This window comes from Vigna umbellata, chromosome 4 (genome assembly GCF_029865625.1).
Source record: "Vigna umbellata cultivar VRB3 chromosome 4, Vumbellata_1.0, whole genome shotgun sequence".
Lineage (NCBI taxonomy): Eukaryota > Viridiplantae > Streptophyta > Magnoliopsida > Fabales > Fabaceae > Vigna > Vigna umbellata.
In genome coordinates, this window is record NC_142168.1 from 13,369,885 (window position 1) to 13,615,050 (window position 245,166).

At 31.8% G+C, this 245,166-nt stretch overlaps 31 protein-coding genes, 1 non-coding gene and 1 pseudogene across 49 annotated transcripts; 21 read left to right on the forward strand and 12 right to left on the reverse strand.

Annotated features, from left to right (window-relative positions):
• Positions 1 to 5,932: 5,932 nt before the first annotated feature.
• Positions 5,933 to 6,517, reverse strand: LOC124824402 (uncharacterized). The gene has a single exon (XM_047296833.2). The coding sequence runs from the start codon at positions 6,457 to 6,459 to the stop codon at positions 6,046 to 6,048; it is 414 nt and encodes a 137-aa protein (XP_047152789.1). The 5' UTR covers positions 6,460 to 6,517; the 3' UTR covers positions 5,933 to 6,045.
• A 2,260-nt stretch (positions 6,518 to 8,777) lies between these two features.
• On the forward strand, positions 8,778 to 10,405 carry LOC124824577 (uncharacterized). The gene has a single exon (XM_047297024.2). The coding sequence runs from the start codon at positions 9,260 to 9,262 to the stop codon at positions 9,665 to 9,667; it is 408 nt and encodes a 135-aa protein (XP_047152980.1). The 5' UTR covers positions 8,778 to 9,259; the 3' UTR covers positions 9,668 to 10,405.
• Positions 10,406 to 10,556: 151 nt separating this feature from the next.
• Positions 10,557 to 14,607, reverse strand: LOC124824564 (lipid phosphate phosphatase 2-like). 2 transcript variants are annotated; one of them, XM_047297003.2, is made up of 9 exons: positions 14,276 to 14,607; positions 13,055 to 13,147; positions 12,213 to 12,437; positions 12,042 to 12,129; positions 11,847 to 11,956; positions 11,679 to 11,769; positions 11,317 to 11,505; positions 11,154 to 11,213; positions 10,557 to 11,006 (listed from the first exon to the last, which is right to left on the reverse strand). In XM_047297003.2, exons 1-9 carry the CDS (start codon positions 14,336 to 14,338, stop codon positions 10,798 to 10,800), a joined length of 1,128 nt encoding a protein of 375 aa, XP_047152959.2. In that variant the 5' UTR covers positions 14,339 to 14,607; the 3' UTR covers positions 10,557 to 10,797. The 2 variants fall into 2 exon arrangements, with proteins under 2 accessions (XP_047152959.2, XP_047152968.2); XM_047297012.2 differs by lacking the exon at positions 13,055 to 13,147 and having other exon boundaries at positions 14,276 to 14,604.
• A 1,687-nt stretch (positions 14,608 to 16,294) lies between these two features.
• On the reverse strand, positions 16,295 to 18,792 carry PMI2 (PLASTID MOVEMENT IMPAIRED protein (DUF827)). 3 transcript variants are annotated; one of them, XM_047296985.2, is made up of 3 exons: positions 18,654 to 18,792; positions 18,420 to 18,501; positions 16,295 to 18,296 (listed from the first exon to the last, which is right to left on the reverse strand). In XM_047296985.2, the coding sequence occupies exons 2-3, from the start codon at positions 18,489 to 18,491 to the stop codon at positions 16,533 to 16,535; spliced, it is 1,836 nt and encodes a 611-aa protein (XP_047152941.1). In that variant the 5' UTR covers positions 18,492 to 18,501; positions 18,654 to 18,792; the 3' UTR covers positions 16,295 to 16,532. The 3 variants fall into 3 exon arrangements, with proteins under 3 accessions (XP_047152941.1, XP_047152935.1, XP_087970764.1); XM_047296979.2 differs by having other exon boundaries at positions 18,420 to 18,491; positions 18,654 to 18,740; XM_088114638.1 differs by lacking the exon at positions 18,654 to 18,792 and having other exon boundaries at positions 18,420 to 18,647.
• A 1,545-nt stretch (positions 18,793 to 20,337) lies between these two features.
• On the forward strand, positions 20,338 to 29,415 carry LOC124824526 (HEAT repeat-containing protein). Of its 2 annotated transcripts, none has more exons than XM_047296965.2 (20): positions 20,338 to 20,716; positions 21,282 to 21,431; positions 22,074 to 22,258; positions 23,125 to 23,232; positions 23,927 to 24,097; positions 24,185 to 24,751; positions 25,095 to 25,169; positions 25,246 to 25,374; positions 25,451 to 25,525; positions 25,614 to 25,823; positions 26,041 to 26,193; positions 26,297 to 26,511; positions 26,718 to 26,835; positions 26,949 to 27,081; positions 27,152 to 27,353; positions 27,436 to 27,541; positions 27,618 to 27,758; positions 27,852 to 27,975; positions 28,117 to 28,233; positions 28,720 to 29,415. In XM_047296965.2, exons 1-20 carry the CDS (start codon positions 20,518 to 20,520, stop codon positions 29,097 to 29,099), a joined length of 3,558 nt encoding a protein of 1,185 aa, XP_047152921.2. In that variant the 5' UTR covers positions 20,338 to 20,517; the 3' UTR covers positions 29,100 to 29,415. The 2 variants fall into 2 exon arrangements, with proteins under 2 accessions (XP_047152921.2, XP_047152925.2); XM_047296969.2 differs by having other exon boundaries at positions 20,339 to 20,716; positions 22,077 to 22,258.
• Positions 29,416 to 33,240: 3,825 nt separating this feature from the next.
• LOC124824520 (putative non-specific lipid-transfer protein AKCS9) lies at positions 33,241 to 33,995 on the forward strand. The gene has a single exon (XM_047296953.2). It carries the CDS (start codon positions 33,336 to 33,338, stop codon positions 33,618 to 33,620), a length of 285 nt encoding a protein of 94 aa, XP_047152909.1. The 5' UTR covers positions 33,241 to 33,335; the 3' UTR covers positions 33,621 to 33,995.
• A 434-nt stretch (positions 33,996 to 34,429) lies between these two features.
• On the forward strand, positions 34,430 to 34,503 carry TRNAV-CAC (transfer RNA valine (anticodon CAC)). The gene has a single exon. It is a non-coding gene; the product is annotated as a tRNA-Val (tRNA).
• Positions 34,504 to 36,720: 2,217 nt separating this feature from the next.
• On the forward strand, positions 36,721 to 39,084 carry LOC124824510 (putative glutamine amidotransferase GAT1_2.1). The gene is made up of 4 exons (XM_047296940.2): positions 36,721 to 37,082; positions 37,259 to 37,989; positions 38,090 to 38,296; positions 38,567 to 39,084. Exons 1-4 carry the CDS (start codon positions 36,995 to 36,997, stop codon positions 38,810 to 38,812), a joined length of 1,272 nt encoding a protein of 423 aa, XP_047152896.1. The 5' UTR covers positions 36,721 to 36,994; the 3' UTR covers positions 38,813 to 39,084.
• A 1,334-nt stretch (positions 39,085 to 40,418) lies between these two features.
• Positions 40,419 to 44,142, forward strand: LOC124824465 (cysteine-rich receptor-like protein kinase 19). Its single transcript, XM_088114237.1, has 7 exons — positions 40,419 to 41,421; positions 42,433 to 42,591; positions 42,699 to 42,820; positions 42,890 to 43,100; positions 43,191 to 43,428; positions 43,515 to 43,665; positions 43,774 to 44,142. The coding sequence occupies exons 1-7, from the start codon at positions 40,674 to 40,676 to the stop codon at positions 44,104 to 44,106; spliced, it is 1,962 nt and encodes a 653-aa protein (XP_087970363.1). The 5' UTR covers positions 40,419 to 40,673; the 3' UTR covers positions 44,107 to 44,142.
• A 1,988-nt stretch (positions 44,143 to 46,130) lies between these two features.
• Positions 46,131 to 47,055, forward strand: LOC148199288 (LEAF RUST 10 DISEASE-RESISTANCE LOCUS RECEPTOR-LIKE PROTEIN KINASE-like 2.8). The gene has a single exon (XM_088112618.1). The coding sequence runs from the start codon at positions 46,240 to 46,242 to the stop codon at positions 47,053 to 47,055; it is 816 nt and encodes a 271-aa protein (XP_087968744.1). The 5' UTR covers positions 46,131 to 46,239.
• A 2,683-nt stretch (positions 47,056 to 49,738) lies between these two features.
• Positions 49,739 to 57,275, forward strand: LOC124820498 (LEAF RUST 10 DISEASE-RESISTANCE LOCUS RECEPTOR-LIKE PROTEIN KINASE-like 1.4). Of its 3 annotated transcripts, none has more exons than XM_088112455.1 (4): positions 49,739 to 50,721; positions 55,428 to 55,457; positions 55,553 to 55,867; positions 56,017 to 57,275. In XM_088112455.1, the coding sequence occupies exons 1-4, from the start codon at positions 49,935 to 49,937 to the stop codon at positions 56,943 to 56,945; spliced, it is 2,061 nt and encodes a 686-aa protein (XP_087968581.1). In that variant the 5' UTR covers positions 49,739 to 49,934; the 3' UTR covers positions 56,946 to 57,275. The 3 variants fall into 3 exon arrangements, with proteins under 3 accessions (XP_087968581.1, XP_087968583.1, XP_087968582.1); XM_088112457.1 differs by lacking the exon at positions 49,739 to 50,721 and adding an exon at positions 51,630 to 52,387; XM_088112456.1 differs by lacking the exon at positions 49,739 to 50,721 and adding an exon at positions 52,436 to 54,586.
• A 1,150-nt stretch (positions 57,276 to 58,425) lies between these two features.
• LOC148199289 (LEAF RUST 10 DISEASE-RESISTANCE LOCUS RECEPTOR-LIKE PROTEIN KINASE-like 2.4) lies at positions 58,426 to 59,365 on the forward strand (annotated as a pseudogene).
• A 1,415-nt stretch (positions 59,366 to 60,780) lies between these two features.
• On the forward strand, positions 60,781 to 62,858 carry LOC148199290 (LEAF RUST 10 DISEASE-RESISTANCE LOCUS RECEPTOR-LIKE PROTEIN KINASE-like 1.4). The gene is made up of 5 exons (XM_088112619.1): positions 60,781 to 60,924; positions 61,014 to 61,158; positions 61,398 to 61,427; positions 61,511 to 61,813; positions 61,973 to 62,858. Exons 1-5 carry the CDS (start codon positions 60,781 to 60,783, stop codon positions 62,854 to 62,856), a joined length of 1,506 nt encoding a protein of 501 aa, XP_087968745.1. The 3' UTR covers positions 62,857 to 62,858.
• A 2,443-nt stretch (positions 62,859 to 65,301) lies between these two features.
• Positions 65,302 to 65,995, forward strand: LOC148199291 (uncharacterized). Its single transcript, XM_088114083.1, has one exon. It carries the CDS (start codon positions 65,453 to 65,455, stop codon positions 65,912 to 65,914), a length of 462 nt encoding a protein of 153 aa, XP_087970209.1. The 5' UTR covers positions 65,302 to 65,452; the 3' UTR covers positions 65,915 to 65,995.
• Positions 65,996 to 70,016: 4,021 nt separating this feature from the next.
• CRS1 (maize chloroplast splicing factor-like protein) lies at positions 70,017 to 75,932 on the reverse strand. 2 transcript variants are annotated; one of them, XM_088114198.1, is made up of 9 exons: positions 75,160 to 75,932; positions 74,067 to 74,562; positions 72,973 to 73,103; positions 72,152 to 72,502; positions 71,915 to 72,071; positions 70,948 to 71,240; positions 70,770 to 70,829; positions 70,442 to 70,618; positions 70,017 to 70,341 (listed from the first exon to the last, which is right to left on the reverse strand). In XM_088114198.1, exons 1-8 carry the CDS (start codon positions 75,808 to 75,810, stop codon positions 70,568 to 70,570), a joined length of 2,190 nt encoding a protein of 729 aa, XP_087970324.1. In that variant the 5' UTR covers positions 75,811 to 75,932; the 3' UTR covers positions 70,017 to 70,341; positions 70,442 to 70,567. The 2 variants fall into 2 exon arrangements, with proteins under 2 accessions (XP_087970324.1, XP_087970323.1); XM_088114197.1 differs by having other exon boundaries at positions 75,103 to 75,931.
• Positions 75,933 to 76,634: 702 nt separating this feature from the next.
• On the forward strand, positions 76,635 to 84,043 carry LOC124835649 (indigoidine synthase A family protein). Of its 4 annotated transcripts, none has more exons than XM_088111210.1 (13): positions 76,635 to 76,802; positions 76,945 to 77,062; positions 77,149 to 77,259; positions 77,669 to 77,751; positions 78,957 to 79,016; positions 79,110 to 79,170; positions 79,754 to 79,860; positions 79,963 to 80,040; positions 80,675 to 80,720; positions 80,792 to 80,912; positions 81,049 to 81,134; positions 81,346 to 81,427; positions 81,707 to 82,778. In XM_088111210.1, the coding sequence occupies exons 1-13, from the start codon at positions 76,731 to 76,733 to the stop codon at positions 81,762 to 81,764; spliced, it is 1,083 nt and encodes a 360-aa protein (XP_087967336.1). In that variant the 5' UTR covers positions 76,635 to 76,730; the 3' UTR covers positions 81,765 to 82,778. The 4 variants fall into 4 exon arrangements, with proteins under 4 accessions (XP_087967336.1, XP_087967334.1, XP_087967333.1 ...); XM_088111207.1 differs by lacking the exon at positions 81,707 to 82,778 and adding an exon at positions 83,626 to 84,043 and having other exon boundaries at positions 76,640 to 76,802; XM_088111209.1 differs by lacking the exon at positions 81,707 to 82,778 and adding an exon at positions 83,626 to 84,043 and having other exon boundaries at positions 76,692 to 76,802; positions 76,945 to 76,986.
• A 3,477-nt stretch (positions 84,044 to 87,520) lies between these two features.
• On the forward strand, positions 87,521 to 89,311 carry LOC124835758 (bidirectional sugar transporter SWEET9-like). Its single transcript, XM_047310747.2, has 6 exons — positions 87,521 to 87,647; positions 87,929 to 87,965; positions 88,072 to 88,282; positions 88,439 to 88,600; positions 88,691 to 88,810; positions 88,902 to 89,311. Exons 1-6 carry the CDS (start codon positions 87,599 to 87,601, stop codon positions 89,112 to 89,114), a joined length of 792 nt encoding a protein of 263 aa, XP_047166703.2. The 5' UTR covers positions 87,521 to 87,598; the 3' UTR covers positions 89,115 to 89,311.
• A 3,148-nt stretch (positions 89,312 to 92,459) lies between these two features.
• Positions 92,460 to 98,299, reverse strand: LOC124835757 (plastidic glucose transporter 4-like). Its single transcript, XM_088114351.1, has 13 exons — positions 97,890 to 98,299; positions 96,988 to 97,102; positions 96,556 to 96,623; positions 96,137 to 96,269; positions 95,955 to 96,054; positions 95,758 to 95,870; positions 95,307 to 95,400; positions 94,739 to 94,892; positions 93,926 to 94,072; positions 93,765 to 93,838; positions 93,567 to 93,655; positions 93,338 to 93,452; positions 92,460 to 92,761 (listed from the first exon to the last, which is right to left on the reverse strand). Exons 1-13 carry the CDS (start codon positions 98,035 to 98,037, stop codon positions 92,579 to 92,581), a joined length of 1,533 nt encoding a protein of 510 aa, XP_087970477.1. The 5' UTR covers positions 98,038 to 98,299; the 3' UTR covers positions 92,460 to 92,578.
• A 17,655-nt stretch (positions 98,300 to 115,954) lies between these two features.
• ZFP6 (zinc finger protein 6) lies at positions 115,955 to 116,872 on the forward strand. Its single transcript, XM_047313846.2, has one exon. The coding sequence runs from the start codon at positions 116,197 to 116,199 to the stop codon at positions 116,743 to 116,745; it is 549 nt and encodes a 182-aa protein (XP_047169802.1). The 5' UTR covers positions 115,955 to 116,196; the 3' UTR covers positions 116,746 to 116,872.
• A 3,815-nt stretch (positions 116,873 to 120,687) lies between these two features.
• Positions 120,688 to 125,455, reverse strand: LOC124838284 (plastidic glucose transporter 4-like). 2 transcript variants are annotated; one of them, XM_088112208.1, is made up of 9 exons: positions 125,048 to 125,454; positions 124,153 to 124,267; positions 123,721 to 123,788; positions 123,303 to 123,435; positions 123,121 to 123,220; positions 122,924 to 123,036; positions 122,463 to 122,556; positions 121,895 to 122,048; positions 120,688 to 120,890 (listed from the first exon to the last, which is right to left on the reverse strand). In XM_088112208.1, exons 1-9 carry the CDS (start codon positions 125,193 to 125,195, stop codon positions 120,826 to 120,828), a joined length of 990 nt encoding a protein of 329 aa, XP_087968334.1. In that variant the 5' UTR covers positions 125,196 to 125,454; the 3' UTR covers positions 120,688 to 120,825. The 2 variants fall into 2 exon arrangements, with proteins under 2 accessions (XP_087968334.1, XP_087968333.1); XM_088112207.1 differs by lacking the exon at positions 120,688 to 120,890 and adding an exon at positions 121,134 to 121,225 and having other exon boundaries at positions 125,048 to 125,455.
• A 514-nt stretch (positions 125,456 to 125,969) lies between these two features.
• LOC124828511 (Peptidyl-tRNA hydrolase family protein) lies at positions 125,970 to 133,921 on the forward strand. 4 transcript variants are annotated; one of them, XM_088112209.1, is made up of 13 exons: positions 125,970 to 126,128; positions 126,219 to 126,297; positions 126,392 to 126,477; positions 127,655 to 127,711; positions 130,954 to 130,978; positions 131,607 to 131,823; positions 131,906 to 131,990; positions 132,097 to 132,164; positions 132,335 to 132,385; positions 132,485 to 132,558; positions 133,173 to 133,231; positions 133,312 to 133,388; positions 133,691 to 133,921. In XM_088112209.1, exons 6-13 carry the CDS (start codon positions 131,611 to 131,613, stop codon positions 133,805 to 133,807), a joined length of 744 nt encoding a protein of 247 aa, XP_087968335.1. In that variant the 5' UTR covers positions 125,970 to 126,128; positions 126,219 to 126,297; positions 126,392 to 126,477; positions 127,655 to 127,711; positions 130,954 to 130,978; positions 131,607 to 131,610; the 3' UTR covers positions 133,808 to 133,921. The 4 variants fall into 4 exon arrangements, with proteins under 4 accessions (XP_087968335.1, XP_087968336.1, XP_087968338.1 ...); XM_088112212.1 differs by having other exon boundaries at positions 125,976 to 126,128; positions 126,248 to 126,297; XM_088112210.1 differs by lacking the exon at positions 130,954 to 130,978.
• Positions 133,922 to 135,141: 1,220 nt separating this feature from the next.
• On the forward strand, positions 135,142 to 136,194 carry LOC124828512 (uncharacterized). Its single transcript, XM_047301822.2, has one exon. It carries the CDS (start codon positions 135,194 to 135,196, stop codon positions 135,866 to 135,868), a length of 675 nt encoding a protein of 224 aa, XP_047157778.1. The 5' UTR covers positions 135,142 to 135,193; the 3' UTR covers positions 135,869 to 136,194.
• Positions 136,195 to 136,390: 196 nt separating this feature from the next.
• Positions 136,391 to 141,361, reverse strand: TRM22 (DnaA initiator-associating protein). Its single transcript, XM_088113397.1, has 6 exons — positions 141,170 to 141,361; positions 140,582 to 140,824; positions 140,377 to 140,432; positions 138,489 to 140,267; positions 137,471 to 137,582; positions 136,391 to 137,385 (listed from the first exon to the last, which is right to left on the reverse strand). The coding sequence occupies exons 2-6, from the start codon at positions 140,730 to 140,732 to the stop codon at positions 136,667 to 136,669; spliced, it is 2,817 nt and encodes a 938-aa protein (XP_087969523.1). The 5' UTR covers positions 140,733 to 140,824; positions 141,170 to 141,361; the 3' UTR covers positions 136,391 to 136,666.
• A 12,823-nt stretch (positions 141,362 to 154,184) lies between these two features.
• Positions 154,185 to 155,783, reverse strand: LOC124823259 (uncharacterized). The gene has a single exon (XM_047295435.2). It carries the CDS (start codon positions 155,275 to 155,277, stop codon positions 154,495 to 154,497), a length of 783 nt encoding a protein of 260 aa, XP_047151391.1. The 5' UTR covers positions 155,278 to 155,783; the 3' UTR covers positions 154,185 to 154,494.
• A 6,172-nt stretch (positions 155,784 to 161,955) lies between these two features.
• On the reverse strand, positions 161,956 to 166,642 carry LOC124823260 (uncharacterized). Its single transcript, XM_047295436.2, has 8 exons — positions 166,371 to 166,642; positions 166,162 to 166,290; positions 165,957 to 166,091; positions 165,628 to 165,720; positions 165,389 to 165,529; positions 164,867 to 164,964; positions 163,012 to 163,222; positions 161,956 to 162,374 (listed from the first exon to the last, which is right to left on the reverse strand). Exons 2-8 carry the CDS (start codon positions 166,271 to 166,273, stop codon positions 162,289 to 162,291), a joined length of 876 nt encoding a protein of 291 aa, XP_047151392.2. The 5' UTR covers positions 166,274 to 166,290; positions 166,371 to 166,642; the 3' UTR covers positions 161,956 to 162,288.
• A 408-nt stretch (positions 166,643 to 167,050) lies between these two features.
• LOC124823261 (RNA-binding (RRM/RBD/RNP motifs) family protein) lies at positions 167,051 to 170,935 on the forward strand. 4 transcript variants are annotated; one of them, XM_088111258.1, is made up of 10 exons: positions 167,051 to 167,208; positions 167,351 to 167,411; positions 167,469 to 167,633; positions 167,717 to 167,814; positions 168,229 to 168,334; positions 168,971 to 169,041; positions 169,120 to 169,210; positions 169,296 to 169,371; positions 169,960 to 170,038; positions 170,199 to 170,935. In XM_088111258.1, the coding sequence occupies exons 3-10, from the start codon at positions 167,489 to 167,491 to the stop codon at positions 170,601 to 170,603; spliced, it is 1,071 nt and encodes a 356-aa protein (XP_087967384.1). In that variant the 5' UTR covers positions 167,051 to 167,208; positions 167,351 to 167,411; positions 167,469 to 167,488; the 3' UTR covers positions 170,604 to 170,935. The 4 variants fall into 4 exon arrangements, with proteins under 4 accessions (XP_087967384.1, XP_087967385.1, XP_047151393.1 ...); XM_088111259.1 differs by having other exon boundaries at positions 167,532 to 167,633; XM_047295437.2 differs by having other exon boundaries at positions 167,351 to 167,633; positions 168,229 to 168,280.
• Positions 170,936 to 172,211: 1,276 nt separating this feature from the next.
• LOC148199293 (peptidase M50B-like protein) lies at positions 172,212 to 176,260 on the forward strand. The gene is made up of 10 exons (XM_088111530.1): positions 172,212 to 172,469; positions 173,441 to 173,536; positions 174,025 to 174,109; positions 174,422 to 174,543; positions 174,650 to 174,674; positions 174,777 to 174,860; positions 174,934 to 174,963; positions 175,061 to 175,166; positions 175,489 to 175,550; positions 176,008 to 176,260. The coding sequence occupies exons 1-10, from the start codon at positions 172,380 to 172,382 to the stop codon at positions 176,010 to 176,012; spliced, it is 705 nt and encodes a 234-aa protein (XP_087967656.1). The 5' UTR covers positions 172,212 to 172,379; the 3' UTR covers positions 176,013 to 176,260.
• Positions 176,261 to 205,571: 29,311 nt separating this feature from the next.
• On the forward strand, positions 205,572 to 210,076 carry LOC124848296 (mannose-6-phosphate isomerase 1-like). Its single transcript, XM_047325942.2, has 5 exons — positions 205,572 to 206,254; positions 206,358 to 206,525; positions 208,240 to 208,452; positions 208,826 to 209,092; positions 209,515 to 210,076. The coding sequence occupies exons 1-5, from the start codon at positions 205,964 to 205,966 to the stop codon at positions 209,830 to 209,832; spliced, it is 1,257 nt and encodes a 418-aa protein (XP_047181898.1). The 5' UTR covers positions 205,572 to 205,963; the 3' UTR covers positions 209,833 to 210,076.
• A 150-nt stretch (positions 210,077 to 210,226) lies between these two features.
• On the reverse strand, positions 210,227 to 214,132 carry LOC124848297 (alpha/beta-Hydrolases superfamily protein). The gene is made up of 8 exons (XM_047325943.2): positions 213,706 to 214,132; positions 213,481 to 213,525; positions 212,984 to 213,113; positions 212,290 to 212,353; positions 212,135 to 212,183; positions 211,962 to 212,059; positions 210,802 to 210,940; positions 210,227 to 210,632 (listed from the first exon to the last, which is right to left on the reverse strand). Exons 1-8 carry the CDS (start codon positions 214,027 to 214,029, stop codon positions 210,486 to 210,488), a joined length of 996 nt encoding a protein of 331 aa, XP_047181899.1. The 5' UTR covers positions 214,030 to 214,132; the 3' UTR covers positions 210,227 to 210,485.
• A 2,773-nt stretch (positions 214,133 to 216,905) lies between these two features.
• Positions 216,906 to 217,987, forward strand: LOC124848299 (uncharacterized). Its single transcript, XM_047325946.2, has 2 exons — positions 216,906 to 216,985; positions 217,573 to 217,987. The coding sequence occupies exon 2, from the start codon at positions 217,579 to 217,581 to the stop codon at positions 217,855 to 217,857; it is 279 nt and encodes a 92-aa protein (XP_047181902.1). The 5' UTR covers positions 216,906 to 216,985; positions 217,573 to 217,578; the 3' UTR covers positions 217,858 to 217,987.
• Positions 217,988 to 218,952: 965 nt separating this feature from the next.
• On the reverse strand, positions 218,953 to 222,153 carry ABA4 (abscisic acid (aba)-deficient 4). Its single transcript, XM_047325945.2, has 6 exons — positions 221,911 to 222,153; positions 221,061 to 221,295; positions 219,808 to 219,908; positions 219,434 to 219,562; positions 219,260 to 219,348; positions 218,953 to 219,183 (listed from the first exon to the last, which is right to left on the reverse strand). Exons 1-6 carry the CDS (start codon positions 221,953 to 221,955, stop codon positions 219,036 to 219,038), a joined length of 747 nt encoding a protein of 248 aa, XP_047181901.1. The 5' UTR covers positions 221,956 to 222,153; the 3' UTR covers positions 218,953 to 219,035.
• A 6,858-nt stretch (positions 222,154 to 229,011) lies between these two features.
• On the reverse strand, positions 229,012 to 230,448 carry LOC148199294 (magnesium transporter MRS2-3-like). The gene is made up of 2 exons (XM_088114078.1): positions 229,411 to 230,448; positions 229,012 to 229,336 (listed from the first exon to the last, which is right to left on the reverse strand). The coding sequence occupies exons 1-2, from the start codon at positions 230,017 to 230,019 to the stop codon at positions 229,136 to 229,138; spliced, it is 810 nt and encodes a 269-aa protein (XP_087970204.1). The 5' UTR covers positions 230,020 to 230,448; the 3' UTR covers positions 229,012 to 229,135.
• A 4,029-nt stretch (positions 230,449 to 234,477) lies between these two features.
• LOC124848307 (uncharacterized) lies at positions 234,478 to 236,755 on the forward strand. Its single transcript, XM_047325957.2, has 4 exons — positions 234,478 to 234,614; positions 235,169 to 235,361; positions 235,455 to 235,518; positions 236,059 to 236,755. The coding sequence occupies exons 2-4, from the start codon at positions 235,201 to 235,203 to the stop codon at positions 236,353 to 236,355; spliced, it is 522 nt and encodes a 173-aa protein (XP_047181913.1). The 5' UTR covers positions 234,478 to 234,614; positions 235,169 to 235,200; the 3' UTR covers positions 236,356 to 236,755.
• Positions 236,756 to 245,166: the final 8,411 nt, after the last annotated feature.

A 245,166-nucleotide genomic window follows, 5' to 3' on the forward strand; every position in this document is an offset into this window, starting at 1 on the left:
TTTGAGGAGTGACACATGCCTGATTGAATCCTGTTTCTTCTAGCCCTGTGCAACCATCACCGTTCGGCCACCATCGTCATCCAGTCACCATAACCGTTCAGTCTTTTCCCAACATCGTTCGGTCTTTTATATATTGCACGTCATCCCGTCACCATAATCGTTCGGTCTTTCCCAACATCGTTCGGTCTTTCATATATTGCACTCCATTACATCACCATAACCGTTCGGTATTTCCCAACACCGTTCGGTCTTTCATATATTCCACTTCATCCCGTCACCATAATCGTTCGGTCTTTCTCAACACTGTTTGATATTTCATATATTGCACTTCATCCCGTCACCATAACCATTCGGTCTTTCCCAACACCGTTCGGTCTTTCATATATTCCACTTCTATTGCATTGTTATGTTGATTGTAATAGAACCGACTTTTACTTTTATATATACAGATTCGGTTGAGAAGGTCTTCAATATAACTCTTACGTTTCAAAGGTGATTGGGATTTCTAGGTTTCTGTAGGTTTCTGATTAGGACGAAGGAAGATAGTGATTGCGATTTGGGTTCATGGAGGTCTTGCGATGTGGTTTTCTGGATTGCTAGTTCATTAGGCACAATGGTAGGTTTGCTCGCAGTTTGCAGACTTTACAATTCTCAGACTTGGGTTTCTACTTCGCAGGTTCCATGGTGGTTTGCGGTGAAGGTGGCTTCACTGTGGGGAAGTTGTTTCGAAGGAGAAACAATGATGGAAGGAGAGCAACAGTGGTGGGTGTGAAAGAGATGAGCAGACGTTTTGAGTGATTGGGGAAGAAGAAGGAAAGGTTTGGAAAAAACGTGGCAAATATTTTAGAAAAAAAAAACGTGGCATAGACCTGGTTCACCATTAGCCACCTCGTAAAAAAACTTAACGCCGTTCAATTTTAAGGACTAAACACAAGAGTTTCAAAACTAAGAGGACTAAAATGAATAAAACTTTCGAATAGGGACTAAACCCAAAATTACGTGATAGTTAAGGGACTAAAAACATATTTAATCCATGTTATTAAACTATAATGTTTAGAAAAATTTTGGTTTGAGTAATTTATAATATAAAATAAAATATATAAAAATATATGATATTTTTTATATAATTCTTTTATTTTTGTTATTAAAGTACCTTTTTGAAGTGTTTATATATATTTTTTTTCAAAATGATTTTTTAATTATTGATTTTTGTGTTGGAAATCTCATCTCAATTAGAAATAAGGTCAATTTAGAGTATATTAGTGGGTGCAAACCTTACTTTAAGGTTTTGTGAGAGTTAACTTAGACTTAAAGTCCACTTCTTAACAAGGTATCAGAACTATGGTTAGAGCATATTCTAGCAATATTTATTATTTGTTGGACATACAGTTTCACTCGCTATCGAATCGGTTTTATGAGATTAAATTAGGCTTAAAATCTCGTTCTTTACAATTTTGTTATGTTTGATGAAATATTCAATAATAATTTTTTTAGTTTCAATTATTATACTTTTTATATTATATTATGTGTTACTGTACTTTGAATCAAGTTTACACTTAAGTAAAAACAATGCATAACTAAGTAGATATAATATTTTGGTTATATTAATTGTATTGATTAAAACATAAAACCTGTAAAATGAAATAAAAATCTACTCTTATTATTTTTTTGAAATATAACACTGAATTAGTAAAATAAATGTTAAAAATAATCTGATAGTTAAAATGAACAGTACACTAAATTGTCTTATTTAAAAAAATGGCAATGTAATTTAGTAAGTATTTTTAAAAAAATATACATAGGAAATTAGAATTAGCATTTAAAAATGTTATTTTAGTGGTGTGTAAAACAACATTATAAACTATTAAAAATAAATTATTTAACAAATGAATAAGATTAAACAAGTTTTTTAGCTAGTAAAAAAATTTAAAAATAGCTGAAAAGTTTTGCCAAACAAAACCAATAACGATAAATATATTTATTTTTTGAATATTAAAATTGTAATTAGTATGAATGGAAGAAGCAAATGGCTTTCCTTAATTATAAATGTTGATATTTTAGTAGTGTGAATGGTTTTCCTTAATTGTATATAAATGGCACTTCGTATCTTTAGAAATTCGAGTTCTTCAACACTAATTATTAATTACAAAATTTAATATTTTGAAAATCAAATCAGTCGCTAATACATGATGTAATTATTCAATGTTCACAAGTTTAATTACGGTCAAATAACTGATAATTAAATAAATATTTTAATATTAAATAATACAATGTATTAAATAACACGTCAAGTATTCAAAGTTACATAAAAATTATCATAAAACAATCATGCTATATGTTTCATAAAATGTAAAATCATTAATTAAAAGTTAAATACTAATTATTTTATGTAGATTTATTTTGCATGACTACAGTATCATGTGGAACTACTATTTAATAAAACTATTTTTTCTTATATATGTTCAATTACATATTCAAAAAAACTCAAATTCAAATTCAGTGGAAAATTTCCATACTAATTTATCTCAGGAACATGTTGTCACATTTTTTAAATAATGAATGAGCATTAAATGTAGTTTTTAGAAAAAATAAAAATTTATTAATTTTGACTAAATTAAATCTTGTTAATGGGTTATTTATCTTTTACAGATGTTTCCCAATATGAGAATCCGGTCAATTTTTCAGCTGAACCAATGAATCCAAATCTTATAATTTTTCTCATTTGATAAAATTCCTAAAATAAATAAAAAATAGGATAAGATTAGATTCAAGTGCTTTAAGAATAAATAAATAAGAAAAATGTAAATATAACATTTTATCGATCAAATGTTACTTCTTTATATGATATTAGTGGATGAAGTTGAATATATAATTTTACCCACCATTCTTTTTAAACTTATCAAGTCAATTTATTAATTTTAAATTAAACATTGAATCTTGATTTGATAAATAAATATAAATTAGATTTAATGATGTTACTTGAGATTTAATTTATTAGTTAATTGAGAATCAGTTAATTGTTTAAATTTGAATGTGAGTCTTTAGAAAACTATAATTTTTGAATTGTTTGATTATTGAAATTGTGGATGGATCCATTATTTTTCTTTATTCACTTTTGATTTTTAGTTCTATTTTCCATTTTTTTTTTATGTTTTTCAATTTAAAACCTCCAATTTTAGTTTTAACATGAAAATGAATCTAAATTGTGTTATATATTACAAAATCTTAAAAAAATTGTATTTTTTTATTTCATCTATGATAATGAAATATCAAATTTCATTTTTAATAAACTACACTTATCACACAAAATTTGTTGATTATATGAGTTGATCTACAATAATTAATCAAAAATAATTTTAAGGCTTTTTCTTCTAGTATCGTGGGTTGTACCTATACATCTATACTATCAGTAAGAAACCAATCCCTTCAATAATGTAAAACTAACTCAAATTTTATACTAATAAAAAAGCTAACTCAAATTAAGATTATAATCAGATAGACATAAGCTAGACTTTATCACTTCTTATACAGTGAAGTTCAAACTACAAAAAAGAGAGAAAATCTGCTTCGACGCTTAAAGAGAAAACAAAAGAGAAGTAAAAAAAGAAAAGTCTTAAAAAAGAATAATTTTATATAACAAAAAAATATATTTAGAAAGAATGAAGGATAAAATATTTAACTTGCTATTTATTTATTTTTTTAAAATTTAATTCAGCATTTAATTTGAGATGTGTCTAAACCAATAAAAGCGTGATCTTACAATTTTTCTCATTTAAAGAAATGTCTTTTTTATTTTTTTTTATAATTTAATAACAATGTTGATGTTTATCTTATAAGATACACATACACATCGATTTTGATGTCCTTGTTGAACTTTTTCAGATGAGAGAATATATATATATATATATATATATATATATATATGGGTTTGCTAATGCGTGTACGCTTGTTTTTCAGTTGGTACATTTTAGCAATGTGTACTGGATTTTAGTAGACAAAAATACCTCTATATATCATGAATTTTAAGTATTAAGGTTAAGGGTATTTTAATAATTTTGATTCTCAAAACTTAAAAAAAAAAAAAAGAAACCCCCAAACCCTTACTCACCCCTCTCATTCCTCTCAGTCCTTTCTCTTTCATCTCTCTCACTCCAACCTTTTCTCTGTCATCCCTATTGTAGTCCCAATTGAAAAAATCAGAAACACTTGCTTTTAAACAATTTGCCTTTGTAAAGGGTTGAGTCATTGAGATATTCACCTTCAGGCAAAGGTTCATTCAAGATCTTTTCAATTTCATCATCTTCCCTAATTTCTCTAATTTCATCATCTGCATATGTTGAATCATCATCTCTAAAAAAACCCTCCAGGCCAATTACCAATTCTTTCGGATGTCATTATGCTTGTGAAAATTAGATAAAATTATATAAGACAAAAATTATAAAATGAAAATTCATTATAAAGTCATTTTTTTTAAAGAAATTGTTTAACAACGAGTGTTTCTGATTTTTTCCAGGCCAATTACCAATTCCTTTGATGTCTCGTTTCTAATTTTTTCCAGGCCAATTACCAATTCCTTTGATGTCATTATGCTTGTGAAAATTAGATAAAATTAGATAAGACAAAAATTATAAAATAAAAACTCATTATAAAATCATTTTTTGTAAGAAATTGTTTAGCAACAAGTATCTATGCTTGTGAAAATTGGATAAAATTAGATAAGACAAAAATTATAAGATCAAAACTCATTATAAAATCATTTTTTTGTAAGATTGTTTAACGGCAAGTGTTTCTGATTTTTTCAATTGGGATTACAGTAGGGTGTTTCTGATTTTTTCAATTGGGGCTACAGTAGAGATGACAGAGAAAAGATTGGAGTGAGAAAGATGAAAGAGAAAGGATTAAGAAAAATGAGAGAGGTGAGTAAGGGTTTGGGGGGTTTCTTTTTTTTTTTTAGTTTTGAGAATCAAAATTATTAATATTTTTGTCTACTAAAACCCGGTACACACCCGGTACACATTGCTAAAATGTACCAACTGAAAAACAGACGTACGCGCGTTAGCAAACCCCATATACATATATATATATATATATATATATATATATATATATATATATATATATATATATATATATATATATATATATATATATATATATATATATATATATATATATATATATATATATATATATATATATATATATATATATATATATATATATACACACACACCAGTAAGCAAACTTATATAAAAAAATTACTATTTATTCTTATATATCTAAAACCTTAATAAAGTAATAAATTTGTAAGTTTTTATTATTATATTTTAATCAATTTTTTATTTCTACTCAGACTCAAAAGATCAATTAATATATCTCCATTTATTTACGATTAAGTAAAAACTAAATAACACTTTTAGGATTAGAGATTCGTGCAATTTGTGTTCGACATTTAAATTTCAAATGAATTTGCTCAGAGGTAAAAAGTCAACAAAGATAATTGATCCAATGTTGCATGGGTGTCGTTGTATATATATATACGTGCGACTGCAAGAAATTCAAAACTTTAGTAATATTTATATCTCAATTTCTTTATCATAAAAAAGTAAATTATTTTTTCTAGCATAATCTATCAGGGTGACTATTTTTTTTAACGTTCTGGTCAAATGAAATAAACAATGAAATTGCATTTGACAGTTCTGAAATGTATATTTCAAACCCAAGCACGTGGGTAGCCAGCCAGCATCTGAACATGAAATCAACCATCTCATTTTTCAGTACAAAAAATTATACCATATAATAACGTAAAGATCTTGCTAATTTTATTATTAAAACCAAAATTTAACCATTTGTATAAGTAAAAGTTATTGAATCAAACTAGCTTCTATTAATAAATAAGTTTGATCATTCACATAAAACTAACGACGGAGAGTCAAAATAACAAGAATTAAATACAGATTTTTGGTGATTCTTCAACATTTTTTGTAATCACACAAGAAATTTAGGAAGAAAAAATCGAAAAAACTAAACAAAGAAAATAAACGATTATTTCATGGGATATAATTCATGAGACGCAACCAAGGCCTTGGAAATCTCGAAAATGAGCCTAGCCTCGAACGCATCATTCTTGTAAACCTTAGACGTTTGACGATCAATCTTGAGAGTCTTTTTGTTTCCAAACATGTTGTCGGTGTTCATAGATTTCAACATGAAGTTCATGTAAGCATTTTTGAGCTTTGCAAACATCTTCAAAGGTGACCTAACCATCCATGTCAGTTTTGGAACTGCCTTAATCCTCCATTGCCGGTGTGGGCTTCTTCTTAACCTAATCGTCTTCGTCTTCCTTTCACCGGCGAAGGTGGCGGCGCCACCGCTGTCGAGGCGTTGGTAGCGCCGTCTTCTAAAGTACCTCTTTATGCCACCGTATGTTGGCTTAGGCAATAGTGAATCTGTTTCCATATTATAGTGTTGCAAATGTTGAAGAAGAAGAAGAAGATGATGATGGTAACTTCTCTTACCAAAGTGATTTTTTGGATGTGTAGAAACTGCACCTTCTTCCAGTATTTAAAGGGATTAACTGGGTTTTGAAAGAAAAAGTCAAGAAACTACAATTTGACCAGAAAATGGTGGGTTTGATTATGGAAGTCAACATGAACATTGAACAACATAATTTCGTCCTAATATTATTTTTTTTTCTAACAAATGATTCCTCCTTCTACCATAATGAAATCAACTTAAGACATAATCAACACTAGCCACTACGAATATTCGATATTGAATTCTGTTAAAAAGTTGCTAATCACAGATATATGTAACTAATTATCCATTTTAAATAAATAAAACCTTATATTAACATTAAAATCATGTCAAAATTAATTTTTTAACTATAAATATTGGATTATATGACCTTAGAAGAAAAACAAGTTGACGTTACGGATTATTTGGTTAATATATATTTATTATTTCAAAACCAAATATATATAATATTAATGGTTGTAACAAATATACATAGAATGGAGTATAATGAAAGAAAAATAGAAATAATAGTATTTATAATGGATGAATTTATTTTTTATTCATGGTTCGTGTAGGACTATGTGTGCAGCACAAGGATCAATCATGTGGAAACGGAATCAAATTAGAAAAGTATGATATATTTATAATAAATAAATAAGTGCATCTAGAAGTTTAGATATGAATATCTGGTTACTTAATTAATACACATTTTTAATAAATAACTTTTTCTTTTTTGAAAACTTGAAAAGCCGCCATTTTTTCATTTGTTTATTCATACTGTACAAATGTTGCAGCAGATTTCAGAAGTAAGACTTTCTTTTACTTACGTCATGTATAAGCTCTACACAGTTATCATTTATTATACGTGAAGAGAAGCGAAAAAAAAATTATAGATATTTTTTTATAATTTTTTATATATTATTGTAACATCGAATATAAATAAGTCTAGTATAAATGAAAATTTGTTTACGTTTATAATATTTTTTATTACTTTAATTTTTATATTGTGAGATTTTTATTTTACTTTTGCAAATTTCTCACAGTAATTCATAGGAAGCACATTTTCTGTATATGTTTTTAGTAAATTTGATAAAGTTCCAAAGAGTATCAGTCGAAACATTATCATAAAGCAAATAAATAAAAATTATAGCAATGCATAGAAACACTCTGCTTAAAATAGTTGCATGAATAAGATAAGTTTTATTATAGTATTTATTTTTTAATTTAATATATTCTAGAGATAAAGGAATAGATAAAGTTCAACGTATTAAATTGAAAGATTTCGTTGAATTTCTTCTATGAAAGTTTCCCCAAAAACAATTATATATGGGTTTGTCTCTTCCTTAGCATCATTATGTTCATCAGTAAACTTGTCGAAAAAATCAAACAGAATTAAAACATCTTTTGACGTAGGTTATATCAATCACTACAAGAAGTTATAAAAGTTATATTAATTCTTAATGGAAAATGTGAAATTCTATCAAAAGAGAATTAAGTGAAAGGCTTTAAAATCTCTTACTAACTAAGAAATTACACAACATATAGATTACTATACTCTCGATTTATATTAATATTAAATGATTATTTAAAAACCTTTTTCCAAATGTTATTTGAATCACATATTTTTCTTAAAGAAAAAAAGTGTGCTTGCTTGTTCTTTAAATAGAAAACTGAAGTTTCATAATAAATCAAAGATTTAATTCAATCATTTATTTATATTTGTTATCATAGTAAGTATATTATATGGTCCGACTCTTATGGTTATTTGATACTTTTAATAAATATGAATTACTTTATTTTATCATTAGGCTAATTAGGACCAAACACATCTTAATCGTGATTAGCAGCGTTTTATCGTTAATCTCCGGTCGAGCAAGCTCATTGGCTAGCATTTGCTGAAGGTTTACGTAATGACTCTTTAAGTAAACATACGCTGTAGTTCCCGTATGCTATTAGTATTTAGTAGTATTGAGTTTTTTAAATATATTTTAATTTACCACTTTCATAAAAAAACGCATTACTTGTTAATTACAATTTGCTATCAAGTAATATTATAAAATATTATTATTATTGACTTAAAGGTTCTAAATTCAATCCAAAATTGAATTAAACATGTTGATTTTTCTATCTCCAATTACATATTCCTATATGAATTAAAAATTAAAAACTAAAAATAAATAAATCTCATTATTTTTCAAATACGGCAGCCAACTGACTATAATCAAGTGCACTTTACTTGAATTGGATCTCTAACAACATTTAAGCATCAAATATTTAAAAAATTAAACAGAAACTGAGAGTGACCACAATGAGAATGAAAATGACTCTGTCTTTTTTTTCCTTCTTTCCAAGTATTAAAAAGCAATTTTCCTACATCATATTCCGAGGAAGATACGAAGCCAAACACTGTGTTGGTCGTGATTGTTGTCTCATACACATCATAGTACCATTTCTGGTCAAAGATCATTGCTTATTTTTCATTATTTCTCAAAAGCAGCCATATATATAATATGAAAAAAAAAGTAAAAAAAAATCGTAGGTGCTGATATCATGGTGTTATCAACAGTAGACACGTGTGTTTGTTTTTTCCACCTACCATGAATTTTTTTTATATGAAATGTTACAATTTTAGAGTGTTAATTTCTCAGTTATATATTTGCTGAATTGCGAAGACAAGTTCCAAGCATTCAAACACAATCTAATACACTCTAATCTTCAAATTGGAGCTATTCAAAGCAAGAAAATGGAGATACTATTTCCCAAGGCAACGTACGGAGGCATAAAGAGGTACCTGAGACGGCAGCGCTACCGGCGTCTCCACGGTGGCGCGGCCACCGGAAGGAGGAAGATGGCGATAATCCAATTGAGAGGTCCACGTAGGCATTGGAGGTTGAGAACGAGTGGAAGGCTTAGATGGTTGATGACATCGCCATTGAAGATGTTGGCAAAGCTGAAGAACGTTTACATGAACTTGATGCTGAAGATGGCAGGGAACACACGTGCTATAAACAGTGATAAGATTTTCGGTGTTAAACGGATTCCAAACCCTCGCCAGGTGTCAAAGAAATATGCATGTGATGAATTTGAGGCAAGAATCCTTTTTGAGATTTCTAAGACCTTAGTGCCTTCCTATGAACTTCATCCCATGTAATTAATTTTGATAAAATCAAAGTTTACTTATTGTACAAGCTGTAAAAATAATAGTTTTAAATTTTCTTTTATTAAAAGTAAAATGAAAATGATTTAAGAATAAATAAAAAATAAAAACAGAGATTTATTTTAGTTATGTTGGGCCCGTGGTGTGGAAACAAAAAATCATACCCAAACCTACGAGTTAGAAAATCCTATCCAACCGCAGCCGCAGCGAACACTGAAGGAAAGCAAAGAAATGGAAACCAAAGCTGATGCTGAATCTTTCTGGACTTGGAATGCCGACAAGAACGCCAACCAAAAACAATTCTCTGTCACGAAGTTCCTAGGAAACAACAACAAAACTCCCAAAGCTCAAACATCAGTGTTGGGTCCTGGCTTCGGAGCTGGCATCGGATGCGGCGCCGGGATAGGTTTGGGTTTGGTTGGTGGGTTGGGGTTCGGAGGCTGGCCGCCCTTCAACCACCTCCACCTGGTTTTTGGCCTGGGAATGGGTTGTGGAGTTGGTGTTGGCTTCGGCTTCGGCCAAGGCATTGGATACGATTTTAGTTTCCAGACTCGTAAGTCTAGAAAGTCCAACAAAAGATTTTCAGATCCCCACAAAACAGTTGTTATTCAGATTTGATTATATTCTTTTTCTTCTTCCTATGTTTATTGTTCATTCTTGAAAATTGACACCTTTCATTGGTTGTCTGCGTAGGGTATTCATAATATCAGATGCTTTATTTGATTTGCCTTAGTTCATGAAATAACAATCACATAATCAAAGTCGACATTTTCTACTTGCATGCTATCAATCAACATTTGAATACACCGCTCATATATATACTGCTGATGTTTTTTTTTTCTGTGATGTAAATTATGATTGAATGAATTGGCATTCCAGGAGAGACACCAGAAGAAATTTCGTATTTTCTTACATATTCACAAATAAAGAAACAGATGATTTGTCCCGGACATGATTCTTACGAACAAATATTCTTCAAAGATTTTATAAACTTTTGACTAACCCAGTAAAACACTTTTTTCAGCAAAATGTGGTAGTTCTAGATCCTCCTGGTTAAAATTCTAGGATATGAACAGGCATCTAATTTACAAAGAGTAGGATCATTAGATTTAGATGTACACACTTTATCCTCTTCCAGATTCAATGTCATTCAGTGTTGCATTACGATCCCGTGATAAAGATAGCCCCATATACCCATGGCAACCTTCTTGACCCTCCTCACTCTCAGCCTGAACCTCTGTTAACTGTGCATGACCAGAATTTGGAACATTAGGAACTTGGGTCATTTGTCGTGATTCTTCCAACATCCTAAAGTATGCATAAGGACCCCAGCCTGCACAGGAAAACAATATATCTAGAACATCAAAAAGGTTGACAGCATGCTTCGTAAAGGAAACAGATATATGAACTTGGGCTAATTTTTAACAGGAAATTATTTATGGAAAGCGAGCTCTGTAATAGAATCTGCTTTGAAGCAAACCTTCGGAATGATAAGGAGGCGGAAAAAACTGCAAATAGCAAAATGTAGACACTGTAAGCCCTGAAAGAAGAAATATTATTGAGTGAGTAAAGTGCCAGAAACAGTTGTAAGTAGTTCTCGAGGCTTAATTTAGAACTAACTGAGATACTTAGGGTGGACCAACCTAAAAGGCCTCCCGCAAACACATCCTGCCAGTGGTGCCAGTAGTCATCGACTCGAGAAATGCCAACAAGTGATGCAAAAAGTAGTGGCAGAAAAATAATGCATAGTTTTGCAACATGACCTCTGCGATCAAATGCTTTTATCTTCCCAGATAAGTACAGTGATAAAAATCCCAGACCAGAAAATGACCCTGCAAATAAATTGAAACTATTCAAAGCAAAGAACTACAGAAATTTGAGAACACATGCTTTGGATGAGCTAAATTAATTCCACCATTCATTTCTATCAAAACATAGAAGTTTTGACCATGGCAAAAAACAGTCTTAGTTATGCAAAACAGCACATTAAATAAATGCTACATACATGAAGTATGGCCGCTTGGGAAACTCTTATATCCTTCCTTTACGACCTCTTTTTCACCATGACAGATGACATCTCCCCATTTATCATAAACCTAATAAAAAGCTATACTTCAGAGTAAACATAATTGATAAATTTTAATTGAAAGACTAAAATTAAGAGAAAACATACATCTTTTCCATCTGGAAAACATCGCCAGAAGAAGTCTGGTCGAGGTCGACCTACTGCATTTTTTATTGCCTCAGTAATTACTGCTGTTATTAAAAGAGAGAACAATAGACCTGTTCCAGCAAACAATCTCCTTAGCAAACAGAATATGCTTGTTAGTAATTGAATGAACGAAGGGTATTTAAAGACTAATAATACCCAGCACAGCATGATGAAGGTCGTAGACATCTCTCCTTCGGATATAGACAACAAGAAAGATCACTATAGGCAATAAAACTGCATATATCTAACCATGACAAGATAATCTTGTTAATGCTGTTATTTGAAGGAAAAAAAATTCACGTTATATATCTGAAGCAGTTAACTTACGGGAATGGACCAAACAGGAACCGTATTACTCTTCAGGGGATATCTGAGATCAGTCATCATATCCTTCCCAACAAAGCGATGGAACGGCTGGACAACCAATAGGCCGATAACAACCAACACGAGGAGCAGGAGAATGAGCCAATCATGTTTGTGTGTTCTCGCAACTGCATATCCATGAGAGCTCACAGTATGTGAACCAAGTTGAACTTCCCTCGTTCTGAAATCCTAAAGCTCATAAAAACCACAATTGAGATTAGGAGTGGTCGGAAAGGTGATGTTCAATTCTTCACACTTAATATAAGAAAGCAAACAATCAATTTTAGCAAGAGTCATCCCTAGTAAATTTACATTCTGTGTATCTTCATATACTGATAATTCAAGGGTCAAGCGTAATGAAAGTGACAGCCTAGTAGATATGTGCATCAAAATAGGGTGAAGTAGAGCATTTAAAGAAAAGACAGAAGTCAATCAGTTCATCAGCAAAGAGTCCTAGTCCCGCAAGAAAATACAGTATAAATATATGATGTAATTAGATGGGGGAATCCCTTCTCTAATAAAATCAATAAGCATTTTGCTTAACATATATCTCTGTAGCAAGGAGCTCAAAAAGCATCATGAACAGCCCGATTCAACTACAAGCTGGTCATTTGCAGCAATTTTAAACTGCAGACAGAATGATGTACTGAGAAGAGGTTGTTAAATGCCAGATATACAGATATATGAGAACCAGTATTCCTATTCTCAAATGATCATTAAATTGTTTGTCAATCCCTCCACCTCAACCGGTCTAGCCCAAAAACCCTCCTTTAGTTATTCAAGAAAAATCTTATTAAATTGTATACCTCTTCATTCTTTTTGTCTATCAATGGAAAATTAATGGATGAAAAGTGAGCACCAGAAACAGCAGAGATTCCGAGCCTCCTGCTTGATAAATCCTAGGTAACTCCAAGGAAAGCATTATCAGGGACAAATACCATGAAAATACCCTGATTTGCTTTGTTTCTCTTGAAACTTTTGGCCTCTCTTTTTATTGTGATTTCATAGACAGAAGGGATATACATTAAAATTAAACAAAGCTGCAAAATATCCAAATTAGGTACCTAGAGAATCCTACGAGTAACAAATAAACATGTTAAATGTAACTGAAATTTTAAATCTATTCAGCAGAAATGCCAACATCTATGGTTACATATATGCAAAAGCGTTTCATCATCACAAGAATGTAAATACCAATCAAACACAAAGAACCAGAAGTTTAGGATTCTAGAAAATCAACACAAAAAAAAAAATTGAATTTAATGTACAACAGTAATAGTAAGCTTCAAACACAAGCCGACCACTAAAAAACAGATCATACAGCTTGCTTAAACATAAACGAACCAGAAAGCACAATGAAACTATCCTAGAGAAAATAAAGGGATTAAGAGAGCATAAACAATTGGTTTACATGAAAGAAATAGATAAGTTCAAGAGTTAATAGCAGAAACCAAAACTTCATTTACGAAATCAGCCGCAATAAATGAAAAGAACCGACATGATTAAAAAAGACGTTTGCCAAAAATATGACGTTTTTTTTTTATCAAGTCTGCTATGAAATATCAGCCCATATGTTCAGCACTAAACATGGCAAAAAATTTCCAAAAAGAAGCAAACAAACATTAATACATGGCCATGGACATGGCTATAGCCACAAATAGTACATATAAATAGTAGATAAATAAATATATCTAAATCAATAGATGTTCTGCTTTGGAAGAAAACATTATGCGACGTCTTAACCAGGTAGTAAAGAACAAAAAAAATGTGTACATATAACTCGATTTCTGCTCGAGAAGGGAGGATAAAAGCTTCACAAAGATGAACATTACCTTGATCTTGGGGCATCAATTAAATGGTACAGAAGATCGATTATCACACAGATCCATCCATTCATTACTTAAACACCATTAACAAAGCTTCAAAAGCTTAATTTTAAAGTTTGAAACAACATTCAACATACAATAGAATCAGCGGGTGTATGGCAGGGAAGAAGAACAGAGTTGAAAATCTTTTAAAGCGCTGACCTGAAAGCGGGTCCTAATAGACTGAAAACCAAAGAAGGGTCTTAAATCCCACCAAGAAGCCATTTTGTGAAGCAACGAAAAACCATTCAAAGAAATAGACAGCAAGATTGGAAGCTTTCAAATAAGAGCTTAAAAAGAAGAAAAAAGTGAAGGGGTTGCAGAGAATAATAGCATATCTAATATGGAAAAGAAGTGGGGAATTTCAATTTCAATTAGTGTCCACACGGGAAAAGATGCAGTGTGCGAGAAACTGAGTTAGGTCATTCTCATTCACACTGATTATGCAAATTACTGGTATTCGCTAAACGTGATGTGATGAAAAAGACAAGAAAACGAAGGCAGTGAGAAGTTATTGTGGCTCCTAAATTATTGCATTTTTTTTGTTTAAATAAACTTGTACAAATCGCCAATAACGTTAATTAATCTTCCTTTTGGAGATTAAAACGTGTAATTGTCTGTTTATTCTTCTTTGTCACTGTGAAACATTGTAATTTGATGTTTCTATTCGTCTTAAAGATAATTATGACTCTTCACTCTTTGTTACTCACCATAATACATACTTTTTAAGGAGTTTTTTAAACTAAACAAGTTACCTTATTAATCAAAGTTACAAAAAGAAAGGACATTGAATTTTCATGTTTTGTTACAAAAAGAAAGGACAATGATTTTTCATGTTTTTAGAACTTATCAATCAAAAAGTTACACAATAATAATGAACTTTTATATATTGATTTTTAGAGTTAACTAAATTATAATTTGTAACGACATTTCGGTCATAGTTAAGTGGGTGGTTAACTCTTTCATATCTGTAATTAATTTTCGAAAATCTAACCGTTGTTATTGGAAAAGTATTCATCAAACAACACGTCAACAAAATAATTAGAATTGCAAATTAAATATTATTATGGGTAAAATATTTTAATAAAATCAATATTAATTGAAAGTTAATTCAAAATTTATAAATACAAATTTAAAATAAAAAAGTAAGTAATTATATTTATTACATTATTAAGATTTGATTTTGAACATATGGCCAATTAAGAAGTGATTTGAAATTTAACAAGAAGACAGTTGACCTCGATCAGATAATTATTTTTATAATTTTCTATTTTTAAAGTTGATGAAAATTTTGGTTTTCAGATATATTATTTTACTCGTTACAATCAATAAAATTATATAAAGAAGTTAAGTTTACTGCGATACTTAATTATGTGTTTGATATCGTGATTTTTTAGATGTAATATTCTTTATCCTAAAAAATAATATTAATATTTTACATACATTTAGAGATAACCAAACAGATTGTTAAATTTAGTAAAAGCTAACTTTTTTCAGTGAAACCTCTTGTACATTTCTTCACCCACCCTTTATTCTCAACAATAAATAGGAACTTTTTGAACGATAGATAGATGGAAAGCCTTTATTAAAATTTTGGGGATCAGAGAAAACACATTGCTTGTGGGCCACTTAAATTTTAAAGCATTGGAATAAACTAATTAAAAAAAGTTAATAACCAAAAATTCATATTAAATACTTCTAAGAAAAATAGAAAAAATAAAGAGTTGATTTTAATATCATCCCACTATTCAATATAACAAGTGAGTCTTTTAGGTATACATAAACTTAAAAGAGAAATTGTTAATAAATATAGAACAAGTTAAATTTATTCATTAAAAAAAACTATTTATTGTAATAATTTCAAAAAAGTGTTTTAAATTTAACTTTATAAAAATTAGTATATAAGATAAAATTCGATTTATTTATGTGTATTTATAGTTTAGTAGCATTGTTTAGTGTAGAATCTCCATTAGAAAAAACAAAACTTTACAATCATAACTTTCAACATTTTATAATCCACTTGTTCTTGTAAGAAATTCATTGCTAGAACTATTTTCTGATCAAATTTGTCTGTGAATTTGAAGTTTCAACTATCACAGGCATGTAATTTCATTGTACATCAATGATAATCTCTAGTATTCTTATGATTAAAGAGCCTAGCATTCCAAACACCATCAAACATGCACCAATCATCAGTTATTTTCTAGATTTTCAAAATAAAAAAGTGTTTTGGTAGTAAAATCCTTTATCCTTGATGTGGATATGGATAGAACAATGATGAGAAACACTTGAGCCATGTGGGAATGATACTGTGAAAAGAGAAGAAGGGACACGGTGAGAAAATGAGCACTGTGATGTGAATTACATATGGCAGTGACTAATAGACGCAGACACTCTTCTCTGCTTCTATTTTGATTCACTATGTATTCCTAGTATTTCTCTTGCGTCTGAAAAGCTTTGTCAAATTTGGTATTACCTTCTTTCTCTTCTTGATGCTAAAAGGACTGATAAGCCGAACTGCAGGAGAAGCATTCTTCTGAAATTTTGTTCCTCTTGCAGGAGTAATAGTGCCATTGAGTTTGATGCTTTTTCTAGACATGGCTCTTGGGAAGTTCTTGGATGAACTTTTCTCTCGTTTTCTTGGCCAATTCTCAAACTCCTCACTACTCACTCTTCTTGAAACCAACCTCTCTTTGGTGTAAACCTTCAGTTCTTGTTCCAGTTTTGTTTCTTTCAGTTCTCTCTGAGCTATTTTTGTTTCCATAAGTATTTCCTTCTCACTGGCCTTCAGAGCTTCAATCCATGCCTCAGCTGCTGCTACTTTTTTATCAGCAACTTCTTCTGCTGAAGCTGCATGATTTTTCAGATACTCGTACTCAAATCTTGAGATGGTAATCAAGGAACTATGCTGTGCTGTCAAAGCTCTTTCTCTCATGGTAGTTTCAGCAAGAGTTTTGAGCTTCTCTAGGGCTAGAGATTCAGAAGCTTTGGCTACTTCTAGCTCTTGCATGACACCTTGCAATCTTTCCTCAGTCATGTCTATTTCAAACTCAACTTTTTGAATCTCTTCCTTGGTGGCTGTGACCTCTTGGCTTATGTGCTCATTTTCCTTTCTTGCTTCTTCTGTTTCTGTCTTGAGTTTTTCGAGAGTATGAGACAGACTCGTGACTATGGATCTGGCCTTTACTTCTGCAGCAGACACAGCTTCTAATTTAGAATTCGCTCTCAATATCTTTGAATTGAGAACTTGAACCGTTGAATCCGCTTTCCCTTCATTCTTCCTTAATCTATCTGTTTCAGCAGTGACATGCTTAAGCTCGTTTCTGATGACATCCATAGAGGCCATAAACTGAAAACCTTCTTCTTTAACCAAAGCTAATTCTTTCCTCGCTGCTTCCAATTCTTCTGTTATAGTTAAAGCGTCTTCTGATTCCTCCCCTTCCCTGAAACTTTCTTCCAAGTGCTTCACACTCCCATCTCCTTCAACCCTTTTCTCCATTTCTTTTGCTGACTTCAACTCATTCAGCAAGAGATCAACATCTGATAATGTTATAGCCAATTTAATATCAAGCTCCTTTGACTCATCAATCTCTTCAGTGGCATCCTTCAACTTTTTCCTTGCGCTTTCCAATTTGATAGAGAATTCCTTTGCTTCCTTTTCTCTCAGGGCTTCAATATCTGCCAGTTCTTTCAAAGCCTCAATCCTTGCCAGTTCAGCAAGTACTTGTTCCTCATTGGCCTCCTCAATCTCCCTTCTGAGTTCTTCTGCAGTTGTTAAACCCGATAGCATCTTCGAGTTTGACGCTTCGATTTCCTTCTCTGCACGAGATTTTTCTTCCAATATAGAAGCCACATCAAGCTTAAGCTTGAACAATTCCTTCTTGAGATATTCCAACTCTCTCATGACCTCTTCATACTCATAACTCTCATTCCTCTTTGCAACAACCATAGCCCCATGTTGTTCCTTCTCTCTCTTCTCCAGCCTTTCTACATCTGTCCTTTGTGTTTTTGCATTGAAACTCGACTCCTCAATCATACAAGAAAGATGTTTCACTGTCTTTTTCGCATTCGAAAGCTCAGATTCCGCACGCGCTTTTGCAGACTCTGCCGTCCATTTACTCTCTTTGTACCTCCCAATATCCCATTTTGCTCTTTGGAGTTCCCTTGTTCTTGAAGAGGGCCTCTGAGAATCATGTGAATGAAAAATAAAAGAAAATAAATAAAGATTTAAAAGGAGAATGCCTCAATAATTCACAAATTTCAAATACTCGAGAGAGTTGCTTCTGTTCTCTGGAGCTGAACATACCTTATCATCATAGAAGTTAACAGTAGCTTTAACTGATCCAACACTTCTGCTACCAAGCTCTGCACCATCCATCTGCTATATGCTTAATTCAGATAATCATAACTGTTAATTTTTAGTTCATAATTTAAGAAACGCCAACATAAAACAAATTATTTCTGTTACCAAAACCAGGAGTCACTGTGTGACATGTAAACAGTGATACAGAAAAATATAACGAAGGAAGAAAGTGCATACCTGAGGCTGTGCTTGCTGGTTGGTTTGGTGAAAAACTAAAAAGTAAGGAAAATGTTGTGGCTGAGAATTCTGTGCTCAAATGGCCAAAACAAAGATCGTGAGTAACAAGAAGATGGAGGGAGTATCGATGACTGGCTGGTATTGGAATTGGACACATCGCTTCTTGTCGCTTTCTAGTTTCTTTATAGATTTTTTCTTGTTACATTTTCTGGTCCCAATTTTTTTGTTTTTCAAATATGCATTGGGACCACGAACTTTTCACTTTTTATCAATCACAATTACTTGGTTAAAAAGAGTTAAACATTTTAACTATTTTTCTTTTAAAGTTTAAAAACTATGGATCGTCTTGAGGACGCAAATCTTATCAATTAATAAATCTTCAATTTTATATAATGATTTAATTTTCATTTTAACCGACATAGAACTTAGATTCATATTTATAATTCTAACAAAATTTGTTATTATTTACTTAATAATTTTACATAATTTAAGAGTTAAGGTTATAGGTGATTTAAATACCCATTTTACTTCATTATTCGAAATATTTGTTAAAGACAGTATTATAATGAAATTTTATGTTCTAAAATAGATAATAATATGATAATTGATCTTAATTATATTCCGTAAAACTCAACATAGAGTAATCGAAATCAAATCTAGTTTAAATATTTTTATAAATTTAATTCAATCATATAAAATTAATTTATAAAATAAGATTTTCAATCATTTATATATTATTTTACATAAAATTTAATTGAAAGCCGTCTAAGACATTCAAGAGCATTGAAGGTGAACAAAACAACAATCTGAAACAAAACAGTTTTACTTTTTGTCATAGCTTTGGAAGGTCCTTGTAGCAATCAATCACACCCACACTTTCTAAAGTTGTTCCTTACTATATACTAAACAACAGTGTATAAGCCTTGCCACAATAAATCATTGGCCAAGTATTGGCCACATCTTCAAATGCAACACCATCGAACTTGGTCAAGAGTAATATTTTAAGGTGGCTGGTCCCATCCAACACAACACGTGTAGTATTATTGGAATAAATTGGGTATCATATAATTATTTATGGTATTTTAGTAACCTTAGTCTATATAAATTATCCACAATGGAAATGGTAAAGGACTTTATACGTAGTTCAGAGCATGACCACTTGTTAAGACCGACAGACTTGTCTTTCTTTTTAAACTACAGTATATTGACACCAACAAAATATTCTGTGAGAAATAAATGCCATCATTGTCATGGTTCTGAACTTTTAATCTGTACAATGATAGATTATTATTTTCGTATATACAGAACATATGTTTGGTTAAGAATTATTCCTAAGAAATTAATTCAATATTTTATCTAGAAAGGTTAAACAAACAGATAATGTATGTAGTATAGGTTTCTTTAACGTTAAAATTTGAAATATAAATCAATTTATTTTTTTTAAATGTTAAATTATAATCATGAGAACCACAGGTTTCTTCATACCCTCATTCGTTAGAACTCAAAAACTCTTGGCAGAGCTAACAATTTTTCCAGACAAATTGAGTGTGTATACTATTAATCATAAACAAGAAGAGAAAAAAGTTCAATCAAAATAAATATAATTGCAGTGATAAAAGAATTACAGTGCTGTTAATTTTTATTTTATTTTATTTTTTTATCAGTTCACGCTTACGGTGGTTGAGCAAAATAAAAAGAAAAATAAACACGTGAGATTTCGGCGCGGTGGCACAGTGTTGAAAGTTGAAAGTTGAAAGCACGAGACGATCTGAGTCACAGTGTGGTGTTCAATTGAATGGCCTCAGATCAGAGAGTGAGCGATTGAGAGAGGGTTTTGATCTGAGGAATTGGGAAGAAGGAGAAAATGGACGTGGAAAGATCGTCGCTGTGCAATTGCGTGGTGAACTTTCTGTTGGAGGAGAATTACGTTCTCACCGCATTCGAGCTTCTTCACGAGCTTCTCGACGACGGCCGAGACGACCAAGCCATTCGCCTCAAACAGTACTTCTCCGATCCCTCTCTCTTCCCTCCCGATCTAATCTCTCGCCTCAGCTCTCTCCGAGGTTGTTTTTCGCTCTTTTCAATTTGCTCTAAATGAATTCTGTAAGGCACACACCTTCACTGCTGCAATTTACGTTTTCTGATTGCCGGCTCGTTCTGGTGCTGGCAAACTATTGGAATATGTATGTGTGTGTATGCATGTATGGATGGACTGTTAACTTATACTAGTGAATGATATGTATTTTGTGCTTGTGGAATTTTTTGAGAGTTAGAATAGATCTTTAAAACCCAAAACAATGATATGCGTGGTTGATTAGAAGAGAGTTTTAATTTGGAATGGAGGAAACAGAGTAGAGGTCAAGAATGATTGCGGTCTTTTTTGTGGGAGATTAGAATCATAATTAAGTCATTCTCAAGTACATGTGACATTTAGGTTTGGATTAAATTGGTATATCGAATGTACCGGTTCATTTTATGCGAAATACACTTTTGATTTTGTTAATATGTACTTTGGTTTTGTCTGTTGTGCAATCTACTGGGAGTTGAGCTCCGTAAAGCATATATATTCTATCCATTACTTATGAGCTATGATATACTGTCTTCTTGATTTTCATTCTTGCAATGCAGTGGCTGATGCTCAAACTTTGTTGGAAGAGAAAGAAGCAGCTGTAGAAAAGTTAGCTATCAGTGATTATGAATTGCGTTTGGCTCAAGAAGACATCTTAAAACTCAGGAGTGAGTTGCAGAAGAAGGCAGAAAACCTTAATGAACTAAATGGTATTTTTTTTTTCTTTTCAAGATATTGATTATTTTTAAGTTTTGTTATTGAATTGGCCTTCAATGTCATACATTCTTACATTAAAATATGTATGATTGTGTTGGTTGCCTTTACTTATGACAGTTTTTTGACTTTTCACCATCTGCCACTAATAACACGATTTGGCATGGAGAGAGTATTCAATGAAGTTACTTAATAATTTGTGTTCATATTGTGTAAGAAATGGTAGTCTGCATTCAAAAGGTTGTAGATGACATGTGGAACAAAGAATAGTGGGCTGGTGAAAGTTTTGGAAGAACAAATGGAGTAATCGCAAGACTGAGTGACTTGCAGTTACCTACATGTAAATCTGTTGGAAATAATCCTGCTACATTACTGAGTATCAGTTCTAATTTAATCTTGGTTAATATCTTCCCAAAAACAATATTTTACAGAAGCAAACCCATTTATAGTTTGTTGACACCCACTACATTTAGTCTTATAATGCAATTTGGCTTTGTAGGAGATATCTTACATGCTCCATCCAGCTCTTCTTTATTTCTCCTCTTTTGTAAATTCTTCTTTTTTGTTAAAAAGTAGTACAGCTTGGAATACTTGAGATTTTCTCTTAATTTATTCTTCAATGCTTTTCTTTTTTGAAGCAGCTGCAAAATTGAGTGGAGATGTTTCAGAGAATGGTGGGCAGAAAATTGAACAAAAGAAGAAATCTTTCTTCACCGATTTGGGTCCATTAAAAGAAACAGAACGTCAAGATCTTAACTGTGCTATAAAGGAGTATTTGCTTTTAGCTGGATACCGTCTTACTGCAATGACATTTTATGAAGAGGTTGGTACTTCTGCATTAACTTTTTCCCCCATTTCTGTGATTTTGTGATTCCCTCAATATGTTTTTCCTGTTTTCTTTTCGTAGGATTTCAGTTTTGGACTTTTTTGTCCTTTACCTTTTTTGGTTTGTAATTGGGAAAAAAAGTGGTGACACTGGCAGCAACTGTAGTTGCTTTGTTATGGACCATGAGGCATGAGGAATTAGTCTCAGTCACATTATGAATTAAAATGATGGTTCTACACTAAACTTTTCCTATTAAACTTAACCAATGGGTATAAAAATCAGAGGGCAGCAGTCTTATCCATATGCTATATAAGGGAATAAAATGAAACCCAAAAGTAACTTGAAACGACTAGATGAGGTTGCAATTTCATTGAGATTTATGGGTCCTGTTTTGTGTTTCTTGTTCTTTTGGTTTTATTTTCTTTTACTTTATGATGGAATATTTTTGTCATTTTATCTCCTTTTCATTGAATGTCCTGTTTTATCTGTGTTTCCCCCAAGAAACTAAAACGGAAGCTAAAGGAGATTTGTGTTCTTTTTTTTATGTTCCTTCAAGATGTGTCCAACAATAATGTGTTATGATATATTCCTTCAAAGATTTAATGGCAAAGGAGAAGAGAGATTCGGAATAATAATATAGGATTGATATTGTGTGTGTGTGGTATATGTCAAAGATCTTGTTGAATTTAGAGAGGGAAGAAGGATAAAGAAAGAAGATGTTTTATAGAGTACTCAGAACGAGAGTTTCTAATTATATGTGGTGGACATGTTTATGAAAAGTCAGTATGCCACATTTTGATTGCCTGGGCATTTCTTAGGCCTAACTTTAGCACTAATTTGATCTGCTGTAACTGTTGCTGTAGGTTACAGACCAGGATTTGGACAATTGGCACAACACACCGGCATCTGTACCTGATGCCTTACGCCATTATTATTATCACTATCTTTCATCAACATCAGAGGCTGCTGAGGTAATTTTTTTTATTGTGATTGTATCAGAATGTTTGTCATTGCATGCTAACTGGTGCTGAGATTTTAATCAAGAAAAAATGATGCTGAGAAATTGTCTGACATATTTTATTGCTATGCTCTGCTTGATTTTTTAATCTTAAGTTTTGTGGGTTTTATATCATGTACCATGAATTTGTAGGTTTATGTGTGCCTTTTCCTTCTTCTTTAATTATGTTAGTTTCTGCTGATGGTTGGTGTTTAAATGATAGGGCTGGTATTATTAGTTTATGGTTAAAATTAGTATAAGTGGGGCATGTGTTTACAACTCGTGTACTTATTTTTATGATTTGTCAGAGTTTTGAAACTATAATCCAAACTTTCAAACTTGAGGTTTCAAACATCGCAGGGTTTTCTCTAATACATGAACTCTATATGTTATCTGTCGTCGACCAACTATCCCAAATGCTGTTAGGTTTTCGAAGGTACATGGTTGGTGTAACTTCTCATCTAACTAAATGATTGATTTTCAAGTTGAATTGATCAGTCTGCATGGATTTTAAATTTATTCTCTTTATATTTTGGAGGCATTGGTTATTTTGAATTGACTTTTATTTGTTCTTTTGAAGATTTAGGTAAATATTTTTACCGAATTAATCCTATAATGTTCATTGCAAGTCACTGTTTCTGCTGAACCAAACATGGATGCTAATGCAGGAAAAATTTTCCCTACTTAGAGAAAATGAAACGTTGCTGAATGCAAATAAGAGTCTAAATCAAGAAAAGGAGAACTTGTCGAAGAACAAAGATTTGGCAGATGCTCAAATAGTAACGTTAACTAAGTCCTTGGATGCAATGCAGAAGGATCTTAAAGACAAAGAGAACCAGGTAATGCCTTCTTATATTTAAAAGAAGCTTACAAACAATATCTATATTTTCAAATAAAGATATTGATCTAATAATTTAACTTTTCAGGTGCACGTTTTGAAGCAATCCTTGGAGCACCAAAGAAAGGAACTCAATGATTGCAGAGCTGAGATCACTTCCCTGAAAATGCATATGGAAGGGTCTCACTTGGGAAATAATCTAGTTGTCAGTGACACTGATAATGTTCAATCTGAATCTCTGGAGAAGTACAAGGAAGAAATTAAGAAATTGCAGAAGGAAAATGAATGGTTGAAGGAAAAAAACATAAAAGCTCCTGAATCTGAAAATTTTGTTGGTTCTGAAAGTGGAAATTTGCCGACTGATGATAAAGTAGTTGAGATTCATGAAGACCGAGGTGAAGTCTCTAACAGGGTTGATGTGGATTTGGGTGCTGAGCACAACGGAAATGCTCAATCACCAGTTGTTCAGACTCTTAATCAGTATGCCGATAAACATGAGGATACATTGCCTGAGCTATTTCATCCTGCAGATACAAACAGTGTTGTTGAAAATATAAAAAACGTCTCTGAACAAAATGTTGGGCTACAAGCAGTGGATAGCAGCTTACTTGTAAAATCAGACAGTGTGAATGATGAAGCAATATCCGAAAGGACCGTAAGTTCATTGTACTCTTGATTTGGGGAAATCCTTAAACATCATTATTGGTTTCATATTGCTTACCTTTTTGAATTAGTGAGCCTGAATAAATGATGTTAAGTTTTGGTCAGGACTTAGGATTTGTTCATGTTAAAAAGGGTGAACTAGGAATACTGTTGCTGGTCTCAATTGCCAGTTCTATAGCGACTCTGAAAATTATTAAGATAATTTATACAAAAAAAAGAGAGAGAGAGAGGAAGAGTCGAGATGACTAAATTTTTACCGACAAAGAGTTCTTAGACTAAGTTATTATGTAATTTCATTATTTATTTTTCTTATATATATATTTGAATTTTAACAGGGTTTAGGAACCATTCAGATACTTGCAGATGCTCTGCCTAAAATTGTTCCTTATGTCTTGATCAACCATAGAGAGGTTTGCTTCTTCTCCATACTTTTATTTAACTTGTTTACTGTACAATATTGGCTGCATCAGTTTTATTTGGTTGCAGGAGCTCCTTCCCCTAATAATGTGTGCAATTGAGCGTCACCCAGATAGCAGCACTCGAGATTCTTTGACCCACACATTGTTTAATTTAATAAAGCGTCCTGATGAACAACAACGACGAATAATAATGGATGTATGTTCTGATTTTTTCTTAACTTGTTCCAATGAATGATTGAGTGCAATTTTGAATTTCACCGTTGCTGTTTCAGGCATGTGTCAGCCTTGCAAAAAATGTTGGAGAGATGAGAACAGAAACAGAATTGCTTCCGCAGTGTTGGGAACAAGTATATTGTAGCCTCAATTTTCAACCTACTCTTTGCCATTCTGAATTTGGAGCAAGGTTTTCAATTTTGTAATTATTATGATTTTTAGATCAGTCACACGTATGAGGAGCGTAGACTGCTTGTTGCTCAATCATGTGGAGAGCTTGCAGATTTTGTACGGCCAGAGATTCGAGATTCTCTTATTTTATCCATTGTACAGCAACTAATAGAAGATTCTGCTAGTGTAGTTCGTGAGGCTGCTGCTCGTAATCTGGCCATGCTTCTTCCACTTTTTCCAAACATAGATAAATATTTCAAGGTCAGCCTCACTATATTTGCTTCGAGGCAATCATGGAGAAGGTTTCTGACTTGAGACTTGGCTACAATGTAAGCTCTAGAACAGGTTGTCAAGACATGGTCTAGGGAATGGAGCCTTTTACCATTACCATAATATGACAGTAATTTCTAAAAAGAAAAAGAATAATAATTATAATAAAGATTAAAAGTTGCTCCAAGTCTTTATTTTTTCTGTATAGGTGGAGGATATGATGTTTCAATTGGTGTGCGACCTATCAGGAGTGGTGGTGGAAACTGCTCTTACGGAATTGGTTCCTGCAGTTTTGAAGTGGGGAAACAAATTAGATCATGTTTTGAGAGTTTTGCTTTCTCATATTACAAACTCTGCCCTGGTATTTGTTTGACTTTGTAATGTCATTGCACCCTTGTTACTAAGCATTTCATTCTTGATTAGTACTATATTTCTAAAGTGGAAATCATTGTCCCAATCTGCAGCGTTGCCCACCTCTTTCTGGGGTTGAAGGATCTGTTGAGTCAAATCTTCGTGTCTTGGGTGAAAGAGAACGCTGGAATATAGATATTCTTTTGAGAATGCTGACAGAATTGCTAGCTTTGGTGCACAAGAAAGTAATTGAGACATGCCCCTTTTCATCCACTCCAGAAACGACCCAAGCTGTGTTGCCTACTGCTTTGCTTGAATTGTATGCTAGGTAAGCTTAGCTAGGATGGCTTATGCCAATGACCTATAATCTTTATTTCACATCCTACCATCTGAGTGATTCATGTTGAAATCTTTATGCTATTATGCATTCTTCAGGACATGCCTAGCACAATTCCATACACTGCTGAGAATAAACTTTGTATGACTGCACTGTCTAAACTGTTACTGATCCTGAATGATTCCCATTTTTGTTAGGGGGCAAGTTGAATGGGACGCCTTTGAATGGATGCATGTTGAGTGTTTTCCTAATTTGATACAACTAGCTTGCCTGTTACCTCAGAAAGAAGATAATTTAAGAAGTCGAATTTCAAAGGTTTCTTACCTCTCTTTTGAAGTTTTATAATTAATTATTTTGCAAGACTTCTTATCAAAGTTTGATTATAGTTATTTCTGAGCTTTTACTTACATTACTCATTTTGAATGCAGTTTCTGATAGTTGTTTCTGAAAGTTTTGGGGATTCCTATAATACATGCATAATGCTACCAGTATTTTTAATAGCAATTGGAGATGATGCCGATTTGGCATTTTTACCCACTTCCATCCATTCAAAAGTTAGAGGTATTTGATAATTCGATATATTTGTGATTGTTTTGACATAATTACTATGTATTTGACTTTTCACTTGCAGGTTTGAGACCAAGATCTGCTGTCGCCGCTAGGCTCTCTACAATGTGTGTCCTTCCCCTTCTATTGGCTGGGGTTTTGGGTGCTCCTGGAAAACATGAACAATTAGCTAAATATTTGAGGAAGCTGCTACTTGAAGATAATTCCGTGCATAATCCATCAGCCAAGCACACTCCTGAGATTATTAATGCTATCCGCTTCATTTGGTATGATTTTAGCACCATAAACATTCTTAAAATTTATTGTATTGTTTTCCAACATTCATAATGAGCATTCTGTGTAAGGCAGCATATATGAAGAAAACCATGGAATGATAGTTAATATACTATGGGAGATGGTTGTCAGCTCAAATGCGAGCATGAAAATAAATGCTGCTAAGCTGTTGAAAGTTATTGTAAGCTTATGCTTCCTCAACACCTGGTTGCATCTCATACAATTGCCAAAACTAACACTGCGGTATTCATTCGTAGGTGCCATACATTGATGCAAAGGTTGCTTCAACTCATGTTTTGCCTGCCCTAGTTACTCTTGGATCTGACCAAAATCTAAATGTTAAGTATGCTAGCATAGATGCATTTGGTGCTGTGGCTCAACACTTCAAAAATGAGATGGTAATCATTGCTAATATTTCTCCCTGTTTTCTGATTAAATTATGATGTCATGCTCCTCGTTTCAAATGGCTGATCAAATAAAATATCTTCCAGATTGTTGACAAGATACGCGTTCAAATGGATGCTTTTCTTGAAGATGGTTCCCATGAAGCTACTATTGCTGTTATTCGCGCATTGGTGGTTGCGGTACCACATACAACTGAAAGACTTAGAGATTATATCCTTAACCTTGTTTCTAAATAAATTATGGTCGGAAAAAGTGCTTGGTGTCAACCATAGTCTCATTTACCTAGTTTCTCGTATTTTGTTGGCCTCCAAGATCTCTGAATTTTTGCTGTTTCTCTTTAACTCGACATACATCTTTTGTCCAAGATTTCCCAACTTACAGCTACGCCAAACTCAGCAAGTGATTTGATGCGTCGGCGGGAGCGAGCCAATGCATTTTGTGAGGCAATCCGAGCTCTCGATGCTACAGGTTTCATTTAAAAATTCTACTAATCTTGTGTCCACAAGCACTATTTAGCTATTCTTATTGTTGACATAATGTTTTAGGTATAAAGATAATCTCTAACATAGTCTACTTGTTTCAAGATTACTAGATTTTTTTCATATATTCCATTTGTCTTGTTTTGTTTGACAATTTATAAAATAAAACATGTTCTATTTTGATTGTATATGAGAAATATAATTAATATGAAAGACAAGGGGTATATAAGAAATGGCATAATATTTTTGTATGAAATTTAAAATATTAATTTCATTTGTTAATTCTTTTGCCGAAAGCTCTAAATTTGACTTCTTTAAGCAAATTAGTCAAGTTTAAGCAACTTTGTTTTCTACAAGTCAAGCCCAAACTCCTGAGAAGCGGACTCATTTACACCCTTGAGCTAGCATACGACTTTTAATTTTCCATGGAAAAACTGTTTTACTGATTCTTTACATCTCATTGCTTCTCTTGTAGATCTTCCTGCAAACGGTGTTCGGGATTCCTTCCTGCCTGCTATACAGAATCTCTTGAAAGACCCAGATGCACTGGATCCAGCACACAAAGAGGCCCTTGAAATTATTATGAAGGAAAGATCAGGAGGAACTTTTGAGACTATTAGTAAGGTGATGGGGGCTCATATTGGCCTTCCATCATCAGTCACCAGCTTCTTTGGTGAGGGTGGGTTACTCGGAAAGAAAGAAACCGCAGAGCTATCATCAGAAGCCACCGTGTCTCCCAAAGCCGCTTCACCATTGCCGGTAGAAGACACTAGATTTAAGCGCATCATGATGGGTAATTTCAGCGAGATGCTTCGTGGCAAGGCAAAGGCTCCAGAGGAAGGTCACAATCAATAAGATGTATTTCTGCATGGTAATTTACAAATAACAACTAAGATTTGTCCCAATAGGTAAGATTGAACACTGTTGTTTCCTAAATATTATAGTCATTTCTATATAATAAAACAAAATATTTTTCAGTCTTTTCTTTAGATAGAAGGGGAAAATATAGATAAATATTTTACTGCAGGATTGTCGTATTTTTGCTGTGTAATGATCTACTATGAATTTATTAGGCCATGTGTCAGGGACCGGAGAGATTTGAATGAGCACGGTAGATTTGTGAATTATTCAATGAATTATCGTATGACTGATGTTTGATTTTGTACTGATATTTTAAGGAATGGGAGAGAACTCTTAATTTCTTATATGGATAGAGAAAGAACATTCTAAGAACTCAACTGGTTCTCTCGGCGTATTGTTTGATGGTTAATACACAAGGTTAGAAACAATTTCACTTTAGTTTCTTTTTGTTGAACGAAATTGTGCTTAGAGGAACTTGTGACTCATTGCGAAGCTGATCCTAATGATAAGTGCGTTTATGTTTGGACAACTCAATTTGGTAATGTAATTTGGTGCCGGTTTAGCCTCCAAAACAGCCAAGAAAGAAGACAAGAAGAAAATGTAATTAAAACGTTAATTAAACATAAACATTAAGATGATTTTTTTTAGATTGGACAATATTTGTAAGGATTTACAGTATATTCAAGTCAAATATTTTGTATTAGTTTTGAATTGTGTAAGGATAAAAAGAAAGACTGGTATTTTTTTATGTTATTTATTGATTCAAAAAGTTCAAACATAATTTCTTATTTTTATCTTTACAGATAAAACCTTTGTTTATGATATATTCAACATTTATTTTATAATTATTAAATATTATAATATAAAAAATTAAGGTAAAAATAAATAATTTATAAGCTCTAAGTAAAAAAGAATTTACTTTATAAAAATACAATATTGAAAGCAAATTATACGAAAGACTTAAAAAATATATATAATCACCTTATTTATATTAAATAAAAGATATATTACTTAATGAAATTATGTGTTTAAAATTATAATTATTTTAATTTGAAATATTCTATACTTTAATTATATTAGTTATTATTTTTCCTTTCTTTTTTAGCTTTAATCTTACCATAGTTAGCAAAAAAAATTAAAAAAAACTGTTTGAAAATAATAGAAGTAAAACCAGAATAATACTTTTATCATTTTTATACTTTTAATTATTAAAACATATTCAAATCTGGAAGTTATTTAAAATTGATTCAATTAAAGTTCATATAGTTTTTACAAGTATACCAAACAACATATCTTTTTGGTTATTAAATTAATTTCGTCCTCACTTTATAGTGATGCTTCCTTCATGCAATATCTTTCTCTTCTAGATCATTTTCACCCTTCACCGACAACATAACCGACAACACAACATATTGTTACTAGATATGCATTTTCCTATAATTTTATAATTTATTCATTGATTTATTTACAAGTCATATTTCATATATTTTTTTCTCTTATTATAATTAAGTGTAGTTATAATTTACTCGCTTATTTATCTATACCAACTCGAAAACGAATTATCAAACATATAACCAATTTCTCTATCTTTTTTAGAAAAATGCTGGGGCCCAGGCCCAGGCCCTGGCATGGTACACGTATTCATGCATACATTAATATCGTTTTCTAAAATTGAATAGCTTAGTCGGAAGCACAGTATCTATAACTAATCCTCACAGCAACGTCTAACGGCTAACAACTTCCCTGTCTTCTTCATAAATACACTTATATTTATTAAATTAATTTATATATACATATATATTTATTTTATCTTAAAATAGTAATTTGGTTTCATCTTTTCATTCATTTTAGTTTTTTATTAGTTTTTAATTCAATTTTGATGTTATTTTTCTAAAAAAACATTTAACACAACATTTTCTTATTAAATTGATGTAATATTATTGGAAGTGTTAGTATCAAAATTTTTTTTATTAGTGCAAAATTTAAATCATCTTTTACCATTGAACATATTTTATATTAATAAATGAATTCTTCAAAATAAAAAATAACTTAGATATTGACATATGATACTTTCAACAAGCATTAAAGTTAATTTAAAGAAAAAAATTACATTAAGTTTTATTTATAAAAATAAAAACTTAATTGAGTGTATTTTAAGAAATAAATACTCAATCGATTAAAAAAAATACATTCGTAAATGAATTAAAGATATAAATATTAAACTCACCTAAAAAGTGGTGACAACGAGAGACAGAGGAAGAAGACCCGAAGGTTTGACATTTTTTTGTTAATATTATTATGAAAAAGTCCCTTTAACAATTTTTTTAACAACTTTTTAAAACAACCTATGTGATAACGTGTGATTAATCAATTTTAAAATATACGGATCAATAAAATAGTGACACATCGTCTATTATTAAAAAATTATTAAGAAAAATTATTAAAATATCATGGTCCATTATTATCAAGCAAAATTTGACATTTTTCAATGTCATGTACATATCAATCACTAAATAAGTATATTTATTATTGAATCGATTTTAACATTAGGATCTGATCGGAGTATTTTAACCTAATTTGAAACTTAATTGAAACGAAAACCTAAGTGAAGATCGATTTAACTTTCTAACAAGAATTGAAATTAAATGACTAATTTAACCAATTAATTATCATTAATAATTAAACTTTAGAGATGCAATAAAATTCAAGAAGAATGTATATTTAACTAAGAAAGATTTTTCATTAAAAAAAAGTTCCGAGTGTATCATCTTCAAATAAGGAATAAAATAGATAATAGAACTACAAATCATTTAAATTTTCTGTTTAAATTTTTTCTTTTCCTCTCCAAATCGCCAGTAATTTAATAAACACAGTTTTATCTGACTACTGTCTTAAAAGGTGTTGCCTTAAAAAATAAAAGAGAAGTTTCTATTGTAATAATACGTAAAACGAAATACTCTTCTATAGTTTCTAAATATAGTATTATATGATAATATAAAAGAATGATAAAAATGGTGTAGAATAAATTCTTTTGTGACAGAGAAAGATAAGATAGGTTAAGTTATCCTTGAATTGTGATGATTTAACGGTTACGTTTTCAAACTATAAATTTCCTATCAACTATAACTTTTAATCTATCATAAACGCTCCCTCTAATTAGCATATCAAAGTTTGATTCCGTGTAAAAGTTAACTTACTTCAAGCATAAACCCTACAACATTTTCTTAAAAGCAAAAAATTGAAAACGAAAACTAAAAGATACCAAATTCTATTTTAAGAATACTTAAAAGTTATAAAGTTAATTTAATAAAATTAAAGCTTAATATCACTTTTGATCAATATATTTGTTAATTTTATTTAATATAAGACTATTTTTTTAATGTAATAATTTCTAATTTCGTAATTTATATTTAATTTGGTTTTTGACATACAATTAATGGATTACATCATAATTCATGTGACCACTTAAATGTTTGATTAAATTTAACAAATTTATATCACTTTGTTTTTAAGTGGTTATATGAGCCAAAAACTATCATATACACATTGCTCACGTCGACATTTTATCATTCATGTGCTAAATTAAATATAAATTATAAAATTAAAAATCAAATTCAATAGAAAAAATAATTTAAATTTAAATAAAATTGACGAAACCAAAAGTGATATTAAGCTAAAAGTTAAAAAAAAAACAAAAGAAATTGTAAATTTAACTCGTCGTTAACAAGATATTAACATTACCCGTAAAAAAAATCTATATACCAAACAATATATGAAATAAATAACATAAAAAAATTACTTACGAATCCCACATCGGAAATACATTAAGTATAGATCTGAGTGTTTGATTTTTCATAGTACTTATGAAACATGTAGGGTCCATTGCATTGAAATTAAGGTTAATGTTATAGTAGTATGATTACACAGAAACCACTACTGAATGCCACGAAATCTGCGGTGGCGTTAATGCAAAAATAATTCTGAGAAATATCATCCCAACGCCCCTTCCATTAATGGTGTGGGGTCATTCCCATTCACTTCCCACCGATATACAATCCATCATTATTAATTGAAACCAAACCACTAACCACAACCACCACTTTCTGTTCTTCACTTCTTATATATATGACTCTTCCACTGCCACATTTTTCAGTGTCGGTCACTCAGTTCACCATTAACGAATTACCCTTCTTTCTTTCTTCTTCTGTTGTGTTCAATTGTTTTAGCAAGATGACGATGAAAAAGTCCGTTGTGTCTGCAGTGGTGCTTGTGGCACTCCTTCTGATCGATGTGGGACCTCTGGCTCAGGCTGCTTGCTCCCCAGCCGAGTTATCACCGTGTCTTCCGGCAATCACTTCCGGCTCTTCACCCTCAGGTGCTTGCTGTACGAAGCTGAAGCAGCAAAAACCATGCTTATGTGGTTACCTCCAAAACCCTTCCCTTAAGCAGTATGTCAATTCTCCTAATGCCAAAAAGGTCCTTAGTGCTTGTGGGGTTCCCTACCCAAAGTGCTAAATACGCAGACAAATTTAATAACACGGTTTAATTTATACACATGCTTTCTGTGTATAAGTTAAGCTTGCATACGCTGTCACTCTACGTTTCTGTCGTATTATACGTTGCTGTCTTTGGACGTGTTGTAAGAGTTCTACAGCTGAATATGGTGTATACACTACTAGTATACATGTTGTATTCACCAGGAATCATCTATATCTGTCTTCTTCACTGCTATAAATAAAGAACTACTGATGTTCAGAGTGACATATAATTAATCATTTTCATTCCTAAAATATTTAAGAAATAGATTTTAAATCTATTTTAATTTACTTTTGTAACGTGAAATTTGCATTAATTTATATATTATATATAGTCTGAAATCAATTTATGTAATTACGGTGTGAAATTTTCGATAAAAATGATTAATAACGTGTTTAACTTTTAACTTTCTAATAACAGTTGTCAATCATATTATAGGAGTTATCAATATGATTTAATTACAAACTACAATTACACTCTAATAAAATCATTGAATTGGTTCCTTATTACTTGAAAATGTTTATATAATTAAGTTATTAAATTAAATTGTCTTGATAGGATATTTGATCTTTTCAGTGTTTTTTTTTAATTATGTCTCTGGATATAAAACCGTTTTATATAATTAGATTTTAGCAATTTGAAGTCTTCAAAAACTAATATTAGAGATATAACATTTTAGTTTAAATATGGAATTAAGATATCTGTTTAAAAAACTTCTAAAAAATTTACACAATGATGAAAACATATATTAATGAAATGTATGAGTTACGAGACACAAGCTTGGAATTGTCTGGGTGGTGTAGTTGGTTATCACGCTAGTCTCACACACTAGAGGTCCCCGGTTCGAACCCGGGCTCAGACATTTTTATACAATTTTTTCTTCTAAGAATTTAATTTACACACTAGAGATACAATGTTTTCTTCTAATGAAGCTTCGTTCCACTTTCGGATAGACCTTGAGTTTTTTTATTATTATTACAATGCCTAAATGTTTCTTATTTGTCTAAGAAAATATTTGCGATGTCGATTTCTTATGAGAAAAATATCTCCATAGTTTTTGTAAAACTTTATTTTGTTTTTTATAATTTCGTATTAATGAATTAATTTTATAAAAATATACGAATTTAGTTATTACCTCAACTTCATGATGATAAAAAATATCATTACAAATACGTATAAAAGAAATACTAAAATCAAATATTTTGAAAAAAATTATAAAAGTAATTCATCAATTTAAAAATAGATAAGTCAAAAACACGTTTTAGATTTTTATTATCTGTTGCCCTTAACTTTAAATAACCAACTAATATACATTTTATAATTTAATTGTTTATATTAGTATTGAAGATTAACATATACTTTATAATAATTCTTAGGTATGATTAGTTTTTATTTTAAATATCTATAATATTACTTTTTAAAGGACAAGGGCAAATTTTTTAATTTTCGCCTTCTTTTTTACAACGGTTCAATGAACAACAATCGAGGTTTCTATAACGATAGTTAGAATTAAAAATTGTTGTTGTTTTTCTAACAGTTTTTAGTGACGATAGTTCTTAGTACAACTGTCATCATATAACTCTTTATTTTTACTTTTTACACAGAATTTATAGTTCGCGTAGTTTTTTGCTTTGCAAGAGCTCAACGTAGTAAAAATTTTAAACAATAAAAACATCTTTAGTAAAAATTTCTAAAACTTGATGTTTATTGTTGTTTAAGTTGACATTATTGTACTTTTAAGACTACAAAATCAAATAGACTACACTAACTAACATCACTTAATATAATCAATTTTTTAATCAAGTTTTAATTAAAAATATTTAAATTTGTAAATGATTTAGAAATTAATTATATCTTCTAAATTTGAAGATCAGTAATGACTACAGAAATTAACTATTACATCAATCAATTAATTAATAATTCAAAATTTGTACTTAAATTTCAATTCAAAATATCATCTTATCCTATTTTGAGCATCTAAATTTATTATTTGATACTATGATTGCCAACAATTACAATCTTTAATTATGAAATTAATTACTAATTGGATGAAGTTATTGCGTAGGCAGTGACGAAGCAAATTGTATCGTATCCCAATTGCACTTCTAATTGCTAACGTACGCATAGGTTGTTTTTTTTTTCTTCGTTGCATCAGGGTCAACCTTGTTACGCTGTGAACTGAACATCACTCAAATGGCATATAATTATGATTAAAGCAAAGACTACAAAGAGCATTTTATTTAATGATACATACAAAAAAGAAAAAAATATAATGAAAAATAATATTAAATGAATATAAAAAATTGTATGTATTAAAATATTATTATTATTTTTTATTCCAATTAATGTACCAAAACTTGATAAGTTCTTCTTCATATTCTCAGCTTATTAATATTAATATTAATAATCAACTCATGCTATTTATATAGAACTTATAACCCCAATTCAATGTTTGACCCACCAAAGTGCCACGTTGCTCTTCAGTTACTAAAATAGTAGCGAAGTGTCTTGCATGTTATTGTGCTCCCTCATTCATTTTTCTCAAATTCGTAAAATTAAATTATTTTCTATCTAATTAGCTTCATATAAATTTACTTACGATTATTTTATTTATAATTTTTTTTCATAAGTAATCTATAAATAACATTTTATTACCTACGGATTTTTAACTTACCTACGTATTTTAATGGTAAAAAAATGAGTTTTTTTTTTCTTGTAGTGTTACTAGCATACTATTATTTGACAGTTACACAAAATAAGATAAGGGATATGAAATCATTAGGAAGAGTATGATATATTATTTTATTTTACTATATATCAATCCATAACCATTTATCAGGTAATAAAAATACAATTTAAAATATTAACTATAAAAGCTAACGTGCTGATCATATATTTTTAAAAAAGTAAGGATAATTCTGATCTTATCAAATCAAAAGCCTCCAAAATTTAAGTCAACGGTCAACAGATAGAATTTTTATTTAGAACCAACGTGCGTAAAAACTAATTGGTGGCTAGCAACCTATTTATAATACATGAGAAAGAACAAAACGAAATCGAAAGCTGTGAAAACGTCGATCATACGCGGAGGCACGAAAAAGTTTGCTTGTTTTTCTGCGCTCCAACGTTGTTTATCTCAGTATATATCTCTTGCAGGCCCTGTCAGCTGTATCTAACGAAATCCACGGTTTCATCAACGCTCATTAATTATCAATTCCAAAACCTAATCCTACTCCTCATCCTTATCCATATTTCTAATACCATCGTTTATAAATATTGTGCCCAAAAAGCCCTCACCTTTTCGTACAGAATATACGCATCGTAGCCGTTAACAAATCTCCATCGTCGCACCAATGTCCACCGATCTCTCCGTCATTCTCCCTCGTGTTCTCATTGTCTCTAGACGAAGCGTTCGCAAGAACAAGTTCGTTGATTTCGTCGGTAGGTTATGTTTCCATCTTTTTTCTTTCGTGTTTCAATCAAATCTGCTTCGGTGCAATTGGGAGTGGTCAAAAAATTGTTCTTGTATGAATAATGTATGCAATTTCTTAATTATTTTTCAATAATGTAAGGAAATTAACATGATAAAATTTGTTATTACGTGATTTTTTTTTCAGGTGAATATCACCTGGATCTTATAGTAGGGTATGGCGCCGTGCCCGTGATTGTTCCTCGTGTTTCTGGGGTGCACATGTTGTTGGATAGCTTTGAGCCAATCCATGGCGTGCTTCTGTGCGAAGGGGAGGACATTGATCCCTCTTGGTACGAAGAAGATACCTCGGGTCTTTCACAAGAGGAATTGGAAGAGATTAGAAGGCTCCATGTGAGTGACACGGCCATTGATAAAGAAAAAGACTCGATTGAGTTGAGCCTGGCGAAGCTATGCCTGGAGAGGAACATTCCCTATTTGGGAATCTGCAGGGGCTCACAGATTCTTAATGTAGCATGTGGGGGTACCCTTTACCAGGACATAGGGAAAGAGCTTTCAATCAAGTGTCCAGAGGATAAAAGGGTGATGCATATAAACTATGACGATTATGATGGGCATAGGCACGATGTGGAAGTGGTTGAGGACACCCCTTTGCATCATTGGTTTAAGGATTCTTTAGAAGATGGAAAAATGGATATTTGGGTTAATAGCTATCACCATCAAGGGGTGAAGAGATTGGCACAGCGTTTTGTTCCAATGGCCTTTGCACCTGATGGATTGATTGAAGGGTTTTATGACCCTGATGCTTATAATCCAGATGAGGGTAAGTTCATTATGGGATTGCAATTTCACCCTGAGCGTATGAGGAAGCCTGATTCGGAGGAGTTTGATTACCCAGGATGCCCCTTTGCTTATAAGGTTTGAAAATACATCACTTTTTTTCGAGATCTGTTGAATGTTATTGGTCCATATATTGGCTAGAGTTGATTTAACATTTGCAATTTCATTGAAAGTGCAGGAATTTGTAAAGGCGGTTGTTGCTTATCAGAAGAAGTTGAACAGCTTAACAACAGTCCAAAAGCCTGTTAAGCTTAATAAGGAAATGGAAAACAAAAGGAAGATTATAGTGCGTAGTTTCTCACTTGCCAAAAACCTCTACAACGCTGGCCGTGGAACCAATTCCCCCAGAGACTCTGAACTTGAAATTGGAGCAGAGTTTCTTGAGGTACTGAGTTGCACAATTAAACTATTTTTCTCAACTTTTCGGTTCATTTAGAATAAGGACAGAATTTAGATACAACTTTATCTAATTGCCATTCAAGCAAGTGAGGATATATGTATATAAAACCTCGTGAACAGTGATCAGTTATAAAGTACCTATGAAATGCATACATTTCCTTTTTCTCTGTTATTGGTGAATCATTTTTGTTTGTGCAAGGAATATGAAAGTTATCAGTTTTTTGTTTTTCTGTGTACTGATTGATGAATTTTGCAGTCGAACACAGCCTTGAGTGTGCAGCAAGAGAACAGACTAAAGCAAATGGGTGCAACGGTTAGAAATGCAAGATCATACAAAGAGAGAGTGAAACTGAATGAGGAAAGGGAAAAGATGGCAAGAGGAGTGATGAGGAAAATGTCAGTGGAACAGTTGTCAGAGCTCTTGTCTTTCTATCACACAATGGGGCAGATTTGTTCAGAAGTATTGGACATAAAGATACATGGCCTTGTCACTCCTCAATGACTTTCACTTCATCATTTTGTTCCTTTTCTCGTTAATTGATCATGCAACTCAACCAACTTTTGTTTCTTTCTATGTTGCCTGTCAATTGGTACCATGTGGTCCTTTGAATCCAATGATTGTTAGAGGAAATCAAGGCTTTTCATTTTATTCCTTTGTTTGAGTCTGATATTCAATTCCTTACAAATGTCAATCACTTCTGTAAACAACAGATATAGCCACTCTAGCTTTGGGGAAAATTCAAGAACAAATGCACGAAATAAAAGTTCATTTTTTGCATATAGAAAACTATTATCCCTATATCTTATTTTAATTTCAACTTATTTTACTATAATTTCTGATTAAAAACATATATCCTAAGAATATAGATCAGTGGAACTTAATGTTTCTTATTTTTTGAATTTACAATTTTTCAAATTAATTTTAATTTCAAAAGATGAAGCTGAATAATTTATAAAGATGAAAAAAATCATAAACTTATGTTTTTAAAATTTTGTATTGAAGACCGTGTTTTAAAGATTTGGATTAAAAATCATGTTAATTATTTATATATGGATTGAACTTATTGTTAGTGTGAGTGGTTTTTTCATTGAAGGTTTAATACCTATTTTTCATTTAACTGTGAATAGATTGGATATTCATATTCTGAAAACGTAACCAAATATTTAACATGGCATAAAACTTAACTCATGCACCTTTTTTCTGAAATACTTTTTATAAATATTTTATAAGTTTTTTTTATTGATTTCTTTAAATACACTTTTAAATTTATTTAAAGATATCACGTGTAACCTGACTCGGACAGAATGATCTACTACATATTAAATTTTGGATAGACCAAATCAATCTGATTTGATATCTTTAGAGAGATGATTTACTAAATTTAATACAAAATTAAAATAAATAAATCAACATTGCATGGAATTTTTCTATCAGATCTTCAATAATTCAAACTCTTCAAATACAAATAAATAATATTAAAAAAGTATTAAGCAGTTTGGTTAAAAAAAAGTTTAAATAATTCGCCATTCAAATGTGACAAATAGAAAACTTATATCATTTAATAATTTAATATTATCATTAGAAAAAAACTAATTAACCATTAAAAAAAGTTGACGCACAAACATCATTAAAATGTCAATATACTTATACATTTTTGTGTTTAAACAAGTAACATAAACTAACCCTATTGAAACTCATTTACTAACGTGATTAAGTGGACCGAATTGACTTTAGTTCAATATTATAAAGTTTTTTAGTTTTTTTCATTCGAATAAAACCTGTAATAATGAGTCTTTGGCAACTCACCAACCCTAATCCTTTTCCTGCTTTAAGTCACTTTGTGTAACAATACATCGGTCCACTCATTATAGTCAAATTTACACATTACAATGTTACTAGCAAACGATGCCGTGAAATGCTAATTTAATTCTTTTTTAGATTGCATTACATTATATTATTTTTAATAATTTATAAAAAAAATTACTTATATATTCCAAAGTTTATAAAATCCTTAATAATATTTGTCTCTAAAATTATTAAAAGAATAGTTAATGTTATATTATCTCCTCACATTTTATAAAATTTAAACCTTAAACTTATCACCTTATCAGGACATAATCTATCACATTCAAACAACTGTGTATCACGATTATGATTTCGTCAGGTTGACCCTTTCCAAAATTCAAACTTTCAGTTTGGCTCGGGCTTCCTAGAAACAGCATTGTGGAAAATTTAACATGCATTGAAAGTGATGAAACGAACTGGTCAGAGACTTCCCAGTGTAATATAATTCAATCCTTGTCTTCGTTTTGCTCTCCCTGCATACACCTTCTCCTCCCACATCTTTTCTCATCCTCCGAAAATGAAACCTAAGCTAACTCTTCACTCTTCTTTCATCTTCGTTCTGTTGCTCATCTCAACCATTGCTCCGACCTATCTCTGTGACGATGATGCTCAGTACACCAACTGTAGTAACGCTTTTACATGCGGAGATACCAAGCTGGATCTCAGGTACCCCTTCTCGGGAGAAAACAGAGGTAGTTATTGCGGCGAAGAGAAGCTCACGTGTGAAGAACGAGTCCCAAAGATAACCATCAACGATGCCAAGTACCGTATTCTTGATTGGCGTAATACAACACAGACAATAACAATGACCAGGGATGATTATTGGGATAGTATCTGTGTGAGTGAGTACAAGAACAGCACCTTTTATAACACTCACTTTCAATATGATCACCAATATAATGATCTTCGTAACGTCACGCTCTTTTATGATTGCCCTTCCGATTCAGCTTCCTCTTTACCACAGACGGATCTGCTTACTCATAGTTGTGATGCTGATAAAAATGTATACTACACTCCCGTACCTGTACCTCAGTACACGGGGAATTGCGCGGTTGTGGTGATTCCGATATTTGAAACCAACGCTTCACTTGTGCTTGAAAAGAAAATAAGCGAGGCGTTACGGAATGGTTTTGAGTTGAATTGGGAGGGAGATAACGGGAAGTGTGAGAAATGCAGTAATTCTGGTGGAGAGTGTGGAGTTGATGAAGGAGATGGAGGATTTCGATGTTTCTGCGTGGATGGACCCCGTTCTGCTACATGCAAAGGTATGGTTATAACTCTCTTGTGTCTCTTGTAGATATTTCCATTTGTAGTTTTGTTTTGTTGGTAAACCAGACCACATCGTAAGTTTGTTCCTGTTATTAGCCTTATTATTTGGTGAGTAGCCATTGTAGAGTATTATTCGTGTTTCCTTTAGGTTGTTAAAGATTGGGTTGAAAGGGAACAAGGACTATGCTGTAAATCATGATTCTTTGGTTTTTCAGTGTGACTTCCTCAACCATTACTACATCATCTTCTTCTTTTATATGTTACACAGTGGTATAGGTAGGAGTAAGTAGCACTTAAAAGTGATCACATATATGTTATTTGACATCTATTAAGAATGAGACTTCAAAAATATAATAACTAACTGATGTAATAGAAACATAAAATATATAGAAATATTAATAAAATATTTATAATAAAATGTTGCCCGTATACTATTTCTACCCATGTGTTCCTTCTTTGACTAGACTTTTTGCTTATCTTCCTTCTCAAACGATAGGTTTAATTAGTCCATGTATTTAGGAAACACCTTTAATATATTTTTAGATGTCATTTATGTTTAAAATATATATACATTGCCCCTCTTTCTACTCACGAAAGCGAAAAACAATTTTATTTTTTAAAGAAAAATCCATTTATTTCTTCACTCTTTTATATTGAGAGACAAAGAGACGAGAAACAGATATATTTATTTATATTTAAATCTGATTAGAAATTAGTTAATATTGCTTTTAGTCTATATTAAAAAATTTGTTTTTATTAATACTAAATACACAACTTGAAAATATACACGATAATTAAAGGTATATAAAAAAAGTAACAGAAATTTTGATCTATAAATATATTATTACAAGGGTAATGGATGAAAGTAAGATACTAATTAACATGCACAACAAGAACAACTCCACTACCATTTGGAGGGGAGCTAACCTTTCATCATATTCATATCAGTATATTATAAGTTGTCATGATTTATTGACTGTTACTACTACCTGTACATTTTCTTGCAGGAAAAAGAAAAGTATCATTGCGAATATGGATATTGATTATTGCACCTACAACTGTTTTTATAACATTCATCTTTTTGTGCTACTATCTGATCAAGAGAAAACCAAAAAAGAGCAATAAGAGTCTGAAAAAGAGCAATAAGACTCTCCTAAGAGAAAATTGTAAGTATTGTTAATTATTAAAGAGAAACATGTGATATATAATTTTTAAGTTTTCATGTTTAACAACTTAACCAGTTTTACAATTCAATAATGTTAATATGACCCAGTTGGTAAAGAAAGTCTCACTTTAGAGCCCCTACAATTCAAATTGGCTACACTTAAAGCAGCAACCAACAATTTTTCAGATGAAAATAGGATTGGCAAAGGAGGATTTGGAGAAGTTTATAAGGTGAAAAAGTGTGGTATAATTACTTTCTTTAGTTTTTACTTTATTTATGACAAGTAATTTAATTTTCAGGGAATTCTTTTTGATGGACAACGCGTAGCAGTAAAAAGGCTCTCAAAAAATTCTACCCAAGGTGCAAAGGAGTTTAAAAATGAAGTTTCAGTTATAGCTAAACTTCAACATAGAAACCTTGTGACATTGGTTGGTTTCTGTCTTGAAGAGCAAACTAAAATTCTTATATATGAATATGTGCCAAATAAGAGTCTTGACTATTTTTTATTTGGTATGATTTCTTAAACCTTACACACCTTTATATATTTTCTCAAATTATAAAATATGCTTTCTTATATTTTTCTTTTAATTTAATATGTAGATTCTCAACGATCAAAATTGTTAAGTTGGACAAAACGTTATGATATTATCAGAGGGATTGCTCGAGGGATTTTTTATTTACATGAACTTTCTCGACTCAAAGTTATACATCGTGATCTCAAACCAAGTAATGTTTTATTAGATGAAAATATGATTCCAAAAATTTCAGATTTTGGTCTAGCTAGAATCGTTGAAATAAATCAAGATCAAGTCAATACAAATAAAATTGTTGGGACATTGTAAGTTACAATACTTTTTTTCTCATTATTCTATTTGTTATTTTTTTCATAGTTTTTTCTGTTCTAATTAATCATTTTGTTTACAGTGGATATATACCTCCAGAATATGCAATGTTTGGACAATTTTCAGAAAAGTTAGATGTTTTTAGTTTTGGAGTCATGGTTCTAGAAATTATTACTGGAAAAAAGAATTTGAGTTCTCACGAACCACATGTTCATGAAGGTCTCTTAAGTTATGTAAGTATAATAATTCAATAATTTATTCACTTCTTGCATTGATTACATAGATTTCAATGTTCATTGTTGGTTATGACATTGAATTTTTAATTTAACAAATTTTTGTAGGTATGGAGACAATGGAGGGACCAAACATGGTTAGACATATTAGATCCAAATATCAAAGAAAATTATTCAGAATTTGAGGTTACTAAGTGTATTCAAATTGGTTTATTATGCGTTCAACAAAATCCTGATGTCAGACCTACAATGACAAATGTTCTATCATACATTAGTAGTTATTTCAATGAACTACCAAGTTCACAAGAACCAGCATTTTTCTTAAATGAAAGGACGAATCCAACAATATTTGCTCAGAAATCAAATATTAATGAACCTATCAACAACTGTATTTCATTCTCTACTAATAAAATGTCTGTTAGTGAATTTTTACCTCGATAGTAATTTATTTTTGGTATTTTTGTTTAGAAGTGATCAATATGTGTTCAAGTCTTTGTTATAATGTAATGAAATATTATTATCTTTATTGATAATCCATGTAATTTGTTTAAGTTGTGATGAATTATATAAACTTTTTATTATGTTTTAGTTAATATATCGATTTTGAGACATGCTTAAAGAATTAAGATTTTTGTCTTTCATAGGAATTCATAATATGAATTAAATTATATTTTGTAAACTAAGTCTTTTTAAAAAATATTTTCACTTGTTTTTTTTTAACAATTAATTGATAGTCGTGTTGGAAAAAAGTAATAGTGGAAAGTGAGAAAAAAAATTAAGAAAAGTGAGAGGAAAAGTAACATTGAATTGATGGAAAGATAAATATAAACTAAATAAAAAAATTAAAAGTTTTATGATAAAAACCATAGTCTATATTCTAACTACTAGAGTAAAGGCTATGATTTTACATTAGTTTATAATCTGACTATTGGGATTAATTTTAAAACTTTTTATTTGGTCCAACATATAGCTTCTTGCCATTGTGAACGATTTTGTTTTTATGTTTTCTTGTTTTTTCTTTTGATTTCTGTCTTGGTTTCTTTGTTGTTTCTTTCCTTCATTTGCAAGTTCCTATATCTTCATGTTTAAAGAGCTCTTTCATGTTCGTTTCGTCTCCATTCATATTCGTTTAAAGAGCCTTTTCTTTTTTGTCTTTATTGTCTTTCTTTACCATTTATTGCAAGACCAAATTGTTTGGATGTTTTCCATGACGATCACCATTATTGGGCTTAGTTCTCATGTAAGCATTACGTTTGCATTTCTCTCTTCTGAACCCTAAAAATGATATGATGACATTTGATTTATTTTTGTTGTATTTATCATGATAAAATCATGAAAAATCTCCATTTAATGTTAGAAAGAGAAAAAATAGTTAGAATAATGTGAATAGTATAGACTATAGGAAATAAGTATTTGAAATGTGAAAGAAGTGGAAGAAAAGTGTTTAAAAAATTATAAAAGATATAGTAAAGGATGAAATTTTAAGAATTTTGAGACTCTAACTTTCGAAGTCCTAACAAAAGTTATGATCATTTCAAATTTTTTTTTACATCAAATCTTTCCAACATGATGCACACACTCTACAAACAAATATACAATAATAGGGTTAACACAACAAAAAAATTACTCAAAAATCAATTTCTACTTATTTAAAGTGAATTTTTCAAAAATATTACTAGTTATGAATTGTTAACTACGTTAGCCTGTTTCTAATTCAACGAAACTATCTAGTTCAACAAGTTATTTTTGGTATTGTTAAATCCTTGTTTAATAAAATGATTTTTTTTTAAATTCCATAATTGATTATGATTAGATAAAAAATCACAGTCTATTCATAACTATAGACTATAACACCCAAGTGTAATCTATTATGGAATTTAAAAAAAAATAGTCTACAAACTACAACTTTTTCATAAAACCTTAGCATATTATGTATTATTGACAAAAGTTTTCAACCGTAACATATATTCTATTTTTTTATTACATCTCGATGTATTATTGTTAATTAATGTAGTTTAACATTAAAAATAATTATAATCATATTTATTTACTGTTCTAGGTACATTTACAAAAGTTTTCACAAAGAGAAAAGTTAATAATGCTAATAAACATTTAAAGAGAGAAAACATCAAACAAACATGATTAAACACGTAGAGATTACAAAGATAACAAGACTTATACTATTAACTCAAACATGACTATGTCAATTCCTTTTAAATGAAATTAGGAGAACTTTACACTGAATTATATTTCAATTATTTTTTAAATTCATTAAAGCTCTTCAACCGGATAAAATATAAATAAATAGACAGAGGATCAAAACTAACCCCACGTGCTTAAAATTAAGGGCACTTTTCCGTATTATAAAGGTTCCTCAGGTACAAAAATGAATTCAAGAAAGACAGTTCAAGTTATGTAAAATTTTATACTTAAAATTGGCGTTAAGTCAAGTTAAACCTTTCCACAAGCACAGTTACTTGTCTTTAGAAAGCAATTTCTATATATCTTAAAATACTAATTCATTCTTTTGAGTCACATTTTCTTCTTCCCTGACTTTTTCTTTCCACTCTGTCAATGGCTTCCCACAGTGTTCATCTCCCTCTTATCACTATACTTCATCACTCAATTATCTTCCTCCTACTTTTTAATTTACTTTCATGCTTAAGCTCCAATCATACTTACAGCAATTGCCCTAATCTGATAAGTTGTGGCCAAATAAGAAACATCGGTTTTCCATTCTGGGGAGGGAACCGCCCAAGAGAGTGTGGCCACCCTCTGATGGAACTCATCTGCGAAAACGAGATCAGCTACATAACCATTAAGGATGTCAAATACAAGGTTTCGGAAGCCAACCCAGATAGCCATACTTTGAAAATCACCAAACAAGATGACTTGATAGACTTATGCCAGCCAGAACAAGTCAGCACCAGCCTTGACACTCAGCTCTACGTTTACGAGTCACCCTATAACAATCTTACCCTTTCCTATGGTTGCACTTCTTCAGAGTTTTTGCCTACCAACTATATTCGCTGTAATCGAACTTCTGGGGAAACCGTTTATTCTCAGTTTGGGTCACTTTCTCCCTTGTCTTGCAAAACTAGTGTGGTTGTTCCGGTTCCTCTTTCATTGCAGCAGATTGATAGTTTCTTCCAAGTATACCTGGCAATCAAAGAAGGGTTTGTGGTGAGATGGATAATAGGTGTTGAAGAATGTGCCAAGTGCGAAAAATCAGGTGGAGAATGCGGTTTTGAAGGGTCTTCACAGCAAACATGTTACTGCAGAGATGGACCATGTCCTAATATCTCACCAGATAGCGAAGCATCTTCAGGTACGTCTAAGTTTATTCAAAATTTATTTTTCTGCTTCGTGTTTGACGATGAATTAAGCTAATTTTGAGATCAAATGTTCATCTAATGTGAACATGCACTTAATTTGTCTGAATTCATCCTTTGAAGTTTGAACTGACAGATTAAACACCTTTTTTAATTGGTTGATTCAGTTCCAGTATAATTCTTTATCATGTGGGCCAAAGTATATTATATTTGGTCTTGTTCCTTGTTCCTTGTTCCTTAGTCTTAGGTAGCTCTGAAGTCTTAAGCTAATGAGAGTTTCATCCATTGTTTCACACCATGTTGAGGCCTATAGGGGAATAAATATCCAAATTACTGTATTTGGAAAATGCAGACAAATTGAAAGGAAATAGGGAATGGAAAACATATTTCGTTGTCTGATTCTCAGTGCCGTCACGACATTGAGAAATTGCGATTGGTGAAGCCATTCAGCAATTCTAGAGTGGAACCTCAATTTTCTCGATCAAACATGAAAAAATTCTCTACCTGCTACTAATTCTTGCGTTGATTATGACTATTCTATTTCTTATAGTAATAGTATAACACATTTTCCTCAAAACCTGAAAGGGACATGAGTTATGAAGTTAGCTTGATAATTCCTATATTCTTTGAAGTATGCATAATTATGCTACTTGGAAGTCTCAAATTGCATGACAAAACAAAAAACTAATAAATCATAGTTATATATTCTTTGCCTTTCTTAAGAATAAATATTTAAACTTAAAATTCTCTTTCTATTTGAAACTTCATCTGTGGATTTAGTTTTTTTTCTTAGATTTCTTGTATTCCCTTTATTTCTATTTAAATGGCATAATTTTTTAAGATTTTATTTCTTTTTAATTATCATTTTTAAATTTCATTACCGTATTATTACTCATTTAATTTATGGATGTTAGGATGTTATTTTCATCCTTATTTATTAATTATGGGTTGTGCATAGAAGGACTTTGTTTCTAAAACAAGATGCTTATAAATAGTGAAAAAGTCAATTGTATATCAAATATACAAAAGTTTTAATATCATATTTTACTTAAAAATCTTAAAACATTGTTTATATATATAATATACTTTAAATATGTTTGTGCACCATTATTAAACTTTTAGAGTTTATCCATCTCTTTCTAATCTGAGCTAACTCTTGTAACATTGTTAACTCAAGTTAATTAAGGGTCATACTACTATACCTTATTGTTATGAATACTTAAATATTAGGTTTCTTATATTTGAATTCAAAGAATTAATAATATTATATGTGATTTATTATACTTAATCTAAAATCTTTGGACATAAAGTCATTGAGTTCTAATCAATGTGACTTTATTTACAGTTCAATATTTTACTCTCTCTCAAATAAAACATATATTTCTAAGTGTCACATTTTGAGATATTTTTAAATATATTTGTCCTTTTCGAAGTTGAAGATAAAACCTAACTATTATTTTATCATTTATATCTTTGCCATTCACTTCATATTTAATTTATTATTATTTCAGTAATTTACATGTATTCATTGTGATATTTTAATAAAAATAACAAAACATAAAATCTTATAAATATTTTAATATATTAAAAAAATAATGTATTTCTTGATGCAATTAAGGATAAAGACAATTATAAGTAAAGAAAGCTTTTTTACAATCTTCAAACCTAAACCATTTTTCGTGAGTTGGAAAACGTATTAATTTCTAATGTGAGAATTAGGATTTTTGGATACTCAAATCCTCTATATCTATTATTAGGTTTTTAAATTAGACGTCTAAATATAAGAATCAATTTTTATAAAAACATTAAATTCATAAAAAATATAATTTATTAAAAAATTAACATTTTGTAAACGAAATCATTCCAAACAAAAAGAATATTCAAGAAATAAAAAAAAAATAACTTCACGCACTTTCAATTTTTTTTTTTAATAAATAATGCATCTATACCCTCACTACACAAATTTTAAATGTTTCAAATGATGACTTTTATATACGCAAAAAAGTTGACCTGTTAAAAGATAAGTCTAAAAACAATAAAAAAAAAGGTTATAAGTGTATAATGAAAACCCGAAGAAAAAGACAAAAATATACATACACACAAGACTTCTATACAAAAAAATAAATAAAATCAGCCTGTAAAGACGACTTATTATTTTTAAGATCGTGTTTTCTAACACGATTCATCTATAAAGGTAATTTGTTTTAATTTTACTTATTTTAATAAAATTCAGTCAAAATTACAGTGTTATTGTAAATTTCCTCTATTGGTACCCATACAAAAATATTGTTTATACATGTATAGTTGTGAAATAAAGATAGGTTTGAGAATGAGACTTTACCTAAAAAATTAAATATGAAAGGTTGAAGATAAGCCCCTACTTGCAAATAGATAAATATAATTTTTTATTTAAAATTTCACACATGTATAGCTAAAAAGTAGTTTTAATTGAAATTACCATTCTATTTCTTACAGCTTTACTTTTATAAAATATAAGGCATAACTACTCTAAAGCGATGTACAATGTATAAAAAGAAAACGTTAAATTCAAGGTCGAAAAAACAACGAAATAGACGACGTAGAATATGGTTTCAATTTCTTTAGTACGGTCTACTCTTCTGGAAGCGGACTTCGGGAAATTCGGAATGAGACAAAAATATACGGAACATTAAATATACTAAGTATGTATGCAATGTAACAACATTATTCTACAACTCCATCTAACATAAGCTAAGGTCACGTAATCACACTCAGAATAAATAATAAACAAACGAACATGCTTACATAATAATTTTCAAGTTGCCGTTTGGCTCGGGTTTCTTAGAAACATCAAGCTTTGAAAGTAAAACGCCAAATGTTACAGAGTTCCCAATATAATAATCTACGCGCTAGTTTTACTGCTTCAATATATCCTTGTCTTCGTTTTGCTCTCCCCGCATGCACCTTCTCCTCCACATCTTTTCTCATCCTCCAAAAATGAAACCTAAGCTAACTCTTCACCCTTCTTTCATCTTCCTTCTGTTGCTCATCTCAACCATTGCTCCGACCTATCTCTGTGACGATGATGCTCAGTACACCAACTGTAGTAACGCTTTTACATGCGGAGATACCAAGCTGGATCTCAGGTACCCCTTCTCGGGAGAAAACAGAGGTAGTTATTGCGGCGAAGAGAAGCTCACGTGTGAAGAACGAGTCCCAAAGATAACCATCAACGATGCCAAGTACCGTATTCTTGATTGGCGTAATACAACACAGACAATAACAATGGCCAGGGATGATTATTGGGATAATGTTTGTGTGAGTGAGTACAAGAACAGCACCTTTGATAACACTCACTTTCAATATGATCACCAATATAATTATCTTCGTAACGTCACGCTCTTTTATGATTGCCCTTCCGATTCACCTCCCTCTTTACCACAGACGGATCTGCTTACTCATAGTTGTGGTGCTGATAAAAATGTATACTACACTCCCGTACCTGTACCTCAGTACACGGGGAATTGCGCGGTTGTGGTGATTCCGATATTTGAAACCAACGCTTCACTTGTGCTTGAAAAGAAAATAAGCGAGGCGTTACGGTATGGTTTTGAGTTGAATTGGGAGGGAGATAACGGGAAGTGTGAGAAATGCAGTAATTCTGGTGGAGAGTGTGGAGTTGATGAAGGAGATGGAGGATTTCAATGTTTCTGCGAGGATGGACCCCGTTCTGCTACATGCAAAGGTATGTCTGTATTTCAATTTCTAGTTTAGTTCGTAAAAAATAAACACACATGGCTTCTCTCTGATTGAAGAGGGTGTTATTATGTTTAACAACAAAACAACACTTTTCATAAAGAAGAAAATGGTCGAATATTTTATCCTAGCATTTCCTTGTGAACACCAACGAGAAGTTCATATGGGAGGTCCGGTTGTACCTCAAACACCATTCTCTAATTACAAAGATAAATGTGGGAAAAAAGTTATCTTTATATGGATCACTTCAACAAGGAATGAGATAGAATAGCACTTCATATGGAACAAAACTGGGGTCATAGCATTTGGCTATGTCTATTGGTGCCGATTAACTGATGTCGGTTCTTCCCCAAAACGCCATAGCATTGAAAGAACCGGGTCAGCAATTGCTTGCTTGCAGACGAAGGGCATGATAATGTTTGACTTTTAGGATATTTATGTACACAACAAATCAAACTCCTGATAAATTCTCCTGTTGACCATTTCATTTTTCACCCAACCATCAGATTTTATTATTATTATTTTATTTATTTTTATTCTTGGAGTAAACGTGTCAAGCCTCTTTTTAATTTTAATGTGTAAACGAGTAAGCTGGAGTTGTTAGGCATGAAGTTTAGTCATAAATGGCCAGAGCGGTTACACACAGAGCACCAACCCACAAACTTTGTTTAATGTTTAATCAGAGTTAGGTAATACCAATTTGACAATTTTTAACTGAAAATAATAATAGTTGGTGTCTGGTCAAAGCTAACAGGTCACCTAAATTTACATTTGCATCAGTAGTAGTACTGCTGTAATTCAAATGTAATTCAAAACTCACCAATTACAGTGTCAAATCCTCTGTCTCTCTTCTCTATCATACTATTTTTTCTTTCTGAAGATGAAATTTCTTCAAGGCACCTTTTTCTCATTTTTGGTCATAACCATCACCCTAAACCAAATTCCAACATCTTGTGCTGACGATGAGCATTATCTGAAATGCAGTTCTCCGTTTCAGTGTGCAAATCTAAAAAACCTGAGTTATCCTTTCTGGGGACTTGGTAGAACCCCATATTGTGGCCACCCTGCGTTTAACCTGCAATGCACAGGTGAAGTAGCAACGCTTACCTTGATGTCAGAGAGTTATAGAGTTCTTGAAGTAAATGATTCGGATCATAGATTCAAACTTGTAAGAACTGACTACTGGAATAACATCTGTCCCACAATTCTTAGGAACATCACTGTAGATGGCACTTTCTTTGATTATGGCTCAGATACTCAGAACCTGACTTTCTACTATGATTGTCCTTCGTTTCCTCAATCAGATAGCGTTTTCCCTTGGTTTAACTGTAGTGTAAACGGAACTCAGATGATTAACTATTTTGTGACGGAGAGCATGCTTGAGAATTTCGAGTCAGGTGAAATAATGGGAGCATGCAAATCTAGAGTAGTTGTTCCGATTTTGAAGTCAGAAGCTAAACTTCTAGAAACAAACTCAACGGTGGAAAATCTTAAGGCCGTTCTTGATAATGGTTTTGGCGCGGAGTGGGATGCAAACAATAGTTTGTGTGATAAATGCCAAAACTCTGGTGGGTACTGTGGTCATAACCCAAGCTCAGGTGAATTTGTTTGCTATTGCAGGGATGAATCTTCTCCATCCACATGTAAAAATTCAGGTGAGTAAATGTGACCTAGATTTATAAACTTAGCTCCATCGTTATATTAAATATTTTTACTCAGTCACAGTTGCATCTTAAGTTTCTGCTGTTGATGGGGTGGTGAGAACGACCTCCTCTGTTTTGAATAGGATCAGCCATAAGAATTTTAGGAAGATCTGAATAAGAATGCTTCTTCTATCTGTAAAACATCATTCTTTTGGTTTTCATCTTCTTTTATCTATCTTATCAACGACTTCCTTCCAACATTGCTGCATCACCCATCTTTGAAAATATTGCAGATAGAGTGGTAGATATTAGGTAGGAGTAAGTAGCAATCAACAGCTGGGGTTTACACATTCATCTCCCTTTAACATATTTGTTGCCTTCTTTGGCTGCAATTAAACTATCTTTTATTTCTTGTCTTCTCAATAATGAATTTCCGTCTACAAAACTCACTGATACTCTGCTAAAATTTCTTGAGTCCTCATTTAAAGTTCAAATCTAGGGATAATTGGCCTGATTTGGAGTTGTGCCCGGTACACAGATTTAGATTCAATACCCCCAGGACTAAACAAACCAATTTCCAGATTTTTGCAGTTCTTTATCGGTATCTACAAATAATAATCGCTTCCTGACTTTATACTTGTATCTTTGTTTGCTAATGCAAAATATCTGTTAAGTCCCTTTAGTGGGTTCAAACCACAATTTATCAAATGTGACAAGATATTGAAGCATTCAAAAACAAGATATTTTCAACACTGGCAGCAAAAATGTTTGGCTGTTATAAGAAAAGTCATGCATACGACGGTGATAAAAAGAAGGTTAAAGTCGCTTATGAAAACCTCATGTTCGTAGAAACATTCTTGCTCAGCAAGGTTATTATCTTTTCAATACACGTAATTATGGGTTAAGTCTTACATGTTCAAATCCTGCGCCTAAATTAAATATATGTTTTCTGACTTCATGTTTTTAGTTGCCATCGCATGTGTCTCTTTTCCTTAACTAACATATTCCGATGCAGCTCCTCCGTCTGAACCATCCGGCCAAAACGTCCAAAAACCACGTGTAACACTGATTGAGACCTTTCTGTCATACTTCTAGATTTTGAACAGCCACCATTTTGAACCATGCTGTAACAGTATCATTTGTGTTTGACTTAACTCAATATTATATACGCATCCTTTACGAACTTCCCTTAAAAAATAATTTCCTGTTCCACTATCCCATTATTTTAAAGTGTATGAAACATGAAAAAATAATTTATTCGGCTGCTATTGCTAAAGCCTCAAATCTCAAATTATAATTTTATTTTTCAAACGTTGTCAAAGTCCAAGTCAAACAAATTCATCTTCATGTTTTTTTTTCTTTACTATTCTTCTCACTTCGTTTAAAGTTCAAATCATAGGACCATAGTTCATAGGACTGCCACCAGGGACGAACAATAAACCATGTTGTCCCTGTCGTCGACCACCACCACCACCATTGTAGCCATCACCCTCATCTTCTCTCTCCACCACACCACGTCGTTGCAACCCTACGCACCGCTCTCCACCTGCCAACTCACCTTCTTCAACTGCGGCACCATCACCAACCTTTCCTACCCTTTTACCGGCGGTGACCGCCCCTCCTTCTGTGGGCCACCACAGTTCCATTTGAACTGCCAAGACGGTGTCGTCCCCGTGTTGAACATCTCATCAGTGAGCTACCGAGTCATCAGTACCAACTCGGTGGCTCAGACCTTCACCTTAGCGAGATTAGACCTTTGGAACGAGACATGCACGAATGTTTACGTGAACTCAACTTTTGATGACCCATTCTTCGGCTATGGTTCGGAGAACCAAAACCTGACCTTGTTTTATGAGTGCAAACCCACCTCAGCGTTCACCGAAACACCAAAAAATCTGTTTCACTGTGAGAGTAATGGGGCTTTGAATGAGTCTTATGCTTTGGTTGGTTCTTTACCTTCGGATCCTATTCTTGGAATTGTTGAATGCGTTCAACATATTTCAGTTCCAATTCTTAAAAAGCAGGCTGATAGGCTGGTGGAAAACCGGTCTTTGCTTCGGGAGATTCTGATGAAGGGGTTTAATGTGAACTATTGGAATCCTTATGAGAGTGTGTGCCTTGAGTGTGTTGGTTCTGGTGGCCATTGTGGCTTTGATTCTGATAACAACCAACATATTTGTATTTGTGGGGACCAATTGTGTTCAACTCCAGGTATTCCAGCTTTTCGTTTGGTTCGTTCTCTTTAAGTGCTATCTTTTCTTCCTCTCTTGATTCCCTTTCGTCACCTATTTTCACTGTGTTTGGTTCCATATCAAACACACATCTCAGATGTGATTTTTAAGAAGCTAAAAGTTATATAGTGTATTTGATTTGGTAGCAGAAAACTGTGGTGAATATACAAAGCACGATGAAATTACCATAAAAGCAAATACTTATTATATTAAAAAATCATGGTGAGTTCAAACTCACCTTGTAACAAAACATGCAAATAGTTTCCATGTCCCAAATGTGATTCCTTACTTTTTAATTGATTGTTGACAATGTTTGTTATTAGGGGTTTGAACTAGAATTCATTTCGAAAGTTGATCCTGTAAAATTGATTTTAAAACAAAGAACTTTGTATTTAGGTGTTGACATCGAAAGCAGTAAATAGTAAAATCTTTAAACCAACACAAAAACTTTACAACTAATTATGGACTTTGTAAAACATGTTCAAACTATAAATATTTACTTTAAAACATGTTCAAATCAGTAAAACATAGCTAGTATTTTAAAGTGATTTTAGATATATCTTAAACCAAGCACTCACTCAGTATGAATCAGGTGCCACTAAAGATTGTAAAACTCTCAATTTTCATTCTTTTTTGGTGAAAAATCTGGCTATGCTTCTTTTCCTGCAACTTAATTCGCATTTATATTTACAAGCTTCCACTTTTCATCGAATCGGTTAAGAGAGAAATTGAGGCTTTATTAGCTTCTCGTGTTGACTACCTTTCATTTTCATCCCTCTGATCCTTTGTTTTGACATCTTATTTGTTTTGGAATATTGCAGGTAGTCACAAGAATGTAGGTGTAGCAATAGGTAACTTTCATTTTGTTAATTTAATAGTACAAACTTAAGTGCTTCCATTTTGTTTATAGAATTGTACTGATGTCTACTATTGGTACTGTTATCAGGCGCTATTGTAGGAGGAGTTGCAGCCCTTGTTGTCATTCTTGGATGTGTGTACTTTATTATACAAAGAAGAAGAAAAATTTATCAAAAATCAAGAAGTATGGAGCTCTTCATAGCTCCAACTTCAAGCGGAGATACTTTTGCATCAACTACTATCACGTCTCAAAGTCTATCTTCTTACCAATCTTCCAATCCAGTAACCAGGAGTTACTACTTTGGTGTCCAGGTCTTTACCTATGAGGAATTGGAGGAAGCTACCAAAAACTTTGATGCTTCTAGAGAACTTGGTGAGGGAGGTTTCGGCACTGTTTACAAAGGTAACAAAATAACTTACATGTCCATGATGCACTGATACAATTCATCTGTCACATACTATATGTTTCTGATACAATGATATAATTATTCTAAAGATGTATACCTGGAATGATAACTGTTTTTCTTGAACAATCTTATATTTGTTAACCAGGTGAACTCAAAGATGGACGTACAGTTGCAGTGAAACGCCATTATGAAAGCAACTCTAGGCGTATTATGCAGTTCATGAATGAAGTTCAGATTCTAGCCCGCTTAAGGCACAAGAACCTTGTGACACTCTTTGGATGCACCTCTAAACATAGCAGAGAACTTCTCCTTGTCTATGAATTCATACCTAATGGAACAGTGGCTTATCATCTTCAAGGAAGAGGCTCAAAATCAACTTTACTCCCTTGGCCTATAAGATTGAACATTGCTGTTGAAACAGCTGAGGCTCTAGCCTACCTACATGCAAACGATGTCATACACCGCGATGTTAAAACCAACAACATTCTCTTGGATGATCAATTTTGCGTCAAGGTTGCTGATTTTGGTCTCTCGAGGGATTTCCCAATTGATGTCACTCATGTGTCAACAGCTCCACAGGGAACACCTGGTTATGTTGACCCTGAATATTACCAGTGCTACCAGCTCACTGATAAAAGTGATGTTTACAGCTTTGGAGTGGTTTTGGTTGAGCTTATATCATCACTGCAAGCTGTGGACATCTACAGGAATCGCAGTGATGTGAACCTGTCAAACATGGCTATCAAAAAAATTCAAAACCAGGAACTGCATGAATTGGTCGATCCTTATCTTGGGTTTGAGAAGGATCCTGCTATGAGGAGGATGATAACAGCAGTGGCAGAATTGGCCTTTAGGTGTTTGCAACAGGAAAGAGATTTGAGACCTAGCATGGATGAGGTGGTGGAGATCTTAAGAGGAATCAAGAGTGATGGGCTTGGGGCACGGGAAGAGAAAGAAATATTGGATATTAGGACTGATGAAGCTATACTTTTGAAGAAGGCTCATTCTCCTGTTTCACCAAATTCAGTTGTTGACAATTGGGTTAGCGGCTCCTCTGTATCTAATTCCTCATAGTTTCTAAGCTTTAATTTTTCTCTTGGTGAAGATCTAGTTAGACAGTGAAACTTGTATACTGAGTAAAATGTCAGTGAGCTAGTTTAGAAATCATAGCCTTCATATGTATTTTCTCTAAAAGCTTCTGGTTTGAACTTTTATTCGGGGCTTGTATATTATTATGATGATGAGAAGGTGAATTCACTGCTGATTCAAAAGATGTAATATGCATAGGGGTAAGAGAAATACATATATATTCATATATATATGTTATTTATTTGGAGGTGTAAATATTCTCGTGTGTTTGTAGCTAAGATGTATTATTTTTAATAGAATTGCGTTATGGCATTATTTATTACATTTTTTTTATTTTAATTTGTCCTTGTTGTATACTTTGTGACAGGAACATTTGTCTCTTCAAAATATACACGTTATTTTTAGCTTAGTTTGTGTGTGAAGTTGTATTTAAATACATATTCTGATAAATTAAAAATAGTCTTCTAGCAGTATATCAAGTCTTAGTTTCTGACAATATCCACGTGCATGTAATAATGATAAATGTTGAAGGTTAGAGTCCATTGAATTAACTTCAGACAGGGTGAGAGGAAGAAGCATTTTTTTAGTATTATCTGTTGGATTTGGATTACTCGTGTTATTCTGTCATGCTGTCTCATGTTACCTTGCATGGACAGAGACAGAATAATTAGTTTTATATGTATAGACTCTACTCCACACAAAAACAGAAAAAAAAAAAACGGATATTATAAACAAATAATAGTAATTATTGTAACTATTTGAGAAATATTTTTTATATTATACAGACTACAGGTAATGTGAATTCACCTGAGTTAATATAAATCTTATTTTATAAATTAATTTAATGATATTAAATTATATTTAACATATATGTTTTAACATGAAATTAGAGTCATGATTTTAGAGTCTGTTTTGGAAAATGACTCTTTACTTGGTAATAGTTAAGACCTATAGGTTTGATGTTCCATCAATTTACCATCATGGATACGTTGAGTGATTGCACATCTCTTTTTGAAAGTTTGTTTTCATCTATTTTGTTATGATTCAATTCGATCAAAATTCATCATTTAGGACTTGGTCTTAAAATCTATAGTCTTCGTTAGAACAGTTAAGTCGTTTGAGAATTTCCGATGCTTGGCACAAAAGAAAGACAAAGGTACATTTACGAAAGTTATCATTCATCACAAATAAAGTTAATAATGAAAATGAGCAATGCAAATATTTACAAAAGAGAAAAGACATCAAACAAACATGATCGAAAGATTACAAAGATAACAAGACCTATTTTATTAATATATTTTAAGAGTAAAATGATTATAAAAAATAATTTTTATATTTCAAAAATAAAAAATAATATTAAACAAATGTAAAAAATTTATGTATAAGAAAAAAGAATTACTAACTCAATCACCATTTTGATATCTCAGCAAGTATACTAATTCCTTTTGATATTCTCTCCTTCAAACATTTCCCTGACTTTTTCTTTCCACTCTGCCAATGGCTTCCGACAGTGTTCACCTCCATCTTATCACTATACTTCATCACTCAATCATCTTCCTCCTACTCTTTAAACTACCTTCATCTTTAAGCTCCAACGATACTCACAGCAATTGCGCTAACGTGATAAATTGCGGCAAAATAAACATCGGTTTTCCATTCTGGGGAGGGAACCGCCCAAGAGAGTGTGGCCATCCTCTGATGGAACTCATCTGCGAAAATGAGACCAGCTACATAACCATTAAGGATGTCAAGTACCAGGTTTTGGAAGCCAACCCAGATAGACATACTTTGAAAATCACCAGACAAGATTACTCGATAGACTTATGCCAGCCAAATCAAGTCAACACCAGCCTTAACACTCAGCTCTACGTTTATGACTCACCCTATAACAATCTTTCCCTTTCCTATGGTTGCACTCCTTCAAACTCTTTGCCTCTCACCAATATTCCTTGTAATGGAACTTCTGGGGAAAACGTTTATTCTCAGTTTGGGTCACTTTCTCCCGTGTCTTGCAAAATAACTGTGGTTGTTCCGGTTCCTCAATCACTGCAGGAGATTAATAGTTTCATCAAAGTATACGAGGCAATCAAAGAAGGGTTTGTGGTGAGATGGATAATAGGTGTTGAAGAATGTGACAAGTGTGAAAGATCAGGTGGAGAATGCGGTTTAAGGGTCTTCGCAGCAAACATGTTACTGCAGAGATGGAGCTTGTTCTAATTTCTCACAAGATAGCGAAGCATCTTCAGGTATGCCTAAGTTTATTCAAAATTAAATTTTTCTGCTTTGCGTTTGACGATTTGCCACCGCATATGTGTCTCTTTTCCTAACTAACATATTCCAATGCAGTTCCTCCATCTGAACCAACCGGCCAAAAACGTCCAAAAACCGTGTGCAACACTGATTGAGACCTTTCTGTCATACTTCTAGATTTTGAATTAATAGCCACCATTTTGAACCATGCTATAACAGTTTAATTTGTGTATTGATTTAACTCAATATTATATACGCATCCTTCACGACAAAATAATTTCCTGTTCCACTATCATTAAGTGTATGAAACATGAAAAAGAAAATTAACCATAGAAATAAATTTAGATTTAGGAGTTATCAAAATAATTATTAAGAATGATAATGTTTATTATATTAGTTGAGAAAGATTGAGAAAGTTACTCTCTCAGTCATTATAGTGTATTATCTCTAATAATTAAGAACATTATGGTTGGTAAATAAAATGCGTAATGTTAGTCTATAAATTGTTAGATTTATGAGAAACGAAAATACACAGAAACATAATCAGAAAGTTCTATTGAGTGTTATTTTCCTAACTATCCGAGAAAGTCTGAGTATCTCATTGAGAAAGAGATACTAAGAGAGATGGCTAGTCTAGTAAAGAGTGTGTCTTTGCCTCAATTGACAAAGAATGTCAACTTTGACAATTGGAGTGTGCAGACGAGATTTCTTCTAAGAGTGTGGGATGTTGTTGCAAATGACTATGAATGTAGAATGTAGAACACAGAGTGGCCTAAGTTGCCACATTAAGAAAATCAGTGTTAAGGATCAATCAGTCTTGTACATATTGTATCGAGCTGTTGACGAATCTGGATTTGAGAAGATAGTAAATGCTAAATCTTCAAGAAAAGCATAACGAATTCTTGAGGAAGTTTACAAAGGTGATATCCGTGTAAAGCAAGTTAGACTTTAAATTCTTATAGACAAGTTTGAGAGTATGAGAATAGAGAGTAGAGAATGAGTGGCCAAGTATATATCTCGAATAGAGGCGGTAACGAATCAACTCAGAAGAAATGGAGAAGAGTTGCCTGTTAGTCGTACTGAGAAGAAGATCCTGAGGTCACTGACTAAAGACTTCAAAAATATTGTGTGCGCAGTTGAGAAGTCCAAAACTTGACTATGCTATTGGTTAAAGAGCTTCTTGGGTCTTTGGAGGCAAATGAGCAGTGAAGGAGAACGTTGTTTGAACCACTTGACCAAGTACTTTGATTTAAAGGAAGGTGCTTAGAACACTCGAGGTTGAAGTGATCCTGGAGGAAGAGGTTGTGGACAAGGAAGTCGTGGTCAAAGTGATAACGGAAGTGATTATGAATATGACAAAGAGCAAACCGATAAATAAAATTGACGTGACCGTGAAAAAAAGGCGAGATTGAGGAAGTCGATCAAGTAAATTTGATGTTGAATGTTTTAAGTGTGACAAACATGATCATTACGCGAATGAGTGCATATAACAAAATATTATCGGGATGAGAAAAAGGAAGAGACAAATATCCTTAATGTAAAAGCCGATGAAGAAATTAGAATTCTCTTAATGACAAGAAGTCCGAACGCTAAACTGCCAAGCTCGGGTGCCAAGTTGTTGTGTAAGAACCCGGAAAGGGGAAACGAAAACTCGGACAGTCTGCAGAGGTATCATGACAACTCGGTGAAGGAACTTGGAGGAGTTAGTTTCACAGTGAGAGTAAAGGGGCTTTGAATGAGTCTTATGCTTTGGTTGGTTCTTTACCTTCGGATCCTATTCTTGGAATTGTTGAATGCGTTCAGCATATTTCAGTTCCAATTCTAAAAGAACATGCTGATAGGCTGGTGGAAAACCGGCCTTTGCTCGGGGAGATTCTGATGAAGAGGTTTAATGTGAACAATTGGAAAACCGGTCTTTACCTTTCGTCACCTATTTTCACTGTGTTCAGTATGAATCAGGTGCCACTAAAGTGTGTAAAACTCTCAATTTTCATTCTTTTTTGGTGAAAAATCTGGCTATGCTTCTTTTCCTGCAACTTAATTCGCATTTATTGTTACAAGCTTCCACTGTTCACCGAATCGGTTAAGAGAGAAATTGAGGCTTTATTAGCTTCCCGTGTTGACTACCTTTCCTTTTCATCCCTCTGATCCTTTGTTTTGACATCTTGTTTGTTTGAAATATTGCAGGTAAACGCAACAATGTACGTGTAGCAATAGGTAACTTTCATTTTGTACATACTTAAGTGCTTCCATTTTGTTTATAGAATTGTACTGATGTCTACTATTGGTACCGTTATCAGGCGCTACTGTAGGAGGAGTTGCAGCCCTTGTTGTCATTCTTGGATGTGTGTACTTTATTATACAAAGAAGAAGAAAAATTTATCAAAAATCAAGGAATATGGAGCTCTTCATAGCTCCAAACACTTTTGCATCAACTACTATCACGTCTCAAAGTCTATCTTCTTACCAATCTTCCAATCCAGTAACCAGGAGTTACTACTTTGGTGTCCAGGTCTTTACCTATGAGGAATTGGAGGAAGCTACCAAAAACTTTGATGCTTCTAGAGAACTTGGTAAGGGAGGTTTTGGCACTGTTTACAAAGGTAACAAAATAACTTACATGTCCATGATGCACAGATACAATTCATCTGTCACATACCTTATGTTTCTGATACAATGATATAATTACTCTCAAGATGTATAGGATATGATACCTGGAATGATAACTGTTTTCCTTGAACAATCTTATATTTGTTAAACAGGTGAACTCAAAGATGGACGTACAGTTGCAGTGAAACGCCATAATGAAAGCAACTCTAGGCTTATTATGCAGTTCATGAATGAGGTTCAGATTCTAGCCCGCTTAAGGCACAAGAACCTTGTGACACTCTTTGGATGCACCTCTAAACATAGCAGAGAACTTCTCCTTGTCTATGAATTCATACCTAATGGAACAGTGGCTTATCATCTTCAAGGAAGAGGCTCAAAATCAACTTTACTCCCTTGGCCTATAAGATTGAACATTGCTGTTGAAACAGCTGAGGCTCTAGCCTACCTACATGCAAACGATGTCATACACCGCGATGTTAAAACCAACAACATTCTCTTGGATGATCAATTTTGCGTCAAGGTTGCTGATTTTGGTCTCTTGAGGGATTTCCCAACTTGTGTCACTCATGTGTCAACAGGTCCACAGGGAACACCTGGTTATGTTGACCCTGAGTATTACCAGTGCTACCAACTCACTGATAAAAGTGATGTTTACAGCTTTGGAGTGGTTTTGGTTGAGCTTATATCATCATTGCGAGCTGTGGACTTCAACAGGAATGGCAGTGATGTGAACTTGTCATACATGGCTTTAAGAAAAATTCAAAACCAGGAACTGCATGAATTGGTCGATCCTTATCTTGGGTTTGAGAAGGATCATGCTATGAGGATAATGACAACAGAAGTGTCAACATTGGCCTTTAGGTGTTTGCAACAAGAGAGAGATTTGAGACCATGTATGGATGAGGTGGTGGAGATCTTAAGAGGAATCAAGAGTGATGAGCTTGGTGCACGGGAAGAGACAGAAATATTGGATATTAGGACTGATGAAGCTATACTTTTGAAGAAGGCTCATTCTTCTGTATCTAATTCCTCATAGTATCTAATTCCTAACACACCTTTTATTTTTAATAAAAAAATATTATAATTATAGATTAATACTATTATACATCAAAACTGTATACTTTCACTAATTGCAAAATATAAAATTAACCAAACAAATCATCGATTGAAAGTTCTGTGGATCATATTAAGTTAATATATAAATGTTCATAAAGACAAAAATCCGATTGATATTATATTGCATCAATTTGTTTCAACGGGCATAAAGTGTCTTTTTATAGATGACATGACAATAAAAAACAATTTAAAGTATACCAATAAATATTTAATTTTAATTAAGACATTTATGAATTTAGATTGATTGATTTTATATTTTATGGAAAATCATTAAATTGTGTATTTATAAAAATAAAAAACAAATTATATGATATAGGTATGGATACTCAAGCTTATAATGAAATAAAGATTCATATAAATATCCAAGTAATTAAACACTAATTAAAGATTGAGGTCGTTAAATAATAAATTGATTTAAACGCTAATTAAAAAGTATGGTCATTAAGTCATAAAGTGAATATTAAAACTGAACTAAAGTTTTTATATCAAAACTGTAACTTCTTCTCTTTAATACACTAAAAATAAAATACATTAATACTAAGGTGATTATTTATCTTATTTTTATTTCATCAATTTTCATATATTTAAATTATATAAGTTTTACTTATTTTTTAAACTAGTGTATGAATTTAATTTAATCTTATAAAATCAGTTTTTAAAGATAATTTATATATATATATATATATATATATATATATTTTGTAAATTCATCTTATTTTTTATTATATAAGATTTTCAATATTTATTACGTTGTTCAATTAATTAAACTTAAATTTTTTTTTTCTAAGTTAGTATTAAAATAATATAAAATTTATTCGAATAAGATTACTGTTGGTTGAATTTATCGTATCACCCGTTATTCTTCTTTTAAATTGTTTATTTTATTGCTTTTTTTTATTAACAAACATAATTCATTACATTGAAAGAAGAAAAGAGAAATATAATTCAAGCATAACCAATAAAATATTTCCTAAAAAAAATAACTGTTATACTTTTTCAATCTTGATTTTTCCTCTTGTGATTATTAATATTTTATTGAAATGATGAGTATTATTAACCATGATGATTAGGTTCACGCTAAATGCTTAATTAATAATCCTTATACTTATACACACCCAACGGTTAAAAAACACTGTTATTTAATTTTTGACTTTCTATTTAATATTAAAAACATATAATTTTTTCAATTTAAATTTATATGAGCAATGCGGGCCGTCTTACTCTGTCGTTGGGCTATGCAAACTATAGGTGTTATAAGACAATCCAAAATGGTCCATAAATATTAAACTTTAAACTTAAATAAATCACACTTTTTAAATTGATTTTGTAGTTTAAAGTTTCATTCTTAAAATATTTATAATGTATCTAAGGTTTTATATTGCTTTAGAAAATAATTTTGTTTTTGTTAGATCATCAATCTTCTCGAGATTTGTTGATGAAAGCATACACAGAAAATTGATTTCCCTCTCCAAGTTTACATTATAAAGGCATAATTGCAACCTAAGCAAACCAAATCATGCTGACCGAAAAGAAAGTAACGAAATCAGGCATAGCTTATTCTTCTGAAATTGGTGACTCATGTCAAACTTGCACTTCAATGAATATGACTTTTTCTTCTGTTTTGGATGCATTAATTGATCCATGCCCATATTTCTTCTGAGGTTAGCTGCTCATTGCAATTCAATCTTTCTGGTCTTCTTTGCTACACCATTTCTCATCAACACATCTCAATCTCATAAATGTAAATCACACATAATTCATCAACATATATACAAATGAGAGAGATATTAAATGACAAAGTTATTTCACACAACTTCTTCAATCTCTATTCTGCCTTTAATTGACTTTGATGTTCATTATGTAAAAATAATCTTTTTTTATTGAAAGAATCCCTTTTTATATGTTTTCAAGACTGTATTTAGTAATGGTAAAAGACATATAAAAATGTAATTGATAAAAAAATTATCATCTTAAACTTTATCAAAATTAATTTTGACTTTATTACCATTTCCATAAGAAAAAAATTATTTTAAATTTATTTAAGTAGATTCTGTTAATATAACTTTTTCTTTAACGCTCGTTATTTTGATATCTATAACTTTTATGGCTAGAAATAACTTTTTCAGGTTTAATTTTTGTAACATACTCATTAAAGATGACATTTATGAATTAAATACATTTAAAAAGCCTTAGAAAAATATAAACACACATTAAATTTGTTTTCATTAGAAAAATAGTTAAAATTGCATGTGTTAGAGTTTGAGAAGAAATTTAAAGCATTTTTGAATTCGACTTAGGAAAATGAAAAGGAGAATAAAAAATAAAAGTTGAATAGTAATGAAAAATAGCATTGGGAGTATTGTGAGGTAGTAGAATTTGGGGCGAAGAAAAAAAAAGGCAGCTTTTATATTCCCCGATAAAGCCTTCTTCCCTTCCCTTTCCTTTCTCAGTCTAATCAATCTCTTTCTCTCTCCTCTCTCAGATCTCACTCTCTCTTTCTCTCTCCTCATTTCTCAATGCACAAATTCAAGTTTCTCGCCACCCAATGCGCCGTCGCCGGCAGTCCCACCCGCAGTCCAACAACCAGCCCTGTAATCCACCTGCGCCGCCGCAAGACCCTCCGCATGTTCCTCGCCCGACGCCGATTCCATCCCCCGCCGCAAGATCCCCCGCCCCTCCCCGAGGCCCGCGTCCGCCACAAGCTCAAAGACCTCTTCGTCTCCTCACCTCCGCCACCCCATAACGAAGACAAAACAATCTTCCATCAGCAACAACAACAGCAAAGAAAAGAAGAAGAAGAAGAAGAAAACAAAGATCAGCCTGTCGAACTCATCCCTAACTCCGCTCTGAGCCTCCGCCTCCGCACCGGATCTCCCTTCCGGCGCTCCGCCGCAGCTCTCCGCCCGGTATCCTCCGTCTTCCGCTACCGGTTGCTGAGAAGAGCGTGGCGGCCGGTGCTTGTCACCATCCCTGAATAGTACCACTCATACTTTCTCTCCACTGTCATAACTGTACGGAGTAATTCAATTCCTCAATTTTATTTTTTATTTATTATATTATTTTCAATTCTTCCTCAGATAACATAATAACATTATAATTTTCATACAAAAAAGATATAATACTTAACCGAACGTCAGCTGCTAACATGCGCCGAGTGCGCTTCTGGTAAAGCCGTGAAGGGAGTAAGTAATCAATGTAACTAACACCACGCGGCAACGGTTATGATGCGACGTCGTATACGTATTTCAGTATCATACTTTTCCACTAATATTTTATACTCACCACACGCCAATTAATTTCGGAATTATTCACCAAAACATGTATTAACGGTTAACACTGCTATAAAATAACGTTTTTTGGACATTGGTTAAATGAATTGTATAATCCAATTTGGAGTTATTATTTATCGATTTGACATGATTTTTAAATAATATGGAAACTAGGGTTCTTATTTTTGGGCTTATTAGAATGGATCTAGAAAGAGAGTGGTGAGAGATAAGTGGTTGTGAGAAAAAGACCGTGATACTTTCCTACAACTGTGTCTCTATTCGCAGCTTCCCATGTGTTTCTGCTCAAAGTTGGATTCTTATCATCGACGGTCTTCTGTTTTTGTCCTGTCTCGCTGATCAAAAGAGCTTTTGTTTTGTTGTAACACTTAAGCAATGCTTGGTGTTAGAGAATGTAAAAAAGAATGATATTTTCCTGATGTAGCAAAGTTGTTGTGATGATGGTTCTATATTTTTAATGAAATACATATACATGTTTTGGTTGGTCTTTTTTAGTATGCTTAAAAAGGTAGCAATAATAATACATTAGACTAGTGTCCGAACTAAATTATGCAAGGATAATGCTCATTCCTTTGTACTTGTCTAGGGTTTATACTCTCTTCTGATAAGGTAGGTCCTATGTACGTGTGTTGATTCATTGCGTAACGTGTGTACTGTAACAGGTGTACTTTTTGAAACTTTAATTATAGTGTGGGCAAGCAATGATTCTGGCTAGAGATTTGAGATCTAACAAGTATTAAGGGCTTAATTATCTGTGTGTTGATGATTTGTCTGTGTTGCATAGGTAATAGAGAGGAAGTGAAAATGACAAAGAGTTTTGTATTTGTTGAAACCTTGAAGGAATCTTGGTGTTTGAGTGACCCATTTTTGAGCCATTTTGTTTGTACTATCTTGTTGAAGTGACCTAAAAAGGGTGAATTGCTGTGCTCCCTAATATCCCATTTAGTATCTAAACAGCCCCACCATGTCATTATTGAGGGCATCTTTTCCCTTAGTGTTGCTGACTGAAGTTGTTAGTGATCTTAGCAAATGAATATAACTCAAAAATAAAAATGATGAGTGAACTATATCTCCATTCGTAACCACCGGACAAGGCTACTTGAGAGACTATCAGTCACATAGGTCTAAAATCAAAAATTCCAGATAAGTACTACGATAATCATTCGGTTGATCATCATTATAGATTGAACAAACGTCTTTAACAGTAAATATCTCTAAACACCAACTCAAATTAAGACTACTGATAAATGTTACAACTAATGGATTATTATTAGACCATAATTAGGGTTTTATTAATATCATATCATCTGAAAAACTATAATAAATAAAGATCAAAAGGTCAAAAGGTATTGTATTTATTGTGAATGATCAAAGGTAAAAAGTATCTGAATTCATTGTGAATTGTATTTATTATGAATTTAAAATTTTGCTGTGATTCTGATTGGATTAATAACTAACTTAAGCATTAGAGTGTCTTTAACCCTATACCCGAAACAATGAATTAATAAAACATAACTAAAGGTTGATGCAAATGAGAAAGGTTTTTGTATTTACAGAGAGAAAGATGTGTATAAATTGGGTTGTTGCTTTAGCTTGAAGTGTAGGCGGTGGTGTGAAATTCTTTTGGACACGTTAGGAGAAATCTCTCTCCCACTAGCTGTTCACAACAAAACCAAATGACAACGAAAACAACACTTCTGCTGCTAAATACGTTTGACTCAAATGTTTCTTCCGTAACAATTTTCACTTTTGAGTTTTTTCTGTTTGAATAATAACACGTGGCAAAAAATAGCCGTATATTGTTTTCAGTCATTGATATAATTGTCAATTTGAATTTAATATCTTAAATCCTTATGGTGGAGGAATGGAAAGTGAAAGTGTATGAAATGCATCACGTTGTTTTAAGTTTTCAGTCGAGGAGAATGGTTGGGGATGAGTTTGACATGGCAAGAAGAATTTTTTTACGTTTTTAAGCAAAATTCATTTTTATATGATCACTGTAGGCAAAAATTTTATAAATTATCATTATAGATAAATTGTATAACCTTCACACGACTTCAAATGAAAAAATGTTACAAAGAATATATAATTTATGCACTGAAACATTCTAAAAAAATGAAGTTGTATGAAATACACTATTTTAAACTTGACAAATATTTTATGCATTTGGATATATGTTTTTAGACAAATATTTTATGTTATTTTGTTATTTTATTCAAAATGTCACATAAATTAAAAGTATAGTTAATTTATATTTCGTAAATGAATGTGTAAATCTTATTTTTTTGAGTTAGGTTTTTAAAATTAAGTTATGTTTAAAATTTACTCTGTATAGATAATTTTAATCGTTTTTATAATTAATTTTAAGATGAAAACGTATAGTAATAGTTTATAAGAAGAAGAAAAAGTTGATGTGTGGTGATGTGATGAATCACTTTATAGTTTGAGTCAAATATGAAGTTAGAGTTAGAAAATGTGATATAAGATGAAAGCAACTCTTAACGGAAAGCAAATTATCATATAATACTTTTGCTTTGTTGGGTTGCATTGGAAGACACACATACTTTTTAAATCAGACTAGCAAAATTTAAATGTAAGTGTACTATTGAGTACAAATAAGAAAATTAAGTAATATAAAAAAAATTATACATTTGTTATATTAAAATTTTGGATTGTATTATTATTAATATCCCACTTTAGTTGAATTAATCTTTTTTTTTATGGTTGTTAGAACTCATAATTACTTTTTACCTAATGCTTTGACCAAACTCATCAAAGTTGAAGAATATATATACGTGGGACTCTCTTATTCTTTGCTCCTTAGCACAACCTATGACCTATGCTTGTTGCCAAAGGTTTCCTTTTTGAATTTTTTTTTTCTTTTTTTGCACTTTCTCCATAAAAACTGATAAAAGAACTGCTTGCAAAGTTAACGAAGTTATAGATAGGAAATTAATGGATTATTATTATTAATTAGTATTTTAATTCTGTATTTTTGTTTAACTTTTATACTTTCCAACATTTGTCCTTCTTATCAAAAAGCTCGTTTCAAAAGATATTAGAGTACTTATTTTAGAATTTTTGTTTTGAAAAAATTCTTCAAGAAAGCATCTCATATATTTTGGAAAGCCAGTTCTAAAATTCATTCAAAAAATATTATTCTAAAATCTATTTTCTAGAAATCTTGTTTCGGAAATTATATTCTATTACAGTTAATCCAGAAGTCACTTTTATAAAGGGAAAAACAATATTTTAAAAATTATGAGGTGCGGTTAGAAGTTACAGAGGTATTAGAAGAAAAGGCCTAAAGCTTGGCCCACAAAAAGACCCCTCAGATTATAGTGTCATTCCAGTAAGCCCAAGTCAATAAAGGTTCAGTCACAGAAAGAGTGTTACTCTCAGCATCATCTCAGCATCATCTGCATCACCCACATTTTTTCATGTTTCTCCACATTTTAAAAATAACATTTTTTAACGGATTTTGAAATCGGTTAAAACTTTTGAAAAATCCTTCAACAAATTTTAAAATCTATTAAAACTTTCGAAAAATTCTTTAATGAATTTCAAAATCTGTTGAAGAAAAATATAAAGAATAGTTTTGAGATTTTAAAAAATGCAGAAATCCAGGAAAAAATGTAGGGTGGTAGGGTGGTCCAGGAAGAAACATTAAACAGTTTGAAGGGCCACACACAACTTCCTTTGACCCACTTCTTCCTTCATCCATATATTTAATTTCTTATTTATTTTCAAATATAAATGTAATTTTATATTCTAAGGATTGCAAACAAGAATATAATTTGAATATACTATCATTATGTAGATTTTCTTAATTGTATGCTATTTTACAACCTTGTACAAGTATTTCTGAGCTTCCACGTGAAAGCTAAGTCTCTTTAAATGATTCAGCTTCAACTTACAGAAAGTTGAGAGTGGTTGAACATGAGTGAAAATTGCTTCAATCTCTTTAAATTAACACTTGATTTCTGCAAGAGGTAAAAATAAATAAATTGAATTCCACAACCTACTCTGCTCAAACTTCCAAGATTTACATTTGGGCATGAGATTTCCTCCATGCTATTGCTGTTTCAATGATATCCTCCATGTGCTGCTTTAGTTCTCTGGAGAGGAAGTTCACATAACCAATTAATTAAACAAGCAACAGTTTGAACAACTGAACTCAAATGAAAAGTTTTCACAACACTTTAGTGGAAAGCTTACTTGCAAAACATGTTTTTATTCTTACAAATGCTTGTTGACTTTCTCATATGTCTCCTCCACCATCAATGAGCAGGCTACTAGAGAGAGGTTGTAACATGATAATCATATGTCTTGTACATGCATGTATTAATTTTCAGATTCTCTCATCACAATTTCCTTTCTCTGATGCAGGTCTGCCTACAATTACAAAAAACAATCTCAGTTACACAGCATAGCAAATAAAGTCTAAGTTTTCTGGTAAAATGTAAAAGACACTTAGAAATACTTGTTATTTGTTGATATTGATATACATGAATGTCAGTTTCAAGCATAGATTGTTGGTATTTACCAGTTTCATCTCTAACTCAGAGATTGTCTGCTCTTTCTGACGGGCAAAAAACTTAAACGACTGAAACAGGATTAAGAAAATCAGTCTTGAATGGCAAATAAAACCAATGGAAAGTACAAATAAAAGAATTGGATATGAACTGTGCCAACAATGGATGCAAGAGAAGGCAGTCACTTACTCCATTTCTTTGCATTTCAAGAGATCTACGCAATGCTTCTCTTTTAGTTAGAAGATTTTTTGCTAACTTTACTGACGGTCGACTATAGTTTTTTCCACGGTATATAATAATAGCATGGCCCTGTTTCAATTTATCAATTGAAACTAAAATTCCACCACTTTCTGTCTCCAGCAATTTTGCAGTGTTTATGACCTGACTGAATAGTTTCTGCATCGTAATGACCTTCACCACTTCTCTGTGTTTCCAATGTTGATGTAGGCCTTCCAATACACCATCAAATATTCCTCGTCTTCCTGCATTCATTTATCAATGTAAATTCCCAGATAAGGAAAATTTTAATGCAGCTTTTCCAACTACATCAGTGTTTACTAATATTTATGATCACAGCTTTTCAGAAATTATCAATTAATTATAAAATTGAAACTAAGATTATGCTTTCCTACTAGGTATCCATTTAGGTGTTATCAAGGTTTTTATTGTGATTTAACCTCATTGAGAAAATAATATTTTTTTTTCTTAAGAAAGTGAAAGTTAAGCCTAATTTAACCTCACAAAACCGCTTTGATAAGGTAAAGTTTATACTCAATTATATCATGGGGAGAGGATTATCTCACCCAAGACTAAATGTTTAGAATTTAGATCATTGAGTTTACAGGATTGAACATTTTCCTATAGCCTAAGATCAATAGTAGATAGGCAGCAATACGAAATGAAACAAAGCCTAATTCAACCGTAAAAGCTACCATATGGGGAGAGGGTTATAAGGAGTACTTTGAGTAACTGATGTGGAACATCTTAACAATTGGTTTACTCAGCAATAAAGAATTAAAAGATAGCTAAAAACAAAAGAGAAAAAAAAGCAAGTCATGTAAACACAAAAATGCTGAAAGAAAAAATGTAGGGAAAAGAATGAAGAGTCTGTAAATGTGTATATCTAATCAAAATTATAGAAGTGGAATTTCTATACCAAGCAGTAAGCAACTTTGCATCTTCAATCCAATCTTTCTAAAACATTCTCTCTCTTCATCTGTCATTATTTCCAAATCAGTATCCTGCTCACTAGGTGTCCATGCAGCATTTAACTTTGATAATTCCTTCCCTGATTTCTCTATTTTCTTGTTCAGCTGCAGAATCCACAAAATTAATTAAAGAGTATCAATATATGAAAAATGCAAAAGGAAAACTTCAATTAACTACATCTTACAACTAATGATTTGTATTGTTTCTCTTTCAATTCCTTCTCCAATCTACATATTTCTGCTTCCAGTTGAATGTTTAACTCTTTGTTTCGATTTTTTGTATCCTCAAACTTTGTTTGAATTTTCTTGAATTCTGTTAAAGTTCCACTTGTACTGGTGTCTTGTTGGACTTCATCAATAGGAGAAAAGGCTTCAAGTGCTTTCATTCGTGCAACTTCTTCATGAAATTGGTAACTCTTAAGCTCCAATTCTCTGTTTTCTACCAAAGCTGCAACTCTTTTTGGAAGGAAATCATTTCCCCTATAGAGTATTATGTAAAATTTGTTGCGCAACAACAAAACTCCTTCAGTGAGACGCTGCATTAAATACATAAAATATTTAGACATGTTTACGGGTGCATATACCAAAACCATTACAAGAACTAATACACAAGCTACAAAAGACAGACCAAGTGGCCAACTCGACCAGTATTGCATATTAGACATAGAGCATATATGCAAACTAATCTGGAAAAATATGGTTGGTGCAACAAGTGATTTTTTCTTCCAGTAGTCATTGTGAACTTCTCATTCTAAGTTTAATAATTATAGGCCATTGCATTGTAGTGACTTACACACCCATTTTTGTACCAGACTACATTTCAAGCTAGGACAACCAAAGCGACAAGTTCCCCAAAAAGTGAGTCAGGACAATCATTTAACAGTCTCCATCAAGAAAAAGTCTCACTCACATACATAATACTATTGATGAAACCTACACCTAAGGTTTAGGATGTCTTGCATTGCATCTCACATACATGGGACAGTCAAATTTCTGGCAAACCTACCTTTAGTTCATTGGCCATCATTTCATTGTCAGTGTTTGGAATTCCATACTTGATAGCAATTTTCACTATAAGACTCTTCTCCCACAACTTTAGGATAGCAGCAGCTAATCCCTTGAGTCCTTTGTTCCTTCCTTCATATAAAAGAGACAAAAATATTTAATTAACTTCATGCATATGACTTCTACAAAAATAGCTCTGCTTGGCAATTGCTTATTGAAGCTAACATTAATTTACATTTAATTGAAATGGATACTGCTTGACCATGTATATGTAGTGGATAAATATTGCATCAAGAACTCAACCCCATCCAAGTATGATATTGCTTTCTAAACTGATACCATTGAGGTCATAAGATTAATACATAAGAACTAGTACCAATTGTGGCAACTGACACTGAATTGTGTATGTAGTTATTTCGAAGAATACCAGCCAACAGACTACTTGCATCGAGTTTCTTTCTACAAGTATAAAATAAGTCATAAAAACAAACATGGCATGCTTGTAAAGACAAGTTTATGTCGTGTGCACAAAAATATAAGTTGTTGGCTATAACCTACCTATAAGCTAGTATGTAGAAAACTATGTTTATACAATTCATTATATCTGAGGAAAGAAGAATGACAGAGTTCAGAACCAGATGAAATAAACAGTGCTGTTCAACTATGGATAGGCAAAAAATTCACTGAGTTAGCCATTACAGCAAATTAGTGATACAAAGATTGCTAGCAACACACTTTTTCCTTGAATTTTAATAGTTGATGTGTATTGAAAATTATGGTATCACGCAAGAGACTGATTATATAATGTGAAACTCAAAATATTATGATTTTCAATAAATTTCAGTAAATAATGAAGAGTGTTAGAAAGTGTGTTGCCAGCATTTCTCACAATGATATACAGCGTTGAAGAGTGAAGATAGCGCGAGATAATGATGATGATGACAACAAGACCCAAATGGTCAAATAAGAAACCAAAGGAAATAAAAAGGATAATTATATGTTTTGCTAAGCTGAATTATCCTGGTAATTATTTTATATAAATTGAAGGAAAGTCTGGAAAATAAATTGAAGGGATAGCAAGAAGCAGGAGGGTACCGAGAACAAAATGAGTCGGTAAAGGATGAGCAAGCTTCCTGAAGTATGTTAGTTCATAATCACTTAGTTTAGCACCAGAATGAGGTGGACAGAGCCTTAATGGAGTCTGAAATCCAGGAACATCTTCAGGAAGTAAGTCAGCATCCACTGGAAATGGCTTGGGCCTCCACCAATCAATGAAGCGAGGTCCTAAGTCATCCAATAATCTATCAGTTTCCCTCTCATACAGTGACCCATTGGCCGCTTGAAAATTCATCTTTTGTACACTAGTTGATACAGAATCCTTATCCTCAGCATTGAAGTTCAGCATCTCACTCAAACTGCGGTTGGAATCAACCGAGCAAATATCACCATTGGTAACTGATTCTGCCCCACTCATTTCAGAATGATTTTTTCTTAGATTGGGATAACCTTTAGTTGTCAACTGATGATTGCATCCTCGGTAAACCACAACAAAATCCTTCTTGCTCAAAACAACTAAGCCTCCAGTCTTTGTCTATTCAAATGGGAAATGATAATTAATGAAGTCATAAAATAACATGGAAGGATAACATGAAACATGTATAAAACAAAGCAGAAATAATTATCTACATATCAGAACAGTTTGACTAATATTAGATCATTGCCAAAATTAATTCATACATAGCAGCATGTCTGCATTATATAGCTGTAACAAGACACTCGATATTATATTAGTCAGAGTCGAACCAGATTATATCAACTTTCAATATTGAACACCTATAAACATACTTGTAAATTTGAGTCCTTATGTAAATCCCATCAAACCAAAACAAATAGCTTAACCAGCAAAGACACACTGCACAAAGTATGAATTGCCTCAACAAATACAAATAGATTGTCAGCAGGCAAAAAATAACTATACACAGAGCACAACAAGGCCTTACACAATCTATCTTTCAGTCATGCACAGGTACAATACACTAAAAGTCTAACTTAATAATCCATGCCTTCAGTAATATAATGATGGCAAAGAGTTCAACAAAAGTCTACTAGTGGGATATGAGCAAACCAAAACCTCAACAATTTCTCGTGCTCTACTCATATTCTTGCATAAAGGGATATCAAATTTAACCATGGCAAGCTCACGTCTCCTCCAAGTCGATTTAATTTGATCCACAACATCTTGGGTAACACCAGCTTTCTTAACCTTGACCCACGTTCTCATGCTTGCAGCTTCATTCCTCAACCTTTGAAGTAGTACCTTATCAAGAGCCAACTCTGCAGAAGTGGCAGCCTTTTTCCTTTTAATTTTCTCGTAAACAAACTTAGCATCATTCTCCCATGGCATTCTCCCCTTAGTTCTTCTAACTTCCTCATTTTCCTTCAAACTTCCCAAAACTCCTCCTAAGCTTTCAACATTGGGTGAACCAATCAGAGCCTCAGCTGAATTGTGACTGCTGCGAAGCTTCTCAACCTTCTTCACAATTTTCTTCATGGCCCTCTTCCCCCTTGCCTCTTTGCCCATCAAATCTTTATCAGAAAGTTCTTGTCTTTCCCACTTGAACTTCTTGGATTTGGGTTTGGACATGTCAACGAGCTCGTTGGGTTGGAGAAGAAGAGGACCCTTCATCCATGGAGGAGTGGGGGCTTTGATGGGAACTTGAGAAGGGGGCTGGTGATTGTGACTGTTGTTGGAAGGTGGGAGCAGTGAAGAGGAAATGTGAATTTGAAAATAGGAATCTGAATTTGGAGAAAAACGAGGACGAAGAGAAAGAAACAGCATGATTGAAGCTACCCACAAACACCATACGATAGTTGATGAAGCTTAGCAACTGAACTCAACCTTCTTCATGAATGTTTCATTCTTGTCATTTTGATATTTTCTCACTTCCTTTTCTTTCTTTTTTTTATATACCTAAAAGACTACTTTCTCTCTTAAATAGTTTTCAAAAAACATATTGAAAATTTATTTTTGATATGTTAAGATTGGAACATGATTTTTTATATTATAAATTAGTAAAATACTGTTGATGATGTAACTTTAACATGATTTTTTAAGTATAAAATATTTAGGTCCGATAATTAAACATGATTTTAACATTTTAAATAGTTAATTAATATATTGATATATTTAAATTCAAATCAAAAGCAGATTTATATTTAAATTAAAAAAAAGTGAAGTATTCTCCTGAAACATCTTTACAACTCTCGTATGCTCATATTATTAATGACAGCGTTATTAACTTGTTTTAATTAATCTTATGAATGATACTGATAAAAATTAAAATTTAAAAACTCTAATTTTATTGATAGTATTGTATAGTAGTTTAAGAATTTAACATTTACATGTCATTTAAAATTATTCTATCAGTAGATTCACAAAGATTTCAAAAAAAATTAAAGATTTTTTGTTGTGATGAATTTCTCCTATAATAAAGAAATAAATGGGTTTTTTCTTAAATTAAAAGTAATATCTATATATATATATATATATATATATATATATATATATATATATATATATATATATATATATATATATTGGAAATTAGTGTGTGTGTATATATTGTGGAGACTATTACTAACTAATTTATTGACAAAAATTGATTAATCAAATATTTGAATTATGGAGACTATTATGAACTGATGCCATAAATTGCCCTGAATTGTTCTGAGAGCAAAGCTTCCCAGCAAGAAGGTGACATGGCATTCTCACCGGCCTCTCGACTAGCCAATCTTCGGCGGCACTTGGATTTGACCGAAGCAGTCAACAAGGTAGCGATAATGGATTTCTCTCATAATCGTCCATTCTATTTACTGCTATACAAAGTATTTGTTCCCTTTCTCAACCCTTGTAGTAATTTTTGTATCATTTTGGAATTATGCTTAAAGAAAGTGTGAATGGGTTTTGATATAGGTTGCGCAAGTCAATGGAATTGGAGGATCAATGAAAGTGAAGGTAGCCTCAGAGGTTTCTCAAGCATTATCATTGGGGCGAGCAGTTGTTGCTCTGGAATCTACCATCATTTCACATGGTTTTTAATATTTTACAGTAGTCGCTATATCCTACACACGCATATAAACCCACAACTTAGTGTTTGGACTATACTCTTGTTTGTAGGGATGCCATATCCTCAAAATTTGCAAACTGCAATAGAGGTGGAAAGTATTGTAAGAGAGAATGGTGCAGTTCCTGCCACCATTGCAATTTTAGACGGCACGCCCTGTATAGGTATTTATTCTCATCCTTCTCAAGACTGTAGATTGAATTAGGATTTCATATTTTACATTCACTTACAAGCACAAGTAATCTGTTATGAGAAGTATGATGGAGTGCTCGCGCTTAACCAACTTTGGATTTCCTTTTCAAGTTGTTTTGTGAATCGAGTTTGGTTTGAAATGGTTTTTGGAATGAAGAGAAGAGTCAAAATAACAGAATATTGATTCACAAAACAACCTGAATGTGGGTTAGGTCTAGTGCAAGCACTATATCATTCATATACCATGTCACTTGCTTTATGTCTGCCAACCATGTTGAAAACACCACCTGAAGAGTTTGTCATCCCATTTCTTGTTGTTGCAATGATTTTTATTGCATCTTTTTGACAAATATGTTTTGCTTGCTTGTTTTATCTGGATAGGTCTAAGTCTAGAAGAACTTGAAAGACTAGCTAGTCTGGGAACCAGTGCTCGGAAGACAGCTCGAAGGGACATTGCAAATGTTGTGAGTGTCTTGACATCGTGCACCATATTAATAATTTAAGTATATCTCTATGTGAATGTCATTAGAAACCTTACAAAAAGAAAAGTAGGAAACCCATTACATTGAAAATGTTGTATAGTCCAAAAATTTTAAGCAACTCTATGTATAACAAGAATTGCATGAAGACATCCAGGAGGAAATCTGATTCAGGAGGGCGTTCTCAGTGTTGGGAGTGTGTGGGCCAACTCTTTTGTAGTGATTCCGAAATGCTTCCATCCTCTGCAATTCACACAACAAAATTCTCTCGCCCTTCCCACGTCTGTGATTGCCCACCTTCTTTATACCACTTCCAATTCACTGCCGGGTTGGCTAATACATCTGTCTCAGATTGTGGCAGTAATGGCCTGCATCTGAAGCGTGAAATGAAGAAGCAGTTTGTGGACCTTCTCAGTGGGGAGGTGGAGTTCTTTTACAGAAGCATATACAGGCACATGAACATATATGTACATATATGCTACTGAAACATGTGAGCGTGCAAGATAACAATTGAGGTCATACCATACTCATCCAGGAGAGAAAGACAACTTGGTTGGGAGCAATGAGCTTGTGAAATGGGTTGGAAAGTAGAATAACTGTATTAAGTTTTGTTGCTTAAATTCTTTACAACTATAATCAGGGCAGGGATTTATAAAAGTATAAAAGCAAAATGCTTGAGTTGTGAACCAATATAGGTTAAAATTGACATCTTTACTGTGTAACGTGTCCCTTATATGCTTGATGGGTGGTATCAAACAATTTTTGTGGCAGATGATACCTATACGTATGCATGTATCATTAGTATGTTTCCACGACTTGGTCCCCTTGGTGTTTGATACTTGGCAAACATGTTTTAGGACTCGATCTAATTATATCTATACACTATAGTTAGCTTTCAGTAAGATTTTTCCGAGTAAACCATGGTAAACTTTCTACGTTCGTGTGAACTTCATGAACTCAGGTCAAGAAGCGAGTCAATAAGTTTGAAGTTAATGTTATTTTTGTCCTTCATTGACTTACTATTACAATATTTTATTAGGACTAACTATTTGATGAAGTTCGCTCCCTTTTGAAATATTTTCACCTTTAGAACTTATATGCTTTTATGAAGTTATGTATGATTTGACAATTTATGTACGTTTAGTCTTATTTAACATTGGTGCATCATCCTAGTTTATTTATGTTTTCAGGTAGCTCGAGGTGAAAATGGTGCAACTACTGTTTCTGCAACAATGTTTTTTGCTTCTATGGTATTTTTCTCACATACCACTTCGATTTCAGTCTCAGTCATTGTATCATGCCGTTTTGGTTTAACTGCCTGTACTTTTGAAATTTTTTTGCAGGTTAATATTCCCATCTTTGTGACTGGGGGGATTGGGGGTGTGCACCGTCATTGGGAACATAGTATGTTAACCTCCTATATCTCACTAATAAAAAAAAATTGATTTTTTCATGATGGATGCGGACAAACCTTGCCTGTAAGAGATACATTTTGGTTTAAAATTGAGACCAAAATAAATCAACCTGTTCGTGTTGTACAAGTTGTTATGTCCTTTAGGGTCTTTGAAAGTCCTGCCACTTGCAACTTAAACAATGAATAGGGAGAGCGATGACATTTGATCAAGTTTTCCGTTTGAAGTAAAATTCTTGTCATGTTTCATTATGACCAAAAACACTTGTCTTTGTAAGATATTTTCTGCTAATTAAAGTTCGAAGTTTCTCCTTGGCTAAATATACCGAAGGACTCTATATTTGATTGGTATTTTTTTAGGCTTAAAGTGGAAATGTTTGTGTAATTCAATCTGCAAAACTTCAGTTCTCTTTTGATGGAACTGTTTAGTCACATCCTGAAAAATAAAATTTCTTGTTGCAGTCTACAAACACAAGAGATGGTTTTTTTCTTTTTCAATTTTTATATTATTGTAGTTTCTGCAAAGACAGTCGGAGATATTTATTGAGCATTATTATTTTTTATATTTTTGGCCAGGTATGGACATATCTTCTGATCTCGTTGAGCTAGGCAGAACACCAGTAGCAGTTGTATGTGCTGGTGTAAAATCAATATTAGATATTCCCAGGACGCTTGAATATCTGGTACCCATTTACTTTTGTGTTAATATTACTGAAGCAGTAATCAGTTGTAGCTTTTATTATTATTATTATGATTATGATTATTATTATTTTTATCTTGAATAGGAAACACAAGGAGTTTGTGTTGCTGCATACAAGACCAATGAGTTTCCTGCATTTTTTACGGAAACAAGTGGCTGCAAGGTATATTAAATCAGATTCTCGTATGGCTTTCAATATTAAACATGTCCATGAATAGCATAATTAAGTGCTTAATGTAGTGTTTGACCACATTTTCTTCATGGAAAGATTTACAGGAATTGTGTGTTATGAGCACACACATTATTCTGTATTTGTAAGGAATAAAATGAAACAAAAGATATTTAAAACTTATTCTCTAAAATTAAACCTATACAATATTTCTCTATTTCCTTATTCACACAATCATGCATCCATTTGGGATCGTGCCTTTAACAACAATTTAAGTAGATTACGAATCTCATCCTCCTTGCTCCATCCCTCTCAACCTTTTTTTATCAAATCTCCAACTTCTTTTTGAAGGTGTTTGGCTCTGCCTGATACCCCTTAAAGGTGTTTGGTTATGCATATGATGTCTTTTATGTTATTTTAATAATTGGTTGTGAATATGTCCCAATATATTTCAAGTCATGATTTTTTAAATAAGCCTTCTGATTTGTGATTTAATTGGTGTTTCACAACCATGTTTTCACCATTATTATCATACCGTTTTATTTGTTAATTGGAATGTAAGTATAGTATAATGTACTAAGGAATGAATATACGGACAATATTATATTTGGTCATTGCAAAATTTCAGGTTTCATGTCGGGTAGACAGCCCGGAAGACTGTGCTTGCATAATAGGCAAGGAAAGCCTTCTTTTTTTTTTTTGTTGCCCGTTTGTATTTTCTCCATGATTTATATTCTTCTGGCAGATGCAAGCTTCAAACTCAAGCTAGGAACTGGAATTTTGATAGCAGTTCCTATTCCTCAAGAACACTCAGCTTCTGGACACATAATTGAATCTGCCATTCATAAAGCCATTAAAGAAGCCAGGTAAATGTCTTTGTTCTCTCTTCTACATTCATTATGGCTTAATAGGGAAGATATACATCAAATGGTTTCCTAATTTTTTATTTCATACATTTAATATTGATTTTTCTAAAATTTAATTTAATATATTTACTTGTAGGGAAAACAATATAACAGGGAGTGCTGAGACTCCTTTCTTGCTCGCTAAAGTAAATGACCTGACTGGAGGTGCCTCACTTGCTGCAAGTATCCATTTTTAAAGTTTTCCATCTATACATTAGTATAAAATCAATAACTAAAAGTGTACTTTAATGTGAAATTTAGTCTATAATATGATTTCAAACGTGTATAAGTTAAATAGAGTTAATAATGACCAGTCAAACTTTTTGAAGGACCAAAAATATAATTAATCTTCAATATTTGTCAAGTGTTAAAGTGGAGCTTAACAACAATTTAGACATTGCTCTTGTGAAGAATAATGCTCTTGTTGGAGCTAAAGTTGCAGTAGCCCTTGCCGAGAAAAGAAAAAATTGTGAAAGGTGAGCTTATACTTCCATGAGATCTGTTGGCCAATTCATGTATATATGCCTGGAACTGTTAATAACCTGTCAATGCAAATTTTACTCAATGTAATCATCAAAAATTTCTTCCATGTCAAATGTTAGCTTCTCTGTCTTCTCCATGCTATTAGATTTTCTTTAACTAGAAAATATTATATTGAAGAAATTTATTAAATTACATTCCACTTAAGATATGTAGTCATGAGATATGAAGCGCACACACTTTGCGGAACTGCCTTTACTGCTTGTTGGAAGCAGATCAGATGGGAGTGGAGTGGACATGATGATGCTGTGTCCAACAGGCCCAACAAGTTGAACACGACTCGCCATCTGAGAACAACTTAACATGCGTGGTCCACTCTCTAGACACGCGGAAACACACAACCCATCTCGTCTGCTCCTTCATGAGCTGGTGTTCTATTTTCCTTCTTTATGAGTGTTCGTCTATCAACACATTGGAAGTAGCCATTGTCAGCCTTTGAACCACCTGACCATCATAGTTGGTACACACTACATTCTGACTTAGAGCAAAGGTAGTTAGGATACTGAGTGGTTAGTTAGGTGGTGTTGGTATGAACAACCATTCAAGAGTTTATTACTATTTGGATTATAATTAAAGAGGCACTCAACCTTCTAACAGAATTAAAAAAAGTCTAAGTGTGAGCAACAAAATAAAACTCTGGGAATTTATGAGAAAGTGGAGAGTAATATCTGAGAATATCTAATGAAGCTTTTCATTTTCTTATCTGGTGAATTAAGCGACGAGACATTACATCTAGTGTTTGTTGTACAGTAGGTGAAAACTGTTACCACAGCTAACTGACTCCAGAAAAGCTATTCCAACTAACAACCTTGAACAACAACTAAGGCTTTCAGAAATAACTCACTTCTGTAATAGAATGTTATGGCCCAAGCTACTGACCCTGTAAGCCCAATTGAGCTGACAGACCAACTGGAAGCAGCAGGGCCAACACGACAAACTGCATGCAAACGTAATAGTGTTAAGCCCAACTGTTTCAATGGCTATGAACAATTTTAGTTTTGCAGAGAGTAATAAGAACAAAACTACCTGCAAGCGTGAGAAGGATTTCATTGCAATTTTGTTTTGCTTAGTCGTGAAATTTGTCACACATGATTGTGCTATATGTAATAGTAGGATTAGGATAGAATAAAAAATGCAGAAATAGAATGTTCAGTTTGTTTCAATTTTGTTGCAAGGAGGCGGCTCCCCTCTAAAGAAGCAGTTTTTCTCTTCTGTTATTACTCTTTTGCTTGCAGTACCTTGTACGTGTCTTAGTGTGAACATGGATGATTTTAGATTGAATTGACACAATAAGACTCTATTGGTTTGCTCTTGTAGCTTTAGACCCACTTTAATGGGAGAATTAATTAGGGATGTTAAAGTGAGTCAACTCATCATAAGTTGGTTTGTCACATGTTAAGAAAAAAATTAGTTACTTCAACTGAGCTCACTCTATGGTGAATAAGAAAATTTCAACCTAGTTGACCGACTAGAGGTTGGTGGGTTCACTAAATTTATAAACTATAACAGATATGTACACTATATAAGCAATTTTACATTGGAGATGATAATTTTCAACATTTGGTAACTATTACAGATCAATTCAAATGTCAAACACTGTAAATAGAAGTCTTAAAATAAATTGAACATCTTAAGTATTCAAAGGATTGAGAATTTATTTGGAGAACTTACATAATCTGTATTTCATTTTAAAATATTGAGTTAATCCATCATAAACCTAGCTGGACCCGTGTAACCTTTAAGTAAATAAGTCAGGTTTCTTTTGGTCCATAAAATGCCAAACTTTGATTTTTGTTTAACTCCAACTAGGTTGAATGGATTGCCAGATTGGCTCACGGTGATAACCCATTTTGACACCCTTAGAATTAATACACACACACAACAACTAAGATTTATAGATTGTACCTACATGCATTTACATTGACATGGATTTATTTCATGTATAATTTTTTATATGAAAGTAAGATATTCTTTTATATGGTTTAGGTTTATGTGGCTTGAGTGTACAAAATTAGTAATAAAGTTGTTGAGTTCTCTGAAAAGGAATGCTAAAACGAGAATTTATTTATGTTAATTGTTACTTAAGCGTTTAACTTTGATTGTTAATAAAAGTTGTATATTTGTTGTGTTGCAGTATGGATTAGGAAATTGAAGAAAGGAGGTAGGAAAAGGGTGTTTGGTAAGAGAATGGAACGTGTCTTTGTGAAGACCGAAGAAAGTGTGCAATGAATGATGAAGAATGGGTGAAGATTGAGCTAAAACCAAGCAAGACAGTTGGAAATGCCGTAAAGCTGCGAGCACCCCAACAACGCAAATGTTAAAACTACCAACGCAAATTTGAACTGCTTTTTTCGTGTTGGATAATTGGTACTCTAAATACGTGCCTTTATTGGGTGAATGGATTCTGACATTTTGTTTCATGTGCTTGAAACGGTAGAAGAAGGTGGTGCTGACATGTTTGGTAGCAGCACGAGTCATGTCCACCCTTATAATGCTTATGCTTTGTCACGTCAAGGTTTATCAATTATCATCTGCATGTGGTCGATGTTTCATGCTTTTCTTTTTGTCCCTCATCCATCTTCCTAAAACGATAATGTTTATCAGTTTTCTTCCACGTTTACCACCACAAATCCCAAACCAAATCAACAAAAGCATTAAAACCACTCTTCAAATTGTTTCTGCCTTAGGATTTTCCATTCCCTTCTTGCCACGTGCATCAGATTCTCATCTTTCAAATACAAAAATATTTGGGTCTTTTGTTAACCAAGATCTGGTGTTTATCCTTGCTTTCAAAATACCATCTTTCGTGTCTCAAAAAGCTTCACTTTATGCAATGGAAACAAAAGAGGACTAGTTTATATATAATACAAATCTCATATACATATTTCTCAATTTGCCAATTTGCTTCAGCATTGATTGATTCACATTTTGAAACTGTTTTTATTTCTCTAACCTTTTATTTCTAATAAAAATCGGGGAAGAGAGAAATGCACAGAAAAAAAAATCTTTTTCTCTCTTTGATAGAGTGTGGAAGATAAAAAAAAAAGAAATCACACTAAATCCATCATAATTTTTTTTATTGACATATTTTTTATAGGAGGATGATATTTGACATCATTAAGTAAAAATCAACTTGACAATTCAAAATAATAATATTTTTTAATCATACTTATTTTATTTTTTAATTAAAAATTTTAATATATATTATTCTACTATTAAAGTGAGTTATAACATGGATCTATTTTTTTTTTGAGGATGTGAAATTATTATTTTTCTTTCTTATATTAACATATAAAAACACATCTTTCGAAAGTTACACGTTCAGTACAACGGTAAATGTATTGTCTTGTCACATTTTTTTTTCTCGCACTTTTCTTTGCTTATCAAGGGGAACGAATTTATATGTGTATTTTCTTTTTATTCTCAAACCAAAAAGAAATCCAATTTATTTTACTTGTTTTACTGTTTAATTTGTTTATTATTTTCTCTCTTACTTGACAATATATATTCATTATAAAAAAGGAAAGAGCAAAATATCTTGACACGCCATGATGAATGGAAGTGAAACCTAAACTAAAGTGAGCAAATAATTGTTTGGTAGTACTAGAAATAGCCAAACACTTGTGAACGCCCTAAGAAGCAGGCCAATCTATTTATTAGCCAAAATTATTTTTGTACTTTCTGTTTAGACCTTAAAGTGAACCAACCTAATTCATTATGAATTGAGTTAACATGGATTAGTGTCGTTATTTTACTTTAAGTTGATGCATTATGTAGGTTGATTTACTTAATCACATCATGTTTTGATTTTTTAGTAATTAATCTGGATATTTTTCATAATTGAAATTTATGTTGTTTTACTTTGGAACTGGGTGGTGTGAAACTTTAACGTCTGGTCATGTCCCCTGGTTGGTATACCACCTTGGACTTTAATCTACAACATGCTTCATTAGTCAACTACGAACAAACATAACATTAATTATTATTATTACTATTGTTTTGGGCATAGAGTTGATCTCTACAAACACTTTTTCAAAGTTAGTTTGGGTTATTCTCTGACACTTTTAGTTACAATTTTTCTTTGTTTAAGTTTTAAATCGTTCAGATGTATTTGTCAAAGGTTCTCTAACACGTCAAAGGCACTCTAACACTTAAGTTAGTGGTTAATCCAGTCAGAATCACAATAAAATTTTAAATTCGCAACAAAATCACAATAAAATTTTAAATTCGCAATAAATACAATCACCTATCACCTTACTTTTGACCTGTATTTATAAGTGTTAAAATGGACTTATGATTAGCGAAATCATAATTACGGCCCATCTCCTTAATAAGCATAACTTACCAGTAAACTTGATTAGAAATTATCTTTAAAGTTTCCTGATGACACCATCCAATTTCATCGTTGTCGTGACTAACCCATCATTGGTTCATATAACCACAATACAATTACAATGTCTTTGATCTCGTAACCCTTATCACCGTCACAATTTAAGTCTATATACAAAACCTAATAATCAATAATACATTTATTAACGTGAAATTAACTTATTTATGTTAAACACAATTGGTAGACATTATGAAAGATAAACTCACCACAAGAAAATTATCGTAGCTTTATTTTTGGTAAAAAGTTATGATATCATAAAAAATATTAAACGTGTTTTTCGTCTTCAACCTATTATGAAAATTTTGTTTCGTTCTAAAATTAAATTATAAAGTAATTAGGCTTTACATTTAATAAAAATAATGTAAAATGTTTTCTTAAGTAGACACGTGGAAATTAATATCGTGAAACTTTATTTATCTTATGGAAAACACTCTAATTATAGTTCGATGAAAAGGATATTTTAAATGACTTTATAATTTAATTTAAAAGTAAAACATAATTTTTTTTATAATAATTTGGTGACAAAGATATTTAATCTTAAAAATATATAATTTTTAGCTATAACAAAAAAAAGTATATTTATTCATAGATATAAAAGTGAATTAATCCAACTCATAAGTATTGGTTTATTACAGATTGAGCTCAAAATGAATTAATTCAACCTGACTATTTTTTTATGAGTAAAAAATTTTGAAACCCAACTCAATTCATTCCAGATTAAAAAGTTGACATGCTTAATAATAATTATGAGTTAACCCACTTTTTTAATCTGATTCGAATATGTATAATTCATCGATTAAGTAAGTCAAATTCAATTTCATCCCATTTTAAAAGATCATAACTAGTAAAAGGAAAAAACAGGGGAATAAACTTTCATAATAACAGTCCAAAAAAGCAAGGGTCTAAACGTTCATTGTATCCCTAGGATTTGTTCCAGTTGGTGGATTCTCTTTACCTTTTGTGTATTTCAAATGTTATCGGAATAATGATTTGAAAAATAGTTCAGGTGGTTTTGTCTGTTTTTCGAGCTGAGTAGCAAATATTTTAAACAGAAAGAAGAACAAGGTATATGCATTATTGGGGCTAAATAGGCACAAAAGTAGAAGCACTATTGTGGCTATTCTGTCAGTGTGTGGACCACTGCATCAAAACCACAAATTAATTTGCCCCTCCCATTCAGAGGTAAAAGATATTACACATATTGTTCAGTTATTGCATGAAATTGTGCCGCAAAGTGGACATATACAACACGTAACTTCATCATGTCATAATCTTTAACTATTACCAATCATGTAACAGTTATGAATGTTCTGTGTATAAGCAATAAAGAGTAATGTTTTCACATTGCACACAGATTAGTTACTACCTAAGCCTTCATTTCTGGTTAATTAACCTCCAAAACTTTAAGAATGTGGCTCATAATTTATCACTGCTTCTCAAATTACAACTTTGACAAGAGAAAAAACTATGCACGTCTGAGATGCAGCCTGTTAGAACTTGCCAAACTGACATTTCGTTGCATTTTTTAATCATAAATTGTTAGTGCTCTCAAAAGGGAACTATGTGGAACTGTACACGTGTCGAACATTCTCACAGGTTAACCTGTATATATATGGAAGCTGGCAAACCTTGTTCAAGCACACATTGTCATACACATACAGCACAAAAGGCAAAGCTAATTTTCCCAACACTTTAGCTAACTCCTCGACATCTAAAAATGGTTGCATTTTCTGCTCAAGAGATGGCTTTCATCTTTGGCCTTCTAGGTATTATTTTGACTCACTACAACATATGACTACAACATTTTCAACCTCGGTATCAGCATCAAAGTGTTTATATTTAGTTACTCGGGCCTAGCAAAAAGATATATATATATATATATACCTAGTCATCTTTGTTTTGTAACTTTTATTATTTCATGTTATATACACAATCTCATTAAGCTTTTCGATTTTCATCACACCATCATGATGCAGAATGCATCATCTAATAACCTTTACCTGCTGATTTTGTTCACTGATGTTCTCTGTTTTCTTCCTGTCTATAGGTAACATTGTCTCGTTTCTGGTGTTCTTGGCACCCTTGTAAGTCCCGTTTGACACAAAAATACAATCATGATTTGCCATTACCCCACTTACACTTTTGAATACTGATTCTATTTTTGTTTTATAATTTTTGTGTCTCTCACAGGCCAACCTTCTATACAATTTTCAAGAACAAATCATCTGCGGGGTTTCAATCAATTCCATACGTTGTTGCACTTCTTAGTGCACTTTTGCTTCTGTACTATGGCTTCATAAAGAGCAATGCTATTCTGATTGTCACCATCAACAGTATTGGATGTTTCATAGAAGTTTCCTACCTTACAATGTACATTGTATATGCTCCCAAGAAGCAGAAGGTAAAACCAAGATGATGATCTTTCGTTATCTACAGTTTTTCATTTTGTTCAATCTAGATAACCATATTTAAAATACTTGCATACACTTCTTCATTTTCAAAGGTGTAACTTGGTAATAAGCTTGTTACATGATCAATGTTTTGATGGATATTGCAGATTTCCACTTTGGTAATGATACTCATTGCTGACATTGGAGGTTTTGGCTTAACCATGTTAGTCACCATCTTCGCTATGAAGGGAATTAACCGTGTTCGTGCAGTGGGATGGGTTTGTGCCATTTTCAACATTGCAGTGTTCGCTGCTCCCTTAAGCATAATGGTATGTTCTATATTCAGTTATTCACATGACATAGATGTTGCAAAGTTATGCATCTGAAAATATGTAAAATTTTTACTACATTGATTGCAGAGGAAGGTCATCAAAACCAAAAGTGTTGAGTACATGCCATTTTCACTGTCCTTGTTTCTTACCCTCTGCGCCACCATGTGGTTTTTCTACGGGCTCTTCGACAAGGATCAGTTCATTATGGTGAGGAATAACATTTCTATATCTATAACACGTCCTCGTAATTTTCTCTTGAAAGAAAAACTGATGAATGTGTTGTTTTGGGGTTTTTCAGCTGCCAAATGTGCTAGGATTTCTGTTTGGCATCACCCAAATGATCTTATACATGATTTACAAGAATTCTGAGAAGAAGAACACGAAAGCCAATCGTGCACAGCAGCAAGAAAGTGAGGGCACAGTGAACACAAAACAGCACACCTGTGATGACAATAAACTTGATTTCCCTTCGGTGGTGGAAATGAAAGAGAATCAGCTCGATCAAGTTTGAAGTTATGTTGATAAATATCTGAGTTCTAGCGTTGATGCAGGACTATATATAGGCTTAGGTTGAATTCTGAATAACTAATGTATCGTATCTAATTACACTGTTGTAATAACAGCTTTTGCCACATGGCATGCATTGACTATGTAATAGGCTAATCATTATAGTTCTGGTTGAAGTATATGTTCTCGTTCTTATTCAAATCCCAAAAGTTCTACTTCTACATGTTTAAAGCAACACTAATCACTCAATTAATCTGAACTATGTAACATTTATCTCAACCTCATATATAAAATCAGTTAAGCTCTTTCTATTAACCAAAATCAAAACGACTTTCAGGAAGGAGGTTCACTAGGAAGATACAATACAAAATGAGATCTGAGTCCAATCACATAAGATATTGACACTAATTTTTATCCAAAAACTTAAGATAACAATTATTTCACCTTTATACGACGTTTCACTTTCTCATTTTTATCTAATATAAAACTTGGACTCACAGTTATATTCTTAACATAGAGGTATAAATTTGATAAAATGTAAGAAAATAACTGTCTAAATTATAATAAAAATTTGAAGTATAGTATATATACATTGTCTTAATTAGTAAATTCCATATCTTTCTTTTTGAAAGTTAATATATTTGAGATCTATTATTCACTGGAAATCAACGAGGGCACAACAGTCCTAAAGTAGATTCTAGATGGAGTTGGTCCATGAAAGTGAGTTTTTGGTGACAAATTTCCAGTTCCCATCTTTGACCTGGTGTTGACTATTCCTAGATTCTTTTAGTAACATTATTCAGTCAGATTATACCAGGATTATAATTAAGTATCCATCAATTTCAAGCAAAATGCGCTTGGATGAAACTTTCATGCAAAAAGTAAGCACATGTTGGTGGGGTAGCCATCATAATTAACATAGCTAGGTTGATCCAAAATTAATGTGATTCAGAACTCATCTGTAATATCTTTCGACCCAAATGTTCTAGGATCAGAAACCAATCCACCCAAGTGAGTCCACGATTGTAGCTTAATTAAGAGTACATTATATGTACAAAAATGGTATATAATGTTCCTCTGCAGGTCATGGTGTAAAAGAGTAGTGCCAAATTATATGTATTTGGTATCAGAAACAATGTGAACGGCAAGCTTGCCATTATGAACCACATTTTGAGGTTGTTTCTTGTAAAAAAAAGTACACTTTTTAACATGGTATCAGAACTATGAGTTGGAATCTATTATAGCGAAATTTATTACTTATTAGGTTTATTGTTTCATCCCCTGTCTCGAATCACCTATTAATATATAATTCTACACTTGAGATGTATATGTCTTGATACGAGAAAATATGTTAGAATTCTCCCATTTAAATATAAAATTAAATTACAATGTATATAGGATAAATCTTATTTTATAAGTTAGTTTATAAGATTGAGTTAAACTTACCAATGAGATCTGAAAGTCCAACCATATAAGGGATTGACATTACTCTCTGCCTAAAACTTTAAGACAATGGATTAATGGGTTTTTCATGTATTCTACTTTCTCATTTTTATCCAATGCGAGACTTAGACTCACACTTGAATTCTCAAATCTTTAGTTCATCATAGTAGCCTTAGAAGCTCGTGATTGAATCATGATATAGTGTGATATATGGTTCTGAAGCCAAACAAAGAGATGCAGGATCTGAAAGCAGAACAAAACATTGATTGGATAAGTTCATAGGTGCATTTTCTATGATACGTTTTCTGGAATTAATCCATGAATGTTGCTCCAGCCCACCCCTCTGGTTGTCATTGACAGAATATTCATTCGTTCATTCATAATGATTGAACTTAGTCCACACAAAATTTGTATGGACATGGAGGAAGTGCAGTGTAAGCAGAGTGTCCAAAAGCACAACCAGTGAAACCTCATTATGCGTAAAAGTAACAGGAGAGCATGCACTAAAATCTGTTTTAATGTTATCTTGAAGGTTTTAACTAATATATCTACTTCATGCAATTAAATGTAAAAGTTATTGTAAGCATGATTTTTAAAGTATTTACTTTATAAAGTCTATTAACTCAGACTACCATGATTGTGACTCACTGTAGGGACTTTATTCATGTTGGATGAAGAGTGTGATGCACCTATATGTTCATCAGGTATTCGTGTGGAGGACGTATCTGACACAGATACGTTTAAAATACGTATGTGTAAAGTTGTCAGTAATTAAAATTTAAAAAAAGTGCTTAAAAAGATGTTCAGAAGTTAACACTATTGCTTATTGGGTGTACGACTAATAATAATCTTGTTTTATCAATCTACATTGTACTTTGCCTTAAAAGTTAATCCAATAGAAGACTTTATTATCCATGCTCAATAACACAACACGTCCCTCATTGTTTTATGGAAACCATATCATATTAGTCATTGATTCTTTTTGAGAAAGATTCATTCAGAAGAAATTATATGCATGTTATTTTAATTTAATTTATGTAAAAGATTAACATCATTTTTAATTTAAAACTTAACAAAATTCAATTTTTAAATAGTTTTTTCTATAATGTTTAACTTTTTCATATCCAATAAACTGCCTCATCTTCCTAAAATAGCATGGTATATAACATTCCACAAATATAGCAATCACATTTTTTTCTTATATGTATAATTTTTCGTTTTAGTTACATTTGATTAGAAATATCAAAATAGGTTAAATAACCTTTGAATAAAATTCAACCTATCACATATTCAAGGTTGATTAAAAAAAATCAATTTTTTAAAATGTAGATTCACTCAATTTATTAATTAAATAGGTTTGAGTTGGTTGAGAATAAATTAACCCATAATTCACTAGCAATATTTTATTTTTTCTTTACTATTTTTTCATTTTTTTTAATTATTTACTACTTTAACAATTTGATTATTTGATTTTTTTTAAGTTTAAAATATTTTTTAATAATATTTAAATAATTTTAACAGTATATTTAAAATATTTATAATAATATTAAAAAAATAAGTCAGATTAAAAACATAGAGCCAGGTTAAACTACATTGAGTGTATTACTGTGATAACAGTATATTTAACTATCATCATTTTTATTTTAATATTATTCCAAACATTAAACTATATTAAATATATATAATTTTTATGATTTATTTCATGAAATCGTTTCAAGTATATATAGACGCAGTATTCAGTGTGTAGGTGTGCAAGCTAACCTGGCTAAGAACATTTCATGAAAAGCCTCTCAAACTGTAATAATAATTCTTAATCATAAAAATTATACATACAAAGACTTGATTGAAAAAACTTTCATTATTCAAAGATCTAGAAAAATCATGAGGAGTGGAGAAATTTAAGAAGTAACAAAGTAAAACAAGTTGGATAAATAAGATAAAAGTAACAAGTGTCAAGTGTCCTAAGGAACAAAAAATGTAAGAGAAGAATTAGAATTAAGATCAAATGCATTTGTGAAGTGGTATTTAGGTTGAAGGGCTAAGTGCAAGTTCGATTTCTTCCAAGGATCGACCCTTTGTTTCAACAACGTTACGAGCTATGTACAAGACAGTAACAAGACACACTGTTGCAAAGCCCAAGTACACGGTGCTAATTCCAAACTTGTCTACTACACTCAAGAAATACAGCCCAATCACAAAGTTGGAGATCTGGTAATAATAAACAAAAATCAAGAGTTAGTGTTCAAAATATGAGTAAAACCAATGCATGTTATAAATCAATGAGACCTGAGCTCAACTACATAAAAGATTGACACTATTTTTTATCCAAAACCTTAAGACAATAAATTAATAGATCTTCAATCTTAAGTGACGTTCTACTTTCTCATTTCTACTCAATGTAGGATTTAGACTCACTTGGAATTCTAACAGACAGCTCCAAGAAACTTCATTACAGTAAATTTTGAACATGATAATTTGGTATAAATAGTATTGATATGCTTATGCTATGATTATCACAAGAATTCTCCTAGTTACCTCGCTTGGAAGTTCCACTTTTACTAAAAATAAAATCAATTAACAATACATAAATGAATACAAACCTTATCTTATATGTTAATTTTGAATAGTTGAATTAGGTTTAAAATTCATTTCTTAACCTATGGGTTATCACTTATTAATTTTTAGTTTTACGCACGAGTTGTATATAACTCTCTTGTTTAAGAAGTAGCAATTTAAAGTTTCAAAAGGTAATGATATATTGGATTCCACTGTGAAGTCGCTTACCCAATGTGTGCCTAATGACAAAGAAATTGCTTTTGCTCTGATTCTAGATGCAAATATTTCTGGTAGAAGAAGAGCAGGCACAGGACCAGCACCGAGAGAGAAGGATAAAACATAGCTGTTTTAACATTCATAGGTCAGAAAGTGACAAATCAAAAGAGAAATGGGAAACAAATAACACAGGCTGGTAGCCTTGTGGAATTACTTTCACTGACAAAATTAAATGACTTACAAGACAGTCCCAAGAACTGCAAGGGTTCCAGAATATGGTGCAAGGACCTTCCAAGTAAATGAAACAAAAAGAAGCAACATAGAAGCACCCTAGGAAGGAGAGAAAAACAGAAAGAAATATAATTTACAGGGGCAGAGTTTTGAAATATCCTAAAGTATCAAAATATCAGATACAGATTAAAGTATCAGTAATTATTACCATCCCACTAAAACTTATAATAAGGAGACTTTTCCTTCCTTGCTTGTCCATCAAGGACGAAGCAACCATTGTTCCTGCAATGAAGTCAAATATCAGCCAGAAACAATATTACCTCTGTCCAAATGTCATGATATCAAAATTTTGGAATGAAAGATACTGACCAAAAACATTTGATGCACCAACCAGTGCACTTGCTGCAACATCAGAAGAAATTCCAGCACTGCGGAAAACTGCAGTCGAATAATAGACCACAGCATTTATTCCAGATAACTGCTGTAGCAAGAAAAGTGTTGCCCCTACACTCACAACTGCAACATGGAATGTTTTATAAGTGCTACACCAACTCATTAAGCATTAATCAAATCCAGAGCAAACTAAAAGGTTGACATTAGATCAGCAAATCCGTAACATAAACTGCAATAACATAATTAACATATATCTCATCATAACATATCAAGGGAAAAGGAAAGAAAAAATGTGCTAACAAATTCAGAAGGTAAAACTGTTAGATATATCGAGAAGGAGGTTCACTCAGGAGATACAACACCAATGACATATGAGTTCAACCACATAAGAGATTGACATCACCTTCTATCCAAAACCTTAATAGATCTTCAATCTTATATGGTACTCTACTTTCTCATTTCTATCCAATGTGAGACTTAGACTCACTTGGAATCCTAACAAAAACAAAGTCTCAGACCAAGTTTGAAACAAGAAAATTAACTTCCCCAGTTCCATGCATATTCACGTTGGTCATGTTATGGTATTTATGTTTGATCTTACTGCACATAAACGCTCTCAAATTAACATAATTATGACCAAACTTTCAAAAGCTGCAGGTTAGCATAATAGAAATTAAATTAACAGATGAAATAGCAGTTCTTTACTATAGAAATTCTGCCTTAATACCCTAGAAACCTTAGCCCTTCTTAATCAAGCCTGGAATTAAACTAGAGTAAAGTTTGGAATACCTTTCCAATATCGACTACTAAACAGATCAAACCATCCAGCTTCTTGTTCAGAAGAACCTTCACTGGCTGCTGTCAGGTCCTGCATAACCAAAGCCACTCTTTCTTTTCCATACAGTGTTTTAACAGCCTTTTCAGCTTCCAATATTTTTCCTTGCTACAAGGTAACAGATGTAATTTTATCAAAAATATATACAAGAAAATTACAGCAATTTCACTAAACTATTAATGACAAACTTCGCAAAAAACTAGACATCATCTTTGGTATTGAGATTATACATGACCACCATAACTGTAAAAATTAACCCATTTAAAAGCTTTAAGGATCCCGATAGTGTCTTTAGACATTTGAAACATAACATAAGTTCTTTCCTTTGAACATTTTGATGGTTAGTTTGAAAAGTTTACACCATAGGAGACTATAATCCAAGGTATATTTAACAGGGTGTTATTGATGTGTCTAAAAGTAGTAATCTTATATAAGAAAAGAAACTTAGAGCAGCAATTCAAGCTGCTTGTCTTGTAAATGTGTTGTTCTGCTATAAGAGAATGTATAAAATTGCCAGATAACCTGAAAAAGCCAGCGAGGACTTTCTGGAGAAATAGCCATTCCAAGCGCTAACAGAAAAGATGGAACTACAGTAATTCCAAACATTGTCCGCCACCTGATGATTAAACGAGGGAGAAGAGGGTGTATGTTAATGAACACACATTTCACTAACAAACAAACAAATGATTCCAGATCTTCCGAGTAAAAACCATGATACTCGATAATGGCCATGCTTCAAAACTCTCTAGGAATACTACTAATGAAAGGAATTACTTTGCAAAATTATCTTCTAGGACAAAGCTCCACTTTCTTTCTCTTGGAATGCTAATAATATGTGGATTTCACATCTAAAATTCACACTGAATATAGTCATTTACGTCACTAATATACATGCTCTGTGGAAAATAAGCTCAAGAAATAACAGCTGACAACTGATAAGATGGTAGAATGAAACAACTCAAACAGTCAATACCATCTAGGATTTCCCTCCAGAGGCAAACCAACCAGCAGTGCTGCAAGAATCCCAATACATATAAAAAGTTGATTAACAGATCCAAGTGCACCTCGAATATCGGTTGGAGAAATCTGTCCATTTGCAGGAATCACCACGTGATCCATAGAAAATATGTACATATGATCACAGGTTAAAATTGTTTATAAGGGTATCACCTCAGATATGTAAAGTGGTACAATTGCAGATGCTACACCGATTCCTATACCGGCTAACAAGCGACCAATGATCATTGTTTGAACAGTCTGAGCAGAAGCACTGTAAATGTAGCATAATTTAACTCATCAATCTAAAAAATACATAAAAGATCAAACCTTATACCCAAGAGCAATTGACTGACCAAAGAAACCCTCCAATTGCCAGAGGGATTGCATCCAACTGAAAAGTCCTAGTCCGGCCAAATTTGTCAGCCAATGTTCCACCAGTAAATGAACCAACAGTAGCACCAGCAAGCAGTGCACTCACAATCCATCCTGCTCATGGATTAGTTCCAATCAAAATTATGAGAGAATAATTAATGTTCATATTCAAGTCAAATTAGAATTTAGAGATAAGCTGAAGTTTTCTCATGATAAATATAAAAGCCAAATTAACAAGTACAAAAAACCATGTTTGAATATATGCTGAAAATATGCCTAACAAATTAAAAAGCTAAAGAGCAAGAGTATATGCTTTAGAATCTGTAATTTCTTTTTCTGATAATATGAATCAAACAGTGTAAACAAATTTGCAACTACAATTAAGGAAAAAAAGGTGTACCTTGTAGAACAGTGTTTTGGATGATTCCAAGATCCTTGGCAAGGTACTCAAGAGAACCATTTACTACCCTATACCAAAAAGGGTACTGTCAATTAGTACTATAACAAGGAAAGTTCATCACAGAACTCCAGTACGTTTCTTACTGCTGATAACTTAAGACAAGAAAATGTGGCTAAAGTCATTCGCTAAGGAACTGTTAGGATAAACCTATCTATAAACCCTTTCCAAAGAAGAAAATAAGAAGGAAAAAGTTAGCCAAACTTCTCGATAAACTAAAGTTTTAGCATAAGTTAAAAATCATCCGTTAAAAAAATAATAATAAAGAATTCTTATCCGTGTTAAAATTCATCTTTAAGATTGCTATACACAGAATATGATATCCTGCATTATACGTTAATTGATCTCTATATCAAATGAAAATGAAATTCGTACCCAAGATGATACCCAAATAACATTGCTCCAAGGCAAGCAACACCAACATAGGGAAGAACAGTTCCAGAAGGTTTGCCCGAAATATTATTGGCGAGAAGATCCTCAACATCTTCATCTGCAACGTGGTTTTGCTTAGTAATAGTCGAGAAACTCAACCACATTCATATCATTCACATTATGGATGTGGAATTAAGATCTATCAACAATTGACAAAATAAAATGCAGTTTGTAAAGGATGATGCAATAAAAGAACAAAACTAGATACAATTCGTTAGATGTTCCTTGTGTTGTTCTCTAATTAGAATTGAAATCTCACATAACAAGGTTTGTATCAAAGGTCAAAGTAGATTATACCAATTGTAGAAAGGAATGACACACACATAAATCTCCACGTTGATATTGTCCGCTTTGAGTCGGATTTATTTTTGGTACCACTCTAAAAAGCCTCTTACTAATAGGATTATGGTTTTTCATCTCCCCTATAGCGGTTTTTCTATTCTCTGAGTACATGGTCACAGCATCTCTTCCTCTTTGCCTCCTTTTGATTCATCTAGTTATCTATCACCGGCTACTTGCCAGACTTCACCTTACCATGGACGTATTCGCCAGAGCCGAACTTCAATTCTAAAAAGACGCATGCTACCGATGGCAAACTCTAATTCTGAAAATAGAACAACAAACAAGAATACCACCTATGCATCTAAGTATTGTCCTACAATAAACTCTAACTGAGGAAATTCCATAACATTTGAATGAAATTTCGTGTTAGTGTATTAGCAAACAATTGTTAACAAGTCAACAAATCGACCACAATAAGAAACATGTTTTTGGTATGCATTAAAAAGAGATGCTGAGAATGAATAAGAACATGAAAAGGCATGAACAACAGAAGAGAAACAAACCAGAAGACTGAACCCTGAGTGATCTAGGCTTAGCAGAGGAGCCAAAAATGCCTCCAGAAGTGTTTCCTCTAGCAGAAAACTCGGTTGCCATGTTGAAGGAAGCAGGCCTCAAACCACACCACCAGCTGCTTCCACTACTCATGCTCATGCACACTCTTCTTGCTCTCTCTTCGGAATTCACAAAAACTCACAGACACCCTTTGCTTCTGAACCCACGAAGTGGTTCCGTTGCACATTATCTGATTAGAACTCCGAAACCATGGAAAGTAAAAGCAAGTACAATAGTACGAACCAAACCAGGAAGCGAATCTAGGACACTCCAAATCCAATTGCCTGTGTCAGGAAATTACCTAACAATTGACGAAATTAAGATATTCGACTCGTTGCTTCTTGAGATTAATATTTGTCAGAATTATTTCAGATTATATAATTAAAAAAATATAAAAAAAAGTTGCACGAAAATTAAACTCAAATAAAATGTTTGATACTTAGAAAAATAAAGTCAATGAAGAAAATAAACTCGGTCAAAAACCGTGGCATATACAAATATAAACAGCGCCACTTATAAGAAAAGTAAGCGAATTTTTGGTATAGTATATTTTTAGAATTATATATTACAAATATATTATTTTTATGTTTTCTTAGTTCTATCGCTTAAAAACTTATTCATAAAATATGTAGATATAGGTATAGGATCAAAATGACTCAAAAATTTAATTTTTCATTTTAATTAAAAATAATTATATATAATTTTTAAATAATTATTATAAAAATTAACAATATTATTGTGTATGTTAATATAGAATTGAACACGGTATATTACATTGCTTATATATTAATTCAAAATATTTTATTGACTTTTTTATCAAAAATATTTAATGATTTCTTTCATATATATTTAACAGTACATTCTTCTACATAAAATTATGAACGCTGCCATTTATGAAAACCACAAATTTCAATGCCTCTTCACTCTCGTTTAATGACTATTTAATTTCGTAACCTTTAATAAATGTTAACGTATAAAAGATTAATGGCTTTAAAGATGTGCTTGAGAATGTGTCGTTAAATTGACTTTCAGTATTATTTTTTCCCTTTGATTTTAGATGTAGTTTGAGATTTCTTTTTGAGAAATTAAAAACATGTAATAATATTTTTTACTTTAATAAAATATTTATATTTATTTTTTCTTACCTCTTTTATCTCTAATTAAAAACTAGGTGAAAGATAAAAACTATAAATAAAAAATATATATATATTTAATGTTATCTTAAAATTTAGAAAATAACAGCTAAATAGAAAATTTTAAAAATTACGGTTAAAAAATTTTAAAAAAAAAATTTAGAAAAATATCAATTATCTCATCTTATTGTTTCGAAGGATTACAGAGAAACTGAAGATGGCATGTGATTTATTTTTTGTCTCTTCCATCGTTTGGATAGCAGTTTAGAACACTGATAATGCAGAATACGCTAATTGGGCTCTTTTAGACCCAATTAGCGTATTTACATGCTTTAGGCCCATTCAGATTGAAGTCTAATTGGGCTCTTTTAGCCTCAAGGGCCTAGTTCATGTACAGTAAAAAAAACGTAGGAAAACTTACAAACACTAAATTACAATTATTTAGCACATTGATGATAAGTACTGGTGAAAGTCATCTAAAAATATATATTAGAAAGAAAAAAAATAATATACGTAATATAATTCAATAAAAATGTTTCTCTATGATATTATCATTTCACTCTTATTTATTTTGTAGTAAACCCTAATATTTTAGAATTTAAGTAAATGGAGCTACTTTTACATCATCCAAAATCAATTTTTAATTTTTAATTGTTATATTTCTTTCATTTACCCTCACACTTAAACCCTCGTATAATTCAAAATTATTTTTCATTTTAGATCATGTTTCTTATTTGTATTTTTCAGATACTTTTGTGTTTAATAGTTATAATAAGTTAATGATCTTATTATTTATTTCATCCAATTTTAATATTTTATAAGAGTCATGGATTGTATTTCAAATTTAAAAAAATATAGACATCTTTTTTATTTATTTAAACTTAATTAATTATATATTTTGCAACTCAACTATTATTTTACCCATTTATTAAATTTCCAGTAGGATGATGACGTGTAAAAAATATATAGAAAAACAACATTATTTTGTTACTATATACAAAACAATGTCGTTTGACTTTTTTAATTTTAAAAAAATTAAAACATGCCATTACTTAGAAATTTAACGAATTGAAGACAATAAAATGTTATGGTAACTTTTACATGAATGGGAATTTTTAACTGAATTTGAAAGAGAAAAGTATGGCACTTATTGGCAGTGGTTAAGAAAAACTGTTAGAAATATTAGCAGTGTTGAACAAAAAAGCTAACTTAAATATTTTAATTAAAAATCAGTAATTATAATTTATTTGGTTTCAATTTAATTAAATATTCAACATATAAATTTTCTAATTGAAATCTAACCCACTATAACAAGTTTGACATGTCTAGAACTCATGAGTTGGTGCCTACCAACCTTCCATTTTCTAATATAACTTCAAACATAAATATTCTACTTTTAAGGATAAACTTTTCATCACATTTCTATAACTTTTCTATTTAAATTGAATGTGTTTTTCCGTTTCTATTAAATTAAAATAGGATATTTGATCACGTTACTTGGTTTTTTTGCATATTCGAATATCCAAAACCATTCATTTATGATTGAGTAAAATAAACGCTACTATTTTATATTTATATATAATATAGATTTTAACTTGCACACTTATCTAAGTAAGTGCATAATTAATCAACTCAGATGAACCCTCTTTTCAACATTTTGCTTAACAATCTATATATCTTAATTTATTAGTCTTCACCTTCTAGAGCATGCTTTATAGGATTAACGTCACACATTATTCATTTTTAAAAACAAAAATTCAGACAAACACTTTTTAAATTATTATTATTATTATTATTATTATTATTATTATTATTATTATTATATATAAAAGCTATATGGCTATTAGAAAACCATTAATTCCTTGCAAATAAGTGCTTTGTTAAAGCTCAATTATTATTTTTTTTCTCGCAGACAAATTGTAACATATTTATATTTATAATATTAAGATGTGTATTTTACGATAATTATCTAAGGATAAGCATACTTTTTTCTCGCTAATCTTTTAATTTCTCGCTAATTCTTTACATAAAGTCAATACCGATAGCCCATCTGAAATGTTTAAGTCATATTTTCGATATTTTTATTTATTACTAACCGACGTAAAATATTATATATTATTTATAGTTTAAGTACTATAATATTGCATTCTAACAATTTATTGTAATATTGTCGCTATTATTTTTCTCATTATTTGATTATAAGTAGGCAAATTGTTAGATATTTTCCCTTCAAATTAATTAACAAATAAATTAAGATCCTGTTTTTCAAAGGTATATTGGTAGATAAAGAAAGACAGGATAGTGACCTATGTTAGGATAACTTGATTTAAACTTGAAAAATGAGAAATATATTCAGACTTAATTTCACGTTTCATTTTTGGTGTTAATTTTTTTTTTCTTTTAAACTAAGATATATCACGAGTGTGGAATTTTAAAAAAACATATAAAAAACACAATAGATTAAAATATGTAACACTAAAATCTTACAATTACAATATAAAAAATTGGTTTAATACCCTATTTTGTCTCCAATTTCGCTCGAAAATGTCAAATTAGTGCATCCTTTAAAAAGTGCCTCAATTACATTCTTACTTAAAAAAATTTATATCAATGAAATCCCTTCTGTTAAATCCGTACAAACGGCGTTAATTATTTTTCTCTCTCTTATACTTTTTCTACTTTTTCTACTTTTTCTACTTTTTCTACTTTTTATGCTTTTTCTGTGTAACGCAGCAGCTTTTTTTCTCTCTTTTACTATTCTTCTTCTCTCTTCTACTAGTACTAGTACATCAATAGAATACTAGTACAAGACCGATCGATCATTAACTGAAACCCCACAAAAGCAGAACTCAGTTAAGACCGAACACAATACAAAATTAGCACTACTAAGAACAAACGCTAATACAAAACAGAGTACAGTTAGGAGACCGACCACCCACCTAATATTGAACACAAATTCTCCAATTTCACCATCACCCTTCCTCACAATTCACTCGGCCATTGAACCAAAATTCTACAAATACTCAAACCTCATGAACATAGCATATAACAGTCCACACCAAGATCACCGAACATCAAATAATTCAATTTCACACACATGCAGAATCATCAACAACCTTTTCATACATTATCAACCAAACAATTAAATTAACTAGCTTCCCTTACCTCTTTGACCGAACTGAAGCTCAACAGCTGCAGACTCGATCACCACCAAAAATTCCTAAGAACAGCTATAATTCACCGATTGGTGAGAAAAGACCACCCAACGGACCAAAATGGAGTTAGAAAGGGAAAAAGAAGGTTGAAGAACACATGCAAGCAGCCGGACAACCTTGCATGTGACGTAATTTTCCAGATTTTAACAAAACTCAAGAAATGAAACTTACCCGTTCAAAACACAAGTTTGATCGGTGAGAACGGAAGTCCTTGACACTAGGATAGCTTACGCACAATCTGATTGTAGATCAGATGAAGTGAGATGAGAGATTTTTAGAGAAAATTTGTAAAAAGAAAAAGGAGAAAAAGAACCTCAGAAATTTTTGGAGAGAGGAAGTACATGCAAAGAGTGGGACAAAAATTTGAAAATTTTCTTATTATATTACTTTCAAAAATCAATCGGTCCACTCAAATATACACATTTTTATCTTCCCACTTTCTTAATTTTCTGAATCCATACAAATACAACTAAATTTAAAATAACATAACATTATAACCGTTAAAATCAATTAAAAAAAACGAAACATTTTTAACAATTTATTTAACCCTAAAAAGAAAATGGCTAATAAAAAGTATTTTTCTTGTGTATCGTTATTTTTAATAAAATTTTGTAATAAATCATTATGATAATGTGGAATAATAATTTAAGGATCGAACCAATAATTTTTTTATCTACAATAGCATTCTTCATAATTCGATTTCTACAGAGAGAGCATAAGCATCACAATTAGAACGCTAACAAACAAAAAACACTGTCCAACGTTAATATTGTCTCGATATTCTAAATTTTGTTAATAAAAGTAAATGATTAATATATAAGCATGGTGGGTTTACATGATTATAGCATGATACATTATATAAATAAGTGAGAAATGAAACCAACGATGGTGTCTCTTTGTGATAATATGATATATTATTGGTTACTACTGTAGATTGGTCTACAGCGATTGCATTATTAATTTATTATTTTCTACTTATCATGAAATTAAACTTCAAACTATTACTGTGTAAATTTTGTAGTATATAAATGTACAGTATTGAGAAAGTAACTGTCCGTTTCAATGAATTAATAAATTAATAGTTAGCTTTGTAGATTTGATTAAGAAGAAGTCGGCAATTTGGGCCTGATTAACATCACTGATCCTGTTAACTTTTCATGATTAATAAGTTTCAGAAGATTAGAAACTATGGAAAAGATAATAATATTAGACTTTTTGTAGTTTGATTTATTCTTACTTATGTATTGCTTAGTAATGTGAAATTGAGTTCTTTATTTTCTTAAATAAATATAAGATCTATAAATTTATTAAAATAAATATACTTTCTAACATGATATGAATGTAAACATAATGCTTGTTGGAAGAAGACTTTAAGTCTAATTCAATCTCATCAAATTGACTCATAGAGTGAGGTTTATACTCACTTATAAACTATGAATTGACTTTATCTCAAGTCGACGTGAGATTCTCAACATAAATTTTTGTATTGTTTATTTTTTTTTACATATAATAATAATATAGTATAATGAATGATTAAGGCCAGTTTTGTTCTCTTCCTATTCTTTTTACTTGAGTTTTCATGCATGAAATCATTAAAAACAATCATCTTTGCCATGTGCTTTTCTATAATATACTTTCACCACCTAACCGTCTTTTACATGAAAATTTAGTTAACCACTTTCATCATCTGCTATGCGCAATCACTGGTTTAACTGGCATGCTGCATTAATTAGTACGAGCTTAGGGGAGACAACGTTCGTGTAAATATATATAGGTTAGTTATCACCCTTATTTCTTTAATATTTATAAAAGTTTTTTCACTTTCGACTTTTTTTTATGAAGCATATTGTTTCAGTAGGGATGTAGGGACCAAGATACGAACCTAACAACCTTACTTTCTTCCTTCTCTGTGTTGCTTTCACTATGTCGTCTTTCTCTCTTCTCCAAAGCTCTGAGTACGGTGGGCTGGGTACCTGCAAAAGCACTCCGACGCTCAAGTCAATAATGGTCTTAGTTAGAGCAACTGAATCTTTCTTAATTTTCTCTTAGGGGAAAAACGTACATTTTTTCTGGTATGCTGTGTGTATTTAAAGGAGTAAAATAAACCGTTTACCTGAAATCTCGGGTGGTTACTGGAGTTGGCTATCTATAAGTTATAACTGCTAGATATTGAGTCAAGTACTTCCATGATTCACGGCGCTTGTTAGCCAATATGTGTAACTGTTTATTTGTAACCGCTAGATCACGATGTCGCATATTGTATGTCGATCATCATGCGTGTCGATCTGGGCGGACGACGTGTCGATTGTCGAGCCTCAACTGGACGACAACGCCACATGGTCGTATGTTATTATAGTCGGTTGTCTAGTGGTCGACCACACTAAGTGGTCGGATGTCATTACGGGCATGAGAATGTCCTGCATTGGTTTAATTGTCGTCGGGTTATTGGTCGACAGTTGGAGGATTAGGTATCCTATAGTACAAGCCCCCCAAGTCCGAGTAAATGGGTGATGACAGAGTTATGAAGGACTTTTAAGTAATGTGTGAAGTGTATGACAGCTGTACGGGGCGTTACGAATTTTGGGTTTTCCCGCTCCTGTAGGGAAGTGAGGGGACGCGTCGTAATAGCCGTTAGATTAGAAAGGATCAGACGGCGCCTGACGATTAAACGGTTTGGCTTCTTCAGCACGATTCAGAAGGAGGTTATTCACTTTTGCGGAGGAACAGAGTTTGACAGTGTGCATCCTGAGCGAGATTGTTTCTCTTCTATCCTCACTGCTTACCCTGTTACGAGACGTTACCAGGTAACCCTAAAATCTCCTTCATCTTAGTTTGTTTGGTGTTGACTATGGAAGGGAAGGGGCAGAACATTGGGGGCGAGACGCCGGGGCCGTCATCTACGGCGGAATGTCGTGAAATTACCACATTGCCTTTCGGGGAGGAGGCTTTTACATATGGAAATGTGTGTAGTGAAGGACCGGGGGGGCGTATAATATCTCCGATTAGTGGAGATGAGTACGCCTGGGCGGCGCGTGAGGTGAAAGAACTTAGAAGCCAATTTAGGAGTAGGGTTGTGTTAGCAGACTGGATTGAAAATAGCTGCGTGTTGCGAACCCTAGGGTATCAAACTTGTATAAAAGTGATAGCGTGCCGGGATGATGAGAGAGTGTGCCATGGGAGGGAGAATGCTTCTGAGGAATTCTTTTATTTTTATTCTGTGTTATTCTACGATTTGTATGTGAGGCTGCCTTTTACCAGCTTCCAGATGGATGTTCTGCGTACCCTAAACGTTGCACCGAGTCAGTTGCACCCCAATAGTTGGGCGTATGTGCAGGCTTTCGCCATAGTGTGTCGGGCACTAGCTATTAGGCCCACTGTAGGTTTGTTTCTGCATTTCTTTAGATGTCGACCAGTAGCCACAAAGGGATGGGTGTCATTGATTTCGGAGCCGGGTAACGCGCTGTTAGAGCTATATTTGCAATCATATAGGAATTTCAAAGAAAAATTTTTTAAGGTGTCGATTACCGCTGTCGGTCGACAGTATTTTTTCGATGATGAGGGGAACCCTAGATTTCCCCTGTACTGGACGCAGGACCCGCTGAGGTTCACCTCTTGGTCGGAGGATAAGATGACGGTTGAAGAATTAGAGGCGTTGAGTGTGTTGACTGCGTTGCCACGCCCCCTTTCTTCTCGTCAGCTTATTAATTGCCTCGAGTTCGACGACGCAGGGGCGAGGGTGTTTGGTATGTGTCCTTGCTTATCATTTTTGTAACTTGTTATGTTGTTGCTGACCATGCTGGATGGGTTTTGGTGTTTTGTAGAGATAATGGGGAGGAAAGGAAGTGGTCGCAGTTGGTTTCAGACCATCGACGATGAGAGGGATGAAGGTAATCGTCCAGGGTCATCCGCTGGGCAGCAATGCCCTCCGGTGCCACCATCTGGTCCACCTCCCGTCGTGGTGGCAGCTGCTGCGGAGACGACATTAGCTGAGGTGCCTCTCGTGCGCAAAAGGAAATCCAAGACAAGCGACATCAACCGCGAGGCAGCAAAGAAAAGTAAGGAGGTGGTTGAAGAAAATGAACGCCCCCTGCCGCAGGGTATATGGGATCGTGCCTTCATGCCTGGTCATAGGGTAGACCTCAACTTGGATGTTTCAGAGAAGAAGGTGATCGAAAACATGAGCGAGCAACAGATTGCTGAAGGCTTACTAGAGATGAACACACGAGCACAAGCGTTGGCTTGGCATCTAGCGTATGCTTCGGATAGGGGTCAGATGCGGTCCGAGTTAGAGAAGGTGCGCGCCCAGCTGAAAGAGCTCGCCGAGATTCATGCAGGCTGTGAGGCCAAGCAGAAGCATACTGAACAACTGCTGAAGGAGGGCGAGATATTATTGAATAAGGCTCGAGAAGCTGGTGTGGCCCTTCAACAAGAACGTGATCAGATGGGCAGGGATCTGGATCAAGCAAAGAACTCAATGTTGTTAGTGGCCCGAGAGAGAAACGCACTAAAGGTAGAGATCTTTGACAAAAATGAGTTGATCGAGGAGTTGAAGGATGCAATCATGGACGAACATAAGAAAGGTTTCAGGAAGGCCTTGAGGCAAGTCGAGCACTTGCTTCAGGTATCAACCAAAGGAGCTGAATTTGACGTCCGGAAGGATGTGCATGAAGGTCATCTGAAGCCCTTGAAGGAAATTCCGGATGACGCTGTTCTGGAGGGGGAAGAGAATGAAGAGGAGGTCGCCGACAATGAGCCTGAGGGAGCAAGGGAAGCTGACGAGCCTGCCAAAGAGACTGCTGAAGCTGTTGAAGGCGACGCACCCCCAATTGTAATAGAGTAGGAAGTAGCAATGATCTGCGTATACATACTTGAGTATTTGATTGACGACTATGAATGTTTAAACTTGGATTATTCACGAATGCTTAATCATTGAAATAAAGTGCGCTGTTCGTTTAACTTAGCTGTTTTGGCGATTGATTTGCTGTAGTGATCGCGAAGTGTGAATGTCGAGTGTATTGATAGCGCCTTGTGTGACAGTGGAGAACGATAGTCGAGTGAGGAAAATATTGGGTGTTCAAGGGTGAACATCGGCCAATGGGAGTGTATCCCAAATAGACTGGGTGTTCAAGGGTGAACATCGGCCAGTGAGTGGGAGTGTATCCCGAATAGACTGGGTGTTCAAGGGTGAACATCGGCCAGTGGGAGCGTGTCCCGAACAGACTGGGTGTTCAAGAGTGAACATCGGCCAGTGAGATTGCTTGCATCCCCTTTGTGTATGGAAGTGTCTGGTACGACAACCCTGGGACTCGACACTAGAGTAGTGATAAATGAATCTAAGCAATAATCATGATGAAATATAATCTTTATTTGATAATTGAAGTTGATAGTGTTGTAATAAGCATAAACAAGAAATGGATGTTAACTAAAGTAATATTTAAGGTGAGTGGCGTTCCAAGTGTTGGGAACTGGGTGGCCATCTAGAAGTTGGAGACGATATGCGCCGTTCGACATGTCCTCCACAACCCGAAAGGGTCCCTCCCAGTTTGCTGCGAGTTTGCCATGGGCTCGATTCTTCCGAGCTTCTCCCCGCTTCCGCCACACCAAATCGCCGCTTTTGAAGGTTCTGGGTTTGACCTTGGTATTGTATCGTCGAGATAGCATGCGCTTTTGGGCCGCTGCGTGGATGGTGGCAACCTCACGTCGTTCAGGAAGGACGTCGAGATTTGTCCGTAATTGCTCTTCATTAAGGGACATATCATTGATTTGGCGCCTCAATGAAGGCTCGCCCACCTCGACTGGAAGCATGGCGTCAGTGCCATAGGTTAAGTTGAATGGCGTGTCCCCCGTAGATCCATGGGGAGTACATCTGTATGCCCACAGGACCTCGGGTAGCTCCTCCACCCATAAACTCTTGGCTTCACCGAGTCGCTTTTTTAACTCTGTCAAAATGGCTTTATTTGCGGCCTCGGCTTGGCCGTTGGTTTGAGGGTGCTCGACAGATGACGTGACATGCTTAATGCCCAAACTGGTGAGGTAATCCTCTAATTTGCGTTCGATGAATTGGCGACCGTTGTCGGTGATGATCTTCTGAGGGAGACCGAACCGACAGATGAGACGCCAAATGAACTTCTGCACTCGCTGGGCGCTGATGACGGACAGTGGCTCCGCTTCTATCCATTTTGTGAAGTAGTCAACTGCCACGAGGAGGAACTTGTTTTGCGCTTTGGCGATCGGCAGTGGTCCAAGTATGTCGAGACCCCACTGGGCGAACGGCCAGGGAGAGACAATATTGTGTAAGTCTTCAGGAGGTGCACGGAGGTCGTGACCATGTGCTTGGCAGGAAAGGCATTTCTTGACGAATGTCTCGCAGTCGCGGTCGAGAGTAGGCCAGTAATATCCGGCAAGAACACGTCCTCTTAAGGTCCGTTTACCAGAGTGAAATCCGCACATCCCTGTGTGCAGTTCGCGCAACACATAGTCGGCCTCTTCTTCCGAGAGGCATTTCAGCAGAGGAGTGCTATGGCCGCGACGATATAGGTCGTCGCCTATACACACAAAGCGCGCAATGTGTTTGGAATCAGCCGCGGTAATGCTAACGCCTTTGTCCTGTCGCTCCATGAGGTCTTTCACTTTCTGCCGCCAGTCTGTTATAGGTGTCGACACATTAGTGACAAAAGCTTCCACCACAGGGCGGTCGAGTGTCATTCTAATGATTGAGGATAACTGCGCTCGCTCCTTAGAATGAGTTAATTTGGACAAAAGATCCGCTCTTGCGTTTTGCTCCCTGGGTACATGGATGACATTAACTTCGACAAAATTGCGGAGTAAAGTCTGAACCTTGTGGTAGTAACGCAATAGCTGATTGTCCTTGACTTGATAGATTCCATTGACATGGTTGACGACCAATTTCGAGTCCATCCGACACTCTAAACGCTCGACCGACAACTCTCTAGCCAGGGATAGGCCGGCGATTAAGGCTTCGTACTCGGCTTGGTTGTTGCTAGTTGGAAACTGGAATATGATGGCTTGCTCTAGGACCACATCATCTGGCCCCTCTAAGACGACACCGGCTCCTCCCCCCTTTTTGTCAGAGGAACCATCCACGCTGAGGAGCCATTTTGTCGTGCAATTCTCTGGTGCAGGTGTTAATTCGGCTGCGAAATCTGCCAAATGTTGACCCTTGACAGATCCGCGGGGCTCGTAGCGAAGGCCGAATTCTGACAGTTCCACTGACCAAGCAACCATGCGTCCTGCTAAGTCTGGCTTGCGGAGGATCTTGGCGATGGGCTGATCTGTGCGGACTATCACTTGATGGCTCTGGAAATATGGTCGAAGCCGGCGGGAAGCTGTGAGCAACGCCAAGGCAAACTTCTCAATGCGGGAATAGCGTTCCTCGGCCCCTTGCAAAGAACGACTGATGAAGTAGATCAATCTAAGGGAGGGTGTCTCTTGTATCAAGGCGGCGCTGACCGCATACGGGGAGGCTGCAAGATACAGCTGTAAGTCGGATCCCTCGTCCGGTCGGGCCATAATTGGAGGACTGGTCAAGATGTGCTTGACAGTGCTGAATGCAGCCTCGCAATCATTGTCCCAGTGTTGGGTGGAGCCCTTTTTCAAATTCTTCAGGATGGGTTTAATGTATTCAGCCAGCCTTGGGATAAATCTGGACAGGGCGGTAAGGCGACCTACAAGACGTTGTACTTCTCGTAGGGTCGTTGGAGCTGGCATGTCGAGCACGGCTTTGCACTTGTCGGGGTTGGCTTCAATACCTCGACGTGTGAGCATGAAACCTAAGAATTTTCCTGCGGGGACGCCGAAGGTACACTTGGTAGGATTGAGGCGCATGCTGTACCGTCGGAGCTGGGCAAAAACCTCCTTCAAATCTTGCAGGTGCTGTTCGACAGAGTTGCTGCGGATAACCATGTCATCGACATATACATCCATGCATCGCCCAATCTGGTGATGGAAAACCTTATCCATAAGGCGTTGATAAGTAGCTCCGGCGTTCTTCAACCCGAATGGCATTACTTCATAACAGTAATTAGCGCGTTCGGTAATAAAGGCTGTCTTGCTTTGATCGGGCTCGTACATCGGGATCTGGTTATAGCCTGAGTAAGCGTCGAGGAAGCTTAGTATTACATGACCTGAAGCTCCATCTACCAGACGATCGATGCTGGGTAAGGGGTACGAGTCTTTAGGACATGCCTTGTTAAGATCAGTGAAATCGACACACATTCTCCATTGGCCGTTGGACTTTTTGACCATAACTACGTTTGACAGCCATGTAGTGTACGTCAATTCTCTGATGAATTGGGCATTCAGCAGTTTCCCAACCTCAGCTTGGATAGCCTGGCGTTTCTCTTCCCCGACTCGTCGCTTCTTCTGGGCGACAGGTCGTGCCTCCCGGAAGATGGATAACTTGTGGGCCATGACCCCGGGATGGATGCCTGGCATATCAGCAGCTGTCCATGCGAACAAGTCTGCGTTGTTCCGTAGAATGCGTCCCAAATCGTGCTCTTCGCTGGAGGTAAGGTCTCCGCCAATGCTAGTGGTTTTGGATGTGTCTGTCGTTAAGGACAGGAGTTTGACTTCGCCTTGCGGATGTAGACGTTCGTCTACGTTGGTGCGGGGGTCTAAATCGGCTGCCGCTGCCTCGGGTCCTTTTGTCCTTCTGGTTGGGATGAAAGGAGTGATTTTTAACCCGGCGACATAGCACTGTCGAGCTGTGCGCTGATCGGCCCTCACAGTACAAATGTCACCATGGTCTGTTGGGAACTTCATGGCGAGGTGAGGAGTAGATACGATTGCCCCAAACGCGTTCAGACAAGGTCGTCCTAACAGGGCGTTGTACGATGCATTTGCCTCGACCAGCAGGAATCGAACTCGAAGTTCTGGTGCCTCTCGACTCGTTCCGAGCCGAGTTCGCAGGTCAAGGTATCCCCTGGTATCGACCCGTTCTCCTGAGAATCCGACAATCTGCTCATTAAACGGGGCGATGAGGTCCTCAGATAGGTCCATTTTCTGAAAAGTGGACCAATATAAAATGTTGACCGAGCTTCCTTGGTCGACGAGGACCTTGCTGACATCATACCGAGCTATATTAGCCGTGATGACCATAGGATCATCATGATCAGGATCGGGGGCATGGAAGTCAGCGTTAGTGAACGTGATGTCAGGGATCGACCGAGCCTGTCGCTCGACCATATGGACCGACTTCAACTGTCTCAAATGTCGCTTCCTTGCCGAAGCCGACACGCCTCCCCCCGCAAAACCACCAGATATGGTGTCGATGCGGCCTCGGACTGAGCGCTCTCTCTCTGTGCGTCGAGGTGGACTGCGCGATCGTCTACGGTGTCGATCATCTTTAGGGGGAGATCGCTGGGGACTGCGCCTAGGAGGGTCTCTTCGGCGAGGAGTTGTTGCTCTAGCGGAAACTCTCTCCTTGACGTAAGTCTGGAGATAACCTGCACGAATGAGTCGTTCTAACTCGTCTCTTACTGCGTTACATTCGTCCGTGTCGTGCCCACGGTTCATGTGGAACCGGCAAGTTTTGCTGTTATCCGCGTTCTTTGGGGTGGCACTCCGCCGCACGGTGAGAAGTTCGGCGTGTAAGGCCTCTTCTAGCACTCTCGCCCTTGGTGCGTTGAGAGTCGTGTAGCGATCGTATTTAGACGTCCACCCCGACTCCTTCCTAGGCGGTCGATCTGGTCTGTAGTCATTGGGGGTTCGTTTCGTTGGTTTTCCTGTTTCACGGTTAGGGGCATCGTGCTGGTGTTTCCTCCTGGAGTTACGGTGATCTTCGATGCGGATGAATTTCGCCATCGTGGATTGGAGTTCCTCCATGGATGCTGGAGGGTCAGCATATAATTGTTCTGAGACTTGTCCTGGCCTTAGGCAGGACGACAGGTTGCTGATGATAAAGGTGGGAGTAATATCTGGCACGCGCCGGGCCGTCTCGATGTACCGCTGCATGAAAGCTTTCAGGGTCTCATCTTTCTCTTGCCTGGTATGGACAAGCTCAGTAGCAGTCATCGCTGGTTTTTTATTGGCTGCGTACTGTTTTCGGAATAAAGATTCGACGGTTGCAAAGCAATCTATGGAATTACGGGGGAGTTTATGGAACCATTCTAGAGCTTCCCCTTTAAGGGATAAGGAGAAAGCTCTGCATATCACCGGATCGCTGTCAGTATAGAATGCCATGGCATCTATGAAATTACGTAAATGGTCATCTGGATCTTCAGAGCCATTGTAGCGTTCCAGAGTTGGAGGGGGCTTGTCCGGCATGGTTGCTTGCATGATGGCCTCTGTGAATGGAAGCAGGTTAGCGAGGCGCATAGGAGTAGGCCCCCTCCTTCCTCCACCGGCTCGTTCAGAGGCTCTCCCATGATGACTGGCTTCGTTATCCTCCTGTCTGTTGGAGGCAGATAACTCTGTTGCGGGGATCTGTGCTCGCAGCGCGGCTATCTCCTCTGCGTGTTTACGTTGAGTCTCCTGCATGGTTTGTGCTTGTGCCTCAATTTGCGCCTGCAATTGCCTGATCAAATCGTGCGTATTTGAATTTTCCATTGCTCCGGTGGTCGTTGTTGGGATAGTAATCTCGGGCCCCACGGTGGGCGCCAAAATGTTTCAGTAGGGATGTAGGGACCAAGATACGAACCTAACAACCTTACTTTCTTCCTTCTCTGTGTTGCTTTCACTATGTCGTCTTTCTCTCTTCTCCAAAGCTCTGAGTACGGTGGGCTGGGTACCTGCAAAAGCACTCCGACGCTCAAGTCAATAATGGTCTTAGTTAGAGCAACTGAATCTTTCTTAATTTTCTCTTAGGGGAAAAACGTACCTTTTTTCTGGTATGCTGTGTGTATTTAAAGGAGTAAAATAAACCGTTTACCTGAAATCTCGGGTGGTTACTGGAGTTGGCTATCTATAAGTTATAACTGCTAGATATTGAGTCAAGTACTTCCATGATTCACGGCGCTTGTTAGCCAATATGTGTAACTGTTTATTTGTAACCGCTAGATCACGATGTCGCATATTGTATGTCGATCATCATGCGTGTCGATCTGGGCGGACGACGTGTCGATTGTCGAGCCTCAACTGGACGACAACGCCACATGGTCGTATGTTATTATAGTCGGTTGTCTAGTGGTCGACCACACTAAGTGGTCGGATGTCATTACGGGCATGAGAATGTCCTGCATTGGTTTAATTGTCGTCGGGTTATTGGTCGACAGTTGGAGGATTAGGTATCCTATAGTACACATATAAATTAGGTTATATTGACAGTTATTGGGAGCTTTTTATCAGTAATAAAAAATATATTGGTGTTTGAGTCCCAAAATTTTATATACAAAAGATAACGAACATTGATAAACACAATAATATAAATTCTATAATTTCATTCAGACTTTTCAATACCTAATCAAATTCATTGTAAATCAAAACCTTCACACATTACATGTTGTTACCTTACCACTCATGTAGGAGTCCAATTATTATCTCATACGGTGCATAATGAGAAAATTAATATGAGTAAAACTTCCACTCTAACATGCAATATTAAAATTCATGATTTTTGTAATTAAAAAAAATTAGAATGTAATACATAATATAATCTTTTTAAACAATTAATATATTTATTATTTGAAGTATCACAATAATTAAAGATAAAATCAATTTAATATATATATATATATATATATATATATATATATATATATATATATATATATAAACCTTATTTTATAAATTGATTTTGTAAAAAATATTGGAGACACTCATTATAAAAAAGTAAGTTTATAGTATATAAATTAATATAAACATTACTTTGTAAGAGAATTTTAAAGATTTCACGTAAACTAAAAATAAAGTAAATTTATAATATATAAGTGAATGTATATTTTTTTCATATAGTATTAGAATTACTATCGAGATATTTTATTATTTATTATTTCTATTATGTTACCTATTATTTGTTATAAAATCAATTTACATTAAATATGTAACAAATCGATTTTGTATGATTGAATTAAACTTCAAATTTACTTTTAACATTTATTTCTTTATATTTTGTTTCTTTCACAAAAAAAAACAATTTATAATATGTAATTAAATGCATATTTCACCATAGAAACTATTTTTGTTTTTGTTTTTGTTGAATTGACTTATATTTAAAGGATAGTGAAATTTATATAAAAGAGAATTGGATCGATGACAAAAACATACCTAATGATGATAATGAATCATGAAGGGTCTGCACTTTAAGTGTTTGAACAAAGTCCACAGGGGTAGGGTAAGCTCCTTAAAAATATCCTGAACATTTTTCACTAGCTAAATGTATCATAGTCTCTAACCCTATGTTAGATTGCTGCTAGCTAATTTGTTGTCATCATTGACTATTAAAACAGGGCAATGAAAGTGAGTTGAGTTTCAGTAACAATATAAAGAATGTTTATACAATAAATGATAAATATTTGCCTCTTACTAAATTTTATAGATAAAAAAAATGAAAAAGCCATTTTTGAATTATTATTGCTCAATGGAAATTTTCACTTTTTCCTCACTTCCGAATTTCATCGACTACATCATTCGGACAAAAGAAAACACCTTACAAGTTACAACATGGTATTTAGTTTTTAAGAAAAAAATGTGAAGTTAAAATTCTTTAAAAAAGTCCGATGTTAAGTTAACAAAATCTGATTTAAAGTAAATTCAAAGGTAGCAATTAATTTATAGGAATGTGGGTGTGGTGTAATAGTAATCACGTGCATCATGGATGAGTTTGCAGTCTGTTGTCAACCGTTGAAATGTATTAACATGTGAAGTGATGATATCATGATAATACATTGAACCCAAGTGATGGAAGTTAGTAAGATTCTTGCAGATTTTGTCTCAATAATTAATGACTAACTCAACGTCAATCACGCAAACATGCTTCACATACCTACCATTTTCCTTACCTCAATCCACTTGGATCATTCATTTCAATATTCTCTCTCCATCTTTGACTTCCAATCAATCAACCTATTCTCGATTGCTGTATGTTTTTCGCCTTGCAAAATGCCCTTTTTTTCCTTTTCGGATACTAATGATTTTATCACAATATTAAACTAACACTTTAATCAAAGAAGATCAACAAATTAACCATCACTTTAGATTTTACTTATGGCACCAATGATGTCAAGTTCGTTCATACTGAGTTCATATACATCTTCCTGGTTTTTGAGCCATGCCAAAAAAGGTCTGACACATGGTGGAGTCATTATATATATGCTTGAGCTAGATTGCTAACGTATCTAGCTTTCACAGCCAAAACCTAGATACCCTTTTGTTTTATATGCCTAAACCACCCTCACTTATTATCATTTTTTTATCTAATAGGTGTCTACTATCAATTATGTATCAGTATGATTAACATAGATGCATATTTCGATGTATAATATTTATTTACACTGCATCAGTGGAACTGGTTTTTTATACTGTACTGATTTGTGAAAGTAGCTTTTTTACCACATCATCAACCGTATCAGTTTTCTATTACATAAATTACTACATTGTACGAGAATATCATAGAACTGATCAATCTCCACTTTATCATGCAGACGAGGTCTGATAATTTTACTTTTATCTATGTGTAAACTTATCTATGTTATGGCCACAGCCCAACCCTAATATAATAGCTACTTCCACAAATCATAAAATACTAAAAATCGTATACGTAAAGCTGCCTTGGTTTTCGTTGTTGAAACTTTCACAGCGAAGTCTCACTCGAACCCTTTTATAAAGCCTCTCATACTTTGTAGTTCACACACACATCCATGTCCACATTTAGTGCTTAACCACACAGTTTGGTTCATCATCTTCTTAATCACTTTTCTTTCCAATAGAGATAGATATCTTAATTTCCTTCCATCATGGCTGAAGTTGAATACCATGCAAAATCCACTGCTAATACCCCACCCCTAAAGCTCTTCGGCATCAACATTAACAAGTCCCCAGAAGATCAAACCGATCGCGAAGCAGGTTCCGATTCTGAGCCTTTCATTGCAAGAAAATACGAGTGTCAGTACTGTTTCAGAGAATTCGCAAACTCACAGGCACTTGGTGGGCACCAAAACGCGCACAAGAAAGAGAGACAGCTCTTGAAACGTGCTCAAATGCAGGCTGCTCGCGGCTTTGTGGCTTCACACGTTCACAACACCATCGTATCAACCTTCTCACCACAATCTCAGCCACCTTTATCGTGGCTATGCACACCACATGCATGGTCAGGTGGTGGTGCGTATGACTCGGGAGTGGCTTTTGTGACTCCCGGAAGACGAGTCTATGCCACGGCCGGTGCCTCCATCACTGGTGGCCTTGGCCATCGCAATCCTCCGGCGGAGATCGGTGGCTTCAACGGCCACAGCTTCAACGGCAGAGGTAACGGTGGTGGTGGTTTGGATTTGCATCTTAGCCTATGAGTTATTGTGAGGTAGATTAATTTTTCATTCAATTTAGCACCATGTGTGAACAGCCTTGTATTCTGAGTTGTATGCCAATGTAAATTTTATATAAGTATTTAGAGTCGTTGGGAAATATTTTTATACATTTTTCATGCCGATCCGCTTCGAACAAATATATATGACACGGGTCATTCACGATGAGGATATTATTTATTTATATATTTCATTTCCAACAACCTAATATTTAAGCAAGTTTGAGTATAAAAAGGACTACTTGATCAATCTTACAAATCCACAACATTATTAACAACAACAACAATGTGTATATAACATACAAACAAAAATAAGATAGGAAAGAGTTTATATATACATAAAATATATAAAAAAGTTTTTTAAAATAATACATGATGTACTCTATGACTATTCAGTCAATTAAAGATTTCACAGTCGATCATCCAACAAAGAAATGATCCATCGATCTAAAATCTTATTTGAAACAATACTAAAAATAAATATCAGTAGACCATCCAACGAAAAAATATCAACTGCTCTCAAACCTTATATGAAACAATATCAAAAATAAATATCTTACTATTACATAGACATAGTGTCTGACCATCTTCCGTGTAATTGGTATTAGAGTAAATGTTTCCTTTCAAAGAAAACATGATTTGTATGGTTGTTTTGTTGGAAGTCTCACGTCGATTAGTGATAAGATCAATTTATAATATATAAGTGAGGTGCAAACCTTGTCTTACAAGCTGAATCGATTTTGTAGGATTGAGTTAGATTTAAAATCCAATTCTAAAGATGTTTTTCACATTTGCAGTGCATATATACATCATCCACTGAAATATAGCACCCACTCTTTGACGAGATTCTACTAAGCGTCGATCGGCTTTCTAAGAACATGCATTGACTTTGATGGTACAATCTATTCCAGAAAGTAAATTTGGGTTCCCTCAATAATTGTCTTCTGTGCTGTCGTTACTGAATAGAAGATGCATGTGCAATTATGTCACATATCACACAGCCTGGTAAATCTTCGAATTAAAATGAGTCCAAATTAGTTTTTGTTATGGTAAAACTTATATATACTATTTGCTTTATTGATTATTATACGTATTTTAATTTGTCTTATGCTTGTAATGACTCATTTCAACTTACTATCCTGTTCGTTAACTCTATTCTTTTATTTATTTATTTGGATATTAGAGTTTTATTATTTGACTTACATTAATATATATATATATATATATATATATATATATATATATATAGAGAGAGAGAGAGAGAGAGAGAGAGAGAGAGAGAGAGAGAGAGAAAGTAACATTCAAACTCAAGACAAAACCAGAACTTTTTTAATAATTTCTTTGTAAATTGAACCAATTATAGACTAATATAAATTTGATCAATTGGATTAAATCACGTCGGTAATGTTAATTTTTTAATTCAACAAATTGCTTGTTTTTTTTATATGCATAATTACTTAAAGAGTTAAATTTATTTTTAATTTTTTAAATTTTAGTAAAAATTAAAACTAGTTTTTTTAAAAAAATGTGAATCTAATAGTTCTCTAATTTTAAAAACATATGAATTTAGTTTTTTTAATTAAATTTTATTAAATTCATTTAACGTTTGAAATGATTTTCGAATAACATTTGAAATGGTACATCATTTGACATAGTTCTGTTTTGATATTAATTGAGAATAAAAATTTAATTATTATACTGTTTATTAAATCAAGTTCAAAACATTATGGTTTCTTTCTATTTTTCTAATTTCACTTTGTCCCAATTCCAAAGAATTTTATTTGGACTCCATTTGTAAAAATATACAGTTTTCTTAATACATGTCCTTTTTTTTTCTCTTTTAAAACTCCACTCTACAATTTGGTCCATCTCTTACATGTTTCTGTCTCATATATATCTTGATTTCTGGTTATTCTTGTGGTTTTTCTTTTTGTTTGAACTTTGTCATGGTAAATAATTACACGTAATAGTATATAAAATAGTAATAAAAATAACTAAGAAATTTGGTTATAATAATAAGGTTTCATATAAATTTTGGTCCCAATTTTTTTCAGTTTTATTTAAAATGGTCTTAATTTTTTTTTCTGTTCAATTTTGTTCTAAAGAATATAATTATGTTCAATTTAGTCCTCTTTGCAGAGGGTATTTAAATCGTTAACGTGCACTGTCGAGATATGCAATAAATGATACATTACCTTTGACACGTCATCATCATCTCCAACCTCCAGAAGCCTTAATTTCCCCTACACAGAAACCTTAGCCACCACCTAACCTTAACCGCCGCCACCACGGTCAACCACCATCTTCGCACCTCCATCATCTTCTCCACCACCTAAGCCCTAATTTTTGAAAATGTATTTCTGATTAGGGTCTCAGCTCGCCAGGCCACCATCTTCGCGCATCATCTTCCTCGCGCTTCCAAAACCTTAGGTCGCCGCCACTGCGCAGCAAAGCCCATTTAGGATGTCGTCGCCATAAGAATCGCGTCACTCAACGCAAGAACCTGCAAACACCACATCTCCATCCGCGACGCCATCAAACCTGCAGCAAATCACGAGTCTTCCTCCTCTAGCACCAACCTAAATCGTGAGTTTCGTACAACATTCATAACCAACAGCGAAATCTCCATGGTCGTCGCTACTACTACTACCACTCTCCCTTCTTCAATGCGCCGCCGTGGAACACACCTCCATCATCTTCGCCAACCCCAAACCTACAAACCACAAAAACCAGAAATCTGCAAGACCACGAGCTTAAATCGCAAATCCCTCTGGCGAACCGATCAGCTCCCGTGCTTCCACCGTTCGGTAGTCTCACCTCTTCAACCGTTAGGTTCCCTTCTTCTTCTCCCTTAGCCTTTGTTCGCTTGTGGGAAATTACTGTTCCTGAAAATTTGCGAGAGATGATTTGCGATAAAAAACGCGTTCACATGAAAGGATTTGCGAAGATTTGCGAGATATAGGAATTTTTCATGTCTCGCAGTTTTGCGAAGATTTAAACGGATTCACGGTGAAATGTTCTTTTTACCCTCAATCTTTTTATAAAATGTCATCACCGTGAAGAAGATGAAGAAGAGAGGAAGAAGCGGTTCCTCTTCGAACCACTTCAGCGTTTCTGAAACCAAAACGAGATTCCAATTCAAATCAAAATTGCAGTTTTCAATTCCTCTTCGTAACTCTCATGACGCATTCGCATTTGGCGAACACCACCATTAGTTCGAAGAACAGACCCCGCCAAGGCACCTCTGCGAAGACCTCGAGGATCTCGAAGCCTCTCCGTAATCTACAAAATCAACAAACATTAGAAAGAAAACCTCACGTTGTTGGCGAAGAAGCTCATCGCTGCGGAGTACCTCCTCTGTCTTCTCCATCGCCGTGCTCCCCATCTGCGTTAGCACTGCATTGCTCGGCTATTGCCATATATTACCTGAAAAAAACCCTTGCTCTCACTACACCTTGTTTCCTTACTCACCAGAAAAAACCCTTTTCTAAGCTAACCCTTTTTTCTTTCAATAATCACTTTATTTTTCTTATTTATAAAATGCCCTTCTTTTTAATATGCCTTTTTTTGCTCTAGTTCTAATTACTCGGTTCCATTTTAGTTTAACCATGTTAAGTTAGTTTTTATTTTTCTTTTAAGTTTTAATTCTATCTTAACTTTTGAAAAAATATTTTAATTAAGTTATTTTAAAAAAAAATATTAATAGCATGTCATGTATTAATAGTATTCATTTCACTAAATTATAATTTTTTTACTTTTTAAAAATTAATTTTAATATATTTTTTAATTTTTTACTTTTTATAATTTTTTTTATAATTAAATATAATATTAACAATTATCATTTTATATTATTTTAATAACTAGGGGTATTTTGGTAATCTTTAATTTCTACTAATTAAACAAATTTTTTAAAACTTTGACATGAATCAAATCCTACACTAATTCTCACAAATTTTACTTCTAAATCTACTCTCAATTACTCACAAATCCACTCAAAAAAACAACCAAAAAATTACCCTGAAATCCACTCAAATCCATTCAAATCATCTCCTCCAAATCATCTTCCCTAAATCACTCCAAAAGAACAAAGTCTTACTGCTCGACCTCTTCCTGCCTTCCACCTCACTGTTCCTGAAAGGAATCCACGTGGGCAATTAATTGTGCGTTGTTAATGATTTAAACACCATTTGAAAGAAGGACTAAATTGAACATAAATTACATTCTTTAGGACAACATTGAAAAAAAAATTAAAAAATTAGTACCATTTCGAATAAAATTGACAAAGATTGGACCAAAATTGATATTAAACCTAATAATAAAAACAATAAACCATAGTAATTATTAATGTTATATTTACCTGATTTTTTACATGTACAAATTTGTATCATTCTATTTTTTGAAATTAATATTCAAATTTATTCCAGATAACTGCTGTAGCAAGAAAAGTGTTGCCCCTACACTCACAACTGCAACATGGAATGTTTTATAAGTGCTACACCAACTCATTAAAGCATTAATCAAATCCAGAGCAAACTAAAAAGTTGACATTAGATCAACAAATCCGTAACATAAACTGCAACAACATAATTAGCATATATCTCATCATAACTAATCAAGGGAAAAGGAAAGAAAAAATGTGCTAACAAATTCAGAAGGTAAAACTGTTAAATATATCGAGAAGGAGGTTCATTGAGAAGATAAAATACCAATGACATATGAGTTCAACCACGTAAGAGATTGACATCACTCTCTACCCACAACCTTAATAGATCTTCAATCTTATATGGTACTCTACTTTCTCATTTCTATCCAATGTGAGACTTAGACTCACTTGGAATCCTAACAAAAACAAGGTCTCATACCAAGTTTGAAACAAGAAAATTAACTTCCCCAGTTCCATGCATATTCACGTTGGTCATGTTATGGTATTTATGTTTGATCTTACTGCACATAAACGCTCTCAAATTAACATAATTATGACCAAACTTTCAAAAGCTGCAGGTTAGCATCAATAGAAATTAAATTAACAGATGAAACAGCAGTTCTTTACTGTAAAAATTCTGCCTTAATACCCTAGAAACCTTAGCCCTTCTTAATCAAACCTGGAATTAAACTAGAGTAAAGTTTTGGAATACCTTTCCAATATCGACTACTAAACAGATCAAACCATCCAGCTTCTTGTTCAGAAGAACCTTCACTCGCTGCTGTCAGGTCCTGCATAACCAAAGCCACTCTTTCCTTTCCATACAGTGTTATAACAGCCTTTTCAGCTTCCAATATTTTTCCTTGCTACAAGGTAACAGATGTAATTTTATCAAAAATATATACAAGAAAATTACAGCAATTTCACTAAACTATTAATGACAAACTTCGCAAAAAACTAGACATCATCTTTGGTATTGAGATTATACATGACCACCATAACTGTAAAAATTAACCCATTTAAAAGCTTTAAGGATCCCGATAGTGTCTTTAGACATTTAAAACATAACATAAGTTCTTTCCTTTGAACATGTTGATGGTTAGTTTGAAAAGTTTACACCATAGGAGACTATAATCCAAGGTATATTTAACAGGGTGTTATTGATGTGTCTAAAAGTAGTAATCTTATATAAGAAAAGAAACTTAGAGCAGCAATTCAAGCTGCTTGTCTTGTAAATGTGTTGTTCTGCTATAAGAGAATGTATAAAATTGCCAGATAACCTGAAAAAGCCAGCGAGGACTTTCTGGAGAAATAGCCATTCCAAGCGCTAACAGAAAAGATGGAACTACAGTAATTCCAAACATTGTCCGCCACCTGATAATTAAACGAGGGAGAAGAGGGTGTATGCTAATGAACACACATTTCATTAACAAACAAACAAATGATTCCAGATCTTCCAAGTAAAAACCATGATACTCGATAATGGCCATGCTTCAAAACTCTCTAGGAATACTACTAATGAAAGGAATTACTTTGCAAAATTATCTTCTAGGACAAAGCTCCACTTTCTTTCTCATGGAATGCTAATAATATGTGGATTTCACTTCTAAAATTCACACTGAATATAGTCATTTACATCACTAATATACATGCTCTGTGGAAAATAAGCTCAAGAAGTAACAGCTGACAACTGATAAGATCTGATAAGATGGTAGAATGAAACAACTCAAACAGTCAATACCATCTAGGATTTCCCTCCAGAGGCAAACCAGCCAGCAGTGCTGCAAGAATCCCAATACATATAAAAAGTTGATTAACAGATCCAAGGGCACCTCGAATATCGGTTGGAGAAATCTGTCCATTTGTAGGAATCACCACGTGATCCATAGAAAATATGTACATATGATCACAGGTTAAACATGTTTATAAGGCTATCACCTCAGATATGTAAAGTGGTACTATTGCAGATGCTACACCGATTCCTATACCGGCTAACAAGCGACCAATGATCATTGTTTGAACAGTCTGAGCAGCAGCACTGTAAATGTAGCATAATTTAACTCATCAATCTAAAAAATACATAAATGATCAAACCTTATACCCAAGAGCAATTGACTGACCAAAGAAACCCTCCAATTGCCAGAGGGATTACATCCAACTGAAAAGTCCTAGTCCGGCCAAATTTGTCAGCCAATGTTCCACCAGTAAATGAACCAACAGTAGCACCAGCAAGCAGTGCACTCACAATCCATCCTGATCATGGATTAGTTCCAATCAAAATAATGAGAGAATAATTAATGTTCATATTCAAGTCAAATTAGAATTTAGAGATAAGCTGAAGTTTTCTCATGATAAATATAAAAGCCAAATTAAGAAGTATAAAAATCCATGTTTGAATATATGCTGAAAATATGCCTAACAAATTAAAAAGCTAAAGAGCAAGAGATATGCTTTGGAATCTGTAATTTCTTTTTCTGATAATATGAATCAAACCGTGTAAACAAATTTGCAACTACAATTAAGAAAAAAAAGGTGTACCTTGTAGAACAGTGTTTTGGATGATTCCAAGATCCTTGGCAAGGTACTCAAGAGAACCATTTACTACCCTATACCAAAAAGGGTACTGTTAATTAGTACTATAACAAGGAAAGTTCATCACAGAACTCCAGTGCGTTTCTTACTGCTGATAACTTAAGACAAGAAAATGTGGCTAAAGTCATTCGCTAAGGAACTGTTAGGATAAACCTATCTATAAACCCTTTCCAAAGAAGAAAATAAGAAGGAAAAAGTTAGCCAAACTTCTCGATAAACTAAAGTTTTAGCATAAGTTAAAAATCATCCGTTAAAAAAATAATAATAAAGAATTCTTATCCGTGTTAAAATTCATCTTTAAGATTGCTATACACAGAATATGATATCCTGCATTATACGTTAATTGATCTCTATATCAAATGAAAATGAAATTCGTACCCAAGATGATACCCAAATAACATTGCTCCAAGGCAAGCAACACCAACATAGGGAAGAACAGTTCCAGAAGGTTTGCCCGAAATATTATTGGCGAGAAGATCCTCAACATCTTCATCTGCAACGTGGTTTTGCTTAGTAATAGTCGAGAAACTCAACCACATTCATATCATTCACATTATGGATGTGGAATTAAGATCTATCAACAATTGACAAAAATAAAATGCAGTTTGTAAAGGATGATGCAATAAAAGAACAAAACTAGATACAATTCGTTAGATGTTCCTTGTGTTGTTCTCTAATTAGAATTGAAATTTCACATAACAAGGTTTGTATCAAAGGTCAAAGTAGATTATACCAACTGTAGGAAGGAATGACACACACATAAATCTCCACGTTGATATTGTCCGCTTTGAGTCGGATTTATTTTTGATATCACTCTAAAAAGTCTCTGGGATTATGGTTTTTCATCTCCCCTATAGCGGTTTTTCTATTCTCTGAGTACATGGTCACAGCATCTCTTCCTCACTGCCTCCTATGATTCATCTAGTTATCTATCACTGGCCACTTGCCAGACTTTACCTTACCATGGACGTATTCGCCAGAGCCGAACTTCAATTCTAAAAAGACGCATGCTACCAATGGCAAACTCTAATTCTGAAAATAGAACAACAAACAAGAACACCACCTATGCATCTAAGTATTGTCCTACAATAAACTCTAACTGAGGAAATTCCATAACATTTGAATGAAATTTCGTGTTAGTGTATTAGAAAACAATTGTTAACAAGTCAACAAATCGACCACAATAAGAAACATGTTTTTGGTATGCATTAAAAAGAGATGCTGAGAATGAATAAGAACATGAAAAGGCATGAACAACAGAAGAGAAACAAACCAGAAGACTGAACCCTGAGTGATCTAGGCTTAGCAGAGGAGCCAAAAATGCCTCCAGAAGTGTTTCCTCTAGCAGAAAACTCGGTTGCCATGTTGAAGGAAGCAGGCCTCAAACCACACCACCAGCTGCTTCCACTACTCATGCTCATGCACACTCTTCTTACTCTCTCTTTGGAATTCACAAAAACTCACAGACACCCTTTGCTTCTGAACCCACGAAGTGGTTCCGTTGCACATTATCTGATTAGACTCCGAAACCATGGAAAGTAAAAGCAAGTACAATAGTACGAACCAAACCAGGAAGCGAATCTAGGACACTCCAAATCCAATTGCCTGTGTCAGGAAATTACCTAACAATTGACGAAATTAAGATATTCGACTCGTTGCTTGTTGGGATTAATATTTGTCAGAATTATTTCAGATTATATAATTAAAAAAATATAAAAAAAGTTGCATGAAAATTAAACTCAAATAAAATGTCATTGTACGAGAATATCATAGAACTGATCAATCTCCACTTTATCATGCAGACGAGGTCTGATAATTTTACTTTTATCTATGTGTAATCTTATCTATGTTATGGCCACAGCCCAACCCTAATATAATAGCTACTTCCACAAATCATAAAATACTAAAAATCGTATACGTAAAGCTGCCTTGGTTTTCGTTGTTGAAACTTTCACAGCGAAGTCTCACGTTACAAGAAAATAGTCAGTTATATATGGATAATTATATATGGATTAAATCGATATGTAATAAATGTATTATATACGAATATTGTTGTATGTAATTTTGGCGTTTTTGCGTAGATACTTTATAGGGATTGATCCGTATCTAGTATGCATAAATAAGCTGACAAAAATTATATACGGCTGTTGGAAAAAGAAAATTAAAAATTTAATTGAAAGGTCCAAAATTTCCCCCTCTCACTCTCAAAAAAATACATTCTCGAAAAAAGAATTAAAAGTTTCTGCACTGAACTTCCATTCCCGAACCTCTCCCTCTTCGCGAACCTTCATTCTCGCACCTCTTCTGCACTGAACTTCTTCACTGTCAGTCCCGCACCTCTTCTGTTCTCTGCGGTGAGTAAGCCAAGCTTTGAGGTTAATTTCTATTTTCATTTTCTCTTTTTGTTGTTACATTGACCTATTTTTGGTCATTACTGTTTGGAGGTTTGATATCGCGACTTTGGAAACCCTAGGTTGGTTTCTTCGAACTGGAAGCTCGAGTTGTAGTTGCCTCCTGCTCGTTGTAAGTTTGAATCGCTTAGATTTGAGGTTTATTTCAGTTTTGTTTTCTCTGGGTGTTGTTACATTGACCTATTTTCGGTCGTTGTTGTTTGGAGGTTTGAAATCGCAATTTTGGAAACCCTAGGTTGGTTTCTTGGAAGTGGAAGAGATAAGCTCCAGCTGCAATTGCCTTCTGCACTTGGTAAGTCTGAATTTCTTAGATTGCGATTTGTTTTTATTGGCTGTTATTGAAAGGTGATATAAAAGGTCATATATACTACTTTAGTATATCTTGAATCAACACTTCCTGTGCTAATTAGTTGTTTTTAGACCATTATTAGTGTAGTGTCTTAAATTGATAGATTTCACTCACTTAGTTTAGTAGTAGTTTAAATTGTTTGGCTTTTCATTCTAAATTTGATTTGAATTTCACCAAAACAAGTACTTCTTAGTTGTGTTAGATGAACATTAAAAACTGTTTTAGACAACTTAGTGGATTTTTAGATTACCCTTAGATAGATTTTGTTGTAGTTAGTGTGCATGTTAGTTGAACTGACTTTGTACTTATATTGGATTATGGATAAAAGATGTTTGGCACGTTCCATACAAGTTGATCGAGAGTTGGAGGTTAACGAACCTGATGGTGCAATGGTATCAAAATACTTTAATGTTGAATTAACCCAAAGTTGTTGATACACTTTAATTTCTATGAAAAGTAGGTTCACAAGTGTAGGCATGGACCCACCCTATATGATAAGATTATATAGCTTATTAAGTACGACTGTGACTTCAATTACAGTATGTAGGGGTTGATTGTGTACATTTTTAATTTTTCATTTGCTTCCTTATTTCTTTAATTCAGGTCACCTCATTCGAATCTATATATTTGTATCAATTTTCAACATTTTAGACAACAGAACAATTCAGTCTTTCCTATTCTTTTAAAGTACAACCATGTATGAAGATGATACATGTTACATATTCAATATTGGTCCCCTTTACTCAAATTCGTGACTCTGACACTTTTCGTTGTCATAAAAGATCCTCATGCCATGGTGTATACAACTGTGAGGCTCAGTAGATCAGTAGGCTTTAGATATCCTTCATCTTAGGGATAGCCTTAACCAAACCCAGAACCCCCACCTCCAGCCCAATGCTTGCAACCTGGTTAGGCTAGTTGGGACTTAGCTGTGGAGCTTCATTTTCCACGCATTATATCACAATGTAATGAGAACATGGACTAACACTAATATGTATATTTTTTTTCCTAAATACCTTAATTTGTGATATCAAAAAACCCTAACATGTATATTTTTTTTTCCGGGCACGAAATGGTGTGTGGTTTGGTCGGTGTATGGAACCCTTTGGTGCATTTTTAGAATATCTTCATTCAGCTGGTGTTGTATTGTTTAGTGAAGATCGAGAGGGCTTTAAAGGTATGTTTCCTATGTGTTTTAGTCTTTACTGCTGATTATTCTTTTGCTTTAATAGGAGAGTTAAGTGTGTTTTTGTAATGGTTCATGTATGGTTGACTTCTATTATGTTCTTCTTTCATGAACTTGGTTGAAATTCATAACTTGACTTGCAAATGTGAGCTAGATGATCTGACCGAATGATTTAACTTGATATGTGTATTGTTGATATGAACTTTTAAGAATGTAGATGTTGATCTTCAATACGATGTATGCTATGAGTTTCCCTCTTTATCTGAATCAATGGTTTCAGTATGATAGTTATGTTTAAGAAATAGAATTGAAATAACTTGCTTCTTTATGCTTTATTTCCTTCACTGAAGCTAGTAGTTCACTTGTACTCGTTGAGGAAACATTTATTATGTTTTGTTTAATGAGTAAATAGCTATTGTATTTAGTTTAATGGTTTTGATGTGATTACCATATACATTGTTAATTGAGAAGCCATAAGTTGCTTTGGGTAATTGTAGCTTGATCAAAGAAAGGAAGCTCAAGCTCTTCCTCATCTTTGTTAATTTGTACTATCAAGGAATTACTTCTTTCACAAGACGGAAAGATAATATTCCGTTAAACTCTAAAATGGCAAATTATTGAATTTGTTTTTGTTTAGGAATTTGTGGATGCCCACACTGGCCACCTGCTAGCAGGGTTTAGCTCTGCAACTCCTTTCTCTGCCTCATCAAAATCAAAAAACATCCTTGTCCTCTTTATCTGTCCCTTCATGAATTTACTAGGTTTATCTATAACTTTACCCAGGAAAATGTCATCATCTAAAAGCCTAGCTTTTGCCAATTCATCTTGTCCCTCCTCCTAGTTTACTTCCCCTTTGTTGACAATGGCATAGTACCTTATCTGCTACTCTTCTTTTTCTTAATTACGAATAATCTTCTGCAGATCAAGCTTTGTTTGTCAAATCTGCTTCTACTTCTTTTACTGCATTATTTGTTTAGGTGGATGATATTTTTTTAATTAGCAATGATATGGCAGAAATTAATCATCTTAAGCACATCTTAGATACCAAATTTAAAATCAAAGACCTAGGATCTTTAAGATACTTTCTCGGTCTTGAAATTGCAAGGTCCAAATCTGGAATTCACATGAATCAGAGAAAATATATTCTTGAACTTCTCGATGACAGTGGTTTGATTGGTTCTAAACCTACTAACACTCCTTCTGATCCTTCTATTAAACTTATGGCAAATCATGGACAACTTTTATCTAATGCTGCTGGTTACTGGCAGTTAGTTGGCAAACTTTTGCATCTCACCATCATCAAGCAAGATATTGATTATGTGTACAACAACTCAGCCAATTTCTATGCAAACCTCTTGATACTTATTACAATGCTGCTCAAAGAATCTTTCATTACCTCAATGGATCCCCTGCTCATGGCTTGTTCTTCTTTGCTTCATCAGACCTTAGACTCTCGGCCTTTGCCAATTCAGATGAGCTTGCTGTTTGGATACCAGAAGGTCTATCATTGGCTTTTGAGTTTTTGTTGACTCTTCATTGATCTCTTGGAAATCAAAGAAGCAGACTACTGTTTCCTTTATGTAAGATACCTTTTTCTCAATTTGAATACAATGAGAATTCTTGCAAAATGTGAGAACTAAGAAAACTGTTGTGTCTGCAACCTCTATATAATATAACAACTCAACAACTATTTTCTACTTTCTTTAAGATCAATAGTAGAACAACAACTATATCAAAAATCTTTCTTTTCTTTTCTTTTCTTTTCTTGCTTCATCCACAGTTTTTCAAAATAAACATAAACACCAGATGAATTATATTTACTATGAACTGCAATGAGTTGTTACAGTGGTAATGATAATTAAAATCTAAATATTATCTATGTGTATGTATATCTAAATCCCCAGTTGTCAACGTCACCCTTCCACTTTCTCTCTCTCTCTCCCACCCTTCATTTTGCTTCCCTTGTCAATGGATGGTCATGGTCTTCCTTGCTCCCATGCCACCCCAACTATCTCTTCTTACATTGGTTCTTCACCCCCTTATGTCCCCCTCCTCCTCTTCTTTCTCATTTCCACTCTCTCATGACCAACCATCACTTCAAACACTCCATTCTCTCAGTTTTTCTCATGCCATCACCATCTTCATCTTCCTCTGCATATTCCCTTTACAATTCTTACATGGTTTCCAACTTCATGGTCTCTATCATAGTCCCCTTATTCCTCTTCTCCTTGTTTGTTGTTCATGTTTCCTCTTGTAGTCAGATTGATAAACTCTCCCTCTTGGCTTTCTCTGGGAACATATCCACCTCTCCACCTTTTCCTTCTCTGAATTGGTCTGATTCTCTTGACTGCTGTGCTTGGGAAGGCATTACTTGTGATGGGGATCTTAGAGTCACACATCTTTTGCTACCTTCTAGAGGCCTCACTGGCTTCATCTCCCCCTCTCTCACAAACCTCTCTTCTCTCTCTCACCTTAATCTCTCCCATAACAGATTATCTGGTGGTCTCCAGCACCAGCTTTTTTCATTGCTCAGTCACTTGGTGGTTCTTGATTTGAGCTACAATCATCTGTCTGGTGAATTGCCACCTTTTGTCGGTGATAACAGTGGCAAAAATAGCAGTGGTGCTGCTATCCAGGAGCTGGATTTGTCCAGCAACTTTTTCAACGTAATCGCCTTAAAGTGAAATATTAAAATATTAGGCTTGTTTTGATATTAGTTAACATGTCTGGTCCTGACTTAAGCTAGAAAAGACATGTTTTGCGCTTACATTGCGTGTTAGATGACACCCACCGTAGTGATATTGCCCTTGTATTAATTAAATGCAATTCAAAAATAATGTCATTCTACTTTTATAGCATATTTTTGGTGATACATCTGAATCCACGTATTCACACTTTATACTGCAAATCTTTCCACCTAACATTTCATCTCATAGCTTCTATATAAACTTCTCTTTTCAATTACATATTCACCAAAGTTCAGATTTTAAACAAGAAAAACAATTGGATATATACATTTAGTATTTGTAGTGATGATTTTTATTTGTGTAATAAAAAAGAGAGGCTTTAATTTGAACTAGATATTGGGAACTAGATCCAACGGCTGGGAAGGAGGGTTTATCAAAGAGCGTAGGATTAGATTAGATGAAAAGGAAAGGGAGAAGAACAACATAGATATCCGCTAACTCTTTTTTGTGTTTTGTTTTCTGATTTTGTTTCGTTTGCAATTGCAGTTGCTACTGCTACAATATCTATCCGGTAAGCACTGTCTCTGTTCACTTTCTCATTTATTTCTTTACATTATCTATCCATTTCCCTCAGTTTCTCCTCTTTTTTTCCCATTCCCTTTTTCATCTAATTCTGTTCTTCCGTTTCATCTAAAGTCTCAAATTTTAGCTTTGTTGGAAAATCTTAAGAGAGCGTTTTATGCAAGAATCCCTTTGTATGATAGGTTTTCTTCGCGGACAGTGATACCAACTGTTGGGGTTTTCTTTGTTCTTGCTGCCATTTAGATTTGGAGTGTTCTGTTATTTCATAATTTGTATTTAGCACTTATGAATTTATTAGTTATTGAGTTATTTTATGACCTATGAAAGCAGTGGTGTTATGTATTCGATCTTAGTATTTGTGATTTATCATGAGTTGTTTTTCTTGTCTATATTTTCTGTAATTTACGTTCATATCTATGAATATAGTGTTTGGTGTATGCATATCTCTTATGAGTTACTCGAGTTTGACAACATTGGTCCAAGCAAAAGTTTATAATGTTGAGGTTGTAAGTGGTTTTACTGAAAATTGGGTTTACTGATACCTTAGTTGTTATTGTCAATTATATAATGAGATGTTTTTTCATACTCATTTACATATCCTTTTCATATTTGGACAGATCGATGTTGCATGCGGCATCTGCCCCAGGCCTTTGTTTAAGCTATCCGAGGAACATTCGCCATCCTTGTTTTTTGAAAACACCTTCTGTTAAAACAAGACATTCTGTTCGCTGTTCGGTATCACAGACAAGTAATGGTGCTAAAGTGGAATATACTCCTTGGCTCATTGTTGGCTTGGGTAATCCTGGAAACAAATACCATGGCACTAGGCACAATGTAATTGTTCAGTTCTTTGTGAAATTGCTTGAAATTGAATACAATTTAATTTTAGCGAATCTTATGGTTTGCCCTCTGTTAGGTTGGATTTGAAATAATTGATAGCCTTTCTCGAGAAGAAGGGATTAAGATGAACACAATACAGTCAAAGGCCTTGATTGGAATAGGTGCATCATCCTCTAAGCATTGATTTTATTTTGTTATTTCCCTCATAGTTTTGGATTACATGGAAATTCTAACACTGACTTATATTTTCTTCCGTGATCTGTACAGGTTCCATCGGAGAAGTACCAATTTTGTTGGCAAAGCCTCAGACATACATGAATTTTAGTGGAGAGTCGGTCAGTTTCTACTGTAAATATTGGATAGATTTTTTATAAGACACACAAATACTTTAGTTTTCATCATACATTAGTAGAGAGATAACTGTTGAAACTGACAGTCTTTGATCTGTCAGTTTTTGTGTTTCTTTTTGGTTCCTAATTTTATCTTACTTCTAATATTCTTGAAGGTTGGGCCACTTGCTGCATATTATCAAGTACCCTTGCGTCATATTCTACTAGTATGTATTTCTTACCTTCTGTTTAATAGCAGTTAACGACAATTTACATGTGTTTTGCAATTTTCATTTAGCCGTAAGTTTTTGGGAAATTTTATGCAGGTTTATGATGAAACAAGCCTGCCAAATGGTGTTTTAAAGCTTCAACCAAAAGGCGGACATGGACATCACAATGGGTAATGCTTTTGTTCTATTCATTTTAGTACTTTTTATATATCAGAACAAAACATGATTTCAGAAATTGAAATCATAGGTCTTCAGCAAATATTCGGTATGAATAGAGAGACAGTGAACAGGCCTTTTATAAACTTCTTGACATAAGGCTGAAATTGAAATATCAAAAATTAAGGTTACAGTGGGTGCAGTAATCGTGGCACATAAGGTGGACAGGAAGACCATTGAAATTTCTTATTGAGGAGGTGGTTTGTGAATGAACACAGCTGTATCACATTTTTGTTTAAACTCTAAAGTAGATTTCTTTTGTTTGAATTTTAACTTGATTGACACTTATTATGCTCTAACATTAATTCTCTGTTTTCTTTGAACTAAAATAATGATTTGAATCTTATCTTTTGTAAACATAGGATTGTAGCTGTTTTATTTTCTTAGAAGACTTTTACTCCAATACAGTTTATTATCTCATATGACTTGAATGTTTTTATTGATAACACACCAAGGAAATCATCCTCATACAGACCAATTTTGTTTTAAAGAAATGCATTGGGAACTGGTATATTTTTTACTGTAATGGGAAATATTAAATTCTATAGCTGGTTTTACATTGCTACAGATTGAAAAATGTGATGGGCCATTTGGATGGTTGCAGTGCTTTTCCTCGACTTGCAGTAGGTTAGTTCCTTGCCTCAGTCACCTTGACAAGGTTTCTTCAGTTGTCCCAGTAGTACTGTATTTCAAATTTGTGTTTGTAGGAATTGGAAATCCTCCTGGAACTATGGACTTGAGAGCATTTCTTCTACAAAAATTCAGTTCTGTGGAACGAAAGCAGGTTACGTCTAGTCTTCTACCAAGTGTGAATTGGTTTAGTTCTTTTATAATTGCTATTTGCATAATACTTTACAATCGCCTGTTATGTCTTGTTATTTATTTTGACTGGAACTTAATTGTAGAAGATCAATCAGTTCTGTTATAATTACACTGCACTTAATACTGATAAGTCTGTCAAATACTGTTATAAGTTATGATAGGCCACTAGATTTCATTAAGAGTGAAAGAGCAATTTACATTATAATGTGCATTTCTTTATGTCTAATTTGAAATTTGATTAGGGTTTCCTTTTTCAAATGACAGATTGATGCTTCATTGGAGCAAGGAGTTGTAGCTGTAAGAACAGTTGTGCTCAGAGGCTTTGACCAGCATGTCAATAAATTTAATTTAGGGCAAAAGTACAAGTACCATAAAGTGTAATTTCACTCAAATGGATGAGCCAATTTTGGCTTTAGATGAAATTGATGTGTATGTTAGCAGATAATCTGAAATGATATTTTTTATTTATACAATTTGAAATAATTTTATATTGGACATTGAGTTATAATTTTGGATAATGTAACCTAAGATATGATTTTGAATTATATATTTAGAGTATGAGTTGGATTATGTAATTACAAAATATAATTTCGAATAATGAATCTGGAAATATTTTAGATCAAAATATAATATAAAAGAGCAGTTAGTTTATTACCTAATTTGTAAATTGCTATTAAGACAATAATTTTAAATTGTTAGAGAGAAAAGACATTTCAGTATTGGAATATATATTCTAGGATTTGTTAATTTATTTTTGATAGTGAAATTTTTTATATTAAGAAAAAGTAGAATATTTTAGTAAATGGGTTGGGTAAAGTAAATAGGTGGCATAAAAGTTAGACATTTGTAATATAAGGGGGTTGAAACCTACACATCACTTGTCAATTTCAACATTTGAATATAAATGTAAAAATTAATTTTTTATTGGTCAATTAATGATTCACCTGTTTCATTACTAACTTGATACCTTAATTAAGTTCATGACCTAAACGTCAATTTTTAATTGATTGTGTTTAAGAAAATTATAAAATAAAAAACATGACAAGATGTCTTGCCGTGAGATTCTTAGTGTTATCTTTTAGTAACTTTCATTTATCATTTTATTATAATTTTAGTAAATTTCATTTAACAGCTGAGTGTCAATAAGAATGCATATTAAGAAATTATACCTTTAACACACTTCGGTCATTGATGAGATTGTCTAAAGTTATTGGAGACACATTCATTTCTTTGCTGATAATATTTTTTTTCAGCAGTTATTATTATTAATTTTGTCAGACAAAATTAGTCAAACATTGAATTTTTTTCAATAATTCATGAAACAGTAAATTCGATTTCATACCCTATACCTTTTTTGTTTAACTTTTTGTTGTATGTTGATTTATCCACTTTCCGTACAGAACACTGGTCCTAGTTGTTACACTTTCAAAGCACACAAAGAAAATCTATTTTAGATTAGTTAGCAAACCGTGAATTATTAAATAATTAAAATTTCCTAATTATCTCAATAGTAAATCAATATTTAACCATTTTTTTATATTTTTAATATACTAAATATTTCCTTTTTTTCAACAAAAATTGTAGCAATTAATAGTGATAATATGAGAACCGGGGGTTTTTCAACCGTGTGGGGCCCAGCTTATTTAGAACGTTGGACTTAGATTTATTAGACCGTTGCGAACTCAAATATTTTACTCTAACAAAGCGCTGAAAAGTTCCGATAAGAGGAACAAAAAGGAAACGAGCTTCGTAACGAATGAACACAACATGACAATATCAGAACCTTGCAACGTCTCTCTGCAGCAACACAGAAACCCCACAGTTGACACCATCTCCCTTATCAGTCTCACCTCCGCGCAAATGCAAGGCTTTCTCATGATGGAGTTGGAGAGAGGACCAAGATACCAAGCATACGCTGAGCTGAGGGAAAGAAAGCTTCGAATGAAAAACATGAGACAGCAAGAATTTGAAGAAGAGGAAGAGGGTGTGGAAATGGAGGTAGAAGCGAAGGTTTTGACGCCACCGAGGAAGAAACAGGTGAAGTTTCAAGGTGGTGTGGTTTCTGGGAGAAAAGGGTCCTCCTCTCTTGTGGCACAATCTGTTCCTGACTTTTCTGCTGCTTTGAGGAAGGAGAATAGGAAGCCGGTGAATGGTAACGTGTTACCTACTTTGATGGAGTTGACACCTCCTTCGAAGAGTGCGTGTGGTGTTTTGTCGAGTGCAAGAGGGAGTAAGTCAGCGAACGCAGGTGAGAAGAAAAGGGGTGGTGGTGGTGGTGGTGGTGGGATACTCATGCCGAGGAAGAGCTATGCCAGCATTGATGAACTAAAGAGTTTGTCTTCTGCTACTGCTAATGCCATCAATGGTGAGAGTAGAGTTGGAGGAAGGAATAGCAGAGTGATGACAAGAAAGAGTTTTGTAGGGTACAGACAGCACATTTGAGGAGTGTGGAAACTGGAGTGCAATGAGTTTCCTTCAACCTTTGATTTTCTTTTTTGTAGGTTTGGTGATAGTTGTCTTCACTGCTCATTTATTACTTTTCATTCTTTTTGTAAGTTTCAGTTTGGATTTTTTTTTCTTTTAAATTGGTTTTGGGAGGGAGTTCATTACATTATTATTATTATGTAAGTGTAAAGATTGTATCATCTGTGAGAGTATCCAACTATCCATCACCATGACACTGTTATAGAGAGAATAACTGTTTGTTGGGAAGGATTTTGCCTATTGTGCTTTGGAATATATCAGAATATGCAGCATGGTTTCCCTTAGCTAAACTGATATTTAATCATCTCTTACTGAATGTTTATCAGCACTACCAAAAATGGAGCTTTCATAAACTGTTTTATCAACTATTACTGAATACTTATTTGGTACTTGCTGGTGTATATAAATTGTAAACTTTGTTACTTGAAGATTTTGATTGAAATTTGTTGAAGCAATGAAGGATTGTAAGATTCAAACACATTGCAACCAGTAATGTGTCTTTGTCATCAAAGCATCATTAACTAATATTTGATTTAAGGCTTGGCTATCAATGCATATTTTTGTGTCTAAACTAGGCAAATCACAGCCATATATAATTGAAAAAAAATAAAAACTTGGTCACTGGACATTATTTTGTCCACTAATTCAGAGAGCTCAAAACATGATCCTATTTGTACAAAAAATACACCTTGTTAGATTACATCTCGCCAGAGAAATGATTAGTGAGATGTTGCATGATCAGCTAAATGGAACTTTTTAGAAGGTGATGGAGCCATGAGTGAAACCTACAAGGTCTTCAACAACTTCATCAACCAAAATTTGAAGTATATCCCCATCTATATCAACACCAGCCTCACATGCTTCAATACCAAAGTCAGTCCATTTCCCCAAGGAGTGGCTCATTTCCCATTCTATTATTTCATCAGGTACCATCCCAACCATAGATAACCATTTGTTGATCTCCCTCTTCACCTCTTTGGCCAACATCTCAGCTCTCATGCATAAAGGTAACTTTGTCCATGCCCTGAATCCAGAGTTAAAATAAAGGCTGCAGTTTGATTCTAGATATTCCACAACACAGTCAAGGAGAAAGCCCTTTAGTTCCTTTCTCTGTTTAGAATCCTCACAACTCACATCTGTCCACATGGTATCACTCGTCATGCTCTCAAGATCATCAACGAGAAACCGATGAATTATAAGTTGTGGCCCTTCATCCTGTCTGCGATCAGTTGTAATTCCAAGCACCAACTCAGCATGCAAGAGAATATCCTTCATATGGTTAAGCTTGCTTATTGTTAATTCTGTCCCATAAGTGTGCAAACTTTCCAATGCCCTGGGAAGTTGGCTGACAAGATCACTCAGTATCTCACCTATCCTCCCTTTGGTAAAGGATGTTGCAGAATCTGAAAGTTCAGCTTCATGTTCTAGTTGACCATAACAAGAGTGATTCATGGAATCAGGGTGAAAACAATGCCCTGGAATTAAATCAAAGACCAAACACATCAAAAAGAGAAATAAACGTATACTCAGAAGTTTTTTCTTATTGAAACTCCTCTTTACCTGAGCTTTCATCCAGACTACTGGAAGAAAAAGAAGCTTCCAAAACAGATCCGGGACTGAGATGATTACCATTGCAAGAGGTTCCTAATAACCTTTCTTGTTTTTCCCCATACTGAAAAGAAAATAATAAAGCAAAGATCATGTCAGAATTACAATTTTCATCCTCTCACAGTACAAATTAATACAATGGGCCAAAAGCATATGAGAATTACAGCACAAACTTTACTACATCTGATATCATCAAGAACGCATCCATTTCAATGTCCATTCCTTATTTTTATCTAACTTCCATTAGTATGCTTCACTATACTAAAAACAACCATGGTACCACCCGACTAAAGTATCACCATTTTTCATCTTTTGATATGATGAAATAGATAAAACGACAAAAATTGGTAAGAAATTTAGACTTACAATTGTTTAAGCCAATTACCAATATTTGCAGTTTATTGTACTCCAATATTTGAAAGTTAGATTGGTAAACATAACACATTCATCAATGAATTTAATAAGCAAGGGGTGTAAAATACAACCAGATTACGGACAGAGTGTCTTGAGATAACCCACTCTGGCACTGATCAGCAGAAAATGTACCTTTTTTCTAGAAATATGATTGCTTAATGTCAAAAACAAGATCCATTGGACTAAAAATCCTTTAAGTAGAACAACAGGACAAAGTCTAAACAATATAGTAAGATACGAGACGATAATTTGAGGCAAATATATATATAAAAAAGTCACCCCCTCCCACCGTTGCGGCAGTCTGTCATAACACATAAATAGCCACAAATGCAGAAAGCCATAAACAAAAGCATAAATAAGATACAAAAGCATATCAAGCTGCAGTACATCCAACTATATTTCTTGCTTAGACTCAAGTCACGTAGATAACATTGACTACAGATTCACAATGAAATTGAGCAACTGGATATTATAAAAAGATGATTGATAACAAATGCAAAATGACAGGAGAATTAAATTTTGAAGCAGTGAGGCAATATAGACGGAGAAGACTTACATGCAAACCAACATTTTCATTAAACACAGGATGACCATCATGACAGATCAAATGCTCTGAACTTAAAGCAGATATCAGCTCTTGAAGAATCATGGCACTTGATTTTTTAGGCGGAACACCTGTAGCCAATTCTTCGTCTCTTTGAGAGGTTAACTCCTTCAATTTTTGTTCTAGAAAGACACCTAAAGCATCAACTCTCAATGGTTTAGGCCTTTTAATACTCTCATTGTCAGTGCTTGTCTCTTCCCTGTCAACAGTTACTCCTATCTTTTGCTTCAGGGGGGAATTAAATGTAAATGACACTACATCATTGATCTTGTTGTCCTTAACCTTAATAATTCTTTCTCCTTGAGCAACTTGCTTATTTCTTATAATGGAATTGTTCAAGGAGGAAGCATTGGAGTCCCTTCTTTTGCCACCCAATCCATTAGAATGGAGATTTCTCTGTTTTGCACCAACTGAATAAACAGAACCTGTGCCTTCTAGTTGAGTGGCATTTGGGATTCTTCTTTTTCTCTCTAATGTCCGTACGTGAGACAAAGAATTATGCTGTCGACTATAAGGTTTTCTCTCTAGGTCAAATCTAGAACTGTCAGCTTTGGTAGGTGATCTTGTCCTTGTTCGACCAGTAAGACTTCTATTCATAGAAACAAAGTCCTTAGCACCATTCATAGCACTCGTAGATGATGATACCCCTTTTACTTGCATATCGCTCATTGTAGATCCAGATGAATATCTTTCACTGCTTAACATCTGTTCTTGTGTTTGAATTTTGTGTTTTGAGCGAAAAGAAGATGCATCATCCTCCAGGGTCCTTGATGGTTGGCAAGATGAATTCCATTTAGGTAGACAATCATGGGGCATTGACATTCTTCTAACAGTGGGCTCATTCCATGACTTATGTGCATTATTTTTCCCCTTCTCTTCAGTATCAAGAGATATGAACTTTTCCTGGCTTCTCAGAAGAACTACATCTCTGTCATGTCCAAGGGAAGTTAATGACTTTCCCTTCTTCTCTGATGATTCCATAGAGGTAGCTGTGATCACATCAGAAACAACGGGTGGAGGATCCAGTGGCTGTCCCCCAACCTCAAGCTTGCAGTCAACTACGTCTAGCAGATTACCACAGTTTTTGCAAGAGGTCTGCTCCATCAATTGCTTGCATGAGCCAGCTTCATAACAAGATTGATTTTGCACATCATTGGTCACAATACCAGTCTTGGGAGGGTACATGGAAGCAGGATATGTAAGAGAACCTTTGGCCCTACTTCTGCTTTGCAGTCCAGGTTCCAAAATTTTAGTAGCTGCTCCTATTAACCTAGAGCTTCGAGAAGCACTCTTTCCGGAAGGAATTCTCGGACTCTTCAAAGAAGAAGCAAGCTTTGGATGATGATGATGATGGTGATGATATTTTCTTCCTCGTGATAATACACTCTTAATTTGGAAAGCCTCAGCTCCAAACCTAGTCACTGCCCTTCTCTCATAGGACCCGGTTTTCTGAAGCTTCTGAGGTCTTGAATCATGCTTCACAACTCCCATTTCCAAACCCATGCCTTGCCTATCCAACTCGCCATGGTCACCACCCAAAGACTCATTCTTCCCATCACCACACAAGGCTTTCTTGGACTTATCTCGCTGAGCAGTCGGAATAGATTCTAGACCCATCAACCTGGCTACCAGACTCGGAACTCGCATTTCACTCTTCTGTTCTACATCTAAGCCATGATTCCCACCTTTTTTGTTAGCACTTGGGAAACCTCCACTGTTCTCATTAGCAATCTGCATATTGAACATAGCCACAATACCCAGACGAAACAATAGTAAGCGTCAAACAGTAAACAAAATAGAAAAGAAGAATCCATACAATCACTCGAGCATAGAATCTTACCAAGTGAATCTTGGAATTTGGCATCTTTTCATCCCCCTTGAACTTTTTCGCACGAGCTGATAAACACTCAACAACAAGAATATATATCAGTCGCCACAAACCAAGAACAATCCTTCATGTGTATGTGTGACATTTCAGGCCAAATTCATATCATACTGAATAATACTATTACATCATATGAACGTAGATTTACTAAGAAACTAACCTGGAGGAAGAAGCTTCTTGGAGAAGAGCTTCTTCTTGGAGAGCTTCCTCTTCCAATCAATGAGCTGAAAGAAAATGCCAACACAACCACCCGGCTTCTGCTGCACCTTCCTCTCCGTGATAGCCAAATTCTTCGCCGTGGAATCATTCATTTCTGCAACACTCCCCGAACCACCGACACTAATGGAACCCAAAGTCAAAACCACCTTCCTCAGCAAACGGTGTTGTTCTTCTCTACTCTACTCTACATTGTTAAAACCAAAAAACGCATTCAGTTCTCAGTAAACTCTCTCTCTCTCTCTTTCACACCGGGGAGAAAAGAACTTCTTCACATTCCCTGGCCAAGAAAACAAAACAAAAAAAGAGGAAAAAAGAAAGCAGCTTTCTCTTCCCTATAGGTACCCAGTTGCAAAACCTGACTCTCACTTATGGAAACAAGGTACAATAATGTTATCCACAAAAGACATGGGAACAACTCTGCTGAACCTCTGTGACAGCCACGAAAAGACTGAGGCAGAAAGCAACTCTTGATGCAAAAAACGACACCGTCACAAGCCACACAGAAAAAGAAAAAAGAAGAGGCAAATACCCTTCCAGAACAATAATACAATTTACATGGCAACTTAAATCACAGGCAGCACCAATGCTGCTAATGCCACTGCAAACCAAACCAAAGCTAAGGTAAGGTTCTTGTGGTTATGGTAGTGAGGCGCGTGGAAACAAGAGAGTGTGTCATGGGTGCATAGGATAAGCCGAACGAGACAACCTGGACACCCATGCGCATGCAAGCATCGGTCAACACACCCAAAAATATTAATATTTGCGTCATCGGGACAACCAACAGGGAACAGTGTTCTGGTTTGTTGGGTAACGTTGGGTCTACGTCTCTCTGCTATTCTGCGCTATGGGGGCGTCAATTCATCGCTTTTCATGCTTCTATTTCACGCGCCCTCATTCCACTCGCTCCTACCTGTCATGACATATGCTTTACACTTTTTTTCATCCAAATCATTAGAAATTTTTAAAAATATATTTATAAGGTAATAATCTATAAGTATATCAATAAATCAAATCTAAAAGAAAAATTCAGTAAAAGTTCATTTGTTAAATAGATATTAATAATTATTAGTTTGACATAAGTAACATGATAATATATATATATATATATATATATATATATAATATATATAATATATAATGGAAAAGAGCATGTACATAAGTTTTGATAAGTAACAAAGAGCATTTATCTTTTGTAGCAATGTACTAAAACACAGAAATGAATGGTGAAATTGAAGCAGAGCACTTTGCAATGGCATAAAGTTCGAAAAGGATACCCATTAATTATTCTAAACTTTTTTTCCTTCTTTCTTTTTATTATTGCCTATTATTACTCACAGTGCAATGTGTTCCACTTTTGGGTTAAAATCTTTCTAAGCATTTTATAAAATTAATATATTCATATTATGTGAATTTATGCATAAATTGTAAAGGGGTAATAGTTAAAATAAATAAAATATATTATTGTTGACAGTGAGTGAAATGCATTGTTTGTTGGCTATATATGGTAACTATTATGAAGTAAAAGGTGGTGTTAAATAAAAAAAGAACAAAGTGTAGAAGTTACACGTGAGTTTTGGTGGGCCCACATGTCGAAAAGAAGGGCAAAACAGTAACAGAGGTAAATATATTGTGAATACGAATGTAGTGTGTGGTAGTGAATAAAGTAGTGTGGTCACAAGAAGCGTGCCTGAAAGTGAAATTTTATAGAGTGACCAATCGAATCGTGGTTGTTCTTAACTGTTCTTATATACTAATTGGATTCCAAGATTTATCTTTTACATGTTAGATTTAGACTGCACACGAATCTGCCATAGATTCACGCTAGATTTTGTTGCAATCCATAACAGAATAGGAGCCAATAGAAACACGGACTCACAACATATTTTAGGATCTATGTGGAAAAAAGCTATTAGAGAATGCAAGATGTACCAGAAATACAGTACGTATACCTATAAGTATATAATTAGGTTCGATAAATATAATATGTGTATTTTCAAACATAAAAGAAGAAACTTAGCACATCTCTTTAGTTACCAAGTTGAAGAAATAATCATGCATGTTCACAAATCCTACACCAAATCATGTTTCAGCACACCCATATGCTTTCACTTGTGGCATATCTACCTCTCCCTGCAGGTCCACTAATTCAGAGCATTATGAAAGTAAACATGGTCTTCGTAAAGAAGATAATGTTTCAGAACTTTCCTATTCAATCGGTGATTTTACTGTTATACATCACTGTGGTAAATCAAACATATTTATAAATAAAACACGTTTATAGATTCTTAGATTGTAATTATGTTAATTCTAATTAAAATAATTTCAAAAATTATAAATACAAAAATAAAGCAAAGAGGTAAGTTTATTATCTTTATTATGAATTTAAGATTTTGTTGTAATAATCGATGAGATACATAAAACTGACTTGAAGATAAAGAATTGAGGATAACTTTATAACAATACCTAAAACGACATTAAAATATTAGAAAAAAAAGTGTGAAGAAGCGTTAATTATGATTCTCAACCCCACCTGAAACATTTTTACGCTCATCGTGAGATCCGAGAATGAATGAAGAAATTTAATAGTGACCACAAAAAACATGGGCAATCAATAAGATTCTATGGAGTTGATTAAAAACATACATATACAAATACAAGAAATACAAAAAAGATATGAGGATGAAATAACAATACTCAAAACTGAACATGTGATCAGTCGGACAATCGGTTCAACATTGTGTCGATCATTCCTATTTTCTCAAATAGAAACATTTAAATTGTGGGATTGAGTAGATCAATATCATCTTAACTAAGAGACTACATTAGTTTATTTAAATAAAATAGAGATTAAATTTAAAAACATTAACAATTAAAAATCAAATTTTTATTAAACCTTTATTTTATATAATTGTAATCTATCTATTTAATTTTTTATATTATTATTTATTTTTCTTAATTTACACAATCTTGTTTTTTTATTCTCATTTTTCTTGGTTACCCATCCAAGCAAATGTAATTACACTTATGTCTGTTTAGAATAGTATCAAGCAAAAATTTGCTCTGGTGATAAAAAATAAAGATGAGTGCAATGACATAGGGAGAATAAGTAAAAGGACATGTGCTGTATTATTCATTTATTAATAGTACATTATGGATGTTACCCATCCTAATTTATAAAACTGTGTCCATATAAGGAGAGACAGGATCACAATTTTTCTTATGAGACAAGATCACAACATGATTGTGAAAAGCAAGACCCAAGATGAAAGATGGACTTAGAATATTTGTACAGGTTGGAATTTTTTTTCTTTACATACTAACACAAAAGAGATTTTTAATGACTTTTATAAATTCTCAGTTACCTTATAATTAATAGCTTATTAGGTTATTAATAATTTGTTAAATAATATTTTAAAAAATTAACTTTTTATGTTTTATTTTATAAAACTTATTTAACCCATTTATCATTTCTCATGGACACGTATTTTTAACTCATTTATTCAAAATTATATTATATTTTTAAAATCATGCTTACTTAGTTGTTTATTTATTTACAAAAAAATCTACAATTTGTTTTTTTTACTGTGAGAATTATATTCATTTATATGCATACAATTTATTTTTCTCACCACTGTATTTAAACACATCAATCTTTCTGGTCAAACTTTTAAATGTGAAGTAATTATTATGGAGAGGAGTTATTGATTTAGAATGAATTTATTTTGTGGTGAGTTGTTGCTGTTATTATGGTTATTAACTTGACATTATGGTTACATCCTTAGCAATAATATGGAGACAGAAGAGTTCTATGTACTGTGTCTGTTGTACTCAGAATATGAATAAGATATCACATGGTGTTGGTCTTAGATTTGGGTGACAACACTTTCTGAGCTGTTAGTGTCAAGAATTTGGATCAATACATACATTTTCTTTTATAACGATAATTTGAGAATATATTTTTTTACAATATTTTATCATTATTTATGTATTATTACAGAATTAATTTAAAATTATTTTACAATCAAAAATAATAATTTATAAACATTAATACAAATAATTACATAATCATACATAAATGATATTATAAAAAAATTTATTAAAGTATTATTATTTTTTAATAATTTTTTTTTCTGTCCATCAATGTTTTTTTATCTCAACCTTTTAATATCAAAGAGTATTTTTTTTAATAATACTAAGTCAAAAAGTAATTTTATTTGACTGCAATTATTATCATTTGAATAATTTCACATTTCAAATACTCCATTGGATAATATACGAACAAAAACATATAATGATAAATAAACTCTTTGAATTTTATTTACATGGTAATTTAGCTTTTAACTCATCTAATTATTTATTTTTATATAAAAAAAATTAACATTACTCGTTTCATTTTGATCTTTATAATTATCTATATCATCTTTTATTTTAAAATTATTTAATTTTGATACATAATATCATTTAAGCAAAATATAACTTAAATTTTAACACGTGAAAATTTCAAATTTTAGTACGTATGACTCTTAACACTAATTTAGTTTAAAGAATTATATTAACTTTTTTTTAAAAAAAATAAAGACTATATGAGATTTTTTTATAAAATAAAAATTCAAATATAATAACTAACATAAATCAAATTTCTAATCATTAAACATTTACATTTTATATTTATATAGAGTTTACATTACCAATTACCAACACCGTAGGCACAAGTCATGTGTTTGTCTGAAGTATATGTACCCATCACATCACATCACATCATACACATTGCTTATTATTTTTGTTTCTATTTTGACTGTATAATTCACTGATTTTGTGGACTAAAAAAAATCAAGTATTTGTAATCATATTTTAACAATATTTTTTACAATATTTTAATATCAGTGATTCATCTTTATTAATAATATTTATTATTATTATTATTAATGATAAAATAATTTTAAACCAATGACATGATAATATTAAAATATTCTCAAAAAATATTTCATTAATATAAATCCTGAATACACAAATATTATCAATATTTTTGGAAGAGATTTTGTTGTTAAAGATAATTCTGTATATTTTGAACAGTATGGCTTGATAAAGAACAGGTACGGTTTATACAAGAAAAATAAATAAATACATGCACATGGAAAAACATTCAACTTGCACCAACTTAAATTACATATATCTTTCTTCCACAGGTTAAAGGAAACAATAAATTATTTTGCATTTTATATCATATAAGCTAGGATTAAATATGTTTTTAGTCCCTAAATTATTGGTCGTTTCTGGTTTTCGTCCCTCTTTTAAAGTAAGGTACAATTTGGTCCTCATTCTTTTCGAAATGTTCGTTTTAATTCTCGGAATTTTGGTTTTAGTCCTTGTTACTAAATGATGAGGACCAAATTTTTAAACAGTGTTTAATTTTGGAGGACTAAAACGAACGTTTCGAAAAGGATGAGGACTAAATTGTACGTTACTTTAAAAAAGAGACGAAAACCCGAAACGGCCAATAGTTTAAGAACTAAAAAATATTTAACCCCTAATTAAAGATACACATTTTATAAAACGTGATAGCTGTTTATCTTTTCGATAACAGATGTTTATATGAATTTTTAATTATTAAAAATATTTTAATACGAGATAACTATAGATTTTTAGTTCTATTTTCAACTTTAAAAATACATCACGTCTGTCACTAAAAAAATTATGAAATAATAATTAATTTTATAGATTAAAAATAACTAGTTATTGTCTAATTTAAAACTAATTTATAAATTAAAAACTATTAATGTTTAAAATAATATTTGTTATAAATAAAAATTTATAATTAGTTTAAGAATTAGAATTTTCTAACGTTATTTAACAAAGTCTAAATTATTGTTTGAAAATAAAGCAGAGATTAAACTGAACAATAAAAAACTAAAATATATTTTAACATTTGCTTTTTCTAACTTAATATAATCATCTATAAAATGCTTCACATTAATTAAATTTTACTAATATTTTCACTTGGAAAATTTTATTGGCATTCTAAATTTGTATTCAGCTTTCAATATATATATATGTATATAAAAGAAAGTTAGTAAGATCGAATTTGCAAAATTTTAAAATAACAAAGTTAATAGTCTAAAAAAAATTCACTAAAATCACACCACTCCAAGATCCAGAAAAGCAAAATGGTTTAATTTAAAAACGTCGAATACATTCTTATTGCATTTTCTTCTGCACATATATAAACTTTTTTTTCTTTTTTTATTTAAATCAATATGTTTTAATTTAACATACAAAAAAATATTTCATTTTAAAATAATTTTAAATATATTTTATTTAAATATATTCATAAATCAGAAAATTTTATATCCAAATAAATTTATTTGTTATAAAAATAATGTTATCAAATATTCAATTATTTGTTTTTTATATATCCAAATATTATGAGAGGTGTTTGTTTACATAGATTAACATAGTAGTTTTAGTATTTTTTTTATCATATCTGTAAAAATAATCACTTAATCAATCTTAATAAAATAATAATTTAATAATTTTAATCTAATACATTTTTAATCGAATTGAAAAAGATAAATATAAAACTTGACAATTTTAATTCATTAAGTGATTGAAATACTTTATTAATCTAGTAATTAAAAAGAATATGTTAAAACATATTAATCGATTAAGTCACTAATATAATCAATTAATTTTAATATTTCTTTTTAAATATTGCATATTTTCTCGTTCCAAGATTTTGATATCTTAAGATTAACAAAACAAGTTTAAGAAAGTTTTGAGCATCCTATTTTTGAAAAAATCATTTTAATTCAAGAAGATTAAAAATCGAAGCTCATGAAAATAAGTTTTGATTATAATATCTATACATATTACATCTGTACATATATTTTTTGTATATTTATTCTTTTATTTCATTATTTATATTGTATTTACCTTTATATAGAAGGCTGTAATAATTGTGTGAAGATCACCCATCTTTGTAAGACTATGATGATTGTGTGAAGTATCACCTATTTTTTTATTTTTTTTAAGAATTTCGTCAAAGTTTTGTTTATATATTGGTTTTATGATTACCTAGTTGCACTTATACATTAAACTTTTGATATTTAGTGAAATTTTCCACTGAAGTTGTTAGAAAAAATTGATGTAAATTTGTTAGAATCGAATCACTATAAAAATCTTCATGTTTTACTTTTTTTTTTGTTATAAATATTTTTTTCTTTGATTGTTTTGCATCTTAATAATGCATCTTACACTAATCTTATTAATTAATTAAAAAGAATTTCAAAACCGTTTTGAAAGAGTAAAAGAAATATTTTTTTTGTTCTTTTTTAAAAAAAATCAATTCACCCTCTTTTATTGGTGGAAAGGTATTGGTTGCATCAATTTTAACAAATAATTATATGTATCTTTATTGAATTTTAAAAAAATTGAATAAAATCATAAAAATAACTACAAAAATTGATGACTTTTGTGAATAACAAAAATGATGAATTGTTATTGTTGTATTGTTTCTTTGATTAAATATTTGTATAAGTGGCAAATTTTCAAACCTAACCTTTTTTGAGGATGTTAACATTTTATTTATTTTACATATTTGATCTATATTTATATCTTATTCATAAAATGTTTTAACTTTTTGATTAAAGCTTGGTAGTTTTAACTAATAAATAAGTATTTAATGTGTATAGTCGCTGTGAACATATTTTTATGAGATGATTATTTATTATTATAATCAAGATGTTGTTATATTTTTCTAATTTCATACAAGAAATTTAAAACCGTTGAATTATTTTTCATACTTTCGTTTATGCATTTGATTTAAAAAAAAACTCTTATTTACTTAAGCGATATTTTTTTTATATGAATTTTCTCCTGAATCGACTCGTTTGGAAAATATTTTAAGATTCTATCACGTATTTTGTCAAACCTATAATTCAAACTTGTAAAAAATATTTAAAAATGTATAAAAGTTTAAAGTAGTCAAATATATTATAATTAAAAAACATTTTTTTTTATATTTTAGGAAAAAAATAGAGGGATCATAGTCCTTTAGCCATCATAAAACTCCGCAATCGATTTACATGTCAACATAATAGGTTTGGTGGTTATTTATTAGAGTTTTGAAGAGGTAACGATACTTTGATAATATTTTTTTATAATATTTTAAATATTATTTATGTGTTAGTACATGATTGATGTAAAATTATTATACAATTAATAATAATAATCATAATAATAATAATCATAGATACTAATATAAATTAATCAAAATAGATACGTAAATAGATTTAAAATATTATAAAAATATCGTTAATTTAAAAAAAAAAATAAGAGAAGGATTTGAACTTGTTTTCTGTGATTGCATTGTTGATTTGACATCTCCATTTCTTATACTTCTTTTCAAAATCAACTTTCTCAACAAATCTGATATGACTTCTACCTTCCACCGCTACAAATCCTTTCACAACTTTTCCAAAAACGTCAATCATCCTTCTCTTATTATATATATACATTAACTTTTAATTTTCTATTAAATTTTTTACTTTTTCTAAATTTAAATATTTGAAATTTAATTGATGTTAAATTTGTTTTGTTAAATACTTAAAATTTAACTTTTATATCACGAATTATTTTAGTTCATGATATTTACTTACCTACATTAGAAACGTGTTAGAATAATAGTGATATTTTTCTATAGTTTTTACTTTGTCGTTATCAATCAAATTATCAATATCACCACATTAATGATAGTGATATTTATAGTATTTAATACTTTTTTAATAAAAATAATAAAAACAACTTACCATTTAATATATTTTTTAATTAAATTATAATAATATACGTTTGATTCACTATCTTTCCAAATCATGTTAAATTAATTCTTCACTCTACTTACTCTAAATAAATAAGAACTAGAAAGAAAATGTTTGTTTCTTTATAATTTAATGGTTAAATACGCTTCAAAAAATATTTTTTTAATTGTTAAATTGTATTTCTTGTTGACATTTTATCAGACCTCATTAAAACGTACCAAAAACTTCCTCTGCATGGACGCTAGGTATCAAGCAACGAGGATCAGAAATCAGATAGTGGAAGGCAGATGTCGGTAGAAGAGCGAACGCTCGTTTGGGAAGAAAATTGATTTTTTCTGAAACTTCCGTCTCACTCTCTTCTGCATGCACCCTTCTTCCCAAACTCTGAAATTCTCATTTTTATCCTCCTTCTCTCTAGAAGCTCTCACTTCTCTTTACCAAAACTCACCCTTTCTCTTTTCCGATCACCGTTCAAGCACCGTAGGAGCACTCCCGGCGTCCCAAGCTTCATTTTGAACCAAACAGTTCCGAGTTCTGAAACTGGTAAGTTTCTTGTCCCTAGCCATTTGTTCTTGTGAACATGCAAACCAAGTTCTGGTTGCATGAGTCCTTAGTGTCGTTCTGAACAATTTTGGTTGTTGTTTGATTTTTGGTTCGAAGAGTCGTTGAGCGTAGAAGGAATCGTAGTTCGACGAACTGAGTTTCGGTCTGTAGGACGTTCGTTCACGCTCAGAGGTAAGGGAAGCTTATCTAATTTAATTGTATGTTGTTTGTACGTTCGTTGATAATGAATGCATGTTGCTGAGTGGTTGAATGTATATAAAGTATGAATGCTGATATGCTTGTTTACATGGAATATGATTATTTACGATGATATGAATTGTATGAAAATTGATTACGATATGAATTTATAAAGTCATGAAATTATGTATTAAAACATGAGTTGAAGATAAATGAGTCCTGAATATGAAATTTTCCTATGATAATGTACGTTCGTCAGTGAATGGTCCTTGACTGTTCGGTGTTCCTAGTAAACTTGTTTGAAATGGAATTCTTTCATTTGGAAAGAATCCTAGTTGAAGACGAGCGTCTTTTGTGGTAATACTATGCTTGAGCGTTCGGCCAAGCGTAGTTGCATCTGAGTATTCGATGATAAACCTAAATGTTGTAAATATATGTATTTGTATATTTAGTTATTTTCAACACAATTCCAATAGTATCTTATTGTATTTATTAATCTTTCTATTATAAGTGTAGTAGTGCTCGGTCTCACACCAAGCTCCAGAATTTAGTAGTGCTCAGTCTTATACCAAGCGCTCGTACTCGTTTCTGGTATAATCTATCTTGACGAAAAGTAGCGTTCTTCTAGTTTTAATAGAATTTTCCTCTCTACCGTGCTCGGTCATTGACTGACATTCAAACTTCTTGATGTAAATTCAAATAAGTTAAATATTCATAAGAGTTCGGTTTCTTCAGGTGAATCCTTCTAAGTATTCTTCTCCGAAAGTCTTGAAGTGTATACGTCCATTTGATTCCAGCCTAGAGCCTTAGTATTTGGTTTAGTTTCTTTCTGTGTCCGGTTAGAACTCTCAAGGGTCAGTTCATATAATTGACTCACTTTGTAAGTGACGGTCGTTCTAGTCATTCTTGCAATATACAGTTGACTTCGGTTTCTCTCGTAATCTGATAGTAACCCTCTCGATCTTATTCTATTCTGGAACTGGAGACCTCTATGTCTCGTTCTAAGTGTTCGTCCTTGTTATGAGTGAGGATTGAACGTTCAGTATCTGGTGTCTTAATAATCTTTGAACAAAGAGGAAATTGAAATGATTGAGAATGAAAGATGGAACTAAGATGAGGAAAAATGAAAGATGAAGAAAATACGATGTGAATGAAATGTTGTGAAATATGAACGAGCGTTCCGGGGAGGAACGACTCATGAGTGAATATTGGAATTGGTAAAGTATGAATGTGGTAATGCTAAGCTGGCGGTTCATCTTGATGTTCCGTGAGTACTCGTCCTCACGTAGAGGAGGGTAGGTCATGTGTGGGAACGGCAGAAGGTCCTAGTCCTTAGGGGTACTTTGGACAGATAGGACTAACCTCGGGTGGCAGCTGATGCGAGTATTCCAGTTACTACATCACCCGGGTGCACGAACGTCGTAGCTACACAAATTTCATACAGTCCGGACAGTCAGTCTAGTAGTAGGCCTTGCTTGAAACGTATGTTGAAATGTATTTGATGTGTTTGAATATGAGAAATGTATGTGTATACTTGAATTAAATTACATAAGCTTACCCTGTGTTTCCTGCGTTGTCTGGTTTTGTACGTTCGTCCTTGTCGTTGCAATGATCATTCGTGTGGATGTGAGCAGAAGGAGACGAGCTGCTGGAAGAGGCGCTGGAAGAAGAAAATTTGGTAGAAGTAGAAGTAAAGACCGAACAATAGGACGTTCGGTCAGTAGTTTAGTTTGATTGTAGTGTGGTCGTTTGATCACCTTCTCTTTTGATTATATTTGACCGTTCGGTAGTTTCTTTTGTAAACCGATCGGTCAGTTTTGCTTATCCTGTACAATTTTAGCTATAACCTTTCTATAAGGCCGTTCGGCCGTAACCGTACGTTTTCTTAGAGTTAAGACTGATCTGAATTATTAATTAATGTGATTATTCTATTATATAGTTTTGTACTGTATTTTTGGGATGTTACACATTTCAAATAGAATGTAAATAGCTCAAATTTAAAAAGGAAAAATATGAATTTGTTGTAAGGATATAAAAGTTTAAAACTTAAATAAATTTTAATTTGGTATCAAAGTTTGGAGAAAAAACTTATCCAAACTTTAGATTTAAACATGAAAAACAATGTTTTAAGTTGCGATGTTTTATAAGATAATGATATTTTGACAACATTTTTTTATAACATTTTAACTATGTGATTGGTCCATGTTAGTGTTTATGATTATTATTATTGATTGTGAAGTAATTTTGGACCAATCACAAAATAACACGTGTTAAAATGTTATAAAAAAATGTTTTCAAAGTATCATTATTTTTTCTATACAAGAGCATATAACTGTGGAGTTTGATGAAGTACGATGCTAAGATGGTAAGAAGGGACTTGTAAATGAAACGTACCAAAGTTGATTGAAAGCACATTGTTGAATATATTGAATAAACTTTTGAAGCAGTTTGAGGACTGCAGATGTTAGTGATGGAAATCGTCCTTGCAAGGAAAGGATAAAAATGATTCCCATTCACATCTTTTCTATTTGTCCATTTTCATGCTTCTTTATTCCATTTCCAACGCCTTCATCTATCAACTTTTCTTTACAACTATGTTTTAAGCCTTTTCTTGCCTTTTCCAACTTCTGCCTCAACAAAATGAATGAGATAGAGACACTACACTCACCCATTCATTCCTCACTACATCCAAATTTACTTAATTACTTACTTTTTCATGTTGAAAATCTAAATCTGAGTATAAATCTTATATTTGATAGAAATGATATATAAATATAAAAAATTATTAATTTATTATTTTAAGATTTTGGATAAAGAATGATTTTAATTTTTTATATAATTACTTTTATTTATAAAAGAAAATTAGTTGAAAGATTTTTCAATTTTTTTTTCCATTAAAATCTATAGTTGAAGATTTCTTTGGAATGATGTTTGTGTAGTTAGTTCCTTCAAGTTCAAGGTAGTACTTTTTAAAGATGAAGTAATCCCTAATTTTGTTGGGAATTGAAGTTCAATTTGACTTATTTGAAGCCACCCAAAAAGCATCCAATAGAGAATTGGTCATGTTGATCTTTCCACAAGCATTAAACTTTAAGATATGAGACTAGTGCCACACCTTAGACCTAACCTCCATTTCTTACTACACTTTTTCCCCACATTTCCTAATTTTACAATCATACCATTTACGAGTTTTTTGAGAGAGATTAATCGGATTAACCATAAAGTCACGATATCTTATAAGATAATAGGTGCATAAACTTTCTTGATTAACCACAAAATTACCGTTTCTTGATTAAGCAAAAGCCAGTGATTTAGAAATCAATGATTTATGGTTTCTTCAAAGCGTCAAATACTCTGAATTTTGGTATTAACAAAAGTGCTAGCTTCAGAGAATCGTAATTCTTCACCAACTTATGCAGAGGCAGACCAAAACAGGCTTTGCAGAGCACCAAATTAATGTGGTATGGTGTGCAATGATCTGTTGTGTTCAACTGCTATTCATATGCAACAAGTACTTTACTTCTGCGTGTAGAAGGAGCTATAAAAATCAGTCAGAAAGCATTATTGTTGAAAATGAATCCATGCAACAGCAACAACAACTGAATGCAGAAGAGAAACACTTCAAGCTCTTCTCACATACCCTTCTGTTCATTTGAGCGAACATTAGTTTATCTTAAAAATGAACTTTAAACCTTGTTCAACTCGGTAGAAGTAGTTTGTAAACTGAGGTTTACACTTAATATATACTCTAAATCGATCTTATTGTCCATGTGGAATTGTAAAATGAGGTTTATTATCGTGGGACTTACATCAGTTTGAAGATGAAAGGAGTTTTAAGCTGATATTTTTGGTCAATAATAAGATCGGGTTTTAAACATAAATTTTATAAAATGTAACGTGAATGAAAGAGACAATGCATGATTAATTTTTCCATTTAGGCTCTTATTGATGTAGAGAAAGAGAGATGCAGAGTAAGAAAGGAAGAAGAGATACTAAAATGAAAGTCAATGTATTTACACATAGTCCAAAGAACAAAAGTAGAGGAACAAGAACAAGAAGCAAGGTACAGGCACGAAAACAACAGTTACCTGTCATTTTGTGCCCCAAAACATGTGCTTGCATTATATCATTCTTGTCCATCACCTTCACACGCATCTCTTTGTACCACTTTGTCTTCACGATGCAAACCATTCACCATTCAAAGTTTTACCTATACCTCGTTTTTCTAGTTCACATGGTAACTGGTAAACCTAAGAAGTACATGGAAAAACAAGACAGACCCCACTGGTTTGCAAGCAAACTAAAGCTGCCTCTTGCTCTTGTCTCTATTGCTGGAGAAGATTGAAGCCAAACCGAATAGGTTTGCAGGAGGAACATTCAGAACAGGATTCACTCTAACACTGCTACCATAGGATCCATGATGACTCTTGTAATTCAATGGAGGCTTTTGATAATAACCGTTTGGAACGTAGGAGTGAGACAACCTTGTGGAAGAATGTTTCTGTGAATTTGGCCTAATGTTGACACCACCCTCCTTTGAAAGTGGATTCCTTTTAACGTTTGGGGTTGATGATCCAGTTGAATTGCTTCTCGATAGAAGCGGCAAAGGACAAAAGCTCCTTCTGTGTCCATTTCCACAACTGCTGCTTCTTTTGAAGATCCAAAAGGACTTGGAACTTTGCTTCTCGTACACTTCATCGTTCAAACACTTGCTTTCTTTGGGGTTCTCTTTCTTTGAGTTTTTACAGGTAGGTGGAGCAGCATAAGGAGGAGGCAATGGAGGGTTATTCTTTGGTGCTAATTGGCCCGTTTGCTTTGGAGGAACGTTCTTTCTCTTGACCTCAGTGGGAAGGATCCTCCCATGTGAGAAAAGCTCGTCGGCCGAAGATGACTCCAGCTCAAAGCTCTCACTGACGTAAAAATCAAAATCAATGCCGGAATTCAAACCAGAGGAGTTTGATCTAAAAGGGAGTTGCTCAACGGGAATGACATCAGAGTGGGAAAAATCGTGTGAGAATGAGATTCTAGGACTCACGGAAGAGGAAGAAACTCCACAGTTTTCTGAGCAAAGATCAACTGCCATTTGGTTGAAAAGTTTGGAAGTTGGAAGAAGGGTCGAAGGATAAAAGAAAAAGAAAAGGGTTTGATAAGAGAAACACGAGAGTACAGCAGAGGATTTAAATGGTTGGAAAAGTTAGCAGAGCAGTGAATTTGATTGATTCAAACCTAACAAGGAATGCAATAAAAGAAGCATCTAAGACTGAAATGAAAAAGAATGCCATAAAGAGGGGTTTGAATTATTAATAAAGGTAGGAGGATGTTGAGTTTGCAACTTTACTGAGTGGTCCAAAGTGGACAAAACGGGATCAGAGGGATGGCTAAAAGGGGATATCCCTTCTGGTTTTTGTTTGAAGTGTAGCAAAGACTTAAACTTTTTGGTGAGGCTGATGAAGGGTCGTGCAGAGAGTGTTGTGAGCTAAAAGCCGGCTTCAGTTCAAACTTGACAGTGGTTAACCACTTTTAAATATGAAATTATGCAGAAGAAATGATAAAATTATGCAGAAAAAAATGATAAAATTATGCAGAATAACATAGCTATTGCCGCACCTACAAACAAACAAAACCAGAAAGATGCCAACGCATCAGTTTGTACTCCATTTGGTACTCAATCATAGACACACCAATTTTATTATGCAGGCAATTATGCATTTTATTTTAGGGTCTCCTCACTGTTATCTAAAACCAAATCCATAAATTGTAAATTACATTTAGGTTGTTTACATATTATGTCAAAAGGACTGTCCCTGTCATCTGTTAAATCCATCCTATTTTTAATACACACTTACATCATCATTAATCAATTATATCAACCTATTTTCTTTTTTCTATTTTTAAATTAATTTACTCTATGACTCTGATTATATTAGATGCGACTCCTTTATTTAGATAATAATTATTGTTTTGAAATTTTTTTATTTTTTATCTTAAAAGTATATCATCTTCTTGTTGGTCGAAGCAGAGGTTAATTTATAGAACAAAGGTTAATTTATAGAAGATTTAGATATGTTAGAGCTTGGAAGGTAGAGATTCCTAGTTTCCGTACATTTCACGTTTAATTCAATTCAGTTTTAATCAATTGGGTTTTTGTTATTTATTGAGTTAATGAAGAATAATTTGAAAATTATGGTAAACTAGCAAAGATAAGTACATGTCAGATATTAAATAAATAATTAAATTTAAATACATTAATAAGGAAAAAAACTACAAAAGTCTAATTATAAATTGTAAACAACATGTTAAAATTGTTGACTTTAATGATAATCATTTAAAAATATGTCTAAAATTAAAATTAATCAATTAATATTATAAAAAAAATTATTAAAATATTTTTGAAATGAAAAAAAAAACCCTAAATTTTGTACCTTTAGCAGGTTACTAAAACGACAGGGGAACACGCCATGGTGTTTCCGTAACAGCGGCAGAAGTAATCATGCAATGCAGTTTTCACCACCCTTTTCTCTCTCTCTCTAGTTTTCTTAATTACATCAAACTACAATCATAAACACGGTAATTATTTCATGTTTAAGTTTAAAAACAATTAATACATCTTTTATACTTTTTAAATTAAAAGATTAGTATATTAGGAAAATAGACATCTAAACGGCCTACTCTATTTGTTCAAATGTTTAGATTTTTAAAATTAGAAAGGAATTGAATTGCATTTAAAGTTGTATATATAGTAATGAAGTTAAATAATTGCATGCTTTTTTATTTTTATTTTATTACATTCATCATTACAATATGTGCAGTTAAACTACGTGATTGACAAGTGTTTTTGGTTAGTTGAAAATTGTAATTGCAATTCAATGAAATGTTGAGTTATAGGTTTTGTTAGATATTCTATGATCATAGACATTCTACAAGTAATACAGTCTTTTAGTAATGTTTTCGTATCTTGTAAGAAACCCTAAACCCATCACAAGAACATAAATAATATATATATATATTCTTTTTAAAATAATAATAATTTTGTAAACTCTTTATTGTGTAACATTACAACATTTTTATGAATATATGTACTACTTAAGGAGGTATTAAATATATCATCTTTGCGTTAATTTCATTAATACGTAATTATCCTAGCTTTACTATATTTATTCCGGTAAAGAAGTGAGAAGGTATTATTACATTAAGATTGAAATATTTCTTAATCATTTAAAGAGAAACATTAATCATCTTAATCTTACTACACTTTTAACTTGGTTACAAAGCTAAAAATTATAGGTAGTAAAAGGTAAGATTATTTTACGCTCTTATATCATTCTTTTTACATTCTTCACAACGTTAATATTATATAATTATTATTACAAAGTTGAAGAAATACCATATAAAGACTAACTCCATAAATGTCTTTAATCTTTAATATCTAAATTACTCATATTTAATATTTAAAGTACGTTTTTCATAATATGAGTAAGATTGTGTTTCAAAAGTAACTATGATGATTAAGTAAGTCTCTCAAGTTAGTAGTATTAAATGTGTAATCAATGAAAACGTAAATAAAATATCAATGATTATGTTATTTATAATATAATTTATTACGTTTATAAATCCTTACCTAGATGGGTCTAGACTTGGGCTTAATAGTCAATTTACCTTGTTTCATTATATTAATGCTTAGTAGTTGGTATATCATTAGTTCTAGTAGATTGACAGATAATCGATGAGATCGCTTAATGATAGTCGCATAAAATATGAGCTAAACATGTTTAGATGCAAACATTTAGGAGATATGCAGTTGTGTTGTGTGTCTTATTGTCTTAGGACGAGATTAATACTTATGTGGTCGAGAGATACTCAACCATATACAATGCACTCATAAATATTTAAATAAAAAATTAATTTTAGTATAGATATTTGTATAACCTTATTGTTTAATTTTTATTTGTATTTGAGGTTTTATCAAACACATTTTATTCATAATGGTGGAGATAAGAGTAAATTTTGTTCCATACAAACTTCTCCTTGTATTCCATACATATATTAGATTTATAATTTGAACATAGGTTTTTCAACAAAATCTACAAATTGTTTTGTATTTTGAACAAACTTTTTTTTATGAAATCGCACTAAAACTCCTAGCGATATTTCTTGTTTTTTGGGCATTTCTATTCCACCCGTTGTCGGGCCGCTATTGGACCACCAAATTTCTACTATCACGCACGAGATGTCTATACCTCGGCGTGAAGGGGGTGTGTTGGAAGTCCCACATCGACTAGAGATAAGGTCAAAATATAATATATAACTGAGGTACAAACCTCACTTTACAAGCTGGTTTTGTGGGATTGAGTTAGGCTTAAAAACCCACCTTCTAATAAAAACCTTACTCATTCTAAACCATTTTAAAATCTAGATATGAATTGTTTAATAAAAATCTATTTGTCAAAAATAGTACCATAATTTCCATCTTATAAGTCACCTAGAAACATTTTTAGGGTTTATCTAATCTATAATTTCACTCTAAATCAAAGTGATATATCACCATCCAACAACCATAAAAAAATTACTTGAACTTTTTATATATTTTTTTATAGTTTTATTTAATTACTTTAAACCTTTTTATTTATTGATATTATATTTTTCATATTAAAAAGCCCGATGAGACAATCTGAAATAAAACTTTTTAACCCGCATATACTAATTTAATTAATATAGAAAGCCTTTAAAATTGAGATTGCTTATTCAATTAATGTAGAAAACCTTTAATAAATGGGTTAAACAATTTTTGTTATAATCCACATATTAAATTAACAAATGCTAATTCAATTAACAGATTGTTTAAACTGAATTAAAGTTGGAAGAGAGATCTCTCCACTCGAGTAGATATAAGATTAATTTGTTGAATACAAAAGAGGGTAAAAACAAGTTCAACTATTTTCATTAAAAAATACTTAACAATTAACATTGCTGATAAAAAAATATATTATACTTCAAGATTACAAAATTTCAATTTCAGATATATTTTATTTTCAGGTAACAAAAAGACTTTTTTTTTTTTCATTTTCTCTTCCTAAAAATGGTTATAAACAAAAACAGTTTCACTAATGAATGAAGATTTGTTAATTGATTGAGAAAGTATGCAAACCAAAAACTGATAAATATAATAACCAGTTGATAGGAATTGAAATGCATTTATAAGTGATGAATGAAGTTATGCACATTTGGCAACTAACTAGTATTAAATTATGATTATAAATTGGTATGAATATGCTCCTTCATAAGAACAGGCAACTTGGTTATTACACTTTCTCCTCCTCAATATCCAACTAAAATCCCTGCTTTCTTTACTCTTCTGACTGGGTCATTGCTCACAGTCTGTAATGTCACTTTCATGCACTCTATTACTTTCTTCGGTGAGTCTTCTTTTTTGTCTACTTTAGATCATGGTTAGGTTCTTTTGTATAACATCCATTACTCTCTATTCTCTTAACTAATTCGAGTTTACTCCAATTACTAAGGTTTTGGTAACTTCATTAATTAGTGTGGTTGTGAAGGGTAGGCTACCCTTATAATTGTATTGTAGTAGATATTATTTCAAATGATTTTGGACCATTTAAAGAAATTGCCCCTGTTTCAATGTTCCCACACACGCCAATAATCTTTCTACCACTTGCATGTCAACGAAACTTTCTTACACCTCATATGTATATTAGGTTAATTTCAAACCTAACTTAATTCTATTATATTAAGAAGTAGATTTTAAATATAATTTAATCTTATCATATTAGTTTGTAAAATATTAAGAAATAGATTTAAGTCTAATTCAACTTTACAATATCGACTTATAAAGTAAGATTTACACCCATTTATATATTATAAATTGACTTTATCTCTAGTTTATATGAGACTTTTAACACACTCTTTTAAATGAAAGTATATACATATAAAATGTGGAGCTAGATATTAATAGGTGGTCAGATAGTAGACCGATAACTAGTGGAACAATATCATATTAACAAATAGACTTTAAGTTTAACTCAACTCTACAAAATCGACTTATAAAAAGAGGTTTGCACCCACTTATATATATTTTCTCTAGTTGACACGATACTATTCACATAAAATGAGGTACAATAAACTTATTTTTTTTTATCTCTGGTGTAAATAAAATCTCTAACAAATATTAATAATGTTGAGGTGGTTGATCTTGAGTCTCATAATTAGAAAGGTGGATGACATGATTTTGTTTGATTTTTCGTTGGCGTATTATTTTGGTTGTGTGTGAGTGTGACATTGTAATTTGTGAATAATTGGACACCAAAGATATACCAATGACAGTAATTTCTAACACTTTCTCTTTAACTCTCTCTTCACCAATTTAATGACTTTCTCTCATTATTTAAAAGTGGAATCTAACATGATTAGTTTTTCAATAAGTTTCAAGAAGATTCACTGGTGAATCATTTGCACGTGTTTGGTTTACTTTGGATAATATAAAACAATGGTCCTTCCAAGTCATTTTAAATATCTAAAAAATTAAGCAAATATGCATCTAATAATAAAACATATTGATTACATGAGTACAGGTCATTAATGTAATCCAGTAGGAGGTAAAGATCCCTTTACTTCCAAAATATATCAAAATTTAAAATTCAAACCAATTTCAAAGTTTAATAAGGAAAATAATGAGTTTAATAACAAAATTATATGTTTTTTTTTCTTTTAAATTCAAAAGTATAATTATATATTATCTCGGTTCTATTTTAGTGTAATGAAAAAAACTAGACTGACAAACAGTTTTTCTCTGGGGATGTGTGATGATGTGAATGATTACACAGAGAGAACCACATTTCTGCTCCGATTTGGTTGGTGACGTCTTTTGCCACTGTCACGCACGATCAATATATATATATATATATATATATATCAATCAATCAAAAGTGCAGACAAGTAAAAAGACTGTGATGGAGAATAAGAGCTGAGAAGCATGCATGCATGCAATGTTTCAAAGCGAAGAAAAAGAAGAAAATGGAAGGTGGGTCCCTATATTGGTGATGAACTTGATAGATACACGGAAGCCATGAATGTTATAGTGGCAGCCTCACACGTAACGAAAGACATGTAATGTGTTGTCGAGGTTGTTGCCGGACAACAAAACAGTGCATGAGTTGATACTGTAATTGATTGAGGTGAATATCGTAGTTGTGACACGACATGCTCATAACAACAACAGTGTCAGTATGATATCATAGCCTTGTATTGTGATATGTTAGATTCCTTCTCGATTCTATAAGTTGGATTGGATACAGAGAATGCAGCAGTGAGGAACAATAATGATCAATTACCTATCAACTACACATTCTAAGCTGTCAATACGCTTCTCTCAGTTTGATTCACTATAATTCTATACTTAAACTATTAATTTTTTATTTTATTTAACAAAGAATGAAAGAGACTTATGTTTGTCAGAGATAGAGAAAAAAAATAGTACATATATATATAATGATTTTTATTTCCTTTTTAAACATTTTTAATGACTGTAGTGGTAGTGCACAAAAATTATTTATGTTTTTTTATCTATCTTTTTCCCGGTCACCTTGTAATAACGGAAGAATTCAATAACCTCCAAACATAAACACCCTTCTTTCCATTCCTCCATAATTGTAACATCAAAGAAAGTCTAAGATAATAACATAATCTTCCTTTCTATCATGGTTAACTCCACTAGACAGAAGTCAAGCTGAAAATAAGCAAATTCAACTGGAGTACAAAAGAAAAATTAATAAGACACACAATAGATAAATGATAGTTGTTCTGAGTTTTAGCATCTTGAATTTGCATGTAAATGACAATCTTACAAATAGACAAATTGTGAAGATAAATAGCAATGCTGCCAAAAAACCAAAAAGAAGTCGAAATAAAATAACTATTACCTACATTAATGTACAATAAGTTTGACAAAATTGGAATGATAAATGAACTTTTTTTTTTTTTTAATTTGCGAGCTATAGGAAATTCAACTTCAAGACTCCATAACTACCCCAGATTCCCCATAAAAACTACCGTGAACCTTGATCTGCGCTAAAAACATTGATTAATAAGGCCTAAATTTCCTCGCAGCTCTCATCTGCTGCAGACGTTTTTTATCCTCCTCAAATTTGCTCTGCAGCGTCATGATCTCTGCAAACAAAATAAAAAGGGTTTATCTCACTTTGACCACCAACAATAACAAGAATGTAATCACAATCGATTTAGAGAGTTACTAAGTTTTGATTCCCGACAACTAGAGCTAAGAAACAAAATGAGGTATAAAGCATGATACATTTACATAAAATCATATAATTACTTAAACAGTTCCAACCAATAGCAACATGAGATCCATTTCATGAATATCCAGAAATATTCTTTCCTGACAGTCATTTGTGAATAAAATCTTGAATTGGCAGCAAAATGGGTTTAAAATCTTGAACACAACAGCAGTTATGAATGATACAATACATGGTATAAAGCACGAGACTTCAACATAAAATCAAATAATCCTTAAGGGAGTCCAACCCACAGCAACAAGACATTCATTTTATGAACCAAGATGAGCTGTGACTCTTCAGCACAACCGAAGTTTAGGAAAGTCAAATAAATAATCAAGCATGGGAATAGAAATGGAAATCATTGCGGTTTTCTTTTCTTACACATTAAGGTATTCATTAGAAACAAAAGAAAAGCAAATGACACCAGCTTCTGAAATAATTTTATCAAACTTTGATAGAAAGCTCCCTAATCAACATTTAGGTCAATTTCAAGAAAAAGGAAATAATACCATTTCTCTGTGCTTCTCTTTTTTGAAATCTGTAGAAATCTAGACCAATTTCTTTACGTTTCTTTTTGGCCATTTTATTTTCCACGGCTGCTTGAGCAACTGAACCTACTGCAATTCCAGTTTCAGAATCGGTAGTTTTCTTTCTACCTTTATGGTGTACAACAACCGTCCACCCCCCGTCTGCAGCAAGGGCTTCTTTTTCTTTTCTTTCCTGCATAAATCATCACATGTACAACAAAATTAAAGACTAAAATATGTGGGAGCATTCATACGTTATGAAAATAAAAACTTGAACATTCAAGGAATTTAAAAAGATGCTTATGTGATAAAATGGAGAATTAATCGCATGCACATAGTACTCATTTCAGTCAGATACTGCAAATGCAATTCAAATCCAACACATGCAATGGCACCATTGTGTTTCATCACAAACCAAAACCTCAAAATTCCATTTAGATTTAAGTCCTTTATGAATGATTTTTCCTAAGTTTTTTTGGTTTCTCCACCTCTAACTAAAGGGGCTATCTTGCATCTGAGACACTATCCTTATTGAGACTTCTATCGGCTTTTACTGCAATCAAACCACTTTAAGCAATATTCTACCTTTTTTTCCTCAATAGATGCTACCCTAGCTTTCTATATAATAAATCCATTATTGATTCTACCGAGTCTTTTATGCTCACTTACTCATAACAACCACAACATCCTCAAGTCTGCAACACACTAACATGAACTCTTTACCACTTACTCAACATATAAGACAATAAAATATCCCAGATCTTGATCTGTATAGTAAAATTTCATTACGCTTCAGAAGCATTTTTGAATCACAAATAACTACTAAGGCACTTCGTCATTTCATTCACCCCAATTTGAAGTCCAATTATATTATATAAACGATCCAACATATTTTGAGACTGGTGGAATCGAATGATCTCTCCAATTTTGACATCTAAACTAGAAATAGTGTTCTATTCTACATGCTTCATTTTGTTCATAATTAATCAGAAATGTGTTTCCAAAGATTTTCTCCACTACTCTAGTTAACATTAATTGATCTCTACTTGCATGATAACATTAAATTAAACCATTTTCAAAAGCATACTGTTAGGACACAATAAAGGTTACTAGCATTACTCAAGGGTGTGATGAAAACATTGCCGGTGGGCTAGCTACATCAATGCTATCATTTCAATTGTGAGTTAATTTCATTCATGATTGCATCTTTCTCTCTTGACAAGTAGTATTGCACACATGTAAGCAGGAAGCCAAATGGTACGAGACAACAGATAAGAGACAAAAAAGAAACAAATTATCCAAATGCTACACTCCATAAATTCAACATCAAAATGAAACAAAAAATGAACTCCCCCTTCATATACGTTTGAATTTGCAAATTCAGAGAACTATATAAATTCATCTTTGAGTACACTCCATAAAGTACAAATTGGAATAACTCTGTATCCTAACACCCTTCCAGGACCAAATACCATGCTAAAAAACTACAAGCTTCATCAACTGGAAGCATTGCCTATGCGCCACACATGGAGGTCATGCACAACACATGGAGGCAACACAACTCTAAAAAATGAGACAATTATAACTGGGATTCATATGTTAAAGCCCACTTTTGGTAATGAAGTTATTATTTAAAGCCATGGAAATGAAGCTCCAATTGAATACGATAGTAGCCAATGTCAATATTATATAATATAAACAAAACTTATCCATTATATAATTATGTCCAGAGGAAAAGGTTTACACTTCCATTTAGCCACAGAACAGTATAAATTAATATGACAAATGCGTTTAATCATTCTATTATCACTTCATGAATGTTCGTAAAAAAATTTACCTCTTCTAGTTTTTCTTCATGAGCAGTTATAAAGTCATCAATTTGATTTTGCAATACTTCCAATCCTGGTCTGCTTTGATGGTATTCCACGATCCATTCTATACTTTCAAAAGTCCCCATTCAAAAACTATACTAGGTATAATTATTAATAGTAAATCGGTAATAAATACAGACAAAATACAAAGGTGCATCATAATCCATTCTGTCCAACAGATTGAAAGAATAAAGTTAAAAGATATCTCTAAATGTTCAAACATTGAAGCTAGTAGTGGTGGATGGTGGTCAATGATGGAGAGATATAAAAAATCCTTTTATATGGCAACTACTATTGCAAATAGAGCCAAAATACATTTAAATAGACTTGCAATGCAATGCAGTATCTATGACACAATTTTGGCATTGCAAACATATATGCTCATCATCTCATATGTATAACACAGGTAAAAGTTATGGATGTCCAGTGTTTTGAATTTTATTTTAAATCAAACAAAAAGAAATGTGCTTAATATTAACAATTCATACTTTTCATTCCTTTTGAGCAGTCATTATCTCCAGAGGAAATAGTATAAACTTCAACTTCCTTCTGATTGTTGTACCCTTCTCCCTTTTCCTGGGAATTTTGAACCTCCTTTTTCCTTTTTTTCTTGTCTTTCTTTGACGTACCTAAAAGATAAAAAGTTCATGAGGGAAACCAATGCATAAATTCGAATATTACATTCCAAACAACAAAACGAATTAAACTAGAAAATGTATTTTCTTACAGGGTTTGACAACTGCCCCATTATCCAAATCTCTATGACCGCCAAAGTCTTGGATCTCCTCAGCACTAGAATGACAATTGTCCACTACTCCATCTGTTATCATTTAACCGTATATGTTGAGCATGACCAGGATGACATAGTTAACGAATCTTTTATAAAAAGATGTCTATACTAAATGACAGAACATGGAAAACAATGTCAACAAATAAAAATTAACACAATATAGTATTAGAGTAGTATGAGCAATTGTTCTACAACAATTGAAAATAAAATATATACTAGTTCACAAATGGCACTAGCCCACACCCCATACATAACATTCAACTCACCACTTGGTTTATCGAAACCAACCTCTTCACCCTTTGGTTTTCGTTTCCTAACAAGACTTTTGTCTTTGTTATTCCTTTTTTTGTTGATAGAAGCCTTCTCCTTCTTTGCGTCACTAACATGTATTTCATTATCCACTGAAACAAACACAGTACATCAGAGACAGCCAAAGAAAAGGGTGATGATTAGAAAACAAAGCACAGTTACCTTCAAGGCCCTCCACAGTAGCATGTATCTCAACTTCAGCATTTTGTTCCCTGTTCCTTTTCTTCTTTTTTTCTCCACTATGGAGGTCTCTTTTAGCCTTCTTTACCTTCATTGTAACAAATACTCACCCTGTGAACCAACAAATAATATTATGTTAAATCCACAAATTATGAATCAAGTATACACTTTGGTAACTCATAAGAACGAACCTGAAAGGAGCAACTAAAACAATGACGGCGCCCGTGGAGGAGAAGCGCTGCGAGAAGACGACGAAAACTGATCTAACAAATTAACTCAAAAGCGGAATGAATTGCTAGAATCGGAACATGCAGAAGAGTGAAATTGATTGAGCATTACACGAAGTGAGTAAAGAGGATAGAAGTGCAAGGTTGCGCTGGACCTTTAGGAAGGTGCAGGTTTAAGGTGTTATTAGATTTTAGATTATGAGAGAGAATCATGAACCCTAGAATTTGACACTGCTGACTTGGAAGGAATATTATTTTTTTAAGGCTATGTGGAGAGTGAATATATGAATTATATATGTATTTGAGGAAATTTGAAAATAAGATATGTTTTGTTTTTTTTTAAAGAATTTGGAAATAATTGAAAATAAATTTTATAAAAGTTTATGTAATATTTAATTGTTATAATAGATAAAAAAATATTTTAATAAATAGAAAATAAAGATTATTAAATTATTCTTAATTATAAAATATAATATTTAAGAATAAGATACTTAAAAAAAAATATTTTTAAATATTAAAATTAATAAAAAATTAAAATAATACATTTTATTATTATTATTATTATTATTATTATTATTATTATTATTATTATTATTATTATTATTATTATTATTAATTTATCCGTGTGAAATCATTTGGATTTGTTTTTCAAATTCATTTTGGCTCCCTAATGTTTCAATTTCGGTAGGGCAAAGCTTCCTCCCTGTCGACGTTCATCTCCTTGCTGACGACATTGGCGCTAAAATTTGGCTTTTGGTGGTCCCATTAGGGTTGCAGTTTCGATTTGGGCATACCTTTTTTGGTGAGCAATTTCGTTTTAGTTGAGCGATTGTGTTTTTTTTCCCTAGTTTTATGGGACATCGAGGGGGAAGTTGGAAAGTCTGATAGGTTTTCTTTTTGAATTTCAATTTCGTTCCCCTAACCTCGTTTTCAATTTGATTCAGGTTGTCGGGGTGGATGGCTTGCGTTGCAGTGGTGTTGAGGCAGTGTAACTTTGTTATAAGGGTACGTGGTTTCTTGGGTTAATGTGCTTTGAGGGTTAATGACCATAAACAAAAACAGGTGAAGAAGAGCAGACAGCAATGAGTGTTCGGTCCAAAAACTTGAGCTCAGTATTCTATGCAGATTCGTACCATCCCATTCAAGCTGGCAGCATCGACGGCACGGATGTTGTTCCTCACGACAATGCTGTTTATCGTGCTCAACTCTGTTCCTCTATTGGCCTCTGTCTGTTTTTCTTTTTCGTTTAACTTTTCAATAAATTATTTCAATTTTGGTTCCTTTCTATTCTTAAAATTTGAATTTTGCAGATGACCCACATGGTGATCCTAAGGCCACTGGAGACCCTTATTGCACTCTCTTCGTTGCTCGTCTCTCTCGCCTCACCACACAGGATACTCTCCACAAAGTACAATTTTTTCTTTTCTTTTCCATCGGGTGCAAATATGTTCAAGTGATATTGCCTTCAATACATGATAAATATAAATATCTAGAAAATTGTGTCCTATGTCTTAACATAGTTAGTGTAGATATTTTATGTAGAAAGGAGATAAGAAATCATGAATATATGCTTAGGGTTCTATTCTAAACCTTACTAACCCCATAAACAATCGACAATAGTAGGAATTGAACATATAGCTTCTAAATTTGGAAATCAATTATGTTCCTTGAAGCTCGTGAGGAAGGACATGAGTTTATTACAATCATGTCAAAATAATGGAGGATATTGTCATTTTGTCTTCTGCTGCCTCATTTTTAAAGCACAATTAACTTATCGGGTAGCTTAATTCTAGTGCTTTTGGAATGTGTTTTCAACTTTCAGGTTATGAGTAAATATGGCCAGGTGAAGAATTTACGCTTGGTCAGGGACATTGGTATCATTCTTTGGTCTACCTTACTTCTTAACCCTTCTTTGATTGTCAGTTCCTGTTAGTTATTTCTTCTTCCTGCTCTAAGAGTAGCTATTTTACATCTTCAAATTGTGTGCTTTTGAAAAACATATAAGTCGTGCTTCTTTTGAGCATGCAGGTCGATGTGATTGAGTCTTTCTTGATTTCTTGCTTGTATAATGCTCTGCATTTGACTATGTTTTATTGTATTTAAGCCATTTTAAGAACTATGTTAAAGTCTCTCAGGAATCTGGATACTGTTCTTTTCAGATTGTTTTTCCACCACAAATTGTTTTCTATTTATGTAGATATAATATAGTGGTTGTAGCACTGTACACGGTTAAGAACAATGTATTTCATTCATGAAGTTGTTTTTGTTAGAATTATCAACAGATCTGAGAATGACTTGTTGGGTTATTGCCTCAACTACTGGAAAAATATACTATTGAGTCTCTTTAAATGTTCGTTTACGAAAAGATATAACATTTCCAGTTGGGTTATTTGTGCCACATTCTGTGTATAGCCACATTTTTCGTGTTAAATTTCTGCCATTGATTTGGAAACTTTATGAGTTCATTCCCTTAAATGATATGTATACAGTTATCTTTAAGCCGTATTATTGTCAAGCTCTGGGATTTAAGTTTTAACATTGGTTTTATTTATTTTTGGTTGCAGTGACAGGAGCTTCTCGCGGTTATGCTTTTGTTGAATATGAAACTGAAAGGGAGATGCGACGGGCATACATGGTGTGGTATTAAAACTATTTAATCTTTAGCTTATAAAAGCAATGCTATGGAAAATGATTGAATTTTCTCGTTTTGCAGGATGCTCATCATTTGATTGTTGATGATTGTGAAATCATAGTTGATTACAACAGACAACAATTGATGCCTGGATGGATTCCTAGAAGGTTAGGTCAGTTAAAGTGACTCATTCTTCAAGTTGCATTTCTATCTAATGGACCAGGATCCATCTGAATACTTTTTGTTCTCTTCTACAGGTGGTGGTCTCAGTGGCAAGAAGGAATCAGGGCAACTTCGTTTTGGGGGAAGAGAAAAACCATTTCGTGCACCCTTGTAAGTTTCAATTCACTCGTCCCAAGTCATATCTGAAAAGTATTTTTCTGAATTGTTATATCCTAGTTTTGAAAGATTTGTGATAATCTGTGTTAAATGAAAAGTGAATATTGAACCATTATCAAAATTGGTTGATTATCAGAGTAAAATTACACTGTGGTTTCTAGAAATATGTCTAAATTGCACCAACTTTTGTGTCCTCACTTGATTGGAAGGCTGTACAAAGGGGGACTTAATTCTCTGCAAAAGTTTAAAAGGGCCCAATTGCACCTTGTGACATGAGATGAGACTAGGTTGTTTTTATATTTTCATTATTACAGTTTTTTTCTTTTGAACAGAAGGTCAATGTGATTTTTCGAAACAAGAGAGGATGTGGGTGTAATTGGCCAAAAGTCAATGGCCAGTCTAATTTCCATTACATACTAATTTAAAAGCAATGATATTCTATGGCACGTTTTCAAAATATTCCGATACTGCCATGTTGCCAGCAATGGTTTCATCCAGTTTTATACGATACACTGATACAAATGTGGTTATTGGTACTTATACTTATTGGCTATGTTCATTTTCTGACTATTACTTGACCAGGAAACCAATCCCATATGAGGAGTTGAAGAAGCTTGGCATACCCCCTCCGCCTGAAGGAAGATACATGTCACGCTTTCAGGTGGTGTTATTTTACCATTTGGAGCATATCTCATTTGGACAAGATGTTTTATTTATAATGATTTGATCTTTATATTTCAAGATATTAAAATTACAAAATCATTTGAATTTGTCTAGAATTGCTTGTTAAATTGTTTTTGTTTTTGTCCATGCTTGTAAAGGTTCCATCGCCTCCCAGAAGAGAAAGGAGTCTTTCAGACAGGGAAGAAGACTCTCATAAACGTAGATGGGGATCCGACGACAGAAACAGAAAGGAAGATAACCTTAGAAGTTCAGTGGACATTAAGGAAGGGCATTACAGAAATAGATCAAGACACCGAGATGATGAACACTCCCGTGGAAGGAGCTCATCAGAGAGAAGTGGTCGTTACCATGAGAGGAGTTCATCCGAGAAAGAACATCTTCACCGGAGATCTACAGACAAAGACAACAGGAGTTCATCTGAGAAAGAACATCGACACCGGAGTTCTACAGACAAAGACAAACATTCTCGGAAGAGAAAAGAAAGAGATGAACGGTCCCAAACGCAGGGAAAATATAGTCGCCATTCCCCTCACAAGGACTAACTCCACTCCACAGCTGATTCTTACCATTCTGTGTGCCTTTGTGCTGTGTTTCGTTTATGCATGGGAGAAATGGGAATGCAAAGTTTCAATCCTCAACATGAAACTGGTTCATTCATAGGTCGATGAAAGTCACTGTTTTTGTTTATATGCAAAAACAATCAATTGATGAATTGATGATTGTTAGAGTTGGCTTTGTTTTGTATGTTTTTCAAATTGGCTTACCCTGAAAACAAGCATCAAGTGAGGGAAATTGAAACAATTTTTCAGAATCAAAATGTGATCGAACCCAATGCAAATGCAGGTTTCATATGTGAAGTATATTTTTCACTCCACCTGTTTGATTGAAATCCATTTCTTTTTTATTGTTATATCACTAGTTAATTGGAAGCAAGCACTGTGAAATAAAAAAGATGCTGTAGTAAATTATATATTTTACTGTGATAATGCTTAACAAATAATGTTTTTAAGAAAATCTATAATTTCTATTTTTTATTGTTTTATTTTTATTAGCTATACTATTATTGTTACTGACTTATTTTTATTCACATTTTAGTGGTGCATATTAATTTTAAATATTTTTAATGACGTTAATACAAATATTCTGTTTTTTAGCAAATCAGAAAAATAAAAAACATTTTATTACATATATTGATTCTAGTTTTAGAAAGAAAAAAAAAATCAAATGGAGCTATATTTTCAATCTTAATTACTTAATTTACTTTCTAAATTTGTGAAACAATAATAATAAAAAAAGTAATTTAAAAGTGGGTTAAATATGTTTTTGGTCCCTTAACTTTCAGTGAAAATTGGAATTAGTCCCTCTTCAAAACTTTGACCTAATTTAGTCCCCAAACATTAGAAATGTGTGAATTTAGTCATTTTAACTAAATTTTGTTAGGTTTATTTGATGTTTCAAGTGCGTTTCATGATAGCATTTGAGTTGTTTACACTGTTTGACACATTTTTGCTTCAATGTTCACTAAGAAATGCGTTTAAAACATCAAATAAAGTTAACAAAATTTGATAACATCAAATAAAATTAACAAAATTTGATTAAAAGGACTAAATTTACACATTTCTAAAGTTTGAGAACTTAATTAGTCCAAAGTTTTAAAAAGAGACTAATTCTAATTTTCACTAAAAGGTAAGGGATGAAAAACATATTTATTCCTTTAAAAGAAGCACAAAAATATATTTAAAAGTGGTATAGTTATTTAAATATAAAAGGTTTCTCACATAATGAATTGCAGAGTTTTTTAACTTCACGTAAAGCAGATATTTTACATTAACATATTAATATAAAATGAAGTAAATGATTGGTTCCATAATGAATTATGAGTAAAATCTATTAAAATTAGGATAAATTGGAAGTAGTATATGGTACGCAAGTTCCTTTAATGAAGTAAAATTCAAAATTTGAAAGAAGAAAAAATCTGAAATCTTGGAACGGTTCACCGAAGAAAGAATGAAATAAAACAAAAATGGTTGACCTTATTTACGCGTTGGCCACCTGAAATTAAACGCTTTGTCTCCCTTTTTTCTTATATATAAAATTAAGTTTTAAAAGTAAATAAATAAATAAATAAATAAAATGGTGTTTGTTTGATTTATACCTTCACTCCCTCTCTCTTCGTTGTGATTCCCACACCCCACCAAACCAAACGCTTCCTTCAATCATAGGATTGATTCAACACAAAACCCATCATTATCTTCCATCAAAGTTCAATCCTTTTTCACTTCGATTCCTCATAGCCGTTTCGTTTGAGCTCATCAGCTATGCCCAACTGGGAGCTCAGGAACTGTTGTGACCATGACCAGAAGGTCTTCATTGGTTGTGTTGCTGGCTTCACCGTTGTAATCCTTGTGGTACACTACTTCTCTCTCTCTCTGCATTCAAAACACCCTCAAAATCAAAACCAAATTTTTGTTTACTCCTTCCCACAAAGGAAAACATACCCTGTTAAGGAATTAGATTTAGAGGAAAAAAAGAGAGTTTGAAATTTAAATTCAAGTGAAATTGGAAGTAATTTTTTGCGATGTTTAATGACAACCACTTTCTCTCTCTCTCTCTCTCTCTCTCTCTCTCTCTCTCTCTAGCTATCTATCTATCTATCTCTGTCTCTCTGTAATCTGGTTACTAATTCGTACTAATTACTGACTGCACATGTTTGTAGTTGTAGGTGATTGTCTTAATGTAATCAAAGCTATATCTTGCTTTATTTGATTGCAATGATATATCATGCATTTAAATTATTTCAATCCTACTACGTAGTGGTAGCAAAGGGATGTTGAGAGAAACACAATTGCATTCAATAGATGTTAAGTTATGAATGGGATTGTGAATTGGAGTGGCGAATGACGTTACCATGTGAAAGTTTCTGCCTTTAAGTTTTTTTTTTTTTTTGGATAAAGTATGTGGACGGTTAGCAAGGGGATTAACGATTATTTGTGATTTCCGCCTGACTTTTTCCCAAATTAGTTGTGACTTGAGACTGGATCAAAGTTTGGTAGCTCTTTTGGATGGGCTTATCCCTAAAACTAATACATGGTTGCGTAAGTTGAACAACTTGGTGGTCTTGGCATTAGACAAAAGACCTTTTCAAAAGGAGGTCCTTAGTTTGTTCTAGTATGCTACACCGTATTTAAATAGTTAGTGGTTACTAAGGTAAGTTTGCAGATATTTGTTTTGATTTAGTAACCATACATATTAATGCTACACCACATTTCATGTAGATTTATTTAGGGTACAATGTCATATATATATATTTATTTTGGTCTCAGAGGCTGTATAACTGATCTACTTGTGTTATATTACTTTGTTGTTGTGGTGGCTGTAGCTATGGAGGACCTTTGTACTTACACCTTTTAAGCTCATCACTGTGTTTCTGCATGAAGCTAGTCATGCCATTGCTTGCTGGCTCACTTGTGGCAAGGTAAAAACTGTAAATGTTGTAGCTTAATGCATTTTGATGTTGAAGCTATCAAACATTTTTAATCTAGTAAGCTAGTTTATCGACTAGGAACTTATAAACTGAGCTTATTGGTTAGTAGTTAGCTTATCTACTAGAAACTACTAGTTTACTAGTTACCAGTTAACTTATAAACTAATTTGGCCAAACACACTCTTGAGGTCTTTTAAGGAATTTGTCACTTTCATTGCTTCGTAATTTATTCATATACAGTAAATTTTGTGAATTGTGATGCATTAATGCTGCATGTTCCAGTTAAACAAAGTATATACCATGTTGGTAACAATATATTCACTGTGGATCATTAGCATTATGCATATTTTTACAGCTGGCCCGACCATGATGGTCTTACTTTATGGAGCCTGAGTCATTGCAAAAATTTGACTCTGGTGTAAGGTTCTTTATATTTGTATCTTCTGTATACTGAATCATTTTTAGTCTGATCTCAATAGGTGGAAGGAATTCAGGTTCACGCAAATGAGGGTGGGGTAACCCAGACACGTGGTGGAATATACTGGGTGATCTTGCCTGCTGGATGTAATGCACTTTTGTCCCTTAATTTTTAGTTAACACATTAGTTTTTACTTTCATTTGATATATAAAAAGTTAATGCAATGAGGTTCAATTTTTTAAGTTCATTTAGAATCAGGGACTTGTGGATAACAATCTTATAAAACTAACATCATCACCAAATGTGCTATGGGTTTGATGTGAAATTGTGACATGCAATATGTGGATATTCTGTATTTGAATGGATAGACTTCTTAACCTTTTTATGCATATGATTTGAAATTGATAAGAAGATTTCTCAGTTGCATTTACCATTATTCTGATTGATTTTTCTTCTAGATCTTGGTTCGTCATTTTGGGGAATGGCTTTGATACTTGCATCCACAAATCTTCTCACCGCAAAAATTGCTGCTGGTTGCTTTATTGCTGCTCTGATTGTTGTGCTCTTTCTTGCAAAAAATGTAAGATTGATTATAGATGGAGATGTTTTGTACCAATATATCAATGCTATTTTTGTTCTGACTTCTCTCCCTTTTCCTGTCTTGCTACACACTTTTATTCAAAAAGTGGACACTTCGAGGACTATGTATTGGTGAGTGGTTTTGTGATCTTCTTCTCAAATAGAATGTGAAAAAGTGGAAAGATGACATTGACAATTCTCACATTGACATTTTTCTTGACCAATTAATATCAGGATTTATTGTTTTTATTGCTGTTATTTGGGTTCTGCAAGAGAAAACAACAGTTCATGTCCTTCGCTATGTCATTCTCTTTATTGGTATGTTCCTCTTCATCCATTTTCCAAAAATTATTTGAACTAAATAGACTACTAATTATGATTTACTTTTCAGGTGTCATGAACAGTTTGTTTTCAGTTTATGGTATACTTTTAAGCACTTTCTACATGATTTATTTTACTTTGGATGATAAATTTTTTGCTACCACTTATATAACATGATTAAAATTTATGTGATCTAGATATTTACGATGATTTAATATCTCGAAGAGTCAACTCTAGTGACGCTGAAAAGTTTGCAGAAGTTTGTCCATGCCCTTGTAATGGTTTTGGCTGGGGAGTTATTTGGTGAGTTTGCTATTCCGAAGCACGCTTGAATGCAAGATAATCCTTTTATTTTGGACCAATATTTGCTGGTTTTATTAGGATTGAAATTTGGAGTTTTTTTTTTTGTCATAGTTAAAACTCTATTAAATAGTAGTTCTTTGCTTATAATGATTAAGATGGTCATATAATAGCAGTGTAGCAATAGGGGTAAAGTACATGAATGAGCAGTTGACTCACAATTGTAATATATGCTTTATCACTGGGAATAAACTGAATTTATGTCCTATATTTGTATTAGCTAGTAGTCATTAATATTCCGTTCTGCAATGGATTCCACTTTCAGGGGGATGATATCATTTGCATTTCTTTGCGGATCTTTGTACCTTGGCTTGGTCATATTATCAGGTAAATATGAAGAGTTTAATTTAGTATGCTTTCAGTGTAAAATTTTCTGTATGATCAATCTACTAGAAATTACTCAGATATGACTTTTAAATTAAGTATTACAAGAGTAAAAAATCTTTTTATACTTGTCAATCCAGGAACGATGACAGTGTAAAAAATTCATATTTTTAATACATTTTAATTAAATTCAATATACAATGTCTCGAGGAGTTAACTAATCAGTTGAATACATGGCTCCTCCCAAATGAAATTGAACTTGAAAAGTTAATCTGATACAGTGTATAATTTCATTCATATGTCAACAATCTGTTCAAACTTAGTAGGTGTTAAGATTTTAAAAGCCTTAAAGTAGTTTTCTGAACTGAAACAGATATACACAGACACACAAACACACAAGACAACCACATTTTATGACAATGATATATTTATGCATGTCTCTTATGTTTTTTGTTTACAGGTTGAGAAAATTGTATCCGAGAGGTTTGTTAGTGCAGAGAGCTTGACCAACTTCTGTTAATGCTTTGTGTTCTGATTGTTTGTTCTTTTTTTTTCCTTTTATTTTTGTGATGGGAGTTTACTCTCTGTTACTCCCATGCCTTCATTCTTTGCATCCCATTTTGGGGTGCTTGATTATACATGATTGCTTTTGTAAAGAAAATCAGAAACTAATATACTTCAATAGATATAAGTGCCTTAGACATTTGCAGCTACTTTTCATCCCTTTTTTTTCTCTCTAAATTTGTTCTCTGTTTAAAACATACAACTGGGTCGGTTTGAGTTGGTTTAGGGGATGAATCACAAACGAATATCTCTCTCAATCACGAGCACACTGTCTATAGATTCACCAAGAAAAGTCATGGAAAGACTTTACGCACATAACAAGAGACGTATACGGAAAATATAGAACTTGTACAAGTCATAACTCAAGTGTTCTTCTGGATAAACGATCTCTTACAGAAAAAACATTTTCCAGAACGATTGTCAGAACAAAAAAGATGAAATGAATGATGTATGTTTAAAAAAGAAAATTTGAATTACTCAGTTTGGACAATATATGTGTGCTTTTTGCTTAAAAATAGGTTTTTTGCTGAGCCACTATTCAGCTCCTTTCAAGAAAAGGTAATTCTGTTGAAAGTGAACAGTTTTGAATATAGATCATATTTGTAGAAGTAAGGTTTCAAATTCCTTCAAAAGCTTCCAGCATTCGTTCAAGCATCTTAGCTTACTGAATACTGGAAGCCTTTGAGGGTACACGAAAAATTCTTCTGTTAACCTCAGTTTTGATACTGGTGAAAGACATTTTAGGTTGGTATTTATAGACAAGAATGCTTGGCCCTTGGTCTCTGAAAGAGGTTAATTAAATCGAATACATTCCAAAGTCAAGTCGAATACTCTTCATTATTCCCTTCTCCACGTTTCGGCTTTGCTTTTATTTTCCATATATCTTTTTCTGATACCACAACTAAGTTTATCTTTTCTGTCACTGTATATGTATCTACTCAAAGAATGAAAATATAGAGCTATGGATCAATTTAAAAAAAATAAGAATTCAATTGAATTTTTTTAAAAGCAATTTAGTAAAATAATAATGTAAAAAACAAAACGAATCAAAACCAACATAAGGACTAAATTATAGAACCTGTCTGTTTGACATTACGATATAACAAGTCTATATTATAGTATAATAAGATTGTATTTCGTATCATCCAACTGATAAATCCCGAAACCAAGAAAAAAAATATACATGATAGGTTGAAAAATTGAAAGAACTGAGAAAAGTAACGAGTTCGAAGAAATATAATATGTGCAAGTTATCTTCTGACAGATAACTTATTCTGCATGGGAAGAGTCACAACCAAAGCAATATCCTATCTGTTTCTGGATACTGTTACTGCATGTGTGTGTGTGTGTATATATATATATATATATATATATATATATATATATATATATATATATATATATATATATATATATATATATATATATATATATATATATATATCAGAATGTCAACGCACTTTTTTTGTCCGTCTTTGGCTTTGATAATTGAAATTCATGGCTACAATTACATGCATGGTTAGATAGACACGGAATGTCTGCACAATCTGTGTCAACTCAATACAGAATCTTAGTTTTTTTCATGGTAGCAGAGATTTTCCTTTTATTTGTCAAAAGCAAAAACAGCCAAGTTTCATTAGGAACAGATTCTAACCATTATTTGTGATCAATAAAGTAATCTTATCTAAAATACGGTGAGTCAAAGAAAAAACATGTGCACGTTAGTTGTCTGATTATAAATAGATGTTTGTTGTTTTTGTTTTATCATGAGTGGTCTGTCTGTGAAGGATTTCAAAGGAGAAAGCATTCAGTAACCCTCAAAGGCTTCCGCTACTTCATGTTAGTTACCTTCAAAATCATTCATTGATTATGAATAATTAAGGAGAAGCGGAAGTTGTTTGGGGGTGCACCGAAAGCTTTAAACCTCTCTTCTCATTGCTTTCTTTATACATCCTCAACCAGGGAGAATAATGTAATCCCCTCTACATTTAATATTATTTCTTAATTATGTATTTAATTTATATTCCTACATTTAATTGTATTTTAATTAGTGATATCAAAATGGGTTGGAATCGGTAAGCCAACTTAGTCTTATTTGGACCAGGTTGGATTGAAAAAAAATAAAATTTTGATGAGTCAATTTTGAATCCGACCCACTAAAAACTCGTTTTACTTTAATTCAACCTGTGGTGAGTCGGATTTGCTTACCAATCCATCTAATTTTATTTTTTGTATTTGTCTTTAAATTATATTTGAAGTTTAAGATAATTTGGAATTGTATTATATTTTTTTTTTGAACAGCCTTTTCAAATTTAGCATCATTTTAGATTGAAATTTATTTAGATTTGAATTATTATTTTTTTAATTGAAAGAAAAAATCTTGTAAATAAGTGAATCAGTGAGTCAATTAGTTTAATCTATAAAAATGTGGTAAGTCAGACCGGATTTAAATTTTATAATAAGTGAGTCGGGTTAGGATGACTTACTAAATGGTCAACCAATAGTAGATTGGGTTAGATTGGACTGGATTACCTATTTTAACAACAATAATTTTTATTTAGACAATTTATCTAATATGTTATTTTAGTTTTCATACTTTTAATTACTTAAGTCAAATCTTTATAATTCATAAAAAAGGTCACCACCACTATATATTTTACATCAGTTATTTAATGATTGGTATACAAAGTGGTATAGTGACTAATTTGCAATATTATACAAGACGGAAAAACTATCATTCGATATCAGTGATTTGAATTTTTTATTTTAATGTAATAAATTATTCAGTTATTGCAATAATAATTGAGAACTTATATTGTATTTGGTATATGTTTCTTTTTATAAAAGACCACATCAAAGTTTAAGGTTATGTTATAAGGGTTTGTTTTATCAATATCATAAGTTTTATAAGTATATAAGTATTTTCATAATTACAGATGTAACTAATAAAAAAGAGTGAAAACCAATGCAAACTCAGATTAATTTTCTATAAGCTATTTTCAATTTTACTGAACAGAAAGAAATACACGGTTTAAAAGAACAGAGCAGTTGAAAATGTATTAAAAATTCTTATGTGAATAAGTTTACAATTTTCTTTCTGAAACTAAAATTAAATTTAACTTCATTTTCATAATTGAGGAATTACGTCACTAAAAGAAGGACAACAAATTTTATACCTTAAAAATGTTTAAAATATATGTATAACAAATTCCCATTTTTTATTTAAGGATATATAATATATTTTTTTTACATATTTTTTGTAAAAATACAATTATATAATATATATATATATATATATATATATATAAATATATACATACATATATATAAATATATACATACATATATATATATATATACATACATATATATATATATATATATATATATATATATATATATATATATATATATATATATATATATATATATATATATATTATGTGAAATCTTCTACTTTCTAGGTAGTCAACTCTGAAACTGACAGTTCATTTTTTAAAAAATTAGACTTTCAATGTCAATTACTACTATTTTAACTAATATTGAAAAGATTGAAGGTGTTAAAAAGAAGTTTTGAGTATTAATTACTAAATCAATATTTAGTTACTAAACCAATATTTAAAGAAAAACCTTAAATTTTTTAATTATGTCTTATTTAATTTAAAGACTATATTAAAATATTAAACCAATATTAAATGGATTTTTATGTGTTTGAGTTTATAACAAAATGTATAAGGCTATGCTTGTGTTTGTCATTAAATTTTAAATTTTAGAAAATAGGAAAAAGAGTTGAACATGAGGTTTTACTACCTCAAACTTTTTTGCTTCAAGGGTATAAGTAAAAGTACAACATTATTTACTACATTTTTAAGCTCTTTTGCAATCTGGTTTTGTTATGCATAAAGAAAATTTGGAAAATCTCACTTTGATAATTCATATGGCATAGAAATAAAGTAATACATATATTAACGAGAAGAAAGATTAAGATTAAAATTGATAAAATGTTATAAATATGTCTTATTAGTGTTAGCAAAACATTAAAAGAAAAAAAAAGTATAAATTTAGATTTGAAGTTACCAACATAATTAATTATAATTTTCTTAAAGATTTTATAAAAATTTAAGCTGTGTTCATTTAAGAGGATGGAATGGTTCGCGTGATGTGTGAAGATGGATATGCGAGAATTGCATGTGTTTGTTTGCACTAATTGTAGAGCGAGTGAAAACACAAATTTGATGGATGAGTGAGATTTTGCAATCCTTTGAGATTGTTCGGATTTGTGTGGACAAAATTTTAAAATAACCCTTAACTACTTCCATATTTACTTCAGAAGATATTAGGTTATATTAAGAGTCTTGAAAGATAAGTTATGTCCATTGAAGAGATTGAAGATGAAGGTGATGTCCAATAGAGGGGTGGAACTTGGAGTTGGAACCGATTCCACCAAAGCCTTATTCGATTCCAAGGCTTGTTCAAAACACACATTGCATGGATTGGATTCCTATGATGTTGTATTTCATTTATAACTATGAGAGTATATTCAGTTACATTGCATTCGAATAATAATAATAATAATAAGCAATTTTTTTTCATTTTAAAAATTAATTTTTATTTTTTCTCTTTTTATAATAATTTTTACAATTATATATAACAGTAATAATTATATTTTATATATTACTTTTATTACTAAAATATTTTGATAATCTTCGATTTTTATTAATAATTACATAAATAATAAAAAAAATTTCGATTATTAAAGTAACCATTTCAATTTAATAGTATATCTTTTCACATTTAATTTAAAAATGTTGCAGAAAATAGATTTTGAAAGCATAATTATTAATTTTTTTTAGTGAAATACAAAGGGAATCACGTCATCTGACTTAGTTATGTGTTAAAAGCGTGATATTGAGTTAAAACTCACCTTAAACACTTATTTAAAACTTCAAATCAAATTTTTAATTATTACTTCAACATGTGAATGCCATATTTAACAGTATGGAGAAATAATTTGAGAAATTGAAACCACAAAACGAACATTACTCATTAATATACAGCATAAACACAAGGATTAAGCCTGATATTTACATAAAAAGGAATAAAAAGTATCCAAAATAAACTGCATAAGTTTTTACCCTTTACATATAAATTCAGACATGCCAAGAAGTATTAATAATGTATATTATTTGATTAAAGTTTAATATTATTTTGGAAAAAAAAATTGAGAAAACCTTTCATATAATATATTAATATGTAGTCAAAATTTAAGTTAGTTTAAATATTTTATTTTAATTTTAGACATTTTTAAAAAAAGAAAAACTTAACAAGTTTTTATATTTTAAAATATACAAGACTTCAAATATATAACAAGAAAAATGTTTTTTAACAATTTTTTTACAATGTCTAAATTAAGATTCGTGATTGATTTATTTTAAATATTTTTTTTTGAAATAAATTCAAATTAGTCAATAAAATAATACCATAAAACTTATTATAAAAAAAATTGTTATAAAAATATCAGAATCTATATAATAATTAACCCTAAGATATCATTCTATCGACTTCGGATGATATCTACATTTGACTTTGTTTCTCTTAATCAGCAGCACACTTATATTTCCTCTCAGCCAGCACCCATTCTCTTTCGACCTTGTAACATATTTCGATGTTATGCTCAAATTAAGATGACAGTACAGCCATCTCAGTTATTTGTGACTATTGAGAACTGAAACATATACATATACATATACATACACATATATATATATATATATATATATATATATATATATATATATATATATATAATATTTATAAAGAGAGTATGCCCTCAAAATATGACAGTTAAAGAAGCTAGGAGTTTGACTGATACAAGGACTGAGACTGTCACAGGAAGAAAAAGCAGGTAGAGATAGATTATAGAAGGAAAAATCTTACCAAAGAGAATAGGAAGAAAGAAAGAAAGAAAGAAAGAAAGAAAAGGTGGTATGATTATGTTTGAATTTGCATTATGACAGCTGCAACAGAGGCAAAGGCTTGAGCAAGCCTCAAAGGTCCACTCCTCCATATTTGATTATATAGACTGTACAGAAATATAGAGTAGTGGAAGCCTTCGAGGGGTGCTAAAGACTTTCTCCCATCAAAATACTGAATTATTGCTACCTTATTAAGCACACCCACCCATATATATATGTATACATCATGAACAACAAGACCTAATATTCTCTTTCTAACTTCTTTTATTATTGCTACACTAAATTCTAAAGGGTAAGACTCTCTTATGCTTAAATTTTTCTATTTTAAGAGACTTTCGAACACAGATTTTATTAGCAAGAGAATAAATATTATTCTTAGTGCAGTCTTGATTGCACTGTTTTAGATAAAATTGTTTTTTTTTACTAATGGAGAATAAGAATTTTCGCATAATAGAGGGAATTTTTATTATTGTTTTGCTGCTGGTTTTCAAAAAGCAGTCTTATTTATACTTATGAAAGCTTGAAAATAAAGAAATGGTGGTAAGAAATAGTGACATGCCTGACTTTTATCAGAGAATGGTATTGTTAACACCAAAATGAACTTCTGCTGATCCGTTTTTCAATATGAATTTATTTATGATTAAAATTAAATCCAGTTAAAAAACATTTAATAATTAATGTGTGGGTGTTATTCTTTAATGTTTCTGATAGGGAACGAGTTTTTAGTGTGTGGAAAATAAAGGGTTATTTATTTTTATGATGAGTGAAATAAAAATATTCTATGGTTGTATATATTAAAAAGATTATATGAACCCCAATCTCATGTACTATATTATCAAGAGAAACAAAGAAATTAAAAATAAAAGACTTTTTTGGTTAAGAAAAAACGTGTTTGAAAAATCAAATCATACAACTCTAGAGAGTAATCATCAGGTAAGTTTTCATTCTATATTCATTTATTTGCTAATTAATAATGAAATATTAGATCATGAATAAATAAAAGTAGTATACAACTTAAGTGTTAGTATACAAATAAAGTTTTACCTCCAATAAAACAAGAGATAGATGAGTTTATATACACATAAAATATCTTCATTAATAAAAAAAGATTTTTTAGAGTGAGACTGTGAGAAAGGAGAAACAACACAGATTAGTTTTCACAATGATAAAATCTATCTCTTATTTTATTTAATGTAGAAATTTGTTTGTATCTTAACAGCAAGAATTTTATAACATATTAAAAATCCTAAAATATAAATTTCGGGATAAAAGTTTGAGAAAAAAAGAATAGTGTGATTCCGGTGCGTGCCACAATTATCCACAATATTCCATATTTTTACATCTATATATTATATCCTCGAAAGTATCTAGGGCATTGTTTATATTAATATTTGGAATCTTGAAGATATATAATATAAATTAGTCCTAAACCTGTGACAATGATATAGTTTAAATTTGAAAGGTGACTTATTCTTGGTGTGAAGAGCCAAAGCAAAATTACCCTAAAAAAGTGAGATGCCAAAATTCACTCACCTTTAGTTGACTCCTATTCATTAGAATGTCAAATGCCTAAATTATTAGTGCAACCTTTTTCCCTTTAAATTGATATGCATGCATGCATGCAAAGACATTCCTTTTGGCTTTGCACTATCTTTAATTCTCAAAGTGGAAACATTATTTTTCGCATCTGCTGCCCTCAAATGAATGGCTCTATTTTGCTACCTAAAACTTGTGATGTTCTTCTGTCACTTTTCCATAAGATGTTTATTAATTATTACGCAAATTATAAGGACAGTGATATTTTTATAACATTTTTTGATAATATTTTAACATCATCTACGTGTCATTCTGTTATTGGTCCATGTCAGTGTTTATGATTATTATTATTATTGATTGTGGAGTAATTTTGGACCAATTACAGAATGACACGTAAATGATGTTAAAATGTTGTCAAAAAAAGATTGTCAAATATCATTATCCAAATTATAATCATCAGGGCACCCAAAGGCAACAAGAAAAGATGTGAAAAAAACTGTTTTTGGTATACTTAAAAGAATATATATTGATTTTAAACGTTTGAATTTGACAAAATCAACTTGTATGTTATATGGTTGTTTTGCGGAAGAGTGAACCTTTTGTCCTGTTTATCAAATTCCTTTAAATCTGATATGGATTAGTTTTTATTCTTTTTATCTTGGATATGCACGTGTTGTTTTTTATGATGTTATTAAATTAATAGGAGTAAATAAATATAATATATAAAGGAATCAAAGTGAAAAGGAAATTAATGTGAAGCATGTCGATCGTATATTGGTTTAAGAATCAAGAGATATAGGGAGCATAACTAAAGTGGCTATGATTTATTATTAATAATTAAAGGAAGTTTTATACGGGGTTTGCAAGCTTAAAGTTAATAATTTTTTTCTTTCTGAAATTTAGGTCGGAATATATTAAAGAAGACAGAGTCACACACCAATGTTTCTTTCAATTTATACTTTTTTGTATAGAAGGAGTAGTGCGGTTTGAGATTAAATTAACTTTTTTTTTTAACATGTTTACAATATGGTTAATAGAATAATAGACTTAGTTTAACATGTTTACAATATGATAACAACCAAAGAGAATTTTTGTTATTTTTCTTTTTAATTATCTCTAATAATTAATTTTTTCTTTAATATGGTACTTGGTCTTCAAATGTACATAGTTACATTTATTATTATATCATCAATTATTTATATAAAAATATATATTTTTCTTTTATTAAATTTTTAAAATGTAATGATTTATAGATTTAATTAAGTTTCAAGTCTATTATAAATTCTATATATTATCAATTTAATTCCTACTAAATATTGTTAGTATGTTAATTATTTATAATGTTTTATATTTTTCAACTAAGTCGTTGTCTTTCAATATTTGTATTGATGGAGTAACTTGACTGATATTTTAGTTTATCATCTTTTCTTCAATACTTTTATTAATCGAGTGACGTGATTGATATTTTATCTCATCTTTATTTTGTAAAAAATGTGAAGTTCTTTTATTAATATGAGATGATTTTATGATTAAAGTAAGATGATAAATGACTTTTATAAATTTAATTGGAAATATGTTTGATAACTAGATTATCATGTTCTTTAATGACTTCTACTACATTACTTACATTGACCAGGTGACCGTCGGTTATTGTTACCACCATTGTAGGTGATAGTAACGAATCTCTTGTACTATAATATACTTCCAATGAAAATAACAAAACTCACTTGTCATTTTACATTAATCATAATATTTTTCTATTAATCACAAAATCTTTTACTTTTTAAGACATAACAATTAAGCAAAATGATAAATAAAACAACATTATCATCATATTTAACTGAAAAAAAATTAAATGACAAGAACTACATTGAAAAGTATGAAAATTTTAAATTATTAATAGAAAAAATATTAATTATACTTAAAACAAGAAGAAGAAAAAGTTAGCCAAAATTTGATTCCAAATGAATTTGAATCAACCCAAAACCTAAATGGCACCAGCACACAGTTAGAAAATAATAGTTGCCTGATAATTTATAGATTCCATTTTCCATTAACATTAATTGCAATTTGTCATCCGTCCTTTTAAGAGTGAAAAAAACCATAAAATAGTAAATGTTCCAATAATTAATCTTTAAACTGATTCTTGAAATCAACATTTTCACACGAGAATCATTCATTCTATTTTAAAAGATTACCATTTGATATATATATATATATATATATATATATATATATATATATATATATATGAAAATAAGATATAGGTCTTGATATATATATAATGACAATAAATTTATGTTTTTATTGTTATAATCGAGCACTAACCTTGTTGCCATTTTTAAATGTTTTATTGTCAAATCCTCTAAAGTGCATAATTTTCCCGTACTAGTACCTCCATGAATTAAAGCTGTAATCGTTTTCACCATATGCACAATCCATTAACAGAATAAGAAGGGAATATGGAAAAATAAATGAAATATTTGAAAATATGTATAGATTTTTTTATTGCTCAACAACACACCATGGAATATATATAATAAGTTCACATCGACATAAATGATAATATGAAATATTAGGTACATGCATGTAGTGGTATTTTTTTATTTGATGGAATTTTAGATTACTTAGATGGAATTTTTGAATGAATAGGGTTAAAAAGAATTGAACATTTGCAAAATCAGAGTAATTCTTTTGGAGTAATGGGTAAGAATGCTATTCCTTTCCAGTATTGTACAGGCGACGTGTTTGTAGACAGAAAAAAATAAGCAAATAATAATGTCATTGTTGAAGATATTAAAATTGAGAATGATTGAAGGAGAGTTGAGTTAAATAAATAAAAGAGAATGAAATAATCGAAGAAAAGATTGAAAAGGAAATTATCATATTTGTAAATTCACATGAGATAACAATTACTAAAAAGAAATGCATGCACTCTTAATTGAGTACATTCACATGAGATAACAATACAATGAATTAAACATATTTATAAAATTGATTTACAATATAAATGATTTGCATGTCATTTCGTGTTTATTTTCTGGAATTGTGAATTACAATATTCTAATTTAGATTGAAAAATAAGTTGTTTGCTACTCCTTCTACAAAAAATCATTGAGTTTATTTGGTTCTTAACAAACATCGAGTTAAATCCTCTCCAAACAGTTATACATTCTAGGTTTAATGTTAATTAAAATTAGAAAAATTACTACTTCTAAATTATCAAATTCTATATTAATACTCCTAGCTTTTAGCAAACAAGACTTTGAGGTAGATTTAGAACTTTAGAATTTTTCTTCTTTTGGAGTTAAAACGTTGAAAAACTCGAATTAAGATTTCAAAGAAACAACTTCACGTTTTACGTTTATCAGAAATTATGAATTTTGTGTTTGGACGAAGAACTGGCTTTAAGTTCTACGCAGTTTCTCTAAGATGGTATCTTTTCAAAATAATTCTTGACTATCATAATTTTCATTTTCAAATTTGTCTCACAATTTTCTCAAAAAAAAAACTTAATATTAAATATTAGTGGCAATGACACCGAATTAAATCTTATTTTTAAAGCATCAAATACACATAAAATTTGATCAGAGATACAAAAAACTCTACAATGGCCATTATTACATTTAGTTGCAATAACTTCTTCTTCTATATTATCCATGAAAACTCTTAGGTCTTGTTCACTTGAATGAATTTGGGAGAGAATGATTGAGGGGATTTGAAGGTAATTTTTTTTGTTGTTTATTTGAGTGGATTTGGAGGTAAGTGAGAGTGTATTTGGAACTAAAGTTCGTGAGAATTAGTGTAGGATTTGATTAACGTGACAGATTAAAAAAATTTATTTCCAAATTCACTTTTATTTACCTCCAAACTCACTTAAATAAACGACAAAAAGATTTACCATCAAATCCTCTCAAATCCCTTCAATCATTCTCCTCCAAATCCATTCAAGTGAACAAAGCCTTACGATTTATACAGTCCCTCATACTTTGTTCTTTATCCTTACAAAACCAACGGAATAATAAATAATGTTATCCTTATGATCGAATACCATAAAAGAATTTCCAATTTTTCAGATAAGGTTCTTTGTTAATTAATCCAAAAAAGGAAGAAAAAATTGTACACATATATACTGAGTGCACTGTTTTTAATCAGTGTGGGAGGTTGTGCATGATTCGAGGAATTCAGTTGTAGCTTGTTGACAAGGTTGGAACAGAGAATATGGGAAAGATGGAATCTGAGAGATAATTGTGTGAAGAACTTGCAAATTATGTTCTGCAAAACTAACTCCCACCATCATTCAATGTCTGCATCGCAATTTAGAATCTCTCAAACTGTGCGCATTTGTAGAAGGAAAATAACAGTGAGATGGTTAATGTTCATTTCAAAGAAAACTTGAAAAAAGTCAACTTCAATTGTAATCAAAATATTTTATAAGTTGTAAATATTATAAGATTATATTTACAACTTATGATAAAATAAAAATAACAGAGAAAAATGATATAAAAAAGTACGATGTCTTATACATATGATGTAATGAAAAAAAAAATAGGACATTGTGTAGGTGGTTTTGGTGTTTCCATGAATTCAATGAAAACATATTAGATGCAATAATTTTAAATGATGTGACACTTTTTTTATTAACACTCAGAATGTATTTGATTGTATCATTTTTAATTTTTATTTTATTATTTTGATAAAGTTGATTGCGCTCCATCTTCATCCAAAACTGATTTTTTTGAAAACTTTGGTATAACTTTGTTAAGAAAATGTATATGTATACAATCTTAATAAATTAATACGAGAATATTGATTCAATAATCTATGCATGATTTTTTAAACATTATTTTAATAAAATAATAGACGATTTCGATATTAGATCATCTTGTCTTGAAATGTGTATCAATGAGGTTTCGCCAATGGTCCTTATGAAAGTTTACCAATATATAGTTTTCTTTTTACAAGATAATTTATATGAATAGTTAAGATGAAAATGGTATTTTGTGTAAGTGTATTTTTCTTCTTCTGATCTTTATCTTTCCTATCAAATGGTTAAATTTTGGTAACACTCGACTTTTTATGTTTAATAGGCATGGTCTAAAAATATATATAAAAAATAATTCTAAATTATTTGGGAAGTAAGCTTGATATAAGTATGAAGTTAATAAAATTTTCAAGTTTCAGTAATATATTACAATATTTTATTAGAACTATAAAATTCATTTTATTATAGAAAGTTTTCCTGTATTATCTATATTAGTGATTATATTATAATAAAAAAAAACTCGAATTCATCGTGTATCTTCGTCTGTGATCGAGAAACTTATGATGTTGTCCTTTTCTTATTTATATAACAAAGCAATAAGTCCATCTTTCAATCCATGCAATTAAAATTTATATACTTTAATTCTCATTTTTATCACGCATTGAAATTTTTGAACTTTGTTTAGAGAAAAAAAATCTAAAAAGAATATAATAGATAATTTATTTAAATTACACTAAAAAATATACAGATTAATTATTTTTCTTAATATAAGTGAAATTACATTAAAGAATTACTATATAAGAATAGAAAGAGTATAATTCAACTCTGATTTTGCATTTGAATTGGAACCGGATCATAATCATAATTAATATTTTTGAGCTATAAATAAAAGGTAAAAAAAGTGTAATTAACATTATTTTTAACAAATTTTATTTTAAAATCTTTTATCCATTTAATAAAAGAATTATAATTTTTACTTAACCAGAGACCTCATGATTGTGATGGATATTGGGTCATGTGGTGGTTTTAATGCTTTCTGCAATCGATAATGAATTCTAAATAATTGCATTATATTTTATTTAATACTAATTGGTATAAAAAGTAAGAGAAATATTCGTAGAAGAAGGTAAGGTACTCTTTTCCTAAATGTTGGATGTAAGTTAATATGAAGAATAAATTGGTAAAAAAATAAAAATATGAGGACCATATCAAATAATTAAAAAGTCGGAACCGTTGTTAATAACGTACACGTAAAAGCGGTCAAATAACTAATATTTATAATTTGGATTCTCTGTTAAACTTTCCTGTATCATTTTTTTTATTGTATTTTAAAAATACAGATACTGATTTTAATATTTTAAAATATATTAAAAATATTTAATATAGCAATCAGTCTATCTATATATATGATGTACAGCAAAAAATAATCCCGAAATATCAAACAGAAAATATGGAATCAAACTATTGTAAATAACATGTTCACACATGCTAATTTACAGTTGATAAAACATAGTAATTATTTATTGTGAAGTTAGAAATAGTTCCTTTTTATGATTAACTAATTTTATGCAAATAAATATAGTTGACAATGTGTTCAAGCTATATTACAGATTCTATATATATTACAACACCTTTTTGCAGTATATCATAGCCTATCGTGATATATTAGTGTAAAAAAAGAATGATATAGTATGTCAATATACAAAACCTACATTTAAATAAAGATATTTTAACATAAATATTTTTGACAATATTTTCAGATAATATAATTATTTTTTTATTGAGTTTAGAATATATCAATACAGTATCAAATAAATTATGAATCAGTATAAATTAATATAGTGTTTTTTATATATATTCTAATGACAACAAGCAAGTTGCAGTAAATACCCACTGAGTTAAAGCTCTTGACCTTATTCTCAATACAACTTGTGCAATTGAAAACAGTGTACAATCAAAAGAAAGGAAACAAGTCAAACATAAGTGATTCACAGAAGAAAAATGTTTTTTTTAACAACTTTTTTTGAATCCAAAGCCAAGAATAATAGTGTTTTTTTCTTCACATTAGAACCGAAAACCTGCAAGAAAACAAAAAGTGTGGTCTTGTTTCTTCTCCCTCAAGCAAAAAGTGCGAGAAAAGCTCCATGCATAAAAGCTTCAGATTTTGAAATGCTGAAACTTTGTCTTCTTTTCCAAGTACAAAAGCAACACTCAAAACACAATCACCAGTAATTTTAAGAGCTAGAAACTGCACTCTGTAGAATAACAACAGTATTACCGCAACACAACATTATAAAAATCTATTATTGTGGATGTTTAAGAACATAATGAAACATAAGCAGATGTCTTTAATGATCCCCAAGCCTCCATTACCACTTGTTGCAGGATTTTAAACCGACAGCAACATGCAGTAATGGAAGCCTTTGGGGTCACCAAAACTCATTCTGTATTATTCAAAGCTCCATGCATAGACCTAAGAAATTTGTTAATTTATTTCTCAGTCAAGCACACACCTTATACCTTAATCACGATGAATTGGTCCATATTTATAGACTGATAAAGAGACAAGATGAAAATGCATCTTACTCTCTTTGCTGTGCTTTGATTCGCCAAATTTAAGATATGATTACTTTTTAGATAGAGAATAATGGACTTTATAATTTCTCAAGAACCTTCATAGTTTATAATGACAACTCAACTAAATTCCACTAAGGTGGAGATACATAGTGCTTATTTTTACTTCTAATATAATAGAATGTTATAAAAAGGGAAATATACCTTCATTTTGCATGATTTCTTTTTTATCTTCATATGGAATCAAATATACCTGATCCTTTAATAAAAAATTCATCTGCATGTTGGTTATTTGATTGGTATAGTGGAGAATATATATATATATATATATATATATATATATATATATATATATATATATATATATATATATTAAAGAATGACTTTAAAAAGATAAAAGGAACATTATACTAACAGAAGCCAAACACAAGTCAAAACTGATTGATGAAAATTACAGAATGCCACCAATTAGCATTGCAGATTATCCGTTTCATGCAATCATTCAACAATGGAGATCACAGTCACAAGCCATGTGTCAAGACTAATTGAAGACAAAATCAAACAAACGAGTATCATTAATTATACCTGCATAGTGATTTTGGAACCCAGATTAAGTTATTCCGAAAATTCATTTCTTATCCAAATTCTTATAATCTAAAGATAAAGAGTAACTTTCTTTTGATTTATATATATAATATGTTACTTTTTATTTGCAAATGATATGTTAACATATCGTTAATTTTGGAGTAGAGAGTTAACTCTACGATGATGTAACAAAAAAGTCTGCACTTTTTTGCTTTCTCCTATGCTATATGCTTCTTTGCACGACCCATACCCATCTCTTTCTCTCTCTTATGCATCTTTGCCAGCAGCGTCGTCTATGTTGGTGGCCAACAAAAATTTTTCTGGTTTGAGGTTTCCATGCATGACGCCCATGAAGTGGCATACATGAACGACGTTCACGATCTGCTTCATCACCTCGTCGCCTCACGCTCTTAGTAGTTCCTTTTCCATTATCTTCTTTCCATTTATATGTAGTTATGTTTAGATTGAGAAGTTCAACAATTATTTTGGTTAATCAGATGATATAATTATGTATTTTATTAAATAATAAAATTATTTTATTTAATAAAAAATTAGGTTTAATTGCTGATTTTTGAATTAACATATGTTTTTCCCTTCTGAATTCGAGAACAACATGACTTAGTTGGTGATGCATTATTTTTTCTCTCTGACTTGAAGAGAAAGAAAGAGATGGGTATGTGTCGTGCAGAGAGGAACGTAGGAGAGAATAAAAAAATGCATACTTATCTGTCAAGTTATCAAAATTATCTTTGTTTCTACAAAATTAATATAATAAAATTCATTGGAGTAATTATAAAGTGAGGACGAAATTGAATTTTTTTTTTTAAAAAAAAAAACGAATTTGACATTAAGTCCTTAATTTGGAGACCAATTAAACAATTAAACATTCTTTTTACAATATTTTAACACTGTTTCGTTAATTAAAAATATGGCAGTATAGTAACCCGTGAATTAATAAAGACATAACACGTGTGCTAATATAATAATCAGTAAATTAATAAAGAAATGACACGTATGTTATAAAAAAAATTGTGTTGAAATATTTTTTTCGTTTTTTATCACTCTTTTGGTTGTCCTCCCTACAACAAGGGAAATCCAACACAACATGGCAAACGTTATTTTGTTTAATGAATGCACTCTTGTCAAGATATTAAATGTACTATTAAGCTCTTTGATATGACTTTGACTTTTAATAGACTTAGTTTAACATGTTTATAATATGATATCAACCAAAGAGAATTTTTGTTATTTTTCTTTTTAATTATCTCTAATAATTAATTTTTGCTTTAATATGGTACTTGATCTTCAAATGTACATAGTTACATTTATTATTATATCATAATTATTTATATAAATATATATATATATATATATATATATATATATATATATTTCTTTTATTAAATTTTTAAAATGTAATGATTTATAGATTTAATTAACTTTCAAGTCTACTATAAATGGTATATATATTTTCAATTTAATTCCTACTAAATGTTGTTCGTATATTAATTATTTATAATTTTTATATTTTTTAACTAAGTCGCTGTCTTTTAATATATGTATCAATGGAGTGATCTGACTGATATTTTGTTTCGTCATCTTCCTTCAAAATTCGTATTAATTGATTGATATGGTTGATATTTTATTTCTTCATCGTACTTATTTGTCTATCGTGTTAAAAAAAAGTGAAACTCTTGTATTAATATGAGATGATTTTGTATTATAGTATGATGGCAAATGATTTTAATTGGTTTAATTGAAAGCATGTTAGATAACTAGGTTACTTACAATGACTGACTAAGTGACCGTGGATTGTTGTCACTCTTATCACCATTGAAGGTGATATAATAACGATCATTGTAATATAATATACTTTCAATGAAAATAATAAAACTCACTTGTCGTTTTACATTACCCATAATATTTTTCCATTAACCACAAAACCTTGTACTTTTAACAATTAAGCAAAATGATAAGTAGTAAGACAACATTATCATCACATATTTACCGGAAAAACTAATAGACACGAACTAAATTGAAAAGTATAAAAAACTTAAATTATTAATAAAACAAAAAAATAATAGGAACTTAATTAAAAATATACAAATCTGTGACAAATTTAAGATTTAATTAAACATTATTTATATTACCTAATTGATGTTACATATTCTAAAAGTATACAACCATATATAAATCAAATGTGTGTTCTTGGAAACTGGGTACTATAAGTATGAAAGATGTGAAATAAATAATTTTAATAAATCAAATGTGTGTTCTATTATTAGAAAATGGATACTATTGTCTATTGTGAGTTGAGAAGCGGATAATTTATCTCGAATATGATGTGCAATCTAATTACCATTTTTTTTTATCAGCAGCAAATATATTTTCTAATATAGAACTTTAAACATTTTAAACTTTTTACTTTTTAGAGATGGTTTTTGCCAAAATTAGGTAAGCAATGAAGTTTTTTGGTTGGGAATAATTATTAGGCTATATTTCAATGGAAAGATAAGGTATTAAGGAAATGTTGAAAACATTTGAATCAATAAGTCACGAATATTATATATAAGAGTAAATGCATTAGCTTCCAATAATTAATCTTTAAACTGATTCTTGAAATCAACATTTTCATTCTAGGGCAAAAGAGTATATATATCTTTTAAAACTGATTAAAAAGATTACCATTTGAATTATCTATATGAAAAAAGGATAGGTCCTTAACTTGATATATAAATTTATGTTTTTATTGTTATAATCGAGCACTAACCTTGTTTCCATTTTTAAATGTTTTATAATTCTTTTTAATATATTGTCAAATCCTCTAAAGTGTATAATTTTTCCGTACTAGTACCTCCATGAATTAAAGCTATAATCCTTTTCACCATGTGCATCATCCATTAACAGAAATAAATGAAATATTTCAAAAGATGTATAGATTTTTTCTTGCTCAAAAACACACCATGGAATATATATAATAAGTTCACAACAGTAACTGTTCTTTCATCATTATTAATGATACATCAACATAAATGTTAATATGGAATATTAGGTACAAGCATGTAGTGGTATTTTTTTATTTGATGGAATTTTAGATCACTTAGATGGAATTTTTGAATGAATAGGGTTAAAAAAAATTCAACATTTGCAAAATCAGTAATTCTTTTGGATCAATAATGGATAAGAAAGCTATATTCCTTTCTGAGTTTTTAAACTGTTATTTCAATTATAATGTAATTTATTTTATTTCATTTTGATTTAATGGTAAAAAAAATAGAAAAATATAAATATTATTATGTCAAAAAGTTGTGACAAATTGTCTTTAAAATACAAACATACTTAACGTCACGAACATGATAATAACAATCGATAATGCTTTCTGCAATCGATAATGAATTCTAAAGAATTTCGTTATATTTTATCTAATACTAATTGTTGGATGTTGTAACATTCCAACAATACAGTATAAAATCGTATAAGAGAATAATCACATATTAACAATATTATAGACCAGTTCAACACTCACCGAGATATGATTATGGTCGAACTGCCTTACATAACAGCAGAAAATTTAAAACCGTACGCTAGCTACCACTAGACCGAACGGTGTACAAAATACACTATTACCGTACGGTCTTTCAAAAATTAAAGCTAACAACAGACCGAACGTTCCTAAGGTTCGGCCTTCACTTCTGATGCATCTTCCAGTACTTCTTCCAGCAGCTCTTCTCCTTCTGCTCACATCCACACGGATGATCATTGCAACAGGACAACGACAGGACGCACAACACAAACAAAAATGGTAAACAGGGTAAGCTTATGTAATTTAATTTATTCAATAACAACATACAACAATCATACTTAAACCAACAACACTCAAATCATCATTCATACATCAAGGCATGCAATTAACGACCACTTGACTTTGACTGTCCAGACTGTATGAATCCTGTGTAGCTACAATGTTCGTGCACTCGGGTGATGTAGTAACTGGGATGCCCTCAACAGCTGCCACCCGAGGTTGATCCATTCCGTCCAAGTTAACCTTATGGACTAGGACCTCCTGCCATTCCCACACATGACTTTCTCCTCTCTACATGAGAACGAGTAATCATGGAATATCAAGATGAACGTCCGCTAAGCTTTGCCCACATTCATACTTTACCAATCAATAACCACTTTCTGAGATATTTCTCCCTGGAATACTCGTTCATAATCAAATTATTTCATTCACATCACATTTCAAACTCCCTTACAATTCATCATTAATACATTCGACTGAAATACGATCACACTCTCTCATCATCTCATAAGTTTGACTGGAATAACACTTCTTAGAACTAACATGACTGAGCGTTACTTATTCACTTCAATAAACAGACCACTAAGAGTTCAAAACGGACGCCACGAAGCCTAGGCCGAGTACTATGACTCTAGGCCAAACACCTTTTAAAGACTAACATTGTTTGGCACACAATACTAATACTGATAAGAAACTATGAGTAACAAACGCTATCAATTTTTGGCTGAAGACCTTTATTCTAAAATGGTAATAATAATAGATTACTAAAAACGAGACCCAGCGCTTGGTTTAAGACCGAGCCCTGTAGAAACCTAACACTATCGAACGAGTGTTGGTCCAAGACCAAGTACTTATCAGGAACGAGCGCTACTGAGATCTGGTCCAAGACCGAGCACTAATAAACTTACATAAAACGAATGAATAGATATATATACGACTGCGCCACACTTATTTATACATATATAATATTATAACACGGTCTTCATTAACAAAATTCCTTGTAGAAGAAGAACTTAATATAGACGGACGCTCAAAGGAAAACTGAACGATGAATACGAACTCTCAGTCACAGTTTATCTAATCCTATATAGTATTACAGAAAGACTCTTAGACACTATCCCTAAAGCATGAGAAATCAGGTAAGACCATGCACTCCCAAGAATAACTGAACGCTCGCTAACGACGCTCGACCATACTACCACCTTTACTCAGAGTACTACAGTTTGAATATCAAGCCTTATCTCAACTCAGTTCACAACGTATATTATTCATCCATCCACACATCCAAACAAGCAGTACACACATATTTCATACTCATCAAATAATCAAACAACGTATCATGCAAACATACCAACGTTCAAAACCAGAATTTAATCAAATTATATAAGCTTCCCTTACCTCTATACGTAACCGAACGTTCAACAAGTCAGAATAGAGCTCCCCACTACCAAAGACTTAACATTCGACAATCATGTTTTAGGAGTACTGAATCAAACAGAAAAACTAGAAACACTCAGAATTATACGATTCACTCAGGCGACCAGAAATAGAGGGTTGCATGCGAGACTAAACGAACGTGCTAAAGAGAAAGAAACTCACCGACTCAGAATCATAAACCGATCGGTTTAAACGAAAGCTCTTGACGCCGAGAGTGTTCAAACGGTGCCTGAGAGGGATCGGAAGAAGAAAATGTGAGATTTTCTTAAAGAGAAGGTGGAGATTTTAGAGAGAAGAAGGAGAAAATGGTTTCAGCAGTTTGGGGAAGAAGAAAGACATGCAGAGAAGTGACACGACATTTGAAATTTGGCATTAAGTACTGCCGTCATCCAAACCGAACGGTCACTCTCCTGCAACCACCTGTTTTCCACTAAGTGAAACGCTCACTCACTCCTTGGCATATGGATCTCACTACTTGGGGTTTTGAGTGGGTTTTTAAGGAGTCTCACAGATGTAAGTTAATATGAAGACTAAATTGCTAAAAAAAATATGAGGACATATCAAACAATTAAAAATTAGGAACAGTTGTTAATAACGTGTAAGGAGTCAAAATAGTTTTATAATTTGGATTCTCTGTTAAACTTTCCTGTATTATTTTTTTATTGTATTTTAAAAATACAGATACTGATTTTAATATTTTAAAATATATTAAAAAAATTAATATATCAATATCAGTCTATCTATGATGTACAGCAAAAAAATAATACCAAAATATAAAACAGAAAATATGGAATCAAACTATAGTAAATAACATGTTCACACATGCTAATTTTACAATTGATAAAACATAGTAATTATTTATTGTGAAGTTAGAAATAGTTCTTTTTTATAGTTAACTAATTTTATGCAAATGAATATAGTTGACAATGTGTTCAAGCTATATTACAGATTCTAACACATCATAGCATATCGTGATATATCAGTATACAAAAGAATGATTGTATGTGAATATACAAAACACACATTTGCGTTAATAATACGTTAACACAATTTTTTTTACAACATAGTATATGTATTATTTTTTCATTAAATTTAAAATATGTCAATATAAATGAACCAGTAAGAATCAACTACTACTTGTTTGAATGTTTTTTTATATATTCTAGTGACAACAAGCAAGTTGCAGCAAATACCCACTGAGTTAAAGCTCTTCACAGTAACCCTTGACCTTATTCTCAATACAACTTGTTCAATTGAAAACAGTACAACCAAAGGAAAGGAAACAAGTCAAACATAAGTAATTCACAGAATAAGCTTTCACGGCAACACCCTTTGAATCCAAAGCCAAGAATAATAGTGTTTTTTTCTTCACATTAGAACCGAAAACCTGCAAGAAAATAAACAGTGTGGTCTTGTTTCTTCTCCCTCAAGCAAAAAGTGCGAGAAAAGCTCCATCTATAAAAGCTTCAGATTTTGGAATGCTGAAAGTTTGTCTTCTTTTCCAAGTACAAAAGCAACACTCAATTACAATCACCAGTAATTTTAAGACCTAGAAACTGCACTCTGTAGAATAACAACAGTATTACCGCAACACAACATTATAAAAATCTATTATTGTGGATGTTTAAGAACATAATGAAACATAAGCAGATGTCTTTAATGATCCCCAAGCCTCCATTACCACTTGTTGCAGGATTTTAAACCGACAGCAACATGCAGTAATGGAAGCCTTTGGGGTCACCAAAACTCATTCTGTATTATTCAAAGCTCCATGCATAGACCTAAGAAATTTGTTAATTTATTTCTCAGTCAAGCACACACCTTATACCTTAATCACGATGAATTCATCCATATTTATAGACTGATAAAGAGACAAGATGAAAATGCATCTTACTCTCTTTGCTGTGCTTTGATTCGCCAAATTTAAGATATGATTACTTTTTAGATAGAGAATAATGGACTTTATAATTTCTCAAGAACCTTCATAGCTTATAATGACAACTCAACTAAATTCCACTAAGGTGGAGATACATAGTGCTTATTTTTACTTCTTATAATATAGAATGTTACAAAAAGGGAAATATTCCATCATTTGCATGATTTCTTTTTTATCTTCATGCAGTAGAATCAAATATACCTGATCCTTTAATCAAAAATTCATTTGCATGTTGGTTATTTGATTGGTATAGTGGAGAATATATATATTAAATAATGACTTTAAAAAGATAAAAGGAACATTATACTAACAGAAGCCACACACAAGTCAAAACTGATTGATGAAAATTACAGAATGCCACCAATTAACATTGCAGATTATCCGTTTCATGCAATCATTCAACAATGGAGATCACAGTCACAAGCCATGTGTCAACACTAATTGAACACAAAATCAAACAAACGACTATCATTACTAGTGATTTGGAACCCAGAGTTATATATGTTATTCCGAAAATTCATTTCTTATCCAAATTCTTATAATCTAAAGATAAATAATAACTTTCTTTGATTTATACATAGATGTAATTAAATTTTAAAATTGTTTCTTGTGATGGTTTGGAAATTCAGCAAAAATAAATCTTACATTCTTTCAAAGTATTATTATTGTAGTTTTTATTAACAAATGATAAGTTAACATAGAATTATTCTTTTCACTTAACACATTATTTATGTTATTTTTTAATTGGAGTTTGAGTACGTCAGTACAGGAACTAATGAATAGTAAATTAATAAAAGAAATGACACGTGTGTTGTGTAAAAGTGTTATGAAAAAATCTGTTAAAATATTTTTTTTTATCAATTATTTTAATGGAATACTGTGAACAGATGTCAGTTTAATTGGTCTTAAGGGATAATATTGGAGCATCTTTGCTACGTTTCGACTTCCATGGAAGCCAAGGGCCAAAGACTGTAGGATGCTCTAATTGATTCATCAACTTCGAATCTGAACTTGCTGTAATTATCTTATGTTTACTTTCATTCTACAACCTTATACATTTATATTTTATAAAAAAATAATATTTTAATTAAAGAGTAGTTATATAATAGATGTATTTAATAAATAATGGTATCAAAATACTATTTCTTTTATATTATTATTTATAGTTTAATCTTCTCTTTTTATTTTCTGCATATGGGTTGAAGTATCGTATGTGTTTATGTATATTTAGTGACATATATTTATAACTTATTGAAATAAATAATCGAGCTCAACCTTATCATCTATCTTAAAAATTAAGTAAATCATTTCTCACTTAAAATTTAGATTTTGATGGTTTTGAATGCTGCATTTTATTGTTTTATTTACTATTTAAATTTTAAATTTTCTAACTAAAAAATATCAAAGAGCTTATTAAGTATTACACTATTTGAAATGTTTCATCTATACTTTGTTTATAGTGAAACATAAATTCTATGTATATTTTAAAACACCAGATAACAATTAGATGGTATGGTATGATCTAATAATGTATTTATGTGAAATTAAATTTCAATTTACCTTTTTTCACTAATATTTCAATTTTTTATGTGAATACTAAAATGATACACATCTTTTAAAATTTTCACTCATATAACACATTTTAAAAATGGAGAATCTTTCCCATTTTAAAGTAAATATATTAATATATGTTATCAAGTAAACTCTTAATTTTTATTTTATAAATTTTAACATAGTTGTTAAGCAAAAATAAAGCACTAATTTCATTGTTCATTATTCTTATTCGGCTCAAATAATAGATATGAAAATGGTTAAACCTACTTTTTTAGAACTACAGTTCAGCCAACTCCACCATGCAAAGGTTGTCCTTGTTTGCTTCTCACATAATGTTACCAAAATGGCAATATGATATATTTTGCTTTAATTATATTCTTATCTGCAGTTGACAATGAATAGCTGAAAAAAGGTGTATTATTTGAATGTAATTACCAATAATTTGCAATTTGATGATTCAATTGGTTTATGCACCAATGCTAGCTTTCCACCACTTTATAAAGTGTAGATTAAAGAGTTGCTTTATGCAGAAAAGGAATATTATACACAGAAAAATTGATCTCACAAAAAAGTCAAAACCAATTAAAAGTAATCACAACATGCCTCTGAATTTTTTTTTCTTAGATAAACTTTTTAAGGACAGTGTTTCTCTCTGCAATAGCTTCTTCCTAAACCTTCAACTTTTTCAAAAATTTCAAAACTAATCTTAATAATTTTAAAATATATTTTATTTAATTAAAACAAGTAAAAATTATTTTAAAATATTAAAAAAAAATGTAAAAATTAAAAAAAATCAGATATCAAATTTTAAATTTTTCAACAAATTTTAAAATTTATTAAAATCTTTAACATATTTTAAAATTCGTTGAAAAAATTACAATAGATTTTGAAATTCACTTAGAAGTGTAACAGATTTTGAATTTTTTTCTGTTAGAAATTTAACAAAATTTGAATTTGTTATATTTTTTAACAAATTTAAAAATCTATTAAAGATTTCAATAAATTTTAAAATTTTTTGAAAATTTTAACAAATTTTAAATATTTTTAAAAAATTTAACGAATGAGCATTTTTTTATGCATTTTCGTTTATTAATTGGAGGTGTAGGGAGGAATAGGTAAAGGTGCATAGAGAAGCACCCAACTTTTAATGCTAATGCAATGGGTGTTTCTGAAGCCTCAATCAGGTCCTACCCAACATAAAACCACCACAGTCTAATCCAATAAAGTATTACTCTTTCGGCTTTTACTTCCTGAACCCTCACAATTTCTTCACATGCACCTCTCAATTTTTCAAAATAACTATTTTAATCTCTGAATCTTATCATAGTATTTCAAATTGATGATGTCACAATTTCATGACTCCTTTGATACGCAATGAAGAAATTCTTGTCTAGGTGGAGATTTCCGAGGTTCAATATTTTGTCATTATGAGGAAATTGGTGATTTTGAAATTTAAAAAAGCAATTATATTAGGTAACTTGTACTTTAAGGGTGTGTTCGGTTGAAGGAAATTCACTGTTTACAGTGATTTGCGAGCGGCGATGGAAAGAGCGAACGTGTTCGTTTACAGCGATTGTCGAAGACGGAAAAGGATGGATTTGCGGGATGGCACGGTTTGATCGATATTCGCATTACTGAGATTATTTGAGCGGATTGTTACCACATTTACACATTTGCCCTGAGCCATTTCCATAATACCCAGGGAGATGCACGGTTAAAGGTCATGCGAGTGCACGTTATTAACTTTGGCACAGGGATGGCTGGCAAACGCGTAACCGGTTACGCAATATATATTTTTCAGTTTTTTTTATAATTATTTTAATATTATAATTTAAAAAGATGTACATCTTAATAAAATTAGCTATATTATATTTTCTAATTTATTAAAAATAAGTTGATTATTTAATTTTTATAATTTTTAAACATTAATTTTATAAATTATTCATAATTTTTTTTTCTTTATAAACATTTTTACAATTAAATATAACATTTTATATTACTTTTATAACTAGGGGCATTTTGGTAATCTTTAATTTCTACCGATTAAACTAATTTTTAAAATCTATCACATCAATCAAATCCTACACTAATTCTCACAAACTTTACTTTCAAATCCACTCTCAATTACTCACAAATTCACTCAAAAAAACAACTAAAAAATTACCCTTAAATTCATTCAAATCATCTCCTCTAAATTTACCCAAAAGAACACAGAGTAAGTTTCTTCTTCAAAATATGTATATATAAACTACATACCAGTGGAATTATTCAAAAGAATATTCTAGAGATTAAACTATATTTCCATTCTTTATAGAATAAAACCACTTACATATGTATTATCAGTGAACCTTTTCATCTATGTAACTATGTACTTCTTTAATTATGATAACTTTTTATTCTTTATCAATAAGGAAGCTTCATCAGTAACCTAATTGACCACCAATAATTAGTTTCAATCATATCTTTTTCACAAGATTTAAACGTCATACCTTACTTTAATTAACTGAATCATGTCCAACTTATTGCTATCTGGATATATTTCACCATTTTTTTTATTCATTCAGTGCAATTAAAAATTAGGCCTAAAATTGTTATCTGTTTCACCAACTAATTTTATTATTTTCTTCTATTTTTCTATGGTATATATTGTTATATATTTATTCTTATAAAATGGATGGTTTGTAAGGTGAAGATATTTCGTTGAGAATAATTTATTTTCCATAAAATATATTTTCACTTATATTTATATACTTAAATTAGATTTATTTCTTGTTGATGTAAATTTTTGAAGAAAACATGCACAAAAACTTGTTTATATCATTCATATCATTTTTAGTTTCTATTGTGAAAAAATTAGTTATTAATTATGAGTAGCTCTTCAATCCTGTTCACCAATCCATGTTCTTCAATGTGGGTAATCAACTACTGTAATATAATAATTTTCATAAATTTTTTAAAATAAATTTATCATATTTAAGTCTAATTTAACAACCCTAAATAAATAAAACGAAAAAAGTTTAAGAAACGTCGTTTTATGAATGGAAGATGGGCTGGTTTTGTCGGCGAGAGTAAAGACCGGTTCTCGCGTGCGATCGATTCGTGGGGCCCACTCGATGGTGATAGTTAGTTCTTTTACGTTACAAACACAGTGCACCGCCCATCCAACGGCGTCGTTTCCGTGGTACCTGACGGTCTTTTGTCATTTTGGATTTTTTCACGTGCCTTTGACATCGACATGATTACGTGTTTGTTTCTTGTTCCTCAAAATCTTATTAATCATTGCTTTGCTTGCTTCCTCGTAAAAAAAACATGCACCTTTCTTTCACCTACGAAAATATTAAAAAATAAATTTTATTTTTTTCTCATTTTAACTTTTTTATTTATTAAGAAGCATATTATATTTTCATTTTCTGTGTATTATAAGGTATTTCTTGTTATTCAAGAAACATACTACACTTTTAACTCGTAAAGAAAGACTCGTATACTTTTAGGTTTCTTAAGTTTGCAAGTAACTTCATTGATGTTTTTTGCGATTTACACAACGTTATTTTTAATATTTTCAACAATAAAAATATATGAATATCATAAACATAAAATAATAAGGATCCTATTTACTTTTGAGAAAACCTTAGAAAATATAAATGCAGTTTACTTTTAATTGAATAAAGAATTACGTCCATTCCGCTGTTTACTTGTATTTCAAAAACCTTTCAATTTAATATAAAATACACAAGTAGACTCAATAAAGCATTCATTTTTTTTTTAATTTTAACATATAAAATAATATATGAAGTTGCGTAAGAAAAGCTAATATTTTATTGCAAGTGTTTAAAAAAATAGTCTCTAACACGATTATTCACTTACTCATTCTTATAAAATATAGGATATACTATATACTTTTTATGGAGAAAAAAATTGTAACCAAATAATATGTAAAAGCCAGATTCTATCATTACATATGCATTCCTAAATTCTATTTATAGTTTATATCTTTTTTAAGTTAATGACAATAAGCCTTAATTCAAAATAATTCATTCTTTAGTGGATCTTAAAAGCACGTATTAATTCTTAATTCAATTCTTTCTCGAACAAATAGTGTAAGTTGACTTCCAACGTTTTTATTGTATTATTCAATTCTACTGGTTGGCCAACATCACTCAATTAGCGTAACACATAATTAATTAATCTTAATTATTTCATAATTACATTTGGTATGGTACTATTTTCAGTTGAAATATATATTAATTGTAATAATAATAATAATAAATAATAATAATTCTTTCCTTCAAAAGTTTTTAAATTGTTTCTTTTTCCTAAAGCAGTAGTTGACAAACATGTATTAATTAAATTTTTAGTAAGAGTGCCATGATTAAAAAAAACTATTATTGGAGAAGGAAAGAATTAATAATGAAAAAATATACAAAAATAATTTACTCGTCAAAGTGATAGAAAAAAAGTGAAAGGGAATGAGTGAAAAAAAAAGGTTTTGGTAGGAATAAATAAATAAAAAGATTAAAAAAATTGAGTGGACGCATGATATCATGAAACAAAAATTTTATATATTGTGAACATAAAATATTGGATTGAGTATTTATTAATAAATCAAAAAGTTATATTTAATAAATCAGAAACTCGAACTATATAAATTTACGGCAAAACCAAAAAATACTAGATTTGGATACCCATCCAAGGTTCAAAGTCAAGTATTGAATATGTATCTTTTTATTTATGTAGGTCTGTTCTGGTACTAGAGAAATTTAATTTTCTCATACCCAAAAGTTATGATTCTAAAAATAATCAAAGTATGCATAGATTAATAAACAAAATTACAGTAAATTTCTATAAATCGAAAAATAATATATTTTGTAATGTGTTTTTTATTCTTAACACAGGAAAATGATATATTGTATGAGGATATTTTCATTAAAAACTCAGTTAAAAATCATGCCTAAACAAAATTTCATGTGAAACTTATTCTTTATAAATAAAGTAAATTAAATTCGAACGTAGAAAATATAATTTTCCAATCTCAAATCACCTTACACTTAAAATTTGTCCACAAAAGATGTATATTCAATATGATTTGTTCACGGTAATAATAAATGAACAAGAGTAATAATAAACAAAAATAATCACAGTAATAAATAATAACAATATATTAATTATAATAATAAAATTTATTTTTCTTCGGCACAGAATTCCATTCCATTTTCACGCTATAAAACCATGACTATTTCTTAGAGATTTTTTTACCTGTTTTTGAGTCTTTGATTTTGACCTTCAGTTCCACTTTTACAAAAGTGGGAGTGAATTGAAATTTTGAGAAAAGAAGCGTTTTGTAGAATTGGAAAGATCAAGAAGGTTCATAAATTGTCTGTAGCAGATTGAGGTTGGTGTATGAAATTCCTTGTTCTTAGAGGCATCTGAGAAAGCAAGAAAGAAAGTAACAAAAGGTAAAAACACAAAGAAACCCACTCAAGAAGAAGAAGATAAGATCAAATCACTGCAGTTGATAGGAAAGAAAGAGGAAAACTTGCATCAGAAAAGGACACATCCCACACCTTCCTTTTCCTCCGCTTGCGCCATCTTCTCTCTCACTCACTCTTCAAATACCAGCAATGCCTCTGCCTCAATTTCAATTCCCATTCTCTTCCCTTCACTGAGACTCTCGTTGCTATCGCCACACCAATGGAGGACTCTCCCTGTCACCTTCAGAGACTCCGTTGCTCCGTCAAAAACTACGATTGGGGTCTCCCTGGTCGCGTCTCCGAGGTTGCCAGACTCCACGCGCTCAATTCCAACACTCCATTTCACGCGGAGGATCCTTATGCCGAGCTTTGGATTGGTACCCACGATTCAGGACCTTCTTTCTTGGCCTCCAATGGGGTCTCCCTTAAGTCGTGGCTTTCCGACAACCCTGATGTGCTAGGAGACCAGGTTCTTCGCAAATGGGGTTCTGATCTCCCTTTCTTGTTCAAGGTATATCTCTCCGATCCCTCCTTTGTCATTATCACTGGTTATGTAAGTGGGTGTTTCGGTTTTGGCGCAAGATTGAATCTTTTCAGCGCGTTGTGTTTGTTAGGTGCTGTCTGTGGGGAAGGCTTTGTCTATTCAGGCTCACCCTGATAAAGAGTTGGCTAGAATTCTGCATAAGTTGCACCCGGATTTGTATAAAGATGGAAATCACAAACCAGAGATGGCTCTTGCAATAACTAATTTTGAGGCTCTGTGTGGATTCATCACTCTCAAGGTACCACTTCATTCTTTGGATTATTTTTATTATTATGTTAAATTGTTCCTTTGTTCTCTGTAATTTTCTCCACACTAAGTTCAATCATTCTAAATCTTCCTCTTTGACAGCCTAGTTCCTTTGCATGATAATGATAAATTTTATGTTTTCAAGATAGGATTTACTTTTTATTTAGTATTCTGTTTATCAAGAGTTGGAAGATTTATAACAGGATTAACAGGAGAATTTAGCATTACTCTTTTAAGGTTTATTTTGTATACAAGAAATGTGTAATTCTGACACGTACGTATGAGCTAGTTTTGGCTCTTGCTGAGGTCCCCGGATAAAACTTTCTGACAGTATAAACTAGCGACAATAAACTACAGAAAAAATATTCTTTCCCACACCAAAATTTTTTACATTTCACACTACCTTTTTTTTATTTTTTAAAATGGGAACCAGAAACTTAAAATGAGAACAATTAGAAATTAAATGAATAAATTACATTTTATTATATTTTAAGTTCTTGCTATGAATATGATGAGAACAACGGTTTTGATTTTTCATCGACTGTTCAACAAACAAAAAAAAAAAAAAAACTTTTATGTCTGTGCTGTGTTTTTCAACTTTGAATGGATGCTTTTGAGTTTGAACCTTATATTATATGGCAGAAAACGGGAAAGGGTCTGCGCGAATTTTCTGCCCTAGATATTGTTGTTGATTGTAGATACATCAGAATTTTTTATTGTTTTCCTGTAGAGTTAGATGTGTTAAAAAACCACTTGTTTAAAAGTTAAAAGATATTCAGTATTCATGGACTTTTAGTGATTGGATAAGAACAGCCCACCTGTTAGGTACAATCCCTGTGATGTGACTGAATGTTCCTTTCTCTGCTAACTTTACTTTCCTTATTATGTCAATCACGTTTCCACTTGTTCACAGGCTTCTTTCTGATGCAATCCAACCTGTGATAGCCAACCAACAACACAATTAATAGAGAACATGTCAAAAGAATCAAATGATATCCGTTTGAATGAATAAAGTATGAGAGTTATAGGGCAGATGGTGGAAGTATGATTTCGTTTTATTACAGATCTTAGTGTGGGCTGCCAAACCACGGCTATGTTAATTTAATTTAAGGTTTCCATGGGATTTGATTTGGCTTGGGGGATTTGACGTTTATTGTTATTTTCTTTTGGTTTACATGAGGAATGTGATGAGTATTCACTCATTAACTTTCGAGTTCATTCATATATGGATGCTGCCATGGTTTATTTCTGTAATTCTCTTAGGTAGAAAATGGAATCAGCATTTATTTTTTAAATTGCATAACCCAAGCATTAAAAGGTCTATTTGTTAGATAAAGCAAAGATGGAAACAATTACCAAGTTATACTTGAACACCAAAAATCTAAGCCAAAGAATATTTCTTGTGTAAAAATTACCTGGTTGTACTTGAAAACCAAAAATTTCAGTAGAGGAATATTTCTTTGTAGTTTGAGACCAATAGGACTCTGTATTTTTAATCATGACAATAATTCGAAGATGTTTACTGGTTATGGGAAAAAATTTCTTGAGTGGTTCTTGTTGATCAGTGATTCTTTTCCTAGTTTTTTCTTTAAACTTTTTCCCTTAACTTCTGTTTTTGTAGGGGTTAGAACTTGTGCTAGATGCTAAGACATTAACTTGCTTTAATGATATCTTAGTAAATGAGCAATCTCCCTGTTTCTGTTTAGGAGCTCAAGGGTGTGCTTCATTCTATTCCTGAAATTGTGGAACTAGTTGGTGCTACAAATACAAACCTGGTCTTACAAACTAACGATGAAGATGATGAAGAAAAGGTTAAACCTGTTTTGAAGGCAGTGTTCACCGATCTCATGTCAGCTAATAAAGAGAGAGTAACTGATGCAGTAAACAGATTGAAAACTCGTCTGCTTCAGGAGAATGGGGTTTGTTCGTTACATGCGCTATTTGGTTTTACGAGTTTAGCATATGCGCTAATCTATCATTCTGGTTTTGTTCCTTTTATATCCATATTGTTATTTAGATATAATATATAGTCCATGTAAACATGTCAGAAAATATGTGGCAATTTAAGTCTGTTCCAAGGGTCATATAGTCGCATGGTCAAAAGTAATGAATACAATACAAACTACTTATTCTGAAACCACATGTTATCTGTATATCTGATCCTCTCTGTATTATGTACTGGATATAGGATACTGTCACAGCTTTTTCTATTCACAAGACTTCACCTTCTTGTTACATCATTAATATAATAATTATGTTCTTTTTTTTCTTTTTTGTTGAGCTATGCGTCAGGTGAGGCAGTTGACAGATAAAGAGCAGCTAGTACTGCGGTTGGAAATGCAATATCCATCTGATGTTGGTGTTATAGCAGCCTTCTTTCTTAACCTTGTAAAACTCAATCCCGGCGAAGCTTTGTTCCTGGGGGCAAACGAACCACACGCATATTTGTCTGGAGAGTGCGTTGAATGCATGGCAACTTCGGACAATGTTGTGCGAGCTGGCCTAACTCCCAAACACAGAGATGTCCAGACCCTTTGTTCTATGCTCACGTACAAACAGGTAAAGGATGCATCAAGGCTGTTGTTAGATCCTTTCGTTCAGATATTCAGTTTAGTGAAGTAATTTACTGTTCCCTTTGGTTTTTCTATAGGAATTCCAATAAATAATGACATGTTAATTCTTGTATTTCTTCTGCCTTACACCTGATCACTTAGGTTAGGCACGTCTCGGTTTTTTTCTTTGAATTTTATCCTGGCTATGGATTGATCCATATTGATTACTTCTCTTTTGTTTCTTTTATCCTTGGCCTTCACCATGCCACATGGACTGCTTGTTGATTATTGTCTGAAGTATTGACTCAACACGAGCAGCACAGTAGTAGACATGCATATATAGTTTAAGGCTGAAATGATCACTCAATTGGTGGCAGAATACATGAGATTCTATGTTTGAGGCCATTTTTTTTCTCTATTTTCTTACAGGGTTCTCCTGAGATATTGCATGGAGTTTCTCTTAATCAATATGTAAATAAATATACCCCACCATTTGAGGAATTTGAGATTGATCGTTGTATCCTTCCTCAAGGGGAAAGAGTGGTGTTTCCAGCAGTTCCAGGTCCTTCCATATTTTTGGTGACTGTTGGGGAAGGAAATATGAATACAGGATCACCCAAAGGGCACGTAGTCACCCAAGGTGATGTTCTTTTTGCAGCCGCTAACACTGAGATTAGTGTTACCAGCGCATCTGAATTGCATCTGTACAGAACAGGGGTAAATAACAAGGTTTTTCAGGCTTCTTAGCCTTCAGCACAAGGGAGTGAAATATGCAATTATGTGCTGCCTGGAATAGAAACAGTTTAGTGTACATGCAAGAGTAAAAAAAAAAATCACAACTGAGTCTTAGAGAAAAGTTCATTATATAGAAGTGGGTTGTCCAGTGTCATTAGTTTGTTCATAATAATGCTCGTTAAAAGCTTCATCTCCGCATGTATTCCTATTTTATCATTTTATATAATAAACGAAGCGCCTACAAGTATTATTTTTATATGACTGCTTCGAATACGCTTTATTATAATGGGATATCTTTGCATAGAGAAATCACAATAAAGAATGCGTTAGTTGTTTTTGGTGTCTGAAACTTTCATCTGGCTATCTATTATATTTGATGTACTCCATTTGCATTTCAATACCATAGTGAGTGTTAATGAGAATCTACCATAAAAATTCAAGTACATTAGGATGCTGAAGTACAGATACTTGTATGAATGGAGATTGGATATCTGGATTGGTGTATAACAACTCAAATCACATTTCTTCTAGAACATACCTTGAAGATTAGAACACCTTCAACTTTATTACATCATTTCTAATTATCTTAAGCAAGACACATCTTTGCATGTTCTCGGATAAAATGAGAAAATGAAGCATATGTTTTTTTGACTATCTCTTGCTTCTTACTTCTCCAAACCATTTAGCCATGAAAGAATAACTTCTGCACCTCTCTCCCACGCAACATCCAACATCATGTCATGAGCAACTGCTTCAATGCACACCGGTGGCACACCATAGAACTTTGCTGTTTCTTTGAGTCCCTCTATATCCTATAATATAGCCAACAAAAAAAACATTCACTATCAAAAGTTGAATCAGTGTTGCGGAATTATTGGTAGAAAAAATAACTGGGCAATGATAATTCAATGAATTAAACAGTATCGTTGGAGGAGGAAAAAGCACGTAGTTACTAAAATTAAACGTTAAACATAAAATTACCACAATAAAGTCATCCTTTGCACCCAACACAAGAATTTCAAAAGGACAGTTTGACACAGGAGGAACTGGAAGAGATGCATTCAGCTTTCTTAAATCAAATAACGGCATCCTCGAACTTTCTTTCATTAGCTCTTGATATCTGAAATATTAGAACAAGGCAAAAAGGCTTCAGGACTTTAAGCTTGAAAAATCAACAAAAAATTTGAGGCTATATAACAGGAATGCATTCCGCAATATATTGATCATGAGTTGAAGTAATTATTATTAAAATGCATGAAACTGGCTCGAGCACTTCCACATTATTGTAAACACGTCACTCACAGAGTATATATACCTAAAAGCCATGAATAAAAAATAAATCAGATTAACTTTAGAGCTAAGTTTGTGGTTGGAGTGTGGATTAAAAATTTTCACTTTGCGGCAAGCTAGTTCTGAGTTGCTGACTAGATCTTCTAACAACAACCACATGCCTAAACATCAAAAGCATTAGAAATAAATGGGTAATAAGCTGCAAAATTAAAAACTAAACCCCCCTCCTGTTAACCTTAACAACTAAGCTTTAACTTGAGTTGAATTGTGAGCTTAAATAAACTTGAAATATCAACGGACAGTACAACTAAATATTCAGTAAGTTGACTAAGGATCAAAACATGGTATTAATATATACAAAGAGTAAGTCTTAGGATATTTAACAAAAAATTGAAGTTCATGTTCAACATTTTTATGTTTATGGGGTATTATAAACATACAGTGAACTCCTACAAAATTTGACATGAATTCAGGATTTTTAAACATTCTTCCCTGTGGATATTATTTGAGATTACTCTAAATAATTGAAATGACAGTAAATCAATATGTTTTCCTACTAAGAAGTCAAACATGTTCATAATTTTGAGGTTCACTGAAGTGAATTGCCATTTGCCAAGGTATGGTAAGCATGTTTTTTTAGAAGAAATTCCTTGCTTTATCCCCTGCCTCTGCCCTTTTAATAAGCGCTGGCTAGAACTACCAATGTTTTGGTACAAGACAGAACATGTTCACTAAATCATTACCACAAATTTTTAAGTAGTAACAAGCCCTGAATATATCACCAAGTATCACCTTTCCATATGAAATTGCAATGGAAATGCTCATGGAGGAATGGTTCCAGGACATCAAACCTTTTAACAACATGATCCTCCATAGTGGCTGAAAAAAATGTCTCCTTACAAAGGGGAAGAGAGGTCTGAAAAGCTTTTGCTGCCAAGCTGCGAGTTACCTGTCAGGTGGTGTACGCATATCAGAAGACCAACACGGGAAAAGTCACAGTCTTCAGATAATTAAGTTCAAATACCTTGAAGGCAGTAATTGGCTTGGATAAGATATATCGCCAAACTATCCCACTAATAAAATTGACGAAGAAATATCAACCAGTGCAATCACAGTTAAAAGGTTCATCTTTCTCTCTTAAAGAATAGCAAGCAATAACATAATTGAGAGTTTAGTTACCTATTACCAGAAGGAGGTACAGAGCAAACAAGGCTAGCTCCTTTAAGCTTTGGGAATAAATCTTCTGTTTACAGGATCAAGCTCAAATGAATAAGCACAATGAGCCAAAAATGAAAAATTATCAGAGATAACAGAGAGTTTCGATACACATGCATATATATATGGCGGGAGGGGAGAGAAGACAGACCAAATGATACCATAATAAGCTCCTGTTGCACACACCAGCAGCTCAGTACACTTTGTACAAGTTGCATCTGCCTTTTGAATCTTATGACCAATTGCCATCAACTATACACGTATACCTTAGGAGTGTTCATAGATAGAAATGGGTTTTGACAGATAAAATCATCTCATCCAATCTCAATCAATTAGTTTGATTCAAAATCTAAGTCTGATCCGATATAATCTAAATGTTTGGTGAGAGAATGGTAAACAAATCCTATTTTCTCATCCATTTTTTTAACAAAAAGTTACTCTTTTAAAACTATGCATCTATAATAGAATCCTAAAATATACCACATGTTTATTTGGCAACATTCACCACGGTGTTCTCATGTCAAGTTCAAAGTACCAAAAATAAACATCAGGTGCAAATAATTCTTAACTATTAATCAATAGTAGCAGACTAAAATTCAGAATCATCTAATTTAACAATTTTCAACAAATTAACAAATAAGCCAGGGTGAGAAAGCACCTTTGAGATTGTCACTTCCTAAATTGGAAATATAATATTGAATAATAAGTCCTCCAAATGAATGTCCAACCAACACAGGCGGTGATCTAATATTTCGACAGATAAAATCTGCAACATCTCTTGCGTGTGTCTACTGCAAAACATGGTACACACAAGAAACTATAAGAGTATATGATCATAATCCATTAAATCTGCCCAAATTATCAAACAAATTTTGAAAGTTAATAGATAAACAAAGCTTAAACCATAAATTTCATATAAGCGTTATTCTTACTCATAAAAGAAGTACTTAAGTAGGGTTAGCAGTCTAAACTACTTAAGGACAGCTTAAGTTCAGTGAAATTCATCAACCTAAGGGGTAAAGTGATAGATATTCAATACTTCGAAAATTACTCAAAGTTTTACTACGTCAAACACTACTTACGAGACAGTAGTACGTACGAGTCTAAATTGGTGGCTATAAACAAATCTCAAGTAGAAATGGAAGAGGTACACACCTGAAGTGTACCGGCAACAGAATCGCCAGGTGCATCACTTTCACCCTATCCAAGGAGAAATCACCACCAAAACATGACACATTTGAAAGTGCATATAGATAACAATACCATTACAGTTAAAAACTTATCAATATCTTGACACTGAAACTAACAACATGGATGAGATACTTATAACAAAATTTTGGGAATTTTTTTGAAATGTCATTTACCCTTTTGAGAATGTACCTGTCCTAGCAAGCTAACAGCATAGCAGTCATAGCCAGAAGATGAAAAGAAGGGCAACCAGTGTTCAGCCCAACACCAAGCAGCATGATAGCTTCCATGAACAAAAACCAAAGGAGGGTATTCAACATTCTTGTTGATTTCTGCACCCTTTTGCACTATCACCTCCATGCTTAGACCAGAGGGGAGCTCATGGAAATTACGACTCTGCCCTTTCTTCAGATCGTATTGTACTCCCATCTTCTTCTCTCTGCTCAGAACTGCAACAGTCTTCAAATTGGAACGGTTCATGAAAATTGTGTGCGACCCAGAAACACAAACAGCCATTGCCTCTCCTATTTTTCTTCAAAGCTTCGGTCTTTGACGCCAACAAGATAAGGGTCGCTCCACAGCAATGATAACACCAAAAGCTCTTACTCTGTTTTCTGTATCTTCTTCTCCCTTTCTCAGTGTAATAGAATATAAATTAAATTAAATTAATTATTTTAAATGTTAGAGAAATGGCATTAAAGTACTAATTTAAAATAAAACTTAATGGGTAGATTTGTGGGAGATGATTTGAATGGATTTGAGTGGATTTGAGGGTAATTTTTTAGTTATTTTTTTGAGTGGATTTGTAGGTAACTGAGAGTGAATTTGGAAGTAAAGTTTGTAAGAATTAGTGTAAGATTTGATTGATGTGATAGATTTTAAAAATTAGTTTAATTGGTAGAAATTAATGATTACCCAAATGCCCCTAGTTATAAAAGTAATATAAAATGTTATATTTAATTGTAAAAATGTTTATAAAGAAAAAAAATTATGAATAATTTATAAAATTAATGTTTAAAAATTATAAAAATTAAATAATCAACTTATTTTTAATAAATTAGAAAATATAATATACCTAATTTTATTAAAATGTACATCTTTTTAAATTATAATATTAAAATAATTATAAAAAAAACTGAAAAATATATATTGCGTAACCGGTTACGCGTTCGCGTGTAACAGGTTACGCGTTCGCGTGTAACAGGTTACGCGTTCGCGTGTAACAGGTTACGCGTTCGCGTAACTGGTTATGTGTGTGCAAGCAAAAGTTCATTCTTCTCTGTAACCGGTTATTAATGTGCAGAATCGAATAACTTCGTTATTTTTGGCTGATATTTTTGGCTGATGTATGGAAGCAAAGATGGGTATATCAGTCTTTCCCTCGTAAATCATCGCAAATCTTCCCATATTTGCGAGATGAGCTGAATAGTGCAATCCCACAAATCAGCGGATATTCGTCTCACAAAATCAACGCAAATCCATCAAAACGAACAACGTTGCTTTTCGTAATCCATCGTCGCTAATTTACGTGAATAGTATTTTTCCTCCAAACGAACACAGCCTAAAATATATTTAAAATAATTGTTCAGTTGTTTGGGTTTTTCTTTTATCCAAGTTTGAAAAGGGAAAGTATATTCGCGATTTTTTAATTTGCAATAAAATAAATTGAGAAATTAAATATGTTATTTTAAATGTTACTAGCATTTCTTTAATATAATCCGATTAATCAAACAAACGAAAAAAAATTACTATTGAATGTTTTTAACAAAAAATGTATTCTATTCTTTTAACAAAACAAAAGATAAACATCCATGGAAATTAAGTGCAATTAATTTGTCAATAAAAAATTATGTAATTTGAAAACCGAAAAATGCATTGTTTGGATCTTCAATCTTTTGATGCAAAAGAAGAAAAAAAAATTGTTGTTGAAAGATCTTCAAGATTTCTTAATCAACTGAAACAAAAATAGATGACGGAAAATATAATTTAAAATATTACTTATTTATCACTAAAAAGGACTTTGAAATTATTAGTTGTAGCAATTCATTTTTTCACAGGTTATAGTGAAAGAAACATAAACAAAAAGAAAACATCTAACTCGGTGAAATTGCTTCATGCACCTGAAATCATAAACTGTCAATCAAACTTAAAAATTGTTAGAAAAGAAATCAATGTCACAAACTAATAAGACTACAACTGTAAAATAGACAAGGGTGTTGCTCCCTCCACCCCCACACGTCTCTTCCTCCACCTCCCCTTTACTATTTTGCCCCTTCCTCCACCTTTCCTTTACTATTTTGCCCCTCAGTAAAATTTTATTTTTAAAATTGTTGTTTTTTAATTTTATTCATTTATAACATATTTCACTGATAACCTACGTAGTTTCTTGTATGAGTAAAATATTTTTCTACAAAGCTTGGTGATCGTGAAAAGAATTATCAAACAATCTTCTTCTTGTTCTCGGTGCAGTACGTGGTGCAGTGCATTTATGGTGTAGTGTCCTTGTCGTGGTTCCTCTCCAGGTACGTAGTCATAATCCTTCCAATAATCCTAAACCCTAAATCCTTCCCATACTTCCAATAATCCTTTTAATATCCAAGCCTATAATCCTTGCATGAGCCGCAAAACGTAGTAAAATAAAAACGAAACGTAAAAGGAACACTGCCTATGGACGGATGACATCCTTCAACGGATGTCAACATCCGTTTAAGGCAAAACGGATGTCGACATCCGTTTAAGGCAAAACGGATGTCGACATCCGTTTTGCCTTCAACGGATGTTGACATCCGTTGAAGGATGTCATCCGTCCAGAGGCAGTGTTCCTTTTACGTTTCGTTTTTATTTTATTTGTTTATTTTATTTACAGTAATTTATATTTAAATTTATAATTTTAAATGTTATATATGGTTAGTTTTTAAACGTAATAATTTTGTTAAAATATGAATTTGTTAAAATATGAATTTGTTATAGGTGGAGAAGAAGCTTAACGGAAGAGAGAAAGGTAAACGAAAATGGAAGAGAGGAAGAGGTGCAGAGGGAAGTAAATCAGAAGTTTTAAATAAATTAAAATATTAAAATAATAAAAATAAAAAATTTTAACTTTTGAGGATATAATTGTCATTTTAGAAGGATATAATTGGCATTTTAGAAAATTGGGGAGGTGGAGGAAGAGACGTGTGGGGGTGGAGGGAGTAACACCCAATAGACAATAAAATCCACAATGGAATTATATCAAAATTGCTTTCTGCACCCTACCAAAATTGTATGGATACGTAAAGGGGTGTAGAAAGAGAAAACCTACAACAGTTAAAAAGAAGAAGAAATTTATGACCCATATATGTAGCTCAAAGCCCATGTTCAATTGAAGTGGGCCGAGACACGACGTATTGGTCCAAAAGTAAATTCAGCAAGCACAAAAGGGTGTGCGATCCTTCTGTTTTTTCAGTGAGCAGCCACCCACGCCCTGGGAAAGGTAAAAATCCTTTTGCTTGGTTTTCCTATTTTCTCAATTTTCTTTATAATTGAGTCTTTCTTTTGTTCGAATCTCTGTATTATTTTCCGCACCATCTTTTATTCGTTCAGCTTAATCACTCACTCTGCTTGGTTCTGTATTTGAAAACTTGCAAGGTGTTATTTTTATTTGTAGGTATACTGTTTGACGAAATGTCTGTTGTTGGCTACTCATTGTAGTCTCTGCTAGTTTTGATATTTGGATATCCGCTGAAACTTGAACCTTGTATGCTTAAAGACGTTTGCTTTTCGGAGTTCCATTTAAATATGTAAATGATTCCTTGGACCTGAATTCCCCAATTGGAACCTGATCCTTGGGATTTCCCATGCTTCAAATTATTTTGAGCTTCATATTTTTGTTTTCTTATTCTTGTGTTTCAGTAAAAATCCAAATCCAAATTTATAGTTATGTAAGACTTTTCTTCAACTGATGCTTACATTGTGTGTGTATGTGTATCTATACAGTTTGTTCTTGTTTACTTTGTAATTCTGTTGTCTATGAACTGTATAAGTATCTAATCCTCTTTTTTATTCTTTGATGTTCAAAAGACATAGATGGAGACACAATTTTGTGATGCTAAGCCTCACGTAAAGGCTACATTGCGTCTTGGCTCAGAATCGTATTCTGTTGAGCCGAAAAACGGTTCTTTATCAGAGCAATTGGTTTCACTGAAAGAGGAAAGCATGACCATATTAAAGGATTTCATTACAAAGCATAATGTTCCTCATGATGTACCGGATGAGTCATTAGAAGCTTCTTCGGACGATGATGTTGATGCTGATGATATTCCTGAGAAGCCTCAAGCTAAGTCCAAGAAAACCAAATTGACCTAGCTTTTGTTATATCGTTTGATCGATCTGAATCATTTGTTGTACGTAATGTATGCTTTAACGCCTACTTTGTTGAAAATTTACGATGTAGCTTTTGGTAACAGACTAAAACACGTACCGACTTTGTGTTTCACTGCTCATATGTTTTCAGTTCTTCTCTGTTTGTATGGTTCTTTTTGCAGTCGTAGTATAGTGTGGAACCTTAAATGGTTTTAACTAACGTCCAGGGAGATGTATTATGCCCACGCATGAAGTAATGTGAGAGAAAGGATTAACAATATATAGATTAATTATTATCTAAGAATCTCAGATAGATACAAATGCTAACACTTCACTATGTTTCTGTTTATCAAATGTTAGAAACATAACAAAGTTGACCTTTAAAAAACGGACTCATGTTGATTCTTTTTAAGATCAGAGATTGAATCCAACGATATTTCAGAGGTTATGATACTCATCTTGTGAAAAATAACAAAGAGACACAGTATCAATGAAATTGACATTGCTTTTGTCTAAAATTTTAAAACAATGGACTAGTGGATTTTCATTTTTATATCATACTCTATTTTCTTATTTTTATTTAATGTAAGACTTAAACTCACTTAAAATTCGAATGCGCATTAAAGATTCTGTCCCTGTAGATAAATCAGCTCTTAAAACCATTCGAAAGCCAAACGTCAACTTCTTGCCATCAACCATAATATTAGATTCATTGAGCAGGGAGACTCATTTTTCAACCTACGTACATACACATTTTCTTTTAAAACATTCTTACCTAACTATCAGTGAAAGCAAGAGAAATTTTCTCTATTTTTTGTTTCTATAGAGTTTTTCTTTTTTCATATCATTTTATCTAACCTTGGAATTCAAATATTTTAAATGTTAATAATTACACAATCCACATAGACATTTCAAAGGTGCAGTCAATTTTTTTTCTGTGCACAGTTAAACTGTTTATTCAAAATCAATTTTAGTTTTCAGTAATAAAATGATAGTTGCTCCTTATTTAGTTCTATTTTTTCCATAAATTTCAATTGCCTCTCATTGCAAGGCCCTTTGGACCAACTTGTGCCAGATATCAAGTACCAAGAAAATTCATGAGTTCAACTCAGGCATGACTTCACCAAACTTTTATTCAAATGAAATGAAATCCTTGTTGTCTCGGTATAAGCAGGTGCCCTCTATACACCATGACCCTCTTTTGTAGCAGGTTTGGTGATGGCTTTGGTGATGATATGAGTAAGAATCCCAATGGGGCAAAAGAACAAGCAAAAAGAAACAGAATGCCGAGTTTCAATCTGATTCTTCAGTCCATCTTGAAAAACATGCCTGAATTCATAACCAGAAATAGGATTAGATAACTCAGTAAAGAATGAGAAACCAAGAGAAAGATAAAATCCACGACCTTGCAGCAAAAAGATCAACAACCAACAGGTGAATCCATGCAGAGGCCAAAGTCATCTCACTGGAGAACATTCTTGCTATACCAGGCAGCTGCATCAAGAAGTATTCACAGTTATCAGTTGCATACAACTCTTTTGGGAAGAAAAACTTCATTGCTGAATGCATTCACACACACCTCTGGTAGCAAGTATTTACTTGCAAAAATCAATCGAACTGTCTCAGGCGTCCAAGAAAGGTACAACAAATATGCATAAAGAATCCCAAGCACTACATATGGCAGACTACTCTCCATAGACTTCTTGGTCTGCATTTTTGCACTTAACATGAATCAGGAAAGACGTGAAGTACAAAATCAGAGACCCAATAAAAGTTTACGAGAAAGAAGAATATCCAAATTCCACACAAGGATTATTTACTACTACAGAAAATAATTATATATATGTGAATGATTTTTGCATGGTAACTAAACAGACATGTAATAAAGCAAAATTGTTGCAATGAATCGTGCTCGTGAGTAGTAAAATTTCTCCACTGCAGTTAGAAACATACTAGATCAGAATTTGGAGCTAGAACCATAAGTGTGTAAAATGGGAGAACAGCTACAGTTCCAGCCGTAAATGCAGTGCTAGCAAGTTGAGTTCCTATGAAGCCTGACAAATAAAGGTAGAAAAGTGAGTATCAGGCGAAAAAAATAGTCACCATCAGTTATACAGAATAAAGGAATATTCAGTCAACTTTGTACAAAGAGAAGCAGATTACCAAAATGTCTAAGTAGTTAAGATAACTATAGGCACATCTTTGCTATTTAGAATTACTCATTGTGATTGATTGCTTTTACAGTAAAATAGCAAAATATCGACAGTTAAAGGCAAACTTTAAACCCAACCAGAATGAATGTAATGATGGTACGAAATTTAGACCACAGCTCAATAGCTTCAGTGAAACCTGATTCCTAGCATACCTTTCCAAGAAATTGAACATCTGCTTCAAGAGCAGAACTAGTAGCAAGATTTAAATTTTAAGCACAGAACATAATCCAGTGTCAAGCATGTTAGAACAAGCTGTTCAGATTCGACATTAAAGAGTAGGAACCACATTATGCTATCAAATTCAAAGTCACATTATGCTAGAGAATAACGAAAAAGTAGGTACCACAACAGCACAGATAGCTGAAATCGGCAGCCACATGACATTGTGGAAGACTAAAGCAAAAGGGACAACTTAAAATCAATAAGTGGTCCCTAAAAATTTCAAAACATAAAGCCGAGTAACTTAGTTAAGCTTAAACTAAGAACAACACTTGGTGAAGTCATGCAGACAATGCACGGATATTTATAGTTCTCGGTAGTTTCAATGTGCGTGTATATCATACAGTAATTTAAGTTATACATATACTGACACAAGAGGTAAGCTAACCATGTAAATTCATTCTGTGAATCAAATCCTTAATTTGTGCTCTATTTCGAGATAAACAATATTAGTTTAGTGGCAAGACAAATCCAACAGTTTTTTAATAAGAATCAAAATATATGAATGAAAAAACAGCGTGCGCCAATGATATTTATATAAATCAGAATGCAGTGAAATTTTCCAGGGTGGTCAAAATGAGAAATTTTAGAGCAAAGAGGCCTAATTACAAAACCTCCAATTTCACCTGTAAGTTGCTCAGAAACACAGAAAAGTATCACCACGTCCAAAATACCAGAGACTTCAATTGGTTCTTAAATAAATTTGGTCCAGCAAAAGACACGTTATTTTCAAAATGAGTTTGAAAATGAGAAGCTGTAGTATAAGAGGGTTACATGAAGCTTGCATTTGACCCCTTTTTGGATAATGAACCAATCTTGTAGCATTTGGTTTCATAACAATTTTGGATCCTCCTATGAAACTCCAATCTCCACTTAAGTTGACCCTTGGTAAATTTCCTTGCAACCTTCTACTCCCCACAATGTGTCTGTTACAAAGCTCAGGCCAATTACTTCTGAAAGAGAAAACAAAATTTTGCCCCTTCCCAACAGAACCACAAGGTTTTATAGGCTGCCAAAATGAAACAAACAGAATCTCAATTATAAGAACAGTTTGTCTTAAGCCCAGAAAGTACACCTTATGCTATCCATATATACGAATAAATTATATTAAACCTTTTTTAGAGTGGAAATAACCAGGTTGTGCAGATTATTATTTGAATGACACTTCAACACGCAAGGAGTCTTTGAACAAACCCACAGAACTGAATGAATTTAGAGCTTTTGAAGACACAGAAAAGCCAGTTTCAGAAACACAAACTCCTTTTTTAACTCTACTACACCAACAAGCGCCTAGAATAGATCCATGCAAAGCAAAACAAGCAAACAACCATGCAAAGAATAAAAAGAAATTCACAAATGCCCAATTCGTTAGTAATGCTTAGGCGGTTCAAATCTACGAAAAATGGCCACTTTCAGTCCAATAACCATTCAAAGTTTAAAACTTTAGAGTTCAAACGTAGGGAATGAAACTCCAACCAAGTGGGCAGGGGGGAAATGAGCTGAAGCCAGGAAAAAAAAAATAGGTGATAAATAAAAGGTAGCGAATGAACAAAACGGTGAAAGAAAAATTGCATGTAAAATGAGAAATCAATGGAAGCAATACGAAAGTAAAGAGAAAGTGTACCTTGAGTGTCAATGGGGAATGGGAAAGGCAAGAAGAGAAAGACATGATTGAAGGAAAAGCAAAAGAGCAAATAAGTGATTCTGCAACAGTGGCCACTTCTTCATATACAATAGTACTGTGAAGAAGAGTGACCCGATTTGGTAGAAAGAAGAGAACAACTCAGCAAAACGATGGAGAGGAGTGTGGAACTCAAATTGTTGGAATTGGATGGAAGAGAAGAAGTAAAATGTTTATTTTTTTTTTTCATTTCTCTTACAAGAAAATAAAATTTATCTTAAACACTGTAAATCAGAAAGTTCTTTATTTCTCTTTCTTGAAATGGTCTTCCGTCAACATCGGATATGTCGAAATTATTTAGGAAATCAACAGTAGGGAAATTTAACAGTGTAATTTCAATATCAAATTACATGTGTAAATTTTCAAAAAACATCCAACATGCACAAGCCATGCTAATATGTCGGGTCATTGACAAATTGATGTCGTGACAAATGAGGTCTTCCATCAAGAGTTATCCGACTTTAATTTATTTCAGTGCAGAATTGAAGCTGACTTATTATGATATAATTTTATTTATGATTTGTGATTAAGTTTAATCCATACATAAATGATTTTAATTTTTTACAAAAGTTATTATTATTTTGCATGACTTCAATTTATCAACAGTAAAGTCATTTTAGTATGATACAATTTAAAACAAAATTTGTGTCAATTTAACATAACTTGTTGATACTCAATTTTCTTTTAAATGCTACGTTTTTATAATTTTACAATGAAATTACATTGAAATGATAAAAAAACCATCAAAACTAATATATGGTATAATATTTTTATTTTATTAGTTTAAGTTATCTGTGTACATTAAACACATTATTAAATATACTTAAAGTAAAATCATTTATGTATGGATTTGCAAATTAAAATTCATTCACATTACTATTGTGTCTCATATTCTCTTTCTTCACTAAAATTACTCACTATATCAATGTGAGTATAATATTTTAATTATGGCATTATCGTTTATGGAAAAATAATTATAATTATAATTATAATCATATATATATATATATATATATATATATATATATATATATATATATATATATATATATATATATATATATATATATATATATATACTTTAAACAAGTATTCTTATAATATAGTTTTATTATAATATTTTTTATTTCATTACTTTTATTTTAATTCTATAAATAATTAATATATTTGAATATGTATTAATTATTTCGTAAATTCATCAAAGAAAAATTAATGTTAATTAAATATTTTTAAATTTATGAAAAAAAAAAATAAGATGGCAAGGTTTTTTTAAACAATTACATATTAATCTTGTTTTTGTTTTAATATGACAATTATTAGAAATTAAATATATAGTTAATTACTTTAATCATTAACTCAAAAATTAAACAAGATGAACAAAATTAAGATTTTTGTGTAATATTTTGTTTTTAGTATGTTAAAAATAAAATATACAAATATTTGTTATACTTAATTTATTATTTATCTAATGAAAAAATATATAACCTTTATAATATTTTTAAATTAAAATATAATTAAGTTGATATTTTTCTTGTCAAGTGCTAAATCATGATAGATGGGGGAAAAGAATAAAATGCAGAGTTGTTGGACAATTTTGGCATAAATATTATGAGAAGAAAAACACATTTATTTTCTTTAAAAACCCTTACAGGAAATTGAAAAAACCATTATAAACTTTCAAATTTGAAGAAAATAAATATTGGCTCTTTCTACTTCTCTTTATGTACTTTTAAATATAGAAGTAACAAATAACATAATTTATTTCTATATTTAAAATAATTATTTAAGAAAGTGAATAATACTATTTTCTACTAGGATATAAAAAGAAGTGAAATTGGCATTATGAATGTCAATTTCCAAATTTAGGACGAAACCAAAATTGTTTTAATTAAAGTTTATTTGCTAACATCAAGTATGGACTTGAATGTCTTAAACCAATAACTCAGCATTTACTAAAAAATTAAAATTGAATTGATTTAGAAATATTGTGATTTTTATTTAGACGCTTTAATAATTAAAACCAAAGATTTAATATATGTTTTATCTTGCACAAAAAATAATTTAATTTAAAATTATTTTAAATTTTGGAATTAAATTTTTCAAAAAATTATCTAAAATTATACTAATTGATAGTTTAACAAAATTGCAAAAAATGAATATAAAATGAATCCATACAAAAACAAAGGTTACATAAGTGTTGTTTGTATTTGCAATGTTACGATAAGGCTGTGGATTGAAAATTTGGAATGACAGTGACGTTCTTCATTCTCACACACACACAAGGACTGTTTATTTTTTTTTTCTTCTGAAATTGAATAATTTATTTGGTTATGAGAAATTTAAGGTATGTTTATTTGTAAATAAATTTAAATAAATTGATAATGTTTTTATAAGGTGAGTTTATTTGTAATTCCCTAAAAAAAACTTCTACATTTAAAAGATATTTTGAATTTCTTTTAATAGTTAATTAATTTTTTCTTAGTTGTCAGATCATGTTTTCAATATCAACATAACTGTTAGATTAATCGAAATTTAAATCTACAATTGAATTGCTTTAATCATGGTGAACATTGATGAATAATTAATTTGTAAATCAATACTATTTATTCTAAAATTTCAATCGTTTATAAAATTAAATTATTTAATAAATCTATGTAATCATCTCTTGACAATTTAAATAAGGTTAAAATTCCCATATGATTTTTGTATTGGTAGAGTCTTAATTTGGTCTTCTCCTTTTAAATGGTTTGGATTCCAAATTTAAAAAATAACAACAAATAAGTCATTTTCTTTAAGTGGTAAGAAAGGATATCAAGATAATGTGAACCGCAATAGACATATTGATGTAGATAATTTTATTACATAGAATTAGAGTTTAAATTATGATATGGAATTGGAGTTTAATTTTTAATGTGACATTGTTTAATTGGTGAACATTGTTAGGAAGAAAAGATAAGGATTTGGTCTAGTACATGTTAGGAATTTAAAAACTGCAAATTTGAAATTTTGAAATAGGTGTATCATAAAGGAATTTAGGGATTTCGAAATAGAAATTTGCAATTGAAGACAAACGTATTGGGAAAGAGATTTGAAAATCAATAGAACAAAAGACCAACATATTTGAATTGAAACTATAAATTTGGAATTTCGAAGAGGGATATCGAAAAGGGATTTAGAGATTTCAAAAAAGAGATTTCAAAAAAGAGATTTGCAACAAAAGACGAACACACTGTGAAAGAGATTTGAAAATCAACAAGATAGAAGACCAACACAAAGAAAACTCTCATTCCCCATTTCTAGTTCCTTAGTTGTATGAAACCACATCCTTCTCTGCTCACCAAGCTGAACAAAAAATGAATAACGGAACACACCACTTTTCACTTAATGAAACCTCCTTTAAATGATTTTAAAGTAACTTATTTTTCCTTTACTTCTATTACATTCTTCTTTTTTCTATTTTTTTTTTAACTTTCATTTTGAATGTTAAGGCAAACACTACAAGGTGGTAAAAAAACACATCAAGTTATTGAAATTAATTAACAATGACACATCTTCTCTAAACATTACAACTCAGCATGTCTTGACAGTGTTTCTTAACCTTTAATGGAAAGAGTTTATTTGTTACACATTTTTAAAATTGAAGAGTCAAGTTAGACAACTTAAAACGAGATGATCGAATTTATATTTCTGTACAAACATGAGGAGCATAAAAAAGGTTTAACCTTTAAATAAACAAAACTGATTGGATGATAATAATGTAAATCAAAATTTAATTTTCATATATTTATACTTAATATGTTAGTATTTTTAACAAATATAATTTATTTTAATTTTTTTGATATATTTTATTTAATATATAAAGGTTTAAGAAAATCAACTTTAGTTTCTTATGTAAAATAGACTTGAAATATATAATTTGACAAAAAATTCTTACGATTTTTCCAATAATTATAATTATAAAAGCATGTAAATAAAAATATTATTAAAGATCATAGGTACATCATTTGTGTTTCCAAACAAAATCATAAGGAGATTTGAATAATTTGATTTCATACGATCAAAATTATTTTCAATATTAATCAATAATATTTATTGTACCAACTTATATTAATGTAATAATTTAGAAAATATACAAAAATAAAGGTAGACTTATATAAAACTTGATTATTTTATCATTAAAAAATCAAGTTAAGAATAGAAAATGAGTTAACTAAATTTCATTTTATAAAAATTACAATCTTTCTAAAATATTTTTTTCCTTTTTTATTATTTTTTTTTAAGATTTTGACCAATTTATTCATTGGTATAAAGATCATAGTGCACCACTGGAGGACAACAATTATACCCATTCAAAATATGAATTAGAGTAAATTCATTGTTTACTTTTTTGAGTCAATTTGATAATATGATTACAAAGAAAACTGGTTTGCATGTGACTCATTTGGGTTCAAGAGGAATATTTATTTATAAGTGATTATTAACATGTATTCAGATAATTGATGATTTTTTTTTCAGAGTTTGAGTATGTGGAGTTTTATAATAATAAAAACTCAAGTTCATATATAATGGAAGTTAACTATTATTTTTATTTATTGACAATGAAATTAAGTGATGTTGTGTATGAGTTAAATATGTGATGATGCTAATCATTTTAATTTTAATATACATGATTTGGTTTACAATCTTTAATATATTGATTTCATTTTTTTCTCAAAAAGAAAATACTATACAGTACAATAATGTTCTTATAATATTGCTTAAAACAGAGATGTAAATTTCAACTTGGAAATAGCTGTTTGATCTATTTATCTAATTATCAATTCATTGTTTAAAGATTTTAATGATAATAATAACACCACTATATCACTCACCTGCAATTTTTGTTCACAAGTATTATACAGGCTTAATATCCTATTTTGTACCCAATTTTGCTCGACAATGTCAAATTAGTTCATTCTTTAAAAAGTGCGTCAATTACGTCCTTACTTAATAAAATTTATATCAATGAAATCCCTTCCGTTAAATCCGTACAAACGGCGTTAATTATTTTTCTCTCTCTTCTATTAACGCCGTTTGTACGGATTTAACGGAAAGGATTTCATTGATATAAATTTTATTAAGTAAGGACGTAATTGACACACGTGGATGAACTAATTTGATAATGACAAACGAAACTGGATACAAAATAGAGTCTTTAAGCCTATTATATATAATGAACACAGGGAGAGAGCACGTGCTTGGTCACTTTTATTATTGTCGCGAGAAGGTGAGAAGAATAGTGATAGCACGTGCCACACTCCCAAATCTTTATGCATTAATATATAAAGAAGTGAAAGAAGATCTCAGAGATCACCACACTTTGTTTCTTCTTTACGCAAAACCCGGGTGTCCACATTCATCATACCATCACGATTCTTTTGCATAAGAATTGAAGTGAAATTAGGTTTCAAGACTTAAAAGGTTTGATTTTGGCTTAATACATATTTTAGTGTCTTTGTTTGTTATTTTTTTCAAAGTAGTTTTATGAGTTTTTTCGGTAAAGTGATTTATTTTTTTTTTAAAATTTGTCCAATTTAATCTTTTTTATTAAGAACGTTTAAATTGCTAACGATATAGAATTTACGTAAAAAAAAAACGAAATGAGTTATCATGCAGTAGAGTTCACAATAACTGGTTCGATCACTATAAACTTTATTGCATGACAATTTATTTTGTTTTTCTTGCATGAACTTTATACAATTAACCAATTAAAATATATACTATATCAAATATACCGATAGGAGTTAATTGTCATTTATGGACAGTTAACAGGTATATTAACAGGTATTAATAGATCAGATTGTTTTACGGTCTACAAATATACGGTATTAATTAATGATATTAATTAATCAAGCCCTAAAAATATACTATTGATATCCAGGTAAAATAACTTTGATAGATTGTAATAAAGTAAAGACTTCTTTGAGAAAGATATCTGACTTGAACATAAGGTGTCAACAACCTATTGTAGTGGATTACATTATCGAAAAAGATTAGACAATTGAAAGAGAACAGAACAAGGAATGACGACCGACTCTAGAACAAATTCAACGGATAAAATGTAAAAAAAGCTATTAAAAAAACTCAACTATCACTTTAAATAAAATAAATAAATATAAGAATTAAAATAAATATTAAACCGTTTAATTTTTATTGTTTTGAGAAAATTATAATTAAGTATGTTATGATGAGAGCACATTGAAGAGTGTGGAATTTTGGGGGAAAATGGTTGGCCAAGTTTAACGGAAAAGGTCAAAGGGTTGTGAGTGGGTGAAGAGGTGGAAGGCAACATGTTGAAAGTGTGAGGGTGATATCAGATGATGTGATACGACACAAACCAATCATCTCACTCTTTCCTCGCATATGGTTTCTTTGTCTCAGAAAAAGACACCTTCGCCACCTTCTTTAGCCTTTCACTTTTCTTCTCTTCAAGTTTTCAATCTCACAATCATTACCATTTTATCCTTTTTATTAGTTTTTTCTTTATTTTAAACACTTTCATCATTCCTGGAAGTTAACGAGAAATAGTTTTAAGAGATTTATATTTTTTTATTATGTATACCATATTTCATTTATTTAATGACTTATCTTAATTTTTAAGTTTCAAATCAAATGGTATCTTTATTCAAAGAGCATACGAAAGATATTCAATTTCATAAAAAGGATTTACATTATTTTTAATTAAAATTTTCAATTCTTTTTCCACCGAGGAAATTTATTACATAAATATGGTATATATTTGACTTCATTCAAACTTATATAAAATATCGATACAATTTTTAACTTAAAAACTCGAGAGATTGAATTTATACTTTTTTTATATTATTTAATTTTATCATTTCTACTCAATATTTATTCCCAGTAATATTATCTTATTTTTTAGGTTTAATGTCTCGGTAGGTCCCTATTTTTGGCGTGAATCTCAAATAGGTCCTTTTTCTTTTCGGCGTCTCAATTGGGTCCTTTTTTGTGTAAAATTGCAGCAATTAGGGGTCTGCCGTCAAATTCAACAAACGGCTGTTTAAATTTGGCCTACGTGGTATTCATTATCTGACGTGGCATTTAACATATATATATATATATATATATATTTCTGTAGTGGTCCTAAAAATGGGTAGAAAATTTACATTCAGAGGGATGAAAGAGAGTTAAAAAGAGGTAAAAGAAAAAAAAAAGGTGGATGCTTGTCATCTATATCCTGCTCGTCGTGGTCATTTATGGAGGATGCGGAAGAGCTCTCTTCCATCTGCTGTTCGGCTAACTTATCCGTCAGATACATCTCAGCCATATCATCGTCGTCGTCCAGCAAGTGCTCCAATTCATCCCTCACCTGAACAAATGATCAAACAATGAAATAATCAAACCCCCGGAAGCCCATGCCATGCATCAATCACACCCACCAACCTTCTGAACACGGCCAGTGATGGCGACCAATCGGTTCTTAATTTGACGAACGCGTTCCAAATTGAGAGTACTGATCTTGGATGTGAGCTTGTCCAAGGCGGGATGAGCCTCCTGCTCCAACGTCTTTGCCTGTGAGTCATCAGAGAGAGATTTAGGGTCAAGACAGAGGGAAATTGTCGGCAAGAAATGAAAAGAAGAGAAGAGGGAAGCACGGATCTCGTTCTCCAATACGCTACAGGCGGCTTCAAGGTAGGCCTCCAGGGCCACGAATTCGAAAGGGAGAATCTTGATGGCATCGGGGACGTGGTCGTGGTCGGGGTCGGAGTCGGTGTGGTGGTCGTGATGTTTGGAAGAGAAGGCCTGGTGGTGGCGGAGGATCCTGGCCTGGAGCTCTTGGACGAAGGGGGTGACGGAGGGGTCACGTGAGTTGAGGAGGAGGACCTCGTGGGCGGTGATGATGACCAAGAAAAAGAAAAGAAAAAAAAAGGAGAAATATTGCAGCACAAAAAAATCAAGAACCACAAAAAAGGGTCCAAGAAAAATCAAGAACCACAAAAAAGGGTCCAAGAAAAACCCTGTTCCTGTAACTTCTTGATTCTCTGACAACATACTCCATTGTTTCCACAAACAGATTCAAGCTTCTGATCGGTGGCACATAAAGGGTCAGAGGAACTGTGGAGAAAGCCACTGTGAAGAACAGCTGCAACATTTCTTCTTCTTTTTCTAATTCTTTTATGACCCACTTGGAGAAAGCTTGCAAAGGTGGAAGCTTTGGATTCAGGAAGAAAAAGGGTCTTTGGATTTGGATTTGGATTCGGGTTTTGTTTGAGTTTCTGAAATTTTTGTGAATGGTGATAGAGAAGAAGAAAGAAAGACTTTGACTAATAAAACGTGGCATTTAAAACGATTTTAAAAAATGTGTTTCGAAATTTAAATGCCACGTAACTGCACTCAACCATGCCACCTAACAATACTGTAACGGCCGTTTGTCTAATTTAACGGCAGGCCTGTAATTGATTCAATTTTACAAAAACAAGGACTCAATTGATACGCCAAAAATAAAGAGGACCTATTTGAAATTCATGACCAAAATAGGGACCTACGGAGACATTAAACCTATTTTTTATCATGTGTAATAATCCATTTTTCTAACAAATATAAATTAATTAATATTTAATATCATCAATAATATTTGTAATTAGAGGTGAACTTATTCACATTCAATTTATTAATATATAAGATTATTTAAGAAAATATATTCAAAATACAATTATAGAATTAATACAATTTTTCAAAAAGGATAAACTTATGATCTAAAATACTCCTATACTAATTCTTTTATATAAGATTATTTAAGAAAATACATTCAAAATAAAGTTATAAGTACTTCAAAATACAATTATAGACTTAATATTATTTTTCAAAAGAATAAATTCGTGATCTAAAATACTCTTATACTAATTCTTTATTTTCCTATTTCATATTTGAGTTTGAGAGTTATATCACATCAGCTCATGTCCTTGCTTTTTGTATATATATAATATATACGATCATCCATAAGAAAAGAAACAAGACACACAAATATAAAAGTAAACTAATTTTCACAAGAATAAACTCAAATAGAAAGATATAATACATTTTCACAAAAAGTTGTCAAACTAAAAACTTTAAAATATAATATAATTAGTGTACTAAGGTTCATGCATTATGCTACAAAGGCTTTCGAAAGACTAGTGTATTAAATGGACTCGTGAAACTTTGCACTGTTATGCTTGGTTTCAAATTCTCTAGTGATATTCCAACGCTCAAGACTAATGTCCCTAACCAAGCCATGAGAGGGTTAACTCCACTAGTTCCCTAAGTACGTTTCTTTTTAATATCATATTGTATGACATGTGAAGCCTCTTTAGACTCACACCACCAAGATATCTAACTCTATTTGAGTGAGATTCTATATATCATTATTTGTATTCAAGTATGATGCACTTTAGTGACATGTTATATTAGTTATAGGACAACTTTCCTCAATTACTTTCATCTTACTCCTCTTTTGTTTCACAAAAAATCTACCACTCACACATGTAAATATGCTACCACAATGGTAATGAATTCAAACTTATCAGAAAGTCCACCCTTAACAAATGAGCATATATTAAGCCACCATACAATACAATAGAACAAACCACGACAAAAGAACATGACTACATAAAGTAACATCAAGAAACCATAGCACAAACGAAAAATGGTCAACTATGACATACATAAGATTTATATATACAAAAACCTACTGACAATTCTAGGAAATAGGGAAAACTTATTCTACAAAACAAATCCATATTATTATAATATTGTTTCTATATATCCAATTCTAGTATTAATAGCAAGACATATTATAATGATATAAAATAAAAAAGTATAGCAAGACTAATATAAAACTTCCTAAAATGCATAAAGACCAATCATGATTTTGACAAATACCATATAACCACAAAGACAGTTGAATTTCCAATTTGCTTTTTCTATTTGAAAGTGGATTTAAAGACTATTAGAAATGAAAAAGTTGTTTATGTAATCAACTAATTCACAAATTATAAAAGCTAGCTTAACTATTAAGATATACAACTAGATTATTCAAACGTTTTCAAAAACAATCTTGACATATTTCATATATATAACATAAGAAATAGACCAATATGAAAATCTTAAAATTTCATCATTTAACACTTACAAATTTCCCAGAAGTACATGATAACACACGCTCTAAAGTTGTTTACATATAAAACACACTAAAATGATTCACCATATAGTACAAATATTACATAAAGTTTCACTTTCACCGTATGTACTTAATTCTCAAACTTTCTAATTAATTCTCAAACTTTATAATACAGATATCACTTAACATTTCACTTGTACAAAATCTACTTAATTCTCAAACTTTCTACTTAACTCTCAAACTTTATGGATACAAATATCAAATTCTAAAGATTTTAACATATTAAACACATTAAAATGATTCACCGAATAATACATATATCACATAACATTTCACTTCCATCATATCTATTTAATTCTCAAACTTTATAGATACAAAGGTCAAACCATAATTCAACTCTCTAATACCATTTAGATACAAAAATTAAACCATAATCCAACCCTCTCAATATCATTTCTATTTCTATAATACATTCAATTTAGATATTATAGAATAATTTAAACACTTTAAACTACTCAAAACTCAACCTTTATGGAGAAATAAATTCAACAATAACTCAACCCTCTCAATACTATTTCTATTTTACTTTGCTACATTACCAAGAAAAACATAACAAAATTTTCTTCTTCTTTCCACATTTTCACAATTCTAACATTATATTTTCTATATCAATTCAACCTCAAAAACAGTTATACATGCCTTCAATCTATCAATCACAATCACAATGTATGCATCTTAGATTTTCATTCATACAACTATAAATACAATTCAGAAAAAGTGAATTGATTAATTTTCTTTACCTCAATATGAGTTTATGAAATAGACCATCGTTTACATAACTTATTCTCTTTGATTTGCTTTTTCTACATACTCAATAGAGTAAAAAAATAAGATAGAGCATGATTATAAGATTGTAAATAGATAAAATAATATCTAGAAGGTAGAAAAAAAATGTAATAGAAAAAAGACTACATATAAAGTGAAAAATAGATTTTTTCAGAGAAATTTTTTAGAAAATGAACTTACTCTATTTTAAAATTCAATCAATGTAAAATACTTATTAACTCTAAATTTCAGAGTAATGCAATTAGATTTTGAAATAGGCGAAGATGAAAAATGAATTTAAAAAGAGAAGAAAATAAAAAGATGAATTGTGAACAAGTAAAAAAAAATCCTAGTACAGACTTCCCACTTCTTTATTCTCTTTCTTATTTATATATATAATTACTCATATAATCATCAAACATATAAACATATATATCACCATCAATCTTATAATTAACTAAACCTTTATCAGGTAAATGTATCACATCACTTAAGTGAGATAATTCTAATAAATACAAATAATTACATTTCTTCTTCGTTCAACAAATATTTTTTTATTAACACTTATTACTTTAGAATTCTCATCATGATTATGCAATACACTAATTTAATCTTATCCAATAAAATTCAAAACACATTATATTACAACTAATTAAACATCATAATATAACTACTTAAAAATAAAAATGTAACATAATGATTAAACTAATCTTTAAACTTACAATAAGCTTTTCAACTTGATGTTCAAAAAGCTAGTTAAATAATCCCCATTCATTATAACTTTAAGCTCATCTAAACTAAACCATATTCAATCTATTATTCCACTTAAGAGATTTTGGGTCACTGTAAAATTAATTCTCAAGTTTAACCAAATCATGGAACAAGCTGGCTTTTGCTTAGATCCATCGCATTTATGTTGTGGTAGTTGAGTAACGGTAGAAAAACACATTTATCTAAGTAACAGTTACAAACATTGAAAAAAAAGGTCTAACTTTGTACTGTTTCATACAGAAGGCACCATCTAAATTTTTTAATTTCATTTTTTCACTAGTTTTACCAGCCACTTATCAACAAAGTACACTGCAATGTTAAACCAGTAATTTTATATTAATTTACGCGATTGTAATAGTTTAATCATAAAACTTTTTAAAATATATTAAATAAAATTAATCTCTCATCAATATATTGATAACTTTATGTATTAAAAGTAAAATTAATCTGTTTAAATAGAAAAGGATTTTTTTTTCAAAATTTTCAGAAATAAAACTTCACTTCTTCTTATCAATATTCAATTGATTCTATTAGTAAAAAAATAAAGGTAATTTATTTTTTAGATTACAACTTTTTTATAAAAAATAATTTTTTTTCTCTAAGTATTTAAAGTAATTCTGTACTCAGAATTTGATAAAAAAAAAAATCAATTGATCCTGACATTTGCTTGCACGTGATAGTATTCTAATATAGTTTGTAATTTAAAGATTACAAAAAAAATTAGAAGACAGTGCTCAGTAATGATTTCACCCTAACGACGTCGTTTAAGCGTGTTCCTCGTTCATGCTAGCTTCGTTGCTTTACCTTAAATAGGATTGCTGTGAGCATAAGGTCCCCTTCCTCTCGCCCTTCCAGCTTGGTTGATTTCTTCGTTTGGAGGATACCTTCAGAGGTCTCTCTCTCTTTCTCTCTCTAGCATGTTTAATGTACTTTGATTTGTTCATTTTTTCTCTTTAATTTTAGCATTCTGTTCATTACCTCATCTGAAGATCTATTCCATATCTATATTACCCCCTTTTAATTTTGTGTCTGCTAGCTGTTTGTAAGATGGTGTTAGTGATTATTGTTGTTTAACATAAGCCCAAGTTTGATTTTTTATGTACCTTACTTATCCTGGCACTTCTTGATCTACCCATAACAAAGAAAAGACAAACATTTAACATTTTCATAGTTTACTCTCAGATCTGCCGTTAATTTGTGCACTGATTCGACCCCATTGTTTAGGTTGTAGATAATTGGGAAACAGTGAAATGGGTGGTGGCTTTTCCTTATGAAGTTTAGATTTTTAATTTTTCTATTTTCCATTTTGATGCATTTAGTTGATCTGGCTAAACGGATCTGTTGGTAACTTGCAGCTGGGTTGAGTGCTATAATTTCCTTTTGTAAATAAAATAAAATCCCAGCTTCTGTTTACATTTCCTGATTTTCTTTTTTGGCTTGGTTTAGGTGTTCGAGTGTGAAGCTAGCAAATTTTGAGGATGAATTGTTATAATCTTCATCAGAATGCCTTCTCCACACGTGAAGAGATGAGGGGCTCTCTTCCCATTGCTGATCAGAATGGCCCTGTATTTTGCCCTAAGCCACGCCGAGCTGGAGTTTTAATGAACTTGCCTATTCGACCAGTGAAATGGCATTTTGGGTAAGTTTTATAATTGATCGTTTGCCTTTTGATTCCATTATTGTACTTTTTACTTGATGAAGACCTGATCTGTTTGCTTTTGGTGTTTACTAGCCAACAAGCTGAGGGGTCTGATTCAAAAGCTGGGGCAGAACTACTTGACATTGTTCTTAAGAGGGTAAGAGACGACTCTGTTACAAGTTATTAGCTTATGTTTTTAACCAAGAAGAATAAAGAACAGTCAAATGGCATGTAAATTTTATCTTTCTTAGAAATAGTTTATGTTTCTTAAAAATGCATGTTATATGAAGTTTTTATTTGATATTGATATGTTTATTTTTATGTGAGAATGCTTGTGGTATTTTCAAAGTTGCATCTTTAGATCGCCATTTTTTAGTAGATGTTTTTGAGCTTAAAGACATGTTGTATTTTTCAAGCTCTAGTAAGGTTTTATGAAACGGTCTTCAACTGCTATTGCGGCTGCAACACATAAAGTCGTTTTGTCTGCAACACTAATTGGCTGTATTTGTCTGTAATTTTTTGCAATATTACTTACGGTGACAAAACCACACCCTCCACTACAACTTGCAATTTTATACCTTACTCATCACTCATTATTGATAGAACCGCAGATAGTTGTCATGGCCATTGCTTTTTGTGCAACGGATGTTGTTGTCTGTGATCTTTGATTGATTAATTTTAATTTTGCTTTCAATAGGAGAGTTACTGGGAGGACTTTTCCAACCAGATACCTTCCTCTCCTCCCTATTTTTGTGGTTCTCCTCCAGTTCGGGCTGCGAATCCCTTGATCCAAGATGCTCGCTTTGGGGATGAAGAGAACAGTCTTGCATCAACAGTTTCCTCGCCTTCTGGTTTGCTATCTCCATCTTCAGCATCTCGCAAAGGAGGATGTGCTAGGATGAAGTTTGGACTTAAACCAGCTGCAGTTAGAGTAGAAGGATTTGATTGCCTCAGCAGGGATTGTCAGAATTCTGGCATCCCTGCTGTTGCCTAAACTCCATTCATAGAAGTGTATATAGAAGAAATCCAGTGCCATCGCTTATTAAACTTGACTTAACTAGAGAATTTTGAATGTTTTGGAGGGAAGTAAGAAATTCAGTTAGTTGTGTACATAGCACAAGTTTATTCTATATGGTGAGGTGAGTCATCTCATTGTGATTATCCGTAGCAAGTTTAGGAAGTCGCAGAAATAGCAAACCTGTTTTCGAGGTTTGATTTGTAGAGAGCACGTCTTTTTGTAATATTAGGTGGTTTTATCTGAGTGTGTTTTAAAAATTTTAGGCTATCACCACAATTGTGTTCTGTATAGAAATTGGTGATTTTGGTTATGGTTCCTGTAAATATATTTAGGTGACTTTGCACGTATGCTTATTATATGAAGTTATTCAATTGTATTTTCTGTTCCAAAATGCAGATCTTATGTAATCCTTTTTAATTTATGGTTACCGATGTTCATGAAGAAGGTTGGTGGAATGTTGGTTAAGTATGACAGCAGCACCAACTACTTGTTAGATTATTATGAAAGTCATTTTCAATCACCATGACTGATTTATGAACATTAAAAAGGCTTTTCATTCATGCTTTTATTTGCAGAGTTAATGGATTATACAGTTTTTTATTTCAAATAAATTAAAGAGATTATATTTCATGAGTGAGATGTTTTTTCTTTCTGATGTATGAAGAAACTCACAATGTTGATAAAAAAATGATTTGGATCATCCTCAGTTATTTGTTTTCTTGTGATCTTTCAGTTCTTGGATTTTAATTCTCTAATGGTTTAGAATAATTATATTACTATCAGTGAAAATTGCACAACATATAAATAAAATAATCAGTCTGTACACTTTTTTATTATTGATGTATATTGGTAGTAATATAATTATTTTAGATAATTAAATTATTCAAATCCAAGAGCCAAAAATGGTAGGAGAGAGTTGGAGAAAAAAATAGTAAAAGATAATTGACATTCAATCAAAAAGGAAAACAGTCCAAAAATATATAGATTAAAAAAGAATATTGCCATTATAATAATTATATACTATAGATAAACTCAACATATAAATAATACATTAAAACGTTTATTTATTAGAAAATGTAGTTATAATAAAATTTACATATTTAAAAATTCTTATTTAATATAAATTTTAATTATATGTAAATGAATATTCATTCAGTACAATACACATAATAAAACTCTACTCTGAAATAGATGATAATATGCCAAACTACATTTTTTTAATCTTAATATAGTTGTTTATTGAATTTTCATTACATTTTTCATTTTGATGATGAGAAAAGAATGAGGTACTGGAGAAACTATTTTTTACATGGTTAAATTTTACATTGGTTAACTTTAAAATCGAACTAAACCTTTTTATTTATTTACAGAAATACTATTATATTTAATTTAACATTAGATTACTCTGTCCTCATTATAAATATTAGTAAAAATGCATCACTATTCACAATTTTGTAATAAAAAATAATAAAATTATTATTATAATTATAGAATAAATATAAATAATTTTTAAAATTTTATTTATAAATAATATAGATAAAAGAGATTTAAAAAATAATCAAATTAAAACGATAAATTTAAAAAAAAAAACGAGATCATCAAAAGAATAAAATTAATAAAGTGGTTATTTTAATTTTAAAAAATATTAATAACTGCGTATAAAATATTTGTATTCCATCGTATCTACATCTTTGTGGTATTTCTGAAAACACTTTATTTTCTCTTTCTATTATTTAATGGAAGATGGGATGCAAAGTTTTGTAACTCAAATAATTGTTTTCTGTTTTTTTTTTCAGGATCTAATTGGTTAATGGGCTAGGATAAAGAAAATTAATTGAGGGCTTTAAAACATTGTTATTGGAGAGTTACTCCCTCCCCCATCACATAGTACTTTCTGCACCTCTCTATTCTTTTTTTATCCATTATTAATATTTAAATGGATGTGAATATATGTTAGATTCTTAAACGGATATCAACATCTGTGAACACGGATATCAATATCCGTTGAAGAACAAACGGATGTCGATATCCGTTTAAGAAGGTCATATTTAAAAGAACCAGAAACTAGTTTTTTCTAGTCACATTTATTTTCTGATGAAGTGTGTATGTTTTATGTTTTAACCTGTGTTAATCTCGTGCTAAAAATTCCCAGATTATACTCAGGAGTTGTTGCTGGAGCTAGGGAGGCGTTGTTATGGAGTGTACTGACGTTATCGATATCGTTAAATTGATAATTTCATGATTCTATACATTTGGTGCTTCTGTGTTGGACATTATGAATTGATATTGTGTTTGGTTGTAGGAAGAAGGAGGAAATTCAAAAAGACGATTTTAAGGATGTTGTATTAGTCTGTTTACTATTAGTAAATGCGGTCATTAAGGATGTTGAAAAGGGAACTTTTTCCAAAAAACTGTTTTTTGAGTATAAAAATTCCAACATCTCAATTAGAACTTTTCCACATAGGCATGAGTCCGCAAACTTGGTAGGTGCATATGCCTACACAATTAGAAGTGAGATTTTCAACTTCTACTATGACACAATTGAGACTTGATTGATGATATATATGTAGAAATATGAAGATAAAATTGATAAAGAATTGACCATGGATAGTGTGGTCGAAGAACAGAGGAAGAGATAAAATATTTCATAATAATTAGAGAAAGATAAAAATAAAGAGGTGTAGAAAGATTTAGAGTTTTAAAAAATATAAATAAAATTAAATTAAATTAATGCAGAGTATTTTTGGAAAAAAAAATGAGAAAGTGTAGGAAACACATGGAGTAACAGAGGGAGCAACTCTCTTGTTTTTGTCTTTCTGTATACTTTCCAAAATACTCCTCACATTAACTTGACATAATTTTATCAGTTTTAATTCTTGTAACCTCTCTGTCATCAATGTATTTATTTATTTATTTTATTTTTATTGACTTTGTTGGTAACTAGTCAAATTAACACAAAATGTTTTTATTTTTTTATTTTTATGCTAGAGCATTATAACGTATTGCACGTTATCATTTATAAAACTAAGAAAAAGACTCAGCTATTTTATTTTTAAATTACTGTGTGTGACAAATATTGGTTGGTTCTTATAAAAATTTGCTTGTCCAACAAACAAACACTTCCTGAATATCCACCAACGCATTAAAATCTATTTTATAATTTTAACATTTTATTATTAAAGTATTATAGTGTTATCGCTTTAAAACTATCAGTACTCTTTAAACTCTTTTCTATATTCTAATAGAATTTCTAAAATTGTTTGATTTATGTAAAACAAATTCAGAACTTTGTTATAATGAAAGAGAGAATATTTCTAGATGTGATTTGCAATAATAAATAACATTAACTATTTTTTTTTATCAACAAGATGGTATAAAAGAACAAAATGTTTTTGTAATCAACATTTAAAATTTGTTGATTTTTCTTTTGATTGAGTTTAGAGGAATTATTAGTTCTTTACTTTCTATTATGTATATGCATATGCAAATTAATATTTTTATGTTAATTATTTAAGTTAAATTACGTAACTTTTAGACTTTAAATAAAATATAAATGATGTAACAAAATTTACGTCAATTAATCACGTGGCATTAAAAAAAATTATTTCTGTCTATTTAAATCATGGGTTAAATATGTTTTTAGTCCATAAACTATTGGCCGTTTGTGGGTTTCGTCCCTGTTTCAAAGTAAGGTACAATTTTGTTCTCATATTTTGAAAGAGGGACGAAAACTAAAAACGGCCAATAGTTTAGGGACTAAAAACATATTTAACCCTTAAATCATCAACACATGCAGAAAGAGGCAATATGTATTAGGGTAAATTGATGTAAAAAAAAACTATTTATCTTAAAACAACTTATTTATCCTTTTTTATGCTTTTCCTAAAAAAAAATCCCATACAAAACCTTCTAATTTTTAGAAATCATTACCATCTTGGCCTCTCCTTTATATATATATATAATTATATTATGAAAGTTGTGTAAAACATTATCTTTATAACACATGAAGATTATATTATATTTTATGATGTAATTTCGTTTGTCATAAAAAGTGTGATTACAATTCAAACTGAGAACGTAATACCCATACAATGATAATTATTTCAATTTGAATTATTATTTTTATAGCTTTACTAGTTATTATTTTATCCTTGATAAATTATTTTACTGTAGTTTATTTTGTTGCAAACCTTCATCTCCATATTCATCTTTATATACTTTTTTTTTCTTTATTATTATCTTTTTTTTTCTACCCACCATTCCATCTCTAAGCACAAAAACACAAAAAGATATGATTGTTGAAAAAAATACATGAATTCTTAATGAAATGCATAAAAAATAATTCGATGATTTAAATATAATTGCGACATTAATCAACAATATAAGGGAGCTGTACATCAAATCTACGTTAATAATGGAATCATAGAAATCAATCGAATCATAGAAATCACTGCACTCTAATTCATATGGAATCGTACTCAACAAAATTACTTGCAAACTAATTGAAAAAAATTCTCACTAATTTTTCATCTAATATTCTTTAGTTCAATTCAATTAGCAAAAAGACTCTCATTAATCAAGCATTTTTTTTCCTTTAACAGGAATATATTAGAAAGCCTTCAAAGGAGGAAGTCAAATGCTAAGTCCACATTTTAATGTAATGGTGCTACTTAGGTTGTTTCTCGTTACACCCCACACATTTCTTCTTGTACTTTTATATTTTTTTAAAATTTTAAAATTATCGTTTGTAATTAAAAAAACTCTACATTCTACTTTTGTTGCTCCAACAAGTTTTGAAATTCGTTAAAAGATTCCTTTAACTGATTTCAAAATCTGTTAAAAGATTTTTCAAGTCTTCAATGGATTTTGAAGTCAATTGAAGAAAATTCTTCAACGAATTTCAAAATTCATTTAATTTTTTTTAACTCATTTCGAAATTTGTTAAATCCTTTGAAACATCATGTATTGGATTTCGAAATTTGTTGAAGGGTATTTCTTCAACAAATTTTAAAGTTCGTTGAAGGATTTTTTCTTCAACGAATTTTGAAATTCATTGAAGAATTTTTCGGAAGCTTTAAATATTTTGAAATTCGTTAAAAATAAATCTTTTAACGGATTTCAAAATCCGTTAAAAAAATCATAATTTTGATAATATTTTTGGAACGTGGAGATGCGGGAATAAATGTGTGGAAGTGTAGAAAAAATCGTTCACTGACTTAATGGATCGTGTTGTTATATTTTAACATAATATATGGTCAATTTTTTTATCATTATTTCATTTTAATTAAAAATAATTTATAAAATAATTATCTATAGAACTAAAAATTACATTGTAATAGGATTGCATTAAAGATATGTTTATATTAGTCTAAATTTTTTTAATAATTTTTGTTATGATTGTATATGTTTTACGTTTTCAAATTATTTTTAAAAATAGTATTTGTTCCTTTTATATATATATATATATATATATATATATATATATATATATATATATATATATAATATTATATTGTGAAAGTTATGTAAAATATTATCTTTATAATACATGAAGATTATATTATATTTTATGATATAATTTTGTTTGTCATAAAAAAAATACTTTGTAAATTATGTTTGTATAACTTTTATAAAGTTTATACACGAACAAAATTTAAAATGAAATATAATTTTTAAGGACAAAAAATATTACTGGTGTAGAAGTCTATGATCTCGGTTATCTTTAGAACCTAGGTCAAAAGTCTTTACTCAGAGATTTGGTCTACTAAATGTCAGAGAAAGTCAGTTTTGCAGAGGGTCTATGATCTTGATTTCTTGAGCAAGGTTTCCTGGGCAACTAAGGTCAAAAGTTTGTAGAGAGATTTGTGTCAATTAAAAAGTTTATAGGCATGCTTCTATCACTATGTTAGAGTATGGTTGTTAAATTGAGCTTGACTTTACATAATATGTGTCTAACATATTCTTTATAGTAAGAGTTTATAGTATATTATTTTGTTAGCTTAGTCATTTCAGCAGCTTGTCCATTTGGTTATCTAGTTAGTCTGATTCATTCATTTCATTTTTTGTTACAGAGAATGAATGAACTTTACTTTTTAAAAGTTGCTTCTCTCACGTTATCAAATAAAAAACACAAGATAACGAACAATTTCACCTAATATGCAAGGTTCCTCAAGTCACGACATTCATCCGAGGTGAGTTGTGGTTTTATTCCTTTTTCAATTCTATAAATAAAAAAAAGTTTTAGTTTAGAATGACATTTAACAAATCTAAATAAATTAATGTCAAATTTTAAATGATGATATCCGATATTTTTAAGTTTAGATACCAATATGTATATGAGATATGAAAAAATTATAATTTCATATTTAAATTGAAGAACTAAAAAATATATAATATTAAAATAAAGAATGAGATTTTGGTATTAGAAAAAGTGAATTGGACAAATAGGTTGGTGAGCCCATGATGAGGTTGGGCCATTATATAAAAGGTAAATTGGACAAAAAGAATCTAAGCAATGTGTTTTTTGTATTGTTGTAGTATAGTGTGTGTAAGTGAAGAGGGTTGATATATGAGTGAGTAGAAGAATTAGGGTTTGTGGAAAATTTGGCAGAGTGATGAATGCACATTAATAGAATGGTAGGAATTGGATGCCAACCATGATGTCGGTAGGTAAGGCTTTTAAGGAGCCAAAAGCTGAACTAAGGTTGGTGTGTTTGTTAAAAGTTGTGTTGAATGTGTTATTTGTTTATGTTGGAATTTAGACATCAGCCTTCGCTATGGCGCAAAGTGCGCTACAATTTTACACCCACAAACTCACTACTTATCTTTCGTTGGGCCCAAATATTCACGGATCACTCTTCTTCTCCATTTTTGTACATATTTCTTTAAAACCTTTCACCAATAATTCATCATTTTCCACCACCTTTGTCAACATCTTTTCCTCATTAAGGATATACATTTTAAATCAAAACTTTCTTTATGTTTTTCCTTTTTAAATAAATACACCATGCTTCGTTTCTTTTACTTTCGTTTTCTTTGTGTATATGGTTCAAGTTTTACTCATTAATTCCAATAAACATTGCACACGTTTTGTTTGATACTATAAAAGCAAATAGCCAGCTTATGTGTTTTCATTTTGATAGGTGTTTTTATTATCACCAATCGGATTCCTTTGTGTTGAGTTCTTCGAGGAAAAATAATACTGACACATAAATTTTTTTACATTCATTTGATATTATCATTTTTTATTTTTTTATTTTCTTTTTTCTTGAAAAAAAATACAACAGTTCATTCGTTTATAACCATTTTACCTTTACACTGTGTATAAATAAGTGTAAAAGTGTGTTACTCTATCATTATTTTTATCAAAGAAAATAAATTTTTTTAATCTGTTGATGTGTAAGTAAAGTTGTAAGTGTAACATTAAATGATGATTTATTTACCACTAAGGTTTTAGTATTTGAGAAAATAAATAAATAAGAGTATAATGTAAGAAAGTAAATGGATATAAAAGAGGGAATTGAAGGAGATCTCTATGATGAATAAAGTTATATGTCTTATCATCACATGAATTGGTGAATTAAAAAGAATTATTTTTTTATTTCTTTGTATTTTTATTTTATATTAATTTATATGATATTATTGTACCCGCATAACAAGTTAGAGATAATATTGAAAATAACTAACTTGCTGGTTTTATTTCTTTATTGTTGTGTGATTTTTTTGTGTGTTAATAATAATTGATCCACGTTCTTAGATAAAGTGCACAAGTTTTCAAAAGTTTAAAGTTTGAGTATAATATATATTGATGCATGTCAATGGCTTATTTGATTTGATACTCTGACGAGGATAAAAGAGATTTGAATAGTTTTAGTAGTCTTTGTAGTGTGTTTAGTTCAACAAGATGCTCATGCTTAACAAAAACTTAGTGTGATGCTTATCTATGTTCATATTTGTATCACACAATTTGTAAGTTTAAAGGATGTTTATATTTGTAAGTAAGTTTTCAATTATGATTATTGATTGTTGCATTGTCATTTACGAGTAGTTTTTGTTAAGATAATTTTAAATTTTTTTCACAAAGTGTTTTCTTGAATTTTAAAATGATAAAATTTGAACTTGGTTTGAATTGCTCAACTTGATGTCTGAATATCTTATAATGCATAAAATTGACATATTAAAAATATGGTCATGAAAATAAATTAAGATATGAAAATAAAATCATAACACAATTTCTCCATAACATAAATGACGTCATTCATATTAAATTCATCATTTAAAGAGAGTGAGTTAGTTTAGGTTAAATTGATTCAATTATAAATTAATCAAAACAATTTAATTGAATTGGATTGAATCGAGTTGTTAATATAATAAACACTCCTAATTGTTTGATTTAAAGATTAGGCAAGAATTAAGTCAAAACTAATTACATTTATAAAAATCTTAAAGAAAAAAAATAAAATATAAATAATAATACAGAGCCAAATAAATTTAATGTTTCTCAAATCAGTTTTTTTAACTTCAAATCCTCGTCTTTGTCCTTCAAAGTTTGACCAAATTAATTTAATTCAATTATTTTTTCATTAATCGGACATGATCTAATGTGGTCATTCCTAAGGTTATATTTAAAAGTTTTTAGTTCAGTAGGTAATTCGTTTTTTACTTTAATGGATTATGGTATTGTTGGTTGTCTTTTATTATATTTATTTTGGCTGAAAACTAATGTAGTATTCTTATTTAAAGCAGAAAATGAAACCTCAATCTAATCAAGAACAAAAGCCATGTCTA

Excerpts from the sequence above, each read along its gene's own strand:
- LOC124824402 (XM_047296833.2), bottom strand. The coding sequence starts at position 6,459 with ATGGAAACAGATTCACTATTGCCTAAGCCAACATACGGTGGCATAAAG.
- LOC124824577 (XM_047297024.2), top strand. The coding sequence starts at position 9,260 with ATGGAGATACTATTTCCCAAGGCAACGTACGGAGGCATAAAGAGGTAC.
- LOC124824564 (XM_047297003.2), bottom strand. The coding sequence starts at position 14,338 with ATGGCTTCTTGGTGGGATTTAAGACCCTTCTTTGGTTTTCAGTCTATT. Across the intron at positions 13,148-14,275 it reads CTATTAGGACCCGCTTTCAG|GATTTATCAAGCAGGAGGCT; the intron begins GTCAGCGCTTTA and ends GGAGTTACCTAG. Across the intron at positions 11,770-11,846 it reads GTTTTCCAGATGGAAAAGAT|GTTTATGATAAATGGGGAGA; the intron begins GTATGTTTTCTC and ends GCTTTTTATTAG.
- PMI2 (XM_047296985.2), bottom strand. The coding sequence starts at position 18,491 with ATGGATGGTGCAGAGCTTGGTAGCAGAAGTGTTGGATCAGTTAAAGCT. Across the intron at positions 18,297-18,419 it reads TTAACTTCTATGATGATAAG|AGGCCCTCTTCAAGAACAAG; the intron begins GTATGTTCAGCT and ends CATGATTCTCAG.
- LOC124824526 (XM_047296965.2), top strand. The coding sequence starts at position 20,518 with ATGGACGTGGAAAGATCGTCGCTGTGCAATTGCGTGGTGAACTTTCTG. Across the intron at positions 25,170-25,245 it reads TCTTGATCAACCATAGAGAG|GAGCTCCTTCCCCTAATAAT; the intron begins GTTTGCTTCTTC and ends ATTTGGTTGCAG. Across the intron at positions 25,824-26,040 it reads ACATAGATAAATATTTCAAG|GTGGAGGATATGATGTTTCA; the intron begins GTCAGCCTCACT and ends TTTTCTGTATAG.
- LOC124824520 (XM_047296953.2), top strand. The coding sequence starts at position 33,336 with ATGACGATGAAAAAGTCCGTTGTGTCTGCAGTGGTGCTTGTGGCACTC.
- LOC124824510 (XM_047296940.2), top strand. The coding sequence starts at position 36,995 with ATGTCCACCGATCTCTCCGTCATTCTCCCTCGTGTTCTCATTGTCTCT. Across the intron at positions 37,083-37,258 it reads CAAGTTCGTTGATTTCGTCG|GTGAATATCACCTGGATCTT; the intron begins GTAGGTTATGTT and ends TTTTTTTTTCAG. Across the intron at positions 37,990-38,089 it reads GATGCCCCTTTGCTTATAAG|GAATTTGTAAAGGCGGTTGT; the intron begins GTTTGAAAATAC and ends TTGAAAGTGCAG.
- LOC124824465 (XM_088114237.1), top strand. The coding sequence starts at position 40,674 with ATGAAACCTAAGCTAACTCTTCACTCTTCTTTCATCTTCGTTCTGTTG. Across the intron at positions 42,592-42,698 it reads GACTCTCCTAAGAGAAAATT|TTGGTAAAGAAAGTCTCACT; the intron begins GTAAGTATTGTT and ends AATATGACCCAG. Across the intron at positions 43,101-43,190 it reads TCTTGACTATTTTTTATTTG|ATTCTCAACGATCAAAATTG; the intron begins GTATGATTTCTT and ends TTTAATATGTAG.
- LOC148199288 (XM_088112618.1), top strand. The coding sequence starts at position 46,240 with ATGGCTTCCCACAGTGTTCATCTCCCTCTTATCACTATACTTCATCAC.
- LOC124820498 (XM_088112455.1), top strand. The coding sequence starts at position 49,935 with ATGCACCTTCTCCTCCACATCTTTTCTCATCCTCCAAAAATGAAACCT. Across the intron at positions 50,722-55,427 it reads CCGTTCTGCTACATGCAAAG|GTAGTCACAAGAATGTAGGT; the intron begins GTATGTCTGTAT and ends GGAATATTGCAG. Across the intron at positions 55,458-55,552 it reads GAATGTAGGTGTAGCAATAG|GCGCTATTGTAGGAGGAGTT; the intron begins GTAACTTTCATT and ends TACTGTTATCAG.
- LOC148199290 (XM_088112619.1), top strand. The coding sequence starts at position 60,781 with ATGACAAGAAGTCCGAACGCTAAACTGCCAAGCTCGGGTGCCAAGTTG. Across the intron at positions 61,159-61,397 it reads ACCTATTTTCACTGTGTTCA|GTAAACGCAACAATGTACGT; the intron begins GTATGAATCAGG and ends GAAATATTGCAG. Across the intron at positions 61,814-61,972 it reads TTTTGGCACTGTTTACAAAG|GTGAACTCAAAGATGGACGT; the intron begins GTAACAAAATAA and ends TTTGTTAAACAG.
- LOC148199291 (XM_088114083.1), top strand. The coding sequence starts at position 65,453 with ATGCACAAATTCAAGTTTCTCGCCACCCAATGCGCCGTCGCCGGCAGT.
- CRS1 (XM_088114197.1), bottom strand. The coding sequence starts at position 75,810 with ATGCTGTTTCTTTCTCTTCGTCCTCGTTTTTCTCCAAATTCAGATTCC. Across the intron at positions 72,503-72,972 it reads TGATGGCCAATGAACTAAAG|CGTCTCACTGAAGGAGTTTT; the intron begins GTAGGTTTGCCA and ends TATTTAATGCAG. Across the intron at positions 70,830-70,947 it reads TTGAAATGCAAAGAAATGGA|TCGTTTAAGTTTTTTGCCCG; the intron begins GTAAGTGACTGC and ends ATCCTGTTTCAG.
- LOC124835649 (XM_088111210.1), top strand. The coding sequence starts at position 76,731 with ATGGCATTCTCACCGGCCTCTCGACTAGCCAATCTTCGGCGGCACTTG. Across the intron at positions 77,752-78,956 it reads GAAGGGACATTGCAAATGTT|GTAGCTCGAGGTGAAAATGG; the intron begins GTGAGTGTCTTG and ends TTATGTTTTCAG. Across the intron at positions 79,861-79,962 it reads CCAGGACGCTTGAATATCTG|GAAACACAAGGAGTTTGTGT; the intron begins GTACCCATTTAC and ends TATCTTGAATAG.
- LOC124835758 (XM_047310747.2), top strand. The coding sequence starts at position 87,599 with ATGGTTGCATTTTCTGCTCAAGAGATGGCTTTCATCTTTGGCCTTCTA. Across the intron at positions 88,283-88,438 it reads ATGCTCCCAAGAAGCAGAAG|ATTTCCACTTTGGTAATGAT; the intron begins GTAAAACCAAGA and ends TGGATATTGCAG. Across the intron at positions 88,601-88,690 it reads CTGCTCCCTTAAGCATAATG|AGGAAGGTCATCAAAACCAA; the intron begins GTATGTTCTATA and ends CATTGATTGCAG.
- LOC124835757 (XM_088114351.1), bottom strand. The coding sequence starts at position 98,037 with ATGAGCATGAGTAGTGGAAGCAGCTGGTGGTGTGGTTTGAGGCCTGCT. Across the intron at positions 96,624-96,987 it reads TTATTTGGGTATCATCTTGG|GGTAGTAAATGGTTCTCTTG; the intron begins GTACGAATTTCA and ends TTTTTGGTATAG. Across the intron at positions 95,871-95,954 it reads TACCACTTTACATATCTGAG|ATTTCTCCAACCGATATTCG; the intron begins GTGATACCCTTA and ends GCAAATGGACAG.
- ZFP6 (XM_047313846.2), top strand. The coding sequence starts at position 116,197 with ATGGCTGAAGTTGAATACCATGCAAAATCCACTGCTAATACCCCACCC.
- LOC124838284 (XM_088112207.1), bottom strand. The coding sequence starts at position 125,195 with ATGAGCATGAGTAGTGGAAGCAGCTGGTGGTGTGGTTTGAGGCCTGCT. Across the intron at positions 123,221-123,302 it reads GCAATTGGAGGGTTTCTTTG|TGCTGCTGCTCAGACTGTTC; the intron begins GTCAGTCAATTG and ends CTACATTTACAG. Across the intron at positions 122,557-122,923 it reads CTGGAGGGAAATCCTAGATG|GTGGCGGACAATGTTTGGAA; the intron begins GTATTGACTGTT and ends TTTAATTATCAG.
- LOC124828511 (XM_088112209.1), top strand. The coding sequence starts at position 131,611 with ATGTTGCATGCGGCATCTGCCCCAGGCCTTTGTTTAAGCTATCCGAGG. Across the intron at positions 132,386-132,484 it reads CCTTGCGTCATATTCTACTA|GTTTATGATGAAACAAGCCT; the intron begins GTATGTATTTCT and ends AATTTTATGCAG. Across the intron at positions 132,559-133,172 it reads GGACATGGACATCACAATGG|ATTGAAAAATGTGATGGGCC; the intron begins GTAATGCTTTTG and ends ACATTGCTACAG.
- LOC124828512 (XM_047301822.2), top strand. The coding sequence starts at position 135,194 with ATGACAATATCAGAACCTTGCAACGTCTCTCTGCAGCAACACAGAAAC.
- TRM22 (XM_088113397.1), bottom strand. The coding sequence starts at position 140,732 with ATGAATGATTCCACGGCGAAGAATTTGGCTATCACGGAGAGGAAGGTG. Across the intron at positions 140,433-140,581 it reads CAAGAAGCTTCTTCCTCCAG|CTCGTGCGAAAAAGTTCAAG; the intron begins GTTAGTTTCTTA and ends AGTGTTTATCAG. Across the intron at positions 137,583-138,488 it reads ATGAAAATGTTGGTTTGCAT|TATGGGGAAAAACAAGAAAG; the intron begins GTAAGTCTTCTC and ends TTTTCTTTTCAG.
- LOC124823259 (XM_047295435.2), bottom strand. The coding sequence starts at position 155,277 with ATGGCAGTTGATCTTTGCTCAGAAAACTGTGGAGTTTCTTCCTCTTCC.
- LOC124823260 (XM_047295436.2), bottom strand. The coding sequence starts at position 166,273 with ATGAAGGTAAAGAAGGCTAAAAGAGACCTCCATAGTGGAGAAAAAAAG. Across the intron at positions 163,223-164,866 it reads ATGAAGAAAAACTAGAAGAG|GAAAGAAAAGAAAAAGAAGC; the intron begins GTAAATTTTTTT and ends TGATTTATGCAG. Across the intron at positions 162,375-163,011 it reads AAGAGAAGCACAGAGAAATG|AGATCATGACGCTGCAGAGC; the intron begins GTATTATTTCCT and ends TTTTGTTTGCAG.
- LOC124823261 (XM_088111258.1), top strand. The coding sequence starts at position 167,489 with ATGAGTGTTCGGTCCAAAAACTTGAGCTCAGTATTCTATGCAGATTCG. Across the intron at positions 167,634-167,716 it reads CTGTTCCTCTATTGGCCTCT|ATGACCCACATGGTGATCCT; the intron begins GTCTGTTTTTCT and ends TGAATTTTGCAG. Across the intron at positions 167,815-168,228 it reads CACAGGATACTCTCCACAAA|GTTATGAGTAAATATGGCCA; the intron begins GTACAATTTTTT and ends TTCAACTTTCAG.
- LOC148199293 (XM_088111530.1), top strand. The coding sequence starts at position 172,380 with ATGCCCAACTGGGAGCTCAGGAACTGTTGTGACCATGACCAGAAGGTC. Across the intron at positions 174,861-174,933 it reads CTATGTCATTCTCTTTATTG|GTGTCATGAACAGTTTGTTT; the intron begins GTATGTTCCTCT and ends TTTACTTTTCAG. Across the intron at positions 174,964-175,060 it reads CAGTTTGTTTTCAGTTTATG|ATATTTACGATGATTTAATA; the intron begins GTATACTTTTAA and ends TATGTGATCTAG.
- LOC124848296 (XM_047325942.2), top strand. The coding sequence starts at position 205,964 with ATGGAGGACTCTCCCTGTCACCTTCAGAGACTCCGTTGCTCCGTCAAA. Across the intron at positions 206,255-206,357 it reads ATCTCCCTTTCTTGTTCAAG|GTGCTGTCTGTGGGGAAGGC; the intron begins GTATATCTCTCC and ends TGTGTTTGTTAG. Across the intron at positions 206,526-208,239 it reads GTGGATTCATCACTCTCAAG|GAGCTCAAGGGTGTGCTTCA; the intron begins GTACCACTTCAT and ends GTTTCTGTTTAG.
- LOC124848297 (XM_047325943.2), bottom strand. The coding sequence starts at position 214,029 with ATGGCTGTTTGTGTTTCTGGGTCGCACACAATTTTCATGAACCGTTCC. Across the intron at positions 213,526-213,705 it reads CTGTTAGCTTGCTAGGACAG|GGTGAAAGTGATGCACCTGG; the intron begins GTACATTCTCAA and ends CTCCTTGGATAG. Across the intron at positions 210,941-211,961 it reads GAGGATCATGTTGTTAAAAG|ATATCAAGAGCTAATGAAAG; the intron begins GTTTGATGTCCT and ends CTAATATTTCAG.
- LOC124848299 (XM_047325946.2), top strand. The coding sequence starts at position 217,579 with ATGGAGACACAATTTTGTGATGCTAAGCCTCACGTAAAGGCTACATTG.
- ABA4 (XM_047325945.2), bottom strand. The coding sequence starts at position 221,955 with ATGTCTTTCTCTTCTTGCCTTTCCCATTCCCCATTGACACTCAAG. Across the intron at positions 221,296-221,910 it reads ATTCCCCATTGACACTCAAG|CCTATAAAACCTTGTGGTTC; the intron begins GTACACTTTCTC and ends TCATTTTGGCAG. Across the intron at positions 219,349-219,433 it reads GTAAATACTTGCTACCAGAG|CTGCCTGGTATAGCAAGAAT; the intron begins GTGTGTGTGAAT and ends TTCTTGATGCAG.
- LOC148199294 (XM_088114078.1), bottom strand. The coding sequence starts at position 230,019 with ATGTTGTCAGAGAATCAAGAAGTTACAGGAACAGGGTTTTTCTTGGAC. Across the intron at positions 229,337-229,410 it reads TCACTGGCCGTGTTCAGAAG|GTGAGGGATGAATTGGAGCA; the intron begins GTTGGTGGGTGT and ends TCATTTGTTCAG.
- LOC124848307 (XM_047325957.2), top strand. The coding sequence starts at position 235,201 with ATGAATTGTTATAATCTTCATCAGAATGCCTTCTCCACACGTGAAGAG. Across the intron at positions 235,362-235,454 it reads CCAGTGAAATGGCATTTTGG|CCAACAAGCTGAGGGGTCTG; the intron begins GTAAGTTTTATA and ends GGTGTTTACTAG. Across the intron at positions 235,519-236,058 it reads TTGACATTGTTCTTAAGAGG|GAGAGTTACTGGGAGGACTT; the intron begins GTAAGAGACGAC and ends TGCTTTCAATAG.